The following is a 285,819-nucleotide window of genomic DNA, read 5'->3' on the forward strand; positions in this document are numbered from 1 at the left end:
GCTCCACATCTGCATGACTCAGTGCTGCGCGTGTTGCACGAAATGCTCTGCGTCAGTTCACTCATTCACTTCGATGCCCAATTACGTGTTTCGCCAGTGCTCTAGATTGCTGAAACGCATTTAGTTTTTCCTCTCCACTGTATTTTCTCGCAACCGCTTTGAAATAAATCGCGGAGAGCGCATGACATGCGCCTTTATTTAGTTTCTTATTCTACGTCGACTCACTGCAGTGGCTTTGGCGTTCGGCTGCTGGTCCGTAGGTCGCGGGTTTGGTACCGGCAACGGTGTACGCATTTCGATGGAGGCGAAATACAAAAAAAAAAAACGCGCATGTGCGGTGCGATGCTAGCGCATGTTGAAGAACCCCGGGTCATCTATACGGAGCCCTGCACTACGGCGTCTCCCATAGCTCACGTGTCACTTCGTGACGTTACTGTCAAATCCCACATATACAGGTATACACCCAATCTTCAACCTCGAAATGATATCACATTGTTGAGGCAGCAGACAACATTGCACTTATTTGCTTCGACGCATTTGTCGTTTGCAATGCATGTCGTTTTAAAGTTTTAAGAGAGCAGTCAAGCCGTGTATTTGTAAATTTAGGTTATAACTTATAACCAAGAAATCAATCGCGGTAGAAACGAGCACCTTTCACTCTGCCTGTTTTAACCACATCCTTCACTTCTTTCTTTCTCTCTTTCTTCGAAAAGGCGCCTTTTGAGATCGCATATCCAGCCAGGTCACGTTTCGCGCTTTGCTTGTAAACAATGAACGCGCCGAAGACGTACGCGTGTGCATGTCAATGGTGGAGAGGAGGAAAAGGGAAAAAAACCGGCTGGGCGCGAGCGTGTGTCTTGGCGGCCCGTAACTTTCCGTGCGAGTTTCCTATACACACGTACAGTTCTACAACTCCGCATTCCTAGGGATGGAGTCACTCTGGAGCACTTAGCAATACACGTACTTCTTGGTCAGGAAAAGGAATTCGCACTTGGTCCTACAAGTGGCCGGCAAAAAATAAAAAAGAAGGTACGAAAGGAAGCAAGCTCTTTCATGGAACTGGCAGACGCAAAAGTGAATGGGAAATGTGTAAAATAAAGTAGCTTATAATATAGTCTTCCCGGTCTGAGTTCCCCACATCTATTTGTATTACACCATTCTTTTGTCTCCAGAATAATATGCTTTTCCTGTCCTGGCCGTACCGGTCGAATTTCGATTGAGACGAAATTCTAGAAGCTCGTGTGTCGTGCGATGTCAGTCCACGTTAAAGAACCCCAGTTGGTCGAAATTTCCGGAGCCCTTCACTACGGCGTCTCTCACAGCCTGAGATGCTTTGGTACTTTAAACCCCCACAAACCATAAATAAAAATGTTGTTGTTGTTGCCTCAAATACGATATGTTTTTCGGCACCGCCTTTTTTTTTTTTTACCGTGAAGTGCTCGCTTTTTGTTTTTATTTCTTTGGTTTTTTAAACTGTACTGGTGGTGACTTGAGTTGCATGAGCGCGGAGAGATTAAGTCTTTTATTTTCCAAAGACAACGAGGCTGAAGGCACTGTTCCCATACGCCTTTATCGTGCTCGCATTCCTTCGTCATCACAATTCCTCTGCGCACATTCAAAGTCACGCGATAGATAGGTTAAAAAGGGAATTGCGCTGCGCGAAGCGATTAACATCTGGAGCTGCTTAAATCTCGCCTTGTTATCTTTTTTTTTAAACCAGCTAGGGCTTTTGAATGAAAATAATATTCGATAAGGCTCTGCATGCTCTACGTGCGCTCGGACGAAATTGATTAGGCAAAATTTGATCATTAGAGTCTACCTAAAGCTATCTGCACTGATTGGCTGCCTCACCGGTTTTTAACAGGGCAGAAAACTGAGCTAGTTGGTGTACGTTCATTACGAAAAATCCAGGCGCTCACAAACAACGGCACACAGGGGACACAGCGCTCACTCGCAACTACAAGGATTTTTATTCACAGGCTTCTATATATACAACAAAAACCGAAACAAACCCAGAGTAATCGCACGCCACATGCCGACCGATGTGCAGGAAAAAATTAACACGCGATTTTCAATCGCTCTTTCAAAAAACCTCTACAAGACAAGCTGACTGAAGGGTCCCTAACATGCATGTATGCCCCGTTTCCGCGATATGATAGGGTTCAACTATATCTCCCACGTTACACGATCTCGGTGGCGAAAAAGAACACACGTGTTGGAGTAGAGGGGGGAACATTTCTTCTTGCGCTTGCTGCAGTTATGACAATGAAGAACATTATTGTTTACAGTGTCACCTTTTTCCATATCTCCGGCATGCTCCATCAGCCGCACATTCAAACATCGACCACTCTGGCCTATGTACACTTTTCCGCACGACGGGGTGATTTTGTACACTAGCTGTGCCCACTTAGCACGCGACGTATACGGTGATATTGTTGTTGTTGTTGTTGACCTCACACAACGGTGATATATGTCTGACAGTACATTTTCATTTTCTTTTCTTTGCGCCCTGCTCAGCCTTAGCTTGAATCGCAGGGCATAACGTTGACAGCTTTTTGGGGGCCGAAAACATGACACCAATGTCATACCTGCCAGCAACTTTCTAAATCCCGTGAGAAAGTCGATGCACATACGGTACTACCACGGGTTTGCTGTGTTCTTCTTTTTTGTCGTTTTTTCCCCGGCCCTTTACCCAGCGAATAACCTTTTCGCTGGCTCTGCCGATCACATGATCTGGATACCCGCTGTTAATCAGTCTTTCCACCTGATAATCGACACTTTCCTTGATGCGATGGTGGCAAGACTTTGATGCAGCTGACTTCAAACACGAGACCGCGATTCCATCCTTGATGATGTTCGAGTGTGCTGACGCAAAATTTAACTGGCCTTTCGCGGAACGCGGACGGTAACTCCTACACAGATCGTCCGGGTTCAGAAACTGCAACTCTCCTTCATTTGGAACCTCGTGCGTGAACTTGAGGCCCATATCGCTATCCTTAAACAATTTCACTATGTCTATTACCTGCGTACGAAGCTGTCACAGTTGTCGACGATGATTAAGTAGTCATCAACGTAACGAAAGGCCTTCCGAAACAGGCCAGCTGAATTCAAATCTACCTCCTTGTTAACAAAGCCTGAGAACAGGCTACTAAGAGCAGGAGGTATACCCTAGACCCAATGCACCCACTGCGCGCTGCACGAAGAAACGGTCACCGTAACCAATCACCGTAGACTTCAAATAGAATGACAGAATTTCTAGGAAGGATTCAAGGGACACACCGCACCTTTCAATAAACACCTTTTCATCATTGTCACACGTGATGCATGAATGGACGCACCTCATTAACATGTTGTGTAGCATCGAGTAGTACATGTCCTCCACATCGATGCTGATGAAATGGCACTGCCCAGGGTTTTCATCCATCAGGCACTTGACCGCAGTTTCTGACCTCTTGATATTGTATGGGTCATCTATCTTCAGAGATCCTAAGTTGCTCTGTAAATACTTTGAGACGGGTTTTGTCTTGGAGGCCAAGGGAAAAGCTAGAAATTAGGCTAAAGAAAAATTCGCGACTGGTAGGAAGGAAAATGTCTATGCGGGACACAAGAAAGCAGCGAGGATTAGAGAGCAAGAGGGGGGGGGGGGGGGGCGCGGTGATATTTCGTCTGAATTTGAGAGGAAGAAATGGACACAGGCTGTACATGCGATGCACTGACAAGATTGCTGGATATACCTTTAACAGGATGGCAGTGTGCACTCCAAAAGAAATAAGATTGACTGCATGGCGGTTTAGAATTACTGATCACAAAATATTGTGCGAAAGCACGTTTTCTTGCAGGTGGACACCACCGCCACGTACCTGAATGCGCGATTGAGGTGTCCGTTGAATCACGGGGAGCCAGTTGCGCCTTTCCTTTCCTCAAAATCAATGGAGTCTAAACATTCCGCTGATTTTGCAAAAAAAAGGAAAGAGCATAACTGCCTCAACTTGTAGGTGGACGCCACTACCTATTCACGGCGTGTTTGAGGTGTCCAGTTAGACTTACTACCCAGCTAGAGGCTTCACATACACAGACACACACCGCTGAAAACGAAAATTGGTTTTTGAGGAAAGGAAATGGCGCACTAATTGTCTCGAATATCTCGGTGGACACCGGAACGGCGCCGTAAGAAAAGGAAGGTGGCAATGAAATAAGAAAGCGGGATAGAGGTGGCGTAGTGGTGGGCTCCGGAGTAAATTCACACCGCTGAAATCCAGGGAGCGCGGCCAGAAGTGCTGTCGCGCTAAACAGTAGTCGGGGGAAGTGCATGCTCGGATAGAGCGATGAGGTCAGGAAGTCTGTTAGAAAGATAGTGTGGCTGGCGCTGTAGGTGCCCTCGCATGATCGCCGTCGCGCTATATTTCTTCCTGGAAGACAGAGTGAGCCAACCATTGCCCAATAGCAAGTGTTATTGAACGAGGTTATGCGTTAATTCAAGGTCTCTATAGGAAGGGCCTTGTCCTGCGCTATAGATTCAATTTGACCGATGGCAACGATATTCCTTTGTCTCCGTCAATCCGTCAAGAGCGAATACTTTCGAGCGCGCTTTCCTAAAGCCTTTTAAACAATGCTAGATTCAAGAGCATATACACTAGACATTATAGTACACTGCACTGAACCGCCACCGCCTCAATCTGCCATTCGTTGGGCGTATAGGGATTGAAAAGAAATATATTGCTGGAGTGGACCTTGATTAAGCGCGGTCCTGACCGGCCGAGATTGCGTGCGAGAGCGCCAGGCGGTGCGCTATTTGTAAAACGGGGAGGGGGGAGGGGGAGGGGGGATACAGCGCGCGCGCACGTCACATGTAATTAGACGGCCCATTCGTCTCATTCCGCGTATTACGACGTCCACGCTATACAACCACGGCCGCCCACAGCCCCCGTCCCGAGAGCAGGCTTATATATTCGCACGCGAACGCCAGCGTACCTGACAGGAAGCACGACTCTCAAAATCCCATAAGAAGAAGAAGAAAAAAAAGCGCTGAAAGAGAAAGAGAGGCTGATTAACTTTACTCTTGCCCGTAAACGTTGCGCAAAGGGTAAGCATGTTTCTTTTAACTCTTTCTCTCTAGACGGCGCCATTAGCTCTTTCTGGTCGTTCGTATACTTCAAAACGGCTTTGAATGTTTTTGTCGAAAAATAAAGGGAATCCTGAGGATAAATGGGAAGAATAAATGCTTTCGGAGGGAGCTCGCTATTTTCTTCGCATATATACACTGACATCAACGGAGTAATTTTAAAGAAAACGCGCAACGACGCGCACATGTTTTCCTCACACGTCATGCAGAGAAAGCATTAAAGATCTAGGGAATTAACTCCCCTGAGGGACCGCTTGGAAGTAAACAAATCGCTGCGGGGGCACCATATCGCCGAGGTGAGAAAAGTGTTCCCTAATTGGGAGGAACAGTGCCCCGAGAAAATTCCCAACGCTCGGGAAGCACGTAGGAAAGAAAGTTTGCGATAAAAGCAGAAAAACGGAGGTGGAAAAAACGGGGAACAGCCGGCATGCAGCCCTCTGGGGGTGTAAACGTATGCGACAGACGGAAGACTCGGCGGAAAACAAGAGGCGGCGCGCGCGGCGCTGCTATCGCTTTGTGTTGGTGCGTGCGCGCGCCAAACAACAAAGAAGCGGCTCTAATTTAATACGGGACCTCATCAATAAGGCGCCAGGGGAGTGAGGGGAGAGAAGACGAGGCGACGGAATTCTTCGGGGAAGCTGCATACTCGTAAACAAACAACAAAACAAAGCGCCTATGCGTCGCCGTTAGAGCTGCGTAATAAAGGGCTTGAGGTGCAAATAAAAAAAGTGGAAACGGTACAAATGCGTCTGCTTAATTTGTCCGCAGAAATACTGCGCGACGAAGAAGAAGAAGAAAAAGCAGGCAGTTTCGCAAGGACGCTGCGTATATGGTGCTTCTTTAACGGCATTCGACAAGAATGCAACGCGGAGCATAAGGAAGTGGATAAGCGTCATTAAGGAAACTTGGGGCAGGTAGAAAAAATGAAAACAAACAGAAACTACTTTATTTTTCAGCGCACAACAGGAGAATACAGAATTCCATGTCTTTTTCTCTGGCCCCGATATATACTTTCGAAAAATGCGGAGAAAACGGACCTTTACAAAAATGCTTCGTTGCACATATCTTTAGTTTGGTTGGTGCACCTCATCAAGATATACTACTCGACGATATCTGCAGTGAACGCTGGGATAGTGCGTGTTTCGTGCAGAGTCCCTCAAGTTCAGCAGTGGGGTCAATCTGATAGAGCTGTTGCCCTATTGCCCTAAAGCAAAGTCCATGTCCAACATTCTCGGGCAAAAAATTTTGAAAACTGAAAAATTGTACGACACTGTTGAGGAAATATTGAAGGCAATGGTCCATTCTCCTGATATGTATAGCAAAATCTCCCTTTTGAAGTGTTTCCATCGGTCGCATCGAACAGTTAAGTCAGCCATAGAAAACCAATGGGGAACGCTTTTGACTATAGCAAAAACGTTAATAGAAAAAAAATCAAGGCTGCTGTCGGGTGATCTGCGGATTATATTGACTGTTATAGTGGCATCTTACATTATGTGAAAAAAAAAATTGTGTTCATATAGGGTTTCCCGCTGAAAAATGTTTTTGTGCTGAATTGTTGGCTATGGAAACGGCCATTGTAAAGTCAGTAATAATGGCTTTCGACCCCTCGCACCTTCCTTCCGCGGGGCAATTCTGTGTTTGCGACTGGAAGTCGATATTGCGTGAGCTACTGAAAAAGTAAAGTAAACATTCCCCTGCTCATTTACTCGATTAAGCTCAGCAAAGATAAATGCGAAAGTGACGTGCAGCGACCATATGGGTCTGTTGATGCAGTTGCAACATTAACTGCAATGTCTTCGAGTTTATCCGCCTCATGATTCACGCCGCGCAGTAATTCAATCCAGGCGTGTGTCCTCTCGTCGCGGCATCCTGGCACGTTCAGACACGATCCGGGGCATGTCGGTCGGTCGCAGCAATTCGAGGATGTATGTGGAGATAACGCCAGCTCGAGGGAGCCTGCGGAGCGGGGACATGGCCTCATCTGCTGCGCGGTTATTTCGCGGGAGAGAGACAGCCCGGCGTTATTATACGCCCGGTAAGCCCTGTCACGCAAGTCGGGTGACCTAGATTGCACGAGACAGCCTCCCCCCCATCGAGGACATCCACTTTCCTTCACTCAACCGCGCTCATCTCGATTCTGGAGCTACTGCAGAAGTTTAACTGCACATTAGCTTGTGAATTGGTTTGTTTTAACCTTGGGGCAGTCGTTTACCATCTGAAATGAGGTATTTGCTGTGGAGTTCTCCGAATGACTACTACGCTTCTGAAAGCTAAACCCGGGATGTGCCGTGCCCCTTTTACCTCCCTCGATCATTAAGTATATAGTTTTGGTTTAGTCAGCAGCAACAAACGGAAATATTGTTAGAAAACCGCAGAAATACTTCTTCTCCATCACAGATTGTCCCCTGATCATGAATGCCAAAGAAGCAACCGTTTTCTGAATGCAGAATCCCGTTCCGAGTTAAACAGGTCACTTCGTTACCTGGTTTTGTTATCTTTCTTTTAGAAGTTCCAGGAGCAAAATATTGGATATTTTAAAACAAAAAATAGGGTATACAATCGGGGTTTTCAAAAAGTAATTTCACAATTCGTTCTTTTTTTCCATGGGATTGATTTGAGGGCAAAGAAATTTAAATAGTTAACTATTGCGCTCGTTTTGTCAGAGGACATGAAGTTCATGTTGTTCTTATTACTTTCAGGGTAATTTATCACTGAGGCCGCAAACAGACATTTACGCCCCCAACTTCATTCGAGCTGTCAAAACACCAGCGTTTTTTGTAAACAGGCATTTTTTTTTTTGGTCGTGCGGCCAGGCACTTAGTTATCTTTGACAACGTTAGTTAACTAGCTCTTTAACAGCTTTGGCAACTTATTATAGCATTAAAAAAAGAAGAAAACATGGTTTCCATAGAGCGTGTGTGCGTCGGAACAGGTGCAGTTTCGTAATTAACCCATGCCGAGCGGGAGTGTTTACATTGCTCTTGAACCGCACGATGAGAAAGGTTGGCCTTGCATTTTCCCTGACCCTCTGCAAACACGAAGAGCTCCGAACGGGGCCCTACACCGAGGGGACCATATGGACGGCATTTAAGTGGGGGGCGAGACTTCGCGTTTGTTTTGTTATTTTTATCTATTTCATATTTTATTTAAATGTTATTTTTATATATCTTGTTTGTGTTTTTATTTATTCGCACTGCTCAAGAGTGTACTTGTTAATGCGTGTAAAGCATGAATTGAAATGGGCAGCTTTATAAAGATGTACAGACTAGGAGTGATTGGATGCATTGAAAAAGTTTGCGCATAGTCTGTTTAAGTTCTGGCAATCATGCTCATAAGCGGGGGTCAGACAATCAACAACTTCTGTTGGGACACGATTGGTTTATGTTACTAAAATGATATGTTTTACAACTGGCTACTAAGCCAACTAGCTAAGCCCCACTGTCCATTACATTAATGACGTCCTATAATTGAAGCGTTTGTCCGAAATCTGACCCCAGTGCAAAATGTTGAAGGCTATAGGGGGGGGGGGGGGGGGAGGTGCTGCCCCCTCTGGTGAGGGGAAATGTTGGGGGGGGGGGGGGGGGGGGGCGACCGCCTTTCTTGCCCCAGCTGTTCCGGAGTCCCTGTATACTTGCATTAGAAAAAAAAAAAACGCCCGCAGCACGACAGGCTGCAATACAGCAGGGAACTAAAGGGCGGTTGCTGCTCTTAGCTGCACTTATCCCCTTCCTGTAAGCGCTGATGAAATTTATTTATGGTTACCGCCACTCGGCATCTATACAGACCGAAATGTAGCTTAAAATAACGATAAGTCGCAGTATATTTTGTTTGCTGAAATAAAAAAAAAAACATTACCTTCATGTAGGCCTACAAAGCGGTGCAGGTCAGAAAATTAACCCCCAATGAAACCTCTAAAAACCAGCAAACAACGTCAGTCATCGTCCCTATTTCGCCTGCTATATAAGCGACGGTGTTATCTGCGTCCATTAGTGGATTGCGTATCTGTTTATCTCCGTCAGTATCTCCTCTATGACGTAGGCTCCTCGCATAAAGCGTCATTCGATCTTGAACAGCCAGACTGGAGATAAGGCAGCGTTGCCCACTCGTGGCAAAAAGATTCCAGGATCTCAGTTTCGAACATGGGTACAATGCGTTTTGTTTGCTGACGAAAGAGGGCGTACGGCAGGCAATTCTTATTTAGAGAAGCCCAGTAAAGCCTGATGTAAAAGAGCGGCGCTCGTTGGCAAACCTTTAATGAAGTCTGTTGCTAAAAAAATTCCTTTGTTTAGCACCAACTGGATGGCCCATTCTGTACGTTACCCACAGCAAGGCCGTAAACAGAGAACAAAGCAAAAACATGCAGTGTGCTCGCTGGCGCTGTGTGTACTGCATAAAATTATGATTTCCAGATAAAGCAGAGGTCAGCTTAATGGTGTTGAATATGCGAAAAAAAAAACAGATTTCTACGTGAGAAATATTTTTTTATTAATGATGTTTCTTTTACATGCGAATAAAGTAGTAGAAGAAACTAAAATACGAAAGCAAAGTGTACTGAAGGTACCGATATCCGCCATCTCTGTGCCTGTATACTTGCATGCAAATACTTGAGAAAAGAGGGCAGAAACGTATACATTTAGCGTTGTGTGTTTTGCAAGGCCTGCATGATGCGTATGTATGCTTAGCGAGAAAACAGGCAAAAGGCACCAAAGAGCTGCAGAGTGCGCGAAAGCGCGTGCATACAAAAATGGCTGGCAACAAACGTGGACCCGAAAGCGTATGTCGGTTCCCGAGCTTGTGTACTGATCTCGCGCCAGATTGCGAAGAGCATATCCATACGCAGAGCGGCGGCTGTCCGCAATGCACCCCGTATAGCTCATAGCTCAGGCGTGCGGGAGGCAGGACATGAGCGGCCGCATGCATGCAGATTCAGCACGAGTGCTTAAGCGGTTTCAGTCGAGCAAAACACAAACGAGATAGCCAATCTCGCCGCATAGAGTCACCGCCCGAATGGTGGTCGCTTTTTGTTCCGAGAACAAAGGGCGAAATCAGTTCCCGTCATCAAGTGCAGCTGCCGTACGCTGTCTTTGCTTTGCGGAAAAAAAAAGAAGAGCGAAAGAAAGAAAAGAAAACATAAAGTGAGCGCCATGCATGTCGAAAGCTGTACGCGAAAAAAAGAAAAAGGTTGTCCTCATCAGATTAGGTTGCTCTCTCCTTCTCCTCTTTTCCTCTCTCGTTTTCTTACTTCTACCTGAGTCCCAACTGCGTTTTCGACTATGTGAATGAGGTCGGGCTGTAATAATAATAATAATTGGTTTTTGGGGAAAGGAAATGGCGCAGTATCTGTCTCATATATCATTGGACACCTGAACCGCGCCGTATGGGCAGGGATAAAGGAGGGAGTGAAAGAAGAAAGGAAGAAATGGGTGCCGTAGTGGAGGGCTCCGGAATAATTTCGACCACCTGGGGATCTTTAACGTGCACTGACATCGCACAGCACGCGGGCGCCTTAGGTCGGGCTGTGTCAGTTCCAGGTTTGCATGTGGGGCATTGATTTGATCAGGTTTGCCACCACGGCGGCTTCGTTTCAATGGAGGCAAAACGCTAAGGCGTCCGTGTGCTGTGCGATGTCAGTGCACGTTAAAGATCCCCAGGTGGTCGAAATTATTCCGGAGCCTTCCACTGCGGCACCTCTTTCTTCCTTTCTTCTTTCACTCCCCCCTTTATCCCTTCCCTTACGGCGCGGTTCAGGTGCCCAACGATATATGAGACAGATACTGCGTCATTTACTTCCCCAAAACCAATTATTATTATTATTATTGATCAAGGAGGCTGCAGGCTACAGAACGTGAGCCCCAGTGAGTCTGCAACCGACTATGACCGGCCATAGGATGAGTTGTACTCGCACGCTCGCAATTTTACCTTTGCAGGGCAAGCGACGCAACCCTCGCTGACACCAAAAACTTCAAGCGAAATACAAGCTGCGCACAGTTGGCACCAGGTGGCTCCACTAGCCTCAACCAATGAAGTTTTTGATTGGCTGACGCTTGTGGAGCCGCCTGGAGCACACCGGCCGAAGATCTTATTTCGGTTGCCTTCTATGTGGCGTATAGCTTTTTCCAGATCCCTTCTTTCAGAAAGTTCTTAAAACGAACGAATCACAGTCTTAGCTGTCAGCTAGATGTAGCCCACCTCATAGCAATAACCTGGCGTTCTATTAGCGTTCCGCGAAGAAATTAGTAAAGCGGGAGGAAGCTGCGACGCCTAAAGCAGCACATCGTGCTCCAACACCATTTAGCATAAGCTGCGACGCAAGAAGGTTTTAACGCGACAGCGTTGGAGCGCACGTTCCGAGAGTGTGATATTTATTTATTTAGAAGGTCGTCGTAGAAAAGCCGTGCGCGTTGTCACGCTAATTCAGGATTGGTCGGCAGAGGTCGTGACGTCCCACCCCAATCAGCCAATGAGACACCGCTCACCAAATGTCAAGGCAGATGACGGATGTGGAGTTGGTGCGGTGCCAGCTGCGCAGCAGTCAGAGCGTGAGGAAAGTTTCCGCTGTGTACGTGCGTGTGTCTTGGAGTACAGAGTCCGTTTGGGTAAGAAGAAAGAGGCTCCAAGACTCTTGCGTGCTTACCGTGATGATGCCTGTGGAGTCGCGAAAAAGGGCTAAGTGATTTCTAACGTTGTCGCGTTCGGCTTCCTAAGGGTTGGTGAGGAATTTGCAAACTTTTATCCTCGATGTTCGTTTCTAGAACTACCTTTGAAGACGTGAAAGTTGCAATGGGAGGGCGCGCAGGACACAGGCAGTTCGACGCAAATCGGCATCCGCAGTGCTAACAGCTGCTCCGCTACAGCCAAGTAAAAGTTCGAGGTGTGAATATGTAGGAAAACACTGCTGCGTCGAAACTTCTGGCATCTGCTTTAGCCATTTATGAATAACGGTTGGGTGAGAAAGTAGCCCCGTAGCAGAAATAATTTCGCGTGTATAAATCTCGATATTGTATGCTGAGCTGTCTGTGTACGCGTTAAAGAACCACACCTGCACTTGCATTTTAATACCAAGCACTCCACAACACCTTTAGGGCTTGAATAAAAAAAAATGAATCCAAGACAGAAGAGCAGCAGGCAGCACAAGAATGACCAATAAATATTGTAAATAGTGTATGAAGCTCTCCACATATCCCTTCTCGATATAGCTCCGTTTGCTATCCTCTCCATGTCCCTTTATTTCCATCGGCCGCAGTTCGGGTGATTATTATATCAGCAATTTCAGAGGCTGGTAACGTCTTTTCTTTCTTTTTTCTATTTTTGTGATCATAAACGTCAGTAATAAATAAATGTCAATAATCAATGTTTAAGTCACTCTTACTCCTATATTGCCGGGCTGTGAGGTGATTGAATAAGGGGCTATACGAGTAGAGGGAGGAACAGCGATTTATACTATTCAGCCAGAAGCATCTGAACGAGGTACTTTCACATTTGTGGTATGGCTCTTACATGCACTTTATACGCCATTTTCAATTGCTAATAATAATAATTGGTTTTTGGTGGAAAGGAAATGGCGCAGTATCTGTCTCATATATCGTTGGACACCTGAACCGCGCCGTAAGGGAAGGGATAAAGGAGGGAGTGAAAGAAGATCTGTCATTTTCAATTGCTACCTGCAGAACAAACGTATGGCGTATCCACCAGGAGGACACCAGGAGGAGAGTCGACGGTCGTTGAATTTGGCACAGAAGTCTAGTTCGCGGGTTATTCCACGCGATGCAAACTAACGGCTGCATTTTTTTCTTTAAAAAAATACATGGTGGTAGCGTATGTCCGTTCCGAGAACCTCCTTATCTGTGCGGTATAGCTTATATCCCTGCAGCATGAGTTGTAGTGAATGTGCCATTAAAGTGTCAGATTTGGACAATTTTCCTCTTTGTTTCGACACACCGCTTCCACTCGGAAGGCGTGGATGTGGAAATGCTTAAAAACAACCGCATTGTGCAGATATTCTTATGTCATAGGGAACATTTGTGATGCTAATGGCAATAACCAACGTGAACAAGTTTTCACTGAATTGTAATTATTAGTGTTGTCGCTTTAGACAAATGCGTTGCGTCTGTATGACTCTCTTCCAGGTATATCTTCATTTTTAGAGAAAGAAGATATATTTATTTTGTCCTGTAAACTATTATTGTCCTTTTCCTTGTACCTTTGCAACTTTGAAACTTGTAGCCTTTTGTACAGTATTTGTAACTTCTGAAATCTATAGGCTTTTCTGTGATCTCGTAACGTGAAATATGCAAGCTGTTACTGCTGCATTTGGGGCTTTGGAGCACTGTCAAGCTGTGTTCAAGCAGCTTTTTCTCCACCCTCCCTTTTCACTTTTTTTGTGAAATAAAAAAAAATGTTCCGTTCATTTCGGTTCAAAAACGGCTTTTGAGTATAATGGAAAGCCTACGCTCTATCTTATTTGAATCTGCTGGCAGAAACCTATTGCGCAGTTTTAGATTCCTCAAATATCAATTTTTGGTCAGGCAAAAAAAAACGGGGGGGGGGGGGGGGGGGGGCTTCTAAGTTTTTCCCATTTTCATAGGGGTCCACTGTTTAAACTTGGGATGTATTTGGAACAAACGTTATGCAAGGTAGCGACACGTCGTTGCCTTTGGCGTGTGCGGGAGGTCACCTAGAACCGATATCCTGCGGCGAAGCTCAATATTATTATCTGCATACAATTAGTTATACCAAAAACCGCGACTTCTCCCGCGGCGCGAGCTAGCAGCTGTCCCAAATTCCTGAAAATGGACTGAACGTTCCAACAGACTTGCAACCGCCGAGCGATCTTTACATTCTTGCTGCTATATTCATTAGACTAGTCCAGTTCTGCTTATTCCGAACAATTACCTACTACTGCGCGCAAAAAACGGCTAAAGACATCAGGTCATACAAACGACAATACTTGCGAGTGGACTTGTACACAACAGGTTTCCTTTCAATTTCTTACGCCGCAGACATATTTCGCCGTAGTCGTTTGTCGCCTTTCAGAAGCGTACATAGTGTGAAAAGACATTTGATTAGTACAGCTGGAATAGGGCTGTTAATGAGATAAGCGACACCAGTTGTCTCACACAGCATGTATATTTTCTCTTTAACTATATACACGCAGATAAGCACCCCAGAAAATTATTAAGGTGAAGTCATGTTTTGGACAATTAACAAAATCTAGACCGGAGGGGAGCAGCAGCTGGAGGTTTGCAAAGACAAAGGGCGAGGTTTGTACACGGACGGGTTTATGGGTCACTTTTGGAGCGGGCGTTCGGGAAGGGGGGAGGGGGGGGGGAGGGTCAGTCTTATTTGAACCATATATTTCTTCGACTGTTCACGTTAAAAAACTGAGTTTGGCATGAATATTCGTGAAATTTCTCGCTTCGGAGGACGGGCCTCCCCCATTAATCCGCTCCTGGGTTTGTATGTAGAAAATGTTGTCTCCAAATGTTCGTAAGAACCCGGACGCAGTGTTGCACACAAGAGGTAGAACGGTATATAGGCACGGTTTCGCACCCATGTTCTCTGCAGGGGCAGATTTAGGGGGTGAGTGGTGGTCGGTGGGGGCGGTCACCCACCCCGCCCCCTTTCCTCCCAGGCGAGAAATTTTGCATAGGAAAACCACGCCGAAACTGATTTTTCAGCCAAAAAAGTCGAAGAAATACATAGCTCAGATGGGACATCCCCACCCCCTCAGCCACCCCTTGTTCCTTGTGCGTCATTCTTTACAGCATGTGAAACGATTACAATTTGCTACAGGCTAACTAAAATATATCCTGCAGCAAGCGGTTTCAAAGTACAGTTTGTACGAGTTCGCTGTAACGACGATGGCAGTGTTTTTGTCAACTTTTTTTCCTCACTCATCAACATGAACTACCAATGACGCAACTTCTTCTCATTCCTTCTCATTTGTTTTCTGAAACATGGCTTGGCACTCTACCTCACTTGTACAGGTTCGTATCTGCCCCTCTTTTTTTCTTCGCGAAACTCTAACGCAGCTAAGAAAAAAAAAACGTACACGGATACGTAAGAACAGAACACCGAAAGGAAAGTGAAAGGCAGGCAGTGCCGATCGAGATACCATCGCTCCTTTGGCAAAGGGAGCGGAAAGATCATTTTCCTCTCACTCTGCGCGCCTCAGTGACCCCACTCATTCTATAGCTTCTGTGCCCTCATACGAGTGCGTGCGTGTGTACGAGATCGATAGAGGAATGCTGGGACCGCCCGTTATCGAAAACACCGGACGTGATCGACCGGCAAACAGCGCGGGAGTACGGAGGTGAGGGTGAAGAAGGACACTAACAAATAAAAAGAATAGAAAAAAGAGAAGTATAATATAACACGAGCGAGCAGAGAGAGTGCAGCGACCGCCTATATACGCTTCCAGGAACCATCCGTCAGGGCTCCGCGACAATCCCGCCCGTAAACGTGACAGGGGGAGCCGGACTCGAGCACCGAGATATAAAGCTCGGGGCCTGAGCCGCTGCTCGGGAAACGCATTAAACCTCTTCGACGGCCAGAGCACGATGGAGACTGTGTTCCATCCGCTCCACTCTCTGCATACATAGATGTTATATTGTGGAGTTTTTCGGACATTGTTGCTTTATTCAATTTGGATTCGCTGGAAGTTTTGGCAGTTAAATAGGAGAAATTCTGTGCACGAAAAATAATCCTCTTTTAATGGAGCCGCACGTGACTCGGGAGATTTGCCGAGTGCTCTGCACGGTTGGTTTTTCAGCGAGTTGGAAGTGTTTTCTGTTTTTAGCTATACGCGAGAGTCACATTCGTATTCGAATGACTGAATGAAGACGGCGCAACCTCGAAAAATATGGACGACACTTTTTATGGTCACGCCACACAGGAAATTTGCGAGGTCAGTGAATCTCATCAAGGACGGTTCATACCAACAAATCCCTTTGACAATAAAAACTTCGCCCTGACTAGCGACCGAAGACCTTATTTCTCTTCGCATGGTTTTGTTTTTTGCGTCGTCGTAACAGACTCAGAAACCAAGCAAAAATAAACTATAGACTACAAAAAGCGAAGAAGGCAAGCTAGACTAACTAAACAACGCGAACAGAAGCTTCCGATGTGTAAGTCCCTGCCAGCTGTTACCAATGTTATATTATTTCAGCAGAACTATAAACACGCTGCACTTTTTAACCCGCAGCGGTGGATTTGGCGTTCGGCTGTTGAGCCCAGGGTCGGGGAATCGAATCCCGGGGTGCCCGCGTTTCGATGGAGGCTAATTGCAAATCACGCCCTTGTTGGGCTGTGCGATGGCAGTGGACGTTAAAGAACCGCAGGTGGTAGGAATTAATCCGGAGCCCACCGCTACGGCGTCTCCATGCGTCGCTTTAGGATACTAAACACGATATACCATAAACCACAAACCACGTACCGTATACTGTTCGTACACCATTTATCATATACCATAGACCGCACACCATATACCATATATCATACACCCTATACCGCGTACCGTATATACCATATACCGTATACCGCATACCAGTGTCACATTCTCTTAAAAAGGTAGTAAAAAAGGAAGTGCAGCAGTTAATAACTCTTACTTCGTTTTACTACTTTTCTAACTGTTTACTACCCTCTTCAAGGTATAGTTAGTAAAAGTAGGCCTTGGTACGTTTTTACTAACTATGGTCGCTAGCTACCACCTAGTTAGTAACCGTTCCTTTAACCCTAAAATAAATTCAAAGAATATAACTGACACAGACCCTCGTGCGAATCAGCTGGTTCTGTAATTAACCATTTCTGCGGGGGCATGCGGTTAGGTCGGCTATACTGTTTCTACAGTCTTAGCTTCATAATTAGCGCTGGTATCTTAGCTCAACGGGTAAGAGCCACTAGCCCTTGATTGAGAGTAAAATTTACGGAGTATGTATAAGACTGAGAAAGATTTACCTGTGCACGCGTAGTGCACGTGTCACGCGTGTGTGACAGTTTCTTGTTACTAAAAAAGTAGTGATCTGTGTGACAAGTAACTGGTTAGTAGTTAATGAATTTTCCAACTTTCTTCCTAAGAGTAATATATGCTTCCCTTTCCTAACTGTAGTTAGTGATTATAGGTAGCACCCATCACTAACCTTCCCGTTACTAACTGGCGGTAGCAGCCGTTACTAACTCAATCGGTTATTAACTGCTACTAACCTCCCCATTACTAACTGCAGTTACTAACAGGGTAGTAACATATGTGACAACCAGTTACTACCCCAAAGTTAGTGAGTACCACAACCTTTTTCCTAAAGAGTGCATACCGTACCTTATACCACACACCATAGTATACTGCATTTTTCACTGCGCTCAGTCACAAATGTCAGCTTCAAATCAGCTCGAGCATAAAAGCGCCGACTATTTGTATACGCTAGTCATGAGGGAGACTCGTGACGTCCTTCCAGCAGCGAATTCCTTGTGCCAGACTCAAGCTCGCTAGCGAGCTTCCCGAGCGCATGTATGCACACAATGCGACAGCTCTGACGCTTGGCCGTCACGTTTAATGCGAATATTAGCTCGAACCACAGCAGGCGCGCGCGCTGAGAAAACAGCTCAAGTACAAGGTAGTTGTCTTGAAGCGTGCCATCCGGAAAAACCCTTTAGTCAACCGCGTTCGTCACGTGGCCGCAGATAGTCGGAACGCGCAGACGCCCCCTGCCCCGCAGAGAGGAGAAAGTTAGGCACCAGCTGTGCACACAATGATCCACATGCGCGCGCACACGAAAAACAAAAAAAACAAGTGGGACATCAAGAAAACGAAGAGCAACCGCCACCAAAACAATTACGGACGAGGGTTGGCGGGGGCAAAGTGCGCGTGTGAGTCACGCCGGTCGTCTAAGAACCTCGGCTGGGAACAATGAACCTGTGTTCAGTGCACTATACCAAGAACCAGGCTGAAACATCGCCGGTGAAGGCCCTATCTGTCGAAATGACCGTGCCGCGCCCGGCTTTCAACGACGGGTGAGAGCGTTCGGTGCCTCGATAAGGCACAGTACGTGCCCTACCCCTCGAAATAACGCCTACAATGTGTCCCCGCGCCGGAACTTTTGAACGAAACACTGGGCGATCTTTTCGTCTTTGCATTGTGTAAGTTGGGGTAGCTGGGGGAGTTCAAAGTTTTAGACGAGGTAAGGAGGGAGGGGGAATTCTTTAACGATACGTCAGCCTGGTAACCCACCTGGCAGGTTACTACCGATTAGGAGTATGATAAAGACGAAGTGAAAACACACACGAAACTCGCACGTCCAAATTAAGCGCAAAGTATTTTCACCGGGTGCGTTCATGAAGGGTAGGGGAATAAAGTGGATGCGGATACAACCACTTTTATCTCGGGCAACTACAACTTCACCTCGGAGATTTCTCTTAAAATGCACCCCACTGATTTGTTGCAGTTTTTAGTGGACGGCAAGACATATAGATTGAGCGACTGGTCAGTTTCAGTAAGCGCCGTTCAGTGCCAAATCACCTGTACTGTGTGTTTGTTGCGTATTGCCCCGCAGTATTCGATAGCAATGCTTTGTGGCAAAATTACATGCCATAATTTTTTAATAATAATTACAAAAAACGAGCCCCGTTTGTGGTGTCGTTTAATGCGCCTTGCGTAATGTATATAAGGTCATGACACGTGGTGCAAGGGTGACGAGTAAAACGGCAGGTGCGAAAACCTCTTGCAGGTATTTTCTCGTATCGTTATTAGACCACAGAGGTCGACAATTCTGGACAGGAGCAAACGCTAAAGAAGATAAAGAGAGATGCGCTCTCAGGACTCGTCACCTGTCGTTGCCCAGGAGTCTGCAAAATCTCCTGTCTTCACGTTGTAAAAAAAAAAAAATCAACGTTGGACGTCGGTCCTATGCAGAAAAAAAAATATGTATTACATCTAAATTGACAGCCTACCTAGCCTATTTAGGATATATCCTCTTTCTACGTGGACCGCCGCTGTGTAAACATGTGACGGTCCATCGTCAGAACAACAATGTGAGCATGCCTGTAGCAGCAACGTCGCGCTGAAAGCTCCAGCATTGCTTCCCCGTTAGCAGCCTAACTTTTATTTATTTGTTAATACTGTAAGCCTTCATGATCATACAGGAATGGTTCGAATCACGTGTACAAATAAAACAGCATGGAAAAAGAAGCAAGGGCAGTAACAGAAAGCAGATGGCGATAACAATCTCGCAGTAGTCGAATTACATCACTCTCAATGGCAAAAAAAAAAAAAAGTTCATCTTTTTCTCCAAAGACATCAGCGTTTGGAGAATTCACAACTTCACTCGGTAAAGCATTCCACTTCTCAATTGCCTTCGGAAAAAAAAAAAGGAGTACTTAAGTGTATCACAACGCGTCATGTATGTATAGACCTAATGCGTTTGTTACGATTACTTCGGCTGGTGTGGCGGTGGCGTATTTTCAAGTGATCTTCCTTACTTATATTTAAGAGAGAGAGAGAAACCCTCTATTTCCACCAGAAATGGTGGGGGTTCACACCTCGCGGAACGCACGCAGGCGACGGAGGGTGTACCCCACCGCACACTAAGGACTAGTGGACGAACTTTGCCACAGCCTCTGTCGCCAGATGGATTATGGAGCGTTGCAGCTTTAGATCGGGGCATTGCAGCGTCGTCTCCGTTTTATTTCTGAATTTGCCGTGCGTGCACTCCCATATCATATGGTCTAACGTGCCCACGGCACCGCAGAATTTGCATCTAGCGTCTCTTAAGCCCATATGAAAAGGGCTAAAAATGAATTTCATCACAGATGCTCTTCGCCAGCAAGGCAAGGCCGAGATCTGTGCCCTAATGTGCGTGACTGCCACGCATTCCTAACGTGAGTATTCTTCGAATACGTAAACCTTGATGCTTTATTCTGCGTATTTTCTACCTTTTAAATAACATACGCTTGGCGCGGGTTCCAGGTTATGCTCGAATATTCAAGGATAGGTTGCACTAATGATTTCTAGGCAGCTAATCTGACAAAATGAAGCAGCTTCTGTTAATTTCCGATGTATAAATCCTAGCGTTTTAAACGCGCTGCTGTATACGTCATGTTCCATTTTATCTCTTGCGTTGGCGTGATTCCCAGATACCTTGCTTTATCTGTCTGTGGTACGGCACAAACACGTAATGTGTAGTTGACGCACCGCAGTGGCTCAGTGGCTTTCTCGTTTGACTGCTGATCCCAAAGTCGCGGGTTCGATCCCAGCCGCGGCGGCCATATTTCGATGGAGGCGGAATACAAAAACTCCTGTGCGCTGTGCGATGTCAGCGCACGTTAAAGAATCCCAAGGGGTCTAAATTAAGCCGAACCCTTCCACTGCGGCATCTCTCATAACCCGTACCGTATTTATCAGATCGTAACACGCACCAGTTTTTGAAGGTCAGAAAAGAAAACAGTGCAATGACTTCGATTGTAACGCGCACCAGATTGCCACCTGCCTCCGTACACGTCAGCTCGTTTTAAAGTGCTTGCTTTTCTTAGCTCGTTCCTTCGCGCCCTCGGGGTCGTCCGCCCTGCAGACCTTGACAGCGCGCCAAGATGCTGCGCTCCGAAAACGTCCTCTTTCATATTTTGGTTCTTTTTTCAGAACACGTGGAAGTTGACGTATTTCAGCAAACTTTCTTTTTTTTTTACTTCTACGCATTCTCTGGAGCCTCATCTTTATGTGAGTTACTGTGGGGGTAATCCATGGAGTTTCAAGCTGTGTTCTTTTGAGCTTGATCGGAATAAAGTTTTCTTCGCAATATATTATTTTTTCCTTGGACTTCTGCAATAAATCATTAATACTCCAAGAGAATTTAGCAGTGTAACCATTCGACATTAATTCTAAGCAACCGGTTACGCTCACGTCATCAGCACGGCTATATAATCCCTTATATAAAGCTTCACACTACTGACCCTGGTAAATTGCTGCCATCTCTGACCAAGTGGTAACCAGCGCGATTTATGCTCTGATATACCCTCTTCGACGCTAAGTTGCAGAGTTAAATTGCCGGATAAGAAAAATTCACAGGGACACCTAAATACATTATGTGTTGGCGATCCGATAGCATTATGCTATCGGATCGCCTATCGGAGCAGCCGTTGATGTCTTTACCAGTGGTGACGTCACATCCGGTCCGGTGACGTCCCTTTCCCCAGCCAGTGGGAATTATCGGGTATAGTGGCGTCACTACCCTCCTACCAATAAGGAATTTCATGACTGACGACACATTTTTTCACCGATGAGGAAATACTATCACATTCAAAACAAGATCGGGCACTGACCTACTCTCACCATGTCTGCGTGTTGGCTTTGTAACAAGTTGCGATAAGGATTGAGTAGTGATTCAGTTTAAAAGCTGCTCGCACTTCACACTTCGCAGACGCGTTTGTGCCTCATTGACACTATCTTCCAACCACAGAGACAAAATAAATTCGAAAACAGACAACATGCTCACTGCGACCTTTAGCGGAATCAAAATCATTATACCTAGTTAAAACTGTTCACCAAGAAGCATTTCGCCAAGGATCGATGGAAGCCGGTGCGCTCGCGGGCAGCCCTTTTGTGCACACCTTCAACATCCCCCCAGCTACGTCACGGCCACCGGCGTTAAAATGTGTCCCGCACTCGTCTGCACAACCAGCGGGCGTGCTCCTAACGACCTCAGCGGGAAACTATCAGACCATGAATTGCCGGCCTTTTGTCTCTTCGTGTTTCTTCCCGTGCGATGACTTCAAGCGCAAGAAACTGGTCCGGACCACTCGGCCCAGATGCTAACGGTCGCCCGTGGGCGGACGGCCGCACCGTAAGGACGTGGTCGAGACGTCTGCGGAGAAGAAGGCAGGGTCACTCCGCTGACCCCTGGCACATATCGCCGCCGCCGAGACCGGCCCTGGCGTGGGCTTGTTCCCCCCCCCCCCCCCCCCCTTTCTTGTGTATACTACGCGCGTACGTGTGTACGGGGCTTACTTACACGCGGGTGAGTCAGCGGCTACGCAGCGCACGTGGCCTTGGGCGTGTGCCGCTGACGAGCGCCTTGTCACTGCGTACGCGGCTTTCCTCGCTGAAGGTGCAATGTGGCTGCGTGGGGCCAGTTTCATTCAAGGCTCGCAAGGATGGAGGCGCGTGGGTGTACCGCAGTTTCCGGTGTGCGCCACACACTTCTCAAGCAGCCGGCAGAGTCAGAAGGAACACAGGGATATACGCTAGAAAAACTAGTTTCGTCGCTTCCTGTTGATGGAGCAACGTCCTGGCATTAAAATCGTCAACAAAGGAACACTGGTTTTAGCTACGCCTTTCCCTCCTGCCTTTCGTGCTGTTCCGTTCCAAGATGGACTACGCCATGTTACCAGCATATTTACTGTTGAAGGAGTAGTTGCACGAAAACCACATTAGGAGACCACAGAGAGCAAACTCAAGAAGGAAAGAGGGCGGTTAACCACAAGAACATTAGGAAAGTGAGTACGAGATAAACGCTTGTTTTGCTCGTCTGACTGGCGCATGGGGCGTTTACGTGTAACACGCTGGCATTGGTGCAGGTTTGGCGGCCGTCCATTAAAGCCAGAGAGCTCTGCAAATGTTCGGCAATTATGGAAATTGCTGCCGGTTAACTTCATTCCTTGTGCTTTAGGTCATTAAAATAGCGGCAAGTCGGAAAGAGGTAGTACTAGCCGCTAATTCGCGTCCTACTTAGGTTAGGCCTAATAGTAATTTTTTTAACTTTGCGTTTAATGTGAAATGACGATAATGGTTTTGCTATGCACTTTGACGTTGGTTTTTACATCCGATGGCTGTGCCGGGAGACGAACGTTCTTTGTGGTCTCGCGATGTCATGTTACCATTAGAGTGACGCTGATTTTCGTTACTAGGGTTAATTCTGTGGTACATTAGAACAGCAACACAAAAACAAAGTGAACAAGAGTCCTTGAGACAGGAAGCAATAGCGCCTACAAAGACGAATACAACGTAAAACCAACGCAGAGAAAGCGCGAACTTCATCTCACGAGGAATAAAAACGTACTCGGGAAGAACACAATAGAACCGATTGTTGCGATTTAAAACACTTTATTCCCAACGCAATGTCGCGCTGTTGGCCGCACACTGATTGATGATGTTTACAGCTGACACGTGCACCCATATTTTCATTGAAAAGGAAGAGTGTATGCATTGACGCATGTAGGAAAATTAATGACAGAGAAGCGCGTAGGAATAAGTTATACAGAGCTTTTTATGTTTGTTTTCACAGCCTTCAGCTCTCATAAGGGTCAAGTGGTAACACGATAATTTAACCACAGAAAGCTAAGAAACGTGACGAGGCAAAGCATGCAGCATGTGTAGGCAATAACGACTACAGTAGGCAAGAAATTTATCTGCACTGTATGTATCATATGTTACTGAAAGATGTAAATAAAGAACATCATCGTCTTGCAAGCAGGAGAACTCAGTGTAAGGAAAGTATGAAAGAAGGAGGCACAGGAAAGCACTGATCATAGACAAGAAACACTGTCGAAAAACACAACAAAATATTTCCTGTCGTCACAAGAGATCATTAGTAGTGTTCTGGGACATGAACCTGCATTACCGGCTTGGTTTAGTTTGGTTTACGGGGTTTAACGTCCCAAAGGGACTCAGGCTATGAGGGAAGCCACACAGTGGAGGGCTCCGGATAACTTCGACTACCTGGGGTTCTTTAACGTGCACTGACATCGCACAAAAACCTGCAGTACCAACAAAACTTTCTGTGGCATTTAGCTCTCTTGTTGTACCGACACAACTGCTGAAGATTACTACAGGGCTACATAAAAAACGCAATACTACAGAAAAATCTGTCATTACGACAAGACGGCAAAATATTTTCTGGTATTTTGGGCACGATTCTGGCGTTAATTATTTTATTTTTTTGACTTAGAAAAACGGCGATAATCGCCGATGGGTCAGCGCGCCGCGCTACCAGAATAAAGCTAAGGAAATTCACAGGCTGAATCAGGCTGCATCACGGAATCTGGAAGCATGTTCTATTATTTTATCGCACTAGGTAAGAAATTCTGTTTAAAGTACAATTTTCTTCGCTGTTTCACTGTCCCTTCAATAGTGATAAAAATGCAACAACATAAGACATGCACGCTGTGAAGAGCAATAAATTAAAAAAATATTGTCGATAAATACTTAAATCTGCTCTCAAATCTGAGTGCGGGCAAAAACGCTGATATTAACGGCTTGTTTTTCTTTTCGCTCATTTTATGAAAGATTAGTTGTGCATGCTAGCGCTCACATGTGACGCCACTAGGGCTTCTTCGATCCGGTCCACACCAAATCCAACAAATATTTCTTTTTCAGTTTTGAACAGACGTGGCCTCAAAAACCAGTTTGGGAGTTTTGCGCCTGAAAATGAAAAGTATGAACAGAACTATTAAATGTTTCAACATTTATACGTAAATATATTCTGATGCCAGGAAAAGTACGTTTCGGCAGACTACGAAACGTTAGCAACGAAATGTTATGCCGTTGTTTTTTGAAATGGATAAAACTGAAGTGTTTTACAGTACAGTTCTATGAGCAACTAGAGAAAATCGTGTGTGATGCGGACAGGGAGTGATAAATATGCATCTCTACATTTTCAGAATGACGACAGCGCACGCTATAGTGGTTAATCCTGGGACTCATCAAGTATAAGTCGATAAAGTAACAAGCAAGCGCTTATATATGTGTGGAGACAGATTTAGCAACAATATTTCCCAGCGATCCTTTTCTAATAAGCTGTACAGCTCTTCTCGATAAAATTTAAGCAGTGCTAACTTTTAGGACGAATACACAGAAGACATGACAGGACGGGATGCATAACCAACTAGCCCCGCAACGTGTTTTACTAAGCTCTTCTCGAACTCCGGACTTAGTTCAAAATCCTTTCGATTCCTTAACTGAGAGAAAAGACGGAAGTGCCACCACTTCTCAGTGCACAGTATCTGTCAAAAATAAGCAAGCCACTTCGCGTTTGACCCCCAGCTAATTTCGTCCCCTGATATGAGGTTCCCTTGAGGCAGTCGCAGTTCCTTGCGCAAAGCAAATACACAAATAAAATTAAGAGTTAAAACAACGTACGCCACTGCAGTCCCAGTGCAGAGCCCGGAAAGTGGTGACCAAGCCAGTTGCGAGGTTCCATGGCCTATTTTTTTTTTTATAGCGAGAGCTACACTGGGCTACCAGTCGAGCATTCGCAGTGGCTGGGAGAGACCAGTTGTGCGCATGCGCCGTTACCATGGCAACCGGAGAGGAGCAGGAGGTTTGGCGTGCGCTTCGCCGTCGCCGAGGTCGTGCGCCCGCTCTATCACACGAACCACGCCTCGCATGCGCAGCATTGCGTATAAAAGGCGGAGATGTAATGGGTGTCTGTATCACAACGTTTGACATGTGTGCACAGAAGGAGAGCCCAGCCGCTGCTAAACGGCGGTATAGACAAGAGAACATTAACTCTTCCGATCCTGAGGTTGTCGCCTGGCACTTGGCGGCTCAACAAGGAGAGAATTAGCGTAAGAAGGCGAAGAGAGCAGCGGAGACGCCCGAACAGAGAGAGGAACGCCTTGCCAAACGGAGATGCCAGGCTGAATAGCGTAATAGACGGCGCATAGCCGCCAAGATGGAGCCCAATGTCTCTCATTGCTAAACATACAGTGACAAGCTCAGCCCGGGAAACGTACCTCTCGATACGTATATCCTGGCATAGCCGAGCTAAGCCACTACCAATTTTTTGACAAAGATTGCAGAGCCTAAGTCAGCTTTGCCTGTGTAAAAGCCAGAAAATAAAACCTCAGATCAGACAGCAGCCCATGTTTTCCGGGAAATGTGGCTGGTAGGTTGCTGTGCCTCCCCAGTTGCGCGCAAGCTTAGCCGCTAGAACATAGAGCAGCTGCCGTGATGTGTCGCTTCCTTTGCAGAGCTGCACACCACTGAAGCGCTGTGCACCAGAGCGACGCAAACTGTACCTGCACAGCGCTGCTATGCTTCGGTAGTTTGATCACGTGTTTCTCCGCAAATTAATAGAGTTATAACTCAACAACTACCGATTCACACACTCGGCCTGAACTCATAATCTACGATCACTCTATTGAAACAGGACCTCTTGGCGTTTTTTCAGGGTGCTCAGACACCCTGAGGCATCCCAGACAGGAACAGGAACGATCGCGCCCGCGTTATAAGCGCAGGGCCGGCGCCCATGCAGTGGAGTGGGGGCGGCGGTCTAAGGAGCCGCCCCCGGATACGGCGCAGGGGGCCGTGGCCGTTGAACCAGCGCTGCGGCTGCGCCCGGCGCCAGTTCGTAGGCGTCCGCGACGACGGCGGCTGGTCTGCGCGCTTGACGCGACGACGTGACGGAGGCGGGAGACTGCGGAGGCGTGCCCGCCGCGACCCAGGGCGCCTCCGCATTCGCGGCGAAGCAGCAGCTGCCACTGCCGGTGCTGGTTGTGGTGGTGTTGTCCGGGCTGGCAATGGCGCGTGGACTCAGCCGCAGCTGGCCGGCGATCAGGTTGACCGTCGCCTGCGTAGAAAAAAAAAATATTGGTTTGTTTTGTTTTTTGGAGTTTAACGTTCCAAAGCGGCTCAAGCTATGAGGGACTCCGTAGTGAAGGGCTCTGGAAATGTCGACCACCCGCGGTTCTTTAACGTGCACTGACATCGCACAGTACACGGGCCTCTAGAATTTCGCCTCCATCGAAATTCGGCCGCCGCGGCCTCTCTATGTGTGGTGTCTCGTAAAGGATTCCTAAAGCGGGTAGAGCGGCTGTTATCTACCCGCTTAACAGACGGTTCCCCACTACATATCAGATCACAAAACGACAACGACCGCTACGGGAAGACATTCTCCACTGCTGTGGTGAGTCTCATCAAGAGTAGCACACATTTTCTGATTCTAAACTTGCGTTACAAACTTTTTACCGCAAGGCCTCGGCCGTATTCAGCCGTGTACGTCACTGCGCTGCATTCGTCTGCGCAAGACACCCGTATTGTGTTCCAGTAATATGTTTCGGCTCGGGACACTGCGGGCTGCATGGAAATGAGCATGATGATGCAGAAGCAAACAGCGCCCTCAGCAGCGGTGTATACGAACAGTATAGGGGGGTTTTCGAGGCCGGGCGCCACCTGCCTTCTCTCCGGTTTTATGAGCAGTGCGGCAGCGAAGCAATGCACATAACTATATATACACTCGACATTCTGAGCGTTCACACAAACCCGACAACTTCGTGTCGAGCAGATTTGTCGGGATGAGCGGCCGTTGAATCAGGCCGAGTCACGCCCCCCCCCCCCCCCCCCCCCCCCCCCTCCAGATGTGTTTAATCCCTTTCACGCCTGGATAAAGGATGACCTGTAAAAGAGAACAGCAGCATGAACCGGTTTACAAATCGCGTGGCGTCTCCGAGGTTGCACCGCCACTGGCTTGAGTGGCAAGCACCGCGTTCACGTCTTGCTCAGCCCGACGCATGACTCGAACCGCTAGCGTCTGGTTCATGTAAATGAAGCAATAGAAGTCTTCAAAGGGAGGATCCAACCATAATCTTTACCAATATTTTTTTTATATATGTACTGCAGAAGAGAAGAAACAAACGAAAAGAAAAGGACATCGTCCTCGCGTGCTCGTCCGTTCTTTGTTGTATTTAGAAAATGCATCTAAGCTACCCACCCTTTTAACTTTACCACTGCGCGCGTGGCATTCAGAGTAACCAAGCAAGTCTCCAACAAATACTGAGATTTGGGCTCACTTTCACGTGGTGGTACCCGCATGTGTTCTCCCTTTCCCCTTCCCCTTCACAGAGTATTTACATGGCCAGATAACGATATTCCTCAGACCTACCTCTCTGCCTTTCTCTCTAAACAGACCTCTTCCTGAACTTCGAGATCAGCTGCATCTTTTTTTTCTTTCCTGAGACGGTGACAACTGGTGCCCCGCTTGTTAGAAATCCGTGATGTTAACGCGCACGACTGAACCGCATTCGCTTGTAGGCACGCACGTCTGCGATACAGCAACAATTCGATAAAGGTATGCATGCACATATTTCTTGCCTGCTTTTCTCAAAGCATGTACTCCGCGCGCAAAGCCCCCTCTGAAGTTCTGATTTACTACCGCGTCGAAGACGTTTAGAGTCCGCGCGGAAGAGACGCAAACATGTAAGCAAAAAGAAGTTACGGTATAGCTTCCACAGCGTTACGCCTTGCTCGTCACCCTCCTCTCGCCCACATATTATTGGCTTTCTACTCTATTTCCAGTAGTGAAAAAGGTATACGGAAATAAAACTTCGGTTCAACCCCCGCTAACCTTTCTATACAGTGCTCATGTACTGTTTACGTGTGCTGCGTAAGGGTAGCTTGTGTGAAAGAGCGTCACGCCTATGTGCTTGGTTAGCACGGGTTGGCGTCGAACACCCCATTGTTCCAAACATTTCGCCCCACAGAAGCCGGGCACCAGGTTAGAGGAAAGCTCGTGCCCATCGGAAAACCGGTGTGGGTATACCCGGCCTCACTGGGGACCGAATCCCGCACCTCCCACATGTGAGGCGAATACTGAAACCACTGTAGACATGCCGTTGCGGTCGCATCAGTCACGTGCAAATGATCATACAGAGCGCAAGGCATACCGACCTGGGAAAGTCCCCTGGATAGATGTCGGGCGAACACAGCAGCTTCCATGGGTCGGCCCTGGCGCAGCGTCTCGGCCAGGGCACCGATGTAGTTCTTGGCCAGCCTCAGGGTTTCGATCTTGGACAGGCGGGGCACCGCGGCGCCCTGTTGCGGCAGCGGCTGTTGCAGGTCGCGGCACGGCAGGCAGCCCAGAGGCACGCGCCGTCGAAGCGTGTCCAGCGCCGCGTTGAGGCCGTGCATGCGCTGGCGTTCGCGCGCGTTGGCCTTGTGGCGGCGCTGGCGGAACTTGGACAGGCGCGGCGAAGAGGAGTCGCACGGCGAAGACAGAGACGTCCCGGCGCAAGGCGCGGTGCGGGAGCTGTCGGGAGGCACCGGACACTTGCGCATCACGGTGCAGCCTCGCTCTGCACCTTCCGCAGGAGCCCTACTCGAACGCTCGGGTGCAACGGCGGTGCACTGGAAGAGTAGCGGGTACGCTTTTGTTGGCTTTACAAGTCATCAGCGTTGAAAACGCACGCATTGCACGAAACGCAAATAGTTTCGATAACACGCCCGCGACGTTTTCGACGTTATCCTCATCACGCAGCTTGACCGGGCGCAATGACTGTTTACTTATGACTTCCCTTTCAAAACGACTCCGCGCTTATCAAGGAGCAGGTAAGTTGTCACTTGTAACGTAAGGCGAACACGACCACGAAAGGGAATGAAAACGAGGCAGATTTCTGGAGTTTATTTTAGCGCGCTATCACTATAAATGGGTCACCAGTGAAAAAGCAGTTATGTCCAGGTGGAGCACGGAGTGACTCGGATAAGCTCGGAGAAGCGTCGCGCCAGCTACAGCCAATGCAGCCAATGGGAGGAGGGCGTAGCGCCAGCTGCATCAGAGTGGAGAGGGATGAAAAGAAGAGCCCCAACGTGAGTCACCCGATCCAGTGGATATAAGGAGGCGGCAAGCCGAAGCTGAGTGACGAAGATAACTTCGTTAAACGGGATTCGGAAACAGATAAAGAGCGAGAAACGCGATAAAGGAGAGGCGTATGATAAGTCGCCGGAAGAACGTGCAGTAGAGAGGCGACTACAAGTGGCTTCAGAGACCGCTGAACAGCGGGAACGACGATTCGAAATGCAAAGAGCAGCTCGATCACGAGGCTTATCGCGATAGTAAATCCGATGAACGCGACTACAAGATAATCGGGCGCAACTCGAATTTTTAAGCTTATGAAGAAACTAAAGAAAGATAAACGAAGCTAAACAACGGCAAACATGCTAGCGCACCTAAGTTGCATTTATCATAACCAGGTAAATAGGTGGCGAATTTTTTCGGACGTTTAAAGTCCCGAAGTTACAAATCGAAGGACGTCGTAGCGGAGGGCTCGGGATAAATTTAGGCCATCTGGGTTTATTTAACGTGCACTGACATCACATAGTACACAGGCGTTTGCTTTCGCCTCCACTGAAATGCGGCCTCTGCGGCAGGGATTCGATCCTGCTGCCTTGGCTTCAGCAGTTGAGGCACTGCAACGAGTTGGAGAAGCGGTCGATGAGGAAAATAGGGTACAATAAACGGTAGTTCTTTTCGGAGTATTTCGCATCACTTGGCATCGACAGTAGAAATTTGGGCACAGGCAGGGGCCCAACTTTTTTTTGCACAGACAAGCACTAGGCCCAAAAGACGTTGTCCTTGATGCACTCTGCAGTTACATATTTTGGCGTTGTTAGCTGTCGCATTATTCTGGATAGAATATAATTTAGCAAATGCTCGGCTCGGCACTGATTTACCAGTCAAGATTCCCTGCTAGAACCGGTCAAAGTGCACGTGCAGGTGGTTCATTTGCAGAAAAGAACCCTTCCAGAGAAGGAGGGGAGGAGTTCTGACAGGGTTCAAGCTCCTGGGAGGTGCCACAACAACAAAGCTACATAACGTACACGTCATGTGCCTTGCCGGCGAAATAAGTTCCCCGAGAGATGATAATGACGACAGAATTTTTTTCTTCAGTGTGTCCTTGTTACATTCGCTTATTTGACAGCAATATAGATACTAACATGCGCTTACAAAGACGTTACTCTGAGAAGCTTGCGTCATTGGCAAACATTTTGTTCCCGAACTGGTGCCGAACAGCGCCATTGCTAGACTTCCAGCGAATATCTGCTCAGATGCGTTGCTAGCATTGCAGCGACAGACAACTCTGAATGTGTCAGTGCGAAAGTGTCTCACCTGCGGTCAGCTTCCCCGGGGTGGCGTTCAAGCGCCTCGCGTGGGACTCAGCCGCGAGTTGACCCCTTGCACCCAACCCAGTTGTAGCGTTCCCAGACGGACTGAACTGCCCCGGCTGGAGTGCGCACTGCGGTGGCTACCGCTCCCGAGCTCACCTTTATGGGCCCCTTATCAGTATCTCTCGGACTACGGCAACACCTTTCCCCCTCCTCCCTGCATCCCTTCCCACCTCTCCAGCTAACCTTTATTTCCCTGTTCTTCCCCTCTCTTCCCGTGCACACATGCTCTCGTACCAAGTACCTTTTTATTTCTTTGTTTTCTTTCCCCCATACAGCGCCATGTTGCTTCGCATCCTCCAATGGGGATACCGCGCGCTCGTGCAGCGACGCCGCGAGCGCTTGCACGGCGCCGAGCTGGCATCGCGCAAAAGTAATTACTCCGAGCGCCGCTTTGCCGATACCTGGAATATGTAGGAAAATTTTGCGCTTCAAGCACCGTCCAGGGTGCGAGACGGGGAGAGAGCGAGAGAGAAGGCGACAGGCGCTTGTTATTTCGCACCCGCGGCAGCCCCGTACGAGCTCCGTCGGTACGGCATGCAAGCAGGCAGCGCTTGTTTACCTTGGCAGGCATGCGGCCCGCGTCTCTGGCCGGTGCGCGCGCGGGACTGATCTCTGTGGAGTTTAATGGGCTAAGATTGGTAATTGGAGGCGATGCAGCGTAATAGGCGCGCCTGTCTGCCCGCCCGCGGCGTGCTTCCTATCTGCCGAAGGAAGAGGCTCGCTGGCACAATCGATAGAGATAGCGGCCGCCGCGGTGGCCGTTCATCTTCCCGCATGCGCGCACACGCAACGGAGGCGCCTGTGCCGGGCGCGATCCGCGGGATTAATGCGCCGCGCTGCTCGCCCCGGGGCCTGCCAAGGAGGTGCGCCTGGGTTATGCAAATGCGCCCGCCTCCTCCGTCTTTATCGGCGGCAATATATTTCAGCCGCCAAGTGCGAACTCACATTCCGCCCCCTCTTTTCTCTTTTCCGACGTGTCTTAAGCGCGCGCGGCTTAAGCCACCTCCTTTTCTTTATTTCTCAAGGAGGCTGAAGATAGAGCAGTAGAGGGGAGCGTGTCGTGGTTCGTAGGTTTTGTTAATAAGGGTCGGGACTATCAAGAAAGTGCACTGAAGGCCCTGAAACAGCTGCGCAGCTGCGCCGGTGGCTAATGCAGCATGGACAACATGAGTAGTTCGGATCGGTTTTCTGCAGCACACTGTACAAACACACACAAGCCGGACGGAGTGAGAAGTGACACTGGCACCGATTGGGCACCTCTTAGCTATCGCGATGGCCTGTCACCAAGCTAGGGTGGTATGTACGTCATTTAGTGTGATTCAGGCAGTTAATCCGTTATTCGGCCAGCCAACACGCCACACAGCTCCTGCAACTTGTTCCGTAAGCACGCGACTGTAATAGTCTTTGCTTGGTGTAAGCGTATCATGGTGCCTATAATCGATGACGTGGATCTGTTTTCATGACATTGTGGTTAATACAATTAAACCGTGGTTAGCCTCCTTGTATCTGCCACCCCCTGCGATGTCACGCTAGCAAGCCCAAGGGGATTAACCAGTCATAATAAAACTGCGCGAAGAAGACAAAACAAGAAGAGGCACGAACAGGAACACAGAAAGCGCAGTGTGTGTTCCTGTTCCTTGTGCGTTCCTGCTCGTGCCTCTTCTTGTTGTCCTGTCTTCTTTGCGCAGTTTTATTATGACTGATTACAAGAACCAGCTAGCCCAACTTCACGCCTTACTTGGGATTAACCACGACGTCATGATAACCGGTCGATGCCATTGGGTGGAGGTGCTCTTTCGAGGGGCATCTGTCGCTTTCTTCTTGAATTGCATGCATCCGACCATAGCTTGGAAGCATGTGACATGTGAGTGTTCCTTGGCCGTCTTTCAAGTTTCGGCGCATGCTATACTTCCGCAACAATGCCGCTCACCCTTTCAAATTGCTGTCGCCCTATTGCACGCAATTTTTATTTTGGTTCATTATATCGTTCCGCCTCTTCACAAGTGCATTTTCCATATTAGGCTCGTGTAACGGAAAGCGTGCTTCACCGCAAGCACAACAATTATGCGGGAAAGCTGCAACGCCGCAGCCACGGTGGCTCGATGGTCATTGCTTTTTGCTGCTATGCACGAAGTAGCGGAATCGAATTCCGGCCGCGGCTGTCGCATTTCGGTGGCAACGGAATGCAAAACTGTTCATGTACTGTGCAATGTCAGTGCACTTAAAGAACTCGAGTTAATCGAAATTATTACGGAGCCAACTAAGGCACGTCTGACTCTTCCCACCCCCCCTCCCCCTTTCCTTACACTCCTTCCTTAATCTCTTCCCTCACGGTGCGTTTGCGATGTCCACAGTGTACATCGAGAAGTATGACAGTGACTGCACCTTTCTTTTCCTAAAAAAAAAAAATCAATTTTCAATTTTGCTACTCACAGTTTACTGCTTTGTTCTCAGACTATTCCAGTAAACGATACGAAGCTTGAGAATCTTGTTCCATTATTGGGTGGCCTGCTTCCCAAAACCTGATAGGCCCTCAGAGCGGGGACAAGTTGGCTGGATCTACCCGTTCACAATTTATGGATTATGTTTGGGCCACATAGTTCGCTTTTCGGCCTCGTAGTGAAGCACTGACGGTGCCCATTAAAGTCTAAGTCCGTGAAGGGTAAAGTGAATCCCTGTCCTTGCCTTTCAAGATCTTTTAGTCTTTTTGGGGTGCCGTAAGGGCCCGACTATGCCGACCAAAACCGCAGAGTTTGGCCCTGAAACTTTCGACCAAGGCTGTACCTCTTTCTCTCTCCCTTCCTTTCATATTCACTTGTGCTGCATTTGACTTCTGCAGAAAGCATTTCAGGAAAAATCGTAGATATACTCGCTGATAAAGCGCCTAACGCACAGTGCATGACTGCAGCACCCCTTCAGTGGTACCTCCGCGAAGAGCCTAGCATTAGAGGATAGGATAGGATGGATAGGACAGGACGAAGATGCAAGTACATTGCGACGTTGCAGATATGGCGAGCCGATTGTGATCATACACTGCAATGATGGAGTAACTCACTGTTCACGGCGAGCCGCCAGCGACCACCCAGCACACGAGGTGATGGATTAGTCGTTGTCTAAAGGGATTCGAAATGCACATTTTAGCAATTACCACCTCGTCTTGATTAACCCGGGAGAATTACAGACTTTCGAAAGACAAAAGCGTGAAGTCAGGATAGTTCACCCATTACAATTGGCGCAAAGAAACTGGGGACACTTCATCGCTAATTACGTCAACAAAGCAATAACATAGCCATTCCCCACACTCTAAACATGAATTAGCCTACATAGGAGTAAAAAGAGAGTAAGCTGCCCGCTGACACATTCCCTTTTAAGGTCAGGGTATGCTAGATATAGGGTAGATTAGCCATCACTAAAAATAAGGAATAACTTACGGCTGGCAACGGTAACAAATTCCCTCATCAAAACATGCGAAGTTCAAGCACTTACGATTTCAACCGAGCTTTTAGTCTCTATTTGCTACCCTCAAGACTTCTGGCGCCGTGTTTAAAAGCCCCCTCCCATTGCTAACTGCATCAAGTTACTATGCTTTGCAGTGAAAATATGCCTCCATTGCCAAGAGTAGCATTTCACCTATATAATGACCGAAATGAACCTACTCTGGAACTTCGGAAGCATATCCTGCCCCTACAAGGTGCGCAAGCTGCTAGCATTTCTGTGCTAGATCTCACTTGTCGGACAATTAGGGGGCCCACAATCTTTGCCACACGCCTATACACGCGTTGGTTTACGGTTCGATCCCCAACCGACGGCCGGCGTAACTTAAGACTAGTATCCATGCTATATTTCAAGCAGATTTGAATGCAATTAGATTCGCACTAGAAGCAGACAACATGAGCGCTGGTCGCAAAAAAAAAAAAAGCGGTCGTGTTGTCTGCTTTTGCACGAGATTTTTTTTTTTTCATGCCAATCCTATAAATTACGAATTACGCTTTTAGAAAGTGATAAAAATGAACGTTCCAGAGATACCAGTTACAGTCTTCTACGTGCACTTCAATTTGTCATGACTGTTTCGCATGCGGGCACTTTCGGCGAGTTCCGAAATTTTCACTCAGGACCTGCCAGCAGGAAACTTGAGAAAGCAGCCCTTAAAAGAATTCTGCATTAAAGTCATTTATGTGACCTTGCATACTTGCATACCTTGCAAAATTGCATACATAAAAACGATGTGACATTCTGTAGCTCTTTAACGACTGGTGCCTCACTGGGGCCAGGGACAAGCACGGACAATCCGGTATGTCCTATTACAGGCGGCAAAGTCTTGAGCAATTGCACTTACTCACAAGCGATGACAGACTTGAGTGGTTGGACATATTTACGCGCCATGATAACCAACCTGTCCTGAATCCGAGCTCCAATTGCCCACATGGAAGGGTAGTGCGAGCAAGACTTTGTTTGAATTGACAGTCTTTCTCAGCGTGTGCATGGCTGAGCAAGCTGCCAGGCTAGCTGGTAACGCATGTTTTGAAGAAGGAAGCCCGAAATACAGACGAAGGACAGAAGAGAGGACACACCTAGACGTTTACGAGCGCTCGTGAACTTTGTGTCCTCTCTTATGTCCCTCATCCGTATTTTGGGCTGCCTTCTTCAAAACATGCATGGCGAAGTTTTGCATAGATGATGGCAATGGACTGCACTTGTTTAACTAAAACGCTCAAACCTGGTCAGGGCATCAAGCCAGAGCTGCTTTCTCTATCACGTTACTGTTTCAGTCCCATGATGACACACTTCTCTCAAATTAATTGGAATGAGAAGCCGAAAATTGTAAACAACTTTTTATTTTATCAAACACGAACATCTAAACCATGCTTCCAGTTAATACACCACTTTAACTAACAGACATCCACCTGTTGTTGTCACTAAATAAACAAAGTTTGCTTTCCAGTAATCTGCAGAGGTTTAGTGCTTGCCACAAAGCCCGCAACGCTTGTTACGTGCATCTCACCATGAGTACAGTAAAGGTTTCTTTGGTTAGAGGATATGTTGAGTTGCAGATGCTGCTGCTGAGACAGGTTAACCTACAAATGAGTCAATCAAAAAATTGAAACACTGCTGTCATGCAAACAATACAGGTCATGCTAACAAGCACTGCATTTCTGTCAAATGTTTCAGTAGCAACAAATTCAAAAGTGCAAGAAGTCAAACAGCTCCGCGAGAGCTCACTGATGAGGTGAGCAATGCACTGTCGTCACAACAATGCAACTGGCAACTTGTCAATGGGCCCGTTTGATTGCAATACAAGGATGGTTAGACAGGGGGGCAAGAAGTAATCTCATGCTGAGGCAGCAGGGCAAACGTGTCCAGCACTGTTATGCTGAGACAGCATAGGTCCTACGTATGCCGGTGACAGAGACAGAATGCCAACTAATGTCTAAAACAATCGAAAGAACAACCAAAATATGGTAGGCCTATTCGTAATCTATTTGATAACTTTGGCTTTTATCTTATGTAAATATTCAATTGTTAGCCACTGAAATAAAAACTCTGATCTATCGAATGAATGCCTAAGTGTACAGAACAAACTTTTCTGCACATAAGTTTAACTAAATACAGTTACACTCATCACAGTAAGAAAAAATACGCCATACAAGCTTAATCAGTTATTCATATACAGTGTGTTGTATGTTTAAGCATACCGTTACAAGTATTTTAAGTTAAGCTGTAGAAGTCTGAATGCATAAAAAAACTCTTCAACCAGTGTATTCTTTTCTAACATTTATGGCTATGGATGCCATCTTCCTTGAATGAAGAAGTGAAGGCCGACGTGAATTATAATCGCGATTTGGATCTAGTAGCTACAAATACATCAAAACATACTTTGCCAATTATGATAAAAAAAGGGCTGTTTAAAAAGAAAATATATGGAAGAATATAAGTGAAGCAAATTAAGTGTATAAAATATCTTATTCTGAAGTTTGCCTTCCATAACGAAAGAAATATAAGGGCTGTTTTCAGCCTGCTCCTTCTAGCATTTGCTGACTGGCTGAGAGCAGGCATGAATTTGATTTCACATTCACACTGTGAAGCTGCGGATAGAACCCAGACAGCACACAGTCAGTCGGATTGTCTGCTGAAGCATGCTACAAAACCATCGCTTTTCTCCAAATAAAACAGGCTTGCTACAAAAATTGCGGATAGCATTCTGAAAACATCAGCTTCAAGGAGCTTTTTAAGCAGCTACGATACGTGAGACCAATGGTTAGATAGTTTAGCCTTCCTGTACTACCATGCCAGATGGAAATGGGAACTAAAAAAATAATGCATAGAATGTCTCAAGCGTTAAGCATTACTTGTATTTGCGATGCAACATCAATGCTTAATCAGTTGCTTAACATAGACATGGCTTGAACCTTCACATCAAAACAGAAACCAAAACATCTGTCTATGTGAGTGATGCACAACTACATAATCTGCAATGTGGTTCACACACCGTTTGTATTTCATTCAAACCTGATAGCATGTTACAAAGGAAGGTCACCTCTCAGTGAATTTTTGACTGCTTAAGCAATGTACGGGAACAGAAGTACTGTTTCGCCACTTGGAAAATGTCACTTAGAATAAACTTTCTAAAAAAAGATAAACAAGTAAAAACAGGTGTAACAGTCAAAAAATAACAGGTCAGTGTGAGGTATCAAGAGGTGAAAAAAAAGAAACTTTCACAAGGAGGGATTAATTAGGCATACATAGACCACTAGGAGGAGTTTGCAGTCAAACGATGGATGGTTGCATGGTCCTCGAGCTTCTTGAGGTCATGTAGGTTGTCCCACCAGTCAAAAAGAAAGTTTTCTACAACAAGCTTGAACCACGGTGTTATCACTCGCCCTTGCATTTCAAGTGAGGCTGAAGAAAAAAGAAAGAGTAACAAATTGCAACCACATTACCAATCAAGTACAAAACAAGTGTCAATGCAACAGCTCCATTTGCATTTCAATGACGTGATTCATTACATCACCATTTGCTTACCACTCAGTGTGACTAAGATATTAAAGTATGACAAAGCTGGTGTCAGGATTTCACTGTGAATAAAATTACGGGGCTGCTTAAGTCACCTTAAGAGGGCACTGCGATAGTGGTGTGTTCTGGATCCATTGCGCACAGAAGGAGGTTGATGAAGATGACATCTAAAGCACAGTGTGAGAAACTGGCAGTTAAATATGTGGGATGTTCGGCTGTGGCGATGGCATAGTGGTCTAATGCAGTGGCCAGCGAAGCTCATCTCTTTGCACCGCCATGGGTTCAAAATTCCCTCGCGGCTATAAAGTGCCCTCTCCGGCAGCGATGTTGATATTGTTGCAGCCTCCCAGCACCTCCGCTGATGACGAATTTTGAAATCTGGCGCCATCATGAGATTGTTCCTTTGACATCACATGATCTTGATGACATTACAACTCTCTAAACCAATCACTAAATTTTGTGACAGAGAATGCCAGCATTTTGCCTCAATGACAGCTTAAATGCTATTGCGTCATAAGAAACAATTCAGTGAGCAAATAAATCAGAAAAACATTTAAAAAATTAGACAAACAAACTTTCATGAAACAAACAGCATCAACACATAATCTCTTTTATCTTGCCACACTCCTCCTAAAGCTCAAATTACTAGGACAGCAGATATGATGCATCACTTTACCACAACATGCAACTATAGTGTGTTAATGAATGCTTCATACCGCTTGACAACTTCGCTCAAATGAACTTAACTCCCTTACCAGTAGTGCAATGATCGCTAGACGTTTCTCAAATTATTCAATGTAGAATACAATACACATGCAACGCTATTATTTTTAAGCCCAAGGGGAACTGTGTACATTTTAAACCATATCGTTACATGCAGAATGAGAAACTCAGAAATGTGCCAAACAGTATGCTCACATATAAAAGGCAGGATGTCCTTTCTAGATATGTAAAGGGACTCCTTCACTTCATTGGGGTTAGGCTTGACGGTTACATCCTTGTGTACAAAGAGGATGTAGTCGATTTCGTTTTCACCCCATGTGGAATCCGACGAAGCCTTGTACAGGATGCGCGTCAGGTAGTGTATATCCTCTACTGGGACCTTGAAGGAGAATGAAGCCCATCACGTCAACTGCCAGTAATAGGCACAGGTTTGCAAGTGCCACTGAGAGAGAAATAAGTAGTGCAAGCACAGTTCGTAGAGGGGCAGAAAAAGAAACAGAAAACTACAGTTTTCTGATATTGTACAGAGGTTGAGAAAGTGGCTGTCCCTCAGAATGCGCAACCACTTATGCACTCTTTGAATTAACTAATGGGTGGCATCGTGTAAGCAAAGCTTATTTGGTAGCTTAAACACAAAAGTCAAGAAGCTTGTTATACATGTTTAGCTAACAGCACCAATATTGCAACAAGAATCAGCTTTAGAATACTGTGGATGCATTCCAGCCATAAAGGCATTCTAAGAGAAATACCAACTCCAGAATAACTATGTATTCAAATAAACATGAAGAAAGAAAACCAAACGAAATCTATATGTCTATGTGCTCATTAACATACCTATCTAGTCTATTCAAAGCAGTCACTATATTCTTATGCCCTCAATAACCTTGAACAAAAAAATGACAGCCGATTCGCATAGTTAGGCCAAATGCGTATGTGTGCGCTAGAAGGGGGGGTTTTGAAATTTTTGCATCATTAAACAGTGCCACGCTATGGTGTTTGTCATGGTGTGTCTTCTTTGTCACAGGTGAGACACCTGCTTTATAAAGCAGGTGACTCACCTGGCACCCAGAGTATATGACCTTGTGACGACATCACAATCTGCTGTGTGCATGTATGTGCGTGCAGTGTCTGTGAAAGAACCCAACAGTGAACAGAACCAAGGAGCATAGGGGAATGTTTATATGTTTTTTTATTTGTAGTGTTGATCAGTGCAAGATTAATAGCGTAATTATTTTATCGCTGAAAGATAACTGACTAGAAAGCAGAAGAAAAATAAAAAACAACCACCAGCTGCTGGCTGGATCCAAAGCCACGACCTCTGAATTTCGCGTTTGCTGCTCTACCAAATGAGTTATGGCAGTGGATGTCCAATCTTCTGCTTTTGGGGGTATTTTTGCTGCGAGTAACCTAACCTTGAGAGTGTTCACCAGTGCCAGCCTGATCCATAGAAGGCGAACAGAGTATGTTCTGCATCACCATGAGTGTCAGATGGCATGTGATCGAATGATGAGGGCCGAAACTGCACGAGAACCCTTTTACGCTACCTATGGCATCAAGACTGCCAGAACCAAAGCCCTTGTTCTGCTGTTAAGCGTGTGTGCATGCGTACACACATGCACACACGTGGGCAGGATCAGGTGGGCCACATGCCTAAGGCAGGCTTCAGAGACACACACACTAGATAAATGCAGGGAATGGAAACTATAAATGCAAGCACACTAAAAAAAGAAGAGATGAGAGAGGCATTACTGCACACATGGACAGGCTAACATTTCTGTAAAAAGTGAAGTAAAAAAAAAAATCTGACCTATGAAAAGTAGACAGAGTCAGTGTACGTACTATATAATGCTTCAGTTCCAATTTACCTTACATGTCACCACTGTTTGTTCAAATATAGAGAAAGGTTGAGTGATCTCTCCTGTGCAAGACGTGGAAGCAAGAGAAAGTGACTGCAGCGTGTTATTGTCTTTTGTGCACCATTTTCCAATAGCCACTACAAAAGTGAAAAAAATGTAAGAAAACTGACACAGCTCCTTTATCTGCTATGTCATCTGTTGGATGGCTCCCTAGTGAAGAAGTGTCAGCTTTAAAGAAAATAATTCTCTGAACCTTGTAATTCTTGAGTGCCATTTTAAAGAGACAGGCTTCTTTAGGTGCCATCAATGCAGCTTGGCACAGTCAAGACCATCACATAATATCTCTCAAGGTGATGAGCTTGCACTGACTTGAAATCGTCGTGACCACAGATTATCAAGTCATAAGAACTTTGATGTAGCAGAAAACTGCCTTTATATGTGTAAGAAAACGTTAGCATTTAATTAATTAGCAACTACACATGCTGAAAGCATATTTAAAAGCTTTTTTCATGACGAACTCATTTAAATACTTAAGTATCACACTCCAGTGAAGCGCCAAGGCCACAAACTTGAAGGGAGGATGTGGTAAATAAAACGGCTCATCTGGTTAATTTTTTTTCATGATCCTAGGCTTGTCATTTCGCGACGGGACAATGTAATATGCAGCAGAAATTTAGAAAGTGAGATTTCTTTTATTTCTGGTCATTGAAAACTGTGGCAAATCACATTTCTGATGGTACCGGCGCATCGTGGATTCTACCGCTTTCTGACGATGTGGCACCACCACCTTATTATCACCCGTGAATAGAAGAGTTAACAGCTTTCACTGGTTGCAATGCCGTATTTCTCTGACAAAAAGCAAATGAGGCGGTAAACAATGCATAAGACAGAATAAACTTTAAGGTTGATTTTCTCAGCTTTCACCTTTTCTGTGATTGTTATCACTAATCCCTTAGGCGTTTTGCAACAAATGAGTGTAGAATGATACTGGTCTAACCGAATGAATCTTGAGATGTTGAGGAGTGAAATAAAGCCCTCAAGCTTTCTATGTAAACGTGCAATAGTTTTTCAATATTACTTTCGTAAGAAAAGCTTTCATGTAGATATGCATGCTGGAGTTTTAACTTTCATTTTTATGAGTACTGGGCATCTAAAAAAAGAACTAATTGCTTTACTGCACAGAACAGAGCTTTGTGACCATGCTGACATAAAAAACTTGTGCACTTTTTCTTAACTGTTTACTGCACCAGGGATAGGTTACGAGGGTGTTTACTGTAAACATTGAGCAACTATATATAGCTAGTTTAAAAAAGAGATTAAAGAAATCTGATGAACCAAACAGGTGTGTTTTCAATTCCTACTCTGCTAGATACACAGCATAATATGCTGGGCACTGAACATATGCACAAAAAAGAAAATAGCACTCATGACCACAGAACAATATAGTACACGGGAGTGAGGTTCAGTCCCTGGCATAGCGCTACAGTGTCACAAACAATTTGGCTGACGTGACACCCAGAAACAATTAAAACATGTCTGGTGACCTGTCCTGCTATCACTTCCAGAGCAAAGCATAGGCTAGGGAGCTTGCAATCGAAGTTGCCAGATGCTGCTGCCATTGCCCACAACTTTATTGGCGCCTCTTTTTCAAGCAGCTTTATATGGACGTCTACTTATCCTCACGGTCAATGAGGAGTTTCCGTTTTCTCTGCTCTGTGGCCATGAGCAGCAAAAATGACAGTAAACAGCAGCGCAAGCCCATTACATGCAGCATATGGTAGGAGATGAGGAGCAGGACCACACCTCTCTGGGATCAATTCCAAGCTCAATGAACAGTCTCCGCTGAGCTGCCTTCCTCGCACCCAGGGCATTTGTCTCTTCCAACTCATCAGGAACGTACAGAGGGTGGCTGCAGCAGGTGTTCGTGAAGCGGCCTGCACACACGGCAACAACAGGGTCACTATGCAGTCAGTGCTTCACCTCCACTCAAGAGTTAAGCTCTGTCACACTCACCAATGTTTTCAACAATATCTGTTTGAGAATGGCACCTAAGTGGTTGCAATCAAATGCGGTTCATTTTTCTATGCACCGAAAAAGCACAAATTACCGGAAGCCAATTCTTTTCTTGTAGTTCACCTCATGCATATTTCTCTGCAGTTTACCAACAAAATATTCAGTTCACAAATTTTATTCTAATCAATGCAATCATTCCTATTGGTATCTCAGTGTAGCATTTATGCAGGCTCCCAAGTGAAGATGCGGCTGCACCAGTCTTGTAGCTCTATTTGAGTCACAGTCAGGTTGCAACACTTGCTGCTTCTCAACATTAGAACAACTAGGCCTTATACGATATGCAATTTACTTAAGGGGTTCATAATGCATGCCACTCTTGAATATTTTTCAAAGCCTTATGAAACAACACATTGCGTGGTGCAAACGTAGTGTAGTACCTGATTACTTCAACTTCTTGGATGAATTTAGCACTCACCATGATAAAATCAAACTGTATCAAATCTACCACTCAGTATGCTAGACAAAAAGCCTGCACATTTTTAGCAAAACTGTTACAAGATATGAGTTCATAGTTTTGACACAAAAAAGAACAGGTTACAAGTACCAAAGGGTGCTTTTCAAAGTTGTTTCTCAAGTTGATTCAAGGTGCTGACCACTCGATGGTGTGACAAAGTGTTACAAATCTGCCTTTCGTTGATGCTGAACTTCCATGATACCTATACTATATGGTGCAACAAGCAGACGTTTGTTTTCAGCTTTTAAATTACAACAGTCACCGTTATGAACGAATGGCCAGGATCGTATTTCTTAGCATTGCGAATCTGGGATTTCATTGCACTCTATACTAAACAACTGTTTAAATGATGATGATAGTGAATTTTTATGGCACAAAGGCATCTGCGGCCTATGAGCACCACGGCACAAGGTATTTTTCGTTTGCTCAAGGATTTGCTCAAGGTTTGCTCGTTTGCTCAAGCATTTCACCCTGATTAAGCCAAGCACCAGGCCAAGGGAAGCTTGCATCCATTGTATCACCGGTGGATACCCGGCGGCACTGGGGATCGAGCCTCGCACGTCCCGCATGCGGGGCAGATCCTCAACCACTAGGCCACCGCTGCGGTATGACTATTTAAATGTTTGCACAAATATTTTTTCTTAAGAAGTTTTACTCATGCTAGTATCTCACACGAGGATAACATCTTATGATCCACTTTCCCCAATGCAAAATTTTTTCAAGTTAGATCAGTGGTTTCTGTGGCGAAAAGGAAAAAAAGATGTACTTAAGGAATATCTTCAGGCAAAGTGAGCTAGTAGCAGAGCCAGCTTTCAAACTGTTATGAGATGTGAAACGTCAGGCAACCTGTCTCTCTTACGCATTCCTCTTTTTCCCAAATGATTAAACGTTCTGTTGAGGCACTAAAAACGCAATACTCCTGCTGATTGCAGATGAAGTAAAAGAAGATTCTACTGCCAAATCTTGCTTCAAGTAAAACTGGTCATTAAGTGTAGTTTCCGAGTGAGGCCAGAACAATGGACAAAACAATCACTTGAGGAAAAAAGTAGAGGAATTTAAAATTTAATCCAGGTCTTGATTTGAGTCAGCTGGTTTACAGCATCAGTACGCACCATGAAAGCAGTATAATATCTGCACAGCAACACAGTTACATACACGCAGAAAAAGGCAAACATGAGACTGACCTTCACCAGGAGAAAGCACTTGACCAGTTAGATTGGTTTATAAGCCTGTTCCCAAACCTTAGCTGTTGTTTTCTACTCGTTTTAATGATTTGCAAAATAGAAATGAGCAAAAAAAGAAAGACATTCGACACAGGTCTGTCCAGAGGCCTAAGTTGGATATTTTCACCTCCGAAGGTATGCTGCATTGAGACTCCAAAATCACTTTGCTTAACAGGGGTTCTTCAATGTGCACCAAACTTTCAACACACAGGGACCTTCGTAGTCTACATCTATCGAAATGTGGCTAATGCAGCTGGATACTGAGCCTGTGGCTTGCATGCAGCAGCATGATGATAGCCACTAAGCCACTGCAGCAGATAAGAACAGTTCCTAGCACTGCAGCGCGACTGTGTATATGAACTTACCTGGAAATGTGATTTTTGCATCGGACCGCTGCTGCAGTAGTAACTCATTCTTGGAGTTGAAAAGAAATACGCTGAAGGCTCTGTGCAGAACGCCTGTAGTAAAGGAATGAATGAATTCACTGTCACCAGTAAGTTAGCACGACTGCCGACTTCATGGCAAACGAGAAAAATAAAGTAACGCTATGAAAATGGTATATGGGGTTCAATATCCCAAAGATGCACATGGGCTTTGAGAGGGCAGCTAATTTTGACCAACTCGGGTTCTTTAACGTCCACAAACATAGGACAGCACAGAGGTGTTTTTGCATTTCACCCCCGTTTAAATGTGGCTACCGTGGCCGGAATTTGATCTCGCGGCCTCGGGCTCAGCAGCTGGACACCACAGCCACTGAACCATTGAGGCAGATGACAAGAAAAAGAAAAAAGAAAAAAGATTTCAGTTTCAATTAAAAATTACAAAGCAGAAAAATGGAGTAAGCTGAATATTCAAAGCCTGACATCAAAGTAGGTAACAACAGTATCAACATAGTTTCACAAACATATACACTGAACTGCAAATTCCCTTTCGAATAGGAAAGGGGTTTGAGGCTCCAAGAATAATGAGTCACCCCAGAATTCTTAAAGCAAATTTCATTGTGCACTTCCCCTTGGTTCAAAGAAAGGTGAGTTCACCGTTCACCATGTGGCTTTTGCATGTTGTAGTATCTATTCGGCTGAATCAACCAACATAAAAAAGTAACAAAAAAAGACAGCTTTCCAAATTTACATGCTTGAACTGGTCATAGGCACAAAACACGTGAAATTCCATTGTGATCTAACATATAACAATGCATGCATTTATCACTGCCTTAGCTACCGAAAGGCAGCTGGCAGTACAATATGAATAAAATAAATTTTAGAAATCCTAGGCTAGCCATTATAGCACAAATAGTTATGATAGAGGATATACTACATATTTATTCTAGCATGCCTCATTTTTGCAACATTAATGTTTTTCTTGCACACAGCCCATAGGTGATGCCTACTTTTGTTCACTTATTGCCTATTTCAAATTAATCATTCTCTAACTAGTTTTTTTTTCTGTGATGCACTACTTCAGAAATGCTTAAGATTCCATGGTAAGTAGCAAACGGTTGCTCATCTTCATGGCTTTGATTTGCATTAGCTCTCCAAGAAATACATATGCCCTGTTGGAAACGCATTACGCAGGGAGAATTAACCTCCGTAGCTTACATATCAGTGTGGACTCAACGAACACATATGAACAAAAATTTAAACAGCCTTACCTTTGTTAATGTTCTCCATAAGATGGCAGTCCTTCTTGCTGCATGAGCCAAGTGCACGGTCCTGCTCATCGACTAGAATGCACTGTTCTTCCAGCAGCTGAACTTGAGTGGGATCAAACTGCTCCAAGTTGACTGCTTTGCTGGCAGGCTTGGTGGTGGCGAGACGTGCAGGGTTCATCGCAGCCATGCCCTTCTTCAGGACGCCTCCCTGAGGCAATATCACCTTCCTGCAAGAGAGGAGTGCAACCACAACCGACAAAACCAAGGGCTGAGTGCACGTGCAATAGTAACAGACCCAACTTGAAAAAAGAGCGGTTGGCCTTTCCAGTCACTAAAATTTTTCCTTCTGTTGCTTTCTTCTCTTTTTTTTTTTGCACGTGCGAATGCAGCTGTTTCTGTCGTTTCACGAACCAACACATTACACGTGCACGACAATGTATTCCCCTGCAGTCAACTAGAAAGCAATCAAATACGTACTCTGGCATATGATATGCTTTTTACTTCTTTTTATTAGTATGTTTTTATGAAAGTGACATGGGCCACATGCTTAATACCAGCACAGTCATAAATTCAAGGGACAGAGTTACATGATGTCAAATAAAATAAGTTGGAAGAATAACAGCAGCCCAGATGCTCTGCTAAAATACAGCAAAACAGCCTCACCAACTTCCCGAGAGCACACACGCTCAGTTTCCTGCACTAAAAACTGTGCTGCACTGGAAGCACAATTCACATGCACGCCAGTTTACCGTACCACGAGAGTAACATGAGAACCAGACAACAATTTTTGACGTCACTGTCCGTGCTTAAAATTTCCGCTAAGATGCAGTGTCTATCCCTGTTAATTTCAAAAATAAAACATACAACAAATGGGTACAGGTAGTACACTAACTGTACGTTTCGTGAAACATATGCCGCTAGGCCTTATTTATGAATCAAATCCTATCCTATGGCTAGTAACGAGCGTCTGCAACTGGTCCTTTGCCATACCGCCTACCAGCAGCAAGTGAACAGCTAGGAGCAGCCGCAAAGTGCTCACAACAAAAGAGCACGCCAGTTGAGGTCACATGTGGCCTCAACTGACCTCAAGAGGAAAAGCTTGCAAGCTTTCCTTCTTGGACAGCTTTTCCTCTTGCTGCAGTTCGACACATCCTCGTCGAAGACAAACAGACATTTGTCTGACGTTGAAAGAGGATGCTTTCCTGAGAGCCGAGGAACTTCCTTGTCAGACGATTATTAATGGAATACGGAATGCTTTGCAAGCGAGGGGTAGAAGTGAAGTTTGCCTACGGTACTTTGCGAATACCGTGTCTCTGCAATGAAAACACAAACACAAAACAAACAGGCGGTGACCGCCTACGAAGAAGCTTGCAAACCATGAACGTGATTGCAAGCATACAGATCGTGAAGAGCCAAACAAAAAAAAAAAATCGAACAAGCGTGAGCCGGTGCGGTGCGTCGAACGCGGCCGCTCTATCTTGCTGTGGAAACTTTGCTTTTCATTTCTCCTTTAAAATACCCTACAAAACCACCTAACACGCCTCCGGCTGTGGGAGCCGATCGTACGATTCGGCTGTTCGAGTTTTTTATTCATGCTCTAAAATATGTAGGAAAGTAACTATCCATCCACCTCGTTATTAAAACGTCGGACTGCAGGTTACCACTCTCCCGAGGAGTGACTGACGTTTAATGTTGAAACAAATGTCACAAAATCATGCTATCCAACCACCGTGACTGCAGTTTTTCTTTCTTTCTCTCTCTCTATCAGGGAAGCAACTACAATTCAATCTCCACAGCCAGCGTCTACCTACCTCACCATATTTCGGATCATGCTGACGTTCGCAGTTGCAGCAGGTGCTCGGGGGACACAAAAAAAATTATTCGCAGTAATTGTTTACATTCTTGGAACACAAACTCTGCACGTTACAACCTCAGGTTCGATGACCACACACAGCACAGCAGCTTGTGCAACGCGAAACTAACACAGCAGCACGGACGAGCGCACGAGCAGAAATAAGCAAGGGGGAAAAAAAAAAAAGAGCGCTGCTAGATAAATTACACGCGCTTCCGCATCTCAGAACAGTTAACCTGTTCCTGTAATAAAAAAAATTCGTTTAATTAAGAGTTCAGAAATTAGAGAGAAAGTTACTACAGATCAGCCCAAATCAAGGAAATAAATTATTATTAATTATTAGAAAGAAAGTACGCCCTAAAGCAGCTGCATAACACAACAATCAACAAGGGTCCGAAATAAAATGTACTGCAGCGCCATCTCTTATTGTAATCTTCTTTCGTTGTCATGTTAATGATTGCTAACGTTTGCAAAAACCAGCAGCATGTAACATTCATGTAGGTGTTTATATATTTAACAAGAAAATTTACGTATTGCCAGCATGTTTTTTATTTTCTTTTTACACCTACAAATATGGCCGCCGCCTTATGATCGTGAGCGACGCTCAGCCGGCGTAAACAGTGATAGAAAAAAAAAAAACGGGTATTATGTCCCTCTATTTCGGCCGTTACCATGCAGAAATATGAGAAACTTGAGAAGATAGGAGAAGGTACAACGCTCCTATACTCATGTTCTTTTTGCTGTTATTTACCTTCAGTCCCTCTACTTGTTTTCGAGCTGCTTTTCATATTCTTGCCACTGGTACTCCAACCATCCTGTCGCTCCAAGATGTGCTGTGCATTATTGTTCTCGCGATGCATGAAAACTGACCAATATTTCTAGCTTCTCCCATGTCTCTGAGACAACGTGCAGTTGGTATTCCACAGCGGTGGTATCTGTTCACGGCAGGAGTCTTAATGCCCGCATCTTTTCAGGTACTTACGGGACCGTGTTCAAGGCGAAAAATAGAGAAACGCAAGAGATTGTGGCACTCAAGCGTGTGAGACTTGACGACGACGACGAGGTAAAACAACACTGTTGAAACCCTTGTTCGCAAGAACTTAACAATATTTGCAAATTACCCAAATAACTAAGAACTTTCTTTATTCACATGAAACTGTATATTCGCCATTAGTTCTTGAGGGTTGGCCAAAGTTTTTACACGTTTATGTAAACTTACACATTGTCACATCCGGATGTCCTGTGGCTCGCGAGGGGAGACCTCCCTCCTCTTGTACTAGTGGACCAGCTATTTCGAACGTGGCGTCTTAAGTTATGTCACCACCTTTTTCAAATTTTTTTAAAATTTCGACCATTAAATTTTTATTTCACATTGACCTTATAAAGCACCGTTTTATATGATACTCAAAAGCAAGCAAGGGTGAAAAAAAATATGCTGGCATTTGTTAATGACAAAAAATTGCCCAAACTTGGCTATGACGCGAACATTCATAACTAGCGAATGGAGAGCAGGAATTGTACACTTTTTGGCACAGAGTTAGCCAACTAATCAGACTGTGCAACCAACTAGGATCTTTGCCATCCGATAATTGGGAACCAAGTTATAGCAAAAATACCAAAGAAAACAAAAAATGTCGTTTTTGCCTGCATTCCTTGACATAACACATGATTAAATCAAAACTTACCATTAAATTTCATTCACCCTAGTTCATTGCACAGGCTAGTAACAAAGGAACGAGCGTGCAAAGTTTCATTGAAAAATATTTATTAATTTCGAAGTTATAACTGTTTGCGCAACAAGAAAATGCAAGAAATCAAGTTTTTAGAACGACAAGATTAAAGTTTTTCAGTCCTTGTAGAAACAAGATCATCATACCCTAAGAGGTTAAAATTGACCAGGTTCATAGCTAGGGCCCTCCTTAGCTGCCACGAGCTCTTTTGGCTTTTGTTGCTGCCCGTCTTTTCTTGCGGAAATGTTTTACCTTACCTGTTGATTGACGCTGGGCCTTCTTCACACGGTACTGGTCACTGGTGCAACATGCTACGAGAGTGTAGTGGCCGGGTTCGATGCCTGCTTCCCTCAAAATATCTTCTGTACTTCTGTTGCCATTATTGAAGTGGCACACAGCATCATATAGACCAAAAACTAGGATGGCGAGGCTCGCGTGGACGTCTTTGGGAACCCGTTGCCAAATCATGATTGATGATAGGATCTCCATATCTATCATCCTATTCCCTTGCAGTAGAGGTTCTTGCAGCGGCACGTCACAATTGTTCTCCAAGTTCCCAAGGTTTGCAGCACTCGCTGATACATTCACGTCCGCATGGTCTTCGGTCGGAGCATTCATCGTGTGGCGACTGCCAAGAAAGTTCCGTTTCAATCACCTTTGTACCCTGAACTTGGCCATGCCTTCTTATAAATATGTCCAGCCTATGTTATTACTGTTGCTACTAAAAATAATACCTATAAAAAGGACGAATCCAGTAGCATTCAAAGTGGTAGCATAAAGCGCATGCAAAGTAAACAGAGACGCTTGTAGCTTCATGCATCCCCCTTGCAAAAATTTAAAGCAAAGTTTTAAAAAAAGGAAGCCTTACAAATTGCCTTTGAATAATCTTTTACATATCAGACTAGAACATAACAGAAAATTTTCAATATAGGCTGTTGATTATCGCTGATTTATCAGTTTCTGTTGCCAAACCACATCAGTTTCCGTTTCAGAACTGTTCACCACCTGTTTGAAAGTTGGCTATAACTTCTGAACTAAATAAGATATGAACATTATTCTTGCTGCAAAACATTTTTGAATGTTAGGGGATTCTCGAAATCTAAAAAGAAAAAATGTAATTTTTACAAAAAGACGCCTTTTCAAAGGTGGTGACATACCTTAAGACAGGCTTTGGATCGATCAAGTGTGGTTTGTCTCTTGCACTGTTCTCTGGCAAATTTCTATGATAGCACACCCAATAAGTGTGCATCAGCATGTAGACAAAGACGGGACGTAGACAGAAACACGGACAAGTGCTGTTTTCACGTCTACGTCTCATCTTTGTTTGCGCTGTTGACACGTGCCTCCAAACTCGCCTAAATTTCGGCTAACACAATAACAGGACTTATGCTTCTAATTTTTCTGTGTCAAATTTTTTCTGAGCACTTGTAAGAAATGCTGGGGAAAAAAACTTACTCTTCATTTCCTACATTTGATATACTGGAGCCGATGTGCCACAGCAGTATGTTTGGAAAAAATCCACCTTGGCGCAAATAAATTCACACAGGAAAAGGAGACAAGGAGGCAACGGACAGGCGCCTGTCCGTTGTCTCTTTGTCTCTTTTGCCTGCGTGAATTTATTTGCGCCAAGGTGGATTTTTTCCAAGCTTCAAAAAAGTGCTAAGCTAACTAGCCCAGCAACATGCCTTACTGAACACAGCAGTATGATTTAATTCAAGACTTTCACAATGCAGCCTGAATGGGAGAGCATTATTGTGGACCTTACGGCATTTTGTGCCACAAAGTACTTGCATTCCTAAGCACGCTTACAGCTTGAGCAGTGTAAATAATGCGCCACTGCAATGGCTCAGTGGTTATGGCGCTCTGCTGCTGACCCGAAAGACGTGGGTTCGATGCCAGCCGCGGAGGTCTCATTTTGATGGAGGCGAAATGCTAGAGGTCCGTGTACTGTGCTATGTTGGTGCACGTTTAAGAACCCCAGGTGGTTGAAATTTCCAGAGCCCTTCACTGTGGCATCCCTCATAGCCTGAGTCGCTTCGGGACGTTAAACCCTCACAAACCAAACCAAGTATAAATAATTCAAGCTCTTCAGAGCTGCGTAGTGCCTGTCTATGTACCTAAATTGTGGTTTAAGGCAGCCAATGTGCATGCATTATGAGTTGAATGAGTTCAGCCAGGTTTGGTCTTGAGGACTAGCTGCTGGTGCGTGTATTCCTATTTGTGGAAGGAATTTTAGTTCCTTTGAAAATCGGTGCTTGACTAAGCTTTTTTGGCACTTGTTCACTTTTAAACAGGCAGTTGTCGAATATTTTTTGACTGGCACCATTGATATTATGTGCGGTTGTGGCTCCACAAATAAAAGTATATTTCTGAGTCAAGTGGTTTTCCATGTTTATACCGCTTCAGTTTAATTTCCCTGTGCATTGCTGAGGCTGTGATTGCTCCATGTCTAGGAATTCGTGCTACTGCCACTTGAACGCTTTCACAGTCTTGATAGGGTTCCGCTCTTACTCCATTGACTGGATAGAGTATTGACTCAACTGGCATTGGAGCTACCCCGTTAGCAAGTTGCATTTGGCCGCGGAGTTTTTGGTTCAAGGACCATTGAAAATGACTATGTGACATGGGCATAAGATTTACTTTATAATCCATGGCTACTTTGACCTGAATTGGTATAATTTCTTGATTTCTTAAGCTATACTTCTCAATACTGCACAATTGAGTCTAATATCTTGGCTTTTGAGCATAAATTTTTTTAGTTTGGGAAGTGGGATGTATCATGCAGTTTGATCAAACTCAGACTGTCAAAAATATATGAAGAAATAAAAATAAAATGGGATTTAGAATAAAAATGGGGCAATATATGTGCATCATTCAGTGCCGTATGTCTTGTTGAATGGTCACATACCTTGGCTTGTGATATGTGCAGTATTGACAGCAATATGCATGGCGTTATGATTCACCATTGGGCTACCTTTCTGCAGTCTACCGAGCCTCTTCTTCCTTTCCTATCCTACTGTATTTTCTTTACACTTACCAGGTATCTTCTCACATGAAGGGTATGACTGCTCATGTTTATTTTCTCTCTTGCACTCCCTGCTAGCGATTGCAGCGGTCATGTGTTGACTTGCTGGGTCGTTAGTGGCTCAAAGCGGAGCAGAGGTTTCCCACTTGAAAATTTGAAGTCAGTCAAAGAAAGTGTTATTTGACTGAACAATTATCAGCTTTAAAGAAGTGATAAGATGTGAAGTTTGCAAACAGTGCACTCTGCTTGGTGGGAGTGGGAGGCTCCTAAGGTTATGTGTTTCAGACTTTGCATTTCATCGTGCTTTTCACCTTTCTTTTGTAGGGCGTCCCAAGTTCTGCATTGCGGGAGATCTGTCTCTTGAAGGAGTTGAAGCACAAGAACATTGTCAGGTGAGTTTTTGCTTGCTGTATAAGAACACCTTTCCTTGCTGCACCTGTTACATACCGATCAGGAGGTGATGCAAAAAGTTTTGTGATGTTCGTAAGCCGTTTGCATAGACATAGTCCACGGGCCGACTTCATTGAAATGTTTGTCTTTTGTCTGAATTGCAGACCTGATCCTTCACAGCTGCACTGTGCTATGTTTTCAATCAGCAACTGTCTTTTTTTTGTTGTTGTTATTCATCATTGGCTAGACTTACATTTCTTGCCAAAGTCCAATTTCTCCTATTTGTAATTTTTGCTAGGATATCACTGACTTTAGTTTGTTCTCTGATCCTTAACATTATTTCTCTCATTTTTCCTTCCACTGCACTGTTCTCAATTTGAGGCATTTTCATTTGGCATTTTTGTTGTTTGGTTTGTCAGAAAACTTTTCTATTGCGCTGATTTTTGCATTGTGAATCCCCATTATGTTTGCTCTACATTTCCGAGGAACTAAGTGCAAAGATGTGCTGAGGTCTCTGGTGTACGGTAACAAACCTCAGGTGTTTGAATTTAGGGCTCTTCTCTACTGTTATGTCCCTCATAGTAAAATGTAGCTTTAGGACATAATTATTCTCTCAGTGCTCTTTTATGTCTCAAAGATACAGCTGGGTTACAGTTCTCGTTGAAAGCACATTTCTTAATGGATGTGAATAAATACGAAATTAAAGAAACTTGTTTTCAGTCTTGCCCTTAACCTGACACTGGCACGCTAGCTAACTGTACAGGAAAATTCATTGAACATTTTTCACAAAATTTTCTTCTGTTAACGACCCATTCTTCCATATTTTTGTAATGTATGTTAGAACTCACAGTGTCTACTGGCAGGTGTTTCTAAAAATTGTGAGATTTCCATGACTTTGCTTTAAGATACTGAGCTGCTATGGTATTGGAATATTTAAAACATGGGCCATTCCACGCCAAACATCCCAGACGTTGCGCTCGACCATCTCCAATTTGTTAAAAAAAAATTAATGCAAACTTATCCTAATGTCCGTAATCAAAACCTGAAATATATTTTCCTAAAAAAATTTATTCGTGAGATGAAGGCAGTTTTATATTTAGAAAAGGCGAGAAACCAGGCACTGCTAAATAATTAATAAAAATGAAATGTTTAGAAAACACTTCACAGCTTTATTCGGTGTAATTATTTAAACAAAATCGAAGAAAAGTATGAAAATGTAACATTTTTGTCATTTTTTGCCTTAAATATTAACTTTCTCTCAGAAATTCGGAAATAGCCGTTTTGTTCCTCTAGATGTCTAGTACCTATAACAAATGTTACAGGTCATGAAACTGTGTACATCAAGGTAAAAAGAAGTACTAAAGTTGCAAAAAGTGTGTTTTGAGCCAAAAGCAGGCGTTAATTTCACCCTGAGGTTTGTTTAAACCGAGAAAAGAATTTTTGAAGTAGAGCTCTCGCGCCGCAAGTTGCGTCGTCTTTTAAAGGGACACTGAGGAGAAATTGAAGTTGGCTTGTATTGATACAATACCAGCTCCTGATCACAAAAACGCCGCTCTTACTGAAAACAAAACTCTTGTAAGGTAGAAAATAGCAAGAACCAAAATATAGGTATCGCCGCCACAGGCCAAACTCGCAAGTACAAGCGTGGTGACGTCGTAGTGCAAGAGATGCCACTTTGGAGGAATTTTCCTTCCTACATGGGGTGCGAATCTCTGAGGCTGACAAAGGAAGATTGCGCGGTTCAATATTGAAGTAAGTTTTGTTTTAAAATCGATAGTGCACATTTATCACACAAAGAAGGCAAACAAAAGGCAACCTGAATGTTGGAAGCAAAGAAAACTGATGCTTGGCGGCGCCACAGGCGGCCAGGAGAGTTTCGATTTTTTAAAGCGCTTTGCGCCTATGAGCTTTGTGTGCCCCGTGGTTTTGTTTTTGACGCGCCTCGATTTACAAGCGCCGAACAGCAGAGGAACTCCAAGTGCCGCTTCAAGTGCTAGTTAACCTTTGGAGGAGCCTGTTAAGGCTTGTCAGATGATCACGACGGTCGATGAAAAACTATGATGGCACGATGGTCGGTAATCGTACAAGGCAGCACTTGTCTTCGCACGCTCGCCTGGCGAAACAGTCAACTTCAAACTACTTAACGGAAATCGTTTATTAGGGACGGGAGACAAAGTACAAGGCAGTTCAGAAAAATTGCTGATGGCCTAGCTCTGTTAGGCCAGGATATACGTAGCGAAAGCGCGGAGATTTCTGCATCGGAAGAGTGCATTCACAAGATGCGCCTTTATTGACAATTGCTACTTGAGCCGTCGTGGTGGAGTGGTAGCGTCTCCGCCTCAAGCGCCAAAGGCCCTGGTTCAATTCAGAACTTCAGCACAGGTTTTTTTTTTTTTTATTCAGTGAGTGGGCGGGGGTTTTCAGTGGCTCCTATAGATGCCGCCAACGAATACGTTGGTTAGCGGTTAAGCGCAGGCTCTGTTAAGGCGCGTTTATGCTCCGGTGTAACACGCGCACGCGCGCGCTGCACGGCGACGTTAGTCGGCCAAAGCGAGACCCTTTATACTCCAACTGCGCTTGACCGCCGACGCGTTCGGCGGCTTTGGCGCACAGTGACTGCACTGGCGGGGAGACTTGGAGCATGTCTCTATTTCGCGCCGAGTGCGCCAGCCGCCGCCGGCCCGGCCGGACTGATTCGGCCCCGCGGAGAGGTGCACATTGTGACGTAGTTCAATAACTTCGGCAGTTGGGCGGAGTTGTTCTTTTCGAGCTCTCGGCTAATTTGATCCATTCACGGTACACATATGAAGGTACATGCAAGTGGGCGAGAGAGCCCGATCCAGTGGACCCGTTGGATCTAGCGGAAGCCGTTGAAGCGTCGTGCGTCGGCTTTAGTTTCAAGGCGCCCACTTTAAACGCGACCTCCCTTGAGCACCTATCTGTTTTTTGTGGCAATAAAATAAATAAATAACTTGGCCCTTGCAACCGTGGGAGACCTCGACGCCGCCTGCTGCCCCGTGCAACCGCGCCTTTCAAGGAACCCCAATCCGTTGGCCCCAAAGCCCCGGCCAGCCTCCGATGGGCGCAACGCGCCGACCTTGTCCTGGCGCCTCGCGACTCCCCGCACTGAGGTTATGATATTTAGTTTGCAACGGCTGCTCACTGAGGAAGGGGGAAACGACCCGCCGGCGCCTAACCTAACCGTGCTCCCTCAAAAGTATCGCACGCCCTGTGGGGCTGAGGTCGCTGAAATGCAGGCCGGAGATTTTGCAAGAACTACGTCGTCGTGTTCGGGAATGGGATCCATTGCAACGCTGGCAAGACGCCGGTGCAAACGTAAACAGAGCGACTGTAGCGACACCCGATAGATGCCTTCAACGTGCGGCGGCGGTAGCTTTCATTTCGGCAGCTGCTAGACCGCGCTGCTAGCCGCCAGAAATCACGGAGTCTCCGTTTACGTCACGTTTCACGTCACTCTGTCCTGTGACGTCATAGGAGTTCTCCGTGTCGTCATAAGAGTTCTCGAGTTTGAATCAGAGTGGCGGGAAAAACTTTTTCAACTTCGAATTCAAATTTCTTTGAAATAAATGCATCTTTCGCTGCCGGACAAGCGGCAACAGAGCCATGAAATGCCGAACTATCAGATTTTGCTAACAAAAAAAATTTGATAGGGTTCTCCTCAGTGTCCCTTTAACGCCTCTTCACCGCAGAACATAGCACCTGGCATGGCAAGACACTTATGGCCAGACAGCTTCGGTTTGTTGTCGTTCGCTGTTGTACATTTTCAGGGCTGGAGCTAAAGAAGATATCACGTGACATTCGGCGGATGATATGCAATAAACGAGATCGTTTTCGCTTTCAAGTTCGAACAGACCTGCTTTGGTGCGGGGAAGCCAAGAGAAGAAAAACAAGGGTATTCAGCATGCTGTCTCGCATGGACCACAAGGAGGGATGACCAGCTGGCATGGCAGGCGCATCACAAGTGCTTTATTTATATCCGAATAAGATTGCGGAGAGCACGTGCCTTGGAGCGCACGTGAAGGTGCGAAGTGCACACCGCTGCGGTGAACATGGCCCGCTTGCGCGTAGGTGGGTCGCTCGCATGAAGGTGCTTCGCCAGCTGCTGCTCGTCTACATTTGTCGCTGGAGTATTACAGCAGAAATTACAATGATTAAATGAAATACAACCAAAACATCACATCGGAAACAACTGTGCATGAATGAGCCTCTGGCGACCACAACGGTCAGGTACCACGTAGTGCTGCTGCGTCGCAGACTGTTTCAACACCAGATTGGCGTCTCACAAGCTCTTATGCTGGTGCTTACATCCGTCATGGCGCTGACAATAATGACTGACTGCGACAGAACCACACCGAACAACTAGCTCACTTGGGCTTGTGCCGCCTCGGCACCGTTAAGAAAATCTTTTCCCACGAATACCTGTTCGACTACTCAATGTTCCCATGCTTGCCTGCAGTGCAAACCACACTTAAGGACAAGAACTCTACATTTCATCTGGCCTCAGTGTCAGCAGTGTCGTGCTCTGTGACAACGCAACTTGCGGCGCTAGAGCTACACTTCAAAAATTCTTTTCTCGCTTTAAACAAAAAGTACCTTGATAAAAATGTCAGAAATGAAAGGCAATAAACTGTTCTACGTAACCCGCTATTGTTTGTATTTGTACTTGGACCACCTGAGGGTGAAATTAACGACCGTTTTTGGTTTAAAACGCACTTTTGCAACTTTAGTATTTTATTTTACTTTGATGTTCGCAGTTTCATCACGTGTAACATTTGTTATAGGTACTAGACATTTAGAGAAACAAAACGGCTATTTCCGAATTTCCAAGAGAAAGTTGATATTCAAAACAAAAAAACGACAAAAATGGTACATTTTCATACTTTTCTTCGATTTTTAAAAAATATTTCTGCCATATATAGCTGCATGCTCCAGATTATATCGAAATCCAGAATCTGCGTAAATGTCAATGAAAAAAATTGTGAAGTGTTTTTTTTTTAAATTGAATTTTTTATTACTGAGCAGTGCCTAGTTTCTCGCCTTTTCTAAATATTCAAACTTCCCTCACCTTATGAATAAATTTTTTTCGGAAAAAAATTTCAGGCTTTGATCACACACATTAGGAGACGTTTCCATGAATTTTTTTGAACAAATTGGAGATGGTCGAGCACAACGTCTGCGACGTTTGCCGTGGAATGACCCGCATGCCTTAGTTTGGCAATTGTGACATTCTGCCTCAGCTCCTTATGGGTCTTTTTTTTTGTTATTGAATTGAAAGTGGAGTAATGCGCTGTGGGAGCACAGTGCATAACTTTCTTTTAACGGTACAGGGTGGTATTCTCTTCTTTTTTCACAGATTACACGATGTTCTCCATAGCGAGAAAAAACTGACCCTTGTATTTGAGCACTGTGACCAGGATTTGAAGAAGTATTTCGACAGCCTCAATGGTGAAATTGATCTTGAAGTTGTTAAGGTAAGCTGTGCGCTACCTACTGAAAAGCAAAAGAAAGTCAGTGATGTTTTTTAAAAAGTGCTGTTATGTAGAGGAAATGAAGGAGAGGCAAAAGGTACCTGCTGATTTGTTTGGATGCTTTCAATTAACCTCCTGAAATTTTCTTGCACCTGAAAGTCATACATGCTTGAGTTGTTTTTGCATCGTTAAACATGCTAAAATCACAAGAGAATGGGCCTGAAAAGGCATTGCGGTATAAATGGTCAAAATTAAGTATTGTGTTGGCTTTTGGAATTTACCGAGAGGCCTTGGCTCTTAGGTGCTTTTAGTGATTGTATTACAACTTTTGTCTCATAATAAGGTTTTGAAGGGATGCAAACAGTATATTGTATTGTGAGCACTGACCTAACTTACATGTGGGGCCCTTTGTTTTCATGTTTTATTTTTTCCAGAATTTGGAGGTAAAAATCGGGCAATATATTATTAGTTGAAATTCGGGTACAGATCGGGTTATTCAGAAAAATTTCCATAATTTGGACTTTTGTCTGGTCCTTTCTATTGCAGCATAAGACAATTCTCTATAGGCACTTGTTTTTGTGCAAGATGCAAAATGGTCTATTTTTCCCCAATATTTTACAAACACGAAAATTACAGGTTGCACAGAAAAAGACTGTTCACCAAATCATATTTTTTCTCATTTATTGCAATTATTTTATTGCGTAAACTGTCAGTTTTTTTTTCGCAGCACTTCGCATGCATGTAATGCCTTTCTGCCTTGTACATTGCGAAGCAGTCATTAAACATCACAGAGGCTATTTTAAACGGGTAAGTGACCTAGAGCAGGGCATTGTTACCACGGATAATGCTTGATACATGATGTTGAATAAATTCCTGGCCAATACCCATGTTGTGGCGCCTTGCTTTTAAAAATTACTTTTCTAGCATGTCCTCAAATTAGGTCTTCTCATGAATCACAATCATTAAGAGGAGTTTTGCCCCGCCGCGGTGGCTCAGTGGTTAGGGCGCTCGACTACTGATCCGGAGTTCCCGGGTTCGAACCCGACCGCGGCGGCTGCGTTTTTATGGAGGAAAAACGCTAAGGCGCCCGTGTGCTGTGCGATGTCAGTGCACGTTAAAGATCCCCAGGTGGTCTAAATTATTCCGGAGCCCTCCACTACGGACCTATTTGTTCCTCTCTTCTTTCACTCCCTCCTTTATTCCTTCCCTTACGGCGCAGTTCAGGTGTCCAAGATATATGAGACAGATACTGCGCCATTTCCTTTCCACCAAAAACCAATTATTATTATTATTACGAGGAGTTTAAGATCACCAGTTGAACGAACACTTTTCTAGGAATAAGCACAGAATATGAGCTAATTTTTATGCAGTGTCTTCAACTTGTTTAGGAAAACATACGTTTTCTATGCCCTTTTAAATGTATGTATATCTTAACGAGCCCCTTATTCCCTTTCCATTGTGTGTACTCTGGAATAGGAATTTTTTCTGGAAGAAATTGGGTTTAACCTGGTTTTAAAGAAATGTGTTTGGGGTGCAAGAATCGGGTATAATCAAGTTTTACTTCTGAACGATGGGCTCTACCTGTATGACGTTGACAAACAGAGTATCATTCCTTTTTAGCACAATAAATCATGAGCAGATAAGTTTGTGTTTATAATGACACAGTATCTTCAGGAACTAATGTCCTCATGTTGCATTTACAAAACCACTGATTTTCATGCAATAAATGCATCTGTGGTAGCACTTTATTTATACTCTGTGTGTAAAACAAGGAATGCCTTGCTGTCTTGTTTATATGTGTGTTGTCATGGCTGTCATAGATTCATATTTAGTGCATGCTTTAGGTTTCATGTATTGGTCATGTTTTGTTTAATCATGCTCCCGTTCTTTCGTTTTTTAGCCCTTCACAGTGCGCCTGTTAAATTTGGTCTGTTATCTTTAAAGCCTCTAGTTTTCTGTGATGGACAATTTTGTATTCCGTGAAATGAGGGTAAACAATCGGCCATATTACACAGGAAGCCTCCCACGCGTTAGCGCATGTGGTCTTTTACGCATCAGTGGCTGCGCGCTTCATCTCAATGGCCCAGGGTCATTGAAAAGTTGCTCTTTCCTCGCAACTCATGAACTTTGTGAGTGAGCTTGCTGTGGATATCTCAAAGAACAGCAAAAGAAAAAAAATTTGCTCTATATTCGCAGTCTGGTTCCAAGTATAACACGAGGTGGTTTTGGAAGCAGATGATTGAAGAAAAAAAAAGCATTATAGTTGAGCAGATATGGTAATACGCTTTTGACAGGTACCAGTATCTGACGTCCCACAGAACCATGTGGGCTCATTGCTGCTAGCACTGCAGCATTTGACATGCTAGAATTGCTCGAGCAGATGAAGGCACCAGGAGAACTTTGTTCATTACCGTATTCTGTGTTTGAAGAGAACTCAGGGGATTAAAGTCATTTCATTCCCATAATTCTATCATTCCTACTGACGTCCAATAATGCAATGCCATAAAAAAAAAGGTTTGTGGCTGCTAACATGTAATTCAGCGAAAAATGCTAAAATCCATGATTTTTTGTGGGATCACGGAATTGCAGAAAACTAGGGGCCTTAGTGACGTTTGCACATATATCAGGTTTGCACATATATCAGGACAGATGAAACCTCCAGGTTTCTACAACAAAGCAAGTAACCAGATCTGTTCTTGTTTTTTTTTTTTAGTCTTTTATGTTCCAGTTACTCCGTGGCCTTGCATTCTGCCATAGCAATAATATATTGCACAGAGATTTGAAGCCACAAAACCTGCTCATTAACAAGGTATTGTATCTTTTCTATATTTTGGGCTTTGTAAATATGCAGTTTGTGATTTGAATGCATAATTTTTTCTGCAATCCAAAATTGGCCTTTATATGGCCACAAGTCATGCAACAGATATAATGCATTAGTATGGGATAAGAAGAAATTCGAGAATACTTGTAATTTCTGATTCAATATACTAACATGATTTCATGCTTTGCTAGGTACTTTTGTTCTAGCTGAAATTTTTATTACATGGTGTAATGCTTAGTATTTCAGTTAAATGATTGCCATCCTAAATTATTCAGATATTACATGCAATTAAAAAAAAATAATGTGTCTTAAGCTACAAAACTGATTATCATCTAAGCTCATGCTTTAGAAAAATTTTCAGCTGTGGAATGTGTTCATGCTTGAGATTGGTGTACCAGTGTGTCTAGACTGGGTGAACCAAGTGGTTGAACCTGTTACAGCTTACTAAACTCGAGTAAAATATGTGCATACTCTCCGCAAGGCCATTATTGAAAACACAATTTTTTTCTTTCCTGTCAGAAAGGAAATGTCTCGTGTATTCTTTTGTGTGGGTCTCAGGCTATGATATGCGCATATTTTTGGCAGCTAATAGAAAACAAAGCTCTGTATGTGCTGTAACAGAGAATAATTTTTTGCATGTTAATGTTACTCCTGGCCTTGTGCCTGTTGATTTCAAGGCATTCCTGAGCAGTATCTTCGTGCCTCTTATTCGTGCGTTAAAAGCTGCGGACTTGCAGCACTGAGACCCTTAAGATGCCACTTCAAACATATATAATCTGGGTGGTTCATGCGGAAAGGGCAGTAGTCATTGTGTACTATGTACAGGGATTCTAGAAGACTTAGCAGGATTGTAGCATGCCATAATATGAAAACAGCTACACAAACTTTTAAGTGGCCGTTGTCTGTTCTGAGTAAGAATGCAAATTTATTGTTTTTCACTATTTTAAGAAGTGTCTAATGTGATACATAATGCAATATTAATCATTTTTTAAGCCAGACCATATCTCTGTTGTTTTAGAGATATGGTACACCATTTGAGAGAGGCTTTTCTTTCTTTTCTTCAAAACTTTTATGTGTCTGGTAATCCATATTTAGGTCCAAATGTTGTCAGCAACATATATTCACCTTCTTTTGCTTAAACATACCTTAGCTTTTTTTTTTTCCCTTCTGCATCCAAGCCTTGAAAGTGTAGCTTCTTTAAGTGCATGCGCCTAGTTCAGAACTTGTTTTGTTACTCTGGAATGCAGTCTTGCTGTCTTTGAAAAGTGCTCCAGCATTAACTGAAAGCATCAAGTCATTGAGGTTGTGCCGTGCTGATCTTTTTTGTTTGTTTTGTTTTTCAGAATGGGGAACTCAAGTTGGCCGACTTTGGCCTGGCAAGGGCATTTGGAATTCCTGTTAGATGCTACTCAGCTGAGGCACGTATATTCTGCCGTTTCACTGTTGATGTCATGCTCATTCAAAGGAGATGAGAGTGCCGCTGAACATGTTCATAACATCTAGGTTGTCACGCTATGGTATCGGCCACCGGATGTCTTGTTCGGGGCAAAGTTGTACACAACCTCCATCGACATGTGGTCCGCCGGCTGCATTTTTGCAGGTTAGTCTACCTATCTTTCTACTGCGTTTTCAGTATAGTCCTAATTCGGCAAAAGCACCATGGTCTGTGTGCCAAATGCTTCCACCCACCCAACCGCACCCTCCTAAGACCTCCACCCTCCAGCAGCCTCCTCCCACTGGAAACCTACACAGCAGTGGGACAAAAAACAGCAGTGAAATGAAACTCAAAGACACAGTGGTTAGGCAATCATTGTAAAGGCGAAAGTGTGAATGTGATAAAAAATTGGTTTTTGGGGAAAGGAAATGGCGCAGTATCTGTCTCACATATTGGCAGACACCTGAACTGGACTCCCCTAAGGGAAGGGATAAACGAGGGAGTGAAAGAAGAAAGGAAGAAAGAGGTGCTGTAGTGGAATAATTTCCACCAACTGCGGATCTTTAACATCGCACAGCACACGGGCGCCTTAGCATTTCGCCTCCATCGAAACGCAGTCGCCGCGGTCTCGAACCCCGGAGCTCCTTTCTTCTTTCACTCCCTCCTTCATCCCATCACTTAAGGTGCGGTTCAGGTGTCCGCCAATATATGAGGAAGATACTGCGTCATTCCTTTTAATAAATAATAATTGTTTTTTTGGGGAGAAAGGAAATGGCGCAGTATCTGTCTCATATATCGTTGGACACCTGAACTGCGCCGTAAATGAAGGGATGAAGGAGGGAGTGAAAGAAGATATGAAGATAGAGGTGCCGTAGTGGAGTGCTCCGGAATAATTTCGACCGCCTGGGGATCTTTAACGTGCACTGACATCGCACAGCACACGGGCGCCTTAGCGTTTTTCCTCCATAAAAACGCAGCTGCCGCGGTCGGGTTCGAACCCGGGAACTCCGGATCAGTAGCCGAGCGCCCTAACCGCTGAGCAACCGCTGGGGGTTAAAGGTGATGTTGCAAAATTTCACACTCATGCCATTTTGAGATTTATCAAAAGTGATATTGCAAAATTGCAAAATTTGAGAAATCTCAAAATGGCATGAGTGTGCATTTTCAAAACACAGAGATGCTTGTGCAGACCCTCGTCAGGCTACTTTCCTTGATAGAAAAAGTAACTGTGCTGGTAGTTGCCTGTTTAGGAAGTAAGCTGCTGCAAATGTCATGCTTTTTCCAAGGTGGATAACCTTGCTCTCAAAAGGATTTAGTCGATTTAAACATTCTTGGACTGACGTTTTGTTCTCTGTATCATTGATAGGTGTATATGATAGACAGGAGGAGCGTATGTTAAAACTCATAGTATTAGGAGGCAATTGGGAGGCATGCAACATTGTGACAGCACTGCAACTTGCCTGAACGAAGTAATGACCTCATTACTTAATCGATTATGTCCTTCTCAGATAAGGGATATGGCTTAAAGTGATAATTCTGGTATGCTTGTTTTGAAATTTGCGCTTTTGCAGATTATGGATAGGGTAAGTTATAAGCAGTAGCTTTTCTTTTGTAGGTTCCTTATCGTTAATGCATTAACTGATTTTTTTTGCAGAGCTTGCAAATGCTGGAAGACCGCTGTTCCCAGGAAGTGATGTGGATGATCAGCTGAAAAGAATATTCAAATATCCTTTTTGATTTGTTGCTACCATACCGTGCATGCACCCAAAGTTGAAAAAAGCTGCTGATCTGACATGTACAAACTTTGTTTGTCTTTGCTGCCACATGTGCTTCACAGGCGCTATGCTTATTGCTTAGCTTGCTACATTTTTTTTTTTGTGCCTTGCATTTGTGGTGGCTTTATTTTATTCATTTCCCTTTGCTTCCTGTCGTGCTTTTGTAATTGCTTGTCCAATTCTCTTTCACGTAACTGGGACCAAGCTTTAAAAAAATACGTCACGCATGCACAAAATCAACTTTATATTGTTGGAATCCGTGTAGCGCAAGGGTGTACTTTATATTGTTTCCCATTGGCTAGTTAGAATTATTTATGACCCACAGCGGCGGCTCAGTGGCTTTGGCATTCAGCTGCTGATCTCGAAGCCACTGGTTCAAGCCTGGCCGCTGCAGCCATATTTTGACGAAGGTGATATACAAGAACACCCTCGTGCAATGTGATGTTAGTGCACGTTAAGGAACCCTAGATAGCCAGAATTAATCCGGAGCCCTTCATTACGCGGTCTCTCATATCCCATGAGCCGTTTCTGGATGTTAAACCCTACAATTCACAATTTACAATTTTAGAATCAGTTACTAGTTATTTAGTTCACTAACCACTGATTTCAGACCACTGTGAAGATTAGAAAATTTGTGATGTGCATTCAGAAGCACACGATGCAGTGTTTTGCGGCAAGATAGCTCAAACTTGTTTTTTTCGGGCTTTAAAAGGAAACCCTCGGATTATCAGTCCGTTTGATTTCACAGTTGCACACCTGAATTACTGCCCTGTCGTGCTTTTCATCAGCCAAGCTCAGGTGTTAGCTGTGAGCAAGTGACAAGCAAGCCGTTTCATTGTCGGTGTATGAAAAGTGTGGGTTTCTCAGTAGGCACAGGCCACTAACCACCGCGGGTTCGGGCTTCGCGCGAGCCAAAGGCCCCGATCAGCCGTCACCACACGCACCCTGGGGCACCGCTGCGGCGCACTCAGCTTCTACAGAGAGGAGAGCGACTCGCCGCAAAGACACAGGCCTCCGAGTTCACGAAGGAGACGTTTATTCACGCTGTCCTCCAGCGGTACACAGACTCAACAGTCACCGCGTCCCGGGTTGCGCGAGGAGCAAGGCTCCGCTGCGCACTCGGAGCGACAAGAGCAATGCGCGCCACTAGCACGCCGCTGCAGGAAATTGTCCTCGCAGCAGTGCTGTGATCTCTCTCGTGTCGGCCGTTGGGCCGTTTGCGAGACAGAGTGGCAGTCAACTCAAGGTGCGCCTGTCGGAGGTCTCTGGACCCCTGGACAGGCTCGAGCCGCGGCGGGTCGAGGACCCGCGCTGGCGAGCTCGAGTATGCACTAGTCCGAACGGCAAAGGCCGGCCCGGATGAACAGTACCATTCGCACCTTAAGCTGTCTCGGAGGAGTCTCTCTTGGAGCTCCGCTCGGACGGGCGCGCGGCGCGCGGCCGCCCGAGCGGGTCCTGAATTCCCGCCGAAATGCACCAATGGCAAAGGCCCTTGGGAAGCCGGGCCTGAGCTGCGGCCGAATGACGGTGATTAGTCACCCAGCCGCCTCTCCATCTCCTGAGGCGGGAGAAAGGGAAAGAGAAGAACAACGCGGGATGCCGGCAGCAGCCGCGCTAAGGCAACGGCGGGAAGCCCGGATTCCCACAAAAGCTATATTAGCAGTTTTGTTCTGCTGACAGAAAGCATGCACAGCTGCATCTTATTCGCCTAACTTATGGGCACTCATGTAAGGACTGCTATGAATCAGATATGCATTTCTCATTTTGTTCAGTGCTGTCACGTTCTCATGTGCCTGCTGCACTAGGGGATTTCTTGCTTGCTCAAAGCCAGCATAAGGGCTTCATTCCTTGAACACACATGAAGAGAGTGCTGTAATCCAGTTATGCTACTATGAAATCAATTTTTTTTAGTGTAGCAGCTGTCTTGCTGCACATGACTGAATCGACTGTTTCTGAACATGCTTTATAGCTTTAACTTATTATAGTGTTCTGAAATGAGTAATTATTAAATGATGTAGGTAATGTTATTAAATTAGTAAATGGGGTGCTCGGTAAAAAGTATTCTGACTGGCGCAGCACAGGTGCCAATGATATGCCGTCAGTTTCATCCTGTTTTTTTTTTTTTCCTTTTAAGCTTGGTCTGTGTTAAGTGAATCATGTGGTGTGTATATGAATGTACATGCATTTTAACCTAAGCATATGTTCCTTGACAAGTTCTACGTTGTTAGGAACGCCAAGTGAGGACACATGGCCAGGGATGACACAGCTTCCTGACTACAAGGTAAAAATAGCAACTTTGTTGTTGTGGGGCTCATCTCATTTAAAGGGGATGCGACAATTTTAGTTATTAATGCATGAAATGTAACCAAGTTTGACACAGATATGATACTTGTTATGATAATTTCAGAACTAATTTTATTTTAAGCTAGCTAGTATAGTTGCTCAGTAATAGAATTAGCCACCTTGTAAAGCATTCGACTCAGTGGAAACCTCAGCAGTCATACAGGCATTGCCTAATCAGGGGGTAGAAGAGCCTTATGTCAAAATACTGGAAGATATATATAGCAACTGCACAGCTACTATAGTCCTCTATAAAGTCAGCAATAGAATTCCAATAAGGAAGGGCGTCAGGCAAGGAGACACAATCTCGCCAATGCTGTTCACCGCATGTTTACAGGAGGTATTTCGAGGCCTGAATTGGGAACAGTTGGGAATAAGAATAAATGGAGAATACCTAAATAATCTGCGATTTGCTGATGACATTGCCTTGCTGAGTCACTCTGGAGGTGAATTGCAAATCATGATCAATGAGTTAGACAGGCAGAGCAGATCGATGGGTCTAAAAATTAACATGCAGAAAACCAAGGTAATGTTCAACAGCCTAGCAAGGGAACAACAGTTCACAATTGGCAGCGAGAGCCTAGAAATTGTGACGGAATACGTCTACTTAGGGCAGGTAGTGACAGCTGATCCGGATCATGAGAGGGAGATAACTAGAAGGATAAGAATGGGGTGGAGCGCATATGGCAAATTCTCGCAGATCATGAGTGGCAGTTTACCAATTTCCCTCAAGAGGAAAGTGTACAACAGCATAATCTTACCGGTACTCACCTACGGGGCAGAAACGTGGAGGCTAACGAAAAGAGTTCAGCTTAAGTTAAGGACAACGCAGCGAGCCATGGAAAGAAAAATGATAGGTGTAACGTTAAGAGATCGGAAGCGGGCAGAGTGGATGAGGGAACAAACACGGGTTAAGGACATCCTAGTCGAAATCAAGAGAAAGAAATGGGCTTGGGCAGGGCATGTAATGCGAAGGCAAGATAACCGCTGGTCCTTAAGGGTAACGGAGTGGGTTCCAAGAGAAAGTAAGCGTAGCAGGGGTCGGCAGAAGGTTAGGTGGGCGGATGAGATTAAGAAGTTTGCAGGCAAAGGGTGGATGCAGCTGGCAAAAGATAGGGTTAATTGGAGAGACATGGGAGAGGCCTTTGCCCTGCAGTGGGTGTAGTAAGGCTGATGATGATGATGATGAAAGTCATCCCCTGAGCATTAAATAATTATGGAGCAAGTACTCAGGTTTTTAATGTCAGCGTGTTCACAAAACCTCTGTTCTGTGCAGTAAAGCTATTAGTTCTTTCTTCAGATGCCCAATACTCGCGAAAACGTTTATCTTAAAAATAACTTTCAAGAACTATTGCATGTGTAAATAAAAAAAAAAATCGAGCTTTATTGCACTCTGCAACATCTCGGGATTCACGCACAAAAAAACAGAATCGTTGTGTTGTCATTCTTTACGAAATGCCAAAGGTATGAGTGATGGCAATTGCAGAAGAAGTGAAAGCTGAGAAAACAAACCTTAAAGTTTATTCCCTCATTTTCCTCATTTATCACCTTGGTACGCTTTTGCTTTTGGCCAGAGAAATGCGGCATTATAACCAGTAGAATCTCTGATCTTATGATCTTTGCTCTTCATGGTGATATACTAAGATCCTGGTGCACTGTCTTCGGAAACCTGCGGGATTCACGATGCATTGGAACCATCAAAAGTGCGATTTGCTCATAATTTTTGACAACCGCACATGAAAAAAAAATGTCCAAGTTTTTACTACATATTTCGCTGTAATTTGTTGTCACGTGACAGATGAAAACCCAAGGGTTATAAAAAAAATATGTGAAATTAAAAATTGTGACCAAATTGGCCATTTTATTTGCTGCATCCCCCGCACCCCTCAAGTTGCATATATTTTGATGCTCTGAAATGGCAGAAAAGCAGGCACGAGTATAGAATGGCAAATTTTCCTCATTGTAGACCTTATTGCAGATACTGTAGAGTGAGCTTACTCTGGTCTTTTCAGTTTGATATTTTCTGCTAGTTTATGCTAATCCTAGTGGTGAAATCCTGAGCATATCTGTGCTTGTCCTATTGCGGATGTTGCACAACTATCACTGGCAGTTCTTTGCATTATTCTTCTCAGTCAGAAGTTGGATTCTAGCTGTGTGGCATTTTTACTTTCTTACGCTGCCACAGTTTTATGCTTCGGCCAGTTTTTTTTTACTTAACTGTCTAGGCTTTATATCCGTTATATTTCTTCTGGTCATGAGTGAGGGGTTCTGCAAATGGCTTTCTTTTTTCTTTCTCTTTTCTGAATGTTTTGGTTCATACATGCTTGCTAGCTTGTGTTTCTGTTCTCTGGCAGTGGTATTGTATATCTGAGTGTATATTTACTTTCAGTCATCATAGCATTTTGTAGACCTTTAGAGATCTTTGACTCATGTTGGGCAATGCACCCTTGTATGGTAATCTTTCCTCATCTTGATCTCAAGTTGAGAGCGACATTTACTTTTTAGTCTGAAATTGAAGCCCCCTCTTGATTTTTTTTTTGTGTTGCTAGCCGTCTTGATCTGGGAGGTGCTGTGAATTGAATGGTGCTTACATTCACCACGTTCTCCATTGCTTTGTTTGTTCGTTTTCACTGAAATACAGTTGTGAACATTTGGGGCATAGCCTAGAATCTTGCAGTGCTTGTTTTATATCTGCAGCTGATGTAATGTAAAACCAATAGTTCGGAAGACTTAGATCTCCATATGTCTGGCACAATCATCGTTGTCTGTATCCACAGTATTAGACACGGTGGATTGTTTGTGCCTTCACTCTCCTGTGCGTGCCATGTGCAGTGGACACTCGTTAATTCAAACTCACCTTATTCGTACTTTGGCTTATTCATAGTGACACTTTGGTCTGATCAGCATCAAGAGTATATTAAAAAGCCTCGTCTTAATTTGAATTCTGCACAGTTTTATCAGATTTTCAGTCGAACGTTTTGGGTTTCAATCATTGAGAGTTGAATGTGCAGTGCAGAGGCTACAGTGTGCTCCTCTGTGCTTTCCCTTATCTTTTTGTATTTTCTCGTTGGCAGTCTTTTCCCCTGTACCATCCAACAACCAGCTTTGCACAAGTGGTGCCAAAGTTGAGCTGGCAGAGGACGAGACCTGCTGCAGGTTTGTGTCGAATTAAGTCTTTCACACCTTTACGTAGAGCGAATGTTTATTGTGTTTCTCAGTTGGCTTTCTCTTCTACTCCATCCATTAAAGGATGGGTTTACATTGCGTAGCCTTAGCAGCATCTTCAATGTAATGTACAGCTTTTTGCATGCAGACAGTTGTTTCATGTTTCTTTGGCTGGTGGTTCTGCTTGCAACAGGATCATGGCACGGTTGATACTGAAAACAGGTCATGAGTGAGCACACGAAATGTCACCTTGAGTTTATTTTCGGACATTGTGTAATAACACACTTTTTTATTCACTGTGATTAGAAACAGACCAAGATTCACATTGCTTCTGTCACAGCAGTGTCTCTTGACTACCTGGTGTCTTGGAAGAATGTTGCATATGGTCGCAGTCATTTTTTTCATAGTAGCGCATGCATGCATGTATGGCTAAAGTTGTAATGCAAGAGAAACTCCTCTATTGCCTGTGCTGTAACCTTCCGACATTGTAGATGGAATCTGCACTGTTGGGCAACATTGGGTAGGGGGTGAGGTAAGGGGTGATGTAAAAAGAATCTGGGTAGAGAAGGAGACCGAATGTGTAAAGTTCATAATGTCCTGGTGGATCAGCAACTGGTAGTTGTCTGAACGATATGGCTATGCCACACATAGCATGATCTGTGGGTTAGGTGCACCTAAGTGCACCTGACCCACATGTTCACTGGTCTGTGATGTCGCAGCTCACGAAACAGCAAATGTTGACGGTCACATTGTCAGGTTGGCTGATGTTTGAAATTTTAAAGTTCTTGTGCAGCCGTCTGGTTTTGCTGAATGCAGTTGAGCTTGTTACCGAAGTAATGTGCTTGGAAATGAGTGTGTCACAGCCTGTGCTTAGTTTTTTGGTATTTCTCTGAATGAAAAGGCTATATTTTTTGCTTTCTTGAATTTTTTATTGAAGTTGGCTTTTAAACAGGAATGTGAACATGTTCTGTAGTATTTATCTCACACCTCTTTCCGCCTTATTGATTTCAGAAGCTTCTAGTCTGCAATCCAGTCATGAGGGTGTCAGCAGACGAGGCTATGCAGCATCCATACTTCAGTGATCTGCCAAGTTCCATTAGGAATGGTTGATTTGTTGCCAGGGCCTTTGGTGTACATCATGGTGACTAATCTGAGCCATTATTTGCCACCCCTTTCTATATTTGTCATTTCATTCAGTTTCATTGCTGTATATATATTATATATAAATATGCTAAACATTGTAGGTCCCATGTTTGAACACTGTTGTCTATGTTGCCTTTTCTTGTCTCGAAGGGCCTTTGCCCACAAAAATTGGAGGATTGCCATAGTGTTGCAGGATAGTGTCAAAATAGTGTACCTGATAAATGATAACAATTTGTTTAAACAGTTTATTTTGGGCAGTTATGCTCGAGGTGCATTACCAAGTGGTGCATACCTAATACGTAACACATTCACTGCAACAGTCACTGTGGGCCGCGTCGTATATTCGTTCTGTGCAGCCATGAATACTGAGGCACGTGATGAAGCTATAGGATAGCTCATGTTTTTCGAAGAGTCTGCTAAAAGCACTCATGCCAGGCCGCTGTTGTTATCGCTGGCATTTCTAAGAAGTTTGCTTTGGCAGTGGCAGTTTGCTTTGGCAGTGGCCCACCAGTGGGCCATGACACATGGGGATTAGGGCTTTGCAAATCGCTATGCCACCAAAAGTATGCCACCAAAAAAAAAATTTGGTTTTGGCACTGCAATGCATTTTCCTGCAAGTTTATTTTCCTTCATTTCTGCTCTGCTTTTAATGTGGTACTGATAAATCCAAGCATCTTAAATGACCATTGTAAGTTGCTGTCTGCACATTTGCGCTTTGAGGAAAATCTACACATCACTTGTGATGATCACATGCTCCATGCACTTTGAATTAACAGCAGATTGAGTATGCGTGAAAATTACGACTGAAAAAAATGATATTTATTCGAGGTAAGTGATTTGAAAATTTAACAAGGTGTTTTCATGTACAGGTTGCAATTTTTTTTGCTGTGTGGTATCAGCTTGTTGTATACGCCGTGTACATGGTGGTTGGTGGCTAAGGAAATGCAGGACAGTGTAACCTTAAGAATCAGCTAAGGCTCTGTTGTTCAGGTGGAATGGTTTTTACATGTTTATATGGCTGCAATGCTGAAAGTGAAAATAAAGCTATTGCTTGACAACTGCAATGCATTGATACTGTCACTGAGTGCGTAAGAATGCACAATGGTGAACTAAATAGCTTCTCATTGACAAACATCAGTGTATTCTTGTGTATATTGTATTTAATCGCGTAATTTGCACGCTTTTTTTTCTTTAATATAAGGCTCCAAAAAGGGGGTCGCAAATTACGCGAAGATTTTGCAAACGCGATCTAAAAAGGTCTACAAAGGTAGTAACGCGTGATATAAATTGTATATTGCCGCCTATTCGACCCACCAACTCAACCCCTCGCTGGCCAAAGAAAAAAAAGTTTACTCCAAATGTAAGGCGCACAACCCCTCCCGCTCCTCCCCACGTTATGTAGTTCACTGCGCGATGGCAGGACGGTGCGTGCGCAGCTCCTGAAGGCAATAAATGCACAGCGATACAATCGCGAAGAGCTGAAGGCACAATGTGTGGTTAAAGATTGATACTAAATTCTTCAACTACCTAAAAATTAAATGCCTTGTTCAGCAGATTACCACTTAACATCATGCATTTCTTTAGGGTGTTATGTTCAGAAGCATAGCATACATTAGTAGTGGCACAATTCTATGCATGGCACCACAGTGGTGGCATAGTAGTTTGAGCATTCACCTTGCTTGCAGGAGGTGCAGTGTTCAATCCCCAGTGCTGCTGGGCACCCACCGGTGATGGAATGTGTACAAGATTTCCCCTTGCCTGTTGCTCAGCCTATCTGAGATGAAATTCTTAGGAAATGGGTCACCTTGTGTAGACACAAAACACCTTTTGCCATAAGAATTGGTCATTATCTTCGCATGTATGCATGCGACAGAAAGCCATTGTTTGCAGTTCTGTTTTACCCATCGTGTTGCTCATTATTGGACAGGAGTCAAAGGCATGGAATGCCCTCTTTAGCATCTAAAATTTAGTTAGCTGTGAAGCTTGTTCTTTTTGCTTTGAAGTAGCAGAGGTTTGCCAGGGCAGCTCAGCCAAAGAAATATTCCAGTGGTCACAAATGAAGCAATGCTGCGGCCAAAGCTCAGTATTGAGGAACAGGTTTAAACTTATTTTATGCCTGCTGTGCTGGTTTCCTTGCTGTGAAATCTTGCAGAAAAGTGGCTTCTTGGGCAGTTTTTCTCTGGTCCTATTTGTACGTTGTACCTACCAGCTGTTGTACCTACCAGTGGTGTAGGTTTTTGTGCAATGTTTTCTTGCAACAGTGCACAAGTTGGCCTCATAACATGTTTTGTCAGCATTCCAGTTTACTTTTATTTCTAGAACATCTTGAACTGTGTGAAACATCAGCTGGTCAGTGTGCGTTCTATTTGACGTGAAGTGCAAAAGGCACTTGTTACATTGCGCGCTCTGATGGTCAGCGGCCCACTACGCAAGTATGTATATCTTCAGCTTATTTTGCTAAAGTGCCTGCAAACATTACGTATGAGTGGCTCAGATCTATTTTCAAGGCGACATTATCTTATTTTTTGCCCCTGGAGGAGCAATGAGGTGATCTGAGAAACAAAATGCTGAACAATTATCGTATACATATATTTATTTATAGAAAAGCAGTGGTGATTAGACAAAAATGCCATCATCGGTGAATGCCACTGAGATCAATTAATGCACAGATTCTTGAAGCCATATGGCATGCTTGGGCACGTTTGTATAAGTACTGCGAGTGCCAACACATTCACTTATATGACGATAGGTCATTAGATAAAGATCGACGAGAGATACCATGCATGCTGTCTGCAAATCTTACGTCCAAACTAAAAACGCACTTGCTGGGAGAGCGCCTGTGAGCGACTCTCTTCAGTGTGCACTGGCTTATGTTCCGAGTCAGCGAACCTGGATGCGTGTACGACGTAGATGTCGAACTCTGCGCTGAATCCGGCAGGCCCCTTGCTGCAGCGTCTCAGCATCTCGGCCGACATGGCCCTGGCCAGTTCCTCCTTTTCGTAGTCAGGAACTCCATCCGCCACATGCAGCACAGCCGAGATGGAAGCTGCAACACAACGCGCACCAGTAGAGAACGCTGTCCAGTTAAGAAAACAGACTTTTGTGGGAACAGTTGTTGGTCACTTAAAAAAAGTAAACGACATGTTCAGAGAATTATAATTATGTTCCTCCAATCTGTGTATAGCCTGAATATTTTGGCATGGGAAACCTTGCATTGAATCGCTGCTTTAATTTCCCCATAATAGCCACTTGCAGTTTGCGTGAGCCTCTGCAGTGACTTGCAGGACTCGCCATGAGGACGCGCGTGCACCTTGCACTTGTTGCCACATTTTCTTGTCACTGTAGTATAGCTAGATTTTGCACATAATATTTTGGCAATTAAAGATAAGGAAGAGGATTATGAAAAAGGAAAGGTGCAGTAACTCTCATTCTGGGTGGACACCTAAACTTCGCTGTGATTGAAGAGATGTATGGATGTATGGAAAAAAAAAAATGGGGGAATGGAGAAGTGTAGGTAGGTGCGAAAAGCAAAAATAATGATGCAAAACTTCTCTTATCTGGTTCTTTGCTAATCGTCGCTGCCATGCGCCTTTATCGCTTTGTGTACTACGCGGAACATGACCTGTAGAATTGTTGTGGTCACGCGTGGCAGCCTTACAATGATCAGAACTGTTCTCGATGTTCTAGGCACCTTATCTGGAAGGTTCCTGCAGTTGGATGCAACTCAAGAGTGAAGCAGCTTTTTGCAGTCAAAGGACCCCCTTCCAGCCAATGGCGTCGGCCGATTCTCATAACCTTGCTAGCGTGACAATGCAGGGAGCAGCAGATGAAAGGGGGTAGTCCTCTCCCTCCTTGCATGTCATGCTAGCAGGGTCAGGAGAATTGGCCAACGCCATTGGCTGGAAGGGGGTTCTTTGAAGGAGGAAAACAGCTCGTTCTTGAGCTGTATCCGACTATATGTAGTCACCTTTAAATAGAGTGCGGGCGAGTGTGATGCTCATTTGATCCCAAACGACTGCTGAGAGAACATGTCATTGTCACCACTGCTGACCTGCCCTTGAATTCGTAAAGTTCTACAAGGTAATAAATGGTTGGTTTTTCTCAGTTCAAGTGCGTCTGCAATGAACGGTTGGTTTTTCTCAATTTCACATCTGCATGCGATCACCACTATATGTGATAACAAGCTGGGGCTCTAAGTTAGAACTTTAATCTTTTATAAGAAACTATGGTGACTGGCAGGAATTTTTGTTTGCAACTGGTTCGAACTGTTTCCAATGGGGAATTTCGTCATAAACCACTTGCAGCGGGAGCACTATTAGCCGCTTCACTGTCCTAATCATCGCGCGTATCTCATGCATGGATGAGCTTGTGGATACGAGATCACATAGTGTATTAGACCGGTCAATGGCGCTGAAGAGCTCTCTTTACGCTTTAGTATTGATGGCATTTACTTTTGTTTATTTGAAATTTTGTCATTAATATACTATCTGACCACACGAGAATGCACTCGTGGTCACATAACTGGTTGCAAAGCAGCATGCCTTTATAAAAGTGGTCTATAACTTCTTAATCTATTTTCATGCTTTATATATTTCCTTTTGTATTTTACAGTCTGTAGACTCTATGGACAAAAGTCTACTAAAAGTGTATGACCATAAACTTATAGATTGTCTATAGACTTTAAACAGTCTTTAGACTTTCTAAAGAAAATTTTTCTAAGGGTGGCGACCGTTGCTGGTAGAAGAAAATCAAATAGTTCATACCGGCAAGATGCTGCTCACTAGGAAACGTCCATACATTCCGTAGCACTTCGCAGGTGTGTGGCTTCAGTTCAGCCGCACTGAGAACCTGTTCCAGGTAAGCCAGCCGGTCGTCCGCATCCTGGCTCGGTGGTATGAAGTCCTCGACGTTCTGAAAATAAAGCAAGTGATCTGATATTTACTCAGGGAGTCTGCATGACGTAGTGCGCGGTCACCAGAGGTTGGGAAATGTAGTACATTATGGCGGTAATTTACTGTAGTCTTTCTTTTCGAGACAGACTATACTTAAAATAGAAGTTTTGGTAGCGTCAAGATCAGTGATCAGAACTAGCTGTGTCCTGCAACATCGTCATGGGGCCAGAAAGTAGAACCTTGTGCGCATGTGCACATTTACTGTACTTTGTTCACAAAGACCTACAAATAACAGAATATGTGCCACTCAATCCTGCTGGCACAAAATATTGTCACGGGTCGTTGAGGCGACGTGAGTCGAAGGGGGTAACAGCAGATCTGTTGAAGGATGGAGGGGACATCGTGCTAGAAAAACTAGCCACCCTGTATACGCAATGTCTTATGACCTCGACTGTACCAGAAGCTTGGAAGAATGCAAACATTATCTTAATTCATAAGAAGGGAGACGCCAAGGACTTGAAAAATTACAGGCCGATCAGCTTACTATCCGTTGCCTACAAAGTATTTACTAACGTAATCGCTATTAGAGTCAGGGCAACGTTAACACTTTAATCAACCAAATGATCAGGCAGGCTTTCGTAAAGGATTTTCCACAATAGATCATATTCACACTATCAATCAGGTGATAGAGAAATGCGCAGAATATAACCAAACTCTATATATAGCTTTCATTGATTACGAGAAAGCATTCGACTCAGTGGAAACCTCAGCAGTCATGCAGGCATTGCGTAATCAGGGGGTAGAAGAGCCTTATGTCAAAATACTGGAAGATATATATAGCAACTGCACAGCTACTATAGTCCTCCATAAAGGCAGCAATAAAATTCCAATAAGGAAGGGCGTCAGGCAAGGAGACACGATCTCGCCAATGCTGTTCACCGCATGTTTACAGGAGGTATTTCGAGGCCTGAATTGGGAACAGTTGGGAATAAGAATAAATGGAGAATACCTAAACTGCGATTTGCTGATGACATTGCCTTGCTGAGTCACTCAGGAGGTGAACTGCAAATCATGATCAATGAGTTAGACAGGCAGAGCAGATCGATGGGTCTAAAAATTAACATGCAGAAAACCAAGGTAATGTTCACAATTGGCAGCGAGAGCCTAGAAATTGTGACGGAATACGTCTACTTAGGGCAGGTAGTGACAGCTGGTCCGGATCATGAGAGGGAGATAACTAGAAGGATAAGAATGGCGTGGAGCGCATATGGCAAATTCTCGCAGATCATGAGTGGCAGTTTACCAATTTCCCTCAAGAGGAAAGTGTACAACAGCATAATCTTACTGGTACTCACGTACGGAGCAGAAACGTGGAGGCTAACGAAAAGAGTTCAGCTTAAGTTAAGGACAACGCAGCGAGCCATGGAAAGAAAAATGATAGGTGTAACGTTAAGAGATCGGAAGCGGGCAGAGTGGATGAGGGAACGAACACGGATTAAGGACATCCTAGTCGAAATCAAGAGAAAGAAATGGGCTTGGGCAGGGCATGTAATGCGAAGGCAAGATAACCGCTGGTCCTTAAGGGTAACGGAGTGGGTTCCAAGAAAAAGTAAGCATAGCAGGGGGCGGCAGAAGGTTAGGTGGGCGGATGAGATTAAGAAGTTTGCAGGCAAAGGGTGGATGCAGCTGGCAAAGGATAGGGTTAATTGGAGAGACATGGGAGAGGCCTTTGCCCTGCAGTGGGTGTAGTAAGGCTGATGATGAGTCGAAGGGACACTGGAGGACCAGGACCACAGAAGCAGGTGCCAGAGACAGGGCAAGCAGTCGCGGCCGGGCTCACGAGCGATTTCCTTCGAGCCTCATCCTCTTTTCCGTCGATTGTCACCCCGCTGGTTGAGGATGACATTGAGTGAGTGCATGACACAAATGGCAATACGCGAGCTTGTTATGGCTTTTTGCTGTTGTGAGGATGTAACGCAAGGTGTCAGTTCCAGTCATCACGTTGCTGCCCAGGGGGCACATTACGCATTCAAAGCTCCCACGTGCGCATTTAAAAAGCTGCACAAAAAGCTGCAACGCTTACAAAGGTGTTTGTGTGGTGATTTCTTGAGGGCAGTTAAAATTTTTCACACGTATAGTATCTTTTACATTAAACCCTTGCTTTAGCAATGCTGTTGTTATTGTTGCACTAATTTCAGTCAAACTATTACATAAGCAAGTGCCCTGTACATAAGCTTCTGCATGACAGCTGGGTACTGGAGTTATCTTTTGCTGCAGCTAGTACTTGGGCGGGTGTGGTTGCTGCGACGCTCCTATTCTTTAAATCTTTCCCATTGCATCTATTTCTTTCAACTCCCATCTGTATGCACGCGGCAGTGATAGTGGCCCATGGAGTGGGTTATTTTCTCGCGGTGTGGGACAGACGGACAGAGAGAGCTGAAAGTGAAAATGTAGCCGCTAAATGCATTCCTCCATCAAAACGCTTCACAACTGACTCACCGCGATGTGGTTCTTCCATCTGTCCATGGCGGCGAAATCCCTCCAGAGCTGGTAGACGGGCGTGCGCGCGCAGAACTGTAGTAGGCACTCGCCTTCGGGCTTCATCAGGTGGTGTACGTTGCGCAACGCGCCGATCTGGTCGCGGATCCAGTGCAGGCAGAAGAAAGAGTAGACGCGGTCGAAGCGACCATAGCACTCCACGAATGGTCCCACGTCGCGCGCCACGTCCAGCACGTCGTAGGTGATGCGCGGGTGGCCGTAGTACCGCTCGGCGTACTCGATCATGGTCCTGGACACGTCGGTGCCCACGATGCGCCAGCACGGAGAACTGCGCGGCAGGAGGACGTCGCGCGTGAAGTCGCCCACGGCGCACCCGATGTCCAGGAACTGCTGCTCCTCGCTGGGCGGCCGTCGGAACGCGGTGTTCAGCAGGTCCAGCACGAGCAAGTTGTCGCGCTTCTGGAACGTGTTGGCCGCGACGTACAGTTGTGGCTCCAACGAAGGGGAAGCGGTCGTCGAGTACGACGCCGGACGATCCCGGCCCGAGTCGCTGGACATAGCACGTTTGAACCCGGCTAGAGGCAAGGCGGGGCTAGTCGACTCCTTTGCCGATCCTGGCTGGAGTGCGTACGTTGCGTGTGGTGTCCTGAACAGGCTTCGGAGCTTCATGTTGTGTAGATTGTAGTGATACGCGCCCGCTTCAAAACCAGTGACGGGAAAACTCGACCTGCTCACCCCTCGGCAAGGCACAATTTGCTGCCCATGCGCAGACCTCCATGAAGTGAAGGCAACGGGCTGCGTGTTCGTCAAGTCACTTTGAAGGACGTGCACCGCCTCGGAGCGGCCACACAATGTACGGTAAAAAATCGGCAAGCACGACTTTTTTGTAACCCCAGCTCGAAGTAGACGGGACATTTTATCGGACGACTCTGAAGGCAGCGGCTCCCAGGCCTGGCGACACGACGCTGGCGGTTCCGTGCGCGGTTTCTTTCTGCCGGTTTCGAGTTTCCGAAGGAAAGAACAAGAAAGGACCGCAGCTTGGAAGGGACGAGTATAGTAACGGCGCCATTTTTCACTACGTGTTCTAATCTCGTCTCTTTGAAGGAAGTGACGCGTGTTTTGGGTGTCCAGGCTCTTTCCTGAAGCTGCCCAGGGTGCGTTGAGGATGTAACGCTAGCTTGTCGTGGCCACTTTTGGTCGGCAATTCAAGGGCTTTCCCGGAGGCAAGAGCCTCCGGATGTCGGCACAATCTGTATTGCATGGTTAGGCGTAGCGGAGATAGCTTGGGTGATTGGACATGGTGAAGCTACCCAGTGAGCAAAAGAAATTCATCATGGGACGTCCGAAATGTCCTTAGGACGTCCAAGGGAGTTTTAGTGCCCATTGAGTAGGAGCACAGCACACATTACCGGACTATCAGATAATGATTATTTTACTTTTATGGGTAGATATAGATGTATCGACGAAAAATTAAAAAAGCACCGGCGAATGTGTCATCCTTTCCTGCGAGTGGAAAAAACAATCTTAGATATATGTGACGGCAGGCGTCATCGGGGTAGAACTTGGCTTTTAGTTCTTGTATAAATTAGTGATCTCTGAAATCTCCCGTGTCATTCTATCGTCTCAAAATCGTCCTTTTATCGAGGCGAGCAGAACACATTCAATTGCCACGATGGGCAGCTAAATGAATGCCCTCAGATTGATCATGCAATGATCCCGGTGCGTCTCCCGACTCCCTCACTTATGCGCTGGTTTGCCAAATACAAATCTTGGCAGCACGCCAAGATGATTCATGTCGCCGTTTTCGCGGGTTGTGCGTATCTGGTCCAGTGACCTAGATACCAAACGGCATCTTTACATTCATCGTTGACGCTGGTAAACAAGGCCTACCGAACCAAGCTCGCGTTATCTGTGCTTAAAAACGAGTAATCAGCCTAATTTTCTGAAAAAAATATTAATTCCCTCATCTGCTCTAAATGACCGTCAACAATGATCTTAACGCTGGATTTAGTGGTACTCAAGTAAAACTCGTTGCCAGGTTATCAGTAGAAGTCTGCAGTGAAGCTCCGCCCACATTCAGTACCGCCGAACAGAATTCCTTCGTGAGAAATAGTAGACCATTGTTAAATCTTTTCTTGTTACCTAAACAAGAGGCTAATCATGAGACGAAATTATAAGCTCAACAATTTTGATGCCTCGGGCTTGTTTGATACAGTCAAACTTTAGAAAACTGATTTGCTCACTGTTGTGATTGATCAGCGGAGTAATACAAGATGCTGCGGACCGTGGCCCAGTAGCCCAGTGTTAAATGCCAACTGTTTATTTTCTTGAGTTGTATATTGCCCCTATCGAAAAATCTCACAAGAGATAAAGGTGTCACAAGTATGAACTCCCGACGGCATATCAGCGATATGTGTCAACATATGTTCCACGTATAAACACATGTGTCACAAGCGTGCCTCGTATGAACACATATGTGCTGCGTATGGGTTCACGCGCGCCGCAAATGTCTCTTGTATGTACATACTTATATATTATATAACATACCTCAACTGACACGCGACACTCATGTGCACGCATGAGCTACGATGCGTCTCGTATCAACTTACACCTACAGGAGCTAACAAAAAGATATATTTTCAATCTTTTCAAGTAAGTTCAAAATATCACGGATATAAAAGACCTATTTGCTGTTTCGGAACATATTATGATGCAATAATGCCCTCTTCTTCCGTGTGGAGTTTTTGGCGGCGTATCTGTTTGCCTTCAGTTCGTTTTCCATTTTTGTCCTTTCATGGACGCTTCTCATTACGTTCATTTCCTGTATGTTTTAAATTATTATTAACTTGCTGTCACGTTCAGGCGACATAATCTGCGGTTGCATGTTACTGCATATTTTTATAAGATATATGGTGGAGTGTGAGGTTAATATAACGTGAACAGAATTTTACAAATAGCAGTTATATGCGGCAGCAACTGCATGATAAAAACACCATCAGCTTTCACTGGATTTCAGGATAGCGCAGTCCACGCCTTCACAAGTTTTGAAGACAGATATGCTCAGAAGAGGTTTGGTTTCTCAATCTTCGCAGGGCGGGACCGCGAAGTGGCCCAGGGACCCAGCAGGGTCAAAACTCACTTGCAGCAATAAAGTTTTTCGGTCTGTGTCTGTCTGTCTTCGCAGGAGACATGCCAGAACTACCAAGCAAGTTGTTGAGGAAGACATTGTTCGCGCGAGCCTTAAAAACTCGACTGACCGTTATCGACATTTCAGAATATCTGACCTTGTTATCAGGCTCTCCAGTAACTCCATTGACTGCGAGACATCATGTACAATGTGCTGAACTAAACGACAGGAACCCAGCTCAAACCCGGCACGTCTGTGAAAAGAATTGGGTTTCCAGGATGTTGTAGGCAAAGGTCACGAATCGAAAAGAGTGATTTAATTAGATAAACCAAAGTTCTTGTCGTGCAATAATGATGGGATTCCGTTGTATACGTCGCCTCAAACGCGATTTATATGGGCCTCGTTGTCAGCTTACCACGTTAAACCAGAGATGGGAACGTAATGCACAGGGCTGATTGTCCGCTCGTAAGTTTATTTCCTTGAGCGTACTCAAGGTACCACGAGCGAAAAGATTGACCAGGGCATTCTTTAAAATATTCTTTCATAGGCATGCACGCAAGAAACTGGGACTTCAATACGTGTTTCAAAAGAATTACGATCTGAAGCACTTTTCTACGCTTGCGAAAGATTGGATGAAGAAGACGGTGGACCTTATGGAGTAGCGAGTTATCATAATCAGACCCCGCCCCCCCCCTCCCCCCTCCCGAGATCTCGCGGTCGCCATTCGCGTAAGATGACGTGGTCACATAGCAAGGTCACATGACTCATTGTCATCTGTTGTATGACCACCCCTCAGTCATATGAAAGAATCGTTTATTCTTGTCATATTATTTCACAAATCCTTGGCGCACACGGCTGACGCTGTAATTGGAGTAACATTAAGTGAACGCAGTTTCACCTGTTTTGCAGGCTGTTTTTAATATCTTCTATATAGGTTTTCCACCGTCACGAAAGCTTACACAGTCGCTGATTTCGCGCCCACGTGTCAGTTGGAGGCGCCCACAAGTGGCATCATGTGAGCCTGGAAAGACGTCAGAGCTATATAGTGCTAGGGCACTATAGCTCTCACGGCTGCGCGCGGCCGCCATGTCGTGCAGGTGCCGCAGGCGAAAACGTAAACAGATGAGCGCCTACGGCGACGACTTTGTCCGGTGGGAGCAGTGCCTCTGCCAGGACAGGACGCAGCGTGTCGCAGAAGAGGCCGCGGTGGTGGCGCGGCAGTCAAGATGACTTCAGTGAGGACTTGCTGGTGGTGCCGCTGAGCGGAGTCCACGGCTGTTCCTGCGTGAGCAGTGTGATGGCGCGTCCGTCCATCTCGAACAGGTGCCAGCCTTTCTCGCGCTCTTGGTCAATGGCGCCGTGCCGGCGCATCAGGTTGATGAAGGCCTCGTTCTTCGCCAGGACGTTGCAGACGAGCTCGTTGCACTTGGTCTGAGACGCCTCCTGCGCGTGGGACGGCGGGAGAAGAACTTATGCCCAGCGATCACCAAGTCTGCCTTCTATGCCACCAATTCGTGGTGAAAAATCTAATCTTCTCTGAATATCGCGTCCGGTGCTTCGGATACCTCCTCCTGCCGAGTAAGACTACGGGGGAGAGGGTGCGAACACGGAGGAATTAGAGCGCGTGTTCTAATTCCTCCGTGTTCGCACCCTCTCCCCCGTAGTCTTACTCGGCAGGAGGAGGTATCCGTGCGCCGGATTCGGGCAGGTGCGGCTCTGACACCATCTGTCCGTCATCGGTGGCGTGCCAAAGATCTGCCACTACCTGACAAGTGCCCTCACTGCGGCGCTGCACCGGACATATGTGATGTGCGGCACTTGTTGTGGACGTGCCCAGCGACGGCTGCTATCAGAAAACGGCTCCGCAGGGAGGTGGGCCTGCGGTGGAACCGCGAAAGTGACTTCGTGAAGTGGACAATGGACAACCGTTTCATTAACAACCTCTGCGACTACCTCAGCGCAACGGTTCTTCACTCCTTTTAACTTTCAATCCCGTGCATTCCCTCCCCCCTTTCCTTTTTCAACTTATGCCTCATGGCACACTTCTCGAATAAAAAAAAAACTTCTGCGCAACTTTAGGGGTGTCAGTCTTTGATCATCAATTACGTAAAGATGCCAAGAGTTTTGGGGCGTTTACAGCTGCAAGCCACGGAAAGGAAACTGATTGGAGTAACGTTAATAGATAGAAGCAGAACAGAGTGGATTAGAGCAAGCCAAGAGGCCTAAGTGAGCTTGAGCAGGGCTTTTGCGAAGAATCGAGGTTCACCACTGAAGGTGCCTTTGTCCTACAGTGCACGTAAATGATGGTGATGGTGGCGGGGACAGAAGCAATAAGAAATGTTTGGTTTCTTTGGTCATCTTTGCTTGTTTGACATTCTGTGATTCCAATAGATTCCAGTATTTTTTTTCCGACCCTGCTGGATTGCTACGCAGCAGATTACACATCTTTCAGTTTAAGTTTCAGTATGCTGCTGAGCCGTACGATCGGCTGTGTGCTAGAACAACATAGTTGACTTTCTAGTTAACGTGCTTTGCGATGAGTTTCACTTCTCAAACTCATATGCGGCACCCGGTCGAATGAGAACCAACGGTTTGTCCACAATAATAATAATAATAATTGGTTTTTTGGGGAAAGGAAATGGCGCAGTATCTGTCTCATATATCTTTGGACACCTGAACCGCGCCGTAAGGGAAGGGATAAAGGAGGGAGTGAAAGAAAAAAGGAAGAATAGGTGCCGTAGTGGAGGGCTCCGGGATAATTTCGACCACCTGGGGATCTTTAACGTGCACTGACATCGCACAGCACACGGGCGCCTTCGCGTTTTTCCTCCATAAAAACGCAGCCGCCGCGGTCGGGTTCGAACCCGGGAACTCCGAATCAGTAGTCGAGCGCCCTAACCACTGAGCCACCGCGGCGGGGTTCCACAATGGCTGCACATGAGACGCGCGCACATCTGCCGGAATGCATTGCGTATTCCGGAATACATTACGTCTTCATTGCGTATACAGGAAACTTGTACTTTGAAAGCTGCGGTTAAGTAAGTTATGCGCATAAGAAAAGTTCACGGTTGTGACCTGCGGGTCGTCATATAAGTGGCAGTGCAGAATTCCTGAGGCGTTCCGCAAAATACTGAAACATAAGCAGCTCTGATCAAGCGTCGTTATCACCGGAAGTATGTCCGTTGTGAACCGCAGGCCGCTCCCCCTACCTTTCTCCACGTCAAGGTGGCTCTTGGCTGCGTCCAAATGTTCCCACTTCATACAGCTAAATTAGTTCCTTAGTGTCTGTTTTGTCTGCCGTCCCTCGGTATACCGTTGTCGTCCGTATACGCACGGGTCCCTCCAATATGAAAGGGAAGAAAGCGTTTACGCAAAATGACGAATGTTTTTTGTTATCTCTCAATTGATTTTAAAATGGTTTTTGGATATTTTTTGATATTATATTCCAACCTGCCGCTGTGGCTCAGTGGTTAGGGCGCTCGGCTACTGATCCGGAGTTCCCGGGTTCGAACCCGACCGCGGCGGCTGCGTTTTTATGAAAGCAAAACGTTAAGGCGCCCGTGTGCTGTGCGATGTCAGTGCACGTTAACGATCCTCAGGTGGTCGAAATTATTCAGGAGCCCTCCACTACGGCGCCTCTTCCTTTCTTCTTTCACTCTCTCCTTTATCCCTTCCCTTACGGCGCGGTTCAGGTGTCCGCCGAGATGTGAGACAGATACTGCGCCATTTCCTTTCCCCAAAAACCAATTTTCATGTTTTCATTTTATTATACTCCACGAACAGAACTCGTTAGAAGGCGTTAAAAAGCGCGCTTGTCACACGTAATTATAAAAATTAATTAATTTATTTATTATAAATAATTAATTTATTAAATAATTGGTTTTTGGCGAAATAAAATGGCGCAGTATCTGTCTCACATCTCGGCGGACACCTGAACCGCGCCGTAAGGGAAGGTATATATGAGGGAGTGAAAGAAGAAAGGAAGAGGTACCGTAGTGGAGGGCTCCGGAATAATTTCGACCACCTGGGGATCTTTAGCGTGCACTGACATCGCACAGCACACGGGCGCCTTAGCGTTTCGCCTCCATCGAAACGCAGCCGCCGCGGTCGTGTTCGAACCCGGGAACTCCGGATCAGTAGCCGAGCGTCCTAACCACTGAGCCACCGCGGCGTGTACACGTCATTATGAAGTAATCATTAAATGAACGCTCGAACTTTTCCCCTTTCATGGTGGAGGAACCTGTACCAGGTACGTTGTCGGAGCCGTCCGCGAAATTTCTCGATTTTGAGCTATGATCGCTTTCAAGCAAATCACTTTCTTGGTCCCACAGGGTAACGGAGTTGATTCAAAGAGACGGTAAGCTTAGCATGGAGAAGGCAGACAGTCAGCTGGGCAGACGAGATTAAAAAGTTTGCGGAGATATAGGGTTACCGGCAGCTGACGCAGGACAGGGTTAACTGGAGATCATTTGCGGAGTCCCTTTGTCCAGCAGTGGACGTAAATGGACCGATGATGATCATCGTGCTGTTCGTGGCCGGGTACCTGCGCGTGGTCGGACAACTATCCCATCTGTCGAGCGGCACACTGACCTTGAAGATTGCCCTAAGGAGCGCGGAGCCGACGCCCTTTCCCCGGTACGCGGTGGCCACGTGCACGCCGTCCAGCATCATGGTGCGGCCGCCCCAGGTGGAGAACACGAAGCTGTACACGGCGCAGCCCACCAGCGGTGGTGCAGGCAGCAGGTTGGCGCACAGCGGAGGGCACGGAACACCGATGCCTGCGTGCCAAGTTTTTGTTGATATCCAGGACAGTATATATACCTGCTGCGATAGCAGCGGGACCTCGCATATTCAATAATCACAAACTCACTTTACACGTTTCTTGGCAGTTCTGAAAACTCGCTATATTGGTGCTGAGTTTTGTTAACTGTCTCTCTCTTTGCTCGTTCAAGTTGTGAGCTCGGTCTTCGGAAGTGCCACAGATTCGGACAACTATCGGTCGAGATGTGCCACAAGTTCTAACTCTTGATCGAGGGTTCTAATTTCTGACATTGATACAAATGTAAAGGCGAACGTCGTACGACTGCAATAAATACGCAAAGTGAGTTAATGATCGTTGCTTAGAAAAGAGCAGTTAAGAAGGGGAGGGGGATATATAGAAGGCACCAACAGTTACAGCGTTCGCGTTGTGTGCCAAGCGTATGACAGGGGCAGTGGGGTTTGGGCTTTTATTGATTGACCACCGCTCTAGAAGAATGTACCACAAAGAACTGCTTTTACGTGCTGATTGTCTCAACATGTACGACGACCGCTTTGCGCATTGCACGGATGCCCACTCGTGTAGTAAGGTGCCTCCGCGTCTGTGGCCTTCATACTTAGCACAATTAAACCATAGTGCGCAATTAAATTGAACAGGCATTGATTTCCGCTGCTCTCGGAGCTAGAAGTTTCCGAAATCAGTGCCGTGCAAGTGATAGCCGAAATTGTTCTTCCGAAAACTGCCGACATTTGCTTTTACAGTTTGTTCTCTGTTGCAGCGCGCAATACGTGTTACATTCAGGTGTGAGCGCGAATGCACATCCATGCATGGTAGCCCCGTGCTTACTTCCTCCGCTGTCTTCAGCGATCAGGATATGCACCAGGGGCCACTCCCCAAAGGCGTTTGCCTTGAGATCTGCGAGAGCGGGTCACTGGTTAAAGGCGAAGCGTGTGCGCGTTCTGCTGTGTTCATATGTACACAATTTATCTGAAATCTTAGGAGTGTTAAATACCTGGGGCCTTCTTAACGACATTCTTAAAGAAGAGAATGCAATAGCATTTGGAAGTTGGACCACGTACGCCCCCAAATATTCCGAAGAACCCCCTAATTTTGGAAGCCCATCCCAGAAAATGGATTAAGACGAATTAGTGGGATTGGTGGGTGCATTAAGGCGGGTTAGTAGGGTTGGTGGTTTAAGATGGATTAACGGGGATTCGTGGGTGGATTAAGGTGGAGGAGTTGGGAAGGCTAGTATAATACCATATGATAATCCTGCGGAAGGTACTCGAACATTCTGGTCCTCAGATTTTCAAATTTGGCACTGCTGATGACGTCACGGCCCTCTCGGCCAGCCCGGGAATTTTCGTTACGAAGAAACCGGCTGGTTTTGCAAGACGACAACCTAAATGCTATAACACTAAAGAAATTTATTTCTTCTGCAAGGGGTTACTATGGAAGAACAAACCGAGGAGGCACATGTGCAGCTCCTACCTTCAATTGCTATTGCGTCGTCCTTGAAGTCGAATTCCTGAGCGCCCCTCTGAAAAAAAATGGCGACATGAAAACGTTGGCGAAATCTGTACAGCTCAATGCCCAGAAGTTTACACGCGGCATATGTATGCATACGCTCACTGCACTGTGATGTAGATTTATATACCCAAGCTTCACCGTAATAAGAACGGCCGCTTGTGTCGAGGCTCGAACATGTTTAGAGAACTACTCAAGAGCCCATTAGAGAACTACATGGGTTTGGTCAAGAAGCATACACCTAGGCGTTAGCGTGTACAACCACGCTCAGCATGACCTGAAACAGGCCTGCGGCGACCGTATGCTATATATGCAGTTTGTGCGCTTTAAAGTAGCTGAGCGGGCCGCGATGCTGAAACACCATGGATTGCTCTGCTTTAAATGGCAGCTGAATGAGTAACTTTGCCAACACTACCGGGCTCACACTGCTTCTTCGTGAAGTAAGTATGTCTTTTGTTGGTAGTAGTAGTGAGCACGACTGTACACCAGAAAGCTGTTGCAAGCGTTGGGAAACGTATTTCATGCAGCAGCTGTGTTGCCACTCGCCTCTAATATCTTGGGAGCCCTTTGACAGCCCACCCCATTGGCAGAGGTGATTCAGAAGACTTAGCGACATAGGCCTCATTTCGCTCAGTGATGACACAATACGCGCATACTGCTCTCTCATACGAGTGGATTGGCATTGCGTAGGCGACTCCAGCAGACCGACGATGATGCCCAGCCATCATCAGTCTGCAGGGTTTCAAGCCGCGATGCTCACCAACAGTCTCCTGAGGGCCTCGCAGTCCGCTTCCACGGCTTTTCGGATGCGGACGCCGATAGAGCCGGCCATTATGTGGAAGACGCAGGGCGCTTCTCGTCGGCAGCCTAGGAAAGAATTTCTAACGCGACTTAATTTTGTGGGCCGAATCAGTGCTTCATCGCTGAACCGGCGCTGCTGTGCGCAGTGGTGTTCGCGAGAAGCGACCCCTCGCGGTAGTCACACTGGTGAGCGAGCCGCGTCGAAAGAAAGAAAAAAAAGAAGAAAGAAATTCAAAAGGGCGCTACTGCAATAACTGTCAAAGCTGTTGGGGGCATACCAACTGTCTAGCAAATATTAGACTGCAGCGGAAAACAGACGGGGACGAAAAAGTTAATGCACAAGCTGGCGCTGTCTCACAACTGCGACAGCGCTCGTGTGTGCATTCACTTTTTCGTTCTCGTCTGATTGCGTCGCATTCTAACGACGAAGCCGCTCCAACACGCCCCGCTTGAAATAAACATGAAATAACTCTTGGACCGAAGCATGGAATAACTGAAACTGAAATAATCTTGCTCGAGCGCAGGCGCGTCAAGTTTGATAAAATTTTGAATTACCAATTATTTCCTGTTCCGGGACGTGAAATGCGGTCTAGACGACCATGGCCGAAAAGAAAGCTCCGCTGCAGGTTGCAATCTCTGGGTAGGTCTCTTACGTGGTCACCACAAAAAAAAAAGAGAAAAGAACGAGCAGCTGTGTGCACTTAATAAAAATCGCTTTTTTACTTAATAAAAATCGCTTTTTTCAGTGATTTCACCTGGAGCGGGGCTTTTAATTAAAACCACTACAGACAACACACATTAAATTTATTCAGATTACGGGACAAGCCTGCGAATAAGCACATTTATTCGCGTGCACAAAGTTAGCTGTGAAGGGCAGACCTCTACGGTCGCTGCTGCAGATTTGTCAAGAAAGCGTAATAAAAGTGTTCGGAAACACGGGTTAAACGCAATAGATTCAAGTGCTGTGGGAATGTGCTCCAACAGATTGCCCAAGAGGCCCACGCATTCTATCCAGGCTACTACCCGTACAGCAGCAGCTGTATGGATGTTTTCCGAAATCGTGGTGTTGTACCGGCGTCGTCCGCGTACACCGCACCTCCACACTCCCAAGCCCCTGCCCACAGCCGCCAGACACCACGACTGCTTCCTACACCCGTCTCTGCCTTCTACGTCATCAGCCTTCAAGGGAGGCTGGACAGGTAACCTAAAGAAAAACACACAGTTAGGAAATCGAAGGTGTCAGCAAGTTCCTTAAGGAATCTACGCAGGGTCTCCGCGAGCCTATCGCGTTGTGCTTTGGATAAAAGTTTATTCTCTGCCTCTCGCCGTCTTCATCAACTTTCATCCGTGCCTCTCGCGCTGAGCTTTGGCAATCGTCTTCATCAAAATTCAGCCGCTTCCAAACGAAAGGCATGCAGGCGCTTGTAAACAGAAATGATTGATGTATTGAAGATAGGAGCGTGCCCTTTGAAACGGGATGGCGGCAGTTGCCGCCATGCGCTTCTTCTTGAGTTATCATAGAACGATTCCTTCCTGATCTGCCTTTTCCTATTTCTGTCTAGTTCTACACTGTGCTTGTTTTCCATTGAACTAATCCAGTTTTTACCTTTTGCGTTTTTTACCTGTCGTTTAAAACTCTATACTTCTCCGTACTTGTGTGCTGCTTACTTACTAATTAGCTTCCTAGTTCTTTTCCACCATTGTGAGTCAACGCTCTTTCTGGATAAGTATTTAAATACCTTAGCTGCTCACCTGCTATCTCCCAGTTTCCTCAGGCGTTCTTCATATAGTTTTTTTTACTGTGAGTTTCCCGTGCTTCGAACGATGCCCAGCCCATATCCCCCTGTACTGCCTCGTTTGTGGCTTTGCCGTGCGCACCTATTGCTAATCTTCCAACAGCTCTCTGAATTATTTCTTACCTCGACTGAGCTTCTGTCCTTAGGCACAAAACCGTATTCCCGAAAGTAAGGCCTAGCACCATTATTCCTTTTCAAATGCCTCTCAGTACTTCATATTTGTTGTAAAAGGAAGAGCCAATGAAGCGCCATGTCACGAGCATGAACAAAGTCTCATGGAACGGCGGAAGATTTGAGCCACCGCAGCTAGCAGGGCAACAAATAACTTAAGGTGTAAATGGTGTGAATGAATGCAGTTCGTGAACTCAATGAAAAAAGTGATAAGTTCCGACATCCTCCAAGAAGTACACGAGATCGCCGATGCGATCACACACTTCACCACCTCACCCTCGGACCTGCATACGTTGCACGCCGCTCTGCGTGCTTCTTACGAAAGAGCCCTTGGACCTCCTTCACCCCGCGACGTCACGAAGGTGCGGTGGCGCTGATGTTAGCAGCGACTTTCGCATGGTAGGCAAAACAGAATCCGCTTACCCGTGCCTACCGCAGCTGCCGCAGCTACCGGCAGCTGTTTCAAGCCTGTGCACTGCATAAGCAGCATGTATTGACCAGCTGCGTCACTGCTGGATCCGCGTAGTAGCATAAAAAATATTAAATTAGCCTCGATAGGTTTCTCGCGCCTAAATGCCGCATTCGGAGACTGGCTAACAGGCATTGGGCCACGATAGTAAAGCGCGAAGTCTGGGAGTCGATCGGCAGTGCCACTCAATGCACTTAATAGCATGCAAGTTACTGCGTTCATTCACCTGAACTTCAGGATAGTAGGCTGATAATTGCTCAAGGAAAAAAAAAAGACATATGCAGCTGCACACGTACTTATCACCTTGAGCCGGAGTGCACGGGGCGCCGACAGGTTCACTCGCCCCCAAGGAATGCGTTTTTTTGTTAATAGCACACCATGTTTTAATGGCGCGTTTTATGAAATTTAATATTTACTTGAAACTGTTTCTTGATATGACGACGTAATTATTTCATTCGAGTAGAAAGAAGTCTGGTAAGTTGTGTCAATCTTGCGCGGTCGCGTTGGTGTGCTTAGAATAGCGTACCTTAAGTGTGCTAAACGCCATATGCTTTTTCATTGCATCATGAATGTGTCATGTTTCATGAGGTAGTACATGATCGCGAAGTTTTTTGCAAAGAAGCAGCCGCAGGTGTGCTACTAACAGACATGTGGCGAGATTGAGACGGGACGCGGCAATGAAAAGTGTTTTCGTTATTCATGCATGCGATATGTAACTAAACTTGGTGCAAATATGAAATTCCTACGCTAGTTTCAGTAATTCCTTTTATTTATAGCTATACCTGGTGCAGTTCTGGGTAATTATAATTAACACCGTCGTCAAGTCCCCCAAGGTTTCAAATAACTGAGTAGATAGTGCGCAGTTTTTTTTATGCCAGCATGTACATAAAGCCCTGTTCTGTACGATGACGCGATTAGTTCTTTTTCTATATGATCAGTACTTATGCATGCATAGTTACATGAAAACGTTTCTTACAAAAAATAACTAACACAGTACTGCACGTGTAGGGAAAAAAATCGAGAGATTTATTACGCTCCTCAACGTCTCAGGAATAGTTTGCGACAAATGGAATCATTTGATTTTCATGCGAATTACGAAGGTGAGTGATCCAGTCGCAGAAAATGTGAGATGTCAGAAAACGAACCTTAAAGTTTATTCCCTCGTTTATGGCATCATCGCTTTCGCTTTGGTCAAAGAAATGCGGCACTGAAATCAAAGAAATTACCTCACAATTTTTGACGACCACACTTCTATAAAGCGTAATTTATAAATTTGTACTCAATATTTTGCTATAATTTTTCGTCACGAAACTAGAATTCAGGGCTAGGAAAGAAATAATTCTAGAAATAAAAATTTTCACTAAATCGACCAGCTTAACAAGAGGACAAGTCGGCTTGGCTGGTGCGTGGTCATGCGGCTAAAAACAGCGCTAAGCGAGACAGGAGATCAGAGACACGACGCTGTCCCCACTTTTCGCACAGCGCGACACGTATGCCAACAGATGATGAGCGCATGTCTGCTCCGACGAAACAACGCCAGCACTTTCCCTCACTATTGTCCCGAAGTAAAATCATTCCGGCTAGTGCAGAGTGTCAAAACTTGTTTTATTCAATGCCTAGCGCATAAATAAACGGCAGGAACGCTTTCTACATGTTTACTACTAATCATATATACAATACAGTGGCAAACTATTTCTCTTTATAGGCCGCACGTGGCCAACGCGAGCTCGTGTACTTCAACGAATTACCAAGTTGGAAGCATCGACCATTGCTATGATTCGCAGAAACTGGAAACGCGCCTACAAGCCTTGAAAACCCGCGCTCAACACCTATCCGCGACGCCACACCCCGACCTTTTGCCTACCACGAGCTCGCTAGCGACTGCAGCGCCACCTCGTTTGTTTACAAACATGCAGGAGGTCCATACCGGTCGGCCTTAGATGCCGCACTCACGGCACTGTGCCCACGATCGGTAACCCTTAGGTGGATCCCTGGTCACATGGGCACTCCCGGCAGTGAGCTGGCTCGCCAGCTTGTCTGTGATACTAGACGTTTCTAGCATACCGGAGACGTATACCGGTTTACCGGGCCCCTCTTGCGCATGCGCAGTGGCATTGTTGTGGTAGGGGGAGCCACTGCGCATGCGCAAGAGGGGTCCGGTAAACCGGTATACGTCCCCGGTATGCTAGAAACGTCTGCATCTACACCGGGCGCCTGGGATCCCATGGACGAGCGCAGCGACGGTGCACGCGGTCAGGGCCTGCGCATTCACTGTCCACGAATACTGCAGCAAAAATTGGACTTAGCCGATTTACCACCGCCACACCCAACCTTATCGATCCGTGAAGCTCACGTTGTTCGCCGAATACAATTTAATCTCCTTCATACACCAGCCAAACTTTATTTTTACCGATACACTTCAGTACTCAAACTGTCCACACACATATGTAGATATAAAATACTGCCACTCAGCCTTCCAGTTCCCCGCCTATCCCTTCCCCCCATCCCCACCGTGGCCCATCTGGCTCGCCTCTCGGGACTTGAACCTGCAACGCGCCCTCGACACCTTGGCCCGGGACCTGTTAAACGCTTAACATAAAAGCTGTTTTTGATAAACGTGTCGCTAAGGCGCCCGTGTGCTGTGCGATGTCAGTGCACATTAAAGATCCCCAGGTGGTCGAAATTATTCCGGAGCCCTCCACTACGACATCTCTTTCTTCCTTTATTCTTTCACTCCCTCCTTTATCCCTTCCCTTACGGCGCGGTTCGGGTGTCCAACGATATATGAGACAGATACTGCACCATTTCCTTTCCCCCAAAACCAATTATTATTATTATGATAAACGTGTTACACCATGACCACAAATAGAAAAAGTTTATTGCCAATGAACATACTGGAAGGTAAACGCGATGGGCCTTGCGACAGCCCGAGCGTTTCGTCTACGCCTGGCCGGCCAACTTGAGCATGTCCTCGTGGGCGAGCTGGTAGTAGCACCATCCATCCTGGGCCGCGATGTTGCATGCGCCGTGCTTCTCCAGGAAGGAGATGAGCGCCGTGTTCGCCAGCTGCGGGCAGCAGTCGATGCGCGCGCAGCCCTGCTCCTGGCAGGCCTGCACGGGATTAAGACACCACGGAAAACTTGTAGTGCTTTCTTTAAGCGCGCACAGAAAAACAAAAGCAAATTATCACTAGCGCCGACCTTAGGATTTAATACAGCGCAAAATTGGTTCCATTTTATTATCATTTTAGGAACCGGCTCATTTTACACACGTGCACTTTCTTTTGCGGACAGAAATCTGTCCAGTTATCTACACAGGACCTATCCGATTATATGCAGGGCATTTCACGTCATACTTGGGACGCTGATTTAAAAAAAAAAGTGGTACACCACAGATCAGTGAAACCAACGGCATATACTGTTTGGCGCAGTGTAGCGCAATTCAAATGTTTTTTTCATTCCGCATAATTAGATAATTAACTAAGATTAATCGTACAAGAACTTACAATATTGATTTGAGGTCCGCACGCGTTTCGTTAATTCGTGGAGTTGCTCAGGAAAAAAAAAAGATGGATAATTAGTTTTGAGGAAAGAAAACGGCGCAGTAATTGTCTGCCCCGCCGCGGTGGCTCAGTGGTTTAGGGCGCTCGACTACTGATCCGGAGTTCCCGGGTTCGAACCCGACCGCGGCGGCTGCGTTTTTATGGAGGAAAAACGCTAAGGCGCCCGTGTGCTGTGCGATGTCAGTGCACGTTCAAGATCCCCAGGTGGTCGAAATTATTCCGGAGCCCTCCACTACGGCACCTATTCTTCCTTTCTTCTTTCACTCCCTCCTTTATCCCTTCCCTTACGGCGCGGTTCAGGTGTCCAAAGATATATGAGACAGATACTGCGCCATTTCCTTTCCCCAAAAAACCAATTATTATTTATTAGTAATTGTCTCATATATCTTTGAACACCCGAACTGCGCCGTAAGGGAAGGGAGGAAGGTGGGAGTGAAAAAAGCGAGGTGGGAGTGAAGAAAGACGTGCCGTAAAGGAGAGCTCCGGAATAATTTCGACCACCTGGGGATCTTTGACGTGCACTGGCATCGCACTGCACACGGGCGCCTTTGCCTTTCGCCTCCATCGAAACGCGGCCGCCGCGGTAGGGTTCGAACCCGGGAACTCGGGATCAGTAGCCAACCGCTCTAACCACTAAGCCACCGCGGCGGGTCCATTGCGTTTCGCCTCCATCGAAATACGGCCGCCGCGGCCGGGTTCGAACCCAGGAACTCGGGCTTCCTTTAAATCCCGGAGAAAAAAAAAACATGCAGGAGTTAAGTTGCTACACTAAGTTGAATCGGCTGTTCCTGAACCCCCCATCCTCTCTACAAATTACTGAAACGCGCTTGGGTCTAAAATGAATAGCACACAATTCGAATAACGAATACTACCTAATTAAGTAATTAGATAGAACATTAAAAATACTATGTTGCGTCATACGACGGGAAACAATACGAAGATGGTTTCGTGCATCCGCATTGACCACTTTTTTTTAAAAGCCTTCACTCAAGTTAAGTGGAACGCTTGAACGCCATTTCCTCATGGTCACTGCCATGTTGGAGAAGTAGCGCCATCCAAGTTACTGGCGTGCGCATGACCGCTGTCATGACTCAGCTGACGACACGACGTTTCACCAGCCGACGACCCCACAAAAAAATTCAGGGGGGGACACTTTGTTGACCTAAAGCGCGGTGAGGCGAAAGCCTTTAGCGCGGTGTGGCTGCTTGTGTCCTGATGTGTGGTTAGGTGTACTTGCGTTTGCCACGGCCGGTCTCGAGGGGAGCGCGCGCGCCTCCTCGAGACCAGCCGTGGGTGCAACATGGCCTCCGCGGTCACTCGCCCGCGCTAGCGTTGCGGGTGATCTCGGAGGCTATGGGCGCACGAACGGACGGACGGACGGACGGACGTAGCATGAGCCATTAAAGACTTTCGCCTTAAAAAGGGTACCTCGCTGGGAAAGTGTCTGCGTAATTTTCTCACGGTGGGAATGACCCTCCCTTTGACCCGGAGAAGGACGCCTGGGGCAGCGACCGACGACGGACAGACGACGGGGGAATAAAAGGACGGCACGTCAAGTAATTAGCCGTATCCGTCAGGAGCCGACCCGACCGGAGAGAGCTCGCCGCAGTTGAGACCCGCGGCGCCGCAAGGACCGCAGGTTCTCTCGGTGGACACGGAACCACTTGCAATACTGTTGCACCTCAGCAGGAAATAGCAGCGGACTTGCGATTTCTCCTCGCCCATTCCCACGGGTCGACTCTGCAACGAGTGCTACAGCACTGTGCGACTATGATAGGTTCCCATCTTGGAGAAATGTCCCTCGTGCTGGAGTGGCCACCGCCTGATGAAGGGGCGGAACCTTGGGGGATGCTGACTGAGAAAGGACGCTCTGGGCCCTGGCGACAAGGCTCATACAGTCGCTCGACGCATCAACTCTTAATTTTTGACTGTTTGCTTTTTCTTCATGTGTAAATAAGTTTCGTCAAAGTGCCACTAAACCCGCTTGTTTTCGTTTTCCCAAAGTTCCATCTTTCTTCAGCCCGAAGGCTCAAGCCACGCTACCCAATGGAGCCCGGGTTCAAGTTAGCGTGTGCGCCACGACACCGCCATGCTGGTTTGTGCGGATGACCGCAGCTGAAGCCACGTATTCACCTTCATGACAGTCCTGAGCAGATCGGTTCCAACGCCCTGTCTTCTCCGGTCCGCAACGATGTAGAGATCGCCAAGCCGCAGGCTCTTGCCTTGCCAAGTTGAGTAGATCCTTGACAGCATTGCGTAGCCAATTATTCTGGAAGCACCTGCGTTAGCCACAGTTCGAATTTCGCGCCAATGCAGCGATTTCCTCTTCGGAGTTCTCTTTTACCTGCGGCGTCATCGTCCTCAGCGAGGAAAGAGATGAACACGGGATCTTCACCGAAGCCGTTCTTCTGGAGACCTGCAATCCAGAAAACGGAAAGCGCTTTGTGAATTAAAAAGAAAATCGCTATCTCACAAAAAAGTGGATTTTTTTTTTCAATTTCGTAGTTTCTATTTGTTCTAAAAAAAGAAGCTCGTTTGCTTGCGAAAAATTAATTTACGACCGGCTGCGGTAACAAGTTCGTGTATTCTATGAACTGAAAAACGTTTTCCGTGCAATAACATTAGCATTTTGGGTGAAATATTTCTCTCGAGACAAAAAAAAATTGGGGATGGCTCATCGCTGAGGCTATTTTAGATTGCTGAGACAAACTCGTGGGGTGAACCAACCATTACAGACATAGTTAGTGGGCAATGCCACGGACAACTACTCCTTTGAAGCGACACGTTAACTTGGCGATGAGAATTTCACGAGTAACCCTATGGTTTAGAAACTATAGAAGAGCTGGAGTAAATCTGTAAAATACACTGTGGAAGTTGCATTGCCGAGCGGGTGCACTTGTACTTCGATCAAGTAGGTATCGATTACAGTGTACAAAGGTATTCCCGGGCACAAACAGCAACACTATTTCAAGCGATCATGTTATGTGTTTTAACCCCTCCCCCTAAAAAAAAAACTAAATAAACAAACGCACCTGTGCCTTTTTTTTTCTTTTTTGCTCAGCGCGCGCTGGATCATTGTAATTTTCATGCTTAGGAAGTATTTTCTCTATAGAAATACCAACTCGCCAACTTCGAGCCATTTCGCATTTTTCGTTTTTTTTTTTTCAGCAAACAGACTAGTGAAGCAAGTAGCTCATGGCTGCAGGATCGAATGTGATTGCGGAGCACATTCTCCGTAATGGGAAGCAAAACAGTGAATTTTTGCTAGTCCCAGGTGTCGACCAAACTCAGAAATCAAAGAAATAATTGCAGTCTATTAGCCTATCGCCTTATGCTAAGCGCACCGTATGCAGGTTCTTTAAAGAAAGAAAAGGCTTACGTGAAGTAATGGCGTCTACGTCCGTAAAAACAATGTCCGAACGATCTCTCTGCAATAGAAAGAGAAGAATCAGATTTTTAATTATAATCTAGCTTAATTAGTTGACGGGAAGATGTAAAAGCACGAATGTGTGGTGTAGGGAAAATTAGTGGTCCTAAGAAAAATAAGACATCAGAGAACTACAGATGGGAGAGACTCGCGAGCGGCACTTCGGCGCGCGCGCCGCAGTTTGCTCTATCTCATAAATAAGTTACTTGCACAGCTGGGAAAACTACACACCTGCTCAACAGCCTCTTTTCAAGAGTTGCACATAAATACGCCCCTGCTACGAATAAGCCTATCAAGGACCTTAAAGGGGCTCTGAAAGGGGCTCTTAATAAAGTTGTAGTTTGCCTGGGATGTTAAACCTCACCGCTTCAGGAATACTGCCTAGCAAGAATTTTTTTTTTAATGCGCTTTGTAGAAGCTGAGTTATCTGTCCGCAAGGCTGACCCCGGTAAGCGGGAAGAAGCTCGTTGCCATGCCATCGGGGTCCTTTCGAAGCGTTGCGGGGAGAAAACAGAAACGTTGACTGCCCCTGAAATGCATGCCTTGAAAAGGCTCCAAGAGAACGAAGACATTGTCGTCCTGCCTGCTGACAAGAGGAATTCAACCGTCGTCCTCGACCAATCGGACTACATCCAAACGCTTCTCCAGGACGAGGCGACGTACGAAAAAGTGAGACGTGACCCCGCAAAGAAGGTAGAGACAGAACTTCAAAGTCTACTTTCCGACGTCTTCAAGTTCATCCCACCAGAGAACAGGCACCTCTATTTTCGGCTGCTGTGGCACAACGGTTCGGCACCTGTTATATACGGCCTTCCTAAGGTGCACAAATCGGACGTACCACTACGCCCTATCGTAGACTTTACGCGCTCTCCTTTGCACGCGCTCTCCGGATACTTGCATCAAGTGCTTCGCCCTCTGGTGGGAAGAACAGCGACGTATGTAAAGGACTCCTCCCACTTCGTCAACAATCTTAAGGATGTCACTATAGGCGACGAGGATGTCCTAGTCTCTTTCGACGTGAAGTCAATGTTTACGTCAGTCCCGGTATACTTCGCAGTTTCATCCTGCAAACGCCTTTTAGAAAACGACACTCGCTCCCTTCACGTACGCCTTTTGAGGTTGTCGACCTTTGTCGTCTGCTCGAATTCTGCTTGCGCAACACGCATTTTGTCTTCAGGAAGCAGCACTACAAACAACTGTTTGGTACAGCCATGGGTGCTTCCGTCTCCGTCGTGTGCGCAAACATTGCCCTAGAACGCATTGAAGCAGAGGCAATTGGTTCATTTCATCCAGCCCCTAAACTGTTTCTCCGGTACGTCGATGACTGTTTCTGTGTGATTCGCCGACAGGATGCAAGCCGTTTCCTTGAGCACCTGAACTCCTTTCAACCGACAATTCAATTCACCAAAGAAGAAGACTAGAATGGCGCCATTCCCTTCTTGGATGTGCTTGTGCAAAGAACAAGCAATGGGGCTCGCAACCTGCGTGTACCGCAAGCCCACCCACACTGGTCAGTACCTGAGTTTTCATTCGGCGCACCCTGTCGCGCACAAACGCTCCGTTGCATCCGCACTTTTCGGCCGCGCTTTCCGCCTTTGTTCAAGCCCGAGGACACTCAGATCCGAACTAAAAATTGTGAGGAAAGATCTTGCCAACAACGGGTACCCGGAAAATATGATAATGACTGCAGAACGCCGCTGTTCAAGTCGAAACGTGGAAACAACGGCCACCGAAGAAAGACGCAAGCGGGCAAGCATCCCCTACGCTCCAGGAGTGAGCGAGGCCTTAGCCAGGGTCTTCAGGGACTATAATGTCCATATCGCCCACGTGCCACCAAGTAAGCTGAAGCAAAAACTTGTCAGAGTTAAACACTGGGTTGAAAGAAACAGATTCCCCGGAGTGGTGTACAAGATTCCCTGCAAGGACTGCAAACCTGCCTACATCGGCGAATCAGGCAATTTTATCAGGCGCTTAAAACACCATCAATGACGTCGCCAAAGGCCGCACGAAAGAAAATGCCTTGGCTGAGCACTATCAAGCTGCATCACATGCCATCGATTGGAACAACGCCTCAGTCATCGCGACGGAGAAGCATTTATCGCCCCGACTACTTCTAGAATCACTTCACATCCAAACGACACCACATGTTTTAAACCGAACGAAGGGTAATCTTCCTGAGATTTACGCATGCTCATTACGCCACCTGCACCGTACATAAGTCACCACCTTCGCCCATCCGCTGCCATTGTGAACAAGGGAGCCGTACGGGCCCCGAAACGTCCTTGTTTTCCCCTTTTTTCTTTTTTGGCGAGTGCTCCTCTTTTTCAGTTATTAGTTATCTGTAGTCAATTTGAATTTCAGCGTGTTCGCGCCTTTCCCTCTCCTCTCGTCAGTTTTTGCTCGCTGGAGGGTCGGCGCTCCTCCGCCGGCCCCATTTCCAGCGGCGGAGCTTCCTGACCCGCCGGAGCTAGCGGCTTACTGGGCGCAGCCATTGTAGCCGCGTGACGTCTGAAAGAATCTAACCAACAGCCATCTCTGAATTTGTGTACGCAGGTGCGAGCGACGGGGGGTGGTGCGAGCATGACAAATGTCGCCTGAACGGGTTCGCCAACTTTCGCGCGTGATTGTGGGTTCTCAGCTGCGTGTAGAAGTGTATTATTTGGCTTAGGTGTTCATGACAACACAATGCAGTGATTGAGCGAGTTGACGTGCTCTTCTCGGAAGGTGTTTCAGAGCCTTTATAAGCCAAAATAGCGCGATGTTTTCTTGCACCGCGAATGCGCGTCCGATGCCTCCGAAAGCCCGGATTTTGCAAACAAGGCGTGTCGCGTAATCAAAATATTATTCCGCCCAGGTTTAAAAAACGGCGATAAAAAATATGCTTCTGTTCATCATTCCCTTCGACCTAATTCAGGTACAGCAGATTCGTAAATTAATACGACTCCAGTTCCCGCGATTTCTCGCATGATTCGACCGCACAGAGAGGCCAAAGAAAACATTTTTCTGACAGAACTCGGTATTTTCTCCCAAGCTGCGTTAACTCAGTACTCCCTTGCACTACAGCTGCGGCTAGACAGCCCATTGTTTTCGGTGTCGGCGAATGACACGCAGCCCGCATGCAGACACGTTTTAAGATAGGCCAGAAACCACGGGCTCACAAAAATATGAGAACACATTTGACCGTCTAAAGAGATTTGCGGTATAGAAACTGGATCATATGAGGCACCATGCAAGGCCAACGTGTCAGTCAGCAACCAAACTTGATTTCTGCCATCTAAGCGCTGTTTTTAAATTTCGCGCCCTTTCTATCGGACACGCTTGCGTGGCTGTTCTTGTATCGTGCATGAAGGCCGCAGCGGGCTTTTTTCAAGACTGCTTTCCCGCCACAGAACGACACTTCTAATCACTACATTACCATGATCTCGGCAATCTTCCGGCAGTCCTCGACTTGCGCTTTGCGTATTCTGGCCATCATGGGACGTGCAGTTCCCTCCGCTGCTTTCGGAAAAGGCGGCACAGAAAGATGGGCAGTAACCGGCGCAACACCCTTCGTACACTTGATACGCAGCGCAGGGGCGAACGAGGAAGGAAGAGCTACTACTTTTGTGGCGGCATCCGCAACGCACCGCGCGCCATCTACCGATGGGATGACAAGGCTTCTGTCTTGTCCAGTGGGCGGCTGCCTGCGCAGCCGACGCGCTACCACGCGCGCCGCGGCGCGCTTCCTGTCGCCGCACAAGGGGAATCTCCTCCAGGGTCATTCTAATCCGGACGCCCCGAATGATAGCGCGGCGCTCCGAGGACCCGGCCAAGCAAGCTATCGCCGCAGGCCGGGCTGCCAGCGTCATGAGCCTCCGGGACATGAACGTTTCAGTGCAGCGGGGCCGTGCGGGGGCCCAAGGACCTGCGTGTCCCAAACTACCCTGTGTCAATTAAAGTTTTCACCACCCCCACCACCGGCGTAAAACTAGCCGAAGTAGGCCCTGCCGCTTTACGCCCCCATTTTAGGCTTGTGGGTGGTCCACAGGCTTTCTTTCTGGACCAACAAAGATGTCTAGGTGAAGAGCAGCAGCTAGACTGCTTTGTCTGATTTCGCAGCGCAGGAATTTTGCGTCAAATCGCAAACCTCGAGAACTTATCCGTCAGAGAGCATACAGCTGTTTCATATAAATATTCTACGAGTGTGCAGCAGGCTGTCCAAATGAGGTCGAAAACAATATTTCATCCCGATATGAACTTATTCGGTAAGGTACGGTTAGTAATAAGGGAGTAATTATTCATTAGAATCCACCGAAACGCAGCCATACAGCTACGAACAACTTCGTAGTTGATTCGTCGTTTTTTTTTTTCTTTACGTGAAACCTGTATGGCTTTCGAATTTTTCATCAACTACGAAGTTTCCGTGAAAGCTTTATAGCTTTCCTTCGTAGCCTTATGGGCGCGCTTCTGTGTATGTTCATAAGTAATTACTCCCTTAATTATTACAAACTTAATCCATCATGCGAGATTCCCACAAACATTGGACCTCCACTCACCAAGTTGCGGTTACCACGTGATAACGTAACCTTTGGAAGCCAAGCTCCAGAACTTGACTGAGGCAAAGTAGCGATTTCGTTGTCGCGAAGCGCTATTTTATGTAACTACCTATGCATAGCAGAAGAAACGAAAGTCGCAAATTCTTTCTTTTCTGTTTTCAGAACCAGTATTGGTTATTTTCCACACTAGAGCCCGGAGATAGCAATGTGAAAGTGCAACCAAAAGACAGGGCAAGATTTTTCGCCCAGCAGCGAATCGAAGAAACGACAGTTATGGCTCTCCCGTGTTCATTTATTGAGTCAGCATTTTTAAAATTTTCACCGCTTAACAAAGCACTCGGCACTATACCTACAAGAGGGTCATTCATTGACGTCACAGCGGGCAAAACAAAAAAGCTTTCTTCGTGGTAAATAACATAAGACGCAGACTGTTGGACATTGCTTCGGTTTTCTGCAGGTTAATGCAGAAAACCGCTCTGCTCTGCCTGCCCATCATTGATCATGCTTTGCAATTCATCTCCTGAGTGATTTAGCAAGGTAATGTCATCAGCGAATCGCAGATTACTTCACGTAATCACCAAGGCCTTCACCAAGGTGTTCACGTGGGTGAAGGCCTTCAAGATAAAAGCCTTCAGGGTAAAGGCGTTTGTAGTAAATGCCTTCAGGGTAAATGCGTTTAGGTGAAAGGCCTTTGTAGTAAATGCTTTCAGGGTAAGCTCCTTATTGGAAATGCCTTTATGGTGAAGCCCTTCATAGTAAATGCCTTCCAAGTAAAAGGCTTTAGGTAGAAGGCCTTTATGCCGAAGGTCTTTATGGTAAAGGCATTTCAGTAGCACGTAAGGACCTTAAGTGCCCACCGTAGCTAGTGCTACCGTACTATATTCCGCGCTTAGCCAAGCTAAACCATCTCCGGTTTTTTATTTATTTCTCTCTTCCGGTTAACCTCCCTTCCTTCTTTAACTCCCCCTTCATCGCCATTTTTTTACGCGCAGTTGAGGTGTACAGCGAGAAGTGAGACAGCTACAGCGTCTTACCGCCTCAAAACCAATTTTTCTTTTTCAATCGACTCGCACCCGCCGCGGTGGCTCAGTGGTTAGGGCGCTCGACTATACTGATCCGGAGTTCCCGGGTTCGAACCCGACCGCGGTGGCTGCGTTTTTACGGAGGAAAAACGCTAAGGCGCCCGTGTGCTGTGCGATGTCAGTGCACGTTAAAGATCCCCAAGTGGTCAAAATTATTCCGGAGCCCTCCACTACGGCACCTCCTTCTTCCCTTCTTCTTTCACTCTCTCCCTTGTCCCTTCCCTTACGGCGCGGTTCAGGTGTCCAACGATATGAGACAGATACTGCGCCATTTCCTTTCCCCAAAAACCAATTATTATTAATCGACCCACCGCGGTGGCTCAGTGGTTAGGGCGCTCGGCTACTGATCCGGAGTTCCCGGGTTCGAACCCGACCGCGGCGGCTGCGTTTTTATGCAGGCAAAACGCTAAGGCGCCCGTGTGCTGTGGGATGTCAGTGCACGCTAAATATACCCGGGTTGTCGAAATTATTCCGGAGCCCTCCACTACGGCACCTCTTCCTTCCTTTCTTCTTTCACTCCCTCTCTTATCCCTTCCCTTACGGCGCGGTTCAGGTGTCCAACAATATATGAGACAGATACTGCGCCATTTCCTTTTTCCCAAAAACCAATTATTATTATTTTTCAATCTTGCGTCTCGCACTCCTTCGTGGTGCTGCGCAGTGCGAAAACCGGGGTATGTGCCATTAAAAAAAAAGCTATCGTACTAAAACAAAAAAAGAAGTTTCGGGCATTCTCCACAAATCGAAAGTTTATTCCTAATGAACCAATACTGCCAAGTATAGCCAATGTCAGAGAAACGCGGTGGGCCTTGCCCGCGCGCTTCGTCTACGCCTGGCCGGCCAGTCTTAGCATGTCGTCGATGGGAGAGCTAGTAGTAGGAGCATTCATCCTGTACCGCGATGTTGCATGCGCCGTGCTTCGTCAGGAAGGAGATGAGCGCAGTGGTTCGCCAGCTGCGGGCAGCACTCGATGCGCGGGCAGCCCTGTTCCTGACATGCCTGCACGGGATTATGACACGACGGAAACTTGTAGTGCTTCTTACGCGCAAATAGAAAGAAAAAATGCTACGAGCCGAGGGTTTAACGTGGTCGGAAATCGGTTCTATTATACAGGGTGTTAAAAATTAGGCTTTACGGATTAAAAAAAAAAAGGTACTAAGAGCAGAACACAAATATTATTGCAAATGGGTTATGCGGCCAGGCGGACGCAGTGAAAAAATTGCAATCGTAACCAATTTTCGCACACCGAATGAAATATCCTCCAATTCGATTACTCCAACGAATCAAATAGTATATGTTCAAAATTATTCGAAACCGATCGCATACGTCCTCAAGTTTTCGAATTGCCGCGAAGTATTAGAATAAGGCCCGCCGTACCTTTCTCGACGACTATTTCAAAAACAGGGACCATACACGATGCGTATCATGTTGCCGCGATCGGTACGTGTGCCCGGGATGGAGGTTTCAGCGCCGCGGTGCGGACCATTAGGGCCCAGGCAGGTTCAGCAAGCTCGGACTTTAAGCCTGACCTCGGAGGCCATGCCTAGCTCTCACCCGTCACATGCACTGAGATGTGGCGCTAATTAATTATCTTCTGTTATCAACAGCAAAATGTACTTTTCCTATGCGCATTGCATCACAATGATAGAGTTAATACACTGACTTTGTGTTGCGACCCGCCAAATGGAGATCAGTGCTGCGTCTTTAAACAGATACGCAGCTTCAGTGACTGCGTGAGCAGCGCGCTTCGCTGTTTCTCACGATTGCTCATCGAACATTTGCACAAGCAGCGAATATTCGTAAAAATATTGCATTCGTATTCGATTAGGTTCTCTCACTGTATATTCGATTCGTATTCGATTGGGTTTTTTAGCTAAGCTATTCGTATTCGATTCGGTAGCAAAACTATAGTCTTTGTATTCGACTTCATTAGGAAAAAGTACTATTCACACACCCCCAGGTATACCCATGATGCGCTAGGATGCGATCCTCTACTGTCGCATTCTGTCAATTTCATTTAAACGCGGCTGATGATGCACTGTGTGATGCGACGCGCCAGTTGTCGCATTCATGTAAGCGTAGCTGTTGACACACTGCTCCCCCTTTTAAGCAACAAGAAATGTAAAACGTGTAAAGTGTAAAAGTCTGTTGTAAGAAACACCTCACACCCTTTTAACGCCTGTGCTCAGGAAGCCCCGTATTCACCTCCATGACAGTCCTGAGTAGCTCGGTTCCAACACCTTGTCTTCTCCGGCCCGGGACGATGTAAAGATCGCCAAGCTGCAGGCTCTTGCCTTCCCAAGTCGAGTATACCCTCGACACCATGGCATAGCCTATTATTCTGGAATCACCTGCGGTAGCCACAGTTCGTGTTTAACACCGAAAGAGCGATTTCGGTATAGTGCATCTCATTGGCGGTCTTTCTATTACCGGCAGCATCATCGTCCTCAGCGAGGAAAGAGGTTAAGAGCGGATCTTCACCGAAGCCGTTCTTCTCGAGACCTGCAATCCAGCAAATGAAGAGATCTTTATGAATTTTGAAAATAAATTTGCATTTTTGTAACAATTGTATTCCTGCAATTCAAAAGTTTTATGCATTTAGACTACAAACTCTCGACTGCATGCGATTTTTTTTTTTACGAATGGCTGATGTAATACGAGATTTGAGTGCATGACCTAGAAACTAGGGAGAGAGGTAATAAATATGCATAATCCAATCTAGAGAGAGAGGACGAGAATAAACTTCACTCTAAACATCGACCTTGAAGCTCCGGAAGGTACATTGCCCAACGGGCGCTCACGGCAGCGACACTCTCTTACAAGCGGTCATGTTCCGCGCTTTGACTCTACCCCCCCACCCTCCCTCTTCCATTAAAAAACAAGAGAAAATGAGAACGCGGCTTTTGCTTTCTTTCTTTTTGTTTTCAGCGCGCACGGTTCGAGTAATTCTCATGCTCATGGTGTATTTTCTCTAGAAATATCAATGACCGCGCCTGAAATAAAATAGTGTGATAAATGTTCTGCAAAAGAGAAAAAACTCAACTTCGCGCCATTTCACATTTCTTTATTTTTTGTCCAGAAAGCAGATTTGTAAAGCAACAATGCATTGTTCCTGACCCGACGTTTCGATCCAACGCAAACAATCAAGGCAATAATTGCAATCTCTTAGCATCGCCTTACACTATGCGGACGTTATACAGTGGCTTAAAAAAAATAACGCTTACGTGAAGCAATGACGTCTACGTCCGTGAATGCAATGTCCGAACGATCTCTCTGCAATAGGAAGAAAAGCATCGAAGTTTTGATGATATTTTAGGTCAGTTACTTTACGGGAAAATATATATAAGAGCACGAGCGAGTGATGCGGGAAAAAAATTAGAGGTCTAAAGAAGCTGGCACATCAAGAGAACTACAAGAACAACAGTATACTGGCAGATGCATGAGCGGGAATCATCAACCGGCATTCGAGAGTGATGTGAGAAATCTGGTGCGGAACCGGAAGTTAGCTCTCGGCATATTCTCACCTGAGGGCTATATACACACTTGACCCGCCCAGTTTCCTTTTCCTATTTAGCCCCAGAAAATAGATATTATCTTCCTCCAGGAGCGCACGCTGTCGGGAGAGTTAGTCGCACATAATTACGAAACGAACTGCGCCTGTCCTGAACCCTGCTCATCTATGTTTGTTTCGCGCAGTTTCTTTCTTAATAATCGCATTCCTTACCTGCAAAACGGCATTCATTTTGCTTTCCTGGAAGAGTTCCCGCAGACCGCGTCCACGGCTTCGAGTGTTGCTTCGACTCGGCGATGCATGGTGAACCGCTCTTTCGTACACGGTCACTATTCGACGCAGAGGATCAAGCATCTCAGAACACAGCCCGGACAGTCATTGGTCAACAGTCAACAATCACGGCACCCATCGCGTTTCACTTGATGAGATGCCTCCACATCAGCTATCAAGAGTTGGCCATAAGTCCCACCCACCGCGGTGCCTCAGTGGTTAGAATGCTCGGCTACTGAGCAGGAGGTCCTTGATGCCGGCCGCGGCGGACGCGTTTCTATGGAGGCGAAAAGCAAAAGGTGCCCGTGTGCCATGAGATGTCAGTGCCTATTAAACGTCCCCAGTTGGGCGAAATTATTTCGGAGCCCGCCAAAAAGGTGCCTCTTTCTCCCTTTCTTCATTGACTCTCCTCCTCATCCATCCCTGCTCTCAAGGCGCGGTTGAGGTGTCTGCCGAGAACCCAGACAATTACTGCGCCTTTCCTTTACCCCCAAACGAGTTTTAATTTTCATAAATTCACCCCTGCTACGAACTACAGATCCTAAATAAGCATGTCTAGGAACTCGGCTGGATACCGAGCTAGCAAGCTGAGCGCGTCGGTGCCCGTCAGTTTTAGTTTCGGAGAACGGCACGCAGCGACCTCGAACGGAGACAATATTTAAGACAGGCTAGAAACCAAAGGCTCACAAAGGTAGAACACATCTTACCGACTCAAGAGATCTGTGGCACAGAAACTGATTGGATAATAGACATTTCCAACATACCGGAGACGTATTAGCGGAGACGTATACCGGTTTACCGGCTGCGCACGAGCAGTGACTGCGCCTGGCCCCGCCCATGTCACTGCGCGTGCGCAGGAGGCATCCGTCTAATAATAGGCACCAAGCAGGGACTGCGTTCTTATTGCCAGCAACCAAACTTGTTTTCTGTAAACCGTGTGCTAATTTTAAATTTCGCGCCATTACTTGCTGCGTGCTTGTGGTCGAACAGGTCGCAGAGCACTTCCGCCACAGAACATAATAATAATAATTGGTTTTTGGGGAAAGGAAATGGCGCAGTATCTGTCTCATATATCGTTGGACACCTGAACCGCGCCGTAAGGGAAGGGATAAAGGGGGAGTAGTGAAAGAAGAAATAGGTGCCGTAGTGGAGGGCTCCGGAATAATTTCGACCTCCTGGGTATCTTTAACGTGCACTGACATCGCACAGCACACGGGCGCCTTAGCGTTTTTCCTCCATAAAAACGCAGCCGCCGCGGTCGGGTTCGAACGCGGGAACTCCGGATCAGTAGTCGAGCGCCCTAACCACTGAGCCACCGCGGCGGGGCAACCCCGTCACAGAACGACATTTTCAAACTAGCCTTACCATGATCTCGGCAATCTTGTGACAGTTTTCGACTTGTGCTTTGCGTATTCTGGTCATAATTTGACGTGGTGTTCTCTCTCCTCTTTTTTGGAAAATGCAGCACGAAGAGGCAGGCAGGAGTACAGAGAACTAGGCAGGAGCAGGCGGGAGTGAACAACCATATACTGGATATACTGCCGATATGCTTGCTTTGGTGGCGGTGCTCGCAACGCACCGCGCGCCATCTAACGATAAGATGCCCAAGTTTTTCTTCTCCATCCTCCGGAGCGAGCGCAGCAACCCGCGGGGAGCATTTAGCGCTAGCGCTGTTGCGGTGCGCCCCCAACGAACGCCGCGCGCTGCTCCCTGAAAAGGATCGCGTCCAGGGTCGTTCAACTCCTCGAATGATACCGTGGCGACTCAGGCGCCAGGCGCTGCATGTGTCGCTGTACGCCCAATTTAAGGCATGTGGGGTTGTCCCCAGACTTTCTTTCGGGGCACTGAAGAAGTTTACGTGAAGGTTGCCGGGGGGAGTAGCCTTGGAGCTGAGTGGCCAGCTCTGGACTGACTCGTGGTGGGAGGTGACGGGCTTCCCTTTTTCTTCCAGCCTTTGTGTAGTGCTGCAGACCTTTTTTTCTCCATCTCAGGTTTTAGAAAACATATGTTAATTATTCTTAATGAAAATCACGCTGAATTTTCGAAACGATCAAGAATAAATGCATCGACCCCCGCTGACAAGAATAAAAAATGGTTTCCTGCTTCGGATTCATGCAGTACGTACATCATAGCGCTGGTGGTGGTGGTGGCGGGGAGGGGAGGGGGGCGGGACCCACCGTACCCCCGAGACCCCCTTACTTTAAGTACTGCCTGGTGGATCGTGGCACTCCCAGGTAAGAGAAAGCTCCGGTAGTAACTGCAGCTCTTGGATAATTCAGGGGCAATCAGGGCCTGAATATATAGTTTCTAGCCCCAATTCTCTCAGCATACCGCCCCCCGGTTGCTGCCTCCAGCGACGCCTTGTCTCCGCTGCAATCCTGTTTTGCCGGCCGGGGCAGCGGATGACGCGGACAGGACGGAAATAAGAGATATGTTACAATATTCAGGCCTGAATCCCGATGTATATTACAAGAATGTTAATTTCTAGGAGGTCGTAACGTTTCTCTGAATTTTCGATTCGTCATCGCCGTCTTCGTTTCCCTTGCTGCGACAAGGACACAGTGATTTCGCAAGTCATCGTAGTCAGCAGCAGATCTGCTGCGTGCACAGCAAGACAAATGCGCCGGGATCACTATTCTCCAATTAAACCATGTACCGCACCAGCTACGGCAACCCTATCCCTCCTTGGAAGCACCGAAACATTACGATAATCTTACATATTTGTTAAGGTCTAATGTTATTTCCATGTGCTTAAGGTCCTTTTCTAACGTTATTGTAATGTTACATAAAAAGTTAAAACAACCCTCATCGAGTATAATAAAACATGTAAACAACATAAATGTATCATTCTCGAAATAGGTGAAGCAGCCCTGCACAAGCGTCCAGGCCTGCCGGTTGTGCTGCCACACAACTTACAACGCTTTGCAAGAACCATGCAGCAATGAGGGCGACACTTCAGATCCACTATACAGCACAACGCACAACTCGTATTCGCTCACCTCGAACGGTTATCATGGAGACGGTTATCATGGAGTCAAGCTTATATACCCATTACTAAGGGATGTCCCATGAGTGATAGTGGCGAATGGGTAATACCCAAGTTTTCTGACAAAATAATGGGGCTGTGCTCGCAATCTATGGTGAGTACTATCTAAGGGATGTGGTTGCAAAGTACTGCTGGTTGAAAAACATCTTTATTGTAAAAACAGTGGGAAAGATTCTGGAAATCAGTGCTCCAAATATATTTGTAATGTTGTATAGTTATGACTAACATTAAATAACGTTTTGATGACTATATTATAACAATGTTTCTTTAGAGCGTTAGAATAGCGTTTTCTATATAAAACAATGTTACATGTTAATTTTTAACGTTGATGCAACATTATAATGGAGCATGTAACTGCAACTTACATAACATTTTAAAAACACTATTCAAATGTTCGGTGCTACCTGGGCAGCAAACACACTTCCTGGTCTGACCCTAGCTGCGGAATACATTCCGCTAATAATTGCAAAAGCAAGAGTAGTCTTGAAAAAATAAAGCCTTGAAATTGAGTTACTCGATCTGAGAGAAAGCTATATCGTTGAAAGAAATTCTTATCATCTATTTTTTCCCCTGGTAGTCTCGAAAGAAAGGCACACATTAAGTTCTTTTGTTTTCTTATTATTTTTTTGTCGAGTTGCCTGTGAACTTGGAAAATCCCAGTAGGGTAGCCACTACAAGCCTTTCCATCCCGGATCGACATCGCCCGGGAATTGTTTGGGATGCCACATTAGACGGGGGGATAGCTGTGCCATCTGTGAAATCCTCCCAGATGCTAGTAGTAGCAGTAAAAACATTTATTTCGGAAGAGAAGAGTTAGGACATATGGGGTGAGGGAGAGATAGATTTGGAGCTTCAGTGGTCGGTATTCCCTGGAAGCCTTTCCTTTTGCGGCCATGTGGCCGTGGAAGAGGAGGTAGAGGAAGTGACCAGGTGGGGCGCCGCTCAGGAGGAGGAGGGGCCATGGCCGACGCCCCCGCCCACCGGGCGGTCGTCGTCGCGCTGCTCGCCACCGCCGCCGCCATCACCGCGGCCTGGGCAGCCGCCGCCACGGCACGCTTCCCCAACCCAACGGCGCAGCAGGAGAGTGAGTGGGCACATTACCCGATGCCGGAGAAACGCCATGCAGTATCGAGACAACAGTCAGCTTTGGGCACAAACTCCGGTCCGCAGGGAATGGGCGTGAACCGAATGCATTTGCAATGCACGATGCACAGTTTGGCTTGCACCGACGTCCCTTTGCCCGCCACATTTGTCAACCAGAAGAATGGCGAAAGCCTGTTCGTTCGTCTAATTCGGTTATGCCATCTGCCCTGCGAAAGTGAGCTTGGCGGAAGTTATACGAGGAGGATCATCATGAAGACACTGACGTCATGTGCAAGCCACGTCACACCACTAACTAAAACCATGTCGTCTCAAAGCGCTGGTAAACAGCGAGAAAAAAAAAGTTGCAAAACTAATTCGCAATGTGCGGTCACTGCCACAAGCGCGAGCGTAGGAAGTCATGATAGCCTCACGTGTAAAATACGGCTGCCTCCTTTCTTTTCTATAGATGAAAGCCTTTGCCAAAGAACTTCTTCGTTCCTTGCCACTCGTCAAAGCTCCCGGCAGTGCTGTGTGCAACGCAGCTGTCCAATGACCTATGCTATGCGGGTAATTGTTTGCAATTTGAGGGCGGCCAGGACTGCACGAAATGACAGTGTTCGTCAGCGCATGAAGCTGGCCTATAGTTCCATGGTTTTCCGTGACTACAAAATTAGCCCCAATGAACGGGACCACAGAACAGGCTCACGTTGCATCTCCTGCTTAGTCATCCCGTTTTTTGGCGCTAATGTTGTAGAGATGACAGCGTGTCCGCGTGGTGGCCGTCGTGTGCGCGCAGAGGATCCCGAGTTCTGGTACCGGTACAACCGCAAGGCCCTCGAGCGTCGGCTGAGCACCGAGAAGCGCGAGGGCCGCGCGCAGAACGTGATCCTGTTCATCGGCGACGGCATGGGCATCTCGACCATCACCGCCGCGCGCGTCTTCAAAGGACAGCTGGCCGGCAAGACCGGCGAGACCTCCGCCCTGATCTTCGAGAAATTCCCGCACGCCTCTCTTTCCAAGGTGAGAATCAATCAACCGATCAATCAATCAATCAACCAACCAATCAATCAATCAATCAATCAATCAATCAATCAATCAATCAATCAATCAATCAATCAATCAATCAATCAATCAATCCATTTATATTGCAGACGCTTGCATATAGGCATGAACTCAACCGTCAGCTGGCCCGCGACAGCTTTTCGGTATTTTTGAAAGTGCTGCCTTCAGCATCGAGGTGTCCAGAAACAGATAAAAAGAACGAAAAAAAGCTCGCTGTTTCGCGAAACTTCCGACGCAGCGACATTCACCGCGCGGTTGCCCTCGTAGGTGGTCTTCGAGCCATTTTCTTGCCAACCTCGTGTTTTTGCCACCTTTGTGGGCTCGAGTACAGTGCAGTTGACAGGGCAGCTAGAGCTGTTTTACACGCTGTATGCAAATATCAGCGCGGCAGAGCGAACATAATTGTGCTCAGAAGCCAACGCTGTCCTCGTTTCCCTCGCGAGACCCGTTGGCCACGTGCCCTACTGGCGCCTGACTTAACAGAGCTCGTTGCATGATTGTCGGCTCGTTGGTCTAGGGGTATGATTCTCGCTTAGGGTGCGAGAGGTCCCGGGTTCAAATCCCGGACGAGCCCGACTTTTTTTTTTGAAACTTGGCTACGAGAATGTTGGAGTGCCTTAGAAGAAAATTTCACCGCACTTCTCTCTAACGGCATCAACAGCGCCCAACATTCTGTCTGTCCATATCGTCGACCGTTGACGTAGATGGCGATACAGCTGTTTGCATTTCTCGCTGCCGTCCGGGCAACGACGTGTTGGCTACTCTTGGAATGTATTATTACTGTTCGTACTGCGCCACACAGTTTGTCGGCGCTGAAATGGAGGCACGATATTCGCGTGTTGGAGACCGCATTAGAAAAGGACTGCTGACTCGGGGCTCTCTTAGTCAGCTCCTTTCATTGTCCAGAAAGTTGTGCAAAAGCTGTTAGAGTCTCTGCTGCGGGAGGCTCACCAGTAAAAACATTTTTTTTTCTGAGTTTCTAGAGTCATGTGCATCTCATATATAAACAATATGGAACCCCTGGTCCCTCGTGTACTCACTATATACAAATGATGTTTCCATGTTGCAATTTCCAACCGTTGCGACAGTTTGTTCGAGATTGTGTATATGCGAGAAAAACAATTACCCGGTGAGTTTTCCATTGCAAAACAGAATAGTTCTCTTTCTTGAGACCCGCGTGAACTATATAAACGAAAAAAATAAAATATCTGAAAAGAAATGGCGTGCGTCATCTGAAAGAGCTAAGACTTGATGAAACCGCCATGTTTACAGCGACAAAGTAACTTCACTTGATTTCACCGACAGACTGACAAACTAAACTGCAAAGCACTGGAGTTTTTCTGCTGGCTACAAATAGCTAGTTGTGTTTCAGGCATCTGAACTCGCCTGTCTTCTGCACCCTAGTTCCTTGAGGTCGGGAGACGATATCCGCTGGAGTCTCTTGTGCATGGCTTCCACCAACAAGAACCTTTCTGATAGGGTTCTGAGATATCTAGCTGAGCACTCTTAAACGGACAATGCGAAAAAAAAGCTATAAGTTCTTGGGCTTGGCTTAGGCGAGATAAGAGGAGATAAGGACATGCTGTTTGGAAGGAAGGCCCATGGTCTCTTGATAGACAAGGAAAGGAGATTTTCGTCCTGGTAAGCTTTCACTCCAAAATTAATACGCCCTCGCACCCCGTGCTCAAATACATGCAGCGAGGAGATGTCTGCATGTGTCCAATAAACACCGAGGTCTAGCCCTTTTGTGGTGATATTCATCACTTTAAATTATAACCCATGTGACGTGTGTAATAACTGCACCGCAAAACTACTGTTTTTTTTTTGTTTGCTGTTTGTACTGGTTAATAACTGGCTGGATTAATGATGCGAAAATAAAAATACAACACTTATTTTGAAGCCACGATCGAGCAAACATGTCCCGAAAGCCAACAGAACTTTTGAGTGAACCGATCGATAAGAGCAAACATAGAGATATATCCACAGAGAACTGCATTCGCTATATGCGAGGTGAAAGACTGCACGCGCAACCGGATAATAGCTTGTGTCAGTTGGGTTTGCTCCCTACTTTTTGTCCTCTACAGTGGCAGTAACATCGACAGCTCGATTTGCTCAGTTCGTGAATACGCCCGAACCCGATAAAAATTTGCTTAGTGGCCGCCATCTCAGAGAGGTTTGACTCGGGAAAAAAAAAAGCAAGGGCTCGTCCGGGATTTGAACCCGGGACCTCTCGCACCCTAAGCGAGAATCATACCCCTAGACCAACGAGCCGAACTGCTAATGCACGAACGCGAGTCAGCCGCTAGGACTGAACTGGACGTTCAATGGGGGATGACCTCAATTTCAGAGCGAGCGTACGGGGAGATCAAAATTGCTCGCGGCGGACAGCATGGGCGAAGCGTGACAAACTCGTTCATGCAACGCGCGTAATTTGAACGCATCAGAACTGTCAACTTGTATTTCTGGCCGCGGCGGCCGTACAAGGGCCCTAGCATCGCTGCCGTGTCCTGTGCGATGTCAGTGCACGTTAAAGAACTTCTGGTGGTCGAACTTACTTAAGAGCCCGCCACACGCCGTGCTGCCAGATGCCATGCCATTCTATTCCATACTATTTCAGCGCTCAGTACGTATTTAGCAGTTGCGCACATTGTTTCCGTGCTGCTGTAACCATTGTTCTTAAAATCGCGTTACAAATGCTTGCCTTCGACATTGGTTTCCCAGGCATATGAGTGATCCACCTGCGTAAACTCTTGGTAAATAAAATTTATTCTTACTCCTTCTTTTTCCTTAGCTTTCACTGAGCAAGTAACAATAGATGGCTTGCACGTGGAGCCGTGAGCACTATGATTGAGCACCACGCATTGTCCCCACCAAGCTTTCATTGCACAAGTGGCGAAAAGCGCAGATTTATCGCCACAGACAATCAGGTGCACAGATTTTCGCTGTACTTTTGGACATTCAACATGGCGGCCCCTACGACTTCAGTGCTAGCAATGCCATGCTCCCAACGATTTGCGACTAAATAGTTGGTTAAAAGAGTGGTGTTCAAAACAGACTGCAAAGTCATGCGGCCTTTTGACAACCACTATATATGCGTAGACAGGTATACCGCAAGATGCTAGCACATTTTTCTGTTCTTGAGTAAACGTTCCTTTTCCTGTACAGTGTCAGTCAGCAGTCTCGTTTTCTTTCCTATTCTCTAAATTGTATTATTTTTTTTTCATGCTAGGCAGCATTTTAGACATAGTCCTCGATACGTGACTTTGGACCAATGAAGGGGACGTCAGGAACTCACTAACGTTTCAAAGCACAATACTCTTTAGAGTGAGATAAGTCGAAAAGGGGGAGCCTCACCGCTGAAGCCTATGCCGAAGGGCGAAAAGGATGAAGATTTTGCTGTTGAATTCGCTCCCAGCGCGCTATATACCGCCGAATATGTCAGCAGCAGTATGCATATGACGACAGCGACACTGGCGCGGTTGCTCCGCGAGCCACTGGGCGAGGAGAGATGGAGAGGAGGACCATAGGTGGAGACGGAGAAAAGAAAAGTTAAGTGCGCCGTATAATCTCACTATTGTCATCACATTTTAATCAGCCATTCAAGGCAATCCAGGTGTAACTAGCGAATTAGATTACACCATTAGAATTTGAATTTGAGATAACTCGTAGGTGCATTCTGTCTGTTCTTTCTATTGAAGCGCGGAAAAGAAACTTTGGTGAGCAGCTCTGACAGGCATTCTGCATTAAAACGGAACGTAATTTGAATAGGATAGGTAGGTTATGCCTCGGAATAGTGCTTGGACAGAGGATTGCCGTGTCGGATGAAAAGCGGGGTGTGCGCGGGGGCCCGTGTAGCGCAGGTCTACTGCGTCGACCGCCTGGTTCCGGACTCGGCGTGCTCGGGCACGGCCATCCAGTGCGGCGTCAAGGCCAACTACTACACGCTGGGCGTGTCCGCGCACGTCCTGATGGGCAACTGCAGCCAGGCTTCGAACCCTCGCAACCACCTCAAGTGTCTCTACGAACTCGCCCAGGAAGCCGGTGGGTGCGAGATGCTCGTACGATGAACACTCAATGATTACTTTATACCATAAGTAAGGACTTGAATACTCGTACGATGAACACTCAACGATTACTTTATAACATCAGTAAGGACTTGAATATAGGTATGTCGTAACACTGAGCCTCTTCCCACTTCGAAAAATAAACACCTAGTCCATTAACACCCTCCGCTTGTAACTGTGTGGGTGACTGTCCGTCTCAATACACCACCCTTCAAACTTCCACTTCCTGTCATGCCCCTCCGGAAAAGAAAGAATGGGTTTTGGACAAGCCCCTGTTAACAACCGTTACCTTGACTTCTTGAGTAAATACCACCTACTTATGTAAAAAGACTGCGTCAACGACCGCAGTCATCGCTGGACTTCGTTTTGTAGCCCTCGGGAGCTTCAGGTCTCCCCAAAGGCACTTCGCCGGAGCAGGTACACGTCATCCTTTCTCGAGGTTTGGAGCGCTGCGGACATCGCAGGCATTCCATTGCGCAACCTGGCGAGAACTCGTATCATCAGGGATGCAAACTGATTATGATGTGAACTTTCGACAGAGGTGGTACTGACTTTGCCGAACATACTTGCCGAGTCTCGGCAGTGCAGTGCTCCTCCGGGGTTCGGGAGCTTCGACCTGAAAGTGCCTCCTCTACGCGGCGCAGTAGCATTTCCAGTGGCCTCGGTATTAAAAAAAAAAAGAGGGTGCGCATGCTGGAGACCCTAGCTTCATTCGTGGTAGAGCGGAACACAACGGACATATGCGTCCACGAACGCTGCATGCTCTCGTTTGGGTGCACATACTCGTGGGGCTCTATTAGCATTCCGAAATCAGCCCACCCACGTGTACACGTGTGATGTGCAGCTTCCCTTCTTTTTCTTCCCCTCCTTTTACCTCTTTTTTTTTCATCCCTAAGCTCGGCTACTGAGCCGGAGTGCTCGGATTCGAACTCGGCCGCGGCTGCCGCGTTTCGACGGAGGAGAAACGCTAACGCGCCCGTGTGCTGTACGATGTCAGTGCACGTTAAAGGTCCCCAGGTGGTAGAGATTAATACACAGCCCTCCACCGAGGCGCCTCTTTATCTCTTCCTTATTTCACTCCCTCATCCCTTCGTCCACAGTTAGTGGTTTCAGCGAGATGTGAGGCAGTTACTCCGCGCTTCTCTTTCTTTGGCGGCTTTCGTATTTAGATATCTGAAAACGTTGGTGGCGGCCGCGTTTCATTGGAGGCCAAGTTCAAAAGACGCCCGTGTGCTCTGACATTCCCAGGTGGTAGAAATTAATCCGAAGCCCTCCACTAACCCGACGCGGTGGCTCAGTGGTTAGGGCGCTCGGCTACTGACCCGGAGTTCCCGGGTTCAAACCCGACCGCAGCGGCTGCGTTTTTAATGGTGGCAAAACGCTAAGGCGCCCGTGTGCTGTACGATGTCAGTGCACGTTAAAGATCCCCAGGTGGTCGAAATTATTCCGGAGCCCTCCACTACGGCACTTCTTTTTCCTTTCCTTCACTCCCTCCTTTATCCCTTCCTTTACGGCGCGGTTCAGGTGTCCAACGATATATGAGACAGATACTGCGCCATTTCCTTTCCCCCAAAACCAATTATTATTAAGCCCTCCACTGCAGAACTTTTTCTCTGACCCTCCGTTCACTTCCTCCTGCAACCCTTCCCTCACGGCGCGGTTAATAATAATAATTGGTTTTGGGGGAAAGGAAATGGCGCAGTATCTGTCTCATATATCTTTGGACACCTGAACCGCGCCGTAAGGGAAGGGATAAAGGAGGGAGTGAAAGAAAGGAAGAAGAGGTGCCGTAGTGGAGGGCTCCGGAATAATTTCGACCACCTGGGGATATTTAACGCGCACTGCCATCGCACAGCACACGGGCGCCTTAGCGTTTTTCCTCCATAAAAACGCAGCCGCCGCGGTCGGGTTCGAACCCGGGAACTCCGGATCAGTAGTCGAGCGCCCTAACCACTGAGCCACCGCGGCGGGGTCACGGCGCGGTTCGAATATCAACCGGCAGTTACTGCACCTTCCTTTCTTTTATATATATTTGTTTACAACCGTCATAACCAGTTTTATTTCCATTCACGTGCTCGGGCACGACTGCGGTAGTGATGCTGAATCAGGTAAGCCGTGGCGTGCTTTTCTGCGGTACCGGACCGCATTCGCGGTCTTCACCTCCTTTGTCTACAGCCTATAAGGTACTGCAGTGTTCTCGATGCACGGGCATGCAGACAAGAGCACGGGCTTCGTGACCACGGCCAGCGTAACGGACGCGACGGTGGCGGCGGGCTACGCACACTCGGCGCACCGCGAGTGGGAGAGTAGCGTGGGCGTCAAGAGCGGCGGGGACTGCCTGGACATCGCCCACCAGCTGGTGCACCGGCCGCCCGGACTGCACCTCCGCGTGAGCCCAATATACATTTTTTTAAAAGAGGCTGTCGCACTGTTCCCTTGATGTGATGTACATTGAAGCGGCGTCCATGTGTCATTTATAGCTGTTAAGGCTAAACCGAGCATTTGCAGTAACCGCAACCCCACGATGGCGACAGCTGTGGAGCATAACTGCGATAATGCCATGAGTTAAATTTTCATCGTGATTTTGTAATGTCCCATTACGAGCAAGTACGAACAGCAAAGCACCGTGGGTCCGCGTCGCTGCTGCTCAAGCCTCTTTCAAGCAGACTACAACACAGTTCCTTGAACTTGCGCACGAGCTTGCTCCCGCTTCCGCTGGCCTTTAGATGGACTGCGACCTGTATGAGGTCTGCCCCTGGCATCCAGCCATGGCCCAGCAGTACAGTGGTCATGAGACAGACGTCCATACTAACAGTCAACCATGTGACCGGGGTTTTGCATGGCTCCGTCCCGGATCTGATCGGTAGTACCATTTAACAAGCTGAGCCGCAATCTGACGCAAGGAGGCGCAACATAATGGCGGTGTTGGGTTTGTTGGTAAATTGCTACTTGAAAGAACGACACAGAAACATTGTTACTCGAAAAAAGACACGCCTCGGGCACTGGTTCGTGGGTCACTTCTTGAAATGAACAGCGCCAAGGTACAGCAAATGCGCGAGAACGACAGAGTCTGTGACCTGGCAACTCCTCCAGCCCTTTCTTATCGATTTTTCCTTTTTCGAGGGTGTATATTTGTTGCCGCTTGGCTTTGCATAGGTGGGTTTGTAAACTAGGTTTACGGTGTCTTACTACGGCATGAATGCACAGGAGACAACAGAGTATACTGCCCGCACCATATGTATCCGTTGACTCAGTTTATCGCCGGCGGCGGCCGTGAGCACTTCCTGGTTCCCGAGGAGGCTGCGCAATCTGGCCAGCCAGGAAGACGGCCGGACAGCCGGAACCTCATAGAAGAGTGGTCTCACCTCAAGCAGGCAGACCGAATGAGCGCTCACGTCTGCACCACCTGGAAGGATATCGATGACCTGGACCCGGCGAGGGCGGAGACTGTACTCGGTGTGTCCCAGTTTCTTCGGCGTGCCAATAGACACGGCTTGCAGTCGCAGCACGCAAAAAGCTCAGCCTTGTCTCTCATGGCAGCTAAGGCTTTATTTACAGATCTGTGCTTTATTTGCAGCACTGCTCGCCAGCGGGGATCTGCCGTATGAAGATCTGGATGACATCCGACAGGGCCGCAGTCGCTTGGCCAAACTTACCGAGAAGGCTATCCAGATCTTGAGCAAGAACCCCGACGGCTTTCTGCTCCTCGTTGAAGGTACGCAAAGCCATCCATCGCATTTTCTTGTTGGGAATGCTCTCTTTCTCTCTTCTATATATATATATATATATATATATATATATATATATATATATATATATATATATATATATATAGAAGTGGGATAATAATACTTAGATGAATAAATCGCTTAAAGAAAATTACTTATAAAGCAGCAGAAAAAACAACCATCCCACTGGCAAGCATAACACCATTAAAAAAAATTAACGTTCCCCTATGTATCTTGGTTTCGGTGACTGTTGGCTCCCTTCATAAATTTGTCAAACGGGCCCCTCATTTCCTTTAACTTGTCTGCTAATAGCTTAACGAGGTTCTGGCAGTCTTGATGCCATAGGTAGCATAAGAGGGCTCTCGCACAGTTTCCGCCCTCGCCGTTAGATGACGTTCTACGTTACGCTCGCGGTATTACAGGACGTGCTACGTCCGCCGCTATGGTCGAGGGTGGCGCTGGTGAACACTCTCAAGGCTCGCTTACACCCAGTAAACATAAATACCCACGAGAGCAGCAGATTGGACAGCCGTCGCCGTAGCTCAGTTGGTAAGAGCACCGGACGCGATATTCGGAGGTCGTGGGTTCGGATCCCACCGGCGGCATGGTTGTTTTTTCTGCTGCTTTATAAGTAATTTTCTTTAAGCGATTTATTCATCTAAGTATTATTATCCCACTGGCAAGCATAACACCATTAAAAAAAATTAACGTTCCCCTATGTATCTTGGTTTCGGTGACTGTTGGCTCCCTTCATAAATTTGTCAAACGGGCCCCTCATTTCCTTTAACTTGTCTGCTAATAGCTTAACGAGGTTCTGGCAGTCTTGATGCCATAGGTAGCATAAGAGGGCTCTCGCACAGTTTCCGCCCTCGCCGTTAGATGACGTTCTACGTTACGCTCGCGGTATTACAGGACGTGCTACGTCCGCCGCTATGGTCGAGGGTGGCGCTGGTGAACACTCTCAAGGCTCGCTTACACCCAGTAAACATAAATACCCACGAGAGCAGCAGATTGGACAGCCGTCGCCGTAGCTCAGTTGGTAAGAGCACCGGACGCGATATTCGGAGGTCGTGGGTTCGGATCCCACCGGCGGCATGGTTGTTTTTTCTGCTGCTTTATAAGTAATTTTCTTTAAGCGATTTATTCATCTAAGTATTATTATCCCACTGGCAAGCATAACACCATTAAAAAAAATTAACGTTCCCCTATGTATCTTGGTTTCGGTGACTGTTGGCTCCCTTCATAAATTTGTCAAACGGGCCCCTCATTTCCTTTAACTTGTCTGCTAATAGCTTAACGAGGTTCTGGCAGTCTTGATGCCATAGGTAGCATAAGAGGGCTCTCGCACAGTTTCCGCCCTCGCCGTTAGATGACGTTCTACGTTACGCTCGCGGTATTACAGGACGTGCTACGTCCGCCGCTATGGTCGAGGGTGGCGCTGGTGAACACTCTCAAGGCTCGCTTACACCCAGTAAACATAAATACCCACGAGAGCAGCAGATTGGACAGCCGTCGCCGTAGCTCAGTTGGTAAGAGCACCGGACGCGATATTCGGAGGTCGTGGGTTCGGATCCCACCGGCGGCATGGTTGTTTTTTCTGCTGCTTTATAAGTAATTTTCTTTAAGCGATTTATTCATCTAAGTATTATTATCCCACTGGCAAGCATAACACCATTAAAAAAAATTAACGTTCCCCTATGTATCTTGGTTTCGGTGACTGTTGGCTCCCTTCATATATATATATATATATATATATATATATATATATATATGAAGGAAGCCAACAGCCATCGAAGCCAATTAGGTGCATAGGGAGAATGTTTCTCATGAGCAGTGGGCGCACAGAGCCACTCAAACTATAAGAGCTCCGCTCAACAGATTGATTCAACTACAAGGCGTGTCACACGCTGGTGCTCGCCCATGGACTGAAGTCTTTTTCTGTACATATAAAAAGGGCACCTTTGCAGCGGGCCAGATCGACAAGGGCCACCACGAGACATTGGCGCAGCGGTCGCTGGCGGAGGTGCTCTCGCTGGACCTCGCCGTCTCTAAGGCGGTCCAGATGACGCGGCCTGACGAGACGCTCATCGTGGTCACCGCCGACCACGGCCACACATTCGTCATGGGCGGAAAGCCTCATCGAGGAGCCAATATTTTCGGTATAGAGAGTTCACGCTGCAGTTGCATGGCATAGGCATGCGCAGGTCTCAAAATAAGAGGTTAATGGGAGAAGGCAGGAGAGGAGGGCTGAATGTCGTGTATAGTGGCGCTACACTGGCTCCTGTTCATGTGTTCTTGGTAGCAGGGAAGAATATGGGACAAAATTTGTGCCCTCCTTTCCAATGCTCCGCCTCTCCTCCCTTCTACACCCCCCTCTGCTCTGTGCATGCGTATGGTCATAAGGCTTACTGTGGTGCATATGGGAGCAGTGGCAGTCCCATATGAACAATGCATTTTTTTAACTTCATTCGTTCAGTGTGTAGTGGCTTTTCAATAAAAAAATTAGAAACTACGAGAAATTTTGAAAAATATATCCTCTTTGGGTTTAGTCAAGTGAAGTGCGCGAACACATTTGTGCCGGATTTTTTGAAAACATGAGTGAACAGACAAATTATTTATCGTGACTGTTACGAGAACAGAGTTGGTGATGATCTTGACACTGCTCTATAGGTCATACACCCCTGGAATCTTCATGCGCAACAATTTGAGCTTGCCACTGCAGGCAGCAAATCGCAAACCTATGAAAAACACATGTACATGTGTACAGCTGGTTGCCTCACACCTTAATCAAAGTTGATCAGTTTGAGACTATTTCAGGTGCTGCTTAATGAGGAATTGGTTTGTAATCTTTTGCCTAAAGCAGAACATTTAGCAGATTTTTTTTTTCTGTCATGACTTGTGCACGCACCCGTCGACGAAACGGTGTTACTACCACCCGAAGACATTCAGACTACACCTGTATCTGAAATGACATACACTTTAAAAGAGAATCCTTGGATGCCCTACTTTACTAAGCAGGAACTTTGCTGCCGACCACCTGTGCACCGGCTTGCATTTCGCCGTTTCTTATTTTAGGTAGATGCCGCTGGTATATGGCGCGAAATGACGCACTCCATTTGAGGGAATTCAACAGCAGCAACTGTCTGTGATTCCCGCAGGTCTGGATGACAAGCAGGTTCCGAGGACCGTGCTAAACTACGCCGTCGGTCCGGGCTACCATCAGGACTACTCCAACTTGACCCTGGACGCAACATGTTTGTATTGTACACAATAGACCATTTTAGCGTAGCCGGACAACCATACAGCAAATACGGTAACACGTTGCCAGGCTTGCCTAGCCACACTTGCTGTATGGTAGCAGTTGCCGTAGTTGCCGTGCTTACCGTACGTGGGGCTAAATCTCTCCAATACTGCTACGAGGCATTGCGATTCTATGCCGCACCGAGAAGACAAGAACATTGAAAATACACACACATACGGCGCTGTGTAAACAAAAAGAGTAGGTATAATATGTTCAGTGCAGCACGTGTTCTTGTCAGTGTCTTCGTCTTATATGCGCTGTGCAAAACATGACAGCACATAGAGGCGTAAATAATGTCTAAAGCCCAAATATAGTCCACCGGGAAGAGTAAAAGTACACGTGTGACCTTCACGCATTCACCACCTCCTTGCATAGTATGCATGCGCATGCTCAAGCCGTACATTATATATACTGGCGGTGCCCGATGGCATAACGCAGACAAAGGGTTATGAGATAGCCAAGAACTGGAAATTAACATCAGAAACAAGCGTATACATACATGCAAATGTAACAAAAAGTGCTATTAACAATTAATGCTCAGCGATGAATTAACGAGTTATTATGCCACTCTCTGGATAAAATTCCACACTAACGTAGCAGCTACGTTTCGTTAATGTATATGGAATAATAATGTACAAAATTAGGTCTCATTTTCTTATTGGCACGATGCTTTTCTTGAACAATTTGCACAAAAAAAAAAAAGCAGCCAATTCGGTTTCCCGCAGAAAATTGCCCCTTCTCCATACCTCCCTTAAATTCTACTTCAGGAAAAAAAAAACATTTTCTGCCATTTAGCGATAGACGCACAGTACACCACACAAAACAGCTACCATTTCGTAGGTCCCAGGAACACCGCCTGCTCAAGAGCCATTGCACCCAACCATATGCTTCTGTGTGCAGCAAACGTGGACTTCGCTTTCCCCTCCGTGTACGGGGAGAAGGCTGGCACTCACAGCGGTGAGGACGTGGCTGTGTTCGCCTATGGGCCGTATGCGCACCTCTTCAGCGGAGTTCACGAGCAGACGTACATCTACGAAGTCATCAGGTGCGTTCTGCACCACCAACAGCAGCCTACAGGCTTTCGCGAAAATGGCGGAAAACTCTAGTGGATGGCAGAGGAGGACAAAGACTCCACAACACGGAGGAATTCTTTCCTTCCTCCATGCTCCACAACTCCCAGCTTTTCACTGTTCTACATGGCCGAGAAGCGACCGCCATAGCTGTACCATATCCCACCACGCGACAAATGAGTGGATTTGACTCTAGAGCACATCCGCTCTCAACTCCACCTGGACTACATGACGTCACAAACGGCATGGCCTCGAAAGTGGCCAGCCCACATCTCTCTTGAACATCAGGCCTGCCTGAGCAACAAACTGTCTATGAGCTGCAGGTGAATTACGGAGCGTTCGGTTACTCCAATGACTTAATTTCAATGCCAGCCAGATGAGCTGGTTTCGGGAAATCAAGCCCTGGCCTGCACAAGTAGTGAGAGGGAGAGAGCATCCCACAAAAAGTGGTATTGCGCAGGAAGTCGGGGATAACACTTTTCTTCTACTGATTTGTTCGAGCGGCAGTCGTCTTAGCAGCTCGCGCATGACGTAAGCCACCTCTGCCAATATCTGGCGCCACATCGTGACGAGTAATGGAGCAGCCAAGTGGCTCCCATTGCAATGCGAGTGATGTGGCTGGCATCGAAATAGAAGCGGCATCGCTTATGCATTTCAGGCCTGAAAAAATCCCTTGTACAGGTCTTGCTGTAAAACAAAAAGAAAAACAGATAGCTGAAAGGGACCCCCTTTTCATACCCAATGGCCTCTTACCCCTATTCCTTGCGCCACTGCTGGATAAATTACTGACATTGTAACAGTGCACATTTATCCAGCAATACATATCTAATTGTTGGCCAATGTCATAGAGTGGCAAGAGAACAGAGTGCGCTTAGTGTGGGCTGAATCTAGGACGCGCAGGCTCTCGACTCTGTTTTTGTGTGCAAAGAAGTCCAGGAAAATAGGCAATGTGTGCAACTGTATCAAATCTGCAATTCAGACAAAATATTTTTTGCAGAACTTGCACGCTAAGCATGCAACACTGTGTTCACTCTTTTCTTTTGAATGCATACTACTTGATTTTGCAGTTTAACGCTGTGCAAGACAGTAGTTTAGCCGGCAGCAGCAAGTTTCCGCTTGGCAACAATGTACCCCCGCAGACGCCACAGTGTTGGGAAGGTTGCAAGAAAAAGCTTGTAATAAAGGTGTCGGTTCGAGTGACATGTGAAGCTGCTACACAAAATGCTTGTGGACAGCAGTGCACTGTGACTGCTCCCCAAAGTAAGGTCACAAAGGCAAACGCCATGTTGCTGGGCAGCCACTGTTGCCTCCATACGTGAGCCATGTGCCACCACAGCCAGCTTGCTCATAACAAAAGGCATGGAATATCAATTTTTGTAAAATCATTTTTGAAAAACCTGAATGTAGACAGACATGAGAACAGGAAAAACATAACCACACATGGCAGTTAGTCTGGTGGGGAGAGAAATTTGTGAAAATTACTGAGAGGGTAGCTGTATCCAGTGCAGGACTGGCTTGAGCTGAGATCAATAGGAAACCCTACTGTACTGAAGAAGGCCCAACTGGCTGCGGTTGTTTATGTTTTTGTTTAACAATATAATTTAAACTCATTGTTCAGCTTTTTTGTGCCATAACAGGTGCGCCTCTGAATCTGCTGTATTTTTCGTGCCTTACAGGTATGCTGCTGGCCTAGATGAATCCAGTCGTCCACTAAAACGCCACTCACTGCTGATGTTGATCAACATATGGCTGCCGGATCCTGTAAAATATGCCTTTGGACTCACAATCCTCTTTTATATTTACGTGTTCTTCAAGGCTTTAGTGTAAATTTCATTAAACTGTTTGCACAGACATATCAAATGATTCTTACTCATCACATATGCCCACATTGTGCTCATGGTTATTAAACGTGGGAACTTCACGACACATATTAGCAGAAGGTATACTGCAGTCAGCTGTAGTGATCCATATCTCCTAGCATGCAGTTCAGCAAGAATGGCATAATATGAGAGCCATGGAAGTACAAATTTGTAAAAGAAATTACTGATGTTCCGGGCACGTGAATGCACACATTCTGAGAGCTATTCTGAAATTCTGTGGTGTCAAGTTGAACAGTTCTCACTCTCTTATTTGACTCGTTTCAACATCACCTCCCTTGGTCTGCCTCAATGCCAGTTCCGAAGCAACTGCTGCACCCTAGCTTCTACTACTTCATGTAGCAGGCACGGGCAACAAAAAAAAATTTTGGTTTAAACACTGCACTCAAAATGCTATGCTTAGCATCACACTAAATAAATTTGGGTTATGTGTTGTAGATTTTCATACAGCTCGCATGTTAAAATAAGGAAAATATTATGATTAAGGTGAAATTTTTACTTTAGCAGTTCAAAAATACTTAAGCTTGTACCATGCCTTTTCTATCGTACCCAAAAGTAAAAATCTTCGAGGATATTTTGAAGTAAATAACAGCTCTGTGGTTTTCAGACAAGAATAAACTGAGCAGCATCAATCGGCAACACATGCGATGTGCCAGACCCATAAGTTAGAGTTAGGCCCATACAGACACATTGGACGCTGGATTTTTGCATGAACTGTACCACTTATATCACAACCTGCTCTTGCTCACTGCAGATATTGTAGCAACAGATATGCATAAATATTGGACACAGATTTAAGTACGATACAAAAAAAGCTTTATCAAAAGGTCACTACGTGTACTCGCCACTGTTGGAAATTTCAACTTTTTTGGACACTTTGCCCGACGGTGAGCCATACGTTTCCATCTTCTTGACGACTTCCATACCGCTGATGACTTGCCCGAACACAACGTGCTTCCCATCAAGCCAATCAGTCTTCGCTGTAGTCAGAAAAAACTGAGAGTTGTTGGTGTTTGGACCAGAGTTGGCCATGGAAAGCATTCCCGGTCCCGTGTGTTTCAGCTCAAAGTTCTCGTCCGCAAACTTTCGTCCATAAATCGACCGTCCACCGGTCCCGTTGTGGTTGGTGATGTCTCCTCCCTGGCACATAAAGCCGGGAATTATTCGGTGGAAAGTGCTCTTAATGAACCCGAAACCTTTCTCGTGCGTACAGAGACAGCGGAAGTTCTCCGCCGTCAAAGGCACGACGTCTTTGTACAGTATGATGCGGATCCTTCCGATCTCTTGGCCATCCACGCTAATGTCAAGATAGACTTGAGGGTTGGCCGCGTTCTTCGCTTTCTCGGATTCCTTCGCGTCGCTTTCCGCGTCGGCTTCACCGCCTTCCTTCGAATCTTCGTCGTCTTCTTTGGTGTTAAGAGTTTCGCCGGCGTGCTGCCGCAGCCAGCTGTCTTCGGACCACACAGCTCTCGTCGAGCCCTCTTTGATTTTCATCGGCTTTGCAATGTTTACGCGAATGGTTCTGCCGAACAGCTCCGAATCGTTCATGTTGTCGATTGCTGCCGCGGCGTCTTCTGCTTGCTCGAATTCCACAAAAGCGAACCCGCGGTGCTTTTGTGTTTCATAGTCAAGGGGAATCTGCACGTCAATCACGTCGCCGAAAGGAATAAACGCAGCGTGCAGCACCTTTTCGTCGACCTCCTCGGCAAGCCCGCCAACGTAAACCATACGTTTTGATGTAGTAGACATCGCGACCACTGACGACAGTGGTGCTTCCCTTGGAGCAGAACACGTCTGGTCTTTTATAATAGAGTTCGGAGATTAGCAGACTGCTACAGCCAGTCGAAGCACAACACAACGTTACACATGTGCCCGCAAACTTCGCGAACGCCGACAAACAAGCGCAAGCGCGCAAGGTTGCCACATTTGTGTCGTTCTGCGGTTCTGCCAATTCTGCGGCGACAAAAACGCTGCTTTAATTGAGGATCTCTCTTTTTATTACGTTTCATGCACTATAAAAATGTTTGTGTTAGTGTTATTTAAGTAATGCAATGTTTGTATCAATGATTCTTTTTTGTTGCCGCATTACATTGCTTGAGGACGCCACTTATTACTGCCAATCAAAAGAAATGTTGGTAAGTAGATACATTTGTCCACTTGCCATTAAGCCTGAGGACATCATCATCATTTGTCCAGTGTGTATAGAAACAAAATGGCCAAAAATGGCGGCCATTTCTTTTCGGCAGCTGAAACTCTTCTAATTAGATGCCTAATTAATGCCTGCTATATAGTTAAACATACCTAGACTTCTATCTTCAAGAGCTTTGCGTTGTGTAAGGCTACTTTCCAACTACAGCATGTCAGCATTTACTGAAGACAGTGCAGGTAAATACCCTTTTCATTCGATACTTGATTTCTTGGGCATTTGCTTATCCCTGCATCTCTTCCATAACTTTCATTCTGCTTGCTGCTGTGCGTAGAGGTTTGCTGCCAGTCGTGCTGCTCTTGCGACTCGCTGCTTGTGTAAAAAATAACGTGGTGGATGATCGTATCAGATTTCCTTTGATCGCAACGTAAACCAGGCTTGCTTTAGCCGTGTTGACGCCAAGAGGTTTCTTAACCTCACAGTGTTTTTTGTTGTCCCTGCATCAGGTGACTCGGCTCAAATGAAAAGTGATGAGGATGCCAAGGACAGCGCAGCGAGTGCAGACGACCATGAAGCTGAGCATGAACACGAGAATGACGCTGAACATGACCGTGACCAAGATAATGACCCCGAGCATGACCAAGATGAGCCAAAGGCACCCGATTCGCCGGACAACGAGATCACGCTTCAGATGCTCGAAGAGTCCGTGAGCCACACACCGGGCCCAAGTTTCTCCGCGCGGAGATGCGAAGGTGCTGTCGGTGGCTCAGACAGTCAACCGGCGCCCAACAAGACGCGGGAGCAAATCGAGGAAGAAGAACGCGAAAAGATGCAGGTCCTCGTCTCCAATTTCTCCGAGTCACAGTTGAACAGGTAACTAATGCCACCGTCTTAGGCGAACAGCTATACTTATAAAGAAAACTCCTGCCAAACTTTAAATGTAGCGCAGAATTTGGTTGCACAGAGAAGCAAAATTGTACTGAGTTATAACCCGCCCTTTCTTTTTTAGCTTGTTACAGTCGACTCTTAATAATCCGAACTCGGAAGGGACTGAACATTTTTTGAATTATGTGAACATTGAATTGAGCGTAGCCTTTCTAATACATTTGACATTGATGAGAAAAAACATCAGTTCAAATAAACCAGAAGTTTGAATGGAGCGAGTTGAAATTAAGCAAAGTCTGTAGTACAAACCCTCTCGAAGTATCCTTTACTGTGGGCCACATTTCGTGTTCAAACTCAGTTCTGCTTACTGGTTGTCATTGACGTTTCTTGATGAAATAGAGGTATGCAGTGTAATCTCTGATTAGGGTAGGTTTCAGAGTCGAGAGTTTTGATGTGCTTGAAGTTTTTTTTCTTACTTGCATCATCGCTGAGAAACAGTGGCTTAGTGTCGAGTGTGTTCTTGCACTGCGAACTAAGGTGTATATTTCCAATTATATTTTAAATGGCTGAAGCTTGTTTGCAGAAAGAAAATAAAACCAGCCACATAAAAGACTGTTGTTGTTAATAATGTAAACTATTCAGAGAGAAGTTTGATTAAATTTATCTTCTGAGCTGTTCCTTCTAGCTGACATGTGGCTTTGGTGTGTAAAATGGACCAGTTTGTTTTCATTCATGGCACCATTTGGAATGATTTGTTCAGAGCAAGTGTTACATTTCTGTGCTCTCACACAGGTACGAAATGTATCGGCGTTCTGCATTTCCAAAGGCAGCAGTCAAGCGACTTGTGCAGTCCATCACAGGCTGCTCCGTGTCGCAGAACGTGGTCATTGCTGTGTCTGGCATCGCCAAAGTGTTTGTTGGTGAAGTGGTGGAAGAGGCACTGGACGTCCTTGAAAAGCAAGGTGAAACAGGGCCATTGCAGCCCAAGCATTTGCGTGAAGCGGTCCGTCGTCTCAGGGCCCGTGGCTTCATCCCCAATGGACGCAAGCGCCCTGCCTGTTTCCTCAGGTATCTGTGTTAAAGGGTGCCGTGTCCTTTCCTGCTCTGTGTGGCAATCTTTTCACCTTTCTACCCTCCAAGTTGCTGTGTTTGGTGCACGCACTACCGGTGTATACTGGACGCTCTTATGGAACTTACTGGAAGTGTCGAAGAACTGAGGTGCATGCATTTTCAGACACCCTGAAGAAATGGGCATTTCCACCCCTTTTTGCTTCATGTGTGTTCTCTTCTCATAGATGGGACAACCAACCGCTGTTTTCCTCTGGTTAACTTTCCCATTGCTTTTGTTGTTCACACCTTTGAAACATGGTGGCATGAGGGTGATGGAGAAGTGGTGTAATATGCTAACACACATTCCTTTGCTCTTTTTTTCACCATTTGCTGCGGTGTTCCTGTGTACACTGTTCTTGCTTGTATGACACTTCCCTCTTTCCAAGCTTCCCTTCTACTGACTGTCGCGTGTGCACTTGATAATGCTGCACCTAGCTCCACAGGGCCATCATTCTCTGAAACTTTGTGGTTTGGAGCAGCTTGCATGGCAGTGCATTCAAAGCTGCGGACACATTTCGAAGCTTCAAGGTATGTGCAGCACATGGGGCGGGGGGGTTATGGAGACATTTATGAGCTGTTCAAAAGTAAGGTTTTGCTTTGTAAAAATGTTGTTTTTGAGGCACTGCATTGTTATGTAAGTCTATTTTATGGCTGTAAAAAATAAATGTGGTTTATGACTAATCTAATTGTGCATTAAAGCATATGTGCATATAGTAGCATTAAAACGTTGCTTGTTGTCTCAGGTCTAATTCTCAGCCAAAATGATTTTCCTTTCTTAGTTTGTAATATCATAAAGGCTTTACTCATAGTTCATCATCAGATGTCTTGAAGTTTGGAAGGTACATGTTTTGGATGGCTATTTTGTTGATTCCAAAGTGGATAAATCAAGGACCTATTTGCCTTCTGTCATTTACATTGCTTGTAAAAAAAGTACACATCTGATGGCACCTGCTTGAAGTAACTTTTAAAAATTTTGTTAGTGGCTACTAGTATTGTGCATTTGTAAACATGTGTAGCATTAATTAAATACCTTAAGTCTTATTCATTTTTGACAGCTTGCCGCAATGCTGTTTCTTGCTGAGAAGTTTTTTTGCTAATTTGGCATCATTGTCATCAGTATTTAATTTCCTCCACTGTTTTTGTTCCTTGCTTGCTGTGCATGTCTTGTGTCGTAGGTCTCAGAGCTGATCAATAATGTTGTGGCATTTTACCATTTTGTGTTCACATCATTCCTCATTTATAGGCGGTAAGCTCTTCACTTCACTGCTGTCGAATTTTCTTATCATCTGCTGCTTTCTTCTCTATCAAGTCTTCCTCATTTTCTTGAATTTTTCACCTCTGAAGCACTGTCTTACCTTTTAAGCTTAAGTGGTTATAATTTATGTAATCATGCACCTTGTAATGTGTGCAGATATTAGGAATCACTTGTGCAGGAAATGTCAAAAATAATTAAATTCTAGACCACTGTCACACAGTGAATTCAAAAACATTTGAGAATGAGGGCCTTTTATTGAAAGGCACACACGGCCCAGCTGAGTCCCTTTGAGGCCTTAGCTGCAAAGAGTCTTGGAAACAGAGGTGGCCATGTGAGACTTTTGAAGACAAAAGGCTTTGTATGGGCTTCAAGATTCAGGTAATTAAAATGTCATCCAGAGTGAAACACTAAAAGCTGCTGAGAGAAAACCTAAGCCACTGGTTACATTTAAAAACATTTTAACTGATTAAAGGAAAAGCTTGTCAGGCATTACATTTTGAATGCATGTTTGTTTTTCCCTCAGATCTGAGGATTACTTAAAAATGTAGCAGCAGTAACAGCGAGTATCTGTGGTTTCTGGGAGGAGAAACAAAACTCATCACTGCTAACCAGGTTAAAGAGAGGAAGTGAATTTGTTGACTAGAAAGACTAGAATACTTTGTTTCAGCCTTCAAATTTTCTGACACTAGTGACTATTGAACTTACTGGCACTAGTGGCTCAGCATGCGGCGTGGCATGACCTTCAGTTCAGCTTTCGAGCCACACCATGTAGCTGTGGTACAGGTTTCTTAGTTGTTTAGCTTCTTTATTGCTGCCAAGGTCTCTAAAATATGTTGTGTGGTAGGAGTACAGGCCAGATGGGGAGTTGTTCTGAGCACTTTTCACCTCCTTATTCAGATTCTTTTTCAGATTGCATTGCAGGGAGTTTTATCTAAATGCATTATTATATTTTGTTTTCCTATCAGGTGACATCATCGCAGTCAGGAATGGCAGTCGAGAATGGAATCATGGTGATAACGTGCCCACTCATTGTTTGCACATTTACAGAGACCAGAGGTGCGAACTCTCAGATGATTTTTTTATTCAGCTCAGTTTTGTACATTTTCTCAGCCTCGTTGTCATCACCAGGAATGTTTCATGAGTTGTGAATAATGGAAGTGAGGAATAGTTAAATAAAAGAATGTGGCATGACTGTGAAATGAAGTGTGAATGATTCCTACCCACTATGTACAGAAACATGTTTGAACAATGTTACAGGTGTGATATGTTCTTGCAATCATGCTGTTATGCTTAAGTCCTGGTCACTGTCTGAGAATGGTGTTTGAGTACAATTGTATCTTATGTAACCATGTAAAGTTGCACTGTTTTCTCACTAACCGGTGTAAATTGAACATAGTAATGAGCACTTATGCTATAAGTGCATTGCAAATGCAGTGCCAGTGACAAAGAACTTGTAACTGTGTGTTAAAATGATAATTTACACTGGTTGACCTCCAAGTTATTCATTGCTTTTTCAGATTTTTTGCTTCTGTTTAAAATAAATAGCTTATATGAGGTGTGCTACAGTAAATAGCATTCCAGAATTCTTGGAGAGGAATGCTGTGTCGACACGGCAATATGATATCGGCATTTTCTGCAAGCTCATTTACATAGCCTTCAGTTCCATGTGTGTGCTATGCGGATGTAAATGCTGAGGTAGTCGCATATTTAAAGCGCCAAACAAATTCTTGATAACAGGTGTTAGCAGTCACAGCCTTCATACATTCCACACAGCAGCCTTCTTTGTTGGGTTCATATTGCTTCCTAAGGGACACTGGAAGGTCTCTGCAAACTCATCCAGATTCATGAGTGGTCCATTCACCCTGTAAGATGGAAAAGCAGTGTATCACACAAAGGCGATCATTTTTCTGTGTGTTCGCTTCCTGGTTGTTGCTCTGTAGTAATGCTATGCTTGCCGAAGTTTTGCACTTTTATATAAGGCGCTATACATAATAGCATGTAATGCTGAATTTTGGTGTAAGTAGGCACTGAAAATGCCTAACGTGCTGATTAGGTTTATTGGGCCAATAAAGTTTCATTTAATGGTGGCCTTCTGCTTCAGGAACATTATGCAATGCACCACACATCTCTGTAATTAATGTAAGATAAAGATTGAGATAGAATTGCAAGGTTTGTTTTTAAAAATAACTGAATTGACAGGCATTTTTATTCACAGAACTGCCACTCATTGAAAAATTCCAACAGCAAGCAGTGCACACAGTCAGCAGTTCAGTGAATAAAAAAAAGATAAATTGACTGGCAGCATTATTAGTCGTTTCTTTAGAGTTGTGGTTCACTCAAAATCCTATCAACATTACTTATGATAGTCATTTGAAAATTTTGATTGAGTTTGTCTTGGAACATAAGGAAATTTCTGCAGCTACAGTTAGTTTGATAGCAGTGCATGGAAATGGGGAAATTCATGACAATTTAGAAGTTGCTTGATTTTATTATAGACATTTACTTACGGTTGAGTGTTGTCAACATGGTTAGCATTTGGAGTGAAATCATGAATGGCCTCAAGTTTTGTCACCAAGCCTATGTGTTGTGTGAAGCATTTGCTTTTTTATATGTGCAACTACACAAAGCATTATAAGGAAGAGTTTGGTCACCTTGCATGGTTGGGGCTGTAAATAGAGCTTGGGTCATACTGGTTGTTGTTGCACCATATCTGGATTGCAAGAAAGCACTATAGTTTAGGATGCTGCGGTTTGTTGAAAAAAAATTTCTATATAGAATTATGAAGCATGCATATGTACCGAAGCAAACGAGAGGAAGTACAGCTGATCATTTGTGTATTTCTCAAACCCTGGCAGGCCAGATGCTTTTGTCAAACCTTGCTCGCGCTGGTAACACTGAAAAAAAAAAAAGAAGAATCAGTGGTTAGAAGGCACCTGGTTGCCAGAAGAACGTCAGTTTTGTCCTCATGTCTTAATTTCTCACCTTAAAGGAAAACCTTGCAGCAGATGTATCCGCCAGATTTTCATTTCTTGTGTGGCTGCCATTGACCTGCGTAACAGGACCAACAATAAAAAAAAATGTTTTTATGGGGCAAGGAGAGAAATATACTGGCAGTAATCTAAGTAACTGCGACATGCATTTTTAGGCATTTTGAAGTGTGAACTGATAAAATTGAAAACAAACATAGATATGTATCGTCGCTGAAGCCTATCATGATCACAGACTTGAACCATTTGCTTGATGTGGCCATGCACTTCTCATCTCAAAATGTTATTTGCATCAATTGATCTTATGGCCGAATGAAGAAACGTGAAGGGAATATGTTGTAGCTCATAAAATTCCGCATGTTTTATCCTAAACTGAAAACTCAAAAGAGAACCGTTTGCTTGACGTGTCCATGTTAACCTGATAGCTCGAAAAAGAGTCATATGCTTGACATTCATGGGGACCTCTCACAAAAATGTTATTTGAATCAATTTGGCTGAATATAGAAATTTCAATGGGTATATGTCGGAGTTCATGTTGTTGCATACGTTTAATCCAAACCTGACAGCTCAAAGGAATAACACTGGATCTAATACTGAAGTGCTCTTGTATACAACTGCAATACCTGAAATTTATCAGCATAGAAGTCGATGAGCAGTTGCATGCGATGGTTGAACTCTTTCCTTGAGTCCGGTGACCAGGGGTCACTTTTAAAGTCAACACCATTTTCATCAATAGTGATGCCTGGAGCAAAGAGGCAAGAAGAACAATCATCTTGCATGCTAATTAGGTGTTCACTGACTGCCTGTAAACTTTTAGTACCTTTATCTCTTAAACATTGCAGGTGCCCCAAACACTTATCATTGTAGCTGCTTTTTTCTGTGTTCTGTAAGGAATTGGGGCAAGCCTAGCTCAAATTTAGTGCAATGCTACTAATGGGATATGTGAAACACTCACGATGTTTCCCTAATCACATTGCATCATGCTGCAGCTCTTTTTATCTAATTTTTCAGAATATGCTTGTTAGTAACGATTTTGTCATTTGCTAGGAACCTGGCTTATGGTGGCACTGTACTGCGCTGTTAAAACGTAAGCAGTGTTGGTGCAACAGGAGCCTCAAAAGATGGGAAGGAAAGGATGGGAATAAATGCACAAAAGTAGGCGACAAGAATATTTAGACTTTTTTAAACGTGACTAAGTGCATTTGCTGCTGGTGGATATTGGTTTAGGTCGACGTCAGGGCATCTTACTTTAGTTATTCAATGTCCCTCATCTAGTTATAATCTGTTAAGTTTGAGCGTTTACTGCAAAGAATTTCATCATCATTCCTCCTCCATTTTTTGTTCGCTTTGTCACCATTCGGTTCTGAATTCAATTTGTCACTACTGGTACGTGCTCTTGCTGGTGAGTGGCAATGAATAGCACTTGATAATTGCAAAAGTACATTTAGAGCATGAATTAATTAACCCTCGAAGAAATCCCATCCATACTGCCTTTTTGCTGGAATATGTGCATCAGTATGCAAATTCAGCATGCACATTCAGCTTGAAAATTATGTGTGACTAAGTGATATGTGCAAGCACTTTGAAAAGTACACATCAGCTTTTCTGCTTCTATTATGCATGTTATGTTTGTCTTTCAATCTCTCTTGGCCTTCACTGCTTTGTCAGTGATGTGTAAATGAAGGCGTATTCAAGATTATTACGATTTTCTCCTTTGCACTGCCTTCTTTTTGTTCTTATTTCCATAACAAGATCACCAAAATGAAGATGTAACCTTGCAGGAGGCAGTTAACAAGGAAATGCCTAGTGAGTGTGCGAGACTGGGAAGCAAAGAAGTACTAATGAGCTGTGATTACCTCTGTCGTCAAAAGCGTGGATTATTTCATGGCCAGCGACGAATCCCACGGTGCCATAGTTCACGTACCTGTAACACAAACAGCAAGGACAAAGTGGGATAAGAAGTGGATATGCCAGTAGGAGATAACTTGGCAAATGTTGATTGTTGGAGTAATGCAAGCTTTGATACATGAGATTAACAACACTGACAGCATGTGACCGTGACCCTGTGCTCGCATGGTGATTGCACAAAACACTCTAGCCTAGTAGGAAAGTTGTCCTGCTGACAGTGGTGGTTTTCAGTGCAAAGAACTTGTGCCATTATACTTACATTGGAACATCCAGGTATGAGAATGGCTCAAGAAGCATCCCAGCATATACCTCTGCAAAAAAAACAACAACAAAAGTTATTCAGTTTTTATACAGATCTACTACACTTTAGAGAAATTGTGCACATGTCTTGTGTAAGTTTGTGTTTGAACAGAGCTCTGTTGATAGTGCAGTTACTGTACAGCAGTTGTCGTAAATGTTACTTCATCTAGCATTAGAGAATGCTAGGCCAGACTTACACGTGGGTTATTTTTGTAAAGTTTGATTTGAAAATGTGTTCAGAAAAAGCATGCACTTCAAGTTTATCTTTTCCTTTCATATCTGCTGGAATGGACTACAGGCTGCTTCATTGAAAGATAAATTTTTCATGAGCGGGTGCAAGTAAAACAAATCATGAACTATGAATTATGTATGCTGCCATACATCTAGCAAGGTACATCTAGACAAAGCTTGTCTAAGGTGCTTTGTTTAAAATTCCCTTGCTGGCTGCATTATGCGTACATTACCTTAAGTTGGCAGAGCACACACTCGAAACTCTGTAGTAGCTGGCAAGGGCTAAAAGGGAGGGTGAACCTAATTAATGTACTAAGGCCTGCTTGATACTTTAAGTATGCTGCATTGGTCTAGATGTGCGTGGAAGCATGCCTGTGCTATCTTGCAGAAAGGCACTGGAGTCTCCTGCCTGCAGTGTTTTTGTATTACACAGCCTCACGAAAGGTGACCCAGCTGACACATAGGGAATAAAAAGGGGAGGCATTATGGAGAAATGGAACTTAGTGAATGTTGTAAGACATTTTGAGTGGTAGCAAATATACTTGCCTATCTTGCTGCCGCTGAAGTGCTATTATGTGTTGTGCAGCTAGCTTAGCTCTAGTAGAAGCTAAAACGAGCATTGGTAGATCAGCAGTTAAATTCTAAGTGCTGTTTGCATGTTAAAGTACTCCGTGATTGATTGCTGCCTTTGCTGTCACAAAGCGTGATGTTGCAATTTTAGAATCACAGGCAAGAATCTGTTATCGCTTGGCAACGGAATCCATATCGGCGGGGGGGGGGGACACACACACACACACGCTGCACATCGCAAATGCTGTCTTATCGAACGGTACCCTGGTGACCCTGACCCTGTACCTTGCACGCCAATCTTTCAAGAAACAAGCATTCTAGGTACAATAAAAACGCAATCGGAGCGTGAAATTCTCGAAGCTATGCGCATTGATAAAGAAGGTTCGAAATGCGTCAGCATCCCGTCTGTCAATCTATCAAAAAAAGAAATGTTCCTGAAGCGTGGCGGTGCTACTGCGCGTGTGCAAGTATCAGCATTTTGAGATGTCTTATATTAAATGTTTTTTGAATAAAAGGCAGTTGAAGACTAGCGTCTGTCCTGTGTACTTGTGTTCTTTGTCTCGTGTGTTCACTAGGCACTAGAAAAAATGATTTCAAAAGAATCTGTTGTATTTTACATTGGCGAGATACCCTGATGACTGGGCCACTGATTTGCTGACACCAGCTGTGGCTTCTGGTTCAGTACCAACAAGGTGTGAAAGTATATTTGCTACTACACAAAAAATCTAGCAATGTTCACCTGGCTCCATTTCTCTATAGTGCTTTTATTTTTCTTGCATGTTAGCTGAAGCACCCTTTATGATGCTATGCAGTAAAAAAACTGATAATTTTGATATTGCCTTCAGCACTCAAGTGTAAGTCTTTGAGCATTCTGATAAGCACTGGGTTCAGGTGTTGCCGTCACTTATTTTTTAATGAACCCTTTTGCACTTCTTAATTTTGTGCACGGTAAAGATATCTCAACCACTTGAATCAGATGTTTCTTCAAGGGTTTCATTACATTCTTTTGGCATGTGAATTAAGGCAATATATTATTGTAAAAGACAATATTCTAGTCATTGCAACACATAACGTCTAACAATGTTGTCTTGGTCTCATTTCCTCTTGACTCCTTTTTTTTAAATATTTTTGTGCATGCTAGATAGAGTCACTTTAGCTCGTGTGTTCAGGTCCACATGTTTGCTGTACTTACTGACATTGATGTCTCGAATGTGATAGGCTGCGTTGACTGTTTCTGCATTTATGTCTTCCCAAATCCTGAACAAAGAAAAACAGGAAAGGTATATGAGGCCGTCGTGAACCATGCAAGGCCACTTGAATGAAGAAAGCTGTAATACACAGAGCACCTTTGTAGGTTAAAAATGTGTCGTGAGCCATTACGAAAAAAAATTGATATTGCAGGTTGGAAGCTTTAATGTCACTCACTCTGGTCTTCTGGGCAAGAACAGCTCGCTGGCTTGCTGGTTGTACCTGTGCACTCTGTGGTATACGAGTCGCTCAAGGAATGGACCAGTTTTGTTTGGAGCTTCATCCTGAATGAACAAGCATATTGTTACCACTTAGAGCGTATTTTTTTTTGCTTACTGTAAAATTACACTTACTGTGCCTGCACTAGCTATTACTATGAAGTGGAAGCTGCATGCACCACTAAATTTTGAGGAATTTTGCAAATGCTGTTTTAAAGCCAACTTTTATTCGGGCGTAATCAGTGATTGTTGTAGGGAGCAGCATTTAACTAATGATGGTTGCTGTTGCATCTTATTAATTTATTTATGCGTGTGGGCATACTTACCATTTTGTAGAATTTGTAGATGTTCGTCTCATTCAGGAGCCATTCAGTGTAGCCCACCACGGCATGAACTTTGACGAGCTGGACAAAGCAAAAGCGTGAGTTAGCCCTACACTTGGGCACTGTATCATACTGCATGCAAAGCATGCCAAGTAAAAGAGGTAGATTTAAACACTTCCACACAGACAAATAAGCGAAAAGAACAGGATACTAGAGGCCTAAATTTAGTAAAACAGCTCAACATCGTGATATTGAATACGGGTGTACTAAGACCTGTTAAATTGTCTTAGCGTGCCACATTGGCCAGCTTTGTTTTGTGGGAAACTATGAAACAGTGAAGTTTTTAAATTTTCATAGGCATGAGCAGCTACAAGTCTTGTCATGCCAATATAATTCTACCTAATTTTAGGGCGATGTAGGTCTTGAGATCGCAAAAATAACGAAAAGTCAGTTATTGAAAAAACAGTTTTTCATAATGCAAACTGTTTCTCTGCAAAATATCCACACTCAAAATGATCCCAAAGCATGAAAAAAATGAGTACTCACAGATTTGTGCAGCGGAAAAACGAAGCACAAGCTTCAAAATGACATAACACTTCATGCAATTGCAATTTCAAAACTGCTTTCTGATCACTGCTGTCTTGCTAATGTTTGAAAGCTCGTTTTGCGCCCATTCTTTTGACACCTCTCAAGATGGTATCACCTCACCATGGCCATAGATATAGGCAATTGCCCACGACTCGATTTCCTGCGACTCAGTAAATGCATGCAGACATCTAGCCTCTTGATTTTACAAATATAGTGTCTGCCTTATGGGCTTTTTCTCTCGTTTACCTTGGGCAGTTGAATTGAGCTCGGTGTCTATTCGGGAAGAGTAGATCTGTGCGGTGATGCTATTTTCACTGCCTTTTACATTATAGATTAAATTTCATTAGCTGCTTTCCTAAATTACCAGCCAACTAGTTTGTACGTTCGATTCATAGATTTTCGCTGAGGCAAGTATTAAAACAGCATCTTTGCACAAAGTTTATCTTGGGTGATTCAGTTCTGTAAATGTTTCAAATAATTTATAAAAATTTTTGGCTCATGGCCTGCAAAGAGCCCAATTAAAATCACAAAAATGCTTATAACCTAAATTTTAATTTTGCTATTCAAACTCTAATTGCATATTTAGACTCCACATAAAAAACACTTAAAGAGTGTTTTTTAATAGCTCTACCATAAATAAAAATAATTTAAGACTTCCATCGCCCCTTAAATGACAAAACGTAATGGTAGCCTAAATTTAAGTCACAATCATTTTCAAGTCTTGCTTTTTTCCCTTCCTACTTTAATGCTGTGCACTAGTGGCTGTACTGTCATGCAGGTCTGCATTGTGAACTGGACTATATGTTGTCTCCTCGTGCTTCATGAGCTCCAGGCATGATATCTCTGTGTGCATAAGATGTATTTATGCTACAAGCTTAAATACTGAACTATGCTGCTTGTATTTTAAGTGTCATGCCTTAGTATTTGAACACGTGGCACTTGACTGAAAAGTATGTGCATGCTGCAGTTAAAGCCCCCTGTTTTTTGAGAGCAGTCACCTACCTTTCTCATGAGGAGGGCTCTGGTTGCATCATCTATCCAGGTTGCTGACCTTAGCGTGGTGTTGAATTGGGCTTTCACCTGATCTAGCATGTGGACTGCCTGAAGGAAATGAAGGAAAAAAGAAAGACCAAAAATACTATTTGGGAAAGAACTTGGAGGAGAAGTAGGTTGAAACAAACGAGCAAAATAGAAACCCACACATTTCACCCTCCTCCAGAGAAAGAGGGTGAAAATAAAGCTTTAAAACACCCACTGCAATGCCTACATGGATGTGCATTCTCGTTGCTCATTAGGTCAGTTCCAGAGTTTTTGGTCGGAACATACTATGACCACGGAGAAAGCCTGTCACACAACTATCACTAAGTAAAGTCCAGAAGTGTAGTACACAAAGCCACCCTGCTGCGGCCGATGAGCATATTTCAACACCTCGCCACGTAATTGCAAATGGTTTGCATTCAAACACAGCTTTAGGTCCAACTCGCGCTTTTTTTTTTCGGCTTGCCTGTGGTTACTGCCAGCAGATTTTTAGCACAGTCATATGGCACCGTCGCCGATCCCCTGACCTGAGAGGCCACGTGGAGGTGTGCATCGTGCACCTGCCTCTGCGCTTGCAGAGGCATATTCCAGCCGGTCTGGCACATGGTCGCCTGCCGTGTCAGAGCTGTAATTTCGAGTCTCTTTCTGACGTGGAAATTATTCTGTAGCAAATGGGGGGGAGGCCATTGTCTAACAGGCGGACACAGTACGTCCTTTGTGATCATTATACTGCAGTGATTTATAGCGTACGAGGCCCGCAGGTTGCGTGATGAAGCAAAAAAAGATGGAAAAAAGGAAGTGAAATTGTGACATGACATGAATGCTTCGATGAGCATCATGACATTGGAAACCCAAGTGGCCGAGCAAGATGCACGCATTTTAGTTTCGAATTCGGCCGGTGATAGTGACACCTATATTTCGTTTTTTTTTACCTTTGCTTGCTTATGAAAGCTCAGTTGTCAGTGAGAGCAGTCTCTTTGTGATTAGAACGCGATACGCTATCGACACAGGCCAACTTACATTTGACCTCTGCATAAGAGTGGTGGTCTTTGGCTGCCAGAAGAGCATCATGGACGGTAGCACCATGAAATAAAAATGGATCCGTGACGCGTCGTTCGTGCACACCGTTGTTGGAGAGCGTAGATGAAGCAAGTGCACCGGTCGAGATGCTATGACGTCACTCACCAGCGCCCTCTGTCTTTCGAACTTGTGCTGGTTGTTGCGGAAGTAGTGGTGGTAGCCGACGAGCCTCAGCGTCTCCACCAGCTCCCTGCACTTGGCGGTGCGGTTGAAACGCACTCCGAACTGCCCCGTGTAGTTGTAGTACACCTCTCGGATCTCGGGTCGGGGCGAGAAGTAGACGCTGTTGATCAGAAACTTGTAGCCTATGTAGTTCGCCATAGCCCTGCGCAGCGAGTCGGTGTAGGTCATACGTACATGTGCAACACATTCTACATTGCAGTGTCCACTGTCCAGGAGTAAAGTATGTGCGCATCAGCATGCATCACGCGTGTGCATGCTGTGCAATCAGCGCGTAATGGGACCTCATTCTTTCTTTTAGCTATCACGTTTGTCATGAGTAATAGGCCATTTGATTGGTTTCCCATGGGGTTCAATGTGAAAAAAAAAAAGCATCCTCCTATTATAAGACGAACTGTTGCGCGCGTGCTTCAAACTTATACACCATCCGCGAACCACAGCGACTCCGCGCAACGGCGCTGTCGGGGCGTCTGCGCTAACACTCCCACGGCTGATAGCTTACGCGGAACTTTTCGCTATTGTGCGGGGGCGCGCTTCCTCGCGGGGAAACTTTCTTGCCGCCGCGGAAAGGACAGTAACTTTCGCTCGTGCCTACGCGCTGTGCAGAGATTCCAGACCTCAGCATCGTGCGCACATCACATGCCATGCGTTGCCTCCGGCGGACGAGAAAGTACGCCCGCGAGAAGTGCACCCGCTCGCTGACATTTGGCTTAAACATTTGGGAGCTGAATTTTAAACTGATATGGTATCGCAATAAGCATTATCGTGGCGTAAAGATGGCCAGATACCGGCGCCGCATGGGCACTGCCTTCGGCGGAGGGAAATGCGCATGGCGCTCGTTGAGTTGATAACAGCTATGCTGCGGAAGGAGCGAGATAAAAGGTGCACAGCTACACAGCTGGGTACCTTCAGAGCACTCGGAGCCTAAAAAATCTGGTTAGTAAAAAAAGTGCTCATTGCAAAGAGAGAGATAGAGCGAAAAAGAAAACTACCAATGCTGTTTTCAAGTTGGATAACGTGACTTTCATTTCATGCTTACACCGTTCAGCGACTGGTTCAGCTCGCTTCATGCCAGCGCCATACATGTTCCATTTGCAATTATCCTCTTCTTGCAAGGCCATCTTATTCATTGTTTTCACGTAACGTATATTTGGACATATCTTTATTGGGGGCACTTCTCATAAGACGAGCAAATTTTCTGGTTCTTTAAAGTTCATATTAAAGGGAGCCTAGTCTAATGCATTTGGCGTATTACAGTATCTATGGCTGCTGCGTCATTGAAATCCACGTCACCAACGTTTTAGACGTTGATCACCACCGTAAGCATTGGTAGGGTGATTGAAAGAAGAGACACGAACTGATTGGGGAAAGCGCCTGTGTTTTAGAGAGCTATCAGGTTTCAAAATCCTGCACAAAGAAAACAGTTCACAAAAATTTCGTCTAGCAGCTACGAAACAAAGGGTGGTGCCACTGAGTTCTGCACATAAATATAGCCACGCACTTGACACAATTGTGAGGGCGTACGCTTTAAACAGGAAGGAGTAAAAAGGGCGTACGCTGTCCTCTAGAGCACTACCTTTTATAAAGGTTGGTGCGGTAGAGGACAACTTACTCCCTTATTCTCGTATTCATGTTTATAGTGTAGGGTGTCAATGGGAGTGGGTGCCAAGAGAAACATCAATAGGGGCAGCGGAAACAAGTCGCATGGAGTAATGAGACCAGTAAAGTTGCTGGAATAACGTGGCCGCAACTAGCACAGAGAAGGAATGAAATGGAGGCCGGTCGGAGCAGCATTGTTTTGCAGTGCATTGAAACTGGCTGATGATGATGGTTGTGACGATCATCAAAATGGCATGATGATGACAGGGATCGCGGGGCTCACCTCATGTGGCGACAGTTGCTGATGAACCTGGCCAGCGCCTTTACTGCCTTCAGGTTGAGCACGACCACGCTGTCGTGCTCTCCAACTTCTTTCGACGTCGCTTCCATCAGGGCTGGCGAGGTCAGATTGCGGATGTACTGGAGCCAATTAATCTGGACAACACGCATGGTGGAAATACAGACATGCAGGTGAGGAGCTGAAAAGAAAACTGAATGAGGTGAGTGCTCAAAACAGCAGGGCCCAATTGGTGAAATGAAATGGACTTGCTTTGGGCTTAAATGAGCCATGAAAAAAAAAGAAGGTAACTAGCTGAAAAGTTAATATGTCGTAGTTGTTTTCAGATTTCTGCCACCGGTAACAACATTACACCAAAGAAAATGACGTTTCAACTCCAAAAGCTTATTTTTAAATCTTACTAACACTCTGCTGAAACACCCTGGAGGCCGACTCAGGCGCGACGACGTCATAGAAAAGCGTTTTTTTTTTTGCAACACATCTGCTAAGCATCCATAAGAGATAGGTCTGAGCCAGTAACAAAAGAATTTTGACCTACAAAAACTATCCAAAAAGTGACAGCATACATCAGGAATGGAAGCGGAAAATTAGCACGTTACGCAAAATATGACAAATAAAAAAGCACATAAATTTATTTTAAACGATTCCACCCCGAGCCAGACGTGCAGATAAATGCGAGCATCACGTAGACAAAAGGAAAGCAGTGGAATAAGGGCAGCAAATGGATGGATTTGTTCACGCGTACTATACGGCACAGGACATTTGCTCACCTCTGGAATTTTCTCCGACAGTTCCGCCACAGTCATCCTCTCCGGTTGTTGCTCACTCACGGAGGTTTCATGCTCTAATTCCTGTGACAAGCGAGCAAAGGGCAGGTTTAAGCAAGACGCTCTGGTGGTACATCTGCCATGAAGTAAACGATGGAGCAGCACTGCAAAACTACTGCCCTGTGCTCTTTATTTCGCATCGCTTGTTTTGCTTTGCTCGCAACCCGCCTGCAATCGCTGCTTTCACAAGCGAATTAAAATAAATAATGACAAAGACAAGACATATGCCGCCTTTTTTTTTCTGACGTGAGCACGCCGTGTCTGCGTGTATTTAATTTGTCCCCTCGAGGTCACCACGAACCACATGCCTCAACCGCAGCCTAGCCCTGTGATGTGCACCATCTAAAGTGGAAGTCACTGTTCTCTCTAGTGTCAGGCCCGATGATTGCTTCTAGAAGACGGCCTCGTGAAGAGGTCCAGCCGATCACTACCATCCAAGCTTCGTGTGCACCACGACCAGTCCTTTGGCAGTGGCCACGCATAGATGAACGGGTGCTTGCTATTTTTTTTTGTTCTGGGTTGCGCGGTGTTCAGCCCGTCATATGCAACGGGCGCAGGATGCTGCTGTTTGTTGTCATAGCACTGATATCCCACTTGATGTCCTGTGGCAGGTTTCTGATGTCCATGCGTGCGTCTACGACGGCCAGCATGCAGATGGTCTTCAGTGATGGTGCCAAGTCGAGGACGTGCAGATCGGAGTGTTCCGACAGCTTCACGCCGTCGCCGTCGAGCTCATCCGTTCGCTGAAGGCCCGCCTGGTTGGGGACTGGGCTTGTGCCTCCGAAGAGAAAGAGCCGGTCGCCGACCATGCAGCAGCACTGGCGCCTCCTAGCACATGGGCCCTCCCGCTGAGTCTTCACCCGGTTCCACCGCGATGTTTCGGGGTCGAACTTGTGCAAGTCTCCGAAATGGGTCTTCTGGAGCCCGTTGTAACCTCCGAAGATGTACAGCTGGCCATCGTGCACAAAGGCCGAGTGGCTGCGGCGTGCCTCGGGGAGATCACCGTCGACGTGCGGATACACCCAGTAGGCGGAGACCGTGTCCAGGAAGGCTATGTTATTGAAGTAGACCTCGTTCTGCGAGTGGTACGGGCCCTGGGCGTCTCCCCGGCCGCCCCACACGTACATGCGGCGTCCAATGACCGACGCCGTGTGGAAGTCGCGCCACTGAGGTGGCTGGCCCTTGGTGCGCACGTACTGCCACTGCATGCTTTTGAGGTCGAGGAAGTACACGGCCTGCGAGAAGCGGTCTGACAAGTCCTCGAAGCCACCGAAGATGTACATCCGCTGGCCCACGACACAAGCCGAGTGGCCGTCACGGGGCCCAGGAACTTGGCCATAGGCTCTCCGACGGCTCCACGTCATGGTGTCGGTGTCGAAGCGGTAGACGACATTGCAGCCTCCTCGATCGCTGCGGCCGCCCCAGAGGTAGGCGTAGTCGCCGTACGCAACGACTGTGTGACCGTACCTGTGGAAGGGCACGTCGTCAGGACGCGACTGCGTTTGCACCAGCGCCCACCGGAGGGACACTGTGTTGAGGACATGCACGTCGATGGGCTTGGGTTCGTTGTAGCGCTCGCCCGTGCAGTAGCCGCCAAATGAGTAGACCTTCTCGTTAATGGCCACGGCCGCGTGGTTGACGCGGCGAGGCCCGCCTTCCAGCCGTGCCGCCCACATCCTGCCGTCACAGCCTCCTCCTCCGAACGGCTGCTGGGCCTTTTCTTTCCTTTGACCAGCCGGGGCACGAGCGCGGCTTCCGAATGCGCTGCCGTGATTCTTTTGCTCGCGTGCGCTTGATGCCGATGCCTATCGGTGTACCGCCGCTCTCTCCGCAAATTTCGCCTCTCGACATGAATTAAAATTCCGAAGTTTATTCGACTCAAACCCATAAAGTATCGTAGACAAGCAGGCCACTTGAATGGTACACGAAGAAAGAGCGGAGGTCAAACGCAGCAGGAAGAAGGTGGACTTTATGACGTGTGTTGTACGTAGACCCGTGCAGCGCTGTTGTCACGCGCCTCTACGCCGCAAAAGCGCTTCGTCTCTGTTGTGTCGCTTGTGTCGATCTCCAAGGGCGCAACAAAAACAACACTCGTGTCTTGTGCGCATCAAGTTGCCGGCGAGCTCTTGGCTCAAGGCGACCGTTGCCTATACTGCGCGTACACCAGAACAAACGTATAAAATGTGGAGTGAGAAGTTGTGCAAAAAGACCCGTGAGTAACATTGTTTCGGAATAGCTAAAGAGGACAACTAACCTGGACAGCACAAAACACGGAATGGCCGAAGCTCGGGCAGCCCCCATTTCAACGCTGTGGTCCGATCGCAGCATTTTGGGAAAATGACACCACCGACGGAGCGCCTAGCATTCGTGCCTCCTCGGCAACCACGATTACTTCATTCACGATAGTCCGCTCAAGCCTTCGGCTTCTCGTCGTCCAAAAATCCCAATATGGAAGAAGCACTACGAACGTTTTTAATCAAACTGTTCCAAAGTGAGCGCAAGTCGACGCCCTATACACCACGGCTAACCATGCAGAGGGCACCTTCGCCGCCTTCATTCTGTCTGGGCTTTAAAACGTTCAGTGTTGTGACGGAAAGCATTGATGAATTCTTGATTCCCCTTCGCAACGCTATCGAAAGGTCTTGTTTCATCAATCGGGCACAACAGGAGGCGGAGACTATTGAGTCCAGAACATCCCACACGTTCTCTGAAACCATTTCGGGAACGGCAGTCTGCAGAAAGAGTTTGTTTGTGATCGCTTATTTGTTGGAATCAGAGACAAACAGAGCGAAACTGCGATTCGACCCGGATTTCGCACTACGCAAAAATCCTAGCCAGCGCTGCAAGACGAAACTGTGAGAGAGCAGCAGGCAGACCTAAACGTCGATCAAACAAGTGTCCACAAGATAGACTCTGTCGATGAGCAGTCGCAAGGCGCGCACTAGTCCTTCTCCAGCTCTAGCAACAAAAATCCTGGATAAAACTTGCCTCATATCAAAAAGTGCATGAACAAATCTTGCCGTTGGTGTGGACGAGAAAACATCTCCCGGTCTACTTTCCCAGCACGTAATGACATTGAGACATGTCACATCAAGTCATGTCTCGAGAAAGGCTATTATGTGGTCGTTTGTCTTTCAAGACGGGTAGGTGTAGTTCATTCTCCCTACTCTGGAGCCGATGGGTTCTTCGGCTCTTCGAATTTTTCGTTGACGCAAAATTGGTAAGCAATCGTCTTAGTCTTAGTCCAGTGACATCCTCCGAAGTTCAAGACGGACATAGTCGCTGACAAGACAGTTATACCACCTGAAGGCTTGAGCAAAGACCTATCTGAACCACACCGCCAGCTTCACTACGTGATGTGTGACAGCTGGCAATACAACTAGTCGCTCGATTGGAGTTATCGTTCCCGAGAGTGCCACACAGCTCAAGATCTCTACGTTCTTGACGAAGTGCGCTGTCCGCTTTTTCGAAAGCCTGCGACTGAAGAACTTTAAATGGTTACTTGCGCCAACAGCCTTTAGCATTCGATTAAGCCAAGGCTGAAGTTTCCGCCTTTTTTTCCACTGGTCTTGTAGTACCTCGAAAGGGCACGTAGGTCAAGGCGGAGCCGAGCCATTAGCGTTGAGCTCGCCCCCGGCGCGTCCTGATTCCATAGTACGAGAGGACCAGAAAGGAGCTTCAACCAATGGTGAAACCAGGAGCCGTCTCTGGTCGGCAACACAACCGAAGGGTGCGCTCCATTGGTAGTCGCGACAGTCTTCATGTAGTGGAGAATTCGACGGAAATACGTCTGGTCGGGCTCGGCGATCCGATAGAATGAAGACGCAGTCACTAAAAATATAGCCGAAAAAAGGGAGGACGTTTCGAAACACATACGGGTGTCTTGTTCACAAGAACGAAGGCCTCATGCCAAGCATCTACGCCCGATCATCATTCCAGCATACAGAAAAACACGGACAAAGAGAGTAGACGAGAGCTTGATAACAACTCAGAATTTCGGCAGATCCAGTTCGCGGGAGAGAGCAAATCTCTCACGACTTTCATAGCACCGCTTGGAAAGGACCCGCCGCGGTGTCTCGGTGGCTGTAGATGGTGTTCGACTGCCGCTCCCAAGGTCGCGCGATCGAATCCTGGTTTTGGCGGCCACATTTCGGTAAAAAAGCGAAATGAGAAAACGCCCCTGTACTGTGCGATGTCGGTGCACGTTAAAGAACCTCACGTGATATAAATTAATCCGAGAAACCCTCCACTACAGTGCCTCTCATAGCCCGTGTGCAAATTTTGGACGTCGAGCATAACATAACGGAACCATTTAGAAGGTTCCAGCTTACTCGAATCCCATTTGGCGCCCCCCTTGCGCCATTCATGCGTTATCCTTGTCTGGCACCCCAAGAAAGAGGAAAACGACTCTCATAAGTTCTGTGCTGGCTCCAACAAGCGGGCGTCATGCTCAACGCGAACCGAAACTAAACGTCGGTAGGATACGTTGTAAGCACATTCACGCAAAAAAAAAAAGTAGAGCGGATTAGGAAAGTAAAATCAGGTGCGCTATGTTCAAACGATCCTTTCCCTTACAGGTTATATTATATAATCCTACCTTAACTGAAAACAAAGTCGGTGCTCTCTGCCGTACCTGAAGCAGATCCCTGGAGAAGCTGAATATCTCGGCGATCTGCTGGTCGACGTCACGCATGATGGTGTCGTTCTGAAAGTCTGCTTCAGGGTGCCTGTAGCGAACGGAGACGTTCCGTAGAAACGTCTTGATGCCTTCCAACGTTTCCTCTTTGTCGAGTACCGCCCGCTTGAACATCAGCGGCTGGGTTCCGAGCTGCGAAGGGTGGAGTGATTAGGCGTGTGATTGGCTCCCTCGTCTGTTCATTTATTTATTTATTTATTTATTTATTTATTTATTTATTTATTTATTTATTTATTTATTTATTTCAGAATAATTCAGGCCACCGTTTGGCTCAAGAAGGAATGAATTTACATTGTTTCATAACCAAAAGAATAAAATTATACAATATTAGCAGCACACGGATACAAAACATACATATAAACAATATTAGCAGGTAAGTAGACGATGTAACGCACCAGAAAAATTTTGTGAGGAAAAAACAGATGCCGGTAACGAATTCCAAATTGCAGATGAAGCAGTGCCGTCGCCAAACGTGGCACAGGGATACGCGAGTGGGCACGGCATATGTGCTCAAACAATTACGAATGGTTTTACAGTTCTTCAAAGTCGTTTTGCTTCTTCTCCGCAGTACATTACATGGACGCTTAGCCTGTTTCCCTGACTGATCGAAGTACTGTACAGGTAGATCGAATAAAACGGAACACATTATTCGAACCCAACCTATGATCACTCCATGAGAATGACAGAAGATTGCACTTTTTCAATTGTTCTGAATGGTCGTCCTGTGGAAAGGTAATGCTTATGAGACACTTGCAACTTCAGCGAAGAAACAACAACAGAATTCGCCCATGTGCGCAAACTGACCGCTCCGTTGCATGCTGGGGCTACCTGTACAGTACGCTCGAACGGAACGGAAAAGCGAGCCTCCTGTAGTACGGGAAAGGGCGACACTAGTCGTTTGCGAGTGAAGCAGCCGTTACATGCGGTAAGGGGCGGGTGTCTATAGACAACAGCCATTCGCAGACCTCGCATTTTATGCGCTGCTGCTTTACGCTGTGACATGCATGGCTGCGCACACAGTTTCACATTGTGCTTACGGATCAGGAGCAGCGATATCTACTTTTAATTCGTTGGCGTTAGAACGCCCATTTATCGCAAAAAAGTGCCCGACGTTGACTTGTGAGGCCGCAGTTTACAAGAGGCTAAGTGGAGCGCGGGGAATCCCCTCTCTTCCAGTACATTCTGTTCTGTTCTATTCCAGTATGTTAACATTGCGGGCGAAAGGCGGCTGCGCGAGAGACATGGTGTTCTCCTAATCCTCACCACGATCACTCTGCGGCCGCTCCTCTTGGCGTCGATGTCGAAGCGCGCCTGGAGCAGCGCCTGGTTGTAGCCCATGTGCGCCAGCCTGGTCTCGGCCTTTACCCAGCAGTAGTCGGATTCCTTCCAGTTGGACTGAAAGAGCGGGTAGGCCGCCCATCGACTCCAGCTCCACGAGCACCGGGTCCCTGCCCTCTGACGTCTTCCGCGGACGGTCTGCGATTGGACAAAGCGGAAAAGAGGGCTTCCTCAGTTAGCCGGCTCCTACTCTGTCTCCCTGTGTTTGTCGCTCAGTTACTTTATTTTTTTTGCTTTTCGGTAATATATATATATATATATATATATATATATATATATATATATATGTGTGTGTGTGTGTGTGTGTGTGTGTGTGTGTGTGTGTGTGTGTGTGTGTGTGTGTGTGTGTGTGTGTGTGTGTGTGTGTGTGTGTGTGTGTGTGTGTGTGTGTGTGTGTGTGTGTGTGTGTGTGTGTGTGTGTGAGGACATTTTGAATCATTGTACCAGTGTAAAAGGCATGGAACAGAGAAGGACTTTGGTGTAGGCCAGTTGGTATGACATCATGAAGAGCAAAACCGCAAAACAGGACGGGACTGAGGCAGGCGACAACGCAGGGCGACAACACAACCGCCCTGTGTTGTCGCCTGCCTCAGTCCCGTCCTGTTTTGCGGTTTTGCTCTTCATGATGTAACAGAGGCGGTTCAAGTTTCACAAATGTCTGTCTACTCGCGTCATGCGTGACAGATTTATCTGCCACTCGCATCAGCATAAGGAACGGGTACGAATGGAGGAAAAAAGTTGCTCAGATTGGGACTCTCACACGTCTGCCCTTTGCCAGCTGCGGCCATCGTATCCCCGCAAACTTCTTAATCTCATCCGCCTACCTAACTTTCTGCCGCCCCCTGCTACGCTTGCCTTCTCTTGGAATCCACTCTGACTCGCATGCATTACATGCCCTGCCCAAGCCCATTTTTCCCTCATGATTTCGATTCGGATGTCATTAACCCGCGTTTGTTACCTCACCCACTCTGCCCGCTTCCGGTCATTAGTTCTTAGTGAAATATAATTTAGGGGAATATATGCACTGCGCAGCTAATTTTTGACACCAATTTGTTTCAGAGACCTTGTGCTTCATGACAAGTTCCATGACTAACACGACGCTTATAGCGCCTGATGCGGAGCAATGTAATTCGGAGTGATTAGGCTAGATATCGACTGAAGTATGCGGTAACCTGTGCGTACGGCTTTTGGACCAAAGCGCGTTCATATTTCCCACAACCTGGTTGTGACGCTTCCGACCGCGATGTAAGCGCTTGCCCTATGCACGCATGGTGATAAGGGTAAAGGAATATCCGTCAGCTTCCGCTATCAGTATAGAAAGGACAAAGTTCTATAAGGGTTAGTCATCTGGGGATTAGCTACGTTCCGACAACTATTAGTCCCCAATAGAATAAACTATTACTCCCTCGGAGACTAACCGAAAACTGTCATTAGCCACATTCGTCGGCCCACAGACTAATCATTAGTTGCGTGGACTAAGCGTGGTGCAGTTAGTCCCATTGAAACATTTTTGGAAGAGAGACTGCATCCCGGCTTCTGGAACAACCAAGCCATCGCTGACCATTGAAATTATAAGATACACTACACCGTTACTGTTGACGTCGTGGCAACAGGACTTGTTCCGAGTCTTGCGGCTCACCGTTTTCACAGTGCTGTACGAAGTCGACCAGGTAACTCTCGGCAGAGTTCGGACTGGGGAAGCGTCCTTGCAGCAGCGCCTCTCTGGCGGCTCCAAAGTCTTCCTTGATGGCGTCCGCCGTGCTCTGCCAGATGGGGCCTCCTTGCTGGGCGTCCCAGCGCTGGCACGCGAATGCGTAGAAGTCGTCGCACGGGTCCACGGACTCGTTCATGCTTCGCCGTAGCCGTTGCGCTGCATTCATTTCCGCGGTCAGCTTAAACATGTCAGACATACCGTGCACGAATCAATCAATCAATCTGGCCTAGCTATGATGGCCTAGCTTCTACCCGTGAATGGGATAGAAGATTATATTCTAAGTTCACTGTTCCCCATCAGTTTATCCATCTTTTGTTTTAGCACAAAATTCTATATTTATGCTGAGTTTTTGTACAGCGTCCGTGCGGGAATAGGGAGAGTAATATAGGAGCCCATTCTTGCAGTAAAATTCCATGTGTGCGTGTAGGCGCGTCGAGTCATGCAGCATGCTAAAATCCATTAGATGAGGTCCTTGCGTCACACTGACCCTATCCAACTTCCTGCCTATGTTCTTTCTGTCTTGCTCCATCAATCGGACGCCGACATAATCGCTAAAGCTACTGCTGACTCAGCACGTCAGTGACGTCAGTGGCTGGGGGAGGACTCGCTGTGTCTTCATAGAGCTAGAAATCTTCTCTTTGAGAAAACTTGCTATACGCTGTTGTCAAGCAGCATTGGCACTAAGTATAGCGGAGTTGTGTTGGAATTCTGCACACCACTTGATTCAGGCGTTGTCACGTCCGTACACCAACATGCAGTTAAGCTGCAAATGCTGGTTAGAGGCTGTTAGAACCTTCTCTGGGAGCGTTCCCTGCTCGTAAGTGCTTCCAAGCATGGTGATAAATGTTAGCATATAGTGCAGCTTCAAGGTGTAAAGAAAGCCTGAATGGATACACAGCACACTTCGACGCACGTCGTATTGTCCCTGGTTTGTATGACAGAATTATTTGCAAGTTACACCGGGTCCCCATGGGTCGTTTTTAGTATTTAAAATACTAATCGATGCAGACGGCAACGCACACGGGCCAAGCTGAAAGCTCTTGCGAGTATCTTGGGCCACGTAAAGCTTGCAAACGTGGCACCTTTGTTGCATTTGAAATTAGGTTTGGAGCTTGCATAGAGCATATCGTCCCAATCAGTGGTTGCTTTATCCGTACCCAAGTATTAGATTGTATTAAATGAGCGTAACGCGTGTACGGTGCGGTTAATTTCTTGATGCAGATATTATGCATGTGACGTCATGTCCGTGCAGTAGAACGCGCATCTAAAATGCGTTGCAAGAGTAATTTTATGCTTCTTTCAATACATTTTGGGTTATCTTAGGCAGGTCAGCCTGCACGCGGTGTCCCCGGAAGTGACTGCAAAGTAACTTTGCACAAAGTTTGTTGCATGTTGCTCATCTCCACGGCATGTACGCATATGCGCACCTGTGGACTTTTGTCGGATGAGCTGTAATACGGGGACGTTTGAAGAGATGCAGTCAATGCGAAAGTGGTTAGTCTCATGGTAGCACGTGCACCCTAAACAAGAATACTCCTATATGGGAGTATACAAAGGGAGTAAAGTGTCCTCTATCACACTCCCTTTTATAGAAGGGAGTGTAAATGACAGCTTACTCCCTTTTTACCCGTTTCTGTTTAGAGTGTGCTATCCGGCGACACATTCTTTCCCTGTCACTATATGCATGATGCTTCAATACTAACCAATATTCCAGCAGGCGCTGCTATTGCAGACTTGGCGCTGGTCCAGCCCATCTGGAATTTAAAAAAAAGAAGGCTTCTGTAGCTCATGGTACACTCTGACTCAGTTCTATAGTTCCACAGTTCCACTTTAAATGCTACATACAAATGTTTCAAGGCATCTTCTCCGACATTACGAAGTGGAAAGGAAAAGGCCACCTTAGAAAGTAGTGTGAAAGAAGAACAAACCGGCGATAGGCTGACCTTAGACAATTGCCGAGAAAATTCTTCTCGGTACCTTAGATGCCTGTTTAGAGTTTGTAACATCAGATGTTCTTTCCGTGACCAATGCCTTACCAAGGGGATCTGCCTTGCTGAAAACTGCTAAGGGTTTTCAACCGCGTTGAGCTAAGGGCTTCCAATTTCCGCTGTCTTTTGCGGTGTTTGTTCGTTTCCTGCTGCAACTGCTGCGAAATTTACCTCGTGTTTGATCTTGCCGTCCCGACTCAAACCTCTCACGCATTAACAAAAAACAAGTAAACCATCAATGTCACAGAATACAAGCACTTAATTATCGATGTTTAATGAAATGCTAACATGATTATAGGACTGCCACTTCGCTGCCATTACAGTCGCTATTTAATTTAACTGCTTAACTTACGAATTAGTTTTGGCCAACCTACATATAGCATGCAGCAGTGTGCATGTTGTGGCGAGCAGCGTAATTGGAAATGGTGAACACAAAACTCCTCCAAGCCGGGTGTGTGTGCGTACCTCGATAACATCCTGTTGAAGCACACCGTACCGCAAACAGCACGGCTGCGACAATGGCGGCGATCACCAAGACGAAGGCGAGCACCAGGGCCAGCTCGCGCCGGTTCCGAGTGACGAAGGCGGCGACATTGCCACCGCACTTATTGTCTCTATTAAAAGGAAAGACGCAATATAAAAGCTTTGTTGCTTCCTTCTTCAACAACAAGAACAACATGTGCAGTATGTTGGTATATCAAACACAGAACAACATTGAGGTTGAGGTCAGCGTTAAATGTCAAGGCACAAGTATAGGGTTGTCGGGTGCTACAAAATCGAGGCCTAACTGTGCTGTACGGGTGTCGACGCATGCTGTTTTATCTGGGAGATAAGGCTCGTATCGACGTAATGACCGGTTGCAAACATCTGTGCGCACTCCAACCCAGACTGCTTCTCGTGTAACGGGCTTGTTGGTTCACTATTCGGCACACGCTTATCAAGATTTATGCATCGTGCGGCGAAAAGTAGAAGGGAAGATGTTTCATAAGAGCAGTGGAAAAAACAAGCCACCCGTTTGCTAAGCTTTGGCCATGGTCCGCTTTGCGGAAAGGCATTTCTAGGCTCTTCATTCTATAGCGTTCTACAGCTGTCGCATTAAATTTGTTTCCAATCGTTCTCCCGTCCACCTGCCCAGCATGCCCGGGTATCAGGTGAGAATGACACTCCTAGACGTGCTCTCGGTATGCTGCAAAAACCAGCAGAAAAAGTTGACTCGAGCGTCACGTGGCTGCGCTGTAAGACGCGCACGTTTTGATGGACCTCTTTGATCCTACCAGTCGCGAAACTTCTCACAGTCCGGCGCGCTGATTGGTCTGCAACTCGAAGAGTGGCAGACTGTCATGCTATCTGAGGCATTCAGATGAACTTTGTTTCTGATGGAACAAATGGTGAGAAATCGTCGCCAATAGTTTGGCTGTTTATCTTTAGACGGCGCCACTATCTGCTAATTTTCAAAAACTGGCCGCAGGTCACGCACCGATTTCGAGTCTGACCTTCGGAATCGAGAAGGGTCGTTTCGGTGAGTTGGTTACTCACGCCGACAAACGTAGCGCTCACAAGAATCATTATCGAAGTCGAACTCTGCCTGAGAACTATAAGAAAACTTAAGTGGTTCTGTATAAGCACAATATTTTCACATAACGTGAAAAAAAAAAAAGGAGGCCAGAGAGCAGCTTTTCCGAGTAGCGTTTTCAGTACCAGATAAACTGTCAAAGCTATGCATAAGATGACATAATTTTCCTGTAAGCAGGCTGGCCTGCACGAAGTCCAAGAACCAATCTGCTGACTGCGTAGAACGGGCTGTATACCCCAGGCAACTGTCACGCGGTAAGCCTACATAGGCCAAACCGGGAGCTGCTTAAATAAAAGTCTTCGCGAAGAGATAAAAAAACTCGAAAATTGTGAAGGACACGTTGCTGAGCACCGTGAGGATTGCAACCTAGGTATACGTAGCCCGATTTTCAATTATTACTGTCATTTAGCAGGAATAGGAAACAACTAACGTGGGAGATCATGGAAGCTAGAGAAATAAAAAAAGCTGGACGGATCTATTGTGTGAGCACTTCCTCGGTGTCTCTATCCAAGAAAGAGATGGCCTTCCTTGATGGCGCGAGTAAAAGTTAGAAGGTGTGGTGGAAAGTGACTTGCTCTGTGATAGGATTGCGAAAAGTTAGTGCATAAACATCAGTTGAAAGTTAGCGCGCGTGATGTCCTTTTCATTTCATCCTTGTGTTACGAGCGCTACATTTGCCGTCGGAAGTGGTATACGATTGAATAACGTGACGCCATATTCATATAACCGCGCTGCTGGCAGATGTACAGGCAGAGTGTTTGAAACCGCCTACTATACTGCCAACCTTCTTCAGTTGAGGTGGCGAAGGCGCGAGCTTTCATGAGTTATACGAAAAATGAAAAGCTGATTACCTTGTCGTCGCCTCCACGTCGCAGATGTTGGTTGTCGACGACGCGGTGTCCATATTGGAGTCCAGACGATGCAGCCTGGCCACGCCCTTTTCGCTGCACAAATCGCGTGAGTTTGGAGATGAGTCGTTTTGCGTACTCTTAAATTCTAGAAGGGCTAACCAAAGAGCGGATCTGCTGCTCCCTCTCTATAACTTGATTTACGCTGTTTCATTTCGCACAGGGAAATCAACTGCAAACTCGTTCGCTGACTTGCAACGCAGTAACATCATATCAGTCAATTTCAACATTGCTTCACTCTACGTGCAACTTCTCCACCCTTATCGGGTACCGCTAGTAATCGAGAAATGCCGTAAGAGAAAGATACAACTGCGCTCTATCTGCGGCGCTTAAGCAGTGCGGTTGTAATGCGACGGGCTCTATGCTGAAATCGAGGCCAACCTTGAAGGTTTTTTCCCACCGCTGTGTCGCGGCCGAGTGCTGGCTGCTGTGAAGGTTGACAACAGAAGCACCCAGCAGCAGGCAATCAGCTTATCACGTGCCAAAAGAAATGGAAAGTCGAGAGTGCGTATGAGAGGCTGCGTGTCGTTCTCACCCGCTCTGCGTAACAAAGGTTAGCCCTTTCGCGGGCGCTCCGCATAGGCGGGTGCAGGAAGCACTTAAAGCACTCGAACGACGATAGCGCGCACGCTCCTGCAGGACTCCGCCTCCATTCGCTTAGTCCGTCTACACTACCCCCCCCCCCCCTTTTTTTTTTCGCTGGGCCACAACAAACGCCGGATGTGCGAGCGACGCCGCCATTGGCTGGAAGAATATTGCTCGACCAAAGTTTCTCCTCTTCTCTCATCTTATGCCTCTCTTCATCCGGTTGTGTTCAAACTCCACGCAACACGCTTGTTGAATTCTTCATATAGGGAACCTGCAGAGCAAATCGTGACTCGGCGCGGTGTACTGTTATGGCGTCACACAGGCATTCGGGAGGCGTGGGAAACGATGGCACTTGAAGAGGCTATCTCTCAAGAAGGATATCGCTGGATGGTGTGGTGGTTAGCACTGCATGACTTCAGTGGGGTTCCGAGGCGCAGCGAATGCCGCCGGCTTCTCACGATTGTATAGGAGTGCTCGATGAACAACGTCCCATCTCACCCTTTTCCCCAGACGTGCTATCTTAGAGCGAGCAGTCACATCACATGTTTTATGTTTATGGCCTTGCAGAAATGACGTCATACAAAAAATAGCGGATTAGTGATCAACAAGGCTCTGCTTTTACTCATTTTTTTTTCCATGCCAGACGATAACATATAGCCATTGATGTGAAGATCGTCTCGCCATTCACGCTTCTACGTCATTCGAGCTGTGCTGGCCGCTTGCGTAATTCTATCGCGGCGTTTTTGTTTTGATGCAAGTGTAAGGATGTCCTGGCGGTTGGCCTCCAAGGAACCTTAAGCGACTCATGTTAACGCTACGCAACGATTCTTTCAACTCGCCTCGTCGTTATCGTGACATCCACGTGCCGTCTACAGAGAAAATAGCCATCTCATTAATTTGGACTCGAAGGGGACCGAATATCTATTAGAATTATGCGGAGTTCGAATTTAGCGGATTCGGATGGGCGCTTCCTATTATATGCGAGAAGTCGCCGCGGGACCGAGGCATCAGTTCGAATAAACCGGAGGTTCTCATCGAGCGTGTTCAAACGAACATGTTTTATTGCAAAACATTGCCGTTTGTTGGCTTTCTTGCGGAAGGAGAGTTGAAAGCACTGTCCATGAGCGGGCAGCTTCATGAAAGGAGATGAAAAAAAATTCCAGACTTTTCGTCATTTTCTGCCGCGTGCTTCCAGGCTGACCAGGATCGCGTGAACACGTATGCCACATTCTAGGAAGCACCGACTCACCCTTGCCGCCTCACGTAAGCCTAATAGCGCGGGCCCGCCTGGGGTCGTGTTCTGTAGGGATCCTTTTCGCGTATCAGTGTTGTGCCTCTTTGCCATTGGCCGGCTCCTCTGCATTCGACACCCGTGCCGGCGAATGGCGTTGCCAGATGGTTATCGTTCGTGTCGTGGGCAGCAACTACCGATATGATAAGGAGGAAAAGAGAACGGAACGGGAGATGATTCCTTGCAGTTTATACATATAGGGCCCTTGGAGATAACATGTTCTCGAGAGAGCATGACCTGAGCTCACTCTGATGACATTCTCAATGCCCAGTAGGTGAACGCCGCAGCTTTCAGTTGCGAATGCAATTGAGGGGAGGGTCCTCTGTTCAGCTACCTTCGTAAAGAGGGGCGAGACGGTGTATCGTTGATCAGGCGCCTGCATGGGCCATTGCATGTGCCACACCGGCGGTGTTTAATCTGTACACGCCGACACGCTATCGGCGCTCTTCAGGGACCGTTTATTATGGTCTTTATGGGCACTCTTAAATGCACATCCTTTATCGGTGGCCTGATCTTTCTTCTTGCCATCTTTTCGTCCCTCTGAGGCTCTTCATATACGGCTCAGGGTTGTAGTTGACGGGCCGTATAAGCCGGCGTATCACTGTGTCACTACCACTGCGATACATGGCGTAAAGATAAAAACAGCTCTCATTTATCTTTTTCATTTTAGGTGCCAGCCGCCAGAGGGATAGGAGGCCTGCTGGAAAATACTTGATTGTGAAAGATAACCCTAAAGGCAAAAAAGGCTAAAATCTTTGTAGGCGTACTGCTGCAGCGGCAGGTGATTCAACAATTTTTAGTTTTGCTATGGGTTTATTGTATGCACATAATTAGTGTTGATCAGTTTTATCGCTCTTCGACGCTCGACAGTTATCACGCTTCGCTAATTTAAATCATGCAGTGACCATATATTCTTCTCTACAATAATATTTCTTTTCTTACATTTTTGCATTGTGGACCACTATAGTGACGAAATACCGGAGGTTCCTTACTATTGTTTCGCGTTTTCGTTGCTGGGCATCACAGAGTTCACGTCCCTGTAGTGTTTTCCCGAAACAGACCTGTGCAGTCCTCGTGTGACGTCACTGCGCCTTGTCTGGTTGACCATACTATGCCATGAGTTTAGACCACAATACTGAAGAAGCGATGACCGCCCAAGAGAAGAAACCTTGGAGGCGTATAAACGGCACCATTGAAAGCAAGTGATATAGCACTGCTTCACGCTGTATACATTGAACGGGGCTAAATCCGAATCGCTGACTCTGGGCTCTGGCATCGGCACGTTATCCCAAATGAGCTCCGCCACCACCGTCATCAGTTCATCACAACATGCTTGAACAAGTTTTTCGCAGTGGTGTGGAAGCTATATAAGCGCGAGGATGGCATGAGGTGACGTTTCACAAGCGTTCTGTTCTCACGCAATCGATAGCCAATCTGGCAGGTGCGGAAGGCGTCGCGCTCATCGCTTCCACTCCAGTGCGATCAACTAGTGAGGTGAAGTATAATGCTGCTGACTGAGCGCGAAGGAGCATCGCTGCGGTTGTTGCATCAACAGTGGGGGCACAACAGCTGCAACAATTCTGCTCACTCACGTCTGTACCCGCATGGGAGCGCTCTCTTCTCCTAAGGCATAGGGAGCATTTCTTTTGGGCATCGACGCACGCTTCAAACGCACTCTAACACTCGGAGAATAAACGCCATCTTCCGATAGATGCGAGTCGTGCGTTTGTGCATCTCGTTCACGTGGTCTGAGAGGACAGTGCCTGGAGAAGACGAATACAAGAGATGGCACGACTGGATGAGGCAAGCGCTGCTCCTTGCCCTCTTGTCCCTTGCCTTCTCCAGCATTTTCAATTTTCTGAAAAATTGTCTTCCGGTTTATTTAGCAGTGATCTTAGCTCGAGCAATGCATGAAAGTCGCTGCAAGATCTTTTAGAAATGATAGGTGTAACCTGAAGAGACCGGAAGCGGGCAGAGTGGGTGAGGGAACAAACGCGGGTTAATGACATCCTATAGTAGAAATCAAGAGGAAAAAATGGGCTTGGCCAGGGCATGTGATGCGAAAGGCAAGATAACCGCTGGTCCTTAAGGGTAACGGAGTGGATTTCGAGAGAAGGCAAGCGTAGCAGGGGGCGCCAGAGGGTTAGGTGGGCGGATGAGATTAGGAAGTTTGCAGGCATAGGGTGGACGCAGCTGTCAAAGGACAGGGTTAATTGCAGAGACATGGCAAAAGCCTTTGTCCTTCAGTGGGCGTAGTCAGGCTGATCATGATGATGATGAATTGACATTCACAGAGAGGAACATTCACATAAAAAATTGCAAGTTTCCACTCATCGCCATTTTTTGCGTGGCATGGTCAACAGCTTTCCGCTTGCATTCTTACGTCCCCTAAACTCAAGACCGCAAGTTGCTGCTCATCGCTATTGGTTGAGTGCGTGATGAACGCATTGTGGCCTTCATGGTATAATTGAGCCACTTCGCCAATTCGATTTCTGCCGAAGATAGTAATTGCCTGGTGCCAGATAACATCACAATTGGCGTCATTAAATTTTGTTACGAGTCATGTTCTTCCGCATTTTCACTCCGCCGCCGCTGGCCATTCTGCAGGAGGAAGCTAAATAAACAGAAAAATGCGGCGTCAATGAAAAGCGATGTTGGTTATCTGGCCAGAATATAGCGACGGATGTGGAGGGCTTCGCGTAAATTTCGATCGCGCAGCATACTGCTGTCTTTTGCGTTCGACCTCTTCTCTCTGGCATGTGCATGTGCACGCAGCCGCGTTTTTCGCCCTTCATCTTCACATCCTCTCTCCACTCGACGGCAGCTGGCGTTACGCCCTCCTCCCATTGGCTGCAGCTGGCGCGACGCTCCTCCGAACTATCCCGAGCTTCTGAAGTTACTTCGAGGCTTCACATGAGATTCTTGGTTGGGTTTGACCCCGTTGAGTAGTGTTTTCCACTAAAATACTAAGCTACGGTTAGCTCAAAATTTAATTACAGTCTAGTCGACGTTGCTTCACAGCCTACGGCAGGCGTACGCAAAAGACAACCCGCGAAAAACCTTTTTTCAATGCGTGCCCACCCACGCACACAGGGCGATTGGAGGAGGAAGGAAGGCGATTGTTCTTCTCTACAATGGTTCCAAGTACCTGATGTTCTCGGGGCGAGAAAAGTTGCATGCTCTGTAGGCAACTTCTGGCGTCGCGTGGGAACGCGCAGATAACTCGCCTGCCTGGAGCCGCTTGCGCAAGAACCGCAGGCGATAAGCTCGGGACAATGGCGTCGCCGATGCGTGGGCCGACCGATAACTCGCTTCGCTTCTCCATTCTTGTAGCCGAAAGAAAACACGACAATCTCGAGGAACCTAACAAATTTCTTCCATCAATTATTGCACCAGAGCATACGATACAAACTTATACGCGCATTCTGGGAGCTCCAATGATGAAATAGTCGCGTGTTTTTCTCTTAATCTACGGATACGCGGAACTTCCTCGAGATTTTTGCAGTGTATCACCTGCTATAAGAAAGAACTGTGCCGTTTCCCCGCATACCAGCCTATGGGTTCGGGTTTTTGGCGCCGAGTCGCCCTGTTTACATGAACCCGACAGTGGCGGGTCGAGTCAGGGGGCCGGGCTGAACAAGGTCACCCCGGCTCGTAGGGTGCGCCTTTACATGAACTCCATTTTAGCGAGTCAAAACCGGCGCAACTGCAGGGACGCCCAGCGTCGAGCAGTGCAGTGTGAGCGGGGAATGGCAGCCTCAAAGATGGCGGCGCGCTTCCTCTGTCTCGGAGGCGCAACAGCGCAAGCGAAAAGCATGTTCTAATTTATCCTCTGCCCTCCTACTAACCCGACTCTGTGACTCGACAGCGTTTACAAGCACCCCGCCGGCCGTGTCGGTCTGACCTACCCCTTGCGGCGGAGTTGAGTGAACCCGACCGCTCGACACATAGACCCGGCTGGGCGGCGTTTACATCAACCCAGTAACCGGTTGGCTGCCCGACAACTCAGCGCAACCCGGCCCTGTCGCGTTCATTTAAACGGCACTAATGTAACCGGATGGCTTATCCGCTATCACCTCCACTGCCCCCCCTCCCCCCCTCCCCGAGCTCCTAAACGGCGATGTTGACGTCAGTTACATGTATGGGAGAGGTCTTGAAGGCGAGGTGAAGTCGCTCTTTACTGGGTTGGCTGAGTCAGCACAAGTTGGGAATTGGACAACATGGTGAGGAGGTTCTGTTGCGTGGATGTTCATGTTGCGTGGATGTGGTGCGAAGGGATGGAATGAGTCTTGGCTATAGGCGCAGAAAAATGTTGTTTCGCGCTTTGTGCGTGTGCCTACACGCTCAGACTGAGATCTGGTTGCAAACGTTAACCGGGGGAATGTGGAGATTCAGCAGTGAAGAATCTGTCTCGAATGCTGGCACACAAAATAGCCTCTACTGCAAAAGAAGGATTGTTTGAACTCTTTTCACGCTTACCGTATTCCACTGAACTGACACTGTCGACGAGTGATCCACACACGAGCAAAACAGAAGCGGGAGACATCCTCTGCCGGCTACGCCCGCCATGCACGTTAAGGGCGAGCCCGAATAGAGGTCTGGACGATTAAAAAAATGAGGGAGGGGGGGGGGGGGGGGGGTTTAGAATCAGGTGAGAAGACTAAGTTAAAAAAAATGCTTTCATAGGTGTTCGGCGGCTGATGACCAATGGAGGTCAACGGCGAATTCCCTTGCAGTATTCGTAACCTGACTAGACCTAGGCGTCCTCACGAGGGCGAGCCCTCATGAGAGCGTCCTCACCCTCACCTCATAAGGATTTCACGTTAGGGGGGGGGGGGATTGGCGCATTAAAATTCGTGTGGACGAGGGTGAGGGATTAAATACATGATGAGGTGAGGGCGAGGAAGCAAAGATGGTGAGGTGAGGGCGGGGGAAACCAAGAGGCATGGTCTGAGGGCGAGGATGGGATACCGAACTGTACTCCGGGCTAACGTTTCTTGTCTGTGCAGCCTGTTATGAATTCCCACTAGTTATTAGGGCGAATGTTCCCGAGGAAGATATATTTTAGGCAGTCTGGAGGTACACGAGGCGAACATGAAAGGTAGGAAGCCACTCGCCCTCTCTATCACCGCGCCGATGTTGTAAATAAAACAAACAAAGGAAGCGCGCACGAACAGCCACAGCTAGGCTTCGAAAGGAAGGAAAGACACAAGAAACGGCGAAGAAGCGGGAACGAAAGCCATACAACAGTCGGCACACTTGCTGAACGAAGGCTTACGATAGATTTACCTGCATATTCAGCAAATCGAGATATATGACCAGTTCACCAGCTTTGTTACATAATTAGCTGCAGGCGTTCAAGTGCAACATGGAAAAGTAACTTTTTGTACTTGTACCCAAGCCCTTAACATGAGAAATGAAAGCATCTGTATCATGGTGACCGGATATAGTTACGAGAACAATGTCGACATTGTGAACAGCAGGCGTAGAAAATTTTTATAAGCAAAAGTCATCGCGAACGTCAAGCACAGCCTTATAAAAATTTCAACGCTTCTGCTGAGGCAGTTTGTCAGCATAGCAAAGTTACGTGCGTCAAACGGTGGGAAGCATCGCTAATTCATCGAAGTGGTAATGCGTCGAAAGTATCGCCGAAAATGCTTGCTTAAAGATAAGTTCAGTGTTTGCTGATAAATGCACACGCATGCTTTTTGTTCGCTATCTTTGATTGCAATCGCTTTTCGACGTCAAACCCATATGTGCACACGTAGGAGGTCGCTCTGCAGATGACCTTCCAATACAGTAAATATTATGTACCGTCTTTGCCAAAGTAACCGGGCAATGGTGGTTTTTTTTTTTAGGCGCACAGCAAAGCACTTTTGGCAGCCCTTAAGCTCTGAATCTGTGCAAAGTAAGGCGAGCCCTTGTCCTCACGTTTTGACACCTTTCGGTCTTTAGGGTTGCCGTAAAGGCTCCGTAATACTGTCTAGAAGCAAATACCTGTTGCTCGGTTACTTTTGGCAAACGGGGTACGTGACAAGCACCAGTAGCTTGCATACCATTTTGTCGCCTGCAAAAGGTCCTGTGAACATGGTGCCGTGACTCGTGCAGCCGCAGAGACGGCAAATACGAATTAGCCATCTTATCGAACCCCCAACGCTCATATACTACTCAGATTCACGATACATGGCGTCTATCTTCATGACAGCATCGATCTGAACATAAAACAACATGACTCACCAACAACTGCAAAAAGGCAATTTGTTGCAGAGGCCGTCCTTTTTTTTAACCTTATCATCGCACGAACGTGATCATTATTCTTGCATACAGACAACAATTTCTGGGTGCATTTGCGCAGAATCGCCTGTCTGGCCACGTTAAGGGAGCCCTCAACACAGGCATATTCAGCGCCCCACTAAACACTTTTCTCAAGTCCTCCTCAACGTCCAAGGAGCATAGGTCACTGTGAAAATGCAGTGTCTGCTACCCTCCATCGCGACGAATTATACCGACGAGCAACCATTCAACGAGGCCCGTAGACTACAACCTTAGGGATAACGCGCCAACATTCGCAAAATGAATCGAGCTGGACTATGGGAGCTCGAGTGGACCAGTGCCTACTTTCCTCCATACCATTCGTAGTTTCACGACGAGGCAGATTATACGTCCTTCAAGCACAAGCACGCCACTAACAAATGACTCTGCACTTCAGTATACATATAAGAGTGTTCCCATTCCCGAGGCTTATTAAGAAGCCCCACTCATCATCATTATAATCCTTATCATCCTAACTACGTCTACTGCAGGACAAAGGCTTCTCCTGAGTAGTCCCACTTCCACGTACCGTAACTTACATTAAGATGATGATATGAGTCTTGAGTCCAGTCTCAGGCTCAGATCACGGTCTGTGTTTTCGCGACGGAGGTGTGCTTAGAACCTTTTGTTCCTCCTCGTTTGCTCGCAGCGGAGAGGAGGAAAGATTTACTGCCGAGACCGAGGACGCTTGTGGACGAGGCGGATTGGCGACGTCTGTGGGTGACCGTGACTCTGTGTTGGTGTTGTGTCTCGCTTTGTTTAAAGTTAAGCGCGTTGAACCATCATCGATGAAGAAGATTTCGCGGAAGTCAGGAAAATGACATTTTGTCCCTTCCCCATTTTTTACGCGGGTGCGGTGATGACCCACGTGAGGATGTGTCGGAAGCTTTGACAGAGTTCCACCATGTCGCTGCGCAGGGAAGGGGGGGGGAGGGGGGTTAGCACTTCTCGGTCGGTTCAGGGGTGCGCCACTTGGGCGTTTCAGTGAGCCCATGTGTACCTTGAGTCGAAACGAGTGAGTGAGCCGAATGAGTCGTGAATTGAGATTAGGGAGTGAACGAGCTCAAATTAGTAATGAGTAGAAATGAATGAGTAAGTCCAGATAGGCCGTGAGTAGAAGTGAGTCGCGAGTTGTAACGTGTGGCTGACCCCGGATGAGTCATGAGTCGTAGGGAACCCAAATGAGTTGTGAGCCTAATTAAGTTTGAGTTCGAGTGAGCCCGGGCCTGCGTGAGCCTGAGGTTGAGTGAGCCCACCGGTTAACCAAACTTTTGTGAGTGAGCCTGAGTGGGCACTGGTGATTTTGCCCAGGTATGCTCCATTCACTCCTGGGAGAGCTGGCCCACTCCCCTTTGCATGCACCGTGAATACTGTTAACGAGTTTTTTTTTTTTTTCGCGAGCTCAATATTTCGCAAATTGCACCTAAGTCATAGTTAAGGAATATTTTGTGAACAGTAAATTTCACGCAGCGTACGTGGCAGCACCCTTAGATCTGCCCTCTCCACTCAGGTCTGGAGGCTTTAGCAGGAACCTACTTTAGCAGGAACTCGCGAAAACACACTTACAGCTGTTGTTTCTTGCGGAGAGAATTCGTGGCAGTAATTTGAATGTTTTCCCAATCCCGCCGCTTTAGTCCGGATTTTTAAACATCCGTTAATTTTCTCCGCGTACTCACTCACCCCGTTACCTACATTTCCCACGTTACCTACATTTCACGGAGAGAAAGGTTCGCCGCAAAGAAAGAAAGGAAAAGAAAACGACCAGAAACCTGATTGACGGGTTAGGAAGGCTGCCATTTAAATATTTCTTTTGATCACGGTTGTAGAGTTGCGTCCACAATTTTCACAATTTCCATTTCTTACAGATAAGGATGAGTGTGCTGACCGGAAGAATATTTTGTTTTTGAGCGTGTGTGTGTGTGTGTTGGGGGGGGGGGGAACTGTAGGTCAGTGTTGCGCCCAAAACTATTCGTTGGGCCTATTTTTGCGAGCTATGTACGATGCGCGAAAAACGCGAAAATTAGGTCCCCGTGAAAATTAAGCCGTCTACAACTCCTGCGGGCACAGCTCTGTGCGTACAGTATTTGCATCCTGGACCTCAAGCTACCGGCGGCTTCACAAGGGATGCCCATGATCCAAGGGCCCACTTTCCTTGAGATCGTGCATTGGCCGCAACTCGCTCTATAAGGTACTTCTCATCCCACATCAGAACAATGCGTGATGTGCCGAGCCTACTAAGGAGGCACAGTCTAAGGAAAAAGACCAGAGACACAAATGAATAAATGAAAAACATTTATTGAGAAGCCTTCTCCGGACTTTGTGTAGAGCCCCTAGCATCATCATTAGGAAAGGCAGCGGGTGTCCCGTGTATACCAAAGTAAAAGCCTGCAGGCCTCATACCGATGAAGCCCGTCTCACGCGTCCACGATTCTCCACGATCTTGCTCGTCTCTTGTGTCTGGCTTTTCCGACCTTTGAATGATTTCATGTCAAATGGTTTGCTTTGGTTTACGGTGTTTAACGTCCAAAGTGACTCAGACTATGAGGGGCGGCGTAGTAGAGGGCACCGGATAATTTTGATCACCCGGGGTTCTTTAACGTGCACTGACATCGCACAGTACACGGACTTCTAGTATTTCACCTCCATCGAAATTCGACCTCCGCGGCCGGTATGGAACCCGCGTCTTTCGAGAAGGCAGCTGAGCACCATAACCAGTGAGCCACCGCGGCGGCTGGGTTTCATATCAAATGGAGTCTTTAGGGCGCATATGGGTGGTCATTGCGTAAGCTCATGATCCCTCGACGGCCGTCTCAGGTGTACTACATAGTCGGAGGAACAACATGAAGGTGATGCTGTTCGTTATCTTTGGTCACGAGGAGATGTACACGCCCAGCTGTTTTGGAACAAGGCGCCCCTTCGGTGGCCGCTCAGCGCGTGCCAACCTCGTTGATATCGGGCACACGGTTGCGTTGATCCAAGCAACTACTCTCGAAGGTCTCATCGTCGATCCTACGCTCGCCGCGCGCCCTTGTCAGTCGTTCTATTGCAGAGGTCAGACGCGCGATAAGCGGCCAGGCGCCTGTCACTGGCGACTCACTCCCTGCACGTTTCCCACGGTCTACTCGGAGACAGAATTTCATCCCATTTATAGCTCTGCTATATGACTTCTCGGCTAGGTTGCTTGGCAAAAGGTTATCTCAATGGGCCTGTTTTTACGCTCTGTTACGTTAAAGCTAATCAAGTCGTTGGCAAGTTCGTTATGAGGTCGGTAATACACGTTGTTGGGCGATTTCGGCACATTTTCTTCAAGCAACAACTTTAAAGCGAAGTAGTCCGCCGCAGCAGGAGCACCGTGCCGTCCGACTTCTTTGTGTTTTTCTGTGTCCCTTCAAAGATGACACCATGAGATACCACTTGAACTAACTTTTCGGATGAGCAAACTATGTTGGTTTCATTTCATTTTATTACCCTGAAGACCCATATGGGCATTATTAGGGTAAGAGACCTCATCAAAATTTCGCCAAAGCATTGTATTGTGTCATCACAAGTTAAAAATACAATTTATTTAAGAAACAAACAAAAAGTACAGGCTTGTTTGTTTGTTTTTTTCAACACTGAACAAATATATAGTGAGTGCGGCGTACACAAGCAGCATGTACCTTGGTACGCGTGCAGCAGGGTGACGATACACATACAAAAAGGAGCTGCGGTATTTAGGGCACAAAAAGTCGACAAAAGTAAAAATAAAATTATTTGGTTTATGGTTTATGGTTTATGGGGGCTTAACGTCCCAAAGCCACCCAAGCTATGAGGGACGCCGTAGTGAAGGGCTCCGGAAATTTCGACCACCTGGGGTTCTTTAACGTGCACTGACATCGCACAGTACACGGACCTCTGGAATTTGTCCTCCATCGAAATTAGACCACCCCGGCCGGGATCGAACCCGTGTCTTTCGGGTCAACAGCCGAGTGCCATGCATAACCACTGAGCCACTGCGGTAGTTTTGAAAATAAAATGAGAGAGATAGAGAGAAATAAAGTCAGGGAGAGAAACTCATCTCGCTGGGGCCAATAATCCTGCCTAACCGCTTAGTCGCGAGACCAAACCGTCTCCAAATTTTTCGTTGTTCGCGATGCAAACAATGTCTTTATTAATGTCGTTACATTCACTAATTACCGGATTAAGAAATGGAAACCGTAATAAATTTGTTCGTGCAAATGCAGGTTCCGCGTTATGATCATGGTCGAGGCGAGAAAATATATGAGTGGTAGGTTTAATTTTGTCGGCAGTGTAGTCAGAAGGGTTATACTAGTAGTTTGTGAAAAAAAAAAACGTTTTACGATGAACTTTGCGTTTTGTTTCCAACAACCCAAGGTTTAAGTCGTCCAGAATTTTTGATATGCTGGAATACAACGAATAGTTACGTGCAATAAAAAGCACAGCTTTGTTTTGCAGATATTCTAACTTGGATTTTAGATATGACTGATGGAGGTTCTAGATAAACAAGGCATATCCAAGTTTCGGGTGTATACTAGCGTTACAAACAAGGAATTTTCCTTCTTATGATGACAGAATGACCGTCTCATGAAACCCAAAGTTTTGTAAGTATTAGCTAATATGTAATCAATGTGTGCGCTCAAAGAGAGGTTGGCTGTGAGGTACACTCCGTACTTGTGAGTCTGTGAGCTCTCAATGGCTGCATTATTGGTCATATAAGTGTTGTACAACTCTAGGTAACGAGTTGTGAAAGGATCAAGTTAAGTTTTTTAATGCTTATAATCGCATGTCAGTCATAATACCGTGTAGTTAGACTCTGTGGGTTATTTTCGAGTTGCGAACAGTCAATTAAGTTATTTACAGAGCGATAAATGATGCAGAACGGTGGGTCTAAATATTAACATGCAGAAAACCAAAGCAATATTCAAGAGTTTCGCAAGGAAACAGCAGTTCAGAACTGAAAGCGAGGTGTAACATTATTATAAGTGTAACATTAAGAGACCGGAAAGAGGCAGACTGGGTAAGAGAACAAACACGGGTTAATGACATTCTAGTCAAAACCGAGAGGAACAAATGGGCTTGGGCAGGGCATGTAATGCGAAGGCAAGATAACCGGTGGTCCTTAAGGGTAACGGAGTGGATTCCCAGAGAAGGCAAGCGCAGCAGGGGGCGGCAGGAAGTTAGGTGGGCGGATGGGATTAAGAAGTTTGCGGGGATACAGTGGCCGCAACTGGCAAATGACAGGGTTAATCGGAGAGACATGGAATTAGCATTTGCCCTGCAGTGGGCGTAGTCAGGCTGATGATGGTGATGATATTAAGGGAGGCATCATTAATGTAGATACAAAATAATGTGGGCCCTAAGATGGAACCCTGGGGACCTCCGGATAAACTTGTTGCCTGTTATTTAGGTATTCTTCGATCCAGTCAACTACACTGCTGTCAATGTTATTCTGCCTCATTTTATGTATTATTCGTTAGTTCACAACGCGGTGAAGCGCTTTCTCAAAATTGTAAAATATGGCGCGTCGATCTGTTCTAAATTGTGTAAAATGTAGTGGATATCCGTGGTCAAGTCAAAGACCTCGTTTAACTTGACCGACCACGTTGAAAACAATGCTGATTATCAAAAAGTGTGTGCTTGTTAAAGAGAAAATTATGATTTGCGAAAATCGGACATGATCAAGTAACTTGCACGGTATAGATATGCGCGATATGGACCTATAATTTCTTCTATTATTCGCATTATCCGCTTTATATGAAGAAATCAGGTAGGGAAGTTTCCAGTTATCTGGGACAACTACTTCATCAAGAGATGTTTGAAAAATGCGAGACAAAAATTGCTGCTCAAATGTGTTCTGTGATTTTTAGTACCATAGTAGTGATATGTTCAAGTCCAGAGCTGCAGGACGATGACCGCCGTTCAATCGCTTTGAGGACACCACCAGCTCTTATAAAAACACCAGCCCTGATGGCTGTGGTACAGGGAGTTAAGCTCAGGGAACAAGTGGATTTTTCATACTGACAAAACACTACAGAAAACGGCATTGAATTCGCATTCAACTTTCTTAGGCTCTACGACAGTTCCAGATTCGTGACTGCAGTTAGGCAATTCTTTCAAAAACGCAGGAGAAATATCCCTCTGAATAGGGGGGGGGGGGCTTGGTTCGAAAAAATTTTGGCATATATCAACATTATAGAAACCAAATTTTGCTTTCTCAATTTCTCGTTTGCATACCTTTGCGAACTTCGAACGTTCGGACCAGTCGCTGTCAGCCTGACTACGTAGGCTTAACTGCACATCGGTTTCTTTTTATTTATGCGACGCTTTATGTGTCTTGAGAACCATGGCTTGTCATCTGTAATGTGAAGCCACGTTTTCTTTGTAAATTTTTCCTGTATCCTTTGATTTTATCTCGAGAACTAATCCAGTGTTAGAAGAGAGTGCAAGCTTGCTAGTATTGCAAAAAGGAATGCCAGTTAACTTCAAGCTCGCTATTCCGAACATCTCAGTCAGCATTGGCGCAATCATAAATAGCATTTTCACGCAAAGATTTCATATATGTATACAGCTCTTGAATAATTTACGCGTTCTGGCCGCAAATTTTAAGGAATCGTGATGCAAAGGCGCTTTTTATAGTCTTCTTCCCACACCAGAGATCAGCGATTTCTCCTACGTGGTCGAGAGGCGATGTGCGAAATCTCCCGTCGAAGCGCCATTACGTCGAATGCAAGTGAGTTTAAGCTGAGCGAATTTCAGTATAGAGAAGAGCTTTTAGTTCTGCTAATATTTTGGAAAGCACCGAAGTACTGCTTCCGGGTAACAATGCACCGTCTCGGCTGATTTTCAGCTCGCCCACGAAAATGCGAGCATGCCCCGCAACTCCGAAACTGTGCAACTTGCTTCACGAGTTATAGCCTTACACAAATTTGTTGGAGAGCGACGCTTGTCTGGTGAAGGTGAAAGCCTTCGCCATTCATCAGGGATCTGTAGCTGAGATTGTGTTAAAAGCATAGAAGACCACTATGGTGGCGGTTTGGGCTAGTTGAGGCGGCATATCGATGAGACACAACGTGGGTGAAACAACACAAACGAGAGACTTCTCCTCTCACTTGTGTCTTGTTTCACAAGTGCCGTATCTCGTCGCATAAAGAACTCTCTGAGTTTACGGCAGTGACAGTATCGCGTGCCAAAGTTTAACTTAAAATTAGTGCATGCCATGAGATGTTTTAGACATTCAATAAACGCCTTTACATTACACATTAAATGCGCACTAAAGCGCTCCCAACGGCATAAATGTATTTGGGATAAATCAGATGATTTAACACTCAATTGCTTCGGTTCATCAAATTATACCGAAAATTATTTCAGCAAACTCTCGCTTTTCTTCAATGTCCCCTGAAGTTCGTTCAAGTGGGGTACCACTGAACTCTAGTTCACGGTCAACGTAGGATAGATGTCAGAGCCAAGACAACTTTTCTTGCACTAACGTTCACTGAAATAAAACTAAGCAGGCAACGTTAGCTGGTAAAGAATTGTAGAGAATTTCTCGCTGTGAACAAGAAACCTTGAAAAACACCTGAAAAAAAAAAGTGCTTGCATGCAGCGATACCTCAATGAGGAGTTTCAGGACGCCCATTATTTTTGTGATTTCGTTTCGTTGTTTCATTGTACTATCGCGGGTAAAAGTAACAGACCCGCCCCTCCAACTTCCGACTCGTGCCACTCTGCGTGGGGGTGCCACCTGACAAGCACTACTGGTATCGAGAAGGCCCCACTGCGCCGATCTCGACACCAGGAGTGCTTTGTCAGGTGGCGCCCCCACGCAGAGTGGCACCGATCGGGAGTTTTGGAGGGATTTGTTACTTTTTCCCTCGATAGCACAACAAGCTCTGCGAGCGACACGGTACGGCCCTTGTAAAAGGCACACAGCACTCAGGGGATCGCCTCCTGCTTTTGTGGATAGATGCTTCTTCGGTGCCATTCCACAGGTCTCGCATCATAAAGCAATGAAGCAAACCGTGCACTGCTGGTCGAGTCGGAAGTCACGTGACCCACTGTGCCCTTATCCTGTCTCTTAACGCTACACATAACGTTTTTTCTTTCCATAGCTCTCTGCGCTGTACTTTTCTTTAGTGGAACCCTTTTCAATTATCGTCGACGTTTCTACCCCACAGGTGAATACCAGCAAGATACAGCTGCTATATACTTTTCTCTTGAGGGATATTGGTTAAAATATCGACATCCCAAATCCAAGGCAAGCCACGAGCGCTTGCCTCATGAGGAGATTTATTTTCTCCTTGAAAGGAACACTGAGAACAAGTGCATCGGTATTTGTCCTTTGTAAAAATTGATGGCACGGGTTTTTCTGGATGCGTTGTTGTTTTAACGGCAGCAAACGACGCCTTTATGGCTGAGAAAATGAAATTATAAAATGCAACATTATTTTCCCGGCCGCTAGTCAATGCTAACTGGTGACGTCAAGAACTAAAAGGACTCCGCAGTCACCGTTTAGAAGTTGATGACGGTCTACATAGCCTAGCCTCAGAGATCCCCTGTGTGAACACGGCCGATGGTGGCGATACGTGTAATTAATTCCTACTACCATTTCTGGCTTATAGAAGTTCTATTTTAGATTAAAGTAGCCTTCTTGTTAATAAAATGAAGTAATTCTTCTATTGCTGCTTGAAGAACGCTAAGTGCCCCATTTCGCGTCGAAGAAAAAAGGGGAAAAATTGGAGGGGACACTTCAGGGCTCCGCCTTACGGGTATGACGCGATAGCGTAATAGATTAATTCCCATATATTCGTAATTGGTCATTCTCTACTTTACATTCATAGATCAGTGGGAGTCCCCATACCCCTCCTGGCGCAGTGGTGCAGCGGTTAATCGATGCGCCACTACACTGAGATGGCAGGTGCTGCCACCGGTCGGCCTTGTGCGACCCAGTTTGCTTTTTGCGAGCGACCAGTCATTAATTTAACTGCCATCTGCCACGGTGGGCAGTTTGCTCACTATTCGGGGGGCAGGTTGTGATGACGCTGCATGGCCACGTGACCTATGTGGCCCACCTTCTTATTAGGCTGCCTCTCTGCGGATTTTTCGCTCACCGTCAACGACGCCGACGCTGGATTTTCTGCGACACGAGCTCCTTAACGCTATCGCGTCAAAATATTGCACTTTGCATGATATATATGCTTATGGCGGCAAGATGGCTCCGTAGAGCGGATACCGGCCCCGAGTGTAATTTCTATCCAGTTCACACCTTTTACACTGTCGCATTCCTGGTGTATTTGTTCTATATACATCACGCTCTACATAACCACTACAGTACAGCCATTCCACATTGACGGAACCAGACGTCCCTTGCATATGCTTTTATATACAATCCTAAAACCGGCACATCCGGATGTTTCGCCAAGATAGGGCGCTTTCAAAGGCCGGCTGTGGTATCCAGGTTATTTGCCGTCAGTTCGTCCTTAAGCCACTGATATGCACTCTTTTACGGCAGTATCTGCCCTTTTTTCGCCATATGAGCCCGATAAGAAATGCGGAGCTCCGGGAAGTCAATGTCAACCGCTTTTCTTCAAGCCCACGTCACTGCACTGAAGTTACACGAAAGCAGGCAACGAAGCGACCACCGCAGCAACACAAGGAGGCACCACCTCTGTATCGCCTAGTGTACAAATATGCTGGACATTATAGAGGCCACCGCGGACAGCCAGCATGTGTGGAGAGCCATATGTGACACCATCATTCCCTCCAACCTTATGAAATCCACCCCTGCCTCAGGGCCACCATTCAGTGGATCCGGAGCCACTCAGATGTATCAAGGGTTATAACTGACACATGCCTTAGAAACGTTGTGCTCAGACTTACCAGCACGTTCTTAAAGTTCTGAGAATGGCTACTCCCAGCGGCCTCTGAGCCAGCAAGTAGATCTTACCCTCGCGGCGCTTTTCCCTATCTACCGAGGACAGCACGCACTGACCACGGTGTTACAACATGAAGGCCAGTGCCGCATTGCAGAAGATGTCTACCAGTTTCTCATCGACAAGGACAACCTAAATTCGGTGTCAGATGTCATCCGACACTGCCGGACATTCGAGACACTCAAGACTCGCCGTATCACGCCGCAGTTTGGCCTGCTGGTCACTGCTGCGACCGTATCGAAGAGCCCCCATCGCAGATTCTTCTGAACACCATCCGTGAAATAGTAAGCGACGAGCTGGTACGACGAGAGCAGCTTGCCCGGCTCTGCGGCTTCGCTGACCACAGCTATCCTGTTCGAGCCCCTGTGCCTGCATGGCGCCCGCCTTCCACGCCTCCATCAGTCAACGTCATTTACTGCGCCTGCCGCGACGGCCTCGACATTCCGCATCCAAGACCCGACCCGCCTAACTTCACCTTCAGGGGAACGAGCGAAAATTTTGTGATTAATATTAGATCCGTTAAAACGTTTTACTTTGTCCCATCCTCGGGGGAAATATGCGACAGTTCCGTACGTATAAAGAGGCGGCCCTCCAAGATGAAGGAAATGCTCAGTCTTCCAATGAATGCACACGATCTTCAACACCCTTTTCGCAGGACAAACATGATATTTAGACAAAACCTGGAACTGTTTTGTTCCGTGATCCGTTACAAACTGCGCCGTTCTACAGTCAGACTTCGTGCATAGACTCTGTGCGCTGTCCTTTTGAACCGCCCCCTTGTTCGTAACTTTTTCAGTGTCACCGCTGTGGCCCTTCGATTCGTTCCTGTCGAATGGATATGCGACATTGCTCGATTGGCAATACGGGATCGCAAGCTTTAGGAACTGATTGCAGGGCAGACCGAGCTTGCTCTATCGTCATGGTGTGTTGTTCAAGTATCAGTCCAAGTCAGGCAGATTACGCCTCTCAGATTCCAAAGGAATTATTCAGATTTTGCCATTCACCTTGTTTCATTTTCGCCTTCTGTGGAAGACATGGAGAGCGTTCTCTCTATGAGAGTGTTCTCACCAGTTATTTTCAGAGTGTTTTCTTCATGTGTTCTTCGTGCCCATAGACCCTTTCAAAAATAGTAGGTGGGTGCCGCCATATTGAGCACTGGGCTGTGCTCGTAGTACAGGAAAGAGTTGACGATTAAGTCCCCCTCGCGTTCTCCCCAGCGACCTGAAAACCGGGTTCTCCAAGGGTCATGAAACTATGTAATCATACATTTGGTTTTTCATGTTCTGACCGCTACAGATCGAAAAAACAAAGGAACGAGCATTTTAAGCTGGCAATAAAAAATTAGGGGCGATAAACTGGATTGATGCGGAGGCTAGCATTTTTCTTTTTCTCGCCAATATATCCCAATTCTGATACTAAACCAATTCTGATTCCGTTGTCTTTCACTCGCCAAATTATTCCCATTCTGATTATATTCCAATTCAGCTCTTGTCCAATTCTGATTCTATTGATTCTTATTCTATTCCATACACAACAACTGTGGACAAAAACATTTTTGAGCGAGAAGCCGTTTATGAATGCAATTTTTTTCATATAATGTAAGATTTCACTATAAGAATCAATATATCCGCAGATCACCCGATGGCAGCTAGGCTTGATTTTTTCTTTTTATTAACGTTTTTGCTATCGTCACAATTGTAAAAGCAGATATCAAATAAAACTCTCGACCAAAAAAAGTTTCGTGACAGCTTTGATCTTAGCTTTTACCACGGTTACTTTCAACATTATCGGTGTTTGCACTTGTAAATATTACGAAGGGTGCGTTAATCTAGAAAGAGTGAGAAAGAGGAAGGCAATGAGGGTCACCGATTGGCGCACAGCACAGCGTATGCTAACGACCGCTGGAGATAAACGCAGCACAATAGGCACCGCAGTTGCTGAAGAGCATCGCAGGCGCACGTGGAAAACCCTCCGCCAAAGGCTGTGCCGTGACCTACTTCGCTGGCGCGCTTTGCCGTTCTGGAGGTCGAACGCGGCGACGTCTGAGACGCAGACTTGCGTCAGCTCTCGGCCGATTGACGCTCACTGAACACAGTCCTACAAACTGCACAGTCAGATAAGGCATTGTTCAAGAACAGCGCTGTTTGGGTGACACGGATGAAGTTAACGAAGACAAACAAGAATGGTTAAAGGGTTAGTGTGCTTAACCGTTCCTGTCTCTCTTCGTTAATTGTACCCGTGTAACGTAGTTGAGTGTTCGTAGGAATTCTGTCTGGAGAGGAGGAACCATAACAACAAATGAACGAACACTCGCAAAGTTAGAAAAAAAAATAGAGCAATGTTGACTTTTTATTTTTTTTTCTAATTTGGAGAGTGTTCGTTCATTCGCTATCATGTATCATTGTAATTCCAAGCAGCGCAGCTCTTACATAATTAGTTTTTTGGGGAAAGGAAATGGCGCAGTATCCTTCTCATATATCGTTAGACATCTGAACCGCGCCGTAAGGGGAGGGATAAATGAGGTAGTGAAAGAAGAAAGAGGTGCCGTAGTGGAGGGTTCCGGAATAATTTCGACCACCTGGGGATCTTTAACGTGCACTTACATGGCACAGCACACGGTCGCCTTAGCGTTTTGCCTCCATAAAGACGCAGCCGCCACGGTCGGGTTCGAACCCGGGTACTCCGGATCAGTAGCCGAGCGCCCTAACCACTGAGCCACCGCGGCGGGGATTGAACAATGCGTTTTCGACAAGCCCAATCGCAAGCAGATCTCAACTATACCCAGCAACGCAGCGGCAAGTGCCTGAAATGAAGCCCTTCAATCAATGGCGTCGACAAACTTTCATGAGGTCGCGGTCAACCACCTGGCACTTGCCATGCCCTGCGATTCCACGAACTAGTCTAAGAAGGATCGGCAGAAGCATTTGTTTGTTCCTTTGCGGATGCTTCATCGGCTCATTCGGGAGTTGTTATATTTTTTCCTATAAAATACTGGGAGTTGTTATATTTTTCCTATAAAATACTACATAGACGCCACACACAGAGAACTCGCTCCATAGATTCGCGCTGCGTGTTGCAGGTGCTGCGTAGCAAGCACTTTCGGTTGTCGTCACCGGAACGTCAAGGCAAAAAGAAAGCGCGGCAGCAATGCTGTGCGCCTTTTTGCATGTTAATGAGATGATAAAGCCGGGAGGTATCATTCAGCCCGAAGAGAAGGCAGCTTTGGGTGCAGAAAGTGCGGATTGGCAAGGCTGTGACAGCGTAGATGGTCGTGTGTTCGCGGCGTTTTCAGGCGGAGGAATACTTTCTTCCAGGTGAGGACTCGGTGCCATATTATAGCTTTATTTAGTTTTCATTGAACGACTACAGTGACAATCGTGGCTACTCGTTGTAATTGCTGCCGCGATGCAACCGTAACGCTCGCAAAATCGTACCTCATCGTAACCCAAGCTGAAGTTAAAGCGCCGGCATTTTATTTTTTCATTTTTGCGTTTTATATTTTCGTATTGGTATCTGTTTACCCTAAACACTCGTGCTTCACGGTCCGCAAAATAAAACTTCGACGCGAAGAGACAGGATTCGACGGTATCGATTTCACGCCACAACGTTCAGACGTGAGCAGGCTTGTATCAGTGCTCTCAAGCGGTCCAGTGAAGAGCAAACGCAGCGATATTTTACAGCAGGTACTGCGTTTCACGGCCAGATACTTGCGCTGAAGCGAAGTTGCATAGAAATAAAGGCAAGTAACAAGAACACTGCCCATAACATAGCACTTGCGCGCTATGGTTTGGTCCGCGGCACACCGTTGCAGCGCTCTAAACAAACCTGCTCACGAATGTACAGTCCTTGTCAAAAGTATACAGCCCAAGGGGTCTGCTTCTCAGCCATGCAGCGCGGCTACTTTTGCATACTGGGGGACCCTAATCTCACAAAGGCGGGAGGGACTTGAGTCCTCCACCCTCCAAAACTTAGGACTGTCAAATGGGTAAAGAACCTCGCTGCACGGCTTGGAAGCAAACCCCTTAATTGGGCAGTATATTTTGACCAAGACTGTACATACAATGACGTTGCTTGCTCGACTGAAGTGATGGCCACGCGAAAATGGCACTGACGCTTGCTGAATCGAAATCCAAGCATACGACGAGCGAAACGATAGCATACGATAGAGCGAAACCACCGCAAACCATTCTAGTTTTCAGCGCTTCTCAATGATTTCGCAAAGCCCCGCTTGCCCTAGCAATGCAACAGTAAACCCGATGCACACTTGTATTTTTCTGAATTTCTCACCATTTATATATGAAGGCTCAGCGCTGGATTGCTTGATATCGTTAAAAACATTCCGGAGGGGGGCGACGATTGTGTGCGGTCCCACTTGCACGACTGACGTTTGCCGACCCAAGTCGGCAATCTCCCGTTTGTCATCGGTTCTGTTTTAAACCCATGCACAAATACAGTGTGTTTGTTAGTGTAATGGTGCTTACCTTAAATGAAATACGCTACTCAATTATGCAATCAAGAAAATTAGTTAATGCACCCAGACTGATCACAAACGCCATTCTCTACAGTTGGCAGCTTGGCTCGACTGCGGCGCCGCCGTCATCGCCAGTAGCGGCAACGGTAACGCCGCGCTAAAATTCTCTATTGTTCGCTGCCTTGACGGAAACATCACGACTGTCGATACAACAGGCGCGAGCCGGTCGAAGACCGGCTTTACTAACGAACAGCTTTGCGAATGATATATAGTGGGGTCTAGCGGGCCATAACTGCACCTACAGCTACAAGGCGTGCCCTCTCCGGATTAATGATTTCGACCACCCTTAAAGCGCACTGAAATCCTTCAGTGCACGGGCGTTTTCTGCATCTGGCCTACATAGAAATGGTGCCGCCGCAGCAAGAATCGAATTTACACGTGTTCAGCAGCAAAATGCTGTATAGACTTCCAGACGCAGTTGCAGCCTCAACACTTCAGCGAGACAGAAGACATAGATGATGGTACAAAAAAAGAGCAATACAGTTTCAAAATATGCACCCCGTGGACGGGTTTAAGATAGCACTAACACAGCGGGAAGAAACAATGATTGGTAAAAACAAGCGAAACAAGACTGGCGCCATCCTGGCGCCTGCGCCAGTACGGCGCTTGTTTCGTTTTGCTTGTTTGGCGCCACAACGGCGCCTGTACGTCCTGCTTGTTTTTCCTCTTCGCACTTGTCGTTTTCTAGTCGTGTTGACACTGATCATGAATAAACTGGCCCCCAAAACCAGTACTCTTGCAGATGCGATAAAAAATCACGAGCTTCATCGGTGCGAAGCGCGTTTTCGGGATCAGTGTTGACTCTAAGAGCACAGTTTTTTTTTCTTCACCTTACCCCGTGACTGGGGGTGCAGAAAAAACAAACGCCTACCATCCATGGTTGCCGACAAGAAAGGCGGCTGACAGTCACTAGCCGCACTTTCACGGCAGAATTGTTCTGCGAACACTACCACTACTTCGGATTCCCTCTAATAAGCTAAGCACAGCTCTGACGCTCTTTCACTAATATCACTCAGTATTATAGATAGCTGCCACCTGCCGTATCAGGGCGGGAAGATGTAACAAGACGTGCCTGTAGCCGGTTGGGGTATCGAACGCTGTACACTAGTGGCCCAAGACAAAGAGACGAATAAATCGAGGAAAACAGCGGTTACAAAAGACAGCGCCCTGTTGATGCCCGGGCACGGAAATAATTTGGGGCACGCGTTAAATTGCGGAGAAAAAAAGCAAAATGTTGAAAGTTCAGAAATCCCCAGGTTGCTGCACGATCAGTTTTGCGCGATATCTTCTTTTGTCCGATATGCTGTGCTTGCCCTGCACTCCCTTGTTTGAACACCAAGCCATCTGCCCATTGCACTGTACCTTACTAGTTTGTGTGTGCGTATGCTTTGCGTCCCGCCACGAGGAGGCATTGTCCTTCCGAAAGAACGAATATCGAGTCTCTGATGCCAATGCAGCAATGGGGAATTCCTAATCCCTTGAGTGCTCAGCACGTGCAAGCTCAGCGGGACGTTACGCAGTTTTTCTCAACCGCAGTAGATTAGACACTGCTGTTCTGTTCATATTCTTTGCGTCGAGCGCCAAAGGGTTCATTCGCCAAAGTGGCCAACAAAACAATTAGCCAACAGTAAGTCCCGAAACGTGCGAGCTAAAACGAGTACCGAGAACCGCGCAACTGCTTTTCAGTTAGCGTGCCTGAGGAAGGAAAATGTGATGTTACCTAGAGTTGGATAGTTACGACCAGCATACGCAGAGCTGTCCGTGAAAGGGGACATGAGTTCGCAACTGCAGATCTCCTTTTAATTATTTTTGTTGAGTCGCCCCTTTACGTGCCTCACATTACTTTTTATTTATGAACAGGGTGAAAAGGTTTTTTGTTTTACCATCCGGAGTTTGTTCTCTTTTTATTCCCGTTAACATCATTGATGTACCCCTACCAACCCAAGGGTTGCCTCAAAATGAAGGCTACTAAAGATGTTGAGGAAAGTAAAGTTCGTTCGTAACTTCTTCCCGTACACTGATACGCTCCGGCGAGCTCTGCACATAAGCAGAAGGTGAGGGACGTACGTTTATAAACCAATAGGAAGGAATCAGAGAAAAAATATCTTCTGTTGTCCCGCACGACAGACGCAAACCTAATTCGGAGCTAAAAGGGAAAGAAAATAGAGAAATAGAGAAAGAAAAATCACGTGCGTTTAACTTTCTACACGACTGTATTCATGCAGTCGTTCCTTGAGTGCCTCCCTATGCATTGCGGCAGTATATGTAAATATACACAATGAAAGAGAAAGCTAAACGTGTTCTGAAAGCGAGAAGCGTGCTCCGAGTAGGCTAGCAAACATTCTGTCGAATGCCACCCAGAAAACAGCTGTGCGCGAAGAAGGGAATAGTATGGGTGTACACACACTCACCTGTCCAGCGTCGGGGGCCGAGGCACATCCAGGTGATAAGACTTCCTCGGCGTGTCTCCGAACGGAAGGAAGCCGAGTAGCATGGCACTGTTTGCCTGCCGGCCAACAATCATATAGATCACGCGAACACCTCCGGCACAAAGGACTGCAGCCTCGCTTTTCTCTATACGCGTCGGCGCCAAGAAGAAGCGGCGGCGGCAGCGGTTCCGCCTCGACGCGCACGCGAGCAGAGCAAACTCTTCGCTTTCCTTCGCGCCGTCAGCCTATAGTGCCCCCTTATCGCGGTCGCCAGATAGATCGGCGAGCGCCCATGTGTCTCTGTGCGTGTGTGCGTCTGTTTGCGCGCCCTCGCGGCCTCCCTGGCGTCACCGAGAACGAGGGGAAAACACAGAAAAGAGTGTACGAGGACGGCGGTCGCGATTCCTCGCACTACTGTCGAACATCGTTATAACGAAAGTTGTTATAACGAGATAATGGATATACCGAAGAAATAACAATTCCCCTTGGGAGCTCGGTCAGCACGGACTATAACGAAACTCCGGCTATAACGAAGTTATCGCCAGTCCCCTTCAACTTCGTTATAAAGAGGTTCGAATACTGCAATTTTCTTTTCTGAATCTAGCGTTGATTTTTTTTTCTTTTACCCCAGCGGTGGCCAAGTGGTTGAGCATCCGCATCGCATGCGGGAGGTGCGGGGTTCGATCCCCAGTGCCGCCGGGTACCCACCGGTGATACAATGGGTACAAGCTTTCCCCCGGTCCGGCGCTCGGCTTATTCAGGATGAAATGCTTGGGAAATGGCTCTTCGAACCCACCTTGAGAAGTCGAAAATACCTTGCGCCATGGCGCTCTTTGGACATAGATGCCCTTGCGCCATAAAAATTTAAATCGCTGTTTTTGTTTTATGTCTGACTGACAGCGTGACAAGAATGTGTCCTCATTCTTTCACTGACAAGGCGGGTATATCGACTCCGCGTAGGAAATGCCTCGATCGAGAGGTCTCTCAGACATTCGTCTGCTTACGGCGCGTTGATCCCGACGCTCCGGTAATGATAGAGGGGATGTCAAGTCCTTTCTTTCTCGATGTTGTTTAGTTATTATCTGCAGTGAAAAACAACGCGCCGAGCTTGCAATTGTGCACGGCCCACTCTTACACGCTCTTTGCTTACGTTGGGTCTGTACTGTAGAATGTGCTTTTGCGATGCACTTCGAAAAACTAGGCGCCATTTTTTTTAATGTTAACATCCTGCTGCGCACGCACAAACAAAGAATGATCGCAGCGAAGCTTGCAGACGAAAATAGCGAAATAAACAGTGTTTTCCTTGTGGCGAGCATTACCACAAGTGTGCCTGTTGCACGCGGAATTCCAAGATGAACACATGCGGTTACGGGCGCTCCACTTTTAACAAAAAGAGTTTAATTATTCATTTAACGATCTATAAGTGTTTATTTCTTTTTATTCTTCCTGTATTTTCATGCGAATTCTATTCCAGTGCCAAATTTTCGCTGCGACGCTTTTCCGTCCAGACCATGCCATGTCAGCACTGCAGAGAACTTTGATAACAATAAAGCTCACATAGACAACAATTAGTCCGGGTGCAAGCTATACTGTAAAGAGCATTTATATGTTTATAAGTCCACACTACACACAAGGCCGCGTAGGTGGGAGGATAGGGATCGACCACCGTGGCTCAGGTATGCCTGCCAGTGTACGCAATAAAGTTGCGATCTGCTGCCAGCTTATCCGTGTTATCCACATAAGCTCGGAAGACGAAGAGAAAAAAAATACGAGCATGAAAATAGCATCTATTGAATACATGGGTTGGCAGATGGCGGACATGGACGAGGACCCTCGATCGTCGATTCTGTTCTCCGTCGCATAATGCAATTGCTACTGATGCTGCGCGATGTGAGCAAAAACCAGAAGTAAGCATTCATTCTTCCCAGCTTGAGTGGGCTTTTTCTCTCGGCTTGCCTAAGCCGTCACGGTGGCTCAGAGGTTAAGGTGCTCCGCTTCTGGCCCGAAAGACGCGGGTTCGATCCCGGCCGCTGCGGTCGAATTTTGATGGAGGCGAAATTCTAGAGGCCCGTGTACTGTGCGATATCAGTGCACGTTAGAGATCCCCAGGTGGTCGAAGTATCCGGAGCCCTTCACAACGGCGTCCCTCATAGCCTGAGTCGCTTTGGGACGTTAAGCCCCCGTAAACCAAACCAAACCTTGGCTTGCCTGATTACACCCTCATTTTCATCCCGGAATTTCTGGCACTGATAATAGTTAACCGGATGCTCTCTACTCAGCAATGCAACGTCATTTTTGTGACTGATGCCCTTTCTATTTCTACAGCCTTGACGACTTCTATTAGGTCTGCTTTGCGTCGTCATTTTCTGGGCCTTGTGTCTTGTCATGTTTGTGAAATAAGGCTGGTGTGTGTTCGTGGCCACAGTGGAATAGCGATGAATGAGCCGGCAGACTTTCTCCTGTCGTCTTCCTTAGGCGGGCCTATTTTGCCCTTACTCCCCTGTCTTCCCTTGTGGGTGGGCGACCGCTTCAAGCAATTTCTTTTGCTGAAGCACTCAAAGGCTTCCTTTCTCTCGTTATGACTTCCCGGATATAAATGGAATCAAGGGCAGCGCTTTTCACGTCGATGCGAGGTGCCCCTGACGAATCTTATATGCAGCTCTCGTAAATTTGTCTGCATAAATCTGGGTATTCTCCCTCAGCCATGTGTTCATTCTGCGATGAACCCTAAACTTTGGGTCATTTCTTCGTGTCCTATCGGAGATTCGTCTAACTCCGGACACTTTTCCTGGAAACTCTTTTGCAAAAAATTAAGTCTACGTCCTTTCCCAATTTTCTCACTCTTCGAAGCCTCTCTAGCGCTATATCACACCACAAGGGCTTGCCCAAACGTACAAGCAGCCCTAATAATCCCCAACCCTGAGCAGAGGAGGCCGCGTTAACCAACCCTAGCCTGGAAGACCAGCGACAGCTGGTGCATCGGGTCCAGCTGACAGCAAAAGCCATATAGGAGCCCTTCTTTTGAGCTAATAAAAGTTTTTCAACACCGCCACCAATTTACTGTCCCGGTTGGCACTACACAGCATGGGCTGGAGCAATGAACCAGTTGTTCCGCTGTTTGCAAATGCATCACTGTCTCTAGAAGGTTTCCCTGCTATCGTCGGATACAATGTCAGCAGGGAAGTTCCATCCACATTCAGGACCGCAGCACTAAATTCCTTCACGACAAAAAAAGTAGTCCGTGTTAAAACTTTTCCTGTTACCTAAACAAAAACCTAATCACAAGAAAAAAATTATAAGCTGTAGAATTTTGATACCTGGCTTGTTTAATGTAGTCGAACCTGCCAGCGGAGTAATACAGTACGCCGCGGACCGCGGCTCAGTGTTAGCAACTGCTGTTTTTTTTTCAAGTTGTATTCTACTATAGATACACCGATCTCGCTCCAATTCCCTTCCTTTTCTTCCCTAATCTAAGTTCAGTCCGTTCGTTTTTTTATTTAGTAGGATATTCTTGCTTCTCCTTGTTTAGTTTTTTTTTCTCTCTTTTAAGAAAACACGCCTTGTATTTACTGCCTTTTATGTTTCCTTGTGCGCCCAATCCGCCGGTCTATCTATGTTCCCTTCTTCAGGGGCACAACAACTACTACGTGGGTTTCTACGCGACCGTCCGTGAGAAGAAGAGCAAAAGAAAATAAGCAGGCAATCCGATGCAAACTGCAAGCGCAATCGGTGGGAATTCATTTGCGCAGCACTTATTTCCAGCGTTTCGTGGGTGCATATCTGATACACCTTTTGTTCTTTCTCGCTTTGAAGAAAGTTGCTCGGATGTTGCGCGAGTGCGAACTGAAATTGCATCCTCTAACGCGCCTTGATAGCAATCACAGCATCAGAGTGTTGCCTGATTTCGATAATAGAACAATGGAGAACTTGATAACCCGCCACCCCCCGAGGCGTGAGTCCAGCAAAAGTTAGTTTCCGGCTATGCAGTAATGCAGCCTTATGCTGCTGTTATCACTTCGTGATCTCTGCCTTGGCGCACTTATATACGTCACTTGTATTTTTTTTTATTGTTGCCAAAGAGTGAAATTTTTGCATAGCACTGTTGATGCACCATGACCGAAGTAAACCAGCGGTTCTAGCGGATTTCAAACGCTGACACGCCCAGAGAGATTTTCACTGTTCACTACATACATAGTGCCAGCCTGGAGTGCATGCGCACCCTGTGGTGATGTCAAATGCTCATAGCGGCTCCTACGTACCAGTTCCAGTCCAAACTCTGGCAAGTCTCCAGTGTGCCGGAGGGGGATGACTTGTAACAACACATTCCTAAACACCCGGGTTTGAACCCCGGCCGTGGCGGCCGCGTTTCGATGAAGGCGGAGCGCAAAAGGTGCCCGTGTGGTATGCATGCGATGCCAGGGCACGCTATGGAATTACTCCGGGAGGTCAGAATTAATCCAGAGCCCTCTGGTATGGTGACTGGTAATTTCCACCACCACCACCACCACCTCCTCCTCCTCCTCCTCCTCCTCCTCCTCCTCCTCTCTTCTTTCACTTCCTCCTTCATCCTCTCTCTCTCAGGTACTGTTGCCATAAAAAGAGCAGTTTCGCTAGGGTGGTTGTATCACCACCTTGATATCTGATACTTGATTTAATATTTTCAGCGGGTCCTTGGACCTAAGATATTAAACTTATTTTTGGATAATGGTTGCGTGCTTGGCTTGAAGCACTATGGCACGGGTCGGCCCGGTATTGCACTGCCTCCGGGATCGGCCCGGGGCATATTAGCGCGGCGCGTCTTTTCTTTCACTCTTTACTCTCCTATCCTTTACCCCCTCCTACTTTCTGCACTCGGCAGCGGGCGTGGCTCGGCTTGAACCAGTAGGCAGGCCCGTGCTCTTTCCTTTTCCTTCTTCCTCTCCGCAACATCAGTCAGTCAGTTAGCCGCAGGTAACATTCCATTCTTCAGCGTCTGGTGACGCGGAGGTGATGGTCCGGGAAATACCGGCCTGCGTACGTACTACAGGGGGCAAAAGTATCTGACCCAGCCTCCAAGTTCCGATAGTAAATACACAGTCGCCAAGAAATGAAAGGCGATAGTGCGAGAGAATGGCATTCGGCTGATTGTGCGTCATGCTTTGAGCGACTTTGAAAAACAAGCGAACACTGACGCTGCTTATTATTTTCAGTCAAAACCAACGCGCATCGCACTCGCAAAGCGTCGCGTACAAATATGGCAGCGCGCTCGTTACGCCACTGCTTTCATCCGTTTGACAGCTGTGTACCTTATAATAATAATAATAATAATAATAATAATAATAATAATAATAATAATAATAATAATAATAATAATAATAATAATAATAATAATAATAATAATAATAATAATAATAATCGGCTTTGGGGGAAAGGAAACGGCGCAGTATCTGTCTCATATATCATTGGACACCTGAACCGCGCCGTAAGGAAAGGGATAAAGGAGGGAGTGAAAGAAGAAATGAAGAAGAGGTGCCGTAGTGGAGTGTACCTTATGGAAAGCAAGTTTTCCAACTGACACTACCAAAATAAGAACGTCCTGGGTTTTTACTCTCAGAAGTTATAACCTGATGACCTCGTGGCAGTAAAGCCAGGACCACAATACGCCAGATCAAACGACTACGCGCTCCCGACGATGTATTATGTGTGTATTTTATATCTGAAGCACGCTCCGCACATAGGGACCGACGTCTCATGCAATAGTAACAGCATACTATATGAATCATAAGAAATAAAAGGAGGCAAAGACAGCGCACAGAATAAAGACACATCCGCTGCAGTCATGCGTTCCTTATTGTTTTCTTGTCCCGATTCTATTGTGCACGCATTGATATCGTTGACCGCCCACCTCGTAATGCTCAAAGAAAGCTTCATTCACACGTAGTGCTTTTGCCGGAACATGCACTGCACGGTCATGGCAACACCTTGCGTATAAATAGCCTCACCGCCGAGACCGTTCAACCCGCCTCGCATCGCAGAGAATTGTGTAAAACCAGGTGCGGGCCGAGCAAACCTTGCTCGTCCTTTCCAAAGGTCAGCCCTGTTGTCGCAGGTTATCGCGGCGGCGCATTCCGCCGCCTATCCGCGGTCTCGGCCTGGCCTTGTGCTTGCATCGGGCCGAGGACCTCGGCCTGACCAGGCACGCATATACAGCACGGCGGCGCACACCGCACCCTTCTTCTTGGGCTGTCGGCCGATCGACCCCGTCTTCCGTCTGTATCGCGCTTGCTTTTGTTGCCGAGGCGAAGAGGTCTTTCACCCTGTCGTGTACACGGATGATTTCAATGACGCGTTACTTTTGCCGCTCTGATACAATTAGAGCCAGTCCATTAGCCGAGGTGTTTACTGGCGGCGCGAAGCAAATAATCTTTCTTTCCCATTTTTATAGTTCTTGTTTGTATTGGCGCTTCGTCTGGGTTCTTATCCGCTTATATTCACGGGGCTTAATTCTCACTTTCCTGAGCAAGGTTTGTATCTTACGAACGTCCGATCTGCTACCTGCCGATCGGGAGGTGCGAATTCTCAGAGCGCACTCTTACGGCCCACGAGAGTAGGTTCTCGCTATCACTCACTCACTCACTCACTCACTCACTCACTCACTCACTCACTCACTCACTCACTCACTCACTCACTCACTCACTCACTCACTCACTCTCTCACTCACTCACTCACTCACTCACTCACTCACTCACTCACTGACTGACTCACTCACTCACTCACTCACTCACTCACTCACTCACTCACTCACTCACTCACTCACTCACTTTCACTAAATCTTAGATCTAGAATGTTGTCAGTGCACATTAAAGATCCCCAGGTGGTCGAAATTATTCCGGTGCCGTAGTGGAGGGCTCCGGAATAATTTCGACCACCTGGGGATCTTTAACGTGCACTGACATCGCACAGCACACGGGCGCCCGACCGCGGCGGCTAAACGCTAAGGCGCCCGGGTGCTGTGCGATGTCAGTGCACGTTAAAGATCCCCAGGTGGTCGAAATTATTCCGGAGCCCTCCACTACGGCACCTTCTTCTTCCTTTCCTCTTTCACTCCCTCCCTTATCCCTTCCCTTACGGCGCGGTTCAGGTGTCCAACGATATATGAGACAGATACTGCGCCATTTCCTTTCCCCAAAAAAACAAATTATTATTATTAATGTTGTTGTTCAATGAATGAGCAGAAATGTTGATTGCATCGATGCTCCTAAATGTGAAACTTTGCTATTCGCAATGAGTCCATTTTTTGTAATTTGAATAAACTTTTCTCTAAACCAGAGCAGCAGTTGCTCATTGAGAAGTATCATGCGCACCCATGTGATTATGTGAGAGAGCCAGAAGTAAGCATTCGCGTTAAATTGTATTAGAACTAAGTTCAGAGTGGCGCTGCGGAGACGTGTCAATAAAGCAGCCTGTCATGCTTAGGCCGCCTTTGTAGCGTAACATTTGGAGCTCCTCAAGTTGTTAAAGCTTCTCCTTGAATACTTTTGCTCGAAAGCCCAGAGCACCGAGAAATGGTGTGCACGGGATCATAACAGCAAAGACGATAGACATACGTATTTTGTGCCTTCCACCACTGCTCGCCAAACTTGTGCCTGCTGTGCCGTGTCTGGGTCAATGCCGATGCGCTTCCCTCAGTTTTCACTGGCAAGGAAGTCCGCAGGAAGCTCAAGACAAATTATTACCTGCACCGAAACTCGTGCAGCCTCAATTCTCTCTCTAGGTGAATTATTATTATTATTACTCTCTAGGTGTGCCTACGGGACAGCCGTACTGAACAAGCTGCGAAGCTGGCTGAAATTCTGTTAACTGCAACGGAGCTATATTTAAATACTATTTTTCCCATTTATTATTTTGCCTCTGTGCAGTTCATCACCGCTGCCTTTGTTTGATACGAGGTCTGGTGTCGCACACCGTCTGTTTTTTATATCAGCCCTGACGTTGGATGATCAAAGTACAAGTCGCAAAAAAGCAGTTGCTGCAAAAAGCAGGCCCTAGCTGCGTATGATTTTCAAACAAAAAGTACGCCGAGAAATGCGCACTACAGACGCAGTTAGCTTGGGTTAAGCCACACGATCCTGTCCCGCTCTGGGCACAAATTTATCATTGTCGTTGCACGTGACCTCACACCACTCTGCGCAACGAATATGTATACGCGCCATGGTGGGCCCAACAGACTATTTTCGGGTCATCAGTCTTCAGCGACTCCTCCTCAGACGGAGTTTTCCGCTTTGGTCAAAAGTCATCTATCAAAAGCTAAGCTGAATGGGTGGGTCCTAATTGAGTGGGGCCCACGGGATCTGCTGACCTCTCAAAGCCAGGCAGATTTAGCGACCCGCCTTGCGAATACAAACTCATCACCGCCTCGGCTCCTTCATTTGGACAACTTTACCCTCCTTTCATCAAGAAAGGAACTCCTCCGGCGCTGCACACGTGCTCTCATCCCTCCGTGTGCGGTAACCCTCCCCCGCGGTCTTACCCGTGCAGAGGAGGTTGCGCTTAGGAGGATCCGAGTCGGGGTTGCCCTCACCCCTGCCGTCACTCGGAAGTGGCCTCAGTACCGAGAATTGTTTCCTCGGCCAGGGTGTCCGGTATGTAAACACGAGGACATTGAGGTCGACATTCATCACTTGCTGTGGGACTGCCCAGCTCTCAAGCCTACAAGGATCCGGCATCTTAATCTAGCGGGTCTTTCACCAAGCAACCCTGCTTCATACATTGCCTGGACGCAGGGACCGTACCATCGTTCTCTACTGGACTTCATCAAACCAGCTAACCTTTTTCCATTCATTTAATCACTACTACATCTTTAATCACACCTTCACCCATCATTGATGCCCTGGGGCAATAAATTTTGCTTTAAAAAAAAGCTAAGCTGTCCAAGTTCAGGTGCTGCTGAACAGCCTTTTTTGCGTGTCAGCATGCACCTCGCTCAGACCGCGGCTGCCTGTCACTGTTTCCTATAGTTCGAGTCCAACAACAATCGCCTATCAGCGCCTTTTGGCCAAACAATGCTCCTGATGGGAAAACTAAATGCAAGCAAAGGCGCATTACTTCCAGTTTTTGTTTATGGCACTTCGCTTGCTCGCACGCACTTCTGTTACTCTCGTCCGTACTTCATATAAATGAGTTGGTGTTTTACAAAAAATCACTTTTACTGTGACAGCAGGTTGCTCCAGAATTGCCGGTTTTTTTTTTTTGGCACGAAATTCGTTTTGGAGGAAAGTAAAGCGCTCAGTAGCTGTCTTTATCGGGAATAACTTCGACCACCTGGGTATTTACGTTCACTGACATAGCACAGCACACGGGAGTCTGCGTTTCGCCTCCATCGAAACGCAACTGCTGTACCGGGACTAAACCCGCGTCCTCGGGCTGAGAGAGAGAAAAAAAACTTTATTTGGTCCATTAAGTGTTTAGCGTTCGGTCTTCGCCTGCATCGCTGCAGGCTCTTGACCTTCAAAGCAGGGTTGGGCCCCTAGTCCAGGGCTCCACTGAGTCGCGCTGCTTCGCTTGCGTGCTGCACCATTGCCCTTTGGGCGGCGAGCTCGCAGCTGGTGAGCCGGCTCTCCCACTGCTCCGCACTCGGGCGCGACTGGCGGTGCGCCATTTCACAGTTCAGTAGGAGGCAGACTGTTCCTTAGTAAAGGCCATGTTATATAAGACCCTGGTTAATATGGACGACTCGAATTATGAACAATTTTTCTGCGGAATACTCTTCTTCAAACCATTCACGCGTCGTAAACACGGAAACTCGTTGTTTGAACAATAGACAGGGCGAAAATGCACAAAGCCCATTCGGGCCCTACGATTTTTGTCGCGTATAATATGGACAGTGGAGAGAACAAAATGTCGACTGCCCCAGCCGGATGTTTATTTTTCTGAATCTTGAAATTAGGACACCATTGAAAGGCAGGTGAAAGTGCAAATGTCTTAGTGATGGTCTTCTTTTGTGCTTTCATGCTTTACAGTGCCAATGTGCCGAGTTCACGTACCTTACGGTTTGCCGTACTGTATGCAATGATGTGAGGAATGCTCTCCAGGTCGTGCTATGTTGAAAGCCGCATTCAACAGCTGTCAGGGACTGAGTACAGAGATGTACGAGTGGTTCATGGGATGGGAACAGCCGTAGTGGGAGGTAAGCCATCGCGCCATGAGACGCCATCACACACGTGGTCCACCAGTAGGGGCTTCAGACTGCACCTCATTTTTCAGAAGATATATAATGGCGACCAGAATAATGAGCTTAAAAGCGAAACTTCATTACAAGTGTTTTTTTTTACGCGATAGCGTAAGTTAGAGCTCGTTCTGCTGAAAAGCCGGCGTCTCCCTTCATCCGGCGTCGGTCGGGAAAAATCCCAGAATTCAAACGAAGAAATTAGCCAGCATTGGGGTTCGAACCCATGCCCTCTGCGTGCCAGGCGGGCACGCAACGCTTAGGCCGCGGAGTTTTTTTTTTATTGCCTGTTGCGGCTAGTACAGAAACACCCCAACCATGTCGGCTTATATGACATCAAAATTTATGAACTTTCACTTTAACGAGAACATCCGTCGTTGATTCAAGCGTGTTAGAGTGGCACCTAGTGCACGTGGTGTGGTGTGTATAAACTTGTGTTGGGGATTTGTGTTGATGCTAAAATAATTAAAAAACAAAAACAAATATAAATATGCTAATTACGCGTCAGAAATTGAGCGCAATGAAAAGGCATGTCATTGCCTTAATTCTACTGAAACAAATGGTGTGTGTGTGTGTGTCGCAGTGGCGTAGTATGTCGTCCAGTGCAACCTAGGCAGTGATTTGTGATCGATAATTGTGATTGGTGATTGACAATCTGTAATGTGATAGGTAATTGTGATTGCAATCGATAACCGTGATCGGTAATGTGATTGTGGATTGGGAATCGGCGAGAAATTAGAAAAAAAAAGAATAAAAAGAGAAAAAAAGGTGGAGAAGCCGCCATCGCGTCTACTCTTAAGGAGGAGCTGGAGCGTCCTCCGAACATTTTTTTTTTCATGATTCGTTATTACACACGACTCGCTTTATGGACAGTATCGCTAGGGAGCCAAAGCGTCCACATAAACGAGGCATGACGCGTAGGCACCGTACCGTAGGCCTTTGCGCTATTTGGGGTCAGGGGTAGATGGAAGGATGGAAAGACAGGATGGAAAGACAAGGAAGTTAACAAGATGCATCAGGTTGCGTAGTCCATGCTCGATAATGAAAGGAAGGGATGAACCGGAGAAGGGAAGACGAAAGAGAAGAATGTAGAGAAAGTGGGAGGTTTGTGTCCCAACCCTATCACCACTGAAAACAGAAGCTCTGGAAAAGTAATTCGGCGATAATTACTACAGTTCCTCGTAGGCTGCCTCTTTACAACAGACTGTGACTTTTTTTAACTCTTTGTAACTGCTGAATTTTTGCTATCCTGTTGAAAGCCCTCTCTACCTTCCCGCAGCGTATGGTGACTGACCTACCCTATATGCAGTTATGGCTAAGGTCTGTGTCACTCACTCGCAATACACTTGCTGTCTCTGCGAATCTGAGCGGCATCAATTTTACATAATCCGCACTAGCGACAGCTTGGGTTTGCTTAGCAGATTCATGCTCCGGCTCTATTGAAAAAAAAAAAAGGTTACTAACATCCTCTTCACTAAAAAAGATGCAGTATAACAGTTCCTCGAATAATAAAAAAAAATGGTCTACGTAGTCTCCAGAATGCAAGTTCTGTGATCAGCACGTCGAAAGTCCACGGTCCGCCGAATCACTATGCTTGTTTGCCTATTAAAAATGGAGCTCATGCATCACGTGATATGCAAATCGCCACAGTCTGAATGGATTTCTTAGTAATGAAATGCGTGTACTTGCCTGAAAGATATCTTGAATGAGCACGTACGTAAGCTATTGTTCGCTTCGTGTGCTTGCATGTTATCATCATCATAATAATAATCATTCAATTTACATCTTGTGCGGACGAAAGCATCTCCCACTGATATTCACTTAACCCTGTCCTGCGACAGATCTAGACACCTTATTCCCCCAATACTTCATAAACTCATCTGCGCGCGTGACCCTCTGACGCCCCCTGCTAAGCTTTTGCTTAATTATAACCATTCTGCTAAATCAGAGGCGATCAGTTACCTATTCTCCCCACCATGCGGCCTTGCCGTACCCATTCCCTCTTCTTTATTTCAGCTAGTATATCAGCTTGCATTTCATCCCTTACCCACCCCATCACGTTGCCTTCCTATTCCTATTTCTGATTTCATTTAGTATATCATTAACTCGCGTTTCTTCCCCAACCCGCCCCATCACGTGGCCTTCCCATACCTATTCCCTCCTTTTGATTTCAGCTCGTGTGTCAATAACTCGCGTTTGTTCCCTAGCCCACTCAGCTGTCTTCCTATCTCCTAACGTCCCTATCCTAAGTAAAAATTTGGTTGTGGTTTAGCTCTGGCTAATTCTAGTTGAATTGCGAAAGCTTCCTTTCCTCGGCACGTCGTCTATGCAGCGTCTCATTCCGACGCTGTCGAGAATTCAAATCGGTCTCTTACGCAGTTGAAGGGTCACTCCGGGACGTGGCGCGACTTCTAGCCGCATCTTCGTTACGACGCTTCTCGAGTCGTGCGGCGTGTTCTTCTGGCGTCTCTTGAGCGAGTTGCCTCTTGCTCGCTTCGTTCTTTCGTTGTTACCTCTCTTTCACGCTCTCCATAACGACTAGAATCCACTGAGGCGAAGCGCGCATATATATATATATATATATATATATATATATATATATATATATATATATATATATATATATATATATATATATATATATATATATATACTCCCAGCGAGGCAACCCCTCCTCTCCCTCTACCCCAGCGGAGCACATCTGGTGGAGCGAGCGGCCACGGCGGCGGCGCCATCTGTTGGAGCGCGGCTGCAGTGTTGCTAGGCAACGGCGGCTCAAGGTCGATCGTGGGCCACGGCATACGGCTGAAGTGCGGCCACGCGACGAGACGAGCTGGCTGGCGTAGTGTTGCTTTCGCAAAAAAAAGAAAAATTCGGGGGACACTCAAGCCCTGCTTTAAGTGTATGACGCGATAGCGTTAATGGGTCCCTTCAGAGTCCTCCGTCATTTTTGCATATCACTTCGCAGACACGGACCCTGTTCTTTTCCTGTTGGGGCAGCGGCGCGCCGCAGATCGCAGGGGTTTTCCGGTGGCCGCTGCATGCCGGCACCACTAAGCCGTCTCAAGCAAAGAGGATATGAAACGACAACATGTACTTTACTGCTAATTTATTTCCCACTTCTGTAATTAGAACCTCTGTAATTACACACATACTCATTAGCATACAATCGTAAGACACCACTTTACGTGAAAGAGTGCACGGCATACACATGAACTTGCTTGTACCCGAGCCTTACAAGCGTGCACGCCTGCGCAGCGTAGCGGTACCTTGTCTGACTCGCCACCCAAATTAAGCTGGATGAAATGCCGTCTAAAATTCTTGAAATTTTTATTTGAGCAGAATTCACTTACCTTATAAGGTTACATCATTTGAGATATTCGGCGGCCTTTAATTCTCATTAAATGTAATGGTTTTTAACCTCCTTCAATCCAAAGATCCACGCGTGACGTCACGTGAAAAAGTGGCGTCTTACCGTCGGCGTCGTTGTGCAGTGAAACCCACGTCTGCACAACAAAGCCGACGGGACAGCGCCACTTTTTCCGCTAGACGGAAGCCTTAACGCTGTCGCGTTAATATACACGGTTCATGCTTAAGTCGCCAGCGCGCCGTTCCCACAGTATGGATGTATTTCGAAATCACTGCTATCTGTAAAATCTGCGGTGCGAAAGCTTTCTTTGCTTTACAGGAAGATAACAGTTGACGACGCTCTGCACGCACATTGCTTAAACCTAACTGGCTCCGCCTACAAACGTTTCATTTTTAATGCCCCATGTGCAGTAACTGCAGCAGCAGTGATTAGACGCACAAAGGGACACAGAAATGCTGCCGGCATTCTATGCTATCTTTTTGTTTCCGGCTTCTGCGCCTCCCGCTACTTGAGAGTCTCGTATAGTGTGTACGAGCTGCGCTACATAATGACCGATTGTTGAGGGCCCTGAGGGGATTGACGACTGGTACTCTGAAGGATGGATGGATGGAAGGTAGGAGCGTCCCCTTTGAAACGGGGCAGTGGTAGTTGCCACCATGCTCAGCTTTTTCCTTTATTTTTGTTTCACTCTGCTGTAAGTTGTTAATAAAATTCGCCATTTTCTTTAAGGGCACAGGGTAAGCCCTATACTTCCCATGCATTTTAGGCCATGTTGAGGTACATGTTTCTCACTAACTAATAACAGTAGCCTAATAATACATATATCATTGTTTGCCAAATTTTGTGCTCTTTTTACTGAACTAGAGTATTTGAAATGTGTTGAAAATTCGATTTTTAATAAAATTTTTTCCGGTAGTACACAAATCTGGCCTTTCTTTGCACATTTCAAAATTCATAACAGAATAACTGCTCAGTGAAATTGCTTAATTCTAGTTCAGTAGTTGGCAACACTTATGTAGATGATTGCAAAAAAAAAAATCAGCCGTCTGTCTTGAAAGGAATTGGAAATAATGGTACCTTTGTAAGAAAAAACACTGTTTTGAGATAATAGAGCGTAAAGAGAAAAAAGATGTGAAAAACAATTTTTTATTCGCAGAAACGCCTCCATAGTAATTGGTTTAATAGCCCCCTGCTTCGTAGTCACTGTCGCCGTCATTTTTTCGCTTTTCGGCTTGTCGTTTTGACTGTCGGGCCTCTTTTGTAAGCTGTCGTGTTGCTCGGTCCGCAAAGTACATGCGCTTATGGTCAGCTTCCCTCAGCCACTTGATGGTGTTGCTCCCTGGGTTCAATCCACACGCCTTCAAAACGTTGGCCCGTGCGATGCTACCATCATTAAATGAAAGAACAGCATCCAGTGTTGCCATCCGTAAGGTCCGAAGCCTAACAAACACATTCTTTGGCGCGCGTTCCCAAACAACATGGTTGAACGACTCATTTGCATTTTGAGTTCGCCCATACAGGCACTTCTCTAGGAGCTCAGCCTTCGATAGCTCCCTATAAATGGGTTTGATAGCCTCCAGGACAGATGCAGGCAAACTCAACCTTGTGGAAAAATGGCTTGCCCTCTGACTGACTTCTGTTGAAGGCACACCACGTATCAGGTCCCTTTGGGCAAAGTCCATGGCATGGGTCATCGTCTGTGGCCGATAAGTGGAAGAAGGTTGCCCAAACGGCCTTTCGCATTTCACCCAGGTTTCCTACATTTCTTCTGATGGCCAAACCATAGTACGTCTGGAGCTTGTCTATTACTGCATCAGTCAGTCGGCCTCGGCCCGAGAGGCTCTTTCCATCAGAGAGTTTTCCTGCTTTGTTTCTTTTTTTAGCCTTCGTAACCTTGTGCTCATCCTTTTTTGCACGTGCCCTATGCACTCAACCTTGGATATTTCAACGGAATCACCATATGGCATTTGTGCCTTCACAGCCATAAAAGCCTTGCTGTCACCATCCCCAAGGTATTTGACGTATCGAACGCCGTGAAGCTCCTCACTCCTGCCGAAAATTTTCAGTGCTCCTGCGACTTCCATTCCACCGCTGGTGCCTTGGTAGTTGCTTTGGCACACCTCTCTATGAAGGGGGTCACTGTTTGTACCCTTGATGCTGCACTTTGGACAACGTTTAGACAAAACCTCCACATCCAGCACTTTCCCAGAGTCTACACTGGTCGCAGAGACTATGCCGTCATTGGAAGTATGGCCTCGCTTCTGCCAGCTTCCATCAAGAGCAACTGCGATGTCTTTATCCCCCTCATTCAGCTGCACAGCTTCGTCAGCTGCCCTTTTCATCGACTCCTGAGCAGCAGCTTCGATGTGACCTAGAAGCTCTTGATTGTATTTCGCAAACTTTGTCGGCGGCTTAGGAAGGTTTAGCATAGCACAGAGTATATTTCCTGCAGCCATTCCCTTACCAATGGACCTCAAGGCATACACTAACCTGAGGTTGGCTTCATAGAGGCCAGAAGTAGTTTTCTTCGACGTCTCAAATCGTTGTGCGGCACTACACACTTCACAGTTCAAACTGTAAACGCTTGCAACACCTACCCGTTTTGTCACAATTTCGATGAGCTCAACACTTTCACCGCACTCTCTGCACACACAAATCTGTGTAATTGCGGCACAAATGCCGTCCATGTCCATTAAGGCATATTGGCTGCTGCTCTGTAGCACATCCTCTTCCTGGAAGCACAGAGAAAATCTTGAAAGCTTCGATGTCGAGGAGCTGGCGCGTTCGGCGTTCGGGATCTCATTCGGTCGTGGACATCCTTTTGCTTTTTCACGATGAGCGTAGCGGTTGCCGTGAAATTCACGCCTGACGAAGGCCTTCTTTGCCCTGGGCATCTCAACTTATCAGCGGCAACCAACACCGGCACAATTTGCAATACTGATCGAAAGGGATAGCACTCGGACGCAGCTGCATGAAGGTTGCAGAAACGTGGAAAAAACGTGCAAAGCGTCTCAGGATTGTCTTGACTAAAAAAGAGGAGCTGTACAATAGTTGCCAGACAATTTTTTATATGTAGCTGATCTTAGACAAGTTTTGAAATCAGGTGGTGGACTTTTTGGTTGAAAAAATTGACGTTAATCCTGAAAGGGGGCGTGGCCGCTCACTACTTGGTTTCGGAAAAAGCGTTTTTCAGCCGTAAATATGGCTTTCTGAAGAAAGTGCGATCATTGAACATGTGTAGAAAGAATTGAACTTCTAAAATTCCAAAAGAAAAAAAACGATTTTTTTCTAATTTTACCTTACACTGTGCCTTAACATACGTCTTCCTATAGTTTAAATGTTAGGTCACCTCTCTGCTTTTGATCCACCAATCCTCCAATCGCTTTTCGCTAATTTCCACTGCAGATTTATTTACATGACTTGTTATCTCTAAACCCTAAGGCCTCAGGAAGAGTGACTGTGCCTGCATCGACATCGGGATGGATACCATCACATTTTAGAATGAGGTGTTCTATTGTTTCTACTGATTTACCACACACAGCACATGTGTCGTCTTCTTGGTTAAATTTCTTTTTGTGGCTGCGCGTTCTAAGACACCCTGACCTAGCTTCAAAGAGGAGGGCACTGCCTCTTGAGTTATCATAAAACGTTTCCTTCCTTATCTGCCTTTTCCAGCATCGGTATAGTTCTACACTATGCTTCTTTTTCATTGACTCTATCCAATTTTTACCTTCGACGTTTTTAACCTGCCGTTTAATGCTCTTTCTTTCTCCTTCCTCGTCTCTGCCAAACTTACTGGCCAGATTTCTAGTTCGTTTCCGCCACTGTGTGTCAACGCTATTTCTGTGCAGGTATTTAAATACCTTAGCTGCCCACCTGTTATCGTCCAATTTCCTCAGGCGTTCTTCGTATAGTACTTTACTCTGAGCTTCTCGTGCTTCGAACGTTGCCCAGCCCATATCCCCCTGTACTGCCTCGTTTGTGGTTTTCCCGTGGGCACCTAGTGCTAACCTTCCTACAGCTATCTGATTCACTTCTAGTCGCGACTGAACTTCAGCCCTTAAGCATAGAACCGCATTCCCGAAAGTAAGCCCCGGCACCATTATTCCTTTCCAAATACGTCTGAGGACTTCATACCTGTTGCACCCCCACAATGCCCTATGTTTCATTATCCCGACATCTATTCGCCCTTTGTCCTTTGAACGCGCCCCTGGCGGCGCTTCAAGTTCGAAGCCATTCTGCAACGCCGTAGACACTCGGCCTCTTCAAACCGTCTTGCACAGTAATCGGGGAAGATGACGTGCGACGATCCCCGTATGCGGTGCGTATGCGCCGCTTATCGCAATATTTCGCACGTCAGATAGCGCACCCATTCTTTACCGGGGCTATCTTATTTATATCTCTAAGTACCAGATGTCAGCACTTTTATGTGATGCAGATACTCCTTCGTAGAAGCAGGGCAGGAAAAATTAAACGAAGATCAGCGGGTGACCTAGTCGCCCAGCACCGGCCTCGCATGCGGGAGTTGTGGGGTTCGATCCCCAGTGCCGCCGGGTGTACCACTGGTGATACAATGGTACAAGCTTTCCCCCGGTCTGGTGCTCGGCTCCTTTAGGGTGAAATGCTTGGGAAATGGGTCTTTGACCCCATCTTGAGAAAAAGAAAATCCTTGTGCCATGGCGCTCTTTGGCCACAGATGCCCTTGCGCCATAAAAATTCACCATCACTATCATCATTAAACGAAGATAATGAGAATTAGCTGCACGTGGTGTGTGAGTGGTGGCGTAAACGTCTTCATTCACTGCTGGTGTCGGCACTTCGGTTGGTGTGATCTCCGACTCTTACATAAGGAATCCAGGAAGTACTCTACGATGTAAGAGGGAGGAAATTAGTCGAGGTGTAGGCCATGCACCCATATCAGTAAACCTTCGAAGTCGCTGGGCGAGATGTGTTCTCAGGTAATACGCCCGCCCGGACATCCTGTTTATCCTTATTGGAAGTGCGCTGCATCAGTTGCGCGCTCTCGTGCACATTGGGCAGGGCAAGCCTGTCTTTGGGACGGTCATGGTCACAATGAGGTCTTTGGCGCTGTCGTTGTACAATGTTAGGTGGGTGTATACCTTCCTCCTTTCTCATAAAATACGGGGCTGAATTAGAGCGGAGCACTGTCTATGGCTCTTTCCAGGGGGAGAACGGTAGTGGGAGCACTCTGATCCAGTGGTAGAAGAGGAGCAGTTGCACTGCGCCGAGCGCAGACTGCTCCCTCATAAAAAGCAGACTGCGGGGTAGTCACGTGACATTGAACGTCGTATTCTTGTCGCTTTTCGTTTTATTTTATTGTTCCGTCACTCTGCGCATGTCGTTGACCTTAGTTGCACGGGTTGAAAACAAACCGCCACATCATACCGGGCATGCGCATGCAGTGCGCGTTGGCGACAGATGCAAGTAGCAGCTGCAAGCCCACATCCGCCACTTCGCGCGCTCAGTTGGCGCCTAATGGAAGCGGTTTAGATCGCGCCTGCGGCGCTCGCGGGCAGTATTTTCCTTTCATTTCGCGTTCCCCAGATGGCGCCACATTTAACAAAAAGAAATGCTCGGTATAGCTTCAATTTCGTCCTGAACGGGGACTCAAGTTGTCATCTCAGCCGGCAAAAATAGAGGATACGACGGAGTTATCGAAATGCAGGTGGACTATCGCCAGTGCAGAAACCAGTGATCTGAAAACCACGACTGACAGTCGTGTTAGCTAGCACGCACGCAGAGAATAGTGAGGAATTGTGCTACTGCTCTACACCTCCCTGCTCGGTGCCTCTGCTCCTGTTCGTCCACTGGAATGCTCCACCAGAGCGCATGCGTCCTCATCGTCCTCAGCTTTCGTCTTTTCTTTCTCTTACCTCTTTCACCTCCTTCTCTCCATCATTCATCGCGTAACTAGGGTGTGCCTACCCATAGCGGGGAAGGGAGTGCGCCTCTTCTTTCATCACGACTTTCTCCTCTTCCTCCCGCTGCTCTTGCTCAAAATGGATGCGAACAATCTGCCGGTCTCCGTCCTATTGATTCGATGTTGCTGTTTAGTCGGTGGAAAATCTGGACGCTGTTTTCGTTTTGCTATGTGATAAAAAAAAATGTCTCGCATTTCTGCTCTAATCGGGCGCAAGTTAAGAACAGCAACCGGCCAGTATGCGTGGCTTGACCGGCGATACTTTGGGTTAACTCGTCAGCCATTCACTGAAGGCTGAAAAGCAAAAAAGCCTTAGTGTTAAAACACATTGCGTTTTTTGCATTTTTAATTGAGGCAAGCAACTTTGAACGTCACAAAAGCGGCATTTATAACATGTGGGCGTATCTCTTTTTTTTGAGCTATGCACCGAAAAATAAATTCACTGCTAAACTTTGCCCTCTTCACACCTCAGCAATATTTTGGTTTGTTATCGTTCTTCAAAATATATTTTTCAAGTCTTGGTGTTCCGATAAACATACATAAAACAGTTTTGCGGCCGTTTGTCCAACAGTTCTTCAGACCTTTTCCATATTCAGTGTTACGGTTCTTCGTGCCTTCAGGAACCCTGAAACAACGCCTTATGACACATATTTAGACACATATGCGTTAGAGTACATGTTTAGACCAAAATTACAAATAACTTTCGGTAAAACACGAGAAACTTGAGAGCTATTTGGCCGCTCAGAGCTGGAAAGTGATTTAAACAAGGCAACCAAGCGGGACGCCTCTCGGAGCATCTGAATTGCTGCGCAAGTTTCAAAAAGGTGACTGCATGGGAGCATAGTGAGCATTCTCTAACTTCCAATGGCTGTTACCCGGCAGGATTGATGCGTTTGTTTAAATGCCGTTATATAGAGATGTGTATTTAACAGAAAAAAACAGGGCAAAAAAGACGTGGACAAAGACGGGACGACAAGGACGGGCGCTGAACTTACAACAGCTTTTACTGTGAAAGAACTCACTTACACACATTCTGTACAGCCGTGGCTATCGTTCAAGCATGCGCAAATAGGTCAGCTCTTTTTGGGAAAGGGTGATGAAGGCGGGAGGGCTGTGTCAGCACCGCCGACTGATGCAATGCAGAAGCACCTTTGAGTCATCTTCCCGCTACATCTGCGGAGCGGCTGATGCAATCCAGGAACAAGTTGCGTCAGAAGTTCCGAAACTATAGAACACCTTCTTTGTAACTGCCCTCGATTTCAGCGTGAGCGTGCACTCCTGGCTGCAACACTCCGCCGTTTAGATACTCGGCCCCTTACTGATGCCAAGATTCTGGGTCCTTGGAGTAAGCCTTCATCGCAGAGGACAGCATTGAAGGCACTTTTCAAATTCTTGAAGGACTCAGGACTGAGTGCAAGGTTGTGAACTGTCAGTGTGTGCCCTGTGTACCCTGCAAGTAATGGCCTACGGACATGTGGAAAAGTGATCATCTCCCTTTGTTATCTCCCTTTTCTATCTCTCCCTCCGTTCCCCTTCGCACGTGAACGGTAGCATACCGGGCGCTGCCTAGTTAACCTCCCTGCATTTCCGTTTTGCTCTCTCTCTCTCTCTCTCTCCAGCCAGCGCCCGGGGACATGCTGGGATATATCCGCGGGCATAAAAGCAAACAGTGAGACCGGAGGGGGTCGATTGCATGAGCTACTACAAACCCCGCTTCTAATGGCTGCGTTTACTTGCTAAGACTTCTGGGAAGCGCAGCTCCAGTCTCGAAGATTATTTTGGGCTCACTGAGCACCAATATTTACTGGTGCACAGCCGATTGTTTCAACACGCGTTTCGCTCAAGTAGGCTTGTTGGTGCGCCTACTCCCAGGTGGTCAAAATTTCCGGAACCCTTCACTACGGCGTCCCTCATAGCCTGAGTCGCTTTGGGACGTCAAACCGCCATAAACCATAAACATTACCACATAAATGGTGTTGCTTAATGGGCGAAGCACGGTGTAAGAGCATTATTTCCCATTCGAGGCATCTGTAACGTCGCGCGCTCTTTGAAAAGCCCCCATCTGGAGCGACGTATGTCGTTTGCTGCACGAAGTTTTGAACTGCACGAAAAAGAAGCAAACAGATGAAAAAGCTAGTACCAGCAGGCACAAGTGGTGTACTTCACACAGCGGAAAGGATGCCTCGACGCTTCGGGTGTCTCGACATTCAAATCGCTCTCCTTGTCATATGATCTGCTTTCTATCGCTGGGCTCTGCCATTTGTTACCCGTAGTCGATCGCGTGGCTCAAAAAAACAAACAAAAAAACTGGCATGCGAAGTACATTTTGTCTAAGCCGTAGGCCGCAGCAGTGTCTGTGTTGAGGTTTGGCAGCCCATGAACAAAGCATTTCATTATGCTGCAGGGCCCGTCGGTTTCCGAAGAAATATCTTACCTCTCCTTAAGAGGCCGTGCGCCGTAAAACAGGCATAAACACGGCTATTACTAACTATATTAACACGTTAGGCTACTCTATGTTATACTTTTTGCTTTCGCTGCGATTTCTTCCAGCTTGACATCCTCTAATGTGCCTTTTTTTTCTCTGGCTTCTATCGCTTCACTTTTTCACTTTCAGCTTGTATTAAATGTTTTCCGTACATTTCCAACTATCGATTTTGCGCGATTAAGTGCTGGACGTTGCACAATGTACGAGTTTCGCTTTGACTTCGACTTTGTATTGACCGACTAGCCCAACAACGTACGCTCTTAAACTATGCGCCATCTCCATAGCAGATGTCCGTGTATCTCCTTTTCTGGTCTTTCGTTTTAGTTGCGCTGTTTCGTTCCTTAAGATGCAATACCAACTCGCCCACTAGGCTATGTCGCTCCATAGCAGGCACCTCATTTTCTTTTTCAGTCATTCTTTCTTCTTCCGGCTGGGACGCGAGAGAGTTTTAGCGTAGCCGGTTATATCCGTGCGGCAAATACGGTAACGCGTTGCCGTTGCTACCGTTGTCAGGCTTGCACAGCCACATTTGCACAGCCACATTTGCAGCAGCTGCCGTAGTTACCGAGTTTGCCGTACGGTGGTGCTAAATGTTCCCACCCATTACCCAGGGAAAAAGCAATTACCGCGAAGAAGACGAAAAAGGACTTGTTCTCGCGCGCTCGAGGGCTGCGAGCGCGTGTCTCTGGACCGTGAACAGCCCAAGGACCTGCACTTAAGAAGGGTTATCACGGCGCGTAGTGCTCTCTTCCCGGGCTGACATTGCGTTTACGAGCTTCGATGCAATCGACGCGGGCCAGCAGCCTGTTAGGCGACGGCCCACCGCCGTCCCTGAGCACCGCCGTCAATTCCAGAGGCAGTAAGACCGCGGACCGACCTCTTGACGAGCCTGTCACTCGCGGCTCGGACAGCCCGCCACCGACGGCCGCACTACTGAACGTTCCCCATCATACGGAAGCCCAGCAGGCACAGCCCGGCCTCCAAACCGCTCCGAAGGAAAGAAGGGCGTCGAACCAGGCACATCAGGCGCAGAACAGGCTCCACCCGCTGGACCGTACCGGGCTTCAGAACGAGCGGAACTTCCCAGACGCGGTGCACTTCCGGGGCCACAGGTCGCTGCTGCACAGGTGCGCCTCGCTGGAGAGCAGCAGGTTGTTGGAGATGCGCGCCTCCGACTCCAGGGCCCGTGCCATGGACGGACTCGGCGCCAGTGGACCACAGCTGCAGCCCACGCCTCACGACTGGCGCCCCTCCTCGGGCAGGACACGCACGTTGGGTCGCGGCCGCTGGCGTCTGCGGAACAGGCGTGCGCCCGAGCATGAACCTCACCTGGCGGGAAGGCCGACTTCGCAGGACAGGCACAGACAGGTAGACTGTTGACTTGGAGGAAACGCCGCACCTCCACGCTTTTCGTCTTATGTTCTAGTTGCGCTTTTCATCGTGCTTGGATTGCATTGTCCTTGGTATACATCTTTATCCTTGAGAGTGTTTTGGTCTGATTACCCTGCGCATTTCATGTAATGCCATCCTCGTCATCACGATGTAATGGTCCGAGTGTCGAAAGAAAGGAGCCGCAACTCACTACACTCAGAGACAGGTTTTCTTGTCAATGTAGGGGAACATACACGGTGGACAGTATGTAACTGCGCCACTCTGCTTGTCGCGCAGGACGGCCGTCTGGCACGTTGCTCACTGTGCTGTTTCTTTGTTTCGTTTCGTCGCTGCAGCTATCTATGGAAGACTGGCAAATGGGCGTGCCTACCGATTCGTTGTAATCAAATAAAGTGATTTTGTCACGACTCTCTAACATTTAAGAAGTTATCTTATAGATGTGGCTTAAGTAACGACTATTGTCCTGCAGTATTGTATGTTTTAGCGGAAAATATTAAGCTGCCATATGATGCTCTATTCCACTGCGTATTTGAAAAAAGCGCGCGTTGCAGCTGTGCAGCTTTGGCGGCATTTCCTAGAAAAATTGTTGCGGTGTATAACGTGGACGCAGACGGAGGACGTTTACTCAGCAGCGGAGGTTCTATTATGTATGGGGTGATCGCATGACCTGCACAGAATATATCAGTCCAAGGCAATGTCACACAAACACATAACAACGACAACCCAATCAGCGTACACTAAGAAACCGAAAGTAGAACGAAACACCTGTGCACAAGCTTTGTAATTTGTAAGGCACTGGAGGTACCCTCTAGACATAGCATGCACGTGATATGAAGGGCACTATTCTGGAGACCTACGCCTGCAGCTTTCAAGGCGTAGGCCTGAGCAAGTGGTGATAAGCGGATTAGAGAAAAGCGCTACTTCTTCACTCCCGGTTGGCCAGCATGTCAGGTGCTGCGACGTTCAGGTCACATGGTCGCCGCGCAGGTCTCCTCCCCGAGCGTCCTGTCCTGGGTGCCTACGGCGATTCGCGTGGAGAAGCGGAGCCTGCCCAAGGCCACGCTCTGGTCGGCCGTCTTCCTGTGCCTCGTGGTGGCGGCCGCCTTCATGCTAGTGTTGGCGCGCAAGATCCCAGCGTACGCCGCGCTCAGGGCGCACGTCTGTTCCACCGACGACTGCCTCGAGCACGCGCGCTGCCTGCTGAGGACGCTGAACGCCTCGGCCGACCCGTGCCACGACTTCCACTCGTACGTGTGCGGAGGAGACGCCCCCGCCGACGACGCCCTGCACAGCAGGAGCGGCGCGCAGGTCAGAACCCAGTGCAGCGTTGTATGCGTCTCTGGTCTTCGTCTGCGTTTTTGTGTGCGGGGCTTCGAGTGTCAGTGGCTCACTCAAGCGCCGTGCGTCGGTGGGCAAATTAAAGCATTGCTTTAGGAAACGCGGATGTCCTGACGGTTTAAGTGATACGTTCTTCTCAAGCGTGTTTCACATGCAAGCGAAAATGCCAGCGAATCCTGTCGCCGCGACGTAAAAACCTGTTTCGACCCGTCGCGGCGGCTCGGCCTGCCAGAGCGAAGGGGTTACAACAGGATGGAAATTTTCGCAGCGACAGCGCGATAGCTCCGCCCTCTGACCAATGACTGCACGGCGGAAAAGCCACGTGACAAGAAGAGGATTCGTGCGGAAAAGACAATGTTTGTTTACTACATGTGCTTCCGACACGCGCGTACGAACTTTAAAAATGATATTATTGGCATCAAAATAAGAAGCACTTGATATTTATCAAACAAAAGTTCTTTATTTCTTAACAACGTTTGAGCAATCTTGGAAAAATAATCCATGAGCGTTGTCCATGTTGATGGTTGCAAACCACCTGAACCAATCGCGAGCTCGTTTTCTTTGCCAGCAACACTGGGATTCGCAGCGGCAGTAAACGCTCTGGAGCGACGCATGTGAAACGTACGGAACCTTGCGAAAAGCATCGCTGCGCTGAGCCGCTGGTCGCTCAATCGCTTGCATGTGAACCACCCTTCCGCATTAAAGATGAAGAGCGGGCATTTCACGAGAAATTTGTCGGTCTTACGAAAACCGTTGTCACATGTACGTACGTCCGTGCGTGTAGTCGCAGGCACCCGCGTCTTTATCTCGTAAATGCAAGCATTATCGAAAGCATGAGGAAATGTGACGTGCGCTAAAGGTGATGCCTTAGTAGCATTGTTTCACATGACGCGATTTTCGCCGAAGCGCGGCGCGATTTCAGCCGTTTTGCGACAGAAATGCGCGTCGCCCTCCTCGTAGCTACCTACTGCGACGTACTGGCTTACTTCATGTCGGTTGCAGGGCCGCATCGTCGCTGCGATCGTCGCGAACGGCCCTGTCGTCAACCAGAAGGCTACCGAAGGCGTGCCGCGTGATAGGAAACGGCTGAGCGAAGTCTGTTTCCTTTTCTTTAAATGAATATGCTTGTTAATTGACTTTAACAATCATACAAATAAAATGGACATAACAGGATGTTTGACGATTTTATTCAGCAAATTATTTCTTGTATATGAAAAGCCGCTTGGGCCGCATCGACTGCAGTCGCTATAGGCTCTTTAAGCATGTGAAATAGGTACTGTGATTGGCGTCGTAACGACCATACGACTCGGCCATATTTTATCATGCGAATAGCTGCATGTGAAACATGGCAGCGATGGCCGATTGCGAATCTAGCTGGCTGAGCATGTGTACGAACGCCTTTACGTGTCCGGACCAGAAAGGCCAGAAAGGCTAACAGAACGGGACTTGTCGAAAAAATACGTTACTCATTGCTGTTCTTGGCGACAGGAACTTTTATTTATTTTTCTGCTAAACGCGACTTCCATCTCAGCTCTATTGTGTTCAGTTTTCGTCTTCTTGCCAATGTCTTCAGAAACACCCTTTCGAGGTGATGTTATGCAGCACTGAACTATACAAGTTCTAACCTATAGGCAATTTCTTTTTTTTTTTTACTTGGGGAGCGAACACATCGAGGCAGCCTGAGGCTTACAGTATGGTGGCACCCTCTGTTGATAAGTGTTGCAACAAAAGCCCGTGTGCTCGGCAGGAAGGGTTTTGTATTTGTTTTTTTTTTTGATTGGCTGGTATTTTAGCAGTTTCTTCTGCTTCGTCGGAGGGATGACGTCGCAAGAATGAGGTAACAGCGTAGGCGTTTCTTAGCTGTGTTAGGGTATAAGGAATCGGGGACTTTATTGGTGATTTTCACGCCGAAAGATACAGAAAATCTATCAGAGCAGCGTCCTTTCTGCGTTCTTTTGAGACCACTCAGCGACGACTGTGAGTCGCTCATTCGCTAATCTAAAGACACAAGAAACTCCTAGCCCTAATCCGCAGCGCGAAATGACGGCCATATCTGTCCGTCCTTTCCCTACGTCCGCGCCCCCTCTCTAATGAAAGATCGGCCCACTCAGCAAAATTGACAGGGAAGCTTACTGCTAACTGCGCTGGTAAGAGCACGCGACTTACGGTTCATCAGCGTAGCGATTCGTGCCACATCCAATAGATGGCGTCGTGAAATATGGCGCTAAGCCTATCAGAAAAAAAAATCAAAGGACTGTTAGGAGTGTGTAATGCGAATGTTAGAGCGGTAGCTGGGGTGTGACAGCAAATAATTTTTCAAGCCTTTTTTATTTTTTAGTGCGCTAGAACTTAAAGGGGTTCTGAAAGGGGCTCTAATCAAGTTGCGGTATGCCGGGGTTGTTAAAGCACGCCGCTTCACAAATATTGGCCAGGAATAATTTTTTAATGCGTTTTGTAGAAGCCGAGTTATCTGTAGTCAAATTTTGAATTTCAGCGTCTTTGCGCTCTTCCCTCTCCTCTCGTCACATTTTAAGCCGCCGCGGTGGCTGAGTGGTTATGGCGCTCGGCTGCTGGCCCGAAAGACGCGGGTTCGATCCGGCCGCGGCAGTCGAATTTTGATGAAGGCAAAATTCTAGAGGCCCGTGTGCTGTGCGATGTCAGTGCACGTTAAAGAACCCCATCATCATCATCATCATCATCATCATCAGCCCTACTACACCCACTGCAGGGCCAAGGCCTCTTCCATGTCTCTCCAATTAACCCTATCCTTTGCCAGCTGCATCCACCCTTTGCCTGCAAACTTCTTAATCTCATCCGCCCATCTAACCTTCTGCCGCCCCCTGCTACGCTTACTTTCTCTTGGAACCCACTCCGTTACCCTTAAAGACCAGCGGTTATCTTGCCTTCGCATTACATGCCCTGCCCAAGCCCATTTCTTTCTCTTGATTTCGACTAGGATGTCATTAACCCGTGTTTGTTCCCTCACCCACTCTGCCCGCTTCCGATCTCTTAACGTTACACCTATCATTTTTCTTTCCATGGCTCGCTGCGTTGTCCTTAACTTAAGCTGAACTCTTTTCGTTAGTCTCCACGTTTCTGCCCCGTAGGTGAGTACCGGTAAGATTATGCTGTTGTACACTTTCCTCTTGAGGGAAATTGGTAAACTGCCACTCATGATCTGCGAGAATTTGCCATATGCGCTCCACCCCATTCTTATCCTTCTAGTTATCTCCCTCTCATGATCCGGATCAGCTGTCACTACCTGCCCTAAGTAGACGTATTCCGGCACCATTTATAGGCTCTCGCTGCCAATTGTGAACTGTTGTTCCCTTGCTAGGCTGTTGAACATTACCTTGGTTTTCTGCATGTTAATTTTTAGACCCATCGATCTGCTCTGCCTGTCTAACTCGTTGATCATGATTTGCAGTTCACTTCCTGAGTGACTCAGCAAGGCAATGTCATCAGCAAATCTCAGATTATTTAGGTATTCTCCATTTATTCTTATTCCCAACTCTTCCCAATTCAGGCCTCGAAATACCTCCTGCAAACATGCGGTGAACAGCATTGGCGAGATCGTGTCTCCTTGCCTGACGCCCTTCCTTATTGGAATTTTATTGCTGACTTTATGGAGGACTATAGTAGCTGTGCAGTTGCTATATATATCTTCCAGTATTTTGACATAAGGCTCTTCTACCCCCTGATTACGCAATGCCTGTATGACTGCTGAGGTTTCCACTGAGTCGAATGCTTTCTCGTAATCAATGAAAGCTATATATAGAGGTTGGTTATATTCTGCGCATTTCTCTATCACCTGATTGATAGTGTGAATATGATCTATTGTAGAATATCCTTTACGAAAGCCTGCCTGATCATTTGGTTGATTAAAGTCTAACGTTGCCCTGACTCTATTAGCGATCACCTTAGTAAATACTTTGTAGGCAACGGATAGTAAGCTGATCGGCCTGTAATTTTTCAAGTCCTTGGCGTCTCCATTCTTATGAATTAAGATAATGTTTGCATTCTTCCAAGCTTCTGGTACAGTAGAGGTCATAAGGCATTGCGTATACAGGGTGGCTAGTTTCTCTAGCACGATGTCCCCTCCATCCTTCAACAGATCTGCTGTTACCTGATCCTCCCCAGCTGCTTTTCCCCTTTTCATTGCTTCTAAGGCTTTCTTTACTTCATCTTTCGTAACTGGCGGGATGACGTATTGCTGTGCACTGCTGTCCTTCTCATTAGCGCTCTGATTACATTGGCTACTGTACAGGTCTGTGTAGAACTGTTCGGCTACGTTAACTATCTTATCCATATTGCTAATGACATTGCCCTGCTTGTCTCTTAATGCATACATCTGGTTTTTACCTATGCCTAGTTTCCTCTTCACTGTTTTTAGGCTACCTCCGTTCTTTATAGCATGCTCGATTCTCTCCATATTAAACTTCCTTATGTCGGCTACCTTGCGCTTATTTATTAACTTTGATAGCTGCGTTAGTTCTATTCTATCGGTAGTGTTAGATGCCTTCATGTTTTGGCGCTTCTTAATCAGATCTTTCGTCACCTGAGATAGCTTCCCGGTATCTTTTCGAACTGTCCTACCGCCTACTTCTACTGCGCACTCCGTAATTATTGATGTCAGGTTATCGTGCATTGAATGAACATCAAGATCATCTTCCTCAGTTAAAGCCGAGTATCTGTTTTGCAGCGCTACCCTAAACTCCTGTGCTTTCCCTCTTACGGCTAACTCGTTAATGGTCTTCTTCTTCGCTAGCTTCTTCCGTTCCCTCTTCAAGTCTAAGCTAATTCTAGACCTTACCATTCTATGGTCGCTGCAACGCACCCTTCCGAGGACGGCCACATCCTTAATGATGCCAGGTTTAGTGCATAGTATGAAGTCGATTTCATTTTTAATCTCACCATTGGGGCTCTTCCAGGTCCACTTCCTGTTTTCTCGTTTGCGGAAGAAGGTATTCATGATCCGTAAATTATTTCTATCCGCGAATTCGACTAATAACTCTCCCCTGCTATTTCTAGAGCCTATCCCATAGTCACCTACCGCGTGGTCGTCAGCCTGCTTCTTGCCCACCTTCGCATTGAAGTCACCCATCAGTACAGTGTACTGCGATTTTACTTTATTCATTGCTGATTCTACGTCCTCATAGAAGCTTTCAACGGCCTGGTCATCATGGCTGGATGTGGGTGCGTAGGCCTGCACCACTTTCAGCTTGTACCTCCTATTCAGCCTAATTACTATAGCTGCTACCCTCTCGTTAATAGTGTAGAGCTCCTCTACGTTGCCAGCTATATCCTTATTAATGAGGAAACCCATACCTAGTTCTCGTCTATCCTCTAACCCGCGATAGCACAGTATGTGTCCGTCCTTTAGTACTGTATACGCCTCACCTGTCCTCCTAACTTCGCTAAGCCCTATCACATCCCATTTAATTCCCGCTAGTTCCTCGAACAGCACTGCTAGGCTAGCCTCACTAGCTAAAGTTCTAGCGTTAAACGTTGCCAGGTTCAGATTCCAATGGCGGCCTGTCCGGAGCCAGAGATTCTTAGCACCCTCCGCTGCGTCACAGGTCTGACCGCCGCCGTGGTCAGTTGCTCTGCAGCCGCTGGGGACTGAGGGCCGAGGGTTAATTGGTTTGATCATAGAAGGTTGTGGCCAAGTACTACACCAGGGTGGCCAAATCCTGTTCTGGTGAGAGAGTGCGTTGTCGGTTCTGGTCACCGAGATAAGGCCGCACTCCAGGCCTGGTTATGCAATTCCATCGACACGCGGTTTTTTTTTTTTTTAACCCGGTGGAGAATTGCGCGGCACCAGGATTTGAACCCCGGTCCTCCTGCACGCGAGGCGGATGTTCTACCTCTACGCCATCGCTGCACTAAAGAACCCCAGGTGGTCGAAATTTCCGGAGCGTTTCACTACGGCGTCTCTCATAGCCTGAGTCGCTTTGGGACGTTAAACCCCCATAAACCATAAACCTCTCGTCACATTTTGCACGCTGGAAGGTCGTCGTTACTCCGCCGGCCCCACCTCAGGGGGAGAGCTTCCTGACCCGCCGGAGCAACGCGGCTTATTGGCCGCAGCCTTGGTAGCTGCCTGACGTCTGAAAGAATCTAACCAATAGCCACCTCTCAACATGTATACGTAGATGCGAGCGACGGAGGAGGGCGCGAGCAAGAAAAAGTCGCCGGAAAGAGCTCGCCAACTTTCGCGCGTGATTGTGGGTCCTCTGCTGCTTGTAGAAGTGTATTATTTGGCTCAGGTCTTCATGACAACACAATGCACTGATTGAGCAAGTTGATGTCCTCTCCTCGGAAGGTGTTTCAGAGCCCCTTTAAGAGTGGCCATTCCCTGCATTTAGCCGTTGTGTGTTTGTCTAAAGCTAGTTTTGTAGCAGAGGGCAGCTCAGTTAATCGTGAGAGGCTGCTCGGGAAGAGCAACCCGGATCGTAAACCAACCCAAGCAAGCCCCGTCCCACCGATGGCAGCACCTGCCATAGAAGTGCAGTGACGCATCAATATGCCAGGAGTGCTAGGAAGACTTCCAGAGATCTATCAGTTTAGACAATGACGAATTCTGCATTTATGGACACTAACCCTATAACGCTGCCCGAACAACTGCCATCCGTGAACACTGATCTGAAGACCGGAACTGAAGTGAAAACCGAACTTCTAGCGCACTTAGTTTGCATTTGGCCTAACTACACAAATCGACCACCATTTTTTCGTTTCTCGCAAAGTCGGGCAGCGAGAGGTTTATCTGGGCTTGCCCTGGACCTCAGTGATACTCCGAAGTGAACTTCTATCTACAGGCCGTTTACACAGCGACAGTTAACTGTTTAGACACGCTGGTTGGAGCGTACGAACTGTAACCTGAAACCCCGTGTGAACACGGTAACAGGTGCCGCCTTTGCACGCTGAGGTCTTAAAAACTTTGTTTTCCCCGAAAGGGTGCACCCTACAGCGGGGTTCACGCAGGCACGCACCCCTAAGAAGGCCAGGCGTCGGGCCTGGGCACGCTTGTACCTACACTCTAAACAAAGGGAGTAAAAATGGAGTAAAACTGTCCTCTAGTGCACACCATTTTATAAAAAGGTGTGCGCTAGAGGACACTTTACACCCTTTTTACTCCCATATAGGTGTATTTTTGTTTAGAGTGTACCGTTGTACGGCGGTGGGTTTTGGATCAACCACCTCCTGCAGCCGAGGTGCACGGCCACGCCACTCGGCTACCCGTCGCCTTCCACCATCACCTTCAAATCCTCTGGAGGGTGTTGCTTCCAACCCCTCTTCATTGCCCCTTTTCCATTTTTCCTATCTCTCGATCCTCTCCCCTAAATGTGGAGGGAGTAGGTATGGACACCCAATTTTGGTGGCACGTTTTCTTCTCGGCAATGATGCGGAAGACACTCCTATGCATGAATCACCATGTGGTATTTGCCCCCTGACCGCTAGATAATTGATTTTTTTTTGCCATGCTATTTCAGTTGCAGCAGCCGAGCGATGGCTGTGATGTCAAAGTGTGGTTATATGTCACGTGAGGCACGGAAAACCGTGATGTAATCGCAGCTTCATCGTTTTAATTCACTTCAGTGCTGAAGCCAGCCTTCCTCAAGAGCCGGAATGACAACGAATGCAGAAGCACCGATTATATTGGAGTTTTTCATGCCTCAAGTGGCCTATAACCTCTCTTTCACGTCACAGTCATCGTTCGGCTGGTGAAACCGAAACAGTACGTGGTAATCCGTGCATAATAATGCCTTACGCCTCATTATAAAGAAGGAAACACGCACCCAAAAGTTAGGTGTCTATACTCCTTGAAGAGAGGTTTCCCTCTCTCTACTTTGCCCCCTTCCAACCGAGGCAGAGTGCAGGTGGCGCTGCGGACAACGACGGCGCGAAACTCGGGGACGAGCTGATGCTCTGAAACGTTGCATGGTAGGGTGCCTCGATGCCAGCCCCGGTGGAGACAACTTAAGCGACGCCGCCATATTGCCGCGAAATGCTCGACTGGTAGCCCTGTGTAGCTCCCGCTGCAAAAGGCCGTTCAAGTTAAAGCACTTTGAAGCGCGCCGAGAGCATAAACGGCGCCGTTACAAACGCTAGCGCCGCTGATCCCGTGTGATTCAATAGGGCGGCGCCGCTGAAGTTGTCTCCACCCGGGCGCTGGCATCGAGGCACCCCATTGCATGGTGCCGACCCATTTCAGGTAGTATGGCCCGGTCATAATCATCGCCATGTCAGTAAGGAGAGTATAGCGAAAGAGAAAGCGTGCTGCAGGGCACGTCAACGAAAAAAGCTGCGGAGGAGGAGAGCACAGAGAAACGGTAAACGCGTGACGACAGCGTATCGAATGCATTGTGGCGAACTCCAGTCAGCGCTCCGGTCTATTTTGCTCCACGGGCCGGCCACATTCTCGAGAGCGGCATCTCTTGAAACTATCTTCATGCTTAAGAGAACTTCTTTTCTAGCGAGTCGCATGGTAGCGTTTCATTGTAACTATTTTAAGGCGGAAAAAATCAACATCAAAAAACGCACCACACAAGAGAGGACAACGAGATAGAGCGCTTTTTGTGGTTTGCGTTTTTTGGCGCCTTTAAATAGTTACAATGAATATCTTCACGCGCTCTGCTACCATCGGGGAATGCGGAAATATGTGGTCATTACATTTACGATGCTGACGCCCGGTTGCTGAAGAGAGTGTCGTCTGTATATCTATCGCTGCAAAAAAAAAAAAAAATGCCAGGCAACCATCGACGATGCTGTGAATTCCAGCATTAGCTGTACGTTTTGTTAGGTTAGTTCGACTCATTTCCTAGAAGAATTTCGTTCGGTTAGATCATCGATGCGTTCTTTGTTGTCGACGACGTCTTTATTGAAATCGCCCCGCAGAGCAATTTGGCTCCGACTGAACCCGGGTCATACAGTGGCTCGTGTTCCTCCCCGAGAGACATCATATAACGCACAGCGGGCACGTATCCAGGGGGCGGACCGAGAGCCCCCCCCCCCCAGAAATCGCGCTCAGCTCCCCCCCCCCCCCCCCCAGCAGTGCTCTTGTTACGCATGAACCCTGCCCCCCCCCCCCCTTCGGGGCTTCGCCCTATACAACTGCCTCGTGCGCCTCCAGAAAAAAATTTCTGGCTACGTGCCTGGCGCGCAGCATGCCGCTCATGTGCTGCACATCACATAGTCTGCACTCTTAGGTGCACCTGCGTCGATGGCGAACGTCGACCAACTGTGCGTTTGTGCGCTGAAAAGGCTTTTCTTTTAGAAACAAAATATTAAGAGACCCGACTTCGCAATTTGCATACAGCTTAACTATAAGAATGTTTGGAGGGGGCGGGGCTTTATGTCAATGTAGTTCACTATATTGATGACATCCTTGTCGCAGGCACTGAACATCGCGAAACAGGAGCACCTTGCCTTGTATGCGACTAGCGTTGTAAAAAAATCTCCAACTTTCTCCGGGGCGAAGAGTGTTAATTGGATGAGCTGAGCCCTCTTCATCGGATTCCTTTCGCTCTCGACGCAGCTCTAAGACGCTCCCCGTATACCTCCAGCGCAGGTGCTGCACGTACTGCTCCAGCCAGGACTCGAAGAGAACCACACGTCTACTGCCACCATGAAGGCGTTCATCGCTCTCGAGAAATGCGCCCAGCGGTCGGAAGACAACGACGCCGTGAGAGAATTTGCTCAGTTCATGGCAGAGCGCGGGATCCCGTGGCCAGCGCAGCCTACCACAAGCGACGCGGGACCAGTACAACTACTCGACGTGCTTCTGGACCTCTCCATCAACTGGAGGGTGGCGCTGTGGTTCGACGTCAGCGCCGCGTACTCGGATATAGACGGTTCCTTCGTGGTCACAATCAGCGAGCTGGGGCCGTTGGCCTGGCATCGGATGCAGCAGTTGTCCGAGCTGAATTACGAGGACTACGCGGCCTTGGCGCGCAATATGTCGTCGCTTTTGACGAATGACACGGCCGAGCTGGGGGAACAAGACCTCGCAAAGCTGCGTGACGATGACATCGCAGTTCGCAGCACGCTCCTATCACTCGAAGCTGACGACCAGCACGACGTTATAGTGCCACTCGACAAGATCGAGGAGCTCAACGGAGTAATTTCTTCAGACGAGTGGACAGCCCTGCTGAAGAAGCGCCTTATCTCCGACTTCAACATTTCGTCGCACACCGAGGCCTTGCTAACGAACAAACCGTACCTCGCCAGAATATTCGCCCTTATAGGTAATTTATCAGCCGAGAGGGCGCTTAACGTGACTGGCTGGATGTTCGCCTACGTCTACGCTTGGACGGCCACCTCTAGCTTCGACAGTTTGCATGGCACGGCCGCTGAGGGTACCGAGACCTACACCCTCTGCTTCCTGGCAGTCCAGGAATCTTTCGGCATCGCTCATGCGGCCTTTTCTTTCGCGCGTCGATTCCTGGAGGGCGATCGCCGCAGGGTCTCCGACGTCCTCAAATGGACGGCTGCCGCTCTGGTGCACACCATCACCGGCTCGCAGAGCGTGTCGAATTCCACCAAAAACATGGCCTCCACCAAGATCCAGACGGCCGAGGGCCGCCACTTCTGGCCACCGGAACCCTTTTTTCACCTGGACACGCTGGACGCCCTCTATGACAACTTCCCGGCGCAGCAGCAGGATACCTTCTTCACAATCTGGACGAAGTCAAGGAAGGCGCTGAGGACGTCTTTAACCAACCGCTACTACGGAAGCCTGATGACCGCGCGTTACAGTTGGCCTCTGGGCAACGTCCTCTACGTTTACAGCCACAACTGGGTCCGCATCGCTCTGTGGGCGTTCTATCCACCGTCCTACCTGAAAAGCGGTTCCAGCGCTATGGCCTACGGCGGACTGGGCTTCCATCTGGCCAGAGCGTTGGTCAGGGCCGTAGACGAGCACGGAAGGCGCCTCGATCACTTGGGGCGCGAGAAGTCTTGGTGGGAACAGACGCGGAAGTGCAAGTGGGACCTGGCGCATTCGGGACTCGAAAAGCGGATGATAGCCGACCTGTTCGCGCTCGAAGTGGCGCTGAGCGCGCTGAAGAGGAGCTCCGGGACTGGCTACGGCTCGCACAGAATAAGGGGCCTCGAAAGCCTGTCGGAGGCGCAGACTTTCTTCGTGAGCTTCTGCAGCCACTACTGCGATGACCCCGAGGGCCCCAGCTTGTGCAGCCTGGCGACGAATACAAGCGAGTTCGCGGAAGCATTTTCTTGCGAGCAGCCGCTGAGGGACCGCTGCCTTTTTGTCTAGGCGCGCGGAGGGATGGCCGATTCAACGTCAGACATTGACCCTTTAATGCGGTTAGGCGAAACAATGTCCGCGTTTCTCGCGTCATAATAAGGGATTTTTATTCGTTACCTTCCGTCACCATGCAACCTTTATTTTTGTATTTTCCTTTAGATTATTCTGCGCTTATTTCTCCTACTTTGAGAATTGCACGCACACCTTGAAGCCTATCGCTCCGATTTTACCGTCGTTAGGAAAGTATTGACTGATTTTGTGGGATGAACATTAGGAGAGCTTTGTATAAAATGTATCCAGTGCGATTTTGTTTAACGCGGAGACTTTACTGTTTTCTTGTGGGGGAGTTGATGAACTGCTAAACGGATTCCGCCTAAAGGATGTGAAACATAAATGGGTCAGATTCAACTAAGCATGAAATATTGAAATCAAGGGAATAACGAAACTCGAAATATTTGTGAATGTACAAGCTTGGGGACGCCGAGGCACGGGCTTGGACAGCAGGCCCTCCTTTATCTCTAATGAGCGAGTGATACGCGAAAACTCTCTACTCTACAGAGGCTCCAATGCGATGCCTTTCTGTTCTACAGTTTTCAGCGTATTTGAAGGGGACCGTTCTCGTACGCACCTGCTATTGGCGTAATAAATGTTTTGGGCGCGCTGTCAGCCAGACTTTTAACCATGTAATTGTCTCTTTGTTAGCCTTGTCGCACGGCTTGAAATCGTGAAACGCAGATATTGTCACGTGGTGGTGACGTTGAAGAACACAGTAGCAATACTGTGAAAGACAAAACTAACTTTTATTGGGCGAACCTGTGCCCACAAAAGAGGCTACACTTACAGCACAACGGTAGCGGCGAGCACGGTCGGCGATCGTCAAAAATCTGATCCGCGGGTCAAGCGCGTCGGCTGTTATATAGCAGTCGTCGAATGTTCCAGACTAATCGTAATCGTTGGGACCCGCGTGCCTTCCACAAAGTTCTACACCGTTCGCGTCAGGCGATGAAATCAGATAACATAAGGTTCGTCTACAACAGACAGCGAACAGAAGCATCGATGACGTGCCAGAAACTTCGGATAGATGCAGGCGCGTCCTGCGCTGTGCGATAACACTTGTTAGGCAGTGAAACGTGGTCGCCCGATAAAGATAAATGACATGTGTCAATATGAAGTTTTGCTGTGCCTTCAAGAGGACCTAATCGCGTGTGGGAACAATAAGTCACCTTCGTTTACTCATCTCTGAAACGAACTTTTTCCGATGCGACAGCAACCAGCACTTTGGACGCAGTGTTTATCACTGCACCATGCTACGCAATTGAACCGTTAATAGTGCCTAAAGCTTTTGGCTTTCTTGAAGGCTGTTTTCCTCTTAAGAGTGCGTGTTCGGTTTATATAATGCACACACTGTTCGCAAGTCCTACTCCAAAAGCACCTTCAACTATATTTTGATACAACTCAAGAACGCAGCGGCTCTTCCCCGTCAAAGGACCCCCTTCCCGCCAATGGCGTGACACGCAGGGGGCCGGCCACCATATGGAGAGAAATCCCCCGACCATATAGGGAAGGGATTTTCACTTTTCATCAACCAGCAGGGTCATGAGAATCGGCCGAAACCATTGACCGGAAGGTGGTCTTTTGACTGGGAAAAGCTAGGCAGGCCGCTTCGAGCTGAAAACGTATCCAGGGGCGGGATGGCGGGGAGGGGGTCCTCCTCTCCCAAAATTAATCTTACCTCTCCGCCCCTGGCTTGACAATACAACAAGGTACAACTCCCAAAAGTTCCTATAGGAGCTTCAGGAACTTTCGGGATCCCGGACAGACCGCCAGAGCGAAATCGGAATAATATTCGAGAACACCGTCAACAGTAATATCTCAACCATGCACTGCAAACGGCATGAAAACCCATTTTCTATACCTAACGGTTCATCTCGAATTGGTCCTGGCGCAAGAACGTGACTCACCAACTCACCCGGCCAAAATCTGTCTCTCTTCTCCTCTTGCGAGAACATATGCTCCATTCCAGTTCCGCCACACAGGATCCGCGGAGAACGCAAGAGGAGACCGTATGCACGGAAGAGCAGGAAAGCGCGTACAGCGCAGCTGTCTCCAAGCTGGCTTATCTCTCGAAAAGAGACGACAGCTTAACAACCACAAACAAGCACACTTCATCACGTTGCACTCGCTTTTCAAACTCGATGGATATTCATGCCTGCAGTGCCAGCAGTATACCTCAACATCGACATGTCCTCCGGGACTGCGCGCCGACAGGTCCAGAGCGATGTTCACACGCACCTTTCACATTCTAGAACTCATTGGCCCGGTAAGTTTGAAGGGTTCTTGTAAAAGAAAGATCCTTGGGGATTCCAGCATCCTCCAGAAAAATCAGGAACTCTACAGAAACTTGGATATGAGACAGGCACGGCGTTTCATAGGACCCCCCCCCCCCCCCCCCCCCCCCCCCCCCCCCCGTCGACAGTACAAGCAGGTACCTTGGGCAAGTCCCGAAAGTTCCTTTTCTAACTTTCGGGAGAGGCCCAATATACTTGCTTGTATTGGCACTTAAGTTCGTTGAAAAAATAGGTCACTAAGCAAGCTTAATTGCAATGCACACTCCATCGCAGAAGCACCCATCAAGATATGGTAAATGTGTTCTAAGTTTCCAGGACGGTTTGTTGATGAACTGCGGAGTCAATCCTATTTGTGTCCTGTACCCATCTCTGTCTAGTATTCCGCCTATCTAGCTGGCCAAAGTGTTCCGAAATCATGCCGCAGACTTGAGGGAAACAATGTCTGAAGCTGGCTTTTCCGCCCGCGTCAGTGGCGGTTAAGACACTCCTGCTCTGATAGTATTCGAAACCGATCATTTCAGCCCTCTACTGTTGGCTGCAGCGCGTCTGTGCAGTCGTCTCCGCCGGCATCGGCAAGCCGGCCATCTATAATGATGTGACGGGGATCAAGCAGAAAGAAGTGAATGCTCCGAGTTGCGTGCGCTCGATGCCTGGCCTGTAGACGGCACGAGAGCAGCTGTTCTCGAACGCAAACACCTGCTGTCGCGATGTCTCGCCGAAACCTGTCGCCAGGGGGATCTAGGAAGTGCGTGACGCCTGGTCCGCACATTGTCGCTCGCAGCTGAAAAACACTCGCATAAGCGCAATTAGCGAAAGTTGGAACGATCCGCAAGTTAGGCGCGGTATTGGTTCAAGAGAGAATAGCACAGTCACCAGCCTTGATCCTCTCTAAAAAGAGCTGCAATCCAATTTTACTTTGCCGCGCGCGTTGAAGCTTTTTGTTTTTGTTTTCCTATGTTTTTATTAAAAACTATGGCCTCGTAAATGTACAGCTGAGTAACTCTCTATGCTCCGATCCTTCGCCGATTCCTCTGTGTGGGTATGCGTCATTTGTTGGTAGGACAACTTCAACAAAACCACATACAACGCCCGCCATACCAGTCAGACGACGGATTGCGGAGTACTTCATTCATTTCATGACGGTATTGGGGATCAAAGCGATCGTCACTTAATGCAACGTTTCGGTATACATAGCGTTATCCAAAGCGATAAACAGCCGGAGATCAACATTGTCAGCGGTTCCGCGAGATTTGTTGTACGCGTGCCAGTGACAGCTCGCCTTTCCTCTCTAGATATAAGCCTCTTCATTCCGCAATTTGAATAGCGCCGTTATCGCCCAAAGACAGTCCCACATGCGACCCATTTATTGAACGGCTCAGTGCGGGCTGCACGCTTCATTTCTGAAACAAATGATGACCAGAGCTCGTGCTTTTCGGCCAGGCACGCAGGTGCCGCGTCGCCCGGTGTAGCAGGTCAAAACCCGAAACGGTCCGCCGGTTCGAAAACGAAAGCACGGGGGCCACGTTTCACGCAGCTTCTGCAGTGAAACTGAACGCGCCAGAGGCTTATCAGCCGCGCTTCTATCGCGTTTTCGTTTTTGCTCGTCTGCCACAGGCACGGGTCGGCGTAGCAAGAAACCAAGCGAGCAGCCGCTGCGCGGATTTCGCGCGTCCCGCTTCGATTGACGAGCGAGGAGGAAAGGCCAGAGAAGGGGAGAGTGAAGTGCGAGGGAGAGAGAGGCCGTCTGTTCGGCGGGAGGGCGGGCTTGACGGCACTGCAGCAAGCCGCGGGTTCTGTCAAGATGGCGGAGGGCGATGCGTCGGTCGGAAATGCGGACCAGGGTTTCGGCGGCGAGATTGACCTCACGTGGATGGACAAGCTGCGCAAGATGGTCTCCAGCGACGCCGAGTGGGAGGCCATCATTCTGAAAAAGATGGAAGAGAAGAGGAACCGAGGTGACGTTCGCTTTCCTTGTACCGCGGCGCCCGGGCTCGCGTCCGTGCCAGCCCGTGGCTCGCTCGGGAGCAGCGGGGGATGGAGCACGCAGCTCGGTTTCGTCCGTGCCCGTTTCGTTCGCTGAGTATGTAAGCAGACGCGAACTGCTGCATGAAGTCGAGGTAGCTAGCTTCACTTGAATTAATCATCACGGGAGCGCACGTTCCCGCATTTGTAAGCCGGAAGCAAAAAGACGAGGCCAAGATGAGGAGTGAGTCGCCGCTTTTCGCCTTTCACCTGCGCACGAAAATGATGCGCGTATCTGAAAGCCAGCAGGCTGGACTGATTCAGTTCTTGCGGCTGGTAAGAAGCAGTGAACGTTTAACGCACCACTTCTTTTTTGCCTTTGAAAAATTTCGGCGGCTATTACTGCAGAGCTCTACAAAAGAGCAAATATACTGTTATGGCAATATGCATTTTAATACTTTCGTTAGTCTGCGTTTGGTGCAAGCGCCGCTTCCAGTACTGGCTGGCGTTAGTAATCGCGATGGAAAAAGCGCCTCCAGGTAATAAGGCACGTGAGATCGGGACCGACATGGCGAAAACGCACACTTGCTTTGCGTCATATTTCAGGGTGTACGTAAGTTTCACGACTTGTACCGCTGGCCGGGTAGTATAACATACCCCGTAGATACGATGACCATTATGTTTGTCGCTAAATCTGCACTTGAAAGCAGAAGTCTTCTGTCTTGGTGCAACGCGTATTGAGTTGCTGCAGCACGCATTTCGGTGGACGACGCTTTGACTTTTATTCCCGCTGTCCTCCCAGAATGCCTCACTTTTGTGAAAGCGTGTTTGTTTTATGCAACTCATCTCGACATTGCTGAAAAATTTTCAGAAAAAAAATATACTGCAAAAGGGTAATCATCGCGAGCGTGGTGTTCATTATCTATGCGATCCCTCGGAGCATCCATTCAGAACACTGTCAAAACATGTGTCACGTGAGAGGCGTAGGCTTTTTTTTTTTTTTCAAATGACATACCGCCGCGTTCGCAAGCGAAAAAGCGGCAATGTCGTGAAACCTCGCATGGAAGAACTGATCCTTGTGTAGGCCAGAGTTTTTTCGAAGCGGTGTAACGCCCGTGGCACCACGTTTCTTGTCGCTTCCGTCCGAGCTGAATTGTATTTATGTAGCAATTAGACAAATTGTTCATTATGCGCCCAGAAATGCCTTCATGGTTGCTGTCTGTGGGACGTAGATGAAGGGAAAAAAGATACGTCGCGTGATTCCAGGATGTGAGTTTTTCGCTGTGAACTATGCCGAATATGACTGCGACTTTTAAATGGTTGTTACTGTCTTTACACGCTTGGTCTCGCAGAACTCGTGTAGGTGTGGCCTCGCTGTCTTGAATGCTGCCGCGGCATCACCGAGCGTGATAGCGGAAAAAAATGTTGAGGCCGCGGTGTAAAGCGATTCCTGCGAGCACTGGTTTCTGTCAGCGCAAGGAATCTGAGGATGTTGCGCTTCCTTCCGCCATCTCGTTATTATCGGGGCGAGGCCACGGGTTTCTACTTACAAGGGGGTATGGGTGCCCGCGTAGTGGATGTGCATCCGCTCCTTATTATTTTCTTCCTCCATAGAGTGGATGCCCTCTGGCATTTAACCCCTTCCGAGGTAATACTTTTCGGGCCTTCACTTTTTTTAAGCATCATGAAATATTCAGTCGCCGCAGATGTTCGAGTGCGCGTCGTTCCATCAGTGGCGTGTCGCGCTTCACCTTCAGTGTTACCGGTGATGAGTGCAAGATTTCGCTCACAAGTCGACGCACACGTAGAATCCGTATGGAAGAGTACGCTTTATTAGCAAGCAGCCAACGACCATTCGCGAAGTGTGAGTGGAAAACAAATATTTAGTTTTTTGTTTCTTGAGTTTTCGCCTACAGGTATGAATTCCTTCAATGCCTTCAAGTTAGATTGTGAAATAAATTAAATTCGGTTCTTGGGGTCCACCTTTACCTCTGGTATTGCACGTACCAGTACATGGAAAAAAAAATTCGACAGAGGGAATGCGAAAGCATTGCTGTCCCTGGGTACATTGACACCCACCCACACACAAATGATCGCGCGTATGACACCACCCAGAACGCTGTGCGCCGAACGGTTGAAAATTGGCTTTGAGGAAAGAAAATGGCGCAGTATCTGTCTCACATCTCGGCGATGATGATGAATCAACGTTTATTAAGCCCGAAATAAATTGGTGGTGCACGCAGGCACCAGACAGGGTGGTTCCCTATTTACGGGACCCATATGTCTCCAGCAGCTCCTGGCCCCTGTCCGTCAGTGCGAGCTGAATCGGTAGGGCGGGGCTGGAAAACAAGGTCTCCCATCGCTCAAGGGCTTGGGGTTTGGGAGTGTTGGCGGGAAGGGGAGGAAGGGGGTATTGAGTTTTGTGCACTCTGCCAAGACGTGCGGCAGGGTGCCCTTTTATCGTTTGCAAAAGGGACAGAGCATATCGTGTTCCGCAAGGTACATGCGGTTCATCAGCACGGGATGCGCAAGCGATCACGCCTGCCACTGCGGAGAAAGGCCCGCTGATGTTACAGATCGTGTAGAAGAGAATTGGTTCGTCTGCATGGTAACAGTCGTTTAGTATACTCAGTGCACGTGTTCCAATGAGGTGCACTCAGAGCCCGGAGGCAAGAATCAAATTCAGTGGAGAAGGGGATGCTGGGTGGCTGAATATTAATAATAATAATAATAATAATAATAATAATAATAATAATAATAATAATAATAATAATAATAATAATAATAATAATGATGATTGGTTTTGGGGGAAAGGAAATGGCGCAGTATATGTCTCATATAACGTTGGACACCTGAACCGCGCCGTAAGGGAAGGGATAAAGGAGGGACTGAGAGATGAAAGGAAGAGGTGCCGCAGTGGAGGGCTCCGGAATAATTTCGACCACCTGGGGATCTTTAACGTGCACTGACATCGCACAGCACGCGGGCGCCTTTTGCCTTTCGCCTCCATCGAAACGCGGCCGCCGCGGTCGGGTTCGAACCCGGGTATTCTGGCTCAGTAGACGAGAGCCTTAAGCACTGAGCCACCGGGGCGGGATGGTGGAATCACAATTTTTGTATGAAAATTGGTTTTTTGGGGAAAGGAAATGACGCAGTAACTGTCTCACATCTTGGTGGACACCTCAACCGCGCCTTAAGGAAAGAGTTAAAAAGTCTGGGAAGGCATACAACTAAAAATGCAAATGTCGTCGGTTCGAATCCCTGTCACAAGCTAGCCTCCAACATGACTATCACACAGACTTAACTTCGCCAGCGAACGTACGAGAACAGCAGGAGAACGCAGGACAAAGCTGGACTAACAACTGAGCTTTAATTGACAGACGGCCAATCTAGGTCACCAAAACACACATGCGTATCAGACGCACTAAAAACAACACATATGTGGCGATTCACGAAAGAAGTTCTGGCAAACGACAAAAATTAAGGCATCTGTGTTGCCAACCTTACACGCGCACACTTCTGCTTAGGAAATAAATTCCTTGTTCGTGATTAGCAAAGACTGTGCACCGAAGCACGTTTCACCGCCTTGCAGCCTAATATCCTGTGTCCTGGTGCTCTCGTAGGTTCGCTGATGAAGTTATGTCTGATACTCAGCAACTAGCCCACTTGGTTACCTTGTTGCATGAGTAGCACATGTTAGCTATATGCAAATAGAAATCGTATGATACCACTTGGAACGCTGTACGACGAACGGTTGCGTCACAATTTCGCCACGAACGTTGTCGGGAAAACCGGCGCCACATTGAGGTCGGCCAGCGGGTAGTATATATAAACGAACGACATGTATTTGATTGCCAGAAGTGGCGGTACGTGGTCGACTTGTGTGTTATGCGGCCGCGTGACGACGTCACCCAATTTTGTCATTGCTGGGATTTTCTGTCACACCTGCGAGCACACGCACGCACCATGTATGCGGGAAAGCCCTCTGCTACACGAAACCAAGCTCGCACTACCCTCTCGCCCAATTGCCATGCACTGGCTAACGCCCCGTATATTGGGTTTAATTGCTATGATGTTGCTACGAAGTATAGTTGTATTGCATTGTACGTGCCTATACTTACAACTGCCCGATTACGTATACTTCCTGAAACCTGACGATAGTATATCCCTTCCGAAATCCCTATGATCTGAAAGAAGAAACGGCAACAAAAGCACCGGAAGCTTATAATTTCTGCCCCTAAGTTTGGGCTAAGGCAGACCAACACCAGCGCCGTGTTTTGCCTATAGTTCCGCGTCTGTCTTCGTCTTTATACCGCTGTTTTAGAACTAAAACGTTGATGGTGTGCACCTTGTGTACATCATTTCTTTTGAAGAGAAAAGCTTCACTACGCTAGTCAACACCGCGCTTCGCGCGAGCCGGCGTATGTCGGAGCACGAGTGACGTCACGCACGGCGCAGGTGGCCGCCGCCGACTCTCTCTCTCTCTCGCTCCCTAGTGACTACCGTGCATGTGCCACTAGTGGCACTGAGCCACAGGTGTTCCCCCGCTGTCTTTCTTCTTTCCCTCCCTCCTTTATCCCTTCTTTACGGCGCGGTTCGGGTGTCCACCGATCTACGGTTACTGTTTCATTTCCTTTCCTCAAAAACCAAACAAAACATGTGAGCCGACGGCGTTCATAGAGTTCTTTGGCGTTGACAACTTTGCAAGGGACGTTGATTTTCACGGAAGGAAAGGCGCAAGCCGGGTCCGTGGCTCAGTGGAGACCTCAATCTCGCTTCCATATACGTGGCTTGGTGTTCAACTGCAAAAGCCTGCTTTGATTGCGTTCCGCATAGGCAGCGCGCCCTCCCTACCACCCTGGGAGGCGGCATGAAGCGCTAATGCATTCTGGCCACATCTCGCTCTCTCACCACCGCCACATGTACTAAAACACGAATGAGGCGTCCGCATATCCAGGGGGCCAGTTATGCGCCCTTCCTTTGCTCAAAGCCATCGCCGTCTAGAACATTGTCAACGCCAATGAACACAGTGAACGCCGGCATCTTTCGCTTTGTATATCCTGGATTAGCTGAGCTAATCTACATAATTTTTTTTTCCTATCAGCCTGTCTTAGAACGCTTAAGAGCACTCTCGTTGCACCAGTTACATAGCCGAAGCTCACGGCAAGTCGCAGCATGTCGCGAGTGATAACCGTTGTGTACTACTCGTACCCACTGTCAGATATATATACTTCACTGTCAGTGATGTCTGCCAGTCGCGCTGACCACGGCTAATGGCAAAGTCTTCGCCTGTGATGGCGAAGTTGTGCACCGATGCTGAACACCCAAGCTTGCAGCAGTCGTGACGGGATGGCTATCTGGAGGATTAGGAACCCTCCAATGCGGAGATGGCTTCAACTGGTTCTCGCGGTCATGTGGCCTCAACATCGATGCGCTGTGGCCGGACTCGACTGTCTGCTTCCATTTCTACTGCGGCTTGGCGCCTCTAATCATATCACAGAAGCCAGAGAACGTGATCACATTGTCCGGAACCGCATAAAACATTCTCACTGGTATAAGAACTTTTTAAAATTATGGCCATCTATGTGCCATAAGTAACATATACTATATAATTCTACCGGGCCTGCTTGGCTTCTTCGGTGTCGGAGCTGAAGTCCTGTTTAGCGATACTTGACACAGATGCGCGGAGCCCGGTTCATCGATCCAAGCACTTGACTCAGAGGCCTTTCCAGTGAACTTCGGTCTCGCGTGTTTAGGCGGTCTGGTGTGGTCGGTACTTCTGGCCGCCAGCTGCCATCACATTTTCGACTCGCTTATATAGCAGTGTCTTGGGAGATATAGAAAAATCTATTCAACTACTCAGGCCCGATCCGTGAAATCAAGGGGGTGAGTTGATGAAGCTGCAGTTCGGACCGTTACCGCAGTTGTCTAAGACACGGTTCTGTATAGGCCTACGCCAGACCGTAGCCTGTTGAGAAGCATGAATCGAAGAGGAATTCACTGAGTCGTGCGCTAATTATTCACTGTAATCTAACCCACAGCGTGTTGGCCCAAAGAATCGAGACCGGTTACAAGGAACGTGAAAAACCGCGCCCGTTAACCGATCGAAGCTTGTATACAGCTGCTGCAAAGTGTTACCGATTAGGAACAGCTTCGCGTGAGCGTTAGAAATTTACTTCCGCCTGCAATATGAGCTGGCCTTTCCGCGCGCGCGCGCTGAGCGCGTACGAAGACCAGGCAGAGAAATAATCGATGCCGCGGGCGACCCTACCAAACAGACACAAAAAAAGAGGGTCGATTGAAGTTGTTGATTATGGTTTTAGCAATGAACCCGCGGGACTGTGCTTGCGCAATTTATCACGCACGCAAAATTTGCCTCCATTTTTCTTCTTCAGTCGCTTTTCGGATTGGCGGCGCGTATCATGTAGTTATCTACCCGGAAGTTATCCTGCTTACTATACTGCGCCCGTTGTTTGGCCTGATAGTGATATTACACGATGCACTTTAACGTTTGGGACTCTTATGCGACCACGGGTTGCATAAAAATCTAACTAAAAGTTAGATGGGCACTTAACGTCCTTACGTGCTGTAACTGCGAAAGCATCATCTCACGTAAAGGCTTTTACCAAAAAGGCCTTTAACATAAAGTGCTTTTCACCATTAGGCCTTTAACCTGAAGGCCTTTACCTCTTTACCAAAAGACCTTTACTGTAAACTTACCTTTCACCAAAATGCCTTTAAGCTAAAGGCCTTTACCGTAAAGGCCTTTGCCTAAAGGCCGTGAACACATTCACCCTAAAGGCCTTTAGCAAGGCCCTTGTCATCGACACGCTATTAATAACGTTCGTCATTAGTTAGTAACGTCTTTTTGTCATTCCAAAACAACCACTATCACTAACTGCTACTGTTTCGTCTAATGCCCTTGCTTCATTGCCTATGATCGCGCATTACTATCTTATGGTACTATCTTGTGGCTGATGTCATGCGAGACTATGGTGACATCACTGGGGTATTCGGACCACCGATGCCGGACAACAACGACGGGTTTCGTTGCCGATAAGCCACACAATGCTTTCTCATTAAAGGAAAGATAGGGCACCTGCACCTCTAACTGCGTTAATATAAAAGGTGTTTCCAGCAGCGAATTCCTGAACGGTCACGAAGCGTGGTTGGAAAAGTGCTGACAGTTGGCTGTGCGCACTGACAAGCGGCCACTGTGAATATAAATAGCGCGAGTAGGTTCAGTTGACGCCTGTTGTTGCTGACGGACCTACACAGCAAATAATCTAATCAAGCGCCTGAAATAGCCCTACATAAATCACCACGAGACGACGAAAAGCGCTCGTGTGTGTCGTTTCTTGTTCCCGGGTTCGAACCCGACCGCGGCGGCTGCGTTTTTATGGAGGCAAAACGCTAAGGCGCCCGCGTGCTGTGCGATGTCAGTGCGCGTTAAAGATCCCCAGGTGGTCGAAATTATTCCGGAGCACTCCACTGCGGCACCTATTTCTTCCTTTCTTCTTTCACTCCCTCCCTTGTCCCTTCCATTACGGCGCGGTTCAGGTGTCCAACGATATATGAGAAATACTGCGCCATTTACTTTCCCCCAAAACCAATTATTATTATTATTGTGTCGTTTCTTCGTGTCTCATCGCTCCTTTTCTTCCTTTAGACTAAAAGGGGACACGACGCAGACGAGGACAGCGTTTGTTCCACAATGTAACCGGACACAAAGAACCAGTGTTGTGGTGTAGGCTGGTTTAGTACTCAAAACACTGCTTATATTGCTCAGAATACTGCTCTTACAGTGTTCTGAAAAGGCTGTAAAGTGTTTTACAGAACAATCTAGCGTGTGTAACTCGCGTTTTCTGCTTGCTGTGCGAGTTTGTGCCGTTAGAAAAAAATTGAAAATTGGTTTTTGGGGAAAGAAAATGACGCAGTATCTGTCTCACATATCGGCGGACACCTGAACCGCGCCTAAAGGAAGCAATAAAGGAAGGACTAAGAGAAGGAAAGAAGAAAGAGGTGCCGTAGTGGAGGGCTCCGGATTTATTTCGACCACCTGGGAATATTTAACGTGCACTGACATCGCACAGCACACAGGCGCCTTTGCGTTTCGCCTTTATCGAAACGCTGCCGCCGCGGTCGGGTTCGAGCCCGTGAACTCTGGATCAGTAGCCGAGCGCTCTAACCACTGAGCCAGCGCGGCGGATAATTCGTGCATATTTTATTTTCGTCGGCAGTTTGCGCCGCCATCTCCTACAAATCTCAGCAGCCCCCCCACCCTATTTGTTTTCCTCCAGAATAAAAAAACTATTCGTTCGGTGCGGTGACGGCATTTTGTCTGCGTATAGAAAGCAAGACGTGCCCGTTGGTTCAGACCCACGTTGAGGAGTTCTTATAATTAGGACTGACCCCTTTGGTCACCTGCTACTCCGTCTTTTAGGCGGTTCAGCGGTTCAGACATGGATGTTGAACTTCAGCCAGCACCGAAGTTCCCGTCCCGTTATCTTTACCAGGGTCGAACAGTGCAGCCGATCGCATTCTATTGTCGAAAAGCAAACGGTTCGAAAAGCAAACAAAAAAAAGCTGCTGGGGCGAAGTGCGGCTGGCAGGGTTATCAGAAAGTGCTGACTCTTTCCATTGTTTCATAAGTGGCAGTCCCCGCTCAATAAAGCGCTGGCACACGTGATTGCTGTTAGCTGCATTAAAGCCCCCTGTGTTTCCTTCATAGTCGTCACAGCCACTGTGATATAAATAACCGTTTTTAATGCGACCTTCCTGATGATTCTGGTCTCCACATTGATTGGCGACCGTCAATTATCACACCTATATGAGCCGATTTGAGAGGTTAAGCCGCGCGTGCACTTAATAGAGGGTTTTAGCGTAACCGAGCTGCCGTACGGCAAATACGGTAACACGTTGTCGTTGCTACCGTCGACAGGCCTGGCTTGCCTAGCCACATTTGCCGTACGGTAGCAGTTGCCGTAGTTACCGTGCTTATTGTGGGCTAAAAGGCTCTGTTATCTGCGGACGTGACATTCGATCTCTCAAGCGGGGTTGCAGTATTCGCGAAAAATAAAAGCGTTCTTTTTTCTTCCCGATTCAACACTGAATCGCCGGTTACGTTATAATAGATGGGGCATTTAATAGTGTCGCGGTGATCAACGCTACCGTGAGTATTCTCGCGCACTTTATAGAGCCTTCATCACGGTGTCACGTTTAGTTTTATTAGTATTCTCTTCGTGCAAGAACTGCCGTGTTGTTTTTTACGTAGTGTTTTCGTTCACTTACTAATTATGTGGTGTAAAGAGCTGTTCACCTCTCAATTGCTCTTGAATCAAACCTTTTTTGTATTTTCCTGTTTTCTTCTGATGCTCCCCTCCACCATTTTTTTTTTCGGGGTAATGCTGCGGACCGAGTACGCCTCACCACTGCTTTAATACCAAGCATTTTGCATGTGAGGACTATGTAATCCTTTGATGATAACTTTTCAGCAAGCGTCGCACTTTTAGTTTCGCTGCTGTATATAATTAAGACAGCTAAGCACTAAACATCTAAGCCCGGTTCCAGTGAGCCCATGTGTTTGAGCAGTATTTTCTTCTTTAACAGATTCTTACTTTATTCGTCGTCTACAATTGCGCGGCTTCGTGATGGCGGTGGTCTTCCCCCCCCCCCCCCCCCCCGCCTTTTTTTGTACTGCTTTTTATTTTTGGCCGTCCTCTTCGAATAAGCGCTTTCCGCCTGCCGAATGATGTTCAGTACGTGTCATACTTTTGAGAAATCGAGAGAAACTGGTTAAACCGGCTCTTAACTCGAGAAAAGTAGGCTTCACCGCGAAGCGAATAGGAAGGAAGGCGCAGAGAACTCGAGAGGAAGAGCTTTAAGCCGTGCTCCTGCCACGCGGTGAAACCGACTTTTCTCCGCGTTAAGAGCTGGTTTAACCATTCTTCTTGTTCCCTCTAAATGTGACACATACCGTACGTTCTAGAACTGCGCGCGAGATAATCCAAGCCAGCAAAATATTGAATCAGCGACAACGATACGCACACTTTAACAGAACTGGGCAAAGCGAGCGACTGTCATCGCTGTAGTTGATAGGTCTTTGGGTTAAAAAAAAAAAAGATAGAGGGGGGCACTCCGAAGCAAAGGGACGACGTCTAGTTATTCTTCAATGCGTGCGTTGTCTGCACAGATTTTCTCCATGCAAGCCCCCCGGACGTGTTCTGCCACACGTTAGGCTCGGGGAAAATTCTTATGCGCTTACATGGCATAAGGAGCACAATTCCTTCTCCCGGAACATCTGTAAGCCTCCGTGCGTGCAAGAAGCGACCGCGCCCTGCTTACGTGGCAAGGAACAGAACTGTTTGTTGTACTGTCACGTTTGTTTGTTTTTCCTTCTTCGTTCAAATCCCGACTGTTGCTCTGTGCCTAAAAACGGAAGCCGTACGGGGGTCCCTCTCGGGGCCTCTTCGGAGGGGAGCGACCGGCACTACTAAGAGGGGAGAAACCGCGAGTCACGTGTCCTAACACGCGGCCCTGACACCAGCGGTCGCGCGCGAGCCTCTGGAAGGCTATATTTAGCGGCGCGTGCTAGCTTGGCTCGCCTTCTGCCGCCTCTCGACTCCAGACGCGTGCCGCCCACGCGTAGGGAGTGGAGCCGACGCTAGCAGCGCTAACAACGTGGATGATGTGAACGAGCGTTGTCCAAAACGACATAAGTAGCATAATTCAACTAATACGCAACCTAACACGATATTCATGTTTTCCCATCTTTCTCCTATGTATCTCCTCCTCTCCTTGGTGCAGGGTAGCCAACCGCAACACTATCCTGGACATCCTCTTTGTATTTCTTCTTTTTCACTATCTCCCTTTGTGCGACGGTCACCCAGCTGGTCGAGGCTGATGCTGACAAAACTTTATTGAGCATAAGGGTAGGGGCTTGAGGCAGGTTAGCTGGCGTGCCGCTGGCCGTGGTGACCTTTGGCGACGCTGCCCATTCGACAGCCTTGGACGGAGTGTCCGAGTTACGCTCGACGTTAGCTTATCCCAAGCTTCTTTAGAGGGATCAAGCAAGACTTCTGCCAGCTAATTCTCCAACGTTTTGCTGGGCAGCCTCATTTCCCGGATTCCCCGCGCTAGCTGAGGTCCATATGAGTTCGACACCTCTCGAGACGAGATTCTCTTAGATCTGTCAGTATTTGTGCGGCTGAATCGGAAACCCTACTTGTATAGCGAAGTTGCTGATCGCCAACTTCCAGTCACTTACTATTGTAGAAGCGTCAGTAAAGGTGATGGCCGCGGCGATGGCGGCCTCCCCTGCGACTAGCGGTCTGGAGGTGGAAACTGTCTCCGCCATAGTCAGTCTTGCTGGTTGGCTGCCGGTGTGTGTAACTCCGCATATGAAGTTCTTGCTACGCTTCTCTGCGTCTTCTGCGGCGTCGACGTAGTGGACATCCTGCGAAATATGCCAGAGCCCTCCACTACGTCACCTCTTTCTTCTTTCACTTCCTCACTCATCCCTTTCTAGCTCACGGCGCGATTGAGGTGTCCACGAAGAAGTGAGGAAGTTACTGCGCCCTTTCCATTCTTCAAAACCAATTTTCATTTTCACTTCCCTTTCCGCGAAATTGGCAATGCGAAATGGCCGAACTTACACTCGACAACGTGTCGTAATCGTGCTACGTACTGGCGTCTTAAGTCTGGCGATTCAGCACAATGCCCCTCTCGGAGGATTCGATCCTCGGCGCTTGGCCAGATAGCTCGAAAACTGTACAGGAAACGCTAGCGCTCTCACGCTTTTTAAGCGACACGGACCTTGCCTCGCGTTTGTGACGTTAGAAAGTGTGCCGTGTATTTTTTTGGTTATTTTTTCATGTGCCTCCTGCCAACATCATCATCCCCCATCGTGACCCTCTTTTTTTTCTCCTCTTCCCGTTCCCCAGTGCAGAGTAGCAGGCCAGATATTTATTTTTACGGCCAACCTCTCTGCATTTCCCGTCAATAAACCCCCTCTCTGGCGAGTAAAGTTAGTTGAGAGTCAGCGCTCGTAGTGAGTCCTTCTTTCTTTTCGTCCTTGTGTTTTTTTTGCGCTGGTTGTTGTAATAGCGTCTTCCTAGCGTCAAGGTTATAATGAATAAAAGAGAGAGTGAGAGACCCAGACAGCGTCAGCGACACAATGTTCGTCTACCGTCTCGGTACATCTTTTTTTTTCTTTTCTGTGATATAGCTGCTGTAGCCTTTAAGTGCACAGTACCAACTTGCCTAAGAGGTAATCCTTTTGGACTACATATTTTTTTCCCATTTAAGGCATAATCACTCGAAAATGGCTTTCTCTTCCTTACCTGGCGCATAACACCAACGACTGTGGCACCAGCAACATAGGCTTTGCGCCAGCTCGCGTTATTTAGGGTTGAACAACGCTGCAATTTAGGGGTTCTGTTGTGATTTCGTTATGCACCTTGTACTCTGCCGCGAAGCCCCAATGGCAAGAACTCAGTTGAGTCTCGTTGCAGCAACTCGTGCAAACAATAAAAATAAAATAAATGTGGTTTTCCTCCGAGGATATCGCTGCACAGCAGCCACGTGAGCCTTTCCGTCCGTTAGGCATGCTTTTGCACAGCAGTCCAACCATGCTAAGCTTCCCCGCTGAGCATACCGAGGAACGAAGCCTTACTTTCAGTTTCGCGACGTCGTACCAAGCCATGCTGCCACAGCTGGCATTCTTCTGACGTGAATTCATCATAAAGACCTGCAGAGTAACGTAAACCTCGAATGTGTAACGCATTCGTGGCGTCGAATGCCATAAGCTTGAATGTCATTAGCTGTGCAGCCATTCCTGCTTCATTCCTGCACCTGTGTACGTCCACGTTTGTACAACTTAGTTTGAACTCAGCTTGCGTAGTTCCTTGTCTCTGATTGACGCAGTCGCGTGCGGAACACCCTAAGCATAATAATAATAATAATAGTAATAATAATAATAATAATAATAATAATAATAATAATAATAATAATAATAATAATAATAATAATAATAATAATAATAATTTATTGCCACAGCATATTGAAATACATACAGAATCGGGCCTGTCAAAGCCAAAAGGAGGCTTGCAGGACTAGGCCCGGCAACATCGGCGAGCGAAAAGTGATGGCAATACAAGTCACATAATAAAGTACACACACTGAATACATATTATGAAGAGAAAAGAAAAAAAAACTACAAATCTCAAGTGTCATTTGTTTTCTGGCACAAAGGCTTTTCACAGAGTTTTAATCATGCGTTTAATAGTTGCCTTAGAAGTAGCGGATAACACATAATAATAATAATAATAATAATAATCATAATAATCATAATAATAATAATAATAATAATAATAATAATAATAATAATAATAATAATAATAATAATAATAATAATAATAATAATATTAATAATAATAATAATTGTTTTTTGGGAGAAAGGAAATGGCTCAGTATCTGTCTCATATATCGTTGGACACCTGAACCGCGCCGTAAGGGAAGGGATAAAGGAGGGAGTGAAAGCAGAAAGGAAGGAAGAGGTGCCGTAGTGGAGGGCTCCGGAATAATTTCGACCACCTGGGGATCTTTAACGTGCACTGACATCGCACAGCACACGGGCGCCTTAGCGTTTTTCCTCCATAAAGACGCAGCCGCCGCGGTCGGGTTCGAACCCGGGAACTCCGGATCAGTAATCGAGCGCTCTAACCACCGAGCCACCGCGGCGGGTAACACCCTAAACACGAATGCGTATATACGGGAGTAAAAAGGAAGAAAGGTAGCCGTAAACTGTCCTCTAGCGCACTCCCTTTTATAAAAGGAAGGGCACTGGAGGAGAGCTTACTTCCTTTTTACATCTTTCTGATTAGAGTCTATTGGGTGACATTTTGTAGGTGCGGATCGCCTGAAGGACTGTCGCACTGTGTGATGGCCACCTGCTGCTCGAAACGCTTATCGCGCACGCGCCAATAACGTGTTTACTTTCATTGGCAGAAGTTTTCAGCTGGTCGTTCGCACCGCCGCCTCCTATCCTTTCGGCAGTGCAGATCTTTGCGGCTACCTTCCTTCGTTGCAAGCATCGTGGCTGCCTTTATAGGCTTCTGATCAGTTGGCTTTCTCGTCACGTCGCGGACGCCATATATACGGTGCAGCACGCGTAGCTTCCGCGGTGTAGGTCGCAGCAGTCGGCGGTAAGTGGATTAGAAAAACGCAGAGCTTTTCCACCCTGCTCCTTTTTTCTACATGGCGGCCACTGTGACGTCGGTGCGAGCCAGCTATGTAAATAAAACGGGCAATATTGTCCTTTCTTTTTGGCACCTGGGATCATATAGTAATAATAAATGTGTGAGCACGATAAAAGAAAATTAATCCTTGTTTGCATAAGTCGAACCAGCATATATCGAACTCGAAGGCCTGGGTTCGCGAAAAAGTTCGATGTATCGATAATTCGATATATAAAACTGGCAGTCGATAATCTTATCTGTAAACTAGAAGCAGAAGTACATTGCACCCACTCTAGTGACGCAGTTCTTCCAGTGACATGCAGCCCGCCGGCGTGCCGGCAGCGCATTGGTCGCTGGGCGTTGCTATGCCTAACTTGCTTTGCATCGAAGCCGCAGCGACCGGTTTTTTGAAATTTACTAGCCACTGCGTATTGCAAGATGTCTGATCCTGTTATCAGCACACTGTAAATACAGTAATAGCTCATTAAAATGAAGACACAGTCGGTTTCCGCAACGGCTTCGGCACCGAAGCATGCCACAGGAGGGCCGCCGCGAGGCTTTAGTTAGGTTGGCTTCACCGCATGACAGGGATGTGGCGTGGAAAATGAGTGCAAGATATCGAAGGCCACCCCCACACATACACGACGTTCACCTCGTTACACTGTTTCACAGCACTGGCGCTGCCAGCTGGTGCCCAAGGCTCCGCAGCTGACTCGTCTCCGCGTGCAAAAAGTGATCGAAGAGTACCGTTAGGAGCAGCGCAACTTGCAGGGGCGCAGTGCAAAGTTCGATATATCGAATGACTGGCGAAATTGGAGTTCTATATATTGCGCGACTCTACTATATTTCTACGCAGGGTTTTCACGGGGTAATCTGTGTGTTCGATATAGCCAGTAGTTCGATATGTTCGGGCTCGACTGTACTTCAGTTCGTCTGCACAAGTCAATTGTTTTGCCTAGATAGTCGTGGTAGTAGAGCCGTGGGAAGGAGCTTTAATAAACTGAGATGCAGTTTATGCGCTGAAATGCGTAAAGGTTAGCAGTGTGCACGCGCACCCCGTTTGTCACCACCCAGAATGCTATCGGCGCCGTCGTACGGGTGGCGTGGGGAAGTCAATCAGCCGTTATTTATTTGCACTTGGGAGGGCGGAGGAAGAGCTGGTAGGTTCGAGGCCCCATGAGGCATGAGTGGCTTGCTGGGAACGTCAATTAAGGAGAGATCTGCAGGGCCATTTGGTTCGGGATTGAAATTGAACTGCCGGAAGAACGTTAACTGGAAACGAAGGTGCACAGCTCGGCATTTTTTTTGGCTTCGGCTCAATTTTAGTCACTATAGAGGACCCCCACGACAGGGCGCCGGTGAGCGACCTTCCGCGCCTTGGTGCGGCGGTATATTCTATTTCACTTCAGCAGCGGAAGAGTTCGCGGAAGGGAGAGGCGGCTCTATAATGGTGGTGGGCCCAGGGCCTCGGATATGGATCTCGCTGGCAGCTTAAATTTAGGCATGCACAGAGACAGGTAAGCAGAGGTGGCGTGCTCAAACTAGGACGATTCGTGACGACCAGTGCGCGCCCTAGTGGGGCCAGAAGTCTAGCTCGGCAGCACAGCCGATGTGTGAGCTTCAAGAGTGGCTAGCAGCGAGAGCACACACCGGTGACTGGTGGCCTTGAGGTATGTGGGGGAATCATAACACGATTTTCTCTCTCTCTCTCCCCCGGCCTAATTTGCAGAGATGGGCATCGAAACACAAGAGGAGCAGCCGTCAGTGCTGGCCTCCGTTGGGGGCCTCTTCAACAAGATCAAGTCGTACATCCCGACACGCAAGGGAGGTGCCGACTTCACGCCTGCCGGCTCACAAGGAGGGGCGAACATGGACAACATGCCCGCTGTCGACGGCAGCAGAGACGTCATGGAGTCACAGTAGGAGCATGCCCGACGCCAGTTCCGAGGCCACATTCCAAGAGCGCCCTCCCTCAAGCACCATTCTTTCCCCACATCACACTGTACGCGTGCTGACCAATGGCCAGCAGTCCTTTCGTCTCAGTGGCTGAGCGCTACTGTCATTGGCCACGCGTCCCGAGTGATGTTATTGGCACAAGTGGGGTACTTAGACATGAAATCTGGCCAGTGTATCTTTGTTTGTGCGCCTGACTCGAACAGGCCTGGGGCTTCGTTTCTGCATGCCATACGTCTGTACACGGATAACACCTGCAGACAAAGGGGAATCAGTCCGTTGGTTTTGTTGCTTCTTGTCTGCCAGCAGGCTGTGTGGACAATACACAGGAATTAACTTTGGTTGTTTAAAGTCACAGCACTTCAGTTTAAGAATAGCTCTCTCTGCAGTGTCTGTCTTCTATTATTGTACTTGGAGCATATAGAGGTGGCAGATTATGTGAAAAAGATATTGGAAACAGCATCAGTGCCAGGAATATATTTGACTACTCTGTAATAGCTTGCTCATTATGTATGCATACTCAACAGGGGAGGAAAATGTGACACTTATCAGCTCTAAACCAGTCCTGAATTGCAAAAACTGCACGCAGTGCTAAAAAAATTTAACTGATAAAAATTGCAAAAGTAAATGACATAGAGGACCCTGATACTACCGTTGCCATCACAAAAAAAAAAAAAAATGTGTGCTCTGCTCTCATTTCCTACGGATGCAATGCTAGAGAAGTTGTAAAATGCGTTTACAAAAGACAATCCTCACTCTTATGTGGCATGTCATTTCTGTGCGCATTGTCAGCATACAACGAGTGTGAGTAAAAGCATAACTGTAGTTGCCAGTACACGAGACAGCTTGTGTGATTCTTAATACTGCCACTTTGGGGAAGTCAATTTTGTTTCAGATACATGACCTCAAAATGATGTCATTAATGTGTACCACTTGATAAAAAATAATACTTTGCATGTACCAGGTACTTGTTGCAAGTAGTGATAAAGCTTTCCAAATGGGGTGTCATTTAGAATTTACTACGTCAGAGGTAATCAAACTTGTAAAAGTGCTGTGGGAATTTACGTGGGCCTTATGTGAGCCTGCACTAGCAATGGTCTTTGAAGCATCATGCATCTAGATAAGGTTGTGAGCTGTTATGGAAACATGCTGTGATGTTTCTAATATCAAGGTTTTGTTGTGTAGAAACTTCATTACATGTTATGTATTCAGTTGTGTCATTTTGAATACGTGCAGACTACTGACAAGCTGTTAGCTCATGCATTGAGAGGGTCTGTGTTGCACAAGGATGACACAATGACTAAATTGGAAATGTCCATGTAGAGACACTTTCAAATAGCCAAGCTTCAGTGCCGATGCATACAGCTTTCACAGAATGTGTTTTACAGCACGTGCATGGGATCCTGTAAGAAGTGCCTGGGTGGCCTTATGGCCTGAACTTGAAGCAGGGCACAGAAGCTGCGATTATGCTTAAATGTGCAGTGCAAGTGGTGCTGCAGTCACTTTCTTTTTCCCAAAACTGCGCATAGCCAGCGTTAGGGCACTTACTGATGCACCATTTTTATGAAGAAATGGTCTAAAGATGTACTTAACAATCAGTTACTTGCAACACTTTCTGCAAGTTGCATTGCCTTAGCAATGTCTGATTTATGAAGAATCTAGTCACCTGTTTTGCATATCAGCCTTTTGTTGATCTTTAGTTGCTTAGGATGTAATGCGTACAAATGTAACCAAAAACATCAGGCGATAGGTCAGATTTAGAGCCTGAAATCCTAAATTTGTTATGCAAACATCCTGATGCAAGACATGCATGGCCGAAGTGGTTCAATTGCAACTGCTTAGGACCCAAGCTGGAACTTTCATGCTGTGATGCAGTTTCAGACGCAGCTGTCGTTACTGGAAATGCTAACTCTGTGTGTTCTACTTCTACGTATATACCAGCTACACATATACTTCTTCAAATAGTACCTGTCCTCACGTAGCTATTGCATGTACTCTTGGCAGCAAGCACAACTGTCTCCTAGAGACGCTGTGGTGACAAGCTTGTGCAGTTGCTCTTCTGTACGAAGTGGTGACTTTGAGGTTAGCATTGTCTGTCCACACACTCAACGAAGAATACTTAAAAATTTTTTATTAAGTATGTAATGAAAAGCATTAACTTCAACACAGTCTATAGCCAGGGTTCTAGATTAGAGGTGAAGAACTGGTGGTGCTGATGTCTTTCTGTATACAGACATCTGAAGGACGTTTCGTGCAGGTTTCACATTAGGGGTACACCTGATTTTCGAGAGGTGACTCAGATACTAGTCGTGTTGCTGCTTCCTTGCCTTAGTTGTTGACATCTATGTGCCTAGAGTGCACTTTGTATTGTAACAAGGGGTACTTCTAGCAAAATAGATTTATGCATCTTGCTTTCTTTTTTATAAATGTGAGTGCTACATTCTACTTCAGATGTATCTAGTATGATTGTTTTATCTCAATAAAGAAATTATGTGATGTTAACAGCAGTTCTCGCCAAAAGTGTTTTTGCTCAGCGAAGCAGCCAAACTTGATCTGCACCACACAACGCTGCTCTTTCACTGCATGCAACTGGGGCTATTTAGAGCACAAGTGGACTCATGCGTTGCATTTTGGCTGCTCACTCCAATGGCTGCCAACAGCAGATAAATTTCAGTGCAGTGGGAGAAATTAGCAGCAATCATCAGCTCAAGCTACTGTCATTACAGCGTATACCTTAGAACTACAACTGGTAGCATTTACTGTAAAGCAGTTTATGCGAGTGAATGCCTTCTAAACAAGCCGAGAGCCATTCCATGCTTACCCTTGGCCATAGTGAAAAGTATACTTCAGAGGGGACAGCTCTCCATGCCTGTATTTGTATGACTCAAAAGAGAGGCTGCAAATTACACACTTGTGCTATCTTATTCTTAATGGCAGTATAAGTGGACAAGACAGTAGCATTCCTCAGGCTATTCTTGGAACTCGTACACGCTTAAAAAGGATCCGCTGTGCATTCCGAGAAAGCTATTGATGAAATAGCGGGCTGCTGCCTCATTTTGCCAATACAGCCACCTCTCTATGTCCATTTGTAAAGACTCAAAACTGTGAATTGTATGGCTTAATGCCTCGAAGATAAGATGCACATGGGCTATGAAGGTCATCGCAGTAGAGGGCTCCACATTAATTTAGACCACTTAAAGTTCTTTAATGTGTGTTGACACAGCACAGCACACGAGTGCCCTTTGCGTTTCACCTCCATCAAAACATGGACGCCACGGCCAAAATTGAATCCGGGCCCTCCGGCTCATAACTTCTAAGCCTGCGTGTTCACTCTGAAAGAGCACACGCTTTTACGATAGTGCAGACAGCACTAGCAAACACACACTAACATAACCGAGTCTACAAAACAGAATGTAGACCACTTCTACCACCCCACAAAATCCTCAATAGGGCCAACGCGATTGCCTGGTACGATGAGGCACAGTAGGTCAGGGAACAAATGTGGGTTAATGATATCCTATTTGAAATCAAGAGGAAGAAATGGGCTTGGGCAGGGCATGTAATGCAAAGGCAAGATAATCGATGGTCGTTAAGAGTAACGGACTGAATTCTAAAGGCAAGCGTAGCAGGGGGCGACAGAGAGTTGGGCGAATGAGATTAAGAAGTTTGTGGGGATACGGTGGCTGCAGGTGGTACAGGACAAGATTAATTGAAGATATGGGAGAGGTATATTCTATGCAGTGGGCATAGTTGGGCTGATGATGATCACCTGGCGCCAGCTCCAGACTCTCGCGAACCATAATATTTTTCATAAGAACCAGCCACTGTGGTGACTCAGCTGCTGACCTGAAAGACACGAGTTCGATCCCGGCTGCGGTGGTTGCATTTCAATGGAGGTGAAATGCTAGAGGCCAATGTTCTGTGCGATGTCAGTGCACGTTAAAGAAACCCAGGTGGTCGAAATTACTGGAGCCCTCCAATACAGTGTCCCTCATAGCCTGAGTCACTTTGGGACGTGAAATCCAGTAAGCCCATTTTTCACAAGAACCTTTTTCTTCCCCACGCAATACCCTAAATGCTGTCCGCAGTGCAACAATCCAAACCTAACTCTATATCACTCCGTCTGGGAGTGCCTGAACCCACCAGGATACCAAACACCCATCTCCCACCATTCATTCTTCTCCTAGAGGCTGTTCTGCCCGGCACGGGCCCGAGTGACCAGCAATCGCTGATAGAGGAGGTGCACCGGATCGTGTCAGCCATTGCGGTCCTGGACTGAGGACCATCATGGATGGCTATAACTAACCTTAAATTAATATTCATACTACCACCATCACAGTTCTAAAGTCATACCAATAGTATGACTTTTGATGGCAAGGCTAGCGACCTAACCATACTCATAGCTTCTTGCTTCTAAAACCATCATGACTTGAAATACCCTTCAACTCAGAGTAACAGACTACATAACATCAGCTTCCCTCCCCATAGGAGGCATGTGGTAGAGATGTCAATGGAGGGCTTAAATAAGCCCGCTTTTATGCAACACAAGCGATGAACATTTTTGACTGAACAATCGATTTGTATTTCACCTGAATATACAAGCCCAATTTCCCGGCCTATTCTACTGGTTGATGCCTTCACAGTTGTCCCCATCCCCCATCGGATCATCTTCTAATTGAAGATCGTCCAGCATCTCCTGCAGTGTGATGCGAGGTGCCTCACCATCCTCATCATCTGTATCAACAGCAATCTTGTCAGCATCCTTGTATATGTTGACATTCTGGCGGTAAGCAGGATCTTCCTCAAGGTCCTCGAGAAAGTCGTTGTAGTCTCGAGCCACGCTGCTTGTGTCTGTCTCCATTTCAACCTGGAGACGCCGAAGCTTCCAGCGACGCCTCTGGCAGCGAGACATGTGATCTCCATACACTTTCTTCACCAGGACAACCTCTGGAATCTTCTCAGATTTCAGCTTCTCAAAGTTTGCATCGTTGATGTTGGCATTGGCAAGGTCAAAGCCCATGGCAGAGTCCCCCGGCTTAAGCAGGTGGCCCAGGTGAGTACGAGTGTGGATGTAGTTCTCGTGTGTTCCCAGCTCGCAGGAACGAATGACCCATGCATCAGCAAGGACATGCCTGAAAGACAGCTTTCCCTGGCCAGCAAAAACTGTCCTGTCCACGTCTTTCACGTAGTTTATGTCCATGATGACATACTCCGTGAGCTGCTTGGGCGAGCACAGAGCGCCGAAAGGTTGCCGCCAGAATTGCTGCGAGGTCAACTCTGAAACCTGGAGTGTTGTTGGGTCCAGCAGGTGTATGGCGCTTGTCACCCTAAGACATATGCAGATCTGGCTCATGCTTCCCAGGGACCTGGCAACAGCAGGTGGAAGGCATACTACGTCGTCTTTACACACAGGCACTATCTCTATCGAGAACGTATGCTTGTAGTTGTAGACGTTACTGTGGATGTCATGGGAAATTAGCTGTTGTGACGTAATACACTTGCAAGGAACCATGATCTGTAAGAAGTCGACCAACTTTCGAGCTTCATCCTTTTTGGTGAAGTAGAAGTCGAGGCCGTCATGGCACGCCTTGACGTTGAGACAGTCCTTGTGGGCTTGGTGTTTCAAGATCAGCTGTTCCAGGTAAAAGAAGGTCTTCTTGTGCTGCACCTTCTGTCTGACTTGCACAAGCGCCCGCCAGAAATCCTTGGCTTCTCGACGGTGGCATTTTTCGCACATTTGGTGATTGACCATGAACTCGACAACGAATACTTGCTGCAGTACAGTGCCTCCTAGAACCTCTTTCTGAACGGTCAGTTTAACTTTGATCCGTCGGGAGTGCGGCTCCGTCCACACGAAGTTGGCATCTATCAACCTGACAGTGTTCAGGCCCTTGATCTTTTTTAAACACAAGCCAAGTAGCTCTCGTGACTCGAGTGTAGCGTAAACCCAGTGCGCTGGAGGCTGCAGATAACGCTCGCAGCCTCTACAGAAGTAAATGGTGCCTTGCTTTGGGATGGCTTCGGTGATGTCAACGGCAGTGCGCAAGCAGCCCACACACATGTTCGATGGATTTGGCTCGATTGGCACACCACACTGACAACAAAGAATCTTGAACTCGCTTCCGGAGCACCCACTCATGGCAGCGTATTCCATTTCGATAGCTGGAAGAACTACACAGTACGCGAAGTTGCACTGCACGTGCTATGACGTACCCATCAGCGCAGCGGCCATGTTGCTAAAAGAGACGTATGCGTCCTGTACGCCCCCTGTGGTGGTATTCAGGTTAGCGAATGTCATTGGCGAGTGTCGAAAATAAGTCTAGTAAATTCTTGCAACAAAACTAATTTTAAACAACAAATTAAGTTGTCGCTTTAAATTGGTCTTGGATTAAAAATTTAGTTACTAATTTTGCAAAGTTGAACGCTATCCTTTACTTCCGCTGCCCCAGCTCAGGTGCTTCAGTATCGATGGCAGATGCCGAGGCTAGCAAAAATATTTTCTTTTCTTTTTTATTATTGTTTTAATAAAACACCGCTACTACTACTACTACGTTAGAAATGTTTACTTTTAAGCCGGTGCAAGTCAAGTCAAGTCAGAGCTTAAACATGAAAAACGTGCGGAAGTTTTGCTTCTCGATGCCGGAGTTGCGGAGTTCGTGTTCTTCCAGCTAATCTTTCAAGGTGACATCTCATTGCCTTTTCTGTTAACAATTTTAAGGCGTCTTATTTTTTACAGATTTATCTTACGTACTGAACGACTCACGATTTGAAGGATACTTCGATCAAGCTTTTAGTTCCCAGACTCATTTTTTGGGCGATGCCTCAAGCACCCAGCAAAAAAGCAGTCCTCAGTTTATACCGTAGTCTGGTACGTTATGGGCACCGTTTGGAGTTGACCGACAAGAACTATTACTTCAAAAGGCTCCGAGAGGAATTCGAAGCGCGAAAAACGGTCACGGAACCAAAGGAACTCCAGTTTTACTTCAACGTGAGTAGACCACGAATTTACGTGCATTCAAAAAAGAAGCGAAAGCAGCAATTCCCTCATTTGCCTAAATTAAGGGTGGCAAGGCGCCCTGTCTGCCATCCTGGTCTGCCAACCGGGACATGAAGTTTCAAACTGGTAATTCGCAGTTTATTTAATGATTGCAACATTGTGGCGGCAACATGCTATTTCTCAAAACTTTATGAATACTACTCCCACATTTCAAGCACCACATGTACGCTTCTTTCGCACTTAGGAGCGTTACTGCATTTTGTTTGTTTCCGGCGCCTTGTTTATGAATAAAACTGGTGTTTACATACGGGCGTATGTTCTGAAGCACAGTTAGTCATACGCGTGCTGACGAGCACAGATTCTCGGTGTTGTACGCGCCGACGAGCAGTCATTTTGCAGCCGTGTTACTAACAAGGTTGTCCTCTTTGTAGAAAGGAAAAGCCTTCCTCGAGAGGAAGCGCCTGATATGAAGAAATGCTAGGCGGACTAATGAGAGCAGCATCCGGAGTGGCTCTGGCCAGCCTTCGCGTACGGTGCCCGAACACAGCAGCAGCGACCTCTTTTGTGAGCATCTCCCGGTGTGTCCACCGCATTGACCGGTCCAAAGTGCCAGTGTTGAACGAAGAGGACCTGGTCGAGCAGTTCGTCCACGGCAGTGGCCCAGGTGGCCAGGCAGTCAACAAGCTGTCCAACTGCGTCGTGCTCTGCCACACCCCGACAGGTGCGACTCACTTGCCTTTGCAGGGCGTTTGATTAGCGAGTCACATCTTAATTACTAAGAACTAAGGGGCTCGGAATTCTGTGCCGCGACATGAAAGGCAACAACTTCAGACATTTTCATGCCAATTTATGACTGCCTTTGGAGGTCTGTAGTTCTGGTGACATTCTCATAATTAAATTTCTTAAGGGTCATTCCTCACCAACTGATCCAGACTTTGTGCTCGACCATCTTCGATTTCTTCAAAAGAATGGCATATTGCATTACTATGACAAACATTATCCCAGCTTGTTTCTGGCGAAAAGTTTTTCATGTGTTGGCCGCCATCTTAAACTTGCAAATAGTAGCACAGCCTAGTCTTACAAATCGTTTGTAAAAAATACTTTGTTCATATAAATGAAGGACATTGCGCTTTCATACGCACTAAGTTGAACTGATTATGTTTTGTTGTTTTTGAAATATATAACGAAACGTACAAAAATTTGGAATTTCGAAATTTTTAATCAAATTTTATACTCCCACAGCAGTCATTCCAACTATTTTGCTGTGTTTTCGAGAAGGAAAAGAAGCCAATAAAAATGTTTAAGACATCAAAAACATAAGGCATGCTGGAAAAAATTTTAAATTGAGAAAATTTGCTTTTTGAGGCATATTCAGCCATAAATAGCATAGTGAAATGTTCCCAGTAAAAGTATGAAACATTGGAAGTTGCACAGTGCTGTTGAGTGGCATTTATTTCTGGATGTTTAGTCAGAGTATTTTTTGTCTTAAGCGAAAAAATTATTTTGCAAGTTCAGTCCCTGCATTCAACCTCAGCATTGCTCTGTGCTTGCTCTTCACTGCAGTGCACATTAGAGCTGACGTCAAGGAGACGCATAAGCAATGCTGCACAGTACTCGGAAGTCGATGCTCCTGATATTTCGGTGTTGAAAGGTCTGCTGCCATGTTCACTGACATTTCGTTACTTAAATTAAACTCTTGGGAACTTGCTGCAAATATAGACAACCAGCACTCCACCGCCAGAATACAATGGTGCTCTGGGCTTGGACACTAACAGCTTCTGCAATACAGAAATCTACTGAAAGCCATGGTTACAAAAAATAAAGATGAAGCAGCTGCGTGGCAGGAAGATAAGGATACCCTGCACAGTAACTGAGATAAGGACCGAGACTGCTGCAGCCGCGCTCCTCATCCTGCAGTTGCTAGGAACACTATAAAATGCATGTGCCACTTTCGGTCCCAGCTCGAGCAGAATGGCTATTGTTCCCCAGTGTAAAGAGCACAGAACTGCCCTTCAAGCTGGAAGAGCACTTTGCAGTCTGAGCAATTAGTGTCAATACCGCTGAAAGAAAACGTGTGAAATGGAATTTTTTCGCCGTCTCACATGGCAAGAGTGCTTGCAACGGTGTTGGTGGAAGTGTGAAGCGCTTGGCAGGAAGAGAAAGTATTCAGAGGCCGTATGAAGGTCGAATACTGACCCCTATGAGCTGTTTTCATGGGTGGAGAAAACCATCAGGTGTAACATAGCCCTCTGGGGGCCCCCAGAAATTATTCAAGGAAGTAAAGTTTAACTCACTGGGCGGTTTGAAAAACTGCTGCCATTGAAAGGAGTATGTGGGTTTCTTAACATCAAGCCTTTATCTCTCAACGGTGCATGCTAGTGATACTCAGCCACCGAAGAGTTTAAAGTGACGAAGTGTCAGTGAACATGTCAGCAACCTTTTCAACACCAAATTATCAAGAGCATCGACTTGGAGCACCGTGCGACATTGCTTATGTGTCCCCTTGACATCAGCTCTAGCGTGCATTGCAGTGAAGACCAAGCACTGAGCAATGCTGGGGTTGAACACGAGGACTCAACTTGGAAAATTATTTTCTTGCTTAAAACGAAAAAAATATTCTGATTAAGCTTTCAGGAATATATGCCATTGAACGGTACTGTGCAACTTACTATCTTTCATATTTTTACTAGGACCACCTTGCCATTCAGTTGACAGCTGAATATGCCTCAAAAAGCCAAATTTTTCAAATTTATAATTTTTTTGCTGACATGCCTTACATGTTTTGATCTCTGAAACAATTTTATTGGGATCTTTGCCTTCTGGACAACTTAGAAAAGTAGTTGGAGTGACTACTGTGAAAACATAACATTTGATAAAATTTCAGAATTCCTTATTTTTGTACCTTCTTCAGTGTTTTAAATTTATAAAAGAATAAAACAAATTCAGTTAAGCTTACTGCATATAAAAGTGCAATGTCTTATTCATATGAAACAGTTCCCTAGTGATGTGTAAAAAAGTTTTTCTACAAATTTTTTGTAAGGCTAGGGTTTTACTACCGATTTCAAACGTGAGATGGGGGCCATGCCGCAAGAAAATTTTTTTGCCAAAAACAAGCTGGGATATGTTTGTCATAGTAAAGCAATAAGCCATGATTTTTTGAAAAAATATTGAAGATGGTTGAGCGCATGGATCAGTTGACGTGGAATGTCCCTTAAAGGAGATTTTGGAGCTCTTCAGCGTTCTGTCTACTCTCCGTCAAGTTGTGTGACAGGATCATGTACTAATGTAAGTGCACTGACAGCGTGTCCACAACAGAAATACATCTCTCATGTATGTATGGCAGAACACAGGGCACGCACAATGAACACAAGAATGTAATGGTATGACATGGGTTGATTCTTGAACAAGGGATGCTTTCAGAAGCCTGTGAGATAGCAGGTTTCACTGCTTCTTGAATGCTGTTTGCTTGAAAGAACTGGAGGGCTGTTGCAAATTTTCTGCTGCCTGTGCAATTGTAAGAAGTGCAGCATATGTATGCTTCATTATAGCATACTCACCCCTTATGCTCAACTTGATGAGGATTTTGAAAAAAAGCTTTGAGATCACTGCAGTCTGCCGCATTGGAGAAATGTGAAAGCATTTGCGTTTGAATGTCAGCAACTTCTTTTTGAAGTCATTGTTGTCATTGCAAAGCCTATCACATTTCTCTTGGATGACATCAGCAACTTTTTTTTTGGAAGTCATCATTGTCTAATATCAGTACACATCTCTAACACACTTTACCATAATACACACTGTAATGTGATCAATTCGTGCCCCTTTAACATGCTTGAACCTACTACCCTTCGAGGCATATGTGTTGCATGCCCACCTGTCACGCAGAGGGCCTGGGTTCGAACCCCAATGCCAACAAATTTCTTTTTTCGAATGAGGCCACGGGAGAGGTACCACTTCCTGTGGATACAATTTGTAGACAACTTTCAGTGCGGGGTTTTCCTTCGCATGAGCTATATAATGCTTTCCCATTAAAATTTCAATATTAGTTGTACTTCAGTTCAGAAATGTCCAAAGTTGGCCTGTACAGATCGATTATTGCATTCTAAAGACAATGACACTGCTTTCACGGAGAATGGAACTTTCGTGAGCAAGAAAAGGCGATACAATTAAATGTAGGTGTTGGCATCACCGGCTAATTTTGACATGAAATTTAACCGCAGGCAATGTGATACATAAAAAAAAAGAAATGTGAAAGTGGGTGTTGTTGGCATTGCAATATACCCACATCTCCAATCATTCATCAAGAATCAGGGCCCATATGAAGAAAATGTGACATTTCTGAAGTTTGATGCTTATGGTTCTGTGCTCAGTGACTGTGTTGTACTTGACATGTTGGCTTCTGTGTAAATCAGGTTAGATAAATGCCTATGTTTGTGCTGTGCTGTTTTTGATTTCTGTTCTGTGCTGTTCTGATGTATGTGCTGTTTCTGATTGTACTTTTGTAGCCTGCAGTTGCTTTGAGGAGACGAATTTGTTGGTATTTTATATAGATCTATCCAGCTGAACCTGGAAACAGTATTTCACTAATACTTATCCGTGTACGGCTCCTTGGAAAGTCAGAAGATGATTAATCATTTGAAGCTGAGAACTACAGTGGGCACATTTGCCTGTGGGCAATAGGATGAGGGCTGATTAACGTGCAGTGAACACGATGGGTAACGAGAGTAGATGAATGCTCTCTAGGCAGCTTTTATTACACATTGAAGTGTCACAAAATTGTGCCATTTTTTTTTTTTTCACTTAATGCCTTTACACTCATTAGCGAAATGTGCCATTGAAAAGTTTTTACCAGCCTGTAGTGCTTTCGATGTGACAGGGAAATTTTGTACTGTGTTAGTGTTGCACTGAGGTGCATGCGGGATAGCTGTCTGCCTTAATGCAGTGAGTTTGTATACATCTTTAATGTAGGTTTGTAGTCACCACATATAAGCTGTGCTGCATTGTCTTTGTATGAGTTATAATTTGATTAATAGGACAGTAGAGCAGTGTGAATTTGCATGAACAATAAACATTCATATGCAAAAAAAAACCATTAGTCACTGAAATAGAGGAAAGAATTGGGGCATGTTCCCCTTGCCCCTGTGCATTCCACTATATTCTCATTAATTTCAGTAACTCTCGACATTTTTTTTTATACATATCCGAGTGGTGTCCTCATCCTCATATCACTGATTGTGAACAAGGGACCCGTACGCCAGGTTTTTCTGCATAAACTGTCCTGCAGTCATTTGAGTTGGAATAGCTTTAGGTCTGGAATAACAGCGTACAGAGTTAATGACTTCTACAATGTTAACTGCCAAACCCGTACCATTATCAGTATGACACTCTAGTCAAAAGGTATCTTAAGCCACTGCATTGGTCAGACAGATCACGTACCATTGCATTACGCTTGAATGAGTCCTGAGCAATGCAGTGAAGCACGTTTACAGCATTTCACTTCACGCTACCACATGGTCAGTGCTACGTCACTGCGTTAACACTCCCAGTGATTGTAAAGAGCCATATTAGAGAGATATAGCATATCGGATACATACTAGCAGAGACAGATGGTTACCAGACGCCTCCTGCAGGGGAGGGGCCATATGTGGGGCCACTGCGCGTGTGCAGCCGTTGTACGCCTCCACTAGTATGTATCCGCTATACTAAATCTATCATATGCAGCGCTTCTGTGCTAGCGGCTGCGATATAACTGTCCTGTACCATAATTCATGAGCCACATTTGAGGCTTAACATTCTATCATGGTCCGCATTTTGTCTTGCACCGGCAGGTATCGTGGTCCGTTGCCATGAATCCAGGCTGCTTCACGAGAACCGGAAGATGGCGAGAAAGATGCTCCTGGAAAAGCTGGATGAACATCTCAACGGAGATATGAGTGTAGCAGCTCAGAAGTTGCGGATGAAGAAGGAGAAGCGGCGGAAGCTTGACCGCAAGAATGAGAAGTTGCGTGAACTCAAGAGGCAGTTCGTGGAGAGGCAGAAAAACGGCATGGACTCTCTCAGTGAGCCGCCGTCGTGACTCGTTTGTTAGTTGTGTGTTGATACGATTAAAAAAATGTAGTGGGCGTTGTAGTTCTGCAATAAATTAAATTATGTTTTTAATTGCAGCCTTCTGACATTCCTTTAACCAGGAAGGGGGGGGGGGGGGGGGTACGTCTGTGAAAGTTATTGCTTTAATTTGCGTTCTGCGCGGATAAGACAAGTATATAATCAGGGTGTAAATAGAGACCAACGTAGGCTTATATATGATGTTTTATGTCGGCACCTCAAAGTATAGTCTTTTTTTTTCTTTTTTTAGAGGCACCGTGTCGACTGCTTGCTCTGGCTGAAGCCTCTTCAAACATGCACCCCGGTCTGACTATTAGCGTTATTGATATTTATTGTGCGGTCTGCTGCACTTTCGGAACGAGGCTAGCGTTTGGTAACGTTGTAAGATTATATCATTCACTTACGTCATTAGAGAGTTATATCCGCTACCATGAACCGCGCACCGCCAATGCGCACGCGCTGATTGGTCGTGATGCGGCAGGCATGCGTGCTGCTCGCTGGTCACTGGATAAAGCACCTGGCGCCATCAGGGCGATTTGCTCATGGAAGTAGCGCCCCGCAGAAGCGGGTTACGGTAGCGGATCACTCTATGCTATAACTCTTATAAAATCTCTATTAAGCTATATTCTGGTACAGTATCTTTACGCCCCATGTCTTTCCAAACTCCCTTCTCGAGTTACTTCTAGCATGGCGTTAATAGCTACTACCAGGAATTTAACAGCAAGGTACAGTCGAACTCGCAAAAGAAGAAAAAAATGTTTGCCAGTTCGATCGTGACATTTATATGCCTATTTAAGCGCCATGCATTTTAAGCACGCATGCGTAGAATACACACAAACAATTCGTATCTTTAGCTTTGCTCAGCGAGATGCTTTTAAAATAGCCCATCGTGGGCTCTTTTGAACCCAAAAAAAGAAGAGCTAACGCTTTAATACCGAATTGAGGAAATCGGCAATATATAATAATTTCAGCAGCACCACCACTGGAAAAATTGTTGCAAGAATAATTTTGAAATACAAACTCCTTTAGTAGCTATACCGCCCAGTTTTGGGTATCTACCATATTGCCTTGTAAAGCTATTAAAATTTGCGATTTTAAGCCGTGGCAGGTTTGCTCCGCCTATGTCAGTATTTGAAGTGAAATACTAAAAGGCCAGTGTTGGAAGAAATAGCGATGGAACAATTCTGCGATCTGTCGTTTCTTTAGAACAAAATGTCACATGACAGCCTTCGCGCTTATGAGCATGAAACTACTTAGAGGAGTTCCAGTCCTATCGCCATGTGGGAATTTTACCAGCTAAATCATGGCTGTGCAAAAACAATGTGCATAACTTGGCGTGGAATGACGCAGCGTCTTACGGTTCTCTAGCGATTTTCTGACACGCGTATGTGCTATATCAATTTCTGATTTCCGACACATGTATGTGCTATATCAAATTCTGATTGCGTTGTGTGTTTATAACTGTCAGAAGGCAGAACTGAAAACGTACCACAAGCATTACGTTACACACACAAATTTAGCTATGCCCCCGTCATCCTCTACAAAGTGCAGTTCTGGAATCGCTGCTATTTTCGTCCACTGCACTTGCCGAACCTATCTGTCCGCTATCACCAGCGTCGTATTGCAAAGGTAAAGGAAGGATGTATTTTATACTGTGAAATGAAATATTGCCGATTAGTTGAGTCGCTGGCGGCCAGTATATACATACATACAACCTTTTGCGTCGTTTAAGTTCAAGACCGGCCCAGCCTGCGGTAAGGCCACGTACTTGTTACCTTGTTGACGCGCCCATACCGCAATTGCAAGTGTCTCGACTTCTGTGACCATTACAGCGATTAAGTCAACTCGAAACCTTTTGTAGCAGTAATTTTGTAACTGCAATGTGATAAACTTTGCCCGCGAAACGTTGACCTGTATACAGCCTGATAGTGCTGCCACAATGTTCGGGCACATGCATCTTTTCCTGAAGAAGAGCTTTAGTTTTTCAAAAGCCTGAACTGTAAGAAGAATTATTTAAACATTTCCTGCTAAGGAAAGTAGTTTTAACATTTTGCATGTGGAGCATATTTTGGGGTTAATCGGTGGTCGCGGAAGGAGCAAGCATTTGTGGACCCACGCGCTCCGCAAACCGCGTTCTGACGTACGCTTTCTAATAATGCATTGCATTTCGCGCTGTAAAATTACTCTAGTTGTGCTGTGCGCAAAATGTCGCTAATATTGTATGTTAGTAGTGCGTATGCACTGTGGTCATACGTACGTTAAATTTCCTTTATTTTAAACAAAGCAAGCGGTCACTAGCTGCGCATAACCTTTCCGCGCTTGAGAAATACGATCGTATTCCTTGACTAACCGCTTTGAGGGCTGAAACCAGCCGCGGTGGCTCAGTGCACTGCTATGGCGTTGACTTAGCCCAAGGACGCGCGTTCGAATCCCGACTGCGGTGGCCCAATTTCGGTGGCGGCCGAATGCAAAAGATCCCTGTGTGCTGTGCGATGTCAGTGCACGTAAAATAATTCCAAGCGGTATACATTAATCCGGATCCCGCATCTACCTTCCTAGTCTATGTTTCGCTTTTTGACTTAAACCTTGTGGGGATTGGGCCTCTTGAGCGATCGGAGTGCCCGCCCGCTGCTGCCGTTTGCTCGTTAGAGACTCCCCGTGGGGTGTCCGCGAGCAGACTGCAGGCGGCCGCGCTGCTTGTCCTCCTTTCCAAGGGAAGCTCTGTTGAAGAACCGCTGTAAATCACCCTCCCTTCCGTTCTTCCCGCTTCGACCTCGCGTCCCCATTGGGTCACTCCCAGTGACAGCTGGGGGGCGTTGTTTCGGCAAGAGGCATTGACGCAGTGTATAGAAATTGCGGAAAAGGAACACAGGCCCCTATGGCTAGCATTTCTGGATATTAGGGGAGCCTATGACAACGTTACTCAGGAGCATTTGTGGGACATGCTGGGCACATTGGATGTGGAAAATGGAGTAATTGATCTTTTAAAAAGATATATATAGGGGTAACAGAGTGCTCATAAAATGGGAAAAAATGTATCAGGGCCTGTAGAGATACAGCGGGGGCTTAGGCAAGGATGTCCTCTGTCCCCTTTGTTGTTCATGTTGTACCTGCAAGGGTTGGAGACCAAGCTAGAGGGGAGCGGACTAGGCTTCAGCCTATCTTTTTTCAATCAAGGGGAATGGATTAAACAGTCTTTACCGGGACTAATATACGTGGACGATATAGTGATAATGGCTGACAACAAGGAAGACTTGCAGAAGTTGTTAGACATATGCAGTACAGAGGGAGATAGATTAGGCTTCAAGTATAGTAAGGAAAAATCTTCAGTCATGATATTTAATAAAGAGGGCGGCGAGCATAGAATACAGGAGTTCGTGCTAAAAGTAGTGAATGAGTACAAGTATCTTGGGGTGTGGATTAATAACAGTGCTGAGTATCTGACAGAGCATGAAAAATATGTAATGAATAAAGCTAGTAGGAATGCAGCTGTCATGAAAAATAGGGCACTGTGGAATTACAATAGGTATGAAGTGGTAAGAGGGATCTGGAAAGGGGTGATGGTCCCTAGCCTGACCTTCGGTAATGCGGTCTTGTGTATGAGGCCAGATGTTCAAGCAAGGTTAGAAATTAAACAACGGGGAGTAGGGAGGTTAGCTTTGGGAGGACATGGCAATACACCAAATCAGGGGGTACAGGGTGATATGGGATGGACGTCTTTCGAGAGCAGAGAGGCTAGCAGTAAGATAGCATTTGAGGAACGATTGAGAAAAATGGAGGAAAAGCAGTGGGCTAGGAAAGTTTTCAGATACCTGTATATAAAGAATGTTGACACGAAATGGAGAAAGCGAACTAGAAAATTGACAAACAAATATCTGGACAGCAGTAAGGGAGCAAATCAGCAATTATCTGTTAAGAAAAATGTTAAAGAAACAGAGAGAGCTCTGTGGAAAACAGGGATGCTGACGAAATCGGCACTGGGAACATACCGGACCTTTAAACAGGAAATTGCCAAAGAAAATATCTATGATAATTGTAGGGGCAACTCTTTGTTGTTTGAGGCCAGGACTGGAGTTTTGCGGACTAAGACGTATAGAGTCAGGTACCACGAGATAGACACGTTGTGCATTGCGTGCGGAGAGGAGGAGGAAACGGCTGAACACTTAATACTTTTCTGTAAAGGGCTTCACCCTACAGTGGAAAGCAGCGGGGCTGACTTACCCAAGGCATTGGAGTTTAGGGATAGTGAAGGGAAAGTAGATTTTAAGAGGGTAGAAGTAACCAAGCAAAAGTTATACGATTGGTGGCTAAAAACAAGACAGGAGTAAAATTTCACAAGACATGGCTAGGGGGCTTGAGCCACCGCCCGATTTAAAGGGTTCAGCCGTATTCATCCATCCATCCAGCCCGAGCGGGAAATGAACGGGGAGACCGCCACCGACTCGGGCAGCAGAAAGGTGCGTAGATTTCGCCTCCCGGGGGACCAAGAGCGCGGGTGGTGTAACCTTGCGCACCTAGTGTGTACGCTTGAGTCCAGGCCCGAGCCTCCGGAGTCCCGTCGCCCGCCTGTGCGGCGCTCACGCGCTCCAGACTCGGGAGGGCCTGATCTGGCTGGTTCTCCGTCATCGCCGGCCATTGCCGGTGACGACGCGCGACCTGCGTCGTCAAGATGTGCTCCGCGCATTCCCCATCCTCCCTCGTGTTGTGTCGCGCGCGATCTAACCCTCTGGTTGGCCGTGCGGCATGCGGTCGCCCTTGGCTGTGCCGTCACGCGCGTATGTAGTCTGCTTTGCGCGCGCGGCTCCGCGGGCCCGCTTTCGGGTGCGGCGGCTGGGCTATGGGTTGTACTGAGGTCTGGGGATCAGTGCAGTGTTGTGTAATGCAGCTTCCTGTGTAATAAACACTTGTGCTCTCAAATAGCTGCGCTTTCCTTCCTTCGGAGCGAGAGCGCAGGCGCGTCGCGCCGAACGCTGGCAGTGGCCTCAGCTTGCTCTGGCCCGAACCCGCGATATGTGGGCGAAGTGTCACTCAGTTAACACTTCGGCACCGGTTCGTAACCAATCCCACATAATTGGCGCCCAACGTGGGACAGTTCCTGCATTTGCAGTTACTGCATTCAGCTGCAAGCTTGAGGGCCAGTTAAGCCAGTTGGTAACGCGCATATGTGACGCCTTTCTATCCGCCGTTGCGGGTAGCTAAGATATGTCAGTAAACTTGCGGATTTGTAATTTGGGGTCGATGGGTGCGTGAGAAAGGAACCTTTATTCGATGTTGAAGCAGGATGCATGCAGCCAGCCACCTTTTGCGTGGATGCTATCGCGCTAGCGCCGAAGGGGACTACACGTAGGAGCAGCCCCGCGCAGCGCCCAGGAGTGGCAGAGCAGAGGCTTGGCTTGCTATGATGCTGTGTAAGGGCGGCAAAACTGGCTGGACCCCTTGGGAGCAGCTAGGATTATTTCCAGCCCAGCGCGGTGACCCCTTTCGCGTTTAGAATTCACGGTAGCCTCAGGGAGACAATGCGTCGGAGCGTCGCTGGTACTGCGTCGTGCGCATGAGGCCGTGGAATTCTGTCTCTTCTGAGAGACCTGGCGCCGTAACGCTAGGCCGTATTGCAGCGTGCACCGAGGGGCCGAAGCCAGACGGAACTGGCGTCCCCGGGGCTTGCCTTGGTGGGTCTTGACGGCTCGTGCTGGAATATCAAGTTCGCCCAACAGCATCGCAGCATCTCTTTCTAAATTAAACGAATTCCTCCACGACGGACGGCTGTTGACGACGGTCAATAAGGCAGACTGACCGCAAGAAGGCGCTCGCGCTCGCTTTCGAGGCGCTGAGAGCTGATCCGCAGATTTCTCCCCTAGCGATACCCGCTACCTTTGTTCCCCGGCGAGAGACAGGGTCGAGATGGCGCGAAAGGATCTTTCCTTTCTACGCGCAGTTTTTCTGTTGGCTTGTTCGTGCCCTTTGTAGCGCACGGAGAAGTCGGCTTACGCTGCCGACTTGATCGCTTACTGTTGTGAGCGAGATAGGTGATGTTGAGGTCCACTGATTTCACGTTTTGGCAAGCGGGCACGACCTTAGCAAACGACCGCTTTCGGTTGTCTCTTCGGTGCCTCCTCAGACGACATTCACCTTTGTGTTTTTTTCCCATACTTGATATCGGACATCTTCGGTTGAGAGCTGAGCTCAGACTTTACCAGCCTTCGCCACGGCGTTCCCGGAGCGAGCTACTTCGCTGAGCCTTCAGCCCGATATGTGATTGGAAGAATGCATGTTACGTTTCTGTATAGTGCTGCCAATGTTTCAAAGTGTATTTTCGCGTAAAATGTTTCCCGTCTGTATAATATGAGTTTTGAAGTGCTTTGTTTTCTCGCGTATGTGTACAGTGTAGTATTGTAGATAATGAAACGTATTTCGGTTCACTTCAGAAGAGGACCTTCTTTGTCTCATTGCGGCGCGAAGGGTCGTGTGCGGGGCTTCCTTTTTTCCCCGGAAGACCCGGGAGGGGCTGTTGCTGTGTGTGTGTGTGTGTGGGTCGGGGGGGGGGGGGGGGGGGTGAAAAGCTTTCTTTTCCTCCGTGCGTGAGCCAGTGCCCTCCTCCTTTCCACTGTACCCGGTCGCCGCATAGCTGCTATCGTTTACGCTTCTCGTTCGCCAAGTGTGTCTACAGATGTCGGAGAGGCCGTGTGCGCGGGTACGAATCCGTTGAGCGGGGGTCATGTGGGAAGGGAAAGTAAAAAAGAGCATGCAGAGCAGTAGCTGATGGGCATGCCTGTTAGCCATGTTTCGGAATGTATGTGTGCTCGCAGGAATACACGGGAAGTCAGTGTCCACGTTGCTCGAGATCCTCCTCACCCTTGGCCATTGTAGCGCCGTCGGGCGCGTGCCTGCTTGGGTGGAGAGAAGTGCGTTTGTTTGTAAATACTTTTTCTTGTTCAGTGGCTTTACTGCCTTCAGGGACCTTGCAGTGGACAAGGGCCGCGGCCTTGGAATGTTTATTTTTCGTCACGCCTGTCGCTGAGTCATGGTACTTTGAATGTTTCGAAGTGTGCGAGAGCTCCCTGATAACCGGTACATGCCAAGAGACAATGGGGCCATGGCTGCGGACATCGACGAACAGTACTGGGCTGCCCATAGCGCCGCCTTGTTGTGGACACCATATTCACAGCCTCGGGTACGTGGCGAGCTTCACGGCCACAGCTCGACGACGACGGGTGAGCTGGTTCCGGTTGCTGCTCATCATGACCGACTCCCGATTCCATCGGAGATATCACGGCCCCGGCGGTTAGTTGTGCTGAACTTTTGCCGGCGTGCTGTCGTGCGCGTTCCGAGCCGTTGTAGCAGCGCGGAAGCGTGAACTCAGTTTTTGAGCAGATGTAAGATTACAATGTTGCATATTTGTGCTGTGTATAGCTTCGAGTGATCCTGTTTTGTAATCGCGATGTCGCGAATGCTTTTGTGAACTTCTTGTGCAGTGCCGCATGCTTAGTGTTTTGTAGTTATAGCGTCTGTGGTGATGCTGTGTAAGTGTGTTTAAAGGCTGGAGGCATGGCGAAAGGCTGGTAGCTCGTTGGTGCTAGCGCAGGCAGTTTTGTGTTGTGTGTAGTGACCGTAGCTGTGCTTTCAGAGCGACGGGGGCATTTAAGAAGAAGGGGATGTGGGGATTGGGCCTCTTGAGCGATCGGAGTGCGCGCCCGCTGCTGCCGTTTGCTCGTTAGAGACCCCCCCCCCCATCCCGTGGGGTGTCCGTGAGCGGACTGCAGGCGGCCGCGCTGCTTGTCCTCCTTTCCAAAGGAAGCTCTGTTGAAGAACCGCTGTAAATCACCCTCCCTTCCGTTCTTCCCGCTTCGACCTCGCGTCCCCATTGGGTCACTCCCAATGACAGCTGGGGGGCGTTGTTTCGGCAAGAGGCCCGAGCGGGAAATGAACGGGGAGACCGCCACCGACTCGGGCAGCAGAAAGGTGCGTAGATTTCGCCTCCCGGGGGCCCCGGCCTTTGCCGGGGGACCAAGAGCGCGGGTGGTGTAACCTTGGGCACCTAGTATGTACGCTTGAGTCCAGGCCCGAGCCTCCGGAGTCCCGTCGCCCGCCTGTGCGGCGCTCACGGGCTCCGGATTCGGGAGGGCCTGATCCGGCTGGTTCTTCGTCATCGCCGGCCATTGCCGGTGACGACGTGCGACCTGCGTCGTCAAGATGTGCTCCGCGCATTCCCCATCCTCCCTCGTGTTGTGTCGCGCGCGATCTAACCCTCTGGTTGTCCGTGCGGCATGCGATCGCCCTTAAAGCTGTGCCTTCACGCGCGTATGCAGTCTTTGCTTTGCGCGCGCGGCTCCGCGGGCCCGCTTTCGGGTGCGGCGGCTGGGCTATGGGTTGTACTGAGGTCTGGGGATCAGTGCAGTGTTGTGTAATGCAGCTTCCTGTGTAATAAACACTTGTGCTCTCAGATAACTGCGCCTTCCTTCCTTCGGAGCGAGAGCGCAGGCGCCGAACGCTGGCAGTGCCCTCAGCTTGCTCTGGCCCGAACCCGTGATATGTGGGCTAAATGTCACTCAATTAATACTTAGGCACCGGTTCGTAACCAATCCCACAACCTCATAAGCCGCAACACTTTGAACATAGTATGTTTAGTACTTCTTTTACCTATACGCCTCCTATGCAATCATATTCCGCCAAGGAAACAATCGCGCCAGGCCGCCACAGTGGCTGAGTGGTTATGGTGCTCGGCTGCTGACTCTGAGGACGCTGGTTCAATCCCGGTCATGGCGGTCGCATTTCGATGGAGGCGAAATGCGACCGCCATGCTCGGAAGACGAAGAGAAAAAATACGAGCATGAAAATAGCCTCTATTGAATACATGGGTTGGCAAGTGACGGACAATGACGAGAACCCTCCGTCGATTCTGTTTTCCGTCGCATAATGCAATTGCTGCTGTTGCTGCGCGATGCGAGCAAAAACCAGAAGTAGGCATTCATTCTTCCCAGATTGAGCGGGTTTTTTCTCTCGGCTTCCCTAAGCCACCGCGCTGGCTCAGTGGTTAAGGTGCTCCGCTTCTGACTCGAAAGACGCGGGTTCGACCCCGGCCGCTGCGGTCGAATTTCGATGGAGGCGAAATTCTAGAGGCCCGCGAATACTGTGCGATGTCAGTGCACATTTAAGAACCCAAGGTGGTCGAAGTTTTCCGGAGCCCTCCGCTACGGCGTCCCTCATAGCCTGAGTCGCTTTGGGATGTTAAATCCCCATAAACCAAACCAGAAGACCAATCTGGCGAGCCATCATAGCATTCTGAGATTTCGTTGTTTCAAACTCGCTTCGCAAAATTAAAATTTAAAATGCGCTTAGTTACGCCGGCTACGGCACTGCCAGTTGAATTCGTCTGGCGTTTAAGGTCCTGTATTTCGGAAAAGAGTTAGTTTTAACGTGCAGATAACTCTTTTTAAGTCAGCAAGCACAGTTTCGGAGTGTTCGGTCCTAAAATTAGTTTCAACGTCTCCCAGTGCCAAAGGCAACAAAACGCGCTCTACATTACTGATTCAGTAGCAAGGAAAACGCAGCTGCACGTATTTAAGAAGCAGCTGCCAAATCTTTAGCAGAGTACTAATAGCTGCATGATGAATGCGAAAAGTGGGTTGGGTGCCCGCCTCGGCTGCGGGAGGTGGTTGGTTCGAAACCCAGCGCCGGACACCCACCGGTAAAAATGGATACAAGCGGCCCCCGGCCTGGCGCCCGGCTTTCTTTAGGGGTGTTCGCTTGGGAGAAGCTCCGTAAACCACGCTGCGCCCCTCGCGGGCCAAGCCCCAATTTCGGACAACCTCGCAGCCTGGTAAAGGTGGTACCCCCTCGGCCAACGTGGTTCGAGTGAGAAGGTTCAAGATCAAGGTTCAAACCTTGATCTATCTGCTGCAGTAGCAGCCATAAAAAAAAGGGGGGCACAAATGGGCTTCTACCGCACGAGGCGGATTTAACGTTGTTGACGGCGGAACTTATCGCTGATCCATCAGAGCAACTGTGGTCAAGACCCTTTTCCAAGCATCTCAACCAGAAGAGCCGAGCACCAGGCCGGGGGAAATCTTGTACCCATTAAAAACCGGTGGGTACCCGACGGCATTGGGGATCGAACCCAGCACCTCCCGAATGCGAGGCGGATGCCCTACCACAAGGCTGTGGCTTTGCGAGCCACAGAGCGGCGAAGGTGGTTAGTGCACGCTTATACATCGGCGGATGTCTGTGGTGATGAAGGTTTCCAGTTTGGATCCGCGAACAGATCTTCAGGTAGGCGCGCTGTCGTACGTAATGAAGCAGGGTGCCTCGATGCAACGTGCCAAATGAACTCTGAATCAGGCACCCTATGATGAAGCGCTCAGGTCAGGTGGATGCCAGGGCAGGATGCCGTCGTCACTGCATGCAGCTGAGTGCTGCAGGCGATGCGGTGGCGGACGAAAAGGCCAGCATAGCAGAGAGCAGCGCATTGGCAACGATGGTACACCTGCGTGATGAATGCGAAAGGATTGGTGATCTATCATGTTTGACCCCCAGGAAAAAATCAGTCTTAACGAGTATCTTTGCTTATACATGACGACAGCAGTGCGATGTACAGGAAGTTCGTTACAGCTGCGGGAACCGTTTCTTCTTTTTCTATTACGCCGTAGTTTTATATCGTTCTTCTTAAAGCGATAGCGCTTCCCGAACACGCCCAATGAATTTTTCCTGGTTGGATGGGCACTTATTTTACGCTAAAAATTATGACGCAAGATAGATGAATCTAGCGGCTATCCGCATCATTGCGTTTAGCCTTCTTGCGAACACAATTGTGTTCTTGGGCACTTTAATCCGAGTAGGTTGAGCATGGCGTAAGCATGTCATGTCATTCACAAACCGCAATGCTGGGCCATAGATCTACGTTGTAATGACGAAATCTGCCATACGCGCTGTCCCGTTGCTTTTTTATATTTTGTTCTCCTCTAACGCATTCATGCATATTCGTGTTCAAAAAAGCAAATGTGTGAACATTGCGCTGAGAGCAGCTTATGATCATCTTGTATTACTTGTGGCAAGGACCCAAAGAAATGTGAAATGCAGTACCAGACCGTGTCATGAAACTTAACATATTGAGATTTGTGAGCGCTACAAATGTGTGTGCAAAACTTAACTGACTTCTGACAGGGGTCGACTTTTTTTATTTTGTGAAAGGTTAAACGATTTTGGTTTCTATAGATTTTTATCGAGCAGAATTTCTTGTGGGAGACATGTCGATCCAACACGGGGAGTGCGTGGCCATGCATGTATACGGGCTTTTTTTGTTATCGATGTTTCTTCCTGTTCCTCTGCCGTTTAAAAGGCACGCATTGTGTTGCATCAGTCATGGAAGCTTGAAGCGGAGCTATAATTATCGATTGTTCCAAAGCCCGTAAATGCTATAGCATTTACGGGCTCTGGAACGGCTATAGCTGAAGAACGCTCAGCTGCGCCTCACGCTTAAGAGTCCCGCGCAATAAAGATCGAACCGGTGCTTCTAAAGGAATGCTTGCTCGCCATCACAGCCGGTCTGCATTTATAAGGTAAGAGGTGTTGCGGTCTATGCTCGTGTTCAGTTATCGGTTCGCGTTTCTCGTGGTAAAATTCGAGAACATGGTATGGCATGTGGGGTTAACGTCCCACTTTGCATTGCTATGAGAGACGCCGTGTTTGTGGGCTCTGGATTAATGCCGACCACCTGTGCTTCTTTAATGTGCACTGACGTTGCATAGCACATGGTAATCTTACGCATTTCGGCAGCCGCAGACAGGATTCGAGCCCACGTCCTTGGGAGGGTCTTTTATTCGAGAAGAAATCGCTTGGAGCATTTTGTAGCTTAGAACGAGGCACTTTTCTTCAGGCCAAAATTGTAAACATGCCCATTTAGTGCATGCGGCTTGATGCTAATACGCAATTTTGCTTTGCTAACTTTGCCGAAATTTGGTTTTGCTAACTTTGCTGAAAGCCTTTATTTACGCCCACAACACTCTTTTATTCACAAGCGCGTTGATGTGGAGGACAGCGTTGCTTAGTGCTGATCGATGCTTGTAGCTGCGTGTGCAATTCACTGTTCTACCACTGTAGACAGAGTAGCATCAGCAAAAGTGGAAATGTAAACGTTTTGTGGTGAAATGAAATACGCGGTAGTTGTCTCACTTGGTGGACACCTGTAAATGAAAATTGGTTCTCAGGAAAGGTGTAGGCACAGTAAGGTCTCACTCCTATGTGGACACCTCAACAGCGCCGTAAAAAAAATGTTTTTGAAGAAATGAAAGCCACGGTAACTGTCTCACTTTTCGGTTGAAACCTCAACAGCTCCATGAGGAAAGGGAGAAAGGTGGAAATGAAAGAAGGAGGGAACGGGGACGACGGAAGGGTGAAATAAGAAAGAGCGAGATAAGGTCGCCGTAGTGTAAAGCTGATAATTATCCCGCGTTTTCGTACAAGTTTGTCGAACGCCATGACCACTGAGATACCACAGCTTCTTTACGAAACCAGCAGCAAGACCTCACGGCTCACGCATGGCTTGCCATGGGAGCTAGCACTGTGGTTGTATATGCGACCCGTACAATAGTAGTACAAGGAGAGCATTACGCCAATCCCGAATGGAGCGAACAGAAATAGAGCACACGCGGATATTCCGAATTTCTTGCTTCATTATTTAATAGTCCAGGAAGACTACTCCATACAGTTGCAATTAGTGAATTAGTTTTAACTTCTTCAGTCATTTGAAACCTGAAAAAGTGGCGAGCGTGTCGAATTGCTTTCATTTCATGTCGCAGGGTCAGGAAAAAAAAAGTCTGGCTTTCTTTGCAAAATATCGCAGAGGCAGCTAGGATGCCACATTTCTTCCGCAGCGGCCCGTTGTGGCCTGCGTTTTTCATAGGGCCAAAGAGGTCTGCGTTGTTCGCAGGCAAGCCGTGAAAACTTAAACATCAGTTTGGCTACCGATCCGGAGTTCCCGGGTTCGAACCCGACCTCGGCGGCTGCGTTTTTGTGGGGGAAAAACGCTAAGGCGCCCGTGTGCTGTGCGATATCAGTGCACGTTAAAGATCCCCAGGTGGTCGAAATTATTCCGGAAACCTCCACTACGGCATCTCTTTCTTCTATTCTTTCACTCCCTCCTTTATCCCTTCCCTTACGGCGCGGTTCAGGTGTCCAACGATATATGAGACAGATACTGCGCCATTTCTTTTTCCACAAAACCAATTATTATTATTATTATTATTATTATTATTATTATTATTATTATTATTATTATTATACAGCCACCCAGCATCCCCTTCTCCACTGAATTTGATTCTTGCCTCCGGGCTCTGAGTGCACCTCATTGGAACACGTGCACTGAGTATACTGAACGACTCTGTTACCAGGCGAACCAATTCTCTTCTACACGATCTGTAACATCAGCGAGCCTTTTTCCGCAGTGGTCTAACGCCAGGGGCAAGCGTGCTCGCACTCATGCATCACTAACTAATACTGCCGTCAAAGAACGCTCATCCCAACCTGTATCCACAACTCTATTTTCGGCTTGCCAAGGGCGAAAACGCGCAGGAGACCCACAGAATAAGCGCGGACCCGGGCCCTTCTTTCTCTTTCGGCTACTTAGCAGGTAATATACCATGTACATGTACGAAGTGATCCCAAAAATAAGGCCCACATAATAAGAAACAGAAAGAAACGTTTTTTTCCCGATAATTATGCATAATCGTAAAGCTTTAATCTTCTATTTTTCTACGCAATCGCCATTCCGTCCGATGCATTTTTGTAAGCGCTGGGGCAATTTTTTTGTACGCCTTTGTCATTCCAACTGGCTGCCATGGCGTTGAGGAAGCGTTGGACATCATCCTCCACCTCGTCATCGTTGCTGGACCGCCTTCTGTCCAAATGTTCACTTATGAAACAAGTGGTAGTCACTGGGTGCCAAGTCCGCACCATAGGTTTGGTGGTTGATGATGTCCCAGCCAATCTGTAGCAGGAGAGCGACGTTTTGACAGGCTCTGGCATATGTTCTAGGAATAGCAGAGGGGAAGTATTTGTAGAGTTCACAGAGTGAAATCATTTGCGGATCAAGAATAGCAATATACGTGGAAGAGCCCGTTTGGCGAGACTAAATGTGAAATAGACTCTATATCGTGCGCGCATCCTGGCATCGTGCAGGATGTAGAGGTGTTCGGAAAGGTAAGATGTACTGGCCACAGTATGGTAAGGCCTCTAATTAGCCTAGACTTGAAGATAGAACGAAGCAAGAAGCTCATCAACGAGTTAGTGATCAGAAGGAAAGTAGAAAAATTCTCACTGCAGAACAAATATCCCGCTTGAACGGAGGATGGCGAACTTAGTGTTCAAACAGTGGATGAGAATCTCGCAGATATCATTACGGAGGGCGCGATTGACGTAAAAAGCACGGTAGCTATGATAACAGTAAGCTGTCTCAGGAGACGAAATAACTGATTACGAAACGCTAAAGCACGAGTATCTAACCTCATAGATAGAACTGGCAGAGCTGTGAAGGTTCATAATTTAACGTAAAATAACCACATAAGGTATTATTATACGTAGAGAATCATGGTCTAAAGGATGGAGGTAGCCTTAAAGCGATCAAAAGGAAACTAGGCATAAGCAAATGTGAGATATACGCTATAAAAGACAAGGAGGGCATTGTCACTACAAATATGGATAAGATAAGGTATCCGAGAAAGTTCTACGCAGATCTATACAGTAGCGGTACGATAATAACTCAGGCAGCGGCTCATATATGAATTGCGAATCACACGGGTAACAAAATAAAATTATTTGAGAGTTGAGTTTCCCCCTTCAGGTGGTGATGGTAGGAAACACCTTGTTGATGAAATCGGGGTCTCTTGATGACCCGGTGGTTCTAACTCGCAAACATTCATGTTAGTCGATGAAAGGAGAAGGTTAACTATTTATTTACAACATAAATAAAACAAGAAGAAACAAAGCAAGGAGAAAACTATTTACATGACTAAACCGTTGATCAGACGAATTCAGCCCTCGTTCAACCCAGCGCGCTTGTTTGATTGTTTGATCCTCTGTCTCCGCCCTTAGCGGGGACAGTCACCAATAAGATTACAAGCGACACACTTCACCAATCAATGGTCAGGGAAAAGAAAATAAGGTTTCCGCCAACTAATCACAGATTTCCGCCAACTAATCACAGAAGAGTGCTGATTAAACATTTGAGAAAGGAGAGGTTGCAGTCAAATACACCAACAGCACAAACGCGACCACCTTCACCCACGGCACCCACGGCTCAGCCGTTACCACTTTCCTCTCTCTGTCGCACACGCGACAAACATATGCCGACGAAACGATCCCTGAAGTGTTTACAGAACACACCGCAAGAGATGAACACAGTCGTTACGGGAATAGTGGGTTTCCGGTCACTCGGCTAATACTCAGCCGTATCTCGTGCGCCCCCGAAACCTCGTCAACCCCTTAACAACGACCACATGTCGACAGCTGTACATGGTTAGGCTTCTTAAGACGGGTTATGCACGTGACGGCGCGGAGTAAACAAGGACGTCCGCCGCACGAACGGGGGGCCAGGACGGGACGGGTCTCTTTGTTGGCGACTTCCGACCCCACTGGAGCGGCCTTCCTTGCGAACACACGACCAACGAGTTCGCGGAAAGGTCAGCGAACTCCACATTGAGGGAAAGATAGGACGCAGTAACTAGTCTCACTTCACGGAGGACAACTCAACCTTGTCGTGAAGGGAGGAATGTAGAAAGGAATGAAAGAGGGAAAGAATGAGGTGACCTAGTGGAGGGCTGCAGTATAATTTCGACCACCTGGGGATCTTTAACGTGCAGTGACGTCGCACAGCACACGGGCGCATTTCGCGTTTCGCCTCCATCGAAAAGCGCATCCACTGCCGCGGTTGAAACAGGGTACCCCGGCTTATTATCCGCGCACCCTAACCACTGGGCTATGCGGTGGGTCGGTGGGGAGATTGTGCTAAAAAAAACTAGCCCCTTGCATACGCAATGCCTCATGACTTTAAGCGTACCGGAATCTTTGAAGAATGTGATGTTATCTTAATGCATAAGAGAGGGGACGTCAAGGGCTTGAAAAATTGGGTCAATCAGCTTACTGTCCGTTGCCTACAAGGTTATCGTTAACAGAATCAGGGCAACGCTAGAACTGAGTCAACCAGAGGACCAGACTGGCTTTCGTAAAGGCTATACTCGAGAATAGACCTTTTCACGTTATCAGTCATGTGATGGGGAAATGAACAGAATATTACCAACCCCTATATATAACCTCCGTGGATTATCAGAAGGCAGTTGACGCAGTCAAAACCTCAGCAGTCGTGGAGGTATTACGGAAGCATGATGTAGAAGAGGCGTATGTAAACGTACTGGAAAATATCTTTATCGGCTGCACAGGCACCATAATCCTCCGTAGAGAAAGTAATAAAATCCCAATAAGCAAGGGTGTCAGGCAGACGGGCAAGCTCTCTCCAGCACTGTTCACCGCGTGTACAGGAGGTTTTCAGAGATTTGGTTTGGGAAGAGTTGGGGATATGAGTTAGTGGAAAATACCTTTGGTAATCTGCGGTTCGGCGGTTACATTGCAATGACATTGATTAAATTGGCGAATGGCAAAGCATGATCAGCAACAAAGCGACTGTCAAAGCAGAACGGTGATTCTAAAGATTAGTATGCAGAAATAAGAAAAATAATAATGTGGTTGAGCGCATCTGGTAGGTGCGTGCACGCACACACACGCACATGCACACATAAGAACGAGGGACTGCCTCATGTGGTCCTTTGTGCTTTTCGTGACGTCTGGCGTCTTTCCGCGCAGTACTAGTAAATCGTACGTGTACATTCCCCAGCTCATCTCACCATTCGGGCCGCATTGGTAAACTTTCGTCTTCCACGGGCCAGTAAACAGGTATGAGGGAGGAGTAAAAAGTCAGCGAAATTCAACCGTTTATAGCCACTCAATGTTGTTGGGTATAGTGCAAAGTTAGGAGATTACTACCACTAGGTCTGCAGAGAAAGCATGCCTTTAGCCGCTGACTTGCAAGAAAGACACGGTATAAGCAACAGACCTATGTGAAACAATGAACAGTGATAAAGGGATGCTTTGAGAATGGAGAAGAAACCAAGATGTTGCTACACGGCGCTTCTGCAAGATTTGCGCTCAAGTATGACTTTCTGACGGGCTAGTTGGTACATGATCTTTTTTGAAATGCTGTCCTGTCGTCTCTACTTGATTTCCTGTGAACTTCTATTTAGCGCACGCCTTTAAAAAATGCTGCAAGATTAGTCGAAATTTTTGGGGCAGCGGGCCGCGTGGTTTAGACCCCTGTTGTACGTCGGGCTCGCAACTTCTATACCTTTATGCCTTGACGAGGGCGTAATGCCAGACAATGTAAAGACATCCTAAATATGACCTCAGGATGTTCAGACGTCCTGTAATGTTGTCTCTAACTGGTCCTCAAGCAGTCCAACTGGGATCCATTTGTCCATGTGTAGGATCATATGTGGGGACATTTTCAGTACTACTTCAGGATATGTATCAAGAGATTTTTTTTCGTGGGAGTGCCGTATTCAAAGCTGAAGTAAGCTAAAGCAACCAGAATAAGCAAAAATAGGCACAACACGGGTTTACCATGGGCCGCAGAGAGCTATAGTTCTCCGGGGTTGAATTCTGCTGCCTGAGAGGAAAAGAGTGTCCCAAAAATCTAAACGGTCCAACTGACATCGCACAGCACACATGCTAAGGCGCCCGTGTGCTGTGCGATGTCAGTGCACGTTAAAGATCCCCAGGTGGTCGAAATTATTCCGGAGCCCTTCACTACGGCACCTCTCTCTTCATTTCTTCTTTCACTCACTCCTTTATCCCTTTCCTTACGGCGCGGTTCAGGTGTCCGCCGATATATATGAGACAGATACTGCGCCATTTCCTTTCGCCAGAAACTAATTATTATTATTATTATTTAACCCCATCAGAAACGCGTGATACATAACAGATGTAAAAACAACAATATCTTGACATATCTCCTGAAGGCATATAATTTTTGGGGTCACAATTCCTTCGGTAGATCACTATATTGTACACACATATCGTTTATTAAACCTGCAGTTTTAATTATAATGAGAGCCGAGTGCGAGAGATAAAGTTTGTTTGATCTCAGTTTGGTTCCACAATATTATCCTGCAATAGGACGATTGTACGACACTTGGAGAATTTTCATCCTCGAGCCGTCCAGCAAAGTACAAACCGAGGACGTTCTCATGAGGACATTTAGCCATGGATGCACTCAAAAGGTACCCAGAATGTCCCGCTCGGGATGAGGACGTTCTGATAATTTGAGGACGTGTTCGGGACGTTCGCTGTTGTCCGGGAAGCGTCCTCACAGTTGCACGATGCCGTTTTCGCAGGGGCATAGCGCGCATTCCTGAGCGACCATGGCCGAGCCCAGCGTACGCTCCGAGGTCATCCTGACGGGCTTCGGCGGCTACGACAAGCTGGCGGTGCGCGAGGAGGGGGCCGGGGCCTCGCTGCGCGACGACGAGTTGCTGGTGCGCGTCAAGGCGTGCGGGGCCAACTTCGCCGACAACTACGTGCGCCTCGGGCTCTACGTGCACGGGCACAAGCGGCCACCGTTCGTCATGGGCATGGAGGCCGCCGGGGATGTGCTCCGAGTGGGCAGTGACGTCGCTCGCTTCAAGGTGACACTTGTACCTGCTGCGGCACTGCATGCGTAGAGTCGCGCGTAAACGCTTATTCTGGGTAAACCACTGGGTCGTTCGCATACAAATTAGCCACACAGGGAGATATAATGGTGGGATTTTTCTTTAGAGCCCGTCGTTTCGGCTGGGGTACTTACCTGTTTCTATAAATTAGCTCGGTACTCAACTCCTCACGTGACACATGGTGGGATTTATTTCATGTGTGTCACGAAAGTGCAGTGTCAAAACCTAGGATTTTTTTTGTTTCTGCGAGCACACAACACTGTTCCGCTACAAAGTAAATGAACAATCGATACAAATATGTCTGTTTTGTTCAGCCTTAGTACGACTGCTGTGGCTGGCTACCTCGCTTGGTTCAATCGAACATAGCGCAAGGTCACCTCGCCCGACCCATAACTGAGCCCAGCCAAACCCTGAGCCTAACCTCACCTGACTTGTTCTTCCCACACGAAACAGAAGCGGCGCTATAGCTCACTACTGCGTTTTTGCTGAACCAGCGTGTCTGCTTTGAAGAAGTGTATCACTTAACTCGTATAAGCGGAACACGTGCATTGGCGCAGGCTGGCGACCGAGTGATGTGTTGGTCCTTCACGTACGGCCTGTGGACGAGCCTGGCTGTGGTACCCGAGCGAGACTGCTTCGCTGTTCCGAACTCAATGAGCTACAGCGAGGCGGCCGCCTTCCCCATCAACTACGCCACCGCTTACCTCGCCATCTGCGACTATGGGGGCCTGCGCAAGGGTCACAAGGTACTCGTGCAGTCAGCCGCAGGTATGAACACCAGCATTGTCGGTGTAAGAGAAAGTCTGTGGAACATGAAGAGACTCTGGGCGGCGGGGCCGACTGCGGCCTGTTTCATATATGCCGACAGTAAAGTGTGAGGACAGTAACTGAAAATTTTCATTGTATAAACGTATACACAGATGTCTCACTCCACGGTGCCTTATTTTGACCACAAACTATAGCGTCCTGTTGCGCTTAAGTTGCGAGGGAGCGTGACGTATTACGTGACTTCGCATTTTGCGTGGTTGCGGAACAAAGTGCTGGAACAAAATTTCTTGCGAACGGTGCGAGAAGGAATAAGAAAACCTTGATTAGTTAGAAGGAAAGTATGCGGCGACGGTCGAACCTAGCCGCAATAATATATTCGAAAAGTGCAAGCGATTTATAAGACGACAGTGCATTATACACAGGCTTTAACGGCTCTGGCGCCTGAGCAGTCGTTCCGTACATGATTCATTATGCGGAACCCCTTACTCTGGTTTCGTGACGCGTTCTCGACGCCCTGTCCAGCGCTGAGTTGCAGCCCGACGGCGCGAAGTTGCCGTAGCCTCTGGAAGAGACGCGCCGTATCGCGGTGTCGCATTATTATTCGTGAACGCCTGCACTGTCCGGCGTTACAGAGAGGAGTGAGTGACGAACAAAAATACGTGTGTAGTAGGCTATTCAAACGTCTGTAGTTTACAGAAAATTTAGAAAAAAAAAGGAGATTAACAACATTGAATTAACGTTTGACTAAAACAAAAAGTATAGTTAGTGCAATGTTTTTGTGCTGCTTTGGTTCCTTTGTACTACTCTCTCATATGAGGCACGCTTTCTTCGCAAGGCGGCGTAGGATGGGCTGCCACTCAGCTGTCTCACACCGCCGAGGACGTCACCGTGTTCGGGACTTCGTCGGCGTCCAAGTTCCCCCTCACGCAGCAGAACGGAGTCACGTACGCGATAGACTACCATGCCGAAGATTTCGTCGCCGCCGTGAAAAGAATGGAGCCCAAAGGTATACATACCTGTCACAGTGTATATAATGCTTGCCGCACGGACTACCTTATGGCCATCTAAATGAAAAGAAGACTTCCCGTAGGCCGATAGCCGTGCTCGCATCACCTTCCCGCTCAACCGCCTCCTGGGAGACCTGACATGGCACCTGCGACCAGCTGATGGATAGAGATAGTTTAAAAGGGTGGCTAAAGCGGCCCTGTACTGTGGACTCCTTCCGGGGGGGGGGGGGGGGGGGGGGGGGCTCCAAAAAGACCACACAATTTATTTAAATAAAGTTTGTTCCCTCTCTGGGTATAAATACCAGCAGTATACTCCAGTAGCACGTGCATTTCGTACGCTGTCTAGTCGGTAGCGCGCCCGCTTTCCAATCCGAAGAGCGCGAATTTGAATCCTGGCAAGCCCGTATTTGTTTTCTTTGTTTTAATTTGTGAACAGCAGCTTAAAACTATACACAGCTTAAACTATTTCAGAACTATATCACGTGAAACTGCAACTTGACATGACATATTAGGCGCCTTTTTCTTATAACATTGGCTGTATGGTCAGACAGTATATTGTCACGTGACGGTAGTGGTGACGGTAGTCGAAGCAGTGATAAAGACGGACAAAAAGTCTTCTAAAAGAAAACTGTTTATTATGCTGACTTGCACCCAAAATGGACTGATTCACTCGGCGGCGGCGAAGCGACAAGCGTGCTCGGCGGTCGTCGAACAGAATGCCCGCCGCTGTCGGCCGTGCTCAATTTAAAGCTGATAGCGAACATTCGAGATAAGGGGCGCAAAGTTACTAGAACATTCCGGAACAACGTAGAATCAGCTTTGCCTGGCTGCGATCAATCGAGATAAATCTAGTCGCGTCTTGCGTCGCAAACAAAGCGATAAGGTGGTGTCGCGGCAGATTTGAAAAACGAATAAACACTGCAAATATTCGCGGCATTACTCCCCTCTCAAAGAAGCATCGACCCGATGCATTAAAACAAATAATGCGACTAGTAAGGGAAAAAAAACGGATCTTGCGAAAATAGAGCATGGAAATGCAGCGGCCTTTAGCGCGCATAATACGGCTTCAGACGGACTACATGGACAACTTCTGGTCGTACGCGGCGTCGCTGGGATGCAGTCATTGCGTCAGGGATGACTTCATAATCCAGTTCACCCAGCCGACGAAGAACCTTGTACGGGCCGAAATAGCGGCGCAAAAGCTTTTCACTCGATCCACGGCGGCGAATGGGCGTCCACACCCAGACTTGGTCTCCTGGCTTGTATTCCGCGTTGCGTCTTCGTAGGTTGTAGCGTCTGGCGTCGGACCGCTGCTGATCTTTGATCCGTAATCGGGCAAGCCTTCGAGCTTCTTCTGCGCGTTGAAGGTAGGCGGCAACGTCGACGTTCTCTTCTTCTGTAACGTTGGGCAGCATGGCGTCTAGCGTGGTCGTGGCATCCCTGCCATGGACGAGCCTAAAAGGCGTCATCTGGGTGGTCTCCTGCACTGCGGTGTTGTAGGCGAAGACGACGTAAGGCAGGATGACATCCCAGGTTTTATGTTCGGCATCGACATACATAGCGAGCATATCGGCGATGGTTTTGTTCAGGCGCTCGGTCAGTCCGTTGGTCTGCGGATGGTATACAGTTGTCCTCCGGTGGCTGGTTTGGCTGTAGCGCAGGATGGCTTGCGTGAGTTCCGCCGTAAATGCTGTTCCTCTGTCCGTGATGAGCACATCGGGGGCGCCGTGTCGAAGAAGAATGCACTCCACGAAAAATTTGGCCACTTCTGCTGCTGTTCCGTTCGGTAGGGCTTTCGCCTCGGCGTAGCGGGTCAGGTAGTCGGTCGCTATGATGATCCACTTATTTCCAGATGGTGACGTTGGAAAAGGGCCAAGCAAGTCCATGCCAATCTGCTGAAAGGGTCTTGAGGGAGGTTCAATGGGGTTCAGAAATCCTGCTGGTCGTGTGGGAGGAGTCTTTCGTCGCTGACAATCTCGGCATGTTTTCACATAGTGTGCGACATCGGCAGACAGTCGGGGCCAGTAATACTTGTCTTGAATGCGGCGGAGGGTGCGAGTAAACCCGAGATGTCCAGCTGTCGGCTCGTCGTGTGAAGCCTGTAGAACTTCGCGGAGACAAGTAGGTACAACAAGGAGGTAGGCTGTTTTGTTCGCTGTAAAGTTCTTCTTCACAAGGACCTCATTCTGCACACAGAAAGAAGACAGTCCTCGCTTGAATGAAGCGGGGGGTGAAGAAACCTTGCCTTCCAGGTACTCGATGAGGCCTTTTAGGTTGGGGTCCGAGCGTTGCTGCTGAGCAAAAGAGCTTGCGCTGATGGGTCCCAGGAAGGCGTCCTCATCGTCGTCCAGCGGCGGTAGATATACAGGGGCTCGTGAGAGGCAATCGGCGTCAGTGTGCTTGCGTCCGGACTTGTAAACGACGGTGACGTCAGACTCCTGGAGACGCAGACTCCATCGAGCGAGTCGGCCAGAGGGATCCTTCAAATTGGCAAGCCAGCAGAGCGCGTGGTGGTCGCTGACCACCTTGAACGGCCGTCCGTAGAGGTAGGGGCGGAATTTCGACGTAGCCCAGATGATGGCAAGGCACTCCTTCTCAGTGGTCGAATAGTTAGCCTCGGCCTTGGAAAGGGAACGGCTAGCGTATGCGATGACCTTCTCCAGCCCGTCACTTTTTTGAACGAGAACGGCGCCTAGTTCCACGCTGCTTGCGTCGGTATGAACTTCAGTATCGGCGTTTTCATCAAAATGCGCAAGGATCGGTGGGGACTGTAAACGACGCTGAAGTTCCTTGAAGGCTTCTGCTTGCGGCGCTTCCCATTTAAACGGCACGTCCGCCTTCGTCAGTTGGGTCAGGGGCTCGGCGATGCGCGAAACGTTTTTCACAAATCGTCGGTAATATGCGCATAGTCCGAGAAATCTGCGCACTGCTTTCTTATCGGCCGGCGGTTGAAACTGTTCAATAGCAGCTGTTTTCTGCGGGTCTGGGCGTACTCCTTCCTTGCTAACGATGTGGCCTAGAAACAGCAGCTCTTCGTAGGCAAAGTGGCATTTCTCTGCTTTCAAGGTTAGGCCAGACGACTTGATTGCGTCTAGTACTGTTCGAAGTCTTTTGAGGTGCTCTTCAAAGTTCGAGGCGAAGACAACGACGTCATCTAAATATACCAGACAAATCTGCCACTTCAGGCCTGCCAGCACTGTATCCATTACTCGCTGAAACGTCGCTGGTGCGGAACAGAGACCAAATGGCATCACCTTGAACTCAAACAGCCCATCCGGAGTTATGAATGCTGTCTTCTCGCGATCTCTTTCGTCGACCTCAATTTGCCAGTAGCCGCTCTTGAGGTCCATCGATGAGAAATATTTGGCGTTGCAGAGGCGGTCCAGTGTGTCGTCGATGCGGGGGAGGGGGTAGACGTCCTTCTTTATGTTGTTCAAGCGGCGGTAATCCACGCAGAATCGAAGTGCGCCGTCTTTCTTTCTCACTAGAACAACCGGTGCCGCCCATGGGCTGTTTGAAGGCTGGATGACGTCGTCGCGAAGCATTTCTTCGACTTGGTCCCGGATGGCTTGTCGTTCTCGCGGAGACACACGGTAGGGGCTTTGACGGAGAGGTCGGACGTGTTGATCCGTTATAATGCGATGCTTGGCAATTGGCGTTTGTCGGACCTTCGGCGATATCGCGAAACACTCACTGTAGCTTCGAAGCAGATTGCGGATCTGGTCTTGTCTGTTCCGGGGCATAGCTGGGTTGATTTCGAAAGTGGACGAGTTCTCATGGTCAGCCGAATCTTCTGCGGAAGGGTTTTAGAGGGCGAAGGAGTCTCGTACGTCGGATATTTTGTCGAAGAAAGATATCGTCGTTCCTCTGTTAATGTGCCGGCATTCTTCGCTGAAGTTAGTCAGCAGTACTTCGGCTTGGCCATTGTGGAAATGTGTGATGCCTCTTGCGATGCTGATTCCTCGGTCTAGAAGCAACTGCATGTTTCCCTCGATGAAGGCTTCAGCGTTAATCTCTTTCGTGGCGCCTACGGTCACGATAACGCTTGAACGGGGTGGGACGCTCACTTGTTCCTCCAGGACACTCAGGGCAACGTGATTCTCCTGAGTTTTCATCGAAGCGATGGCTTCGTCCGTCGAAAGCGTGATCAGCTTGGATCGCAGGTCGATGATCGCCTGATGCTCATTAAGGAAATGCATAACCAAGATCACTTCGCGGGAGCATTGCGGTAGCACAACAAAGGTCGCAGGATAGGTATGTCCTTTGACAGTCACTCGCGCTGTGCATCGTCCTGATGGCGTAATGAGGTGGCCCCCAGCGGTGCGAATTTGTGGGCCGTCCCTAGCCGTTGTGACTTTTCTGAGCTGCGCAGCGAATGTTCCATTGATCACCGAGTAATCGGCTCCTGTGTCGACTAGAGCGGTAACTTTCCGGCCGTCGATAGTCACTTCTAGGTCGGAGGTCCTGGCTCTTGCATTGCATGTCGCTCTCGGCGTCGGGTCACGGCTTCGTCGCGTATGCGAATCGCGGGTGGGCGTGTGGTCGAAGCTCCTTTGGGTGGCGGCGTCGATTTCAAGGTAGCTTGCGTCGTGGTCGAGGTTCTCATTGTGTGCGGCGTCGGTGCAGCGAGTGTCGGTTCTTCATGCGGCGTCGCGGGTGCAGCGTCTTCATGGGGCGTGGTCGGTGGAGGATCATCGGCGTTTAGCTCGTGAGCAACCTCACCTCCAGAGGTTGCTGCCTTTAGTTTCCCCTACGGGGGCTGGGAGACCTTCCTCGTACCGCGGCTGCGTAGCTGTGGCGTGGCGACGCAAAGCGCGAGGTTGACGGCGATGGTGAGCGCGAAAAGCGGTTCGGCGTGTACTCTTCTCGACGCAGGTACTCGTCGATTTCGTGCGGACGTTGTCCGAAGCGTGGTCGTGGGGCGTTAACGGCAAATCCTCGAAGACCGATACGTCGGTACGGGCAGTGACGAAGAATATGGCCGGCCTCACCGCAATGGAAGCACAACGGCCGGTTGTCGGAAGTCCTCCAGGCGTCGCATTTCCTGGGGCTTGAGCGTCGGTCATAGGCTGGGCGGGTGGGGGCTGGGAGGCGGCGTTGTGGAACGATTGGCTCATCTCGGGGAGGACGTGGGGGTTGTCGCTGGGGCTGAGCAGTACTTACTGCAGCGGCGTAGGTCATGGCCTGGGGTTCTGTGGCCGTCGGGGGGCCAAGTGCCTGTTGCACTTCTTCCCGTACCACATCCATCAGAGTCGCTGCTTGTGGCTGTGGGGAAGATGGCAGTAATCGGCGTAGCTCCTCTCGTACGATTTCGCGGATAACTTCCCGCAAGCTGTCGCTGGTGGTGGCCGGCGTGTCCGAACGGATTGCACAGACAGAGGAAGGGCGATTGTACTGCCGAGCTCGAACGTCGAGGGTATTCTCAATCGTGCAGGCTTCTTGCATAAACTCCTCGACTGTTTTTGGCGGCTGGCGGACGAGGCTTGCAAAGAATTGTTCTTTTACGCCGCGCATTAAAAACTGAACTTTCTTTTCCTCGGTCATCCCGGAATCGGCGCGGCGAAATAGGCGCTTCATCTCCTCGACGTAACTGCGGACGGGCTCATTCGGAAGCTGGATCCTGGACTCGAGGAGTCGTTCGGCTCTTTCTTTCCTCACGACACTGGTGAATACCTTCAATAGTTCTCTCTTGAATAGCTCCCATGTCGTAAGGGACGACTCGTAGTTTTCGTACCACGTGCGTGCGGAGCCATCCAATGAGAAAAAAACGTGTCCAATCTTTGCCGCATCATCCCACTTGTTGAATGACGCCACGCGCTCAAATTGGTCCAACCATTCTTCAGGGTCTTCGCCTAGGGATCCATTGAAAGTTGGCGGCACCCGCGGCTGCTGCAGTATGATCGGTGTCGACATCTTTGGCGAGGTTGCAGTGCTGGTAGCAGCGTCTTTTCGCTGTATGGTGCGGTCCGGCAGTTTCCTGAACTCAGGCTCCTCTCCCTGGAGACGTCGGCTGGCTCGCTGAGCTGCTTGTTCGTCCTCGGGTGTGAAGCGCTTAGGGCTGGGTTCACGACTTGAAGGGGGCGTCCAGAGCAGGAAGGCAGCCCCGCACCTCCACCAGATGTCACGTGACGGTAGTGGTGACGGTAGTCGAAGCAGTGATGAAGACGGACAAAAAGTCTTCTAAAAGAAAACTGTTTATTATGCTGACTTGCACCCAAAATGGACTGATTCACTCGGCGGCGGCGAAGCGACAAGCGTGCTCGGCGGTCGTCGAACAGAATGCCCGCCGCTGTCGGCCGTGCTCAATTTAAAGCTGATAGCGAACATTCGAGATAAAGGGCGCAAAGTTACTAGAACATTCCGGAACAACGTAGAATCAGCTTTGCCTGGCTGCGATCAATCGAGATAAATCTAGTCGCGTCTTGCGTCGCAAACAAAGCGATAAGGTGGTGTCGCGGCAGATTTGAAAAACGAATAAACACTGCAAATATTCGCGGCAATATTGGGCCAACGTTTCTTAAGATCGCTGGTCAGTGTTGACCTCAGAATGGGATGTCAACGTCGGGCCGCGTAAGTCACATGTTCATTCCCAAGCTCGGTCCGACCTTTGCAAAAGAGGTTTGGCCGAGCATTTCTTGGTCGCGAGGTAACGGCGCTGGCTCGACTTTTTGCTGAAGTTGCTCTGCCTCTTGGGAATGTCATGCTTGACTTTCCGAGGTGGCGAGCGGCGTGCTTACTTAAATTTCGTTTACGTTTCATCGCCGAGTGCGTATCGTGTCCATTAGTGAAATCAGTAAGCTCGCGCGCTGTTGAGACGAGGCGGGGCGTTTCCTTGCAGGTATTGACATCATCATGGACTGCCTCTCCGGAGGAGAGTTCACCCGGGCGAGGGCACTGCTCAAGCCCATGGGACGCGCCATTCACATTGGTCAGTATTGTCTTCTTATTCTCGATCATTGTTCGTTTATGCTACAGGCATCCCTGGACAAGTTCGCATGTGCTCGGTTTGCGACGCACTTAGTTTCAAGAATGCCTCCACAGTCACAGCAGAAGGAGGTCATGGCTATTGCCGGACCGTGCAGCAAAGCATGGCCGTGCCGCGCTGTTATCATGCGCTCATGGGGAAGGCTGGCATGCTTTGCCAACCTCTTGACGCGGTACAGTGGGTGATAACTGCTCAAGAGACGAGAAATGGCTCACCTACATCATCACCTTATACTTCCCCTCTCAGTGCGAGTTGTGGGCACAAAGCAGAAGTATCAACACCGTACCCTTTCCAACAAAGAAGGATTCGCGGCGCCAGCAAAACAACTAGAGTGGTGTCCGTGCTCAGGGACGCGTATCAGGAACAGCTGCTCACGTGTGCGCGCAGTGACAGACAGCTGTGGTCATGTAGCTGCCTCCTCTTAGAATATTTAACTTTGTGAAGTTCTTCCTACTTGCTCTAAAAATGAGCGTAACTACGTCAGGACGAAGGAATATACCTACGACAGCGCCATAAACGTGCGATATTCGCCACTCTGCTAGCGATTTACAAAACATATCTATTGTCGTTATTAAAGTTCGTTAACGGTAGCGCAAAAGGTTCTGCTGAAAGCGACAGGGCGCGCAACCTACAGAAAGGAATTGCGGGAATTCAAGCTGCCACCCATCGTGTGTGACAACGACGGCTATGTGCTGGACAACACTGCAAAGTGATCGTGAGCACAGCCTAAAGGGATGGCGGAAACGCTGCACTCCTCTCGTCGCGTATACTCTGAGAGTACAGCGAGTCAACGAAGACGATTAGTCCGCATTTACTGCAATTGTGCGGCACTGCCTAAGCGATTTGAAGTTTACGTATGTGCAATTTATCTTGCATTGCCTTTATTTTACGGCGCAACGGATCTTTTTTTTTTATTGCGATAATACGACACTTAATTTATATCGGCGCGTATACGCTTAAGAGCTTGTTGTAGCGCATGCCAGCACTCCGTAGAGGTATTAAAAGCGTTTGTGACGTACCCGCCCCATGCACCGCCTATACACTACTGTCGTCGGTGAGAGGGCTAGCGCGAGAGCGAGGTTGCGAAAAAGCAAGGGCGTGACGTCATCTCGTTGGACGCCATACGCCGCTACGAAGCGCTAGTTGTGGCAGTGCCACTAACAGCCATTGTCCTAAAATGAATGCGTGCGCTTCTTTTCGAAAAGAACCCTCCACAAATATGCGTCTGTGGAAGCAGTCGCTACAGTAAGTTCCGTCGTCCAAAACTTACACTATCTCGGACAAAAATCTCTAACATGCACTAAAAGCGAACTGAGTGCATAGGTGTCATGTTTTTCGCTATCACCTCATTTGACTGTCACATATTAGAGCACATGTGAGCACATGTGTCCGACCTTCTTCGAAGCCTGTAATAGCCGAGCTCACGGCGTTTCATAAGAACTGTTTTTTCCCCCCAATAGTACGCGCATGTCTCACAACAGCGGCGGCTATGTGGCCCCATCGCATTGCAGGCCTGTCGAGCATGGTGTGGGGCCAGTACTTCAGCCCGTGGAAGGCCTTCAAGACCTGGTGGCAGACCAAGCTGGTGAGCGTGTTCGCCCTGTGCAAGGAGAGCCACGCCGTGTGCGGCCTCAGCCTCGCCGCGGTCTCCGAGAACGACCCGCAGCGCATGCTGGAAGTCATGCAGCGCCTCACCGAGCTCTACGAGCAGGGAAAGATCAAGCCGCACATTGACTCCGAGTGGCCTTTCAAAGACGTGTGTGGTTTTTTTTTTCTTTTTTTGCTAAACGCGTTCTTTTCTATACGTTTCACACCTTTCTCAAGTGCGACGTGCAGCTCCTGCCGGCCTGTGCTTTGTATGAAGGGCAAAGGCATCAGTGATCGATCGTCCGCTGGCAGTATCGCAATAAAACTAACAGGGTAAAAGAGCCGGATCACTTGGTTTAAAAGCGATGGGACGTAGCAAACTGACGGGAAAAGTGCTGCCATCTTGCGTAGAAGACATATAGCAGTTAGTGGCGTCGACATAGCGGGATTAGTGAGACATAAAGTTGGGACAGGACATCTTCCGGTAGTGGACTAGAGAAGGGCCTGCCGCGAACTGCTCCTCATAGCCCGAAGAGAACTCATCCGTTCACTAGACTGTCCCGCACAAGTACGCCGCATTAATGCACCCCTTTTGCCAGGTGTGGAGCTCCGTGCAGACACTCGTTCACGGGTACTGGAACCAACACACGGCAACGTCGCTCACTTTGCATTGCTTGCTGGTTGTGGGCCCATAGGCGGCGGATTTTTGTACGTGAAGTAGTGAGATAATTGAGGACATCAAAACGGGCGTTTTAGGGGTGTGCGAATAGTGTTTTTTTTTTCCAAATCGATAAGAATCGTATACATTTACGAATATTCTCTACTTCCGCGAATATTCGTTTGAAACTGATAATCGCGCGAAACAGCGAAGCGCTGGCAGCGGCAATGTGGCATTGTGGCACGGCACGATACCTTATGGATTTATATGCAACTGTAAAAAGACGCAGCTCTGATTTCCATCAGAGGGCACGCATAACTACAGTGCAGGCTAGGTTCATTAGAAAATTCTATCAACCTGACGACAGTCATTGAGAGGAAAATAGCTTATAGGAAAACTAACATTCGTACGGGTGACGACAGCGGATAAACTGCCGCCACACATCACTATAGATGAGACGGGCGAAAACTTGTTTCGCAGCGGGGCGAGTCGTGCCGATAAGGCGAAGAAACGCAGCCAGCAGAGCTGCCTCGAATTGTTTTCCGCGGTTCATGATGGTGGTAAATGGACTTAAGCAGAACACCCGGATAGAAACGAAGGCAGCCTCGACGGGGGAGGGAGCAGTGTCTGGGAGAGGCATTGCTTCAGGCCAACCTGTCCACTGAGTGCACTAGTAATAAATGAACGGACGTCGGCAACTAAGAAAAGCCGTCGAAAAACTCGGCGCAAGCTCACCGTCACACACTGTCGCTGGTTGACGCGCCGCCTTGAGCTGGTCGTGAGGATCCGCAGGGGTATTGAAGCAGAACCGGGCGAGGTTGGTCGGCTACCTCTTCAGCCTCGGTGGGAGGCGGACAGGAGGCGACTGTAAGTACCGCGTGGATTGGAACGTAATCCTGGACAGGTCGATGTGTGCCTCTACTTGGAGAAACCAGGGTTTTGTTCTTCCAGTATAGGGTGGAAAACGGACAGCAACAGCTGAGTTACGCGGCCTGGTACGACGGAGTCGGGACCGAGTTTCGTTCCGCTGGGGCTTGCGTAGCGGGCGTGCCCTGGCGGTGTACCATGGCTCTACCTCTTCTCAGCGAGGGCCACAGGATCACTTCCACGAGTCACCAGCCGTAGAGCGTAGACGGAGATATAGGTACGGCGGACGTCGCTGTACGCCCATGGTTAAACACACGTCCAACGTATGCCCGTCACGCTACGCGAACAAAAAAAGTACCAGGTCCGTCCGATGAACCTGTAGCCACAGCCTTATTCTAATCCGCTCGGAAATCTCGGAGCCCGAGCTCTTTCGTGTCCCTTCATCCTATTCCTTAGCCAAGTCAGTGGCGAAAGGGCGGCGCTGTTACATTCTCCACCTCGTAGGCGACAGCTGGTGGTGGACGAAAACGTGTACCGAGTGAGCCAGCATGCATGCTGAGCGTCGAGTGAAGCTCCACGTGGATTGCCATTTGTCGTGGTTCGATGGAATTGTAAAGGTTTCTTGCTGTTGAAGCTTGGATAGTATCCTAGTTAAGCCATTCTGATTGTACTGCGGGGCATCTAGCATGCTGGTTTTTAAATCTGAAACACACTGCGTGACAGTTCGCCAGGCGTTAAAGTGTAAATTTTGGATGCAAAAATGCCTTTGTCCACTTGATCTGTTATCTGCGATGCTCGAAATTTTGTGACGCGCGGTGTCCTAGACAAGTGCGTAGACATCTGTACGAGCAAAGGGTGTTCAATAAATAGTGCCTCTTAGACTGTTGTACTCAAAATCGATGCTTTCCTGCTAAGTAAAATATGCAACGCATGTTTAAATCCAGTCTTTCAATTTCATGATTTAATAAAAAAAATCTCGCACAGCGGATACCATTGTGTAATGCGAGGTTAAAAAACAGCTATTTGCTGTGGTGAATATTTTTTTGTTTATTATTATTCGTCGTCGCCTTCCATCGTAGAGTGCGCGTGATTTCACTGTGTTCTGAGGAGCCCAGCATGGCGCGTTGTTGGGACCTCATTGCATGCTGGCCAATCAGCGCGGCGCTTTGCCGTGACGTCGTGCGTGATACTACTGCATGCTGACCAATCATAGCAGCGTGGTATACGTCGACGTCACAGAACCGGGAAATGCGCCTTTTACAGCTGTCGCTGTAAAAAAAAAAAATAACCTGGTTCCTTCGTACTTCTCGCACCAGATCTTGATAGACAATTCTCTAACCCTAACGTCTTGCTGCTAATTCTCGCTCCTTCTGACGCAGGTTGCCAAGGCTATGGAACAGATTGTGGAGAGAAGAAACGTGGGCAAAGTAATACTCTTGCCTCCCGAAGAGCAGGAGCACTGACGACAAAGGGACGGAGTGAAACACGGCGAACAAGAATGCAGAAACAGGCTCTTCCTGGCTTTATTTTTTTAAACATTTTTATTAGTAAAATGCAATCGTGTCACGTGCGAGTCGGCACACAAGAGCTCGCAGCTGTGTGCACATTACATGCATTGTATATAAGGGAACAATAAAGAGGGAAAACTCGACAGATGGTTACGTCGTCCTGCTTACGCACAGATTGCTGCATGATTGACTGCGTTTTAGAACGGAGCTTTTTGGTGCCTGTTCGTGGGCTGAGCGGCGTCTCTCGACGTCGCCACAAGGGCGAACGGGCAGCACAGCGGAGGATGAAAAAATTAGAGATCACTGCGGCTACCCGCATTGGAAGAATGCGAAAGCGTTCACGCCTCCTCGACACTGGTCGCCTTTCAAATTTGGCGCCATGGCTGTTTTCTCGTTCACTTGATTGGATGGTTATCGATTAACTCTGATTATACCCTTGTTTCAAGAATGAATGAATGAACTTTATTCCGGGGCCTCACGGTCGGGGCACAGTAATTAGGAGGCGGTGCCTCCCAGCCGGCTCTCAGCACCGGAGACCGCGGAGAGAGTCTTGTAGTAAGCTGTCTCCGCCTGACGGATGATGGGTCTTTGCTGATCCGGGTCGTGGCTCCGGATCCGCCCTTCCCAGGTGGCAAGGTATGGGATGCTTTGTGATTTAGCCCCAAGAGAATCCCGACACTCCCAAATTAAGTGATTTTGCGAAGTCATTCTGTGGCAGCCACTGCAGAGCTCAGGCTCCCCAGTGTCTTCATCGTGTAGTATATCTTACGGAAAGAATCTGTTGACCTGAAGCCTCCTCCAGGCCCTGCACTCCTTTGGAGTGAGTGACCTATGCGGAAGTGGGAGTCTTCTATCCAGTTTAGGTGTTTCGGTTATTTCGTAATACGTTATGAGAGGGTCTTTATTCCCACTCAAGGGCACTTCCAGAGCAGCTCGGGTGTGTAATTCTCGAGCGAGGCTGTGTGGGGGGTTCTTACTAGGCCTCTGAGCCTCCTTTGAGGTCTAGGCCATGAACTCCGAGCTCCCGGTATCGCACACCACGCGCTGCCGTTCTCACGGCGGCACAGCGGAAATGCGAAAAAAGAACACAACACGGAAGCGGCGGCTGCGTTTTTATGGAGGCAAAACGCTAAGGCGCCCGTGGGCTGTGCG

General features: G+C 47.1%; 13 protein-coding genes, 2 non-coding genes and 2 pseudogenes across 17 annotated transcripts; 8 read left to right on the forward strand and 9 right to left on the reverse strand.

The window, feature by feature from the left end:
* Positions 1-23,367: 23,367 nt before the first annotated feature.
* Positions 23,368-31,105, reverse strand: LOC144125420 (uncharacterized). Its single transcript, XM_077658790.1, has 4 exons — positions 30,985-31,105; positions 28,770-29,225; positions 25,010-26,673; positions 23,368-24,907 (listed from the first exon to the last, which is right to left on the reverse strand). The coding sequence occupies exons 2-3, from the start codon at positions 29,154-29,156 to the stop codon at positions 26,377-26,379; spliced, it is 684 nt and encodes a 227-aa protein (XP_077514916.1). The 5' UTR covers positions 29,157-29,225; positions 30,985-31,105; the 3' UTR covers positions 23,368-24,907; positions 25,010-26,376.
* A 4,757-nt stretch (positions 31,106-35,862) lies between these two features.
* Idi (Isopentenyl-diphosphate delta isomerase) lies at positions 35,863-48,071 on the reverse strand. Its single transcript, XM_077658791.1, has 6 exons — positions 47,846-48,071; positions 46,035-46,261; positions 44,749-44,841; positions 42,437-42,567; positions 38,973-39,156; positions 35,863-37,940 (listed from the first exon to the last, which is right to left on the reverse strand). The coding sequence occupies exons 1-6, from the start codon at positions 47,863-47,865 to the stop codon at positions 37,792-37,794; spliced, it is 804 nt and encodes a 267-aa protein (XP_077514917.1). The 5' UTR covers positions 47,866-48,071; the 3' UTR covers positions 35,863-37,791.
* A 355-nt stretch (positions 48,072-48,426) lies between these two features.
* LOC144125423 (cyclin-dependent kinase 5-like) lies at positions 48,427-72,263 on the forward strand. The gene is given in 12 exon segments (XM_077658793.1): positions 48,427-48,595; positions 48,861-48,949; positions 52,966-53,033; positions 58,406-58,523; positions 61,234-61,329; positions 62,685-62,759; positions 62,845-62,941; positions 64,431-64,500; positions 66,772-66,832; positions 69,966-70,019; positions 70,021-70,047; positions 71,068-72,263. Coding segments are annotated over 12 exon segments (891 nt in total). The 5' UTR covers positions 48,427-48,558; the 3' UTR covers positions 71,167-72,263.
* A 100-nt stretch (positions 72,264-72,363) lies between these two features.
* On the reverse strand, positions 72,364-79,555 carry LOC144125422 (juvenile hormone acid O-methyltransferase-like). The gene is made up of 3 exons (XM_077658792.1): positions 78,591-79,555; positions 75,963-76,110; positions 72,364-74,245 (listed from the first exon to the last, which is right to left on the reverse strand). Exons 1-3 carry the CDS (start codon positions 79,503-79,505, stop codon positions 74,010-74,012), a joined length of 1,299 nt encoding a protein of 432 aa, XP_077514918.1. The 5' UTR covers positions 79,506-79,555; the 3' UTR covers positions 72,364-74,009.
* A 2,935-nt stretch (positions 79,556-82,490) lies between these two features.
* LOC144125424 (thialysine N-epsilon-acetyltransferase-like) lies at positions 82,491-109,127 on the reverse strand. Its single transcript, XM_077658794.1, has 8 exons — positions 108,993-109,127; positions 107,071-107,119; positions 97,147-97,218; positions 96,936-97,081; positions 87,968-88,016; positions 87,323-87,391; positions 86,308-86,495; positions 82,491-83,160 (listed from the first exon to the last, which is right to left on the reverse strand). Exons 1-8 carry the CDS (start codon positions 109,047-109,049, stop codon positions 82,939-82,941), a joined length of 852 nt encoding a protein of 283 aa, XP_077514920.1. The 5' UTR covers positions 109,050-109,127; the 3' UTR covers positions 82,491-82,938.
* Positions 109,128-111,547: 2,420 nt separating this feature from the next.
* On the forward strand, positions 111,548-126,834 carry LOC144125426 (alkaline phosphatase-like). Its single transcript, XM_077658795.1, has 10 exons — positions 111,548-111,757; positions 112,553-112,776; positions 116,679-116,859; positions 119,099-119,271; positions 120,137-120,338; positions 120,460-120,597; positions 122,578-122,769; positions 123,769-123,864; positions 124,812-124,956; positions 126,658-126,834. Exons 1-10 carry the CDS (start codon positions 111,634-111,636, stop codon positions 126,806-126,808), a joined length of 1,626 nt encoding a protein of 541 aa, XP_077514921.1. The 5' UTR covers positions 111,548-111,633; the 3' UTR covers positions 126,809-126,834.
* On the forward strand, positions 113,321-113,392 carry TRNAP-AGG (transfer RNA proline (anticodon AGG)). Its single transcript has one exon. It is a non-coding gene; the product is annotated as a tRNA-Pro (tRNA).
* Positions 115,018-115,089, reverse strand: TRNAP-AGG (transfer RNA proline (anticodon AGG)). Its single transcript has one exon. It is a non-coding gene; the product is annotated as a tRNA-Pro (tRNA).
* Positions 126,835-127,657: 823 nt separating the features above from the next.
* On the reverse strand, positions 127,658-128,785 carry cyp33 (peptidylprolyl isomerase cyclophilin-33). Its single transcript, XM_077658796.1, has one exon. It carries the CDS (start codon positions 128,605-128,607, stop codon positions 127,690-127,692), a length of 918 nt encoding a protein of 305 aa, XP_077514922.1. The 5' UTR covers positions 128,608-128,785; the 3' UTR covers positions 127,658-127,689.
* Positions 128,786-129,060: 275 nt separating this feature from the next.
* Taf11 (TATA-box binding protein associated factor 11) lies at positions 129,061-134,343 on the forward strand. The gene is made up of 4 exons (XM_077658797.1): positions 129,061-129,243; positions 129,511-129,877; positions 130,682-130,957; positions 133,220-134,343. The coding sequence occupies exons 1-4, from the start codon at positions 129,216-129,218 to the stop codon at positions 133,221-133,223; spliced, it is 675 nt and encodes a 224-aa protein (XP_077514923.1). The 5' UTR covers positions 129,061-129,215; the 3' UTR covers positions 133,224-134,343.
* On the reverse strand, positions 133,312-183,188 carry LOC144125425 (neprilysin-1-like; annotated as a pseudogene). The gene is made up of 21 exons (XR_013313382.1): positions 182,929-183,188; positions 157,810-157,902; positions 155,851-155,999; positions 155,101-155,151; positions 153,323-153,553; positions 151,609-151,821; positions 150,283-150,477; positions 145,593-145,673; positions 144,808-144,959; positions 142,851-143,070; positions 141,630-141,728; positions 140,043-140,120; positions 139,676-139,782; positions 139,443-139,507; positions 137,409-137,460; positions 137,098-137,165; positions 135,865-135,983; positions 135,237-135,302; positions 135,053-135,148; positions 134,906-134,964; positions 133,312-134,116 (listed from the first exon to the last, which is right to left on the reverse strand). The product of XR_013313382.1 is annotated as a neprilysin-1-like (transcript).
* Positions 145,715-148,670, reverse strand: LOC144125427 (kelch domain-containing protein 3 pseudogene; annotated as a pseudogene).
* Positions 183,189-205,481: 22,293 nt separating the features above from the next.
* LOC144124261 (neprilysin-2-like) lies at positions 205,482-218,951 on the forward strand. The gene is made up of 3 exons (XM_077656901.1): positions 205,482-206,314; positions 207,326-207,646; positions 217,248-218,951. Exons 1-3 carry the CDS (start codon positions 205,727-205,729, stop codon positions 218,949-218,951), a joined length of 2,613 nt encoding a protein of 870 aa, XP_077513027.1. The 5' UTR covers positions 205,482-205,726.
* A 3,898-nt stretch (positions 218,952-222,849) lies between these two features.
* Positions 222,850-241,949, forward strand: LOC144125431 (uncharacterized). The gene is made up of 2 exons (XM_077658798.1): positions 222,850-223,245; positions 239,219-241,949. The coding sequence occupies exons 1-2, from the start codon at positions 223,092-223,094 to the stop codon at positions 239,410-239,412; spliced, it is 348 nt and encodes a 115-aa protein (XP_077514924.1). The 5' UTR covers positions 222,850-223,091; the 3' UTR covers positions 239,413-241,949.
* A 2,047-nt stretch (positions 241,950-243,996) lies between these two features.
* Nmd3 (60S ribosomal export protein NMD3) lies at positions 243,997-245,680 on the reverse strand. The gene has a single exon (XM_077658799.1). It carries the CDS (start codon positions 245,594-245,596, stop codon positions 244,064-244,066), a length of 1,533 nt encoding a protein of 510 aa, XP_077514925.1. The 5' UTR covers positions 245,597-245,680; the 3' UTR covers positions 243,997-244,063.
* Positions 245,681-245,871: 191 nt separating this feature from the next.
* On the forward strand, positions 245,872-284,810 carry LOC144125433 (synaptic vesicle membrane protein VAT-1 homolog). 2 transcript variants are annotated; one of them, XM_077658802.1, is made up of 7 exons: positions 245,872-246,123; positions 270,973-271,263; positions 271,845-272,055; positions 272,891-273,061; positions 279,901-279,990; positions 281,559-281,803; positions 284,539-284,810. In XM_077658802.1, exons 2-7 carry the CDS (start codon positions 271,000-271,002, stop codon positions 284,620-284,622), a joined length of 1,065 nt encoding a protein of 354 aa, XP_077514928.1. In that variant the 5' UTR covers positions 245,872-246,123; positions 270,973-270,999; the 3' UTR covers positions 284,623-284,810. The 2 variants fall into 2 exon arrangements, with proteins under 2 accessions (XP_077514928.1, XP_077514929.1); XM_077658803.1 differs by lacking the exon at positions 245,872-246,123 and adding an exon at positions 264,075-264,093.
* LOC144124262 (mitochondrial translation release factor in rescue) lies at positions 246,929-252,512 on the forward strand. The gene is made up of 2 exons (XM_077656902.1): positions 246,929-247,160; positions 252,265-252,512. Exons 1-2 carry the CDS (start codon positions 246,929-246,931, stop codon positions 252,510-252,512), a joined length of 480 nt encoding a protein of 159 aa, XP_077513028.1.
* Positions 284,811-285,819: the final 1,009 nt, after the last annotated feature.

Source organism: Amblyomma americanum, chromosome 3 (assembly GCF_052857255.1).
Source record: "Amblyomma americanum isolate KBUSLIRL-KWMA chromosome 3, ASM5285725v1, whole genome shotgun sequence".
Classification (NCBI taxonomy): domain Eukaryota; kingdom Metazoa; phylum Arthropoda; class Arachnida; order Ixodida; family Ixodidae; genus Amblyomma; species Amblyomma americanum.

Coding starts and splice junctions, on each gene's coding strand:
- LOC144125424 (XM_077658794.1), bottom strand. CDS start 109,049: ATGACCAGAATACGCAAAGCACAAGTCGAAAACTGTCACAAGATTGCC. Junction 107,120..108,992: donor ACAAGATTGCCGAGATCATG/GTAAGGCTAGTT, acceptor TTCCTATTGCAG/AGAGATCGTTCGGACATTGC. Junction 86,496..87,322: donor CGCTGAAGACAGCGGAGGAA/GTAAGCACGGGG, acceptor CTTGGCACGCAG/GCATCGGTGTTCCGTGCCCT.
- Taf11 (XM_077658797.1), top strand. CDS start 129,216: ATGTCAGCATTTACTGAAGACAGTGCAG. Junction 129,244..129,510: donor ATTTACTGAAGACAGTGCAG/GTAAATACCCTT, acceptor TCCCTGCATCAG/GTGACTCGGCTCAAATGAAA. Junction 129,878..130,681: donor TCCGAGTCACAGTTGAACAG/GTAACTAATGCC, acceptor GCTCTCACACAG/GTACGAAATGTATCGGCGTT.
- cyp33 (XM_077658796.1), bottom strand. CDS start 128,607: ATGTCTACTACATCAAAACGTATGGTTTACGTTGGCGGGCTTGCCGAG.
- Nmd3 (XM_077658799.1), bottom strand. CDS start 245,596: ATGGAATACGCTGCCATGAGTGGGTGCTCCGGAAGCGAGTTCAAGATT.
- LOC144125420 (XM_077658790.1), bottom strand. CDS start 29,156: ATGCGCAAGTGTCCGGTGCCTCCCGACAGCTCCCGCACCGCGCCTTGC. Junction 26,674..28,769: donor TATCCAGGGGACTTTCCCAG/GTCGGTATGCCT, acceptor TTTTCTACGCAG/GCGACGGTCAACCTGATCGC.
- LOC144125431 (XM_077658798.1), top strand. CDS start 223,092: ATGGCGGAGGGCGATGCGTCGGTCGGAAATGCGGACCAGGGTTTCGGC. Junction 223,246..239,218: donor GGAAGAGAAGAGGAACCGAG/GTGACGTTCGCT, acceptor CCTAATTTGCAG/AGATGGGCATCGAAACACAA.
- LOC144125422 (XM_077658792.1), bottom strand. CDS start 79,505: ATGTCCCGTCTACTTCGAGCTGGGGTTACAAAAAAGTCGTGCTTGCCG. Junction 76,111..78,590: donor GATGGAAGAACCACATCGCG/GTGAGTCAGTTG, acceptor CTTTATTTTCAG/AACGTCGAGGACTTCATACC. Junction 74,246..75,962: donor TAGTGAGCAGCATCTTGCCG/GTATGAACTATT, acceptor GTTGTGTTGCAG/CTTCCATCTCGGCTGTGCTG.
- LOC144125426 (XM_077658795.1), top strand. CDS start 111,634: ATGGCCGACGCCCCCGCCCACCGGGCGGTCGTCGTCGCGCTGCTCGCC. Junction 116,860..119,098: donor CGAACTCGCCCAGGAAGCCG/GTGGGTGCGAGA, acceptor ACGGGCATGCAG/ACAAGAGCACGGGCTTCGTG. Junction 120,339..120,459: donor GAGGGCGGAGACTGTACTCG/GTGTGTCCCAGT, acceptor CTTTATTTGCAG/CACTGCTCGCCAGCGGGGAT.
- LOC144125433 (XM_077658802.1), top strand. CDS start 271,000: ATGGCCGAGCCCAGCGTACGCTCCGAGGTCATCCTGACGGGCTTCGGC. Junction 272,056..272,890: donor ACTCGTGCAGTCAGCCGCAG/GTATGAACACCA, acceptor TTTCTTCGCAAG/GCGGCGTAGGATGGGCTGCC. Junction 281,804..284,538: donor CCGAGTGGCCTTTCAAAGAC/GTGTGTGGTTTT, acceptor CTTCTGACGCAG/GTTGCCAAGGCTATGGAACA.
- LOC144124262 (XM_077656902.1), top strand. CDS start 246,929: ATGAGAGCAGCATCCGGAGTGGCTCTGGCCAGCCTTCGCGTACGGTGC. Junction 247,161..252,264: donor GCTCTGCCACACCCCGACAG/GTGCGACTCACT, acceptor TTGCACCGGCAG/GTATCGTGGTCCGTTGCCAT.
- LOC144124261 (XM_077656901.1), top strand. CDS start 205,727: ATGCAATCGACGCGGGCCAGCAGCCTGTTAGGCGACGGCCCACCGCCG. Junction 206,315..207,325: donor CGCAGGACAGGCACAGACAG/GTAGACTGTTGA, acceptor GTCGCCGCGCAG/GTCTCCTCCCCGAGCGTCCT. Junction 207,647..217,247: donor ACAGCAGGAGCGGCGCGCAG/GTCAGAACCCAG, acceptor CCTCCAGCGCAG/GTGCTGCACGTACTGCTCCA.
- Idi (XM_077658791.1), bottom strand. CDS start 47,865: ATGATCCGAAATATGGTGAG. Junction 44,842..46,034: donor TATGGAGAACATTAACAAAG/GTAAGGCTGTTT, acceptor CCTTTACTACAG/GCGTTCTGCACAGAGCCTTC. Junction 39,157..42,436: donor TTGGAATTGATCCCAGAGAG/GTGTGGTCCTGC, acceptor TTCTCCTTCAAG/GTCCCAGTAGAGGATATACA.